The sequence below is a fragment of the Schistocerca gregaria genome, chromosome 3, assembly GCF_023897955.1.
Source record: "Schistocerca gregaria isolate iqSchGreg1 chromosome 3, iqSchGreg1.2, whole genome shotgun sequence".
NCBI classification, from domain to species: domain Eukaryota; kingdom Metazoa; phylum Arthropoda; class Insecta; order Orthoptera; family Acrididae; genus Schistocerca; species Schistocerca gregaria.
This window is the reverse complement of record NC_064922.1, coordinates 568,294,326-568,582,683: the sequence shown is the minus strand read 5'-3', so window position 1 is coordinate 568,582,683 and position 288,358 is coordinate 568,294,326. Positions and strand designations below refer to the sequence as shown.

The following is a 288,358-nucleotide window of genomic DNA, read 5'->3' as shown; positions in this document are numbered from 1 at the left end:
ACCTTAGGCCACAGTGTGTACAGGAAACCAACACACACTGACTTATATCTACAGGCTGACAGCTGCCATCACCCAGCACAGAAGCATGGAGTGCTGAGAACACTCGTGCACCGAGCCAAAACACTCTCTGACACAGACAGCCTGACAGCGGAATTAGAACATCTACAAAGAGTGTTCACAGACAATGGATACTCCACCAGGGACATCCGTAAAGCGCTCCATCCCACCAGACGACCTGAGGCAACAGAAGAGGAGCAGGAAGAAGAGACCAGGAAAGTAGCCTTTCTACCATATGTGGGGCCTATATCTGCCAAGATCAGCAGAATCCTGAAGAAACACAATATCAAGAGTGTGTTCTGCCCACCTAACAAGATCAGGACGCTCCGTGGAACTGTCAAGGATGATTTGGGGTTAAGGAAACCTGGTGTCTACCATATACCGTGTGAATGCGGGATGGCTTACATCGGTCAAACTACAAGAACAGTTGAAATAAGATGTAAAGAACACCAGAGACACACCAGGTTACGACAGGTAACTAAATCTGCAATAGCAGAACATTGCCTTGACCTTGAGCACACCATGGAGTATGACAAAACTAGGATCCTGGCTCAGACCCCCCGATTCTGGGCTAGTGTCATTAATGAATCGATTGAAATCAAGATGACGGAGAACTTGATCAACCGAGAAGCAGGATATCAGCTTAGTACTGCGTGGAATCCTGCTTTGGAACTACTACAGAAACAACGGAAGGAAGTTCCATCCTCCAGGAATGAGCTACAGACGTCCAAGGGTATAAGTAACGGAACAGAAAGGCATACTCGACACCAGGCGGCAGCAAGCTCCTTGGAGGATGGCCATCATAATATGCAGCTCCAACAACAGTCGGATGCCACAGGAAGCGCACCTCACAGGCGCACACCGGGTTCAGAAGGCCAGGACAATGGCTCGGCCACGAGAGAAACTCGCCGCGGTCGCGGACAGCATAAGGAGCTTCAGCAGAGCCATGATAGTGCTAGGATCGCGCCTATCGGGCGCGGACCCAATAGGGAACGCCTTGGGACGTCCGATACCTCAGAAGAGAGCCGCAACGGGCGCGGACCGAAGAGGAAGCGCCTAGAGACTGATACCACCGACAGAAATGGCCACAGCGGGCTCGGACGGCATAGGGAGCACCACACACCGCCCAGGCATAAATATGGGACTAGGTCAGCTCGCCAACCAGTCTCAGGGAACACCTGATGAAGACGCCGAGTTACGACGTCGAAATATCGTGTTGGGAAGACGCGGACCACCGGCAGTACACCCGATTTTACGAGATGTCAAGCTAAATCTCGCTCACATTTGGCAAGAGATACTAATGCTTGTTTTCCTGCTTCCCAAAACGTGCACTGGCCGGCAAGGTAACCGGACCTCTCCATAACAGAGAAAGTTTGGAGCATTATGGGCAGGGCTATCGCACCATCTCGGGATTTTGACGACCTAACTCTCCAATTGGACAGAATTTGACATGGCATCGCTCAGGAGGAAAGCCATCAACTCTATCAACCAATGACAACCTGAACAACAGCCTGCATAAAGACCAGAGGTGTACAATTGCCTGATTCACTTGCTCAATTTGTGAATCTCTTTCTCGTGTATAAATCATCCACCATTTTTTAAATTGTAGTAATTAGTTTTCCTGTGCGTGTACGTCACTTTTACCGATATCCGCCACAGTCTGATTATTCCTTCATGGTACGTCATTTTCTTTGTTTTAGTGAGTCAAAATTTGCTTACAAGACATTATACACTCCGCATATTCTAGAGCAATAACTTAAATCTAAGAGCCGGCCGGTGTGGCCGAGCAGTTGTAGGAGCTTCAGTCTGCAACCGCGCGACCGCTCCGGTCGCAGGTTCAAATCCTGCCTCGGGCATGGATGTGTGTCATGTCCTTAAGTTAGTTAGGTTTAAGTAGTTGTAAGTTATAGGGGACTGATGACCTCAGATGTTAAGTCCCATAGTGCTCAGAGCCATTTGAACCATTTTTAAATCTAAGAACAGCTCGTGTACCCGCGTTCCCCTTGGAGGCTCAGGCACAAACAGACAACCCAGGCAACTGCTAATGTCCAAAAAGCAATACTTCTAACACTGCTATCAAATAACCCTCGAATAACATCCGCCTTTAAGAGCAGTGTTGTGGTTTGTGCTATGTACTGCGGCTGTTGTACACTTGAAGAATCAACCATATATACTGAACGCCTCTCACTACTGGTCACATTGGTCACATTGGCACCCACAACGCAGTTCCCAGGGTCCCACAGACAAGCAAGACCGCGCACACATGGACAGTCTTACGAAAACTGCCAGGGAATACTCACTGACTGCCGCCCAGTATCTGGAATCACTGCCCTTATAAGCTGTACTGGCGATGACAGCTATTCAAGAGCCCCTTGCAGGTCGTTATGTGCAGATCTGTTGACTCGCAGATTCGCTGACCAGTCAACTAGTGGTTGATTCTAACTATAGTGCAGCTACTCACATAGGTCCAGTATAGGCTGTAATTCTCGTAAGGCAACGACACTTGCCAGATACTCTAATGTGTTCATGTGGAACCTATTAACGGAAGAAAAAGGATCAGTTCCTGTTTTCGCCACCTGGTGAATGTCTCCCGCTGCGGACGCAAAGAAAGACGTACACCAACGTTTCCATGTGTAACAGAGTAGCATAGGACGTGCCAAGCAAGTAAGAAAGGTCTTTACACCGTTTATGCAGTATGAGCATCGAAGGCGTAGACGAGGTGCTCTACAGCGCCATATCTGCACCTGGTGGCCAATATTGGAACATTTTTTTCCAGCGTTAATCGGTTCCGCAATAAGGTTTAAGCGTATCTGTAAAGTTCTGCGGCCATCCGATAATTCGAGTCCACACTGCACCTCAATGAGAAACTGCACTTGAACTATAGCCAGCTGCTGTTAATAATATTTCAAATACATTTTGACATATCGTTGTTTCTTGAACCTCGCAATACTTTTCTACACAAATCGACGTATACATAGTTAGAAAGTGTTTCGAACGAGACAGTTGTTAACATCTGTAATATTTCAAAGACCTCCTGACTGATTTTCAAATACAGCCCCCTAAGTACCATTTCCGTGTGAACTGAAAATACCTCTCAGTTGGTAGAGTATTTCCCACAGACGCTAGAAAATACCCAATAGATTTGTTTAACAGCTTAACTATTATCTTAAGCTTTCAATTACAGGTTTCTTGTTTTTCAAATCTTGCAAATCTCCCATCTTCCATTTCTTGTAACCTTATTGTTCTCAGATACAGAATAGGCTTTTTCATAGTTTATGTCGTTCAAGGTTGTTTTAGTCCCTCACAACTATCTAAAGGAATCCACCCTGGAGGTTCCTGAATTCCTTGTTCTATTGAACAGAAGGCTTAGTTGCTTTCTCGAGTTAGTCTCAATTAGTTATTATGCTACTAAGTTCCTATTTTTTTTCTTTTTATGTCACATACTTACCTTAGTTAACCTTTAGAACGGAAGATGCTAATCATATCATGCAGCAGTTATATCATAAAAATTCCTTGCTTTCTGTAATTTGAGGATTATGCCTTATCAGAGTCTCGATGATCCACCAATATATTTTTGCATCAGGTCGAGGGTATACATTATGTGCAGGAGTCAGATTACACGACTTATTTTTTACTGATTCACTTTCCTATTAACAACTGATTAATTGTTACTATCCCTAGAAATAGCGTCCGTTGATGCCTACTTTCAGAGGGACAGTAACAAGGTGAACAAGTCACAAGACTTCTGTTTGAGTGCAATAGCTATGACACACCTCTCAGTCCCGACACTAACTGAAGTGTGTAATATGTCATTTTGCAGGTCTGTTCTCAGGAGCTATTATTCAGAGTAGTAACTTCGTCGTCGCAAATCCATTCTCAACAGCAAATGCCAGGACTCATTCCATGAAACTAGGAGCCACCCTCCGTTACGAAACCAACGATTCACAAAAGCTGCTCAACTTTCTGCAGTCTGTGAGCGTTACAGACCATCTGGTAAACGACTCACTGATTCAGACAGATGTGGTAGGTAAAAATACAACTTTCTTCTTCTGTGTACTGCATTTGAGCAAAAGCGTGAACAAGATTTGATCTGTGATGGAACGGGGAAAGGGGGAGGGGTGACTTGGTGTCACGCAGAGACATTTAAGGGGAAGTTCAACAGTTTCGTAACAAACTTGTTTTGAGATTTGTCACAAATAACTTTGAAACGATAGCAGTCAGTGCTTATTACATCTCCTAGCTTTCTTCAAACTGATAACTGGCTGTAGACGACATAATGTCTTGAGTTCTATATGAATCATGCACCTTACTGCATGCCTCAATAATGCAGATAACAACGGAGAGGTATCTGCAGAGAGGTCTGTCTAATTTGTGTTTCCTAAAGAGAATCAACATCGTTTTTAGTAGCGTAGGGGAAACTGTCTTTAAGACTTAAGCTTTATAAAGTGAGCCAACATTGTCTTACTGGTTTGGTACTGTGAGCTGTTGAAAACAAGGAACAGCTATTGTAGCATTTTCTGTGCTAAGACCATGCAGTTAGTGATGATGGTATCCTCTTACGTAAAATACTGGATCTTTCGGTAGGGTAAGTCGTCATAAGGAATACTAGCACTGGCACTATAGAGGAAAGTGCGTGGAATGTAAAATCCTTTAATTTGGGAATGTAGGTTTAAGAATTCGAACGGGAAATGGATAGGCTCAAGGTTTAAATGGTGGGAATTAGTGGAGTGGGAGGAAGAAAGAACGAGATTTTAGGTTTTGTATTTGATTATCAACACGAAATTGGATGAGGGTAATGCAGTATTAACCCTAAACCTTAACAAGAAAACAGGAATACAAGTACATTGCTACGAAGAGCATTGTGAACCCGTTGTAGCCAAGATAAAGTTGAAACCAGTTCACATCACAGTGGTACAGGTTTGTATACCAACTAGGTCCGCAGATGAAGAAACTAAAAGAATGCATTATAAGACAAAGGATATTATTCAGGTAGTTACATGACATGAAAATTTTGTTATGATGGGCGGATTTAGTTCGGTACTAGGAAATGGAAGCGAAGGAAAAGATATTTGGAGAACATGGACTGACAAAAGGAATGAAATGGCAAGCCACCTTGCAGAATTTTACACAGAGCGTACTTCAGTCATCACTAACACTTGCTTATAGAATCGTGTAAAGAGGTTATATACGTGGATGGTCTCTGGGGACACTGCAAGATTTCAGATTGATGATACAATGATAATCCAAAAATAAAAGAAAAACAGATTTTAAAATGCAAGGGGCAGATGTGGACGCCGACTACAGTTTATTGTTTACGACCTACAGATTAAAACTGAAGAAATTGCAGAACGGAGAAATTAAGGAGATAGACCTGGATAAATTGAAGGAACCAAGGGTTGTTGAGAGTTTTAGAGCGAGTGTTTGTTAGCCTTTAACTGAAACTGTTGATAAGAGTATATAGAATACGATTTGGTAGCTCTGAGGGATGAAGTACGAAAGAAGCAGAGAATTACATAGATAAAAAAAAAACAAGTACTAATTTAAATTCTTGGATAACTCAGGGGAGACCGAATGTAACCGAGGAAAAGTGAAAATTTAAAAAACAAAACAAACGGAGGTGCGAAAGGGAATACAGATACGTAGAAAATGTAACTGGTAGAAACTGAAAAATAGCTCTGTACTGATTGGTAGAAGACAAATGCAAGGCTGTACAACAGAGTGTAATTACGGGAAGAATAGGAAAATTAAAGAGGTCATTATCGAAAAGAGAAGCTACTGAATGAATAACAAGAGCTTATAATGTAATTTCTTATACCTTCCCAGCTATTTGATGACATCTCGTGGAAATCGGGTTTTCATCCGGATATCAGCGTCTTCCAAACACGATATTTCGACGTCATTACTTGACGTCATCAGGTGTTCCCTGAGACTGGCTGCTGGCTGGACCGGGTCGCATATTTATGGCTGTCCTGTGCCTGGAGTTCCTTTTGCCGTTCCCTAGTCGGTCCGCACCCGCGAGTCGCGCAATCCTGCGGCTCTAGGTGTTCCCTATTCCGTCCTCACCCGCTCTGGCCGCCTCTATCTGTCGTGGTGGCCTCCTGGTGTTCCCTTTTCGGTCGCGCCCGCGAGTGGCGCTCCCCTGCCGCTCTGGACGTTCCCCATTGGCACGACGGCAAGTTCACACGCACTAGTCGCTGAGATGTGCAGCCGCGAGAAGGACGTTCCTGCGCTTGCTAGCGACGCGAAGGGTGTGGCAGATCGCCGTCCGACCGCGCTTGCGCCGTCGGTGGCCCCATCTGGCCCCCCACTTATGACGACCAGTGCTATGGCTATGGATCTGATGGACACAGCTCCGGAAACTTTGAAGACAGCGCTGTCTGCTCCGCTCCCCGATTCTGAAGATGAGAGCTCCACCGCCCCTCAGCCACGCGGACGAAGCGGGAAACAGAAGAGGAGGGCAACAGCCGCTGTTTGCCGCTCGCCGATCGAGAAGAGGGCCAAGCAAGATTTCGTCCCTGACGCTGATGACGCATTCAGGCTTCGCCGACGCTTCCAACTGCCGTCGCCAACTCATTCGACGCGCTCGCTGACGAGCCGGACCAGCTGCCGCGCGATCCTGCGCCGAAGAAAGACTCCCATCCTCCAGTTTCGGCCGCCCTATGGGGAACTGCAGAAGTTGTTGCGCAGCTGGACAACAGCCGTGTATACCGTGAAGCCTGCCGGACGAGACCTGTGCAGGGTCACACTCCGCACTGCTGACGACTATCGCTGAGTCACTCAGAAGGCGTCTGAGCGTGGTATCCCATTCTATACCCACGCTTCCGCACCTGTCAAGGTCTTGAAGATGGTAATCCGGGACCTCCCATTCAACACGGAAGCTGATCAACTGCATCGTGAACTCGCTGACCTGGACTTCTACATATGGGCAGTCGTGAAGAGGAAGTCGCTTAATCACGCGACGATATGCCGCTCTTCCTGGTCGTCTGCTCCGACACCCTGGACTCTACCAATTGACGCGGGTCGCCGACGTTCCGGTTCTTCATTCCCGGAGAGGCCCTGTGCAGTGCTTTCGCTGCCAAGGGGATCCATTACGTCGCGCGCCACTGCTATATGCTGGACAGATGTGTTAAATGCGTCGGCGCCCACGCAGGAAGTGCGTGCCCTGTCCGCCTACCGAGAAGCCGACATGTGCACTCTATGGCGGTGCTCTCGTGGCCAGCTATCGTGGGTGTGAGGTGTGGAAGCGTGCCATCGCTCGCCAACGTGGCCAAACACCAGCGCTACGTCTGAAGAAGCCAGAAACGCGACGGCCCGGCGTCTTTTTCGCGGCGGCAACGTCAGGAGCGCCCTCCGCCGTCCCGTCTGCGTCGGCAGCTCTTGCTCCTGCCGCATCCGAGGCCGTGCCGACACCTGAGGCTCCTGCGCCTCCACGACAGCTGCTGGTGGCGGACCCGGGTACTGCCTCTCCCGGGACGTCGGCCGGACCGCGCCCCGCCAATCGCCGGCGTGGGGGTCAGCGCCCCGTGGGTACCCAGCAGTCAGCACCATCAGTCGAGGAGCCTCAGGTGGACTCTCACAGCGAGTCAGCCACGCCTCCCCCTTCCAGCGACGGGGCCGCGCCGGCTGCCTCCACCGCTGACCTGGCCAACCTCAACGCCCAGCTCACTGTCCTGGTGACCAGTACTACGAAGTTGATTGAAGTCCTGTCATAGCAACTCACGGCTGCAGTGCCGATGGCCTCTCCAGCCCTGACCGCTGTCAACACTCACCAGCTGCACCATGGGCAGCGTTAGAGGGTCGTCGCGTGGAATGCCAATGGCGTTCGCACTCAGGCTGGCGAACTTCGGCAATTTCTTCTAGATGAAGCCGTCGATGTCTGCCTTATCAACGAAACCCACCTGAAGCGCGGGGTCGACGTCAGGGTGGCAAACTACTCCAGCTATCGCACCGATCGACTGACGGCGCGTGGTGGGACAGCCGTTTACGTCCGCAGTGGCATTCGTCATCACATGATACAACTTCCACCACTGGCAACGATGGAGGCCACTGGTGTCGTCGTTCACACCTCGGCGGGCGCCATCACGTTCGTCGCTGCCTATCGATCGCCGTCTCGTCCATTGGACCCTGCTGACATCGAAGCTCTGCTCTCCTTGAAGGGGCAGGTGTCTGTCGCCAGGGACTTCAATAGAAAATATGTCTCCTGGAACTCCAGGATCACCAATGCCGCTGGCTGCTGCCTGCTGCAGGTAGCGGAACGTCACCATGCGCTAGTGGTGGGGCCGCACGACCCAACAATCTTCCGTGCCTGTGGCCTCCCGGATATTATCGACATCGGGGTCGTCAAGGGCATCCCTCATCAGATCACCGCCACTACGAGGACAGCACTGTCTTCTGATAATGTCCCAGTGGTTTTTGATTTCGACCTAGACGCCCTACAACAGCCCAGGGGAGGCATCTCACTTGCTGGCATCTACTGGGACAGGTTTCAAGCAGCCGTGTTGGTCTCATTCGCCGCTGCGCCGCCCCCTGCGGAAGCTGGAGCAGACGCAGCACTTGTGCACTTCGCGGCAACCACGATCGACGCTGCCACTATAGCAACGCCGCCCCGACCTCACATTCCGCCTGACTACTCCCGACAGCTGCCACCGGACGTCCTTGCGGCCATCACTGAGAAGAACCGGGTCTACCGGGAGTGGCGGAGGACAAGAAATGCCGACACCAAGCGCCTTCTCAACGTGATGCGTCGGGACATACGGGCCACCATTGACAACCATCGCAATAGCGACTGGAATAACAAAGTCGCCACCCTCTGTTTTGACGACGGCACGGCCTGGCAGACGACGAAGCATTTCCTACACCGTACGCAACGCATCCCTCCGCTGCTGGTCCATGGTCAGGCTGTCTGCGAACCAGCTGCGAAGGCTGATGAGCTCGCCGACGTCTCTGAGGCTGCGTTTACGCCGATCGAAGACCCGACCGACGCTGTCCACGACGAACTTGGTGCTGACCGGCTCCCACGCTACTTGTAGGCACGCGATGACGATGACGTCATTGAAGAGACGATGGCGGAGGAGGTGTCGTCCATCCTGCGTGACCTGAACCCCAGGAAAGCTGCGGGCCCAGACGAAGTTTTCAATGCCCTACACCAGAAGTTGCCGCTGGTGGCCGTCACTCATCTCGCTGACATCTTTAATGTAATCCTCTGGTCCTGCAGTTTTCTGCAGTCCTGCAAGCATGCAGAGATCGTGGCGATTCCAAAGATGGGGAAGGATCTGCATCAGCCCACGAACTACATACCTATTAGTTTACTGCCAGAAGCCTCCAAGGTCTTTGAAAGGGTGTACATCAGGCGGCTGCAGAGCCACGTTGACGAGGAAGGCCTCCTGCCTGAAGAGCAGTTCGACTTTCGCAGGGGCCACTTGGCAGTTCACCAACTCCTTCGGCTAGTGGAAGATGCGTTCGTCGCCCTCGAGCAGCGCGAGTTCTTAGGCGCGATGTTCCTGAACGTGTCGCGCGCTTTCGACAGTGTGTGGCACTGCTGCCTCTTATTCAAACGTTTTGAACTTGGGGTCCCGACGTCGCACGTCTATCTCATCCATTCCTATCTTGCCGATAGGACCTTCTACGTGTGGGCCGCGCATGGCTTGTCCTCCGTCCGCCGCATCAACGCCGGTCTGACACAGGGCTCAGTCTTGGGGCCACTCCTGTACTCCCTGTACACTTCCGATGCGCCGAAGATCGACCGTGAGCGGCTCACCCTGTACGCGGATGACATGGCTCTATATACGAGGAGCCTCAATGCCGCCGTCATGCGGCGCTGTCTGCAGCTCTCCGTTGACACCCTGGCAGCCTGGGCCATCAAGTGGCGTTTACAATTCAATGGGGCCAAGACGCAGTTCCTGATCGTCACCAGGCGACTCGTCACCACCGTCGGTGGCAGCCCTGTCCAGGGGCGTCCAACGGCGCATTACCTCGGCGTCACCATCGACCGCCGCCTCACGTGGGTTCCGCACATCAGCGAAGTGAAGACCAAAGTGCAGAACAGGCTCCGCATCCCGTACCCTATGCTGAACTCCGGCTCCCATCTACCACCGCGGCTGGGCATCACTCTCTACAAGGCTCTGCTCCGCCCTGTACTCCAATACACCGCCATCGTCTGGGGGAACGCCGCCGACATGAACCTGAAGAAGCTGGAGACACTGCAGAATCGCATCCTTCGGCTGGCCTTACACCTGCCTTACGATTTCCCCACCGCTCATCTTCACGATATCGCGGAAGTACCTCTGCTCCGTAACCTCTTCCAGGCGACCGCCCGCACCTTTTACGATCATGCTGGCCGGTAACACAACACCCAAATCCGGACGCTGGGCCGCAAACTGCCCCGCAGTGCTAAGGAGACACCCAAGAAGACAATCTACATGTGAAGACGCATTACATCGGTATGCATGGGAGGCAAAGCAATAACTGCTGCGAACTCCATCACACATCGGAGGACAAGTTATCTCCGTGTACATCCACGCGAGGACGTTCCCCACGCACTTGAGTAAGCGATGCAGTGCAAGCACGACCACGCTACTCAAGCTAAGGGTGTGGCGGATCGCCGCCAGGCGGGACGGGCTCGGGCGACCAAGTACGCCCCGTCTGCGGCCCCATCTGGCCCCCCACGTACGACGACGCAGCAAACGACAATAGACTACAAGACGGCATATTCTAGGGAAACAGGCCCGCTACAGCGGCGGAATTGTATATCCTGCACCGAATGTCACGGTATACTGATTACCGGGACCGTGCAGCCGACGAACGAGCTCTCCACTTGTTCCACCAGTACCTAAAGTCACTCGGTTGCATGGTCAATGAAGAGGAGAGAGTACCATCGGGGGCCCTGACAGGCGTGTTGAATACAGACGACACTGTTCTGCCAGCGGCGGCCCCAATGAGTGTTGCGCCACCAATCCCAGTTACAGAAGAAACTGGTGCACTGCTGGCTGCCACTCTGGTCTCTTCCAGTGAAGAGGCCACAGATATACCAGCAACTGTACCGCCAGGCATGACGAGAGAAGACGTCACCGTCCTGCCACGTGACAACGATATCATAGAGGCCAACCTTGGCGACCTGCTCGAGGCGGAAGCCATGGCAACACCGCAGCCCTCCAGGAAGAGGCTGGCAGCAACACAGGAGAACGACTCCTCCACATTCTCAGTCTGTTTGCAATAGAAGCCAGAAGAAGAAGATGGCAGACGACCCTGCCCCCACTGAGGCAGACCAGGCGCCAGACGATGGGTTCACCGTCCCAAAGCGCCAGCACACTTCTCTGACCAAACAGCTCCAAACAGTGCAGACGCTCCCGACGACGAACTCATCCATCGACGTAGACGAGCCAGAGGCCATAGAGGCCACTGAGCCACCGAAGAGGCGGGCACCAGCCCCACCACCGGTAACTGCCTCATGGAGGGACACTTACAAGTCCTTCCTTGATAAATTTGAGACAGTTGCATCCGCTGCCAAGGTTAAGTGTGTCGGGCGAGACGTATACCGGGTTTCGACCGCCACCATGGATGACTACCGAGCAGCCATGAAGATAATTGAGACCGACAAGCTACATTGCTTTACAAATAATGTAGAGCCCGTGAAGCAGCTGAAGGTGGTTTTCCGCCGCCTCCCGCTGAAAATGGAGCCCTCACACCTCAAAGACGAACTGGCAGGGCTGGGCTACATCGCCATCTCTGTGACCATCATGAAATCGCCCAGGACGAGGCGAGACATGCCTCTTTTCCTAGTTGTCCTCCTGGACAACTTCGAAAACCGAAAAATCTTCCAGCTGCAGATGGTGGCCCGGATTAGGGTGGAACTGGAGCCACGCAAGGCCTAGGGGAGGCGCACCCAGTGCTTCTCCTGCCAGGGCCTTGACCACGTGGCGCGCTACTGCTCCATGCCGGCCCGCTGGGCCAAGTTCACCGACTCCCACCAGAGTTGGGACTGCGCGAAGAAGAGAGAGGTGGAGCCAAAGTGCTGCAACTGTAGCGAGCCACATGTGGCGAGCTACAGAGGCTGCGCTGCATTCCGACGCCGCCCACGGCAGAACAGACGATCAGCACCTGCCAGAAAGGTGCAACCTGGCACCAGCTACGCCTCTGCCACCAATAGGGAGTCCGCCACTTCCGCAACAGGAATCGAACGAGACCGCACCACCCACCGCGTCTGGCTCGTTAGCCCCTCAGGCTGACTCCCAGGCTGACCACCACAAGAGCGGACTACGCACTGCCCGTCCACTCAACACTCCCATGCCACAGGCTGCTGGGCGCGCGGTCCAGCTAACGACGCGACAGCGACGCCGCGCCCGACCGCCCCCGCTGCTGCGGCTGCACCCACACCATCAACAGGACTAGGAGCCGCAGACTTGGGAGCTCTTCTGGGCTTCCTCTCTGCCCTGCTCTAACATCTGCCTGTGCTAGTCACGGCAGTCACGGAGGCCCACCAGGCTGTTATCGTCACCATGAAGCCGCACCAAGGATAATCCACTCATCCATGGACTGACCGTTTGGGGCTTCAATGCAAACAACAAGGTGAGTTCCGCCAGTTCATGCAGGACGAGGCCATTGACCTCTGCCTGGTCTTCGTAATTCACCTTGAACCTGGGGTCCCCGTGCATGTATCAAACTACGTGCATGTAGCAAACTACGTTTGATACCGCAATGACAGGCCAACAGCCGGCGATGGCACCACCATCCATGTATGTGTATCACTCAGGCAGCACCAGGTGCAACTGCCAGACCTGGAAACCCTGGAAGCCACTGGGGTGACGGTCACCATGACAGCTGGGCAGATCACGTTCATGGCAGTATACAGGCCACCATGCAGACACCTCCAGGAGGCGGATGTCGACGCGCTGCTGACAGTTGCGGGGAGGGTGTTCATTACGGGTTACTTCAATGCGAAGCACTCGGAATGGAACTCCCGCCTCACGAATCTCAGAGGCCGCCGACTTACCCGCGTTGCCGCGAGGAACGGCGTCCTGATCCTGGACCCACAGGAGCCTACAATCTACCCTGCCAAGGACGGCCAGACGTGCTCGATGTCGCATGTCGTCAGACCACATGCCGGTGTTCTTCGCCATAGATGTCGCCGGAGCCACGCTGCCACCACGCCGACAGACGTACCGGCCCATGGACTGCCAGCGCTTCCAGGAGATAGTCCTGGAATCGATCGCGGACACATCCGATCAAGACGCAGTGGGCGCGGACACCGCTCTGCGTGTCCTCTCCCGCCAGCTACTGCACGCCGCCGACGCAGCCACCCCGCCCCAGCCACAGGGGCCCAGAGACTTCCCCACAACCTACCGCCTCCGATACGGGAAGCGTTCAGGGAGAAGAACAGGCTGTTCTGTGAGTGGCAGCTCACCTGCCAACCTGCGACGAAGCGACGCCTCAACCGCATGCGGAGGGACATCAAAGCAGTGGCTGAGGCGTACAGGAACAGCGTGTGGTTGGCCTTCATTGCTCCCTCAAGCCAGAGGACGGCAGCACCTGGAGCATGGTGAAGTCGTTCCTGCGCCGACGACAGCGCATACCACCAATACTGGTTGCGCAAAACGTCGTCTGCAGCCCAGACGGAGAAGCAGGTGTCCTGCCCTACCAATTCGAATCGTTATTCACCCCGGTGGACTACAATCTGGATGAAGACCACATCTAGCGGGTAGCCGAGCAACTCCTGGTGTTCCTGGAGGCAAGGGACGACGGGGACGTAATCGAAGCCATCTCCGAGGCAGAGGTGGCCGCACAACTGAAGGCGCTCCATACTAAGAAGTTTGAAGGCACTGATGGGGTCACCAACCACCTTTTGAGGAACCTTTCAGCAGGGGCCCATGAGCTGCTGGCGGGTATCTTCAACCAGGTCCTTCGCTCGGGTGTCTACCCCTCTGTGTGGAAACATGCAGAGGTGGTGGCCATCCCCAAAACGAACAAGGACCCGTGTGACGCAGCCAATTACACACCCATGAGTCTGCTACTGGCCCTCCCCAAAGTGTTCGAGCGTCTCTACGCCAGGCGCCTGCTTCGCCACGTGACAGCAGAAGGAGTGATACTGGACGAGCAGTTCGGCTTCCGGAGGGGTCACTCCACGGTCCATCAGCTGATGCAGCTGGTCGAAGAGACCATGCACGCCCTGGAGACGCGGGAATACCTTGGGGCGGTGTTCCTCGACATCTCCAGGGCATTTAACTCTGTGTGGCACGATGGCCTCGTGAACAAACTTTTTGTGCACGGGGTCCCGACGTTGCATGGGGTCCTACTCCGATCGGATCTGGCCGACAGGACTTTCCACGTCCGCCTGGACGAGGGGATGTCCACGCACCGACCCATCCGTGCTGGAGTGCCGCAGGGGTCCGTTCTCGGCCCCCTGCTCTACTCCTTATTCACTTCCGACGCTCCACGCGTGGCGCCGGTGAAGTTGGCGCTCAACACCAACGACACGGCGCTATTCTTGCGGCGTATGAAGGAAGTCGAGATGCGCCGCCTGCTCCAGCGTGGATATGAGGCCCTTGGTGTGTGGTCGACAAAGTGGCGCCTGAAGCAGAATGCGGCGAAGAGCCAGGCAGTGGTGTTCACACGTAGACCACTGCCACCAGACCTTCCGCCAGTCACCGTCATAGGAAGCCCCGTCTCATGGAGCAGGACTGGCCGCTACCTGGGCGTCAATCTCGATCAGAAGCTAAAGTGGAAAGCCCACATCGAGGACGTCAGGGGCAGAGCAATAGGGCGCCTAAGCTTTCTGTACCCTCTGCTCAACCCGTCATCTGCCTTGCCACCCCACCATGGCATCATGCTGTACCTGGCGCTGGTTCGTCCAGTGCTGGAATATGCGGCCGTGGTGTGGGGCAACGCTACCGACACACACAACAAGCTGCAGAGGGTGCAGAACAGGGCGCTCAAGCTCGCTCTGCGCCTACCAAGGCTCTATTCGACCGCTTGGCTACACCGGCAAACCGGCATCCCCTTCCTCCGCGACCGATTTAAACAATCGGCGCGGGTCTTCTATGAGCGGACTGTATTGTCCGACAATAGGCTCATTAGGGACTTGGGCCATCCTATTCACCACAGGCCAACGACGAGTTGGCCTGACCTGTTACGAGAATAATATCTCGCGACAAAGAGAGGACAGCTCCACCCCAGACAACTTCTCAGGCCAATTCGGACCGTGAGGAAGCCACTCCACAGATATAGGATTATGCAGGAATAGCAGTATATGCTTAGCCTGCTCCGCACACGAGTCAGGGTAGACACGTATGAATAAGTGACAGTGACAGTGACAGGACGTTCCCTATTCCGTCTGCACCCGCTCTGGCCGCCTCCAACTGCGGCTGAGGCTTCCTGGAGTTCCTTTCTTGGTTCGTGCCCGCAGTGTGCGGATTTCTGACGCTCGTTGTTGGTGTTGGCAACATATTTTCTCCAGTATTGCTTTGGCAGTTCAAATGCCAGATTCCACGCAGTGCCTAGCTGGTATCCTGCTTCCCAGTTAATCAGGTTTTGTGCCATCTTTATCTCTATAGATTCAGTGATGACACTATCCCAGAACCTGGGGGTCTGAAGCATGACCTTGGTGTTCTCATAATCCATGGAATGTTCCAACTCTAGGCAGTGTTCTGCTACTGCTGATTTTGAACTGCTGAAGCAATACCAGAGAAAATATGTTGCCAACACCAACAATGAGCCTCAGACATCCGCACACTGCGGGCACGAACCAAGAAGGGAACACCAGGAAGCCTCAGCCCCAGTCGGAGGCGGCCAGAGAAGGCGCGGACGGAATAGGTAACGTCCAGAGCGGCAGGAGAGCGCCACTCGCCGGCGCGGACCGACAAGGGAACGGCAAACAGAACACCAGGCACCGGGCAGACATAAATATGCGACCCGGTCCAGTAAGCAGCTAGTCTCAGGGAACACCTGATGAAGACGTCAAGTAATGACGTCGAAATATCGTGTTTGGAAGACGCTGATATCCGGCAGAAAACCCGATCTCCACGAGATGTCAACAAGAGCTTAGATGGCAATCCGTTACTAAGCAGAGAAGGTAAAGCTGATTGGTGAAAGGAATATATAGAGAGTCTGTGTAAGAGAACGAAATTGAGGACGAATATTAAAGTTCAGAAGAGATAGCTGGAGACCAGAGATATGACACTTGTGAAAAAATCTGCAGAAAACTGAAGGACATAGCTGCAAAAAAAGTGCACCTGAATTAGGCAAGGTACCCTCTGAATTACTGAGACCATTGGGAGAACTAGCCACGTCAAAAAAATTCAAGCTTCTGTGTGAGACATATGAGACAGGCGAAATACCCTCACACTTCACAAAGAATGTAAGAATTCTAATCCCACTATAGACAAGTACTGACAGGTGTGAATACTACTGACTGTCAGTTTAATAAGTCGTGTTTGTAAAATATTAACACCTATTATTTACAGAAGAATAGACAAACCAGTACAATCAGATCTTGGAGCAGATGAGGAAAAATGTAGAAACACCTGAGGCAATAATCACCCTACGTCAACGGGCGCTTATGACTTCAGCTGCTTTGCACGCCAAAGCAACAACAAACAAACAAATCCTACGCGTAATAAGTCGATGAAAAGTAAACCTATGTTTATAGAATTTGAAAATGTAGACAGTTTTTGACAGTATATACCGGAGTACACTCACTGAAGTTCTGAAGATGGCAGGGATGAAATAACTTTGCCCAAAGGGTATTTCCTACTTGTGCGGAAAGCAGACTGCAGTGACAAGAAGGGAGTGATACAGTGTTGTAGCATTTCCGAGACGTTACTCCGTCTATACACTGACCTAGCCATGAAGGAAATCAAGGATATATTTGGGAAGGAATTAAAGTTCACAGAGAATTAAAAAAAAAAAAATAACGGTTCGCCAATGACAATATAATTCTGCGAGCAATGGCTATGGGCTCTGATCGAAATGAACAATGGCTTGAACATCATTTTAAAAAATCAAGCTAATGGAATGTAGATGAAGTAGAGCCGGCAATGTTGAGGGATTAGTTTTGGAAATGGAACAATAAAATTAGTAGATGAGTCTTGTTTTTGGGCTACAGAAAATTGATGATGGCAAATTCAGGGAAAATATAAAATGCAGACAGGAAATAACAAGAAAGAGCATCTCTGATTAGGAGAAATTTGTTCACATCTATTATAAATGAGGAAGCTAGGAAGTCTTTTCTGGAGGTCTTTTCTGGGGCGAAGTCTTGTACGAATGTGAACGTGTACGACAGGCAATTATTACAAGAAGAGACAAAAAAGGTTCTGAATTACAGTGCTGTAAAGGAACGCTACAGTTTAGATGGGTAGATCCAATAACTAAGGAGGATATACTAAGTGAATTTGGAAGAAAGAAATTTAGGACACAACTTGTGCAGAAGAAGGGGTCCTTTGATAGGCCACACCTTAGGCTTCAAGGGATTCTTAGCTTGGTAATGGGACGAAGCGTATGGGGTACCCACTATCAAGTTATGGGTCATACACTGTCAGAGTCTTCTTTTAGAATACTATATGAGATATGAATATGTATTTGTTTCAGTCAACTGTCACTGCATTGCCTGCCTAGCATTGTAGTTTCCACTGTGTGACAGAATAAAAATGAGCATATGTCATCGTTGGCAGGGAGGCCCCATCCGGGGAAGTTCGGCCTCCAAATTCATGTCTTATTTCAGTCAACGCCACATTGGGCGACTTGCGTGCCGGAGATGAGAATGAAATGATGATGAGGACAACACAACACCCAGTCCCCGAGCAGAGAAATTGTCCAAGCCGGCCAGGAATCGAACCCGGATCCACTTGCGTGCGAGGCGTTCAAGCTACAACGCAGGTAAGTAGACGTATTGTGACTGAATAAGTTAGCATTATTAGCAGAAAATGACAAAGGTTCTCTACTGCAAGAGACACCAGCATGGTGTTGCTGTAATATTGTTTTTCTTGTTTGGCTTAGGAAGTGGACAGCTGAAACTATAGATACCACGTTTCGTAACTATATCTGTACTTCTTTGCGTCTGAAACCTTGTCCACCACGTCTTTGACCAAGTTTTATTCCTCTGCCCGAAAATGGCGCTTGGTCAGTTCGTATGTCTTTGGTTATGTTGTGTGTTTGCATCTCATATTCAGAGCTTTATGAATAGAATGTATCATTTAGCAATTGATTATGGTACATACAGTATTTACTGTGTCTTATAGAGAGCTTTGGCACAATAGTACCACTCGGAGAAAGCCACAAACTTCTCTGAAAGCTCTTCTTTAATATACCCTCATTTAGGCCTAAAATAACCACTGCCTGCTTAACATGTTACCGTAAGTGACATGTACTTTGTACAGTTAAAGAACAATTCAGGCGTGGAATTACCTCTGTGGCACACAATTTGAAAGTTGACTGTTGTGCTTTAGGTATCAACTGTAAATTATAAATTAATTCAGTTCTATCAGTAGGTGACAATAATTGTGACTGATTAACTGTGTATGTCACCTAACACTGCTGTAAAGTATCCAGTCTGACCATCCTTGCTGCCATCTGTTAGGCACCAATATGTTTAGCATGATAAGTCGAGACTGTAAAATGGTTACCTGAGTGCAGACCACGGACACTTCTCATAGGGCAGTGTGCGAGGGCTGGAGAGATGCACAGTTATATGTCTCCAGTTTTAAACGATTTGATGCTCCTGTTTTATGTGGCTAGATCCTCCACAAAAATGACGATCTTCGTGAGATTAAATTTATTGCAAGAGCGGCTATTCAAGTAAGCGTGAATAAGACTCCTCGCCTATCCACCAGCTTACAAGCAGTCGCTGCATCAGTGCATGTGCAACACAGATTTACTATGTGGTCCCTCCACCTGCTCCAACATGAAGCTGTAGATACGTTGGATCTCATGAAATTCACTCTCAGCTCCCCCACCCTTACACCATTATGGAGAATTTAACACAGAGATTGTTGTTTGGGTTTCTGCACCTACCAATTAAGGGTCTGGTAAGATCACAAGTGTATCAATTAAACAGAGAGCACTGTGCACACATAAACACTTCAAGAGGGTCGTTCATTGCTATTGACCAGTTGGTGTACTCTCGATACTTCGCACACACTCTAAATGGGATGTGATCAATGGCTTGTATTCAAGTGACAGTTTCCTGATCTGTACTCATCTGCCAAACAGATTGGTACCCAAAAGACAGGAGCCAATTTGAGTGCTCAGTAAGGAAGACAGAATGCTTTAAAGCCAACTTTTGCGTTTATGCACTGTGTCAGTGTCTAAGAAGGATTGGTCGATCATATTACCAAGACTATTCACCACGCGACTGAAACATACATTTCTCAGGCTCTAACGAGACTGCTTGCTTTAGGATTGTCCATCTACTTCTGGAATATTGTTATGCGTTGTGGGATAAGCATCAAGTAGGACATCAAAAGAATTAAAAGATGGGCAGGACGCTTTGTATTACTGAGAAAAAAGGGAAAGAGTACCAGAGATATGACATGCGAACTGAGCTGGGAATCATTAAAACAAAAGACTTTCTCGTTGTGGCAGAAACGTCTCTCCTCAGAGCGTGAAAATATTTAGTTAATGCAGATCTACACAGGTAGAAATGATCATCGCAATAAAACGATATAAGTCAGTGCTCGCTCGGAACGATTTAAATATTTTTCCCCCACACTGTTCGAGAGGGAAACTGTAGAGTAATAGCTTGAAGGTGGTTCGATGAATCCTCTACCAGGCAGAGTATTGCAGATGGAGACACTTACAGGTCGGCTAAAATGGCAGCCTTTCATTTGGTGGTGCTATGGAGGCCACTCAGAAGTCAAAGCCAGGCAAATGGCTGACTGTAGGTCAATGCAAAGAACTTCGCAGCCTTTCGGGCTGCAAAGGTGAAATGTTACCTAATTATTAGAAATGGCGAGAAATAATAGTGGAAACGCTTCCTGAACATCATAAACTGTTCCCCTGAAAGTTCAGTCGTATGGAAGGTCATTTGGAGGATTTCTAGGAGAGGTGGGTGAACCAAAGTGGCTGTTCAATGGGGAACGGAAGACTCCAGACCAACCCGGGAAACTTTACTCAGACCATGGCGCAATATTTCGTCAGAGTTAAGACTCCAGCAAACGAGCAAACAGTTGGTCAACTTCACTACGTTTGCCAAACATGTAACCATGTACAGTTTGTTACGGTATTCCTAAAGTGAAAAAGCTTAGCTCTGACGATGACATGTAGGCAGGTGTCGGAAGATTTTGGAAATCTGATATGTTCAGAAGTGATATGCGTCAAGGTTTTAAAATTATGTCAACTGGTGGTTCAAAGCAAAGGGGCTTTCTTGACTGTTCAGTAGTTTTTTCCAACCGCGTCTTTAGGGTTTGACTTTCGAGTGAATATTGCCACAGAAATCTTGAAAGCTCTGGGGCAGATGATGTGTCTTCACAGCAATAAGTTCCTCGTCTGCTAAAATTCCCTTAGTGTCCTATAATGTTACAAAAATTTTATCCATTAGTGAAATGTTACAATAAACTCAAGAAAATCTGCTTCTCTCTTAGTTGCAATGGAAGATTATATCTCCGCGCTGGGTATCAGCGCCCGCGGAAATTCAGATAAATAATCAAACAGGCCAAGCAGCGAAAGTGGTCTACAGGGGACAAAACGTGGCAGAATTTCCCTTCCCCGGCAGTCATTCTGCTGTTGACTAAGAACCGTGACACGGTGGGAGGATAAATGGCAGGCGGTGGGTACACTTTGTATCGCGGTGAAACTGCAGATGCAAATTTAAGTGGAGACCTGTTCTTTAGCTTATGTCATGACCAGTCAAGTATGATACTAGTGTCATAAACCTTGACAATTTTGTGGTGATTCTAGGCTCCAGCTGAAGATTTAACCTGGAGAGCTCAGTGTGTTTCAGAGTGGTTGGCTCATCTTTTATATTTCAGAAATCGGTCTGAAAGAATTGTCTGTTGTATTATTTTAATCCTTGCCACAGCTTTTTCCTTTTTACTTTAAGCCTTAGTTCTGAAAAATAAAGATACTTTGGATCTGAAAATGATTTGTAAGTGATCGAAGTAGTAATAATTTATGGAAATTAAAATTCTGTGTTTGCTCCATTCGAATTGTAACTGCTGCACCTGTGTAGCATGACAGCTTTTGTCTTGGTCAATACAAGACTAACACAAAATTCAAACAGACAATATTTCTGTGGGTGTGGTAGAATGGAAGTTTGGATCATGGAGACCATAATTTCACTTTCTAGGTCACACCGGGGTGGCAGCTGATTTCCCACCTCAAATTTGAAATAACAATAGCTCAGTGATCAAATAATTTTCTCGGGTCACAGCACCTATTGTTAGACACATTGTGGTAACATCAGTTCTTTTATTTCTTTAATTAACATTTCCACTGGAACAGTGTGTATCACTTCACTGTGTACTTTGCGATCTTTTGTCCCACAGTGCTCATTGCTTGCGCTGTTTGTGTACTTTGTGCAAAAATAACAAGAACATGGTAACCGCCAGCAAATAAAACAACTGTAACCAACGTGAAAAATGCTTAACCAGCATCTGACTTGTCTAAATTCACGTATAATTAGATTCATGTAACAATCCTCTCATTAAACATGCCCTTTGTTACTACGCACTTGTTCCTCATGATAAAACCAATTAATGCTGTGAACATCGCGAAGTGTCATTTATTGCTAAGCAAAGATGTAGTAGCTACACCACTTAAAAGGATGTAAGTGTGTCATATTTTCATTTTATGCATTTTAGGAAAAGAAGCAAGTTATACACTGTCCATGGGAACCAAATATCGAGCCAGACGTGGAGGGTGCTGTAGTTACTGAGTCCCCTAATCAGATGCTCATAGACGGCCGTTTCAACAACGTGCCAATCATGATGGGGACTGTTTCTGCCGAAACTGGTACGTATTTCGTGTTTGCCCCATTCGAGTTGTAGCTGCTTCAGTTGCGCTGCATGACAGGTTCTTTCTCGGTCAGTACAAGGCTAGTACAAAATTCAAACAGGAAACATATCGGCGAAATTTTCTGTAACTTATTTGCATCTTCCATTATTTGACATCTAACTCTTGTTAATCTGGTGGTTACGGCATTTGTCTCAGAGTTAGTGGCTTATTACATAAATGTAAAGAATCTAAAATCTGAACTAAAAAAGATACCATAACGTAATGCATTTATAGTTAATCGTTATATCTTCCCCCACTCCAACCCTTGAATCACCACCATCCTCTACCCCAAATATTATAGTTCTCAGCTTTACACGACACAGTATTAGAAATACACACAAACAGCTGGAATACACCTTTCTGAAGAATACTCTACATTAGTCATTTGAGTTTATTTGCTTCTACAGGAAAAACGGCAATACTAATGTCTATCGGGCTCATAATCACAGAGCGCTGACTCAAATGAATCGTAGTTTAATTATAGACAAAATGACTAAGTTGTCTTTTATTTGTCAACATTACAGCAATTTTCTCAATAAATAACTATTTGATTTCCAGTTAATAAATCATAAGGTTATCTAGACCAGTCCACGTGAGATATGACACTCGATCATGTTAAAGAACAAGTATACTGAAGAATATGTTGTTTTGCCGAACATCTACCCAGAGTTACCGACAAAGAATCCCACACGAATCTTACCGTACCATTTTTTTGCGTCACTTACTTTTCTACAGATAATCACATCTGTTCCATTCCAAATATTAAAAAGCCTTAGCGTTTAATTCAAAGAGGAAGTAGTTAATTATCAAGAAATATTTGGCTTCATTTTTTAATTCTATCTATGAAACATAATAAATTGCAAATCCTACAGTCATATTGCTTGTTTTCAATGCATTAAAGACGTATAATGATATAGCTTTGAGATTTGATAGTACATACTGCTATCACAGTTTTCAACATAGGAGTTTGATTATTTCATATGTTTTTCATATATTTATTGTTGCCTTGAGACTTACTGTCTATGTTTATGCAACAGATCCTATTTACAGTACGTTTTCTGCTTGTTACATGTTGTAACAAAATAACTGATGATGGTCGAAGTAGAGAGGATGTAAAATGTAGACTGGCGATCGCAAGGAAAGCGTTTCTGAAGAAGGGAAATTTGTTAACACCGAGTATAGATTTAAGTGTCAGGAAGTCATTTCTGAAAGCATTTGTATGGAGTGTAGCCATGTATGGTAGTGAAACATGGACGATAAACAGTTTGGACAAGAAGAGAATAGAAGCTTTTGAAATATGGTGCTACAGAAGAATGCTGAAGATTAGATGGGTAGATCACATAACTAATGAGGAAGTATTGAATAGGATTGGAGAGAAGAGAAGCTTGTGGTACAACTTGACTAGAGGAAGGGATCGGTTGGTAGGACGTGTGTTGAGGCATCAAGGGATCACCAATTTAGTATTGGAGGGCAGCGTGGAGGGTAAAATTCGTAGAGGGAGACCAAGAGATGAATACACTAAGCAAATTCAGAAGGATGTAGGTTGCAGTAGGTACTGGGAGATGAAGAAGCTTGCACAGCATAGAGTAGCATGGAGAGCTGCATCAAACCAGTCTCAGGACTGAAGACCACAACAACAATAACATGTTGTAATTGTTTGCAACTTGAATTTCAGTGTTAAAATAAAAACAGCAGGTAACCAATTGTAAGAAATGATATGTGGTACTGGCAGTGGTAAATGAAAGGTTATGTGTACATGTTTCAGCGAAAAACAAAGAAAATTAAAATTTCATAACAAGAAATATGCACAGCAGTCAGACAAGATTTTACGGTAGTAAAATGAGAAGAAAAACACCAGAATCCAGTTTCGTTAAGACTGTATAACCACCTTCGGATCTACACTGTACAGAATCAATTTGGCAGCATAATAGGTTTAGAAGACAAATACAACAATGTACAAAACTAATTGTCCACATACTTGGAAAAGTACTATACCTTATCCTCTACAAATTCACGTAATCATCTCCATCTGTGGTACACATCAGAAGATCAAGAAAATCACACGATATCAGCATGTCAAATTTAAGATAAACCATATGTGCGAACATAAGTATAGTGTGACGAATACAAGTGCTCATGCTCACACAGAAGCTAACTACAAACCGGATACTGACTGCAGAAGATACTTATGATTCTGGCACAATGCTGTACAACCTGTCACGCTTAGTGTGGACGACTTTTTCCGAAACTCTGATGGTATATCGCCAGACTCATACATTCTACACCAACTTGTATAATCGTATTGTTGCCACTTCTCCCAACGAGTTTAGAAATTCCTATGGAATTATGCTTATCCCATCTGCCTTATTTAGTCTTAAATCTTCCGAAGCAATTTTAAATTCTGATTCTAATACTGCACCCCCAGTCTGTTCTGTATTGACTCCAGCCTTTTCTTCTGTCACTTCATCAGCCAAGTCTTCCCCCTCACAGAGACCTTCAATGTACTCTGCTTTTAACATTGGAATTCATGTTGCACTCTTATTGTTACCACCTTTCTTTTCATTTCACGGCAGGTGGTTTCGTTTTTGTATATATCGCGTCAGTCCTCCCGACAATCATTTCTGTTTCGATTCCTTCACATTTTTCATGCAGCTGTGTTGCTTTAGCTTCCCTGCACTTCCCATTTATTTAATCACTATGTGACATGTACCTCTTTATTCCTAATTATCCCTGATCATTTTTCTACTTCCTTCTTTCATCAACCAACTGAATTTTTCTTCTGTCCTTGACAGTTGCTTTCTTTGCAGCTTCTGTGAGTACCCTTTTTAAAGATGTCCACTCCTCTTCAACTGAAACGCCTTCTGAGCTATTCCTTATTGCAGTATTTATAACCTCGGAGACCTCACGCGTATCTCTTCTTCCCTTAGTACTTACGTATCCCACATCTTGGCGCGTTGATTCTCTCTGACTAGTCTCTTAAACTTCAATCTGCTCTTCGTCGCTACTAAATTGTGAACTGAGTCTATATATGTTCCTGGACACTACTTACAAGACAGTACCTGATTTCCGAATATCAGTCTGACCATGATGTAATCTAACTCACATCTTCCCGTATCTTCTGGCCTTTTTCAAGTGTATCTCCTCCTCTTGTAGTTCTCGAACAGAGTATTCGCTGTTACTGCGGAAATTTATTGCCGAACTCAATTAGTCTTTCTTCTGCCTTATTCCTAGTACCAAGCCTATACTGTCCAACAATCCTTTCGTTTACTCCTTCCCCTACAACCGCATTCCATTATCTGTGACTATTAGATTTTCATCTCTCTTTCCGTGCCGGCCGGGTGGCCGAGCGGTTATAGGCGCTTCAGTCTGGAAACTCGCGACCGCTACGGTCGCAGGTTCAAATCCTGCCTCGGCTATGGATGTGTGTGATGTCCTCAAGTTAGTTAGGTTTAAGTAGTTCTAAGTTCTAGGGGACTGATGACCGCAGATGTTAAGTCCCATAGTTCTCAGAGCCATTTGAACCATTTTTTGTCTTTCCGTACTGACTTACCTGTTCGGTATTCCTAAATGCATTCGCTACCTCTCCATCATCGGCTGCGACGCCACCATGTACACCTGAACTACTGTTGTCTGTGTTATTCTGCTGTCGATTCTGATGAGAACAGCCCTTTCACCGAACTGTTCGCAGAACCTCATCCGAGAGATAAATTTAACAATAACTTAGTGACCCTCTGCTGTAGAAATTCGCTATCTCATTACCATGATATATTTCTGTTTAGTTTAGGACACCTGTTGGTTAAACAGCTTTATTAGGAGGGCTGGTAACACTTGATTGTACAGAGGTTGAGAGCACTTCACTCACATGAATAGTAGCAGAGCTTCTATTTATAACTCAGTACAGTACACAGTGGAGAAAATGCCGAGTTTTCGTGTGCAGTAAGACCAACGTAAGAAATGTGTTTTGGGCAGTTAATTATTTCTACATGAACTCCGATTTATCTTAAGGTATTTCTGCAATGTGCTGTTGTAGGCTGATTAGTAGTGAAGCTCTTAGTTTTAGCTCTTTACACTACCAGATGGAGAGAATGATGACTTTTAGTATGAAGTAGACACGACGTAAAAGAAAGTGTTCCGTACACTGTTACATTGCTCTATGTGAGCTCTGATTTCTGTTATAATATCTCTGTATTGTGCTTCCATCTCGTAGTAGTATGTCGAATGACGTATATGCTGTCTTTGTAAGCTTCTAGACGTGAGTCTGGTGGTATATAGCAGCACGTATGAACCCAGTGCACACCCATATGTGGCAAGTCATCTTGCACGGGGCTCCGTCTGCGACGTGCGAGAGGGTCTCGTGCATCTGCAAGGGGGTTTTGGACCCTGCATCACGGAGGCTTGGTAAGATGCCAGCAGCAGTGGGTAGCAGCAGTGGCAGTACAGTACCCAGGACATGAGACGAATTGGTGCGACGCACTGTGGCGTGGCATGGAACTAGCGCTTACTAGTTGGTGGGTCGTTTTTGATAAAGACTTCATAGTCGGTTCATTATATTCTACTACAATAGGAGGTATAGTGAGAATACATAAATAAGAACCTGGGTTGCGATATTCATGTCGTGTCTGCAGCCGTAACATATCGTCCTCTGGACAAAATATTTCGGCGGTCCACCTGGCCGCCATCTTCATGTCAGAAAGCCGTCACACTAACTCGCCGGCGAGTTGAAAAGAAGAAACGAAAACCTGGCAACATGAGGACCACTCGCAAAGCCGATTTTGAAGACAAGGTGCTATAACGTGTTGCAGAGGACCCCAATACACGTACTGGGCGTATTAAACGTGAAATGGGCGTTGCTCATACAAGCGTGTGGCGAGTACTCCACGAACAACAATTACACCCATATCACGCAAAACGAATCCACGCAGTGCTTGTTACTGGCTTTTTTTCAGTGGATACTCCAGCAATAGATCAATGGACCAGATTTTCTCGAAATCGTGCTGTTTACTGACGAGGTCTCATTTGATAGTACAGCAAGATTAGCCATGTGCGGCATAAGGAAAACCCTCACGCTTTAGTAGAGTCACACTGTCAAGTACGGTTTGCTGTGAATATCAGGGCCGGACTTGTAGGCGACAATCTCGTTGGACCGTATCTTCTACGTGGCCGTCTGAGTGGCCACCTGTAATTGAGGTTCGTCCAAAGAGTTCTACCTCAGTTGTTGGAGAACGCAGCCTTGGCTGTTCCTGAGAGGATGTGGATACAATATGATGGTGCACCGCCTTACTTTAGTGTAGACTTCCGCAGCTTCCTCAGTCTGTATTTCCTGGTTGCTGGATTGGAAGGGGAGGTCCCATTCCATAGCCTGAGAGGTCATTTGACTGAATCCTCTTGGTTATTCCTTATGGAGACATCCAAATTGTGTATGAGACCTCAGTGGATACGGAGAAGAAATTAGTTTCCCGAATTGTAGCTGCCTGTGATATGATTCGAAACACACCAGGGTTATATGTCAAAACCTTGTTCGCCGATGTCATGCTTGCACTGAAGTTGATGGCCGTCAGTTTCAGCATATTTTGTAAGATAAAATGCAAACAGTACGTTTATTATGTTAATTATGGTATTTGCAGTGAAGTGTAACTAGCGCAAATAAAAAAGTACACAGTAATATGATTTTCTTCCTATTGTCTTCTTAAGGTGCTTTCTTCGACTCCAGGTTCCCTACCTCAGGCTGTTGAGTGGATTATCCTTTACGACCTGTTAAATTTTTGCACGCTCTTACGGAAAAACCCTATATCATGCGTCAACGTATAAGTAGCAGACCCCTTTTATTGTCTCGGAGGGTTATGTTGTGAATACTTTATGTGTGTCTCTTTCATGCTCCAATTTAGTGAATTTTGCTATTAGATGTTTATAAATCTGAGCCGGGTTCACTGTTATTAAATGTTGTCTAGTGTCAGTAATTCTTGGTGTGGTCACACTCCCTCGTGTATTAATCGATTTCTGCACCCTTGCCCATTTCGGTCAAATGCATGTGTACTGTGCTCTTTAGTGGACCGGCCGTTTGTTGAATCTGTTTCGTAGTTATAGTCCTAATGATTCGGTCCATTTCAGTTCTTTGCTCTAGGTGATTCTTTGTAGCTTTGTTGCAGCAGCCTTTCCTCTTCGGAGACCGGAACTGATTGCCAGTTTGAATGAAGACTTCGCGGCTGTAATAGGTCCCAGCTTACACCTGACTACCGTGGAACAGCAGACAGAGGCCGCATGGAAGGTAAAAGACTTCTACTTCGGCAACAACACCATTTCTGCCGACGATCCAGACACTTTGGCCTCGGTGAGTAATTTCTTACTACTAACACTACTTCCTTGTTGTCATGGTTATCTATTCAATGCGAATAAAAGTGTTTTGTCACTCAACTGTGGTTGCTCTCTGTGAGGATGTTTCATCATGCTACATATGTTTCCTGCCGGATAAATATGTTTCCTGTCGGATACATATGTTTCCTGTCAGACAGAATCGAATGGGGATCCGCCCCAGATTTAAAAAAAGTCAAAGCGTTGTCGTCAAACGGAAGCTCAATGCAACCAAAGTGTGCTAAGAAGACCAATACGATAATCGTCCAACGAATTCGAATGTAGAATTTTGCTACTAACCTGACCAATAATCGTAGATAAAAATCATCTGTTCAGTCACTCGTTGATGGTAGTGGCCGCAGGAAAAATGAGACAGCTGAGGTCAAACTGATCATCTGAAATTGTTTCACAGCGGAGTAATTTAACACACTGCCTCTTTTCAGTTGTTGTACGAAGGCGAATATGATCGGTATTAAGTAATGACGCATTAGTAACTCTACCCAAGTAAACAGATGGATGGTAACATGTGTGCAAATCTACATATATTAAGAGAAAGGAATTGCTCCCCCTCTGGCATCAGTTACGTTAATTCGGTGGACCAAAGCCCGTCACTTTCAGTAACGAAATTATGTTGTAGAATTTTGGAACTTCCTTCCGGAAGGCATTCTCTACAGTTACGTTCTGTAGTAGTCAACGAAGGACTAGCTTACAGAATACTTGAACAGCCTAGTAACTGCACACAGAACTTACCATCGGAGAGAAGTGAATGGGCTCTCCTTAACGGTTGTAACCGTCAGATAAATAAGCACTTTCGGCAGTACGAGTACCATAAAATTGTGTTGTAAGGGCTTTACTTTTAGGCATTTAAGAATTTAAAACCAGATAGACTCTTAATCGACCATGACTCTTCCAAAACATTAAGACGTTTTTCGGAGACCACTACCGATGATAAATATGTGTTGCTGTACTAAAAGTGTTAAGTAAAGGAACATGTTCGATGTAAAAATCGCATTTCCAGTCTACAGTAGTAATGAAGAAAATATATAACAGACGTATTGAGGTTCTTGGGTACAGCATTTTCAAGTGATCTAAGTATCCTAAGGACAACCAGGATTAATGTAGCCCATCCCCTTATCTACTAATATTTTCGTCCATACTGCAGAAAGATTTGTCCATCAAAAAATTTTCAATTTATTTTTAAAGATTCATTATGACAGAGCAACACGGAGATCTTTGTGAGGCTTCAGTGACACACACACACACACACACACACACACACACACACACATATATATATATATATATATATATATATATATATATATATATATATATATATATATATAAACAGTTAATTCTGTCTTGCTAAGACTCTAGCATCGCGCCACTTGACGGTTGTCGGGAACGGGAAAGCACTACACTTGATACTACTGGCAAAATTAACCTACCAGGTGTCGCCGTACTCGATAGCGCACTTATGAGATAACTGTCAAATGTCAGTGGCAACACAGTAATTGTATCTGTGTCGCAGCTTGAGTACAGAGATAAATGACAGAGATATATTTAAACAGACGGTAGGTCTCAGTTTCCTTCATTGCGAATCATAATATGCTATCGATCACATGAACGAATGCACGAATATGTGTAGAGAGGAGTAAACAATGCTCTCGTTTGTATGTAACCTACTGAAGAATATTCTCGTGTGTGTACCTATCGAATGCCTTGAAAATTATGTCAACGTCTAAGAACGATAGTTGTTCAGGCAAAGTGGCTTTTTGGCATATTACAGAGAAGCTGGTTTGGACGCGGATCATTATCTTCAGTCAGTGAAAAAGTAATTAAGACGGTTATGAAAATATTATAGACAATGGGATTATCCCATGCTACTTCAAAGTAAGAGAGACTTACTGAACTGGCCTCCACCATCGACTAACCATTTTGGCCATGAGCCCTGTGCGTCCTTGTGGCAGATATCTGCCCAAAAAACTCTACATCAGTTATTCACAACGACTCGGTAAAGATGATAACAAACTCGGTGCCGAGTGTATCGGAATATAGCATGAAACTTCGTTTCTACTTGTATCATATTCCAGTTGTTGTATAAGATTCTGTAACACTTTTCTGTGTTTCTCCATGTTCGTGTAACTTAACACATAATTCTTTGTTAAGTGTTTCAAACATTCCTGTAACGTGTTATAAGTTTTTGTTACCTTCATCCAAACGGACTTTCTCATTGGACTGCTGACATTTTAGTTATTGATTTATGTTTGCCTATGTATGTATACACTAATTTTAGTTTCACTTTTTCCGTTTCGTATTCGACATGACAAGTAAATCATATTTACAATTGGCCACAATTCTTCTCATAGAATTCTTTAACATATTGTTACCTGTTTCTTTTGTTATTTTTATGTTTCTCACTTCGTATTTAAGGGCGCTGTAAATGTGAGGCATGTCTTTGCCATGTATCCCAACTGGGGTTATCTTTGTCGATGTATCAGAGATACATTTGGATGTATTTGGAGATAAGAGAACCACTTGTATGAACATCAAGAGCTCAGATGGAAACCCAGTTTTAAGCAAAGAAGGGAAATCACAAAGGTGGAAGGATTATATAGAGGGTCTATATAAGGGCGATGTACTTGAGGACAATATTATGGAAATAGAAGAGGATGTAGATGCAGATGAAATGGGAGATATGATACTGCGTGAAGAGTTTGACACAGCACTGAAAGACCTGAGTCGAAACAAGGTCCCCGGAGTAGACAACATTACATTGGAACTACTGACGGCCTTGGGAGAGCCAGTCCTGACTAAAATCTACCATCTGGTGAGCAAGATGTATGAAACAGGCGAAATACCCTCAGACTTCAAGAAGAATATAGTAATTCCCATCCCAAGGAAAGCAGGTGTTGACAGATGTGAAAATTACCGAACAATCAGTTTAATAAGCCACAGCTGCAAAATACTAACACGAATTCTTTACAGACGAATGGAAAAACTAGTAGAAGCTGACCTCGGGGAACATCAGTTTGGATTCCGTAGAAATACTGGAACGCGTGAGGCAATACTTATCTTAGAAGAAAGATTAAGGAATGGCAAACCTACGTTTCTAGCATTTGTAGACTTAGAGAAAGCTTTTGACAATGTTGTTGGAATACTCTCTTTCAAATTCTAAAGGTGGCAGGGGTAAAAACCAGGGAGCGAAAGGATATTTACAATTTGTACAGAAACTAGATGGCAGTTATAAGAGTCGAGGGACATGAAAGGGAAGCAGTGGTTGGGAGTGGAGTGAGAGAGGGTTGTAGCCTCTCACCAATGTTATTCAATCTGTATATTGAGGAAGCAGTAAAGGAAACAAAAGAAAAATTCGGAGTAGGTATTAAAATCCATGGAGATGAAATAAAAACTTTGAGGTTCACCGAAGACATTGCAATTCTGTCAGAGACAGCAAAGGACTTGGAACAGCAGTTGAATGGAATGGACAATGTCTTGAGAGGAGTATATAAGATGAACACCAACAAAAGCAAAACGAAGATAATGGAATGTAGTCGAATTAAGTCGGGTGATACATAGGAAATTAGATTAGGAAATCAGACACTTAAAGTAGTAAAGGAGTTTTCCTATTTGTGGAGCAAAATAACTGATGATGGTCGAAGTAGAGAGGATATAAAATGTAGACTGGCAATGGCAAGGAAGGCGTTTCTGAAGAAGAGAAATTTGTTAACATCGAATATAGATTTAAGTGTCAGGAAGTCTTTTCTGAAAGTATTTGTATGGAGTGTAGCCATGTATGGAAGTGAAACATGGACGATAAATAGTTTGGACAAGAAGACAATAGAAGCTTTCGAAATGTGGTGCTACAGAAGAATGCTGTAGATTAGATGGGTAGATCACATAACTAGTGAGGAGGTGTTGAATAGGTTTGGGGAGAAGAGAATTTTGTGGCACAACTTCACTAGAAGAAGGGATCGGTTGGTAGGACATGTTCTGGGGCATCGAGGTATCACCAATGTAGTATTGGAGGGCAGCGTGGAGGGTAAAAATCGTAGAGGGAGACCAAGAGATGAATTCACCAAGCAGATTCAGAAGGATGTAGGTTGCAGTAGGTACTGGGAGATGAAGAAGCTTGCACAGGATAGAGTAGCATGGAGAGCTGCATCAAACCAGTCTCAGGACTGAAGACCACAACAACAACATGTATTTTATTATATAAGCCTCACCTAGATCATCATAGCTCACTTACATATGTTAGTAAAACATTTCCGAGAAACCATAAGTGTACATTTTAAAATATATGTAAAATATATTCAAGGCAGAGAAAATTACTCGGGAGAATATTTACAACAAGTACGACTGTTACGACATTATGTTAGATCAGTAACGGCTCATTGCTTCCAAGTAGCTTACGTTAGTTCAAGCCAGTCTTTCAATTTTTATTCGTTTTTTGCCTTTCCATCTTCCTTCTGTAAAGCACAGGCAGAGTTTATCTGCCGTAATTGTTTCTATTTTCTTAATAATGTACAAAAGTCTCTTCCTTTCAGTTTTTCGAAGACTTCGCATGGTCTGATCCCAACGACGCCATGATAAAGAAAGTGGTAGAGGTCTCTGACTTGACCCTTCATTCCTATGTATTCGACTACAGAGGAGACATCATTCTTACAAATCCATGGGGTAAGTAAAATAATCACTGTGCTACCCAATGATATCGATAATGTCACTATTGTTTCTATTTTCGCTTTAACAAAAAAACTAAAGATCGTTTGTAATATTTGTGAGCGGTTTAATTACCACAAGCCGCTGCAGCCACCACCACATGGTCAGGAGTACGTCGCCCTGAATCGCACACTCGCTTGCGCTACATGCGAACCGGCGCAGTAGCTTCAAATAAAAATGTACGGAAAGGAACATGGCGTTCTTGATGGAAACTTCACAGCACGACAGCAAGCCAGTATGCTGGTGTTTCCACTGTTCACGCTCTTGATGTGTCTAGCGGCTGCTCTAAGGAAAGAAGAACAGTATTCGACGACCAATAGGCCTCAAGGCTTCAAACAACGGTGCACACCAGTCAATTGCAGATGACTAGTAAAATGACATGTAGAAAGAAACCAAATCGTCTATTGGCACGTTGGCATCGATCGGATGCAATCTACAGAAGTGAGCCTCCGCTGGACACTACGTAAAGACAATCAGTGTCCCATTATACTCTGGCTGACTGTGGTGTAGAGTCAGCACTAGACGACGCATTGCAACTGCAGATCACAACCAAGCTTCCCGGCGTTACGTTGTAAGACTTTGCTTGTAACCTCTGCCCATATTGCCGCTACTATAATTCGTCTGTCCGTCAGGACCAGTCAAACAATGTTATGAACACCTCGTAGTGTAGTCCTTTTGCAGGGAACCGTGCATTGTCTTCTTGACACTGTGTGGTCCTTAGATCTCGCTCCCTCTCGTTTTGCAGTCGCTGTACGGCAGCCAACAATCTCTGCGATCTGTTGGTGTGATGCTCCTACCTGCCTCTACCCAATGACTCGACGTTACTTCTAAGTCAGAAATATGGCTCCCTGCCATTAACCCTTTAAATAACACTGGCCCTCAGAGGCTGGTATATGATTATTATTATGTTGTCTGTCAGTGACTATACGCTTTGCTTAAATGAAATTTTAAAGCTGTTTCCTAATTTGTCTCGTTAGTTATAATTTTGGAAATCAGTTATAAAAATTTCACTATAGTTTTGCGTTAAAGTGTTGATTTCTGCCGGCCGGGGTGGCCAAGCGGTTCTAGGCGCTACAGTCTGGAACCGCGAGGCCGCTACAGTCGCAGGTTCGAATCCTGCCTCGGGCATGGATGTGTGTGATGTATTTAGGTTAGTTTGGTTTAAGTAGTTCTAAGTTCCAGGGGACTGATGACCACAGAAGTTAAGTCCCATAGTGCTCAGAGCCATTTGAACCATTATTTTGTTGATTTCTCCCGTACATGCCTCGCAAACCCGTCCTGTTAGACGCAATTTTTAAACATGATAATGTCTCGCTGCTCAGCGTCTGTTACGTCATTTGTTATTGTTGCCTAGTATTTTAGAGTTCAACAGTCATTCGCGACATGGCAATACAGCCGTTGGCTGGGACAGACACCGGGGAAAACATCAGACGACGCCCGAAGGCCACTACTTTGAATATGTGAAAGTTGCGGGGGGGGGGGTACGGGCAGACACCGTTTCTCTCATAAAAGCCCTTTCTTTCACCTTTAAAATTTTGCAACTTTATTAACTTGATTTTACAATAATGAGTGAACATTTGTTATCATGAACAACAAGATCCTGAATATAGTTTGTTAATCAACGTTCCTGAAGTATTTTAACAGATCAAAGAACAGCTCTCAGAATCAATTTACAACGCTTAAAACTCAAAATAATTTTCAATTAAAAAAAAATACAAATTCCATAATGCAACAGAAGATTGTAACACAACATGGCAATACAAAAATTTTCGTAGATATGACCTGTAATCCCTAAAGGCAATAAAATAGTGATCACAAAATTTTTTAATTAAATCAATTTAAATGCAATAAAATTTTATTACTATCAAGGTACACTCAAACCCCGTAGCCTGAATGATGCGCACCGTATCACAAAATATTTTCATTTCTTTTAAACACTTCACACCATCAACATCCTTAGATGTGATGCATGCTACCGCCAAAGAATTATGACAAATAATAAGCATAAATGTTATAATTAACCAGGTATGTAAAACTTTTCCTTTCAAAATAAAAAAAAACACAAATCAAATCTTACGCTCAGTGGTTACACCCGTTAAAAAATGTTTAACATATACATTTTGAATTCGTCGCGGTCATGCGCTGTTGTGCACCGTTTTGTTCTTCAGGTTCACATGCGGCACGAGAAATATTTTCCACGATGGATAAAACGTTAACAGGGCGCAACCAACTTACAAACTTGCATACTAGGATTATACTTCGATGAGGATGCGACTCGCAAATCTTAAACTCGGTGAGGGAGTAGATGCGATACTACTAAACACTTTGACTATACCGCACCGCACTAAATAGCAGTACGGTGGGATAGACAAGGAATTAATCAACAACTGTTGCAAGGCAACCTCAGCAAGGCAGTAACAAAATATCTTAGACTTTAAACTCTTGGGAGGACCACACCAAACCACAGAATTATTTCTCAAGCTAAATTATGAAAATACTACCGGCGATTACGTCACGACAAGTAGAAGCGCAAAATACCATAAGAAGTGAACTGCAGTTAACACAATTCATGAGCGTCCGACAGAAAAGCTCCAAAGCCAACCTTTCCCTTATTACAAACAGTTAACAGTACCTCCAAAGTTCACTCGTGGACACTATCAGAGTGTCAATTATTCGTTATAACTGCAGATAACAAGTTTAATACACTGGGGCTCCGACTTAGGTTTCTTAATACGACAAGTAATGATTCGGTCCTTCATTTGGATCTACCTTCGACCCAAAACAGTCATTTACCTTAAAGCAGCTACGTAGGTGACAATGCAGATATAAACGCGCTCCTCCCAAGCAGCGCTCTAGCTGGAGACAGCAGTAGCGAAGCACAGCTTACACAAGTCTGATATACGCGCCACCAACGTGCAGCTATTTAGAATTCTTATTTTCGCTTCATACACCAAACTTGCCGTAATTCTTTGTCGGAATCCAAGGACAGAACCAAGAAACCACTTCTCAGCCGTTGAACGAACACACGATGATTGCCATCGGGACAACACCGTCCCTCCACACCCAGGGATTTCGAGCCCATGGCGTTCCGTCCCAACCGACTGCTTCCGAGGGGCCCACCGACCATGCTGCCTTGCCCTCCGACACCGGCGTCGCTCCTCAGGCATAGTCCAGCGCTCACTCCCAAAAACCCTCTTCTTATTCCTCCTGTTCGCCTCGCGGCGCGCCTAAAGCCAACTCGCCAAAGATAAGCGACGACCAGAGACTCTAATCCGTTCTGGATATTAACATTTAGGCGAGTACTGAGAAGGCGGGTGGTTTCAAAAACAAAAAAATTAAATAACGAGCCGCGCTGGCTCAATCCGAGTGATAAACATATATTTAATTTGGTGCATTATTTCATAACTGTTGTCTGTGTTACAAACACAAAGCGTTGCGGAGAAAAGGACTGTCAGATGGCGAGATGAGGGAATTGTTGCAGCAGTCTTTTGGTTCTGAAAACCGATCTAGTGAATTTCAATTTTGTGGCTACTATCATAGTGAAGGAGACGTCGCTGAAAACTCAGAACAACACGAAAATGATGATGTCACGAAGAATTCCTTTACGAAGAAGGAGAAGTACCATTTAGTGTAAATTCTACTGATTACGACTTACTGTTTTCTAGTAATAGGAGTGAAATATGGGCTACAGGTGCTCACGCTCGAATTTTTCGTAGACTGAGCAAAAATGATCTACTGAAAGAAGACCAGGACCTACATGGTATTTGATTAGGATCTGTGATAACGAAGAGTCTGTTTTATGTTGGTTTTTCATGTACCCCTCATGAGAAAGTGTGTATCTGAAGCCACAAGGAAGGCTGAATCGATTACAAGGCCTGGGTGGATATAGATTTGTGTGGAATGTAAAAAATCTTTTGTGTTCTGATCCCGACTATTTACCAGTCAAGAAATGAAGATATCACTCAGCTTTGAAGTGTTGAGAATCTCCGACCACTGCTCAATGAAATTATGTCTCGCAACTGTTTCCATGCTATTCTGAGGGTGTTAAGCTTTGACCGTATTTGAACATAGGCCAAATGATAAACTGAAACGAATCAGAAAAGTTTCTGAGATGTGAGAACCTGAGGGATTCTTAGATTCCAGGATGGTTCATGACCATGGATGAAGAGTTGGTCACATTTCAATGTCGCATTACTTTCGACAATACATCCCATCAAAATCTAGTACATACAGTAATAAAGTTTTGGACAGTCTGTGTCAGAGCAACAAAGTACTGCTGGAAGATGAAAGTGTATTTGGGGAAGGAGGAAGACACCAGAGCCGTCTGATTTGGAGAAAATGCTGTGAAAACTCTGGTGATTGAATTTGAGAAGTCTGGAGATAATATCGTCTTTCAAATGTTTTTGGATTTCTCGATTCAGCTTATTACTTGTAGTGAAAAGATTTTCACAGCCTGGCGAAGAGTTTGTTTAAGGGGAAATGCTCGTGAAAATGACCAAAAATGTAAAAAAAAATCTTGTTATATAGAAAACAGCATTCCATGCTGATTTCAAAAATGTATAGTTTATGCGCATTATCATTTTCCGTTCGTTTTAAAATTGAGGTTGAACGTAACGTTGCACAGGTTTGAAGTGCGTCAAAATACGTGATGTATTATTTTATTCTTCCGTTTTTTCCGTCGTTAGTTACGGATCGTTAACATAGGTGTGTTCTAGAAGGAACTGACTCGCGGAACCAAAGTATAGGCATGTCTACAAGGCTATGGTTCGAATGTAAACAATGATATGAGAAGATATGATTTCGGGGCTTCATACGCGTGTGGTTTTGTAGTTATTGAGTGTTGCTTTGTTCCTCTGTGTGTGTTTCCTGTGTCACAAATGCCGAGAATAAAGAACTTTAACCCCAAACGAAAGTTTCACGGCAACCAGTTCCAAACACAACCGAATAATACTCATCAGTTGCTTCAAAAGTCGCCGCAGAAACTGTGTCTATAGGCAGCGCTTCTAGACGTACACTTCCGCTTTCTGAATATAATAAGAGCGAGCCTAGTAGTAGCGTGAGCGGCAGTAACGACGGAAATGTTATTGTGAACCTAAGTACGCTGTAAAGAGTTTTGAAGAAGAATGATGTGAAATGTAAGTACTGAAATTGTGAAGATAGTATTAAAGTTTCTGAGGACATTTCAGCAAGGAAGGGTCTTTCAAATCGCTTAGTGATTGCCTGTAACTCCTATAAGATTCACAGTGATACAATGACATCGCCAGTAACTAATAAACGACATTACAGTGTAAATATTCAGCTTGCTTATGCAATGCGATCTATTAGAAAGGGAAGGAGAGCTGCCCAGACTTTTTGTGTTTTTGCCTCCACCTCCACTGAGGTTTAGGGTAGCCTTGTTTGAGAATACAGACATTGTAGCAGCATTTGATGGATCTTGGAAGAAAAGAGGTCATACTTCTCTGAATAGGGATGTAACTGCCACTTTTATTGAAACTGGTAAGATACTGGATTATGAATGTCTAACAAAGCGCTGTCAGGGTTGGTCAAGTAAATTTATGGGCACCCATGTTTTTGTGAAGAATTTTGTTGGCCCAAGTGGAAATATGGAATCGAAAGAAGATCAGAGTTGGGGTTGGGGTTGTCTGGGGAAGGAGACCAGACAGCGAGGTCATCGGTCTCATCGGATTAGGGAAGGCTGGGGAAGGAAGTCGGCCGTGCCCTTTTCAAAGGAACCATCCGGCATTTTCCTGGAGCAATTTAGGGAAATCACGGAAAACCTAAATTAGGATAGCCGGACGCGGGATTGAACCGTCGTCCTCCCAAATGCGAGTCCAGTGTCTAACTACTGCGCGACCTCGCTCGGTCAAGAAGATCAGAGGTCAGTCGTTGTGTGAGGTATGTAGGCTACCTTAGGGATGGAGACTGTAAAGGAAACACTACTATTGTTAATGACAGACCTTGTTAGGGACACACTGATAGAAAAGCTTGAATGTGTTGGGAATGCACAAAAAAGAATGGGCGCTCGGCTGAGAAAACTATGTAAAGACTTCAGTGAAAAAAAACTATCAGACGGCAAACACATAGGTGGTCCAGGTCGCCTTACTAAAAGTGGAATTGATTCTTCGACTCATTATTATGGACTAGCAATTAGGAGAATTGAAGGAGATTTGGAGAACATGAAACGCGCTGTTTGGGCAACATGGTTTCACAGAGTGTCAACAGATGAAACTCCACAGCGTGGTTTGTGTCCAAAACAGGAAGATTCGTGATGCAAGTACTGGTTCAGCAATGTTATAGGCACAAAATACACGCACAAGCATTCCTTATCACTTTGTGTAATGGAGCCAATTAGGCCCACATGCAGGGATCTGGAAAATAAAAATCTACTTACGAAATGTATGCTTGGACTCTCTCAGAATGCACAGGAAAACTTCAACAGTTGCATATAATAGAGAATAGCAAAACAGCATTTGTTGGGCTGACAGTGCTGAAGGTTCGTATAAGGTATGTAATAATAACATTCAATGATGGTGCAGTTTCAAGGATCAATTATATGAAGAAACTGAACATCGAGACTGGAAGGAATATGACTTCAGCTGTAACTGCTATTGACAAGCGATGAATAACCGAAGCAGAGACAGCTGCAGAAGCTACTACCAAGGAGTCAAAGACAAAGAAAAGAATGAAGAGAAAGAGTATGGAATATAAGGAAACAGGAGGAAAACTGAAGTATGCAGCTGGAATGTTGTAAACGAGCATAGTGGTAAGTTAATAAATCTGTAAATCTTCTTTTGCCATTTACCGAAAACTTGAATTTTCAACATTCAGGTACGCTTTTTTCCTAAATGATTGAAGTTAAATTCACAAAAATTGGTACAGATGTTTAGAATGACCTCATCCAGCTCCCTTGCCTACTATTTCCCTAAAAATTTGTAAGGTGATGATGATGTCGGAAATATTGGAGCTATATTTTTAAATATTTTTGTTGTAGTACAATAAAATATTTGTCATTTTGACAGTTCAGCATCAGGGAAGGAAACTGGAGGCATAAAACACTTAAGTGAATGTTTTCTGTACTTTGACACTTTTTCCAAGCTGTGCAGTCAGTGGATCCAAAGAAAATGGTACTGCAGTGAAGTAGTGTTCCGTTTTTTAGACTATTATAAATATTGTTGACAGTACCAAAATGTAATAAATATCTCAATGATTTTTTGGAAAATGCTTTGAGTAATGACCCTACTTGTGTATAAGAATTTTGAGCCATACCTCATTTATAGATCAGTTGCACTACTATGAGGGTGAAGATAATGCTAAAAATGCAGCCCGTTCATGGGCGTGTCCCCTTAAGAGTCTTTTGAAAATTGGCGACTGTTCCGTTCTTGAGAAAACTACGGTGATGTCTTGTTGTGAAGAAGCAGATAAAATCCTATGTGAAAATGGATATCTTCTTATGAACGGGACATCTGATTGTTGTTCGAAACAGTTCAGACAACTGTACAACATACGTGCTAACAACGGAACCACAAAAGAAGATTCGAAGGGATTTCCTTTTCTCCCAGACAAATGTCATAATGCTAATGAAAGCTTTTTCTGGAATGAAAAATTGGGGACCCGGTTGGTCACCAAAAGCTGTAGTGATAAACGCTGAAATGGCTTTGTTTAAAACTATGAAGACAATGTTCATTGAAAATCCCGTTCCAGTTACAATTTACACTTTATCCGATGTCTGTGGAAGAAAATACTAGAACTAGAATTAACAGAGGAATACAGGGATAGATAATAACACTTATTTTTCTCAGCATGAGTTCTGCATAATATTTCAAATGGTTCAAATGGCTCTGAGCACTATGGGACTTAACATCTCAGGTCATCGGTCCCCTAGAACTTAGAACTACGTAAACGTAACTAAACTAAGGACAACACACACATCCATGCTTGAGGCAGGATTCGAACCTGCGACCGTAGCAGTCCCGCGGTTCCGGACTGCAGCGCCTAGAACCGCACGACCAACGCGGCCGGCCATAACATTTCAACCACCTAACAGTGCCGATGAATCGTGGACGGCCGTAATGGAAGAAAACCCCAGTGGAAAAAAGGTCATTAAGTTTGTAGACTGTATGGTGAACGAAAGGATGGAAAATCTTAGTATGCCAACTGAAATGTGGAAAGACTTTAACCAGTGGCTCAGGACTACGAATCTCGTCGAAGTTTGACATAGAAAATTAAGCCCCTCAATAAATCAAAAATGTCTGAACTTAAATAATGTGAACGCAGTAAATGATATACTAATATACTTGAAATTACAAAAGATTCATTTGGTCTACAAAACAGTACATAGATCTTGGAGAAAGGTTAAAAGACATTACAAGATTATACTGGTTAGTCAGAAACAACCTGAAAAGCTTGTAGGGGTGTTGCAGGGTAGGTTTTGCTGAGACATAATTGTTAAGAGAAAAATTCGATACGTTGCGCCGCTTCCGAGATAGTACTTAAGTTAGCTAGTCACGCTGCTTCTCTCGCAAATTAAAGTGTCTCGCCACGTAGAATTAGTGTCCGTTCTCTCATAGCGTAGATGACAACCCACAATATTGCCAAGTCTTTGGTTAGGGTTCGATCCTTACTACTGCCCCATGCCCAGTTTTTGTAATGCTCTCTTCTTCTTTTTTAGGAGACTAAACGAAGACCAATTTAGGCGACACAGTCTCTTGTGGGCCAATTGCATTTACTAATTAATGAAAAACAGCACGACGTATCGAATTTTTTTCACAACAATTATTTCTTGGGACATCATACCGTGCAACACCCTGACAAGCTTCTGGGACCTTTCCTGGTCACTGTGCATAAAGTTTTACGAAATTTTAAATTTCTGGCTTTCTTACAAAATTTGGTCGGAATATAAAATTTGTAAATAAGTCAAGATGTGTAATTACTATCTCCAGTAATCTGGTACAAAGAGAAAAGATAAAAGTAAAAAAAGAGGTCAAAAATGAAAAAAACAAAAATGTCTATGTCTATTTACTACGTGCACAATCACTCCTAAGCCTGGATTAAATGTGAAGAGAATGTGGTGTTACTATATAACAGTTGGCAGAGCCTCCCCAATTTTGCGGGTTCCTTTGGTGATCGGAAAACCGACGGATCAAGTATTTGTGGCCGACACACTACGTTGACGTCACGGGTCACGCCGACGGTCGGAAAGCCAGCGACACCGAGATTTGGCTGATTTGACTGAAATCATGGAAATTAAGAGTGCTTCTTTACAGCAATGAAGTATGTAATAGATTTACATTGGCAGAATACGAGGTTGCAGCTGCAGTAAGACTTTGATGGGAATCAGAACAACATGGAGTAGACTGAACTTCAGAACCATGGGTCACCGCAGGTTAAGTCCTGACTATGGAATCTTGAGATGAAGTCCCCACATGAAGTCTCTCAAAAGAATCATAACGAGTTCTCAATCCTAACTGGGGGTCCCCACAGAAAAATTCCACCGAAAAGGACTCACCAGCTATGATGTAGATGTTCTCCACCGTGTGCTTTCGAGTGTTGAAATTTGGTCGTTAGTATCATATCATTCACTGACGGCTGGGAAATTCTCCTCTTCTTGATTACTCGTTCCTCTCATTCTGCTGAGGACAGTGAAAGTGCATAAAATATTTCATTTGAGAATAGTACATTCATCTAACAAGCGCTCTCGCGGTTTACAATCACAGCTTGACCGCTCCCAGCTTATCCAAAACAGGATTCCCCTGCTAGTGAGTCTTCAGAGGACCTCAGGCTGATTGTTCACTTGTGGAGAGGTTAGCTCATCCGATATCTTTCTCAAGGAGGGGTTTTCCTAGGTTAGAAAACCGGGTGGTGATGATTCCCCCATATCAATAATGAAGCTTTCACAGTACTTTCTCTCCGGCGGGCAATGGTACTCTTCTCCTCACGTCTGTTTTGCCCATTACTCGTATTTCGAGGAAGAACTTGCACAGAGAACCGAAAAGCGCTTAGTGGTTATTTTTATGTGTAAAGCTGGTGCATCCGAGCACTCGATATCGGCTATACTCTGTCATTAAATACTGTATATTTCTACATGAGAAAAATGTTGGAGCCCCTTTTAGTTACAAGTAATATCTCCCTTTTGAAAAGGTGGCATAACAAATTTTTTATTGTTGTCTTTGGTAAGGACCGTTAAATGAATTGTAATTTGGGTTAAAAGAACCGTGGTAAACAAATTACATAGCTCTGTACTTCAAATAATCTCTTTCTGCAACGTATGAAATAAAATTTTCTGGAATAAAGCTGTGGTCTAGGCTTTACTTCCGCTACGAAAGCGGAAACCATTAGTTAAATACGTTTCACTGTCAACGCCGGAAAGAGAGAGATTTGTTTATAATCCAGCTCAAGGTAGCGATGGTTTTTCTTCAGTCAAATCCCAGCTAACTGATAATAATGTGGCAATGGTGATCCTAATTAAATATATTTGGTTCTGATTACCAGTTGATGATTTAGCTTACAAGTGTAACCTGTAAGAAATCTTAGTCGAAATAAATCTATAGGAGTATCATAATTTTTTTGGGAAACTTGGCAAAAATTTCACAGACTAATGTATGTTAGCGTCACTCTTTGACTGCTAGAAAGTCCAGTATTTGCTTGCCATTATCAGTATACTGGTTTCAATGTTAACATAACCAAATCTTTCCCATCTGTCATTTGTTTCTTTCTTCTTTCAGGAGTTTCACATGCAGGAGAGTTAGCTATTTTGTTCTTGAGAAAAGATACAGAATATAACTTGGATCCTGAATCATAAGAAGAAAAAGTGCGCAGAAACATGCTGCGTCTTTGGACGAACTTCGCAAAGTATGGGTAGGTATTTCCGCTGACTGAACCTGCCAATATCGAAAATTTAAAACATCGAAATTATAATGCACATTTACAGCTATGCAGTATCTGATAAATTTAGATTGGCATAATACGAGGCAGCAGCCGAAGTTGAAAGTAATAACCTCAACAATCTGTACCGAATAAGACAACGATTAGATGTCGTGAGATAGTCCCATCGCAGACGCATTACTGCCTGCTCTCAATTATAACTAGCGCAGTAGTACATAACGGAATGTAAGTTGGCAGTAGCTGAAACAGGTGGAGAGCTTATACTGGAAAATATGAATTACAAACCCTAAACCTGAAAGTGAAAGATAGACACACAGTGTTTCAAAATCACACCGGCAAACTTAGATGGGCTGTAAAAGGTGTCTTGTGGAACAACAGGAGGATAGTATTTGAACAATGATGACAAAACCAGCTGATGTATTTGAATCTATCGTCTTTCATTCTTTTTAAAACATGCAACCAGTTTCGACACAACATTGTGTCATCCTCAGACGCCGAACATAACTTTCTTTGGTCCGCAGCTCGTGGTCGTCGGTAGCGTTCTCGCGTCCCGCGCCCGGGTTCGATTCCCGGCGGCGTCAGGGATTTTCTCTGCCTCGTGATGACTGGGTGTTGTGTGATGTCCTTACGTTAGTTAGGTTTGAGTAGTTCTAAGTTCTAGTGGACTTATGGCCATAGCTGTTGAGTCCCATAGTGCTCAGAGCCATTTGAACCATTTTTAACTTTCTTTCCACAACCGTTTTCATGTGAATGAGCAGAATCGTTTGGAGTTTGGAGCGGGCCAAAATGAAATGCATTCCATACCTTCCGTGCCAGTAACAAGCCCAGCATGGTCATAGGACAATTCAAACTGGTAGCATGTTTTAAAAAGAATAAGCAACATTAGATTCAAATGAGTCCGCTGGTTTTGTCATCATTATTCTAGTACTACGCCAACCCCCTTGGCGCAGTCGTAACACCGGTTCCCCGTCAGATCACCGAAGTCGGGCTGGGCAAGCACTTGGATGAGTCACCATCCTGTCTGCCGAGCACTCTAGGCAAGCGGGATGCACTCATCCCTTGTGAGGCAAACTGAGAAGCTACTTGAACGAGGAGTAGTGGCAACGTCCCGTAAACTGACATATGGCCGGGAGAGCGGTGTGCTTACCACATAACCCTCCATATCCGCATCCAGTGACGCCTGTGGTTTGAGGATGACACGGCGACCGTTCGGTATCTTTGGGCCTTACAAGGCCTGTTTGAACGGTGTTTAGTTTTTGTTTCTTTTTTTTTTTTAATTCAAATACTACGTGACCAGCTGTAGTTCCACTTGATGGATTGCCAGAAATGGACGACAGAACCGGTGCCCAGAAATGTCATTCAACGCCGCAACAGAGCATCGTAGTTATAGGGCACTGGCTCCGGTATGGAAAGGGGGGGGGATAAGGGTATGAATTTCTATTATACAAAATGATTTTAAGAACTAGCAGCATTGTTACATCAACTACATCTACATCTACGTCTACATCTACAGGGATACTCTGCAAATATGATTGGCAGAGGGTTCATAAGTCACACTTCACACTAATACTCTTGTTATTAGAACAGCGCACGGAAAAACGAACACTTGTATCTCTCCTTGCGAACTCCGATTTCCCTTATTTTATTATGATGGTCGTTTCTCCGTATGTAGCACAGTGTCAAAAAATTTTTTTGGCAATCAGATGAGAAGTATGGTGACGACATTTCTGAGAAGATTCCGCCGCAACAAAGAACACCTTTGTTTTAATGATGTCCACCCCAAATCCTGTATCATGTGAGCAACACTCTCTCCTGTATTTCTCGACACTACAAAACACGTTGCCCTTCTTTGAACTTTCTCGGTACACTCATTTAAACGTATCTGGTAAGGATCCCACACCGCGCAGCAATACTCCAAACGACGACGGATATTCGTAGTGTAAGCAGTAAGTAGATCTTTTGTATCTTGTAAGCGTTCAGTCAGTAAAACGCGGTATTTGGTTCGCCTTCCCCACAACATTTTTTTTTTTTTTTGCGTTCTTTCCAACTTAAGTTGTTCGTAATTTTAATTCGTAGGTATTTATCTGAATTTACGGCCTTCATATTTGAGTGATTTATCGTGTAACCGAGGTTTCATGGATTCGCGTTAGCACTCATGTGGAAGACCTCACACTTCTCATTATTTAGGATCAACAGACAATTTTCGCAGCATACAGATATCTTTTCTAAATCGTTTTGCAATGTGTTTTGATGTTCTGATAAGTTTACTAGACGATACCGTTTATATAAATAACGAACGGTAGCATGCAACACCTATTTTGATATCTTGGTAACACTGTGTAACACTTTCATTGCTATCCAATTATTATTAGAAGAGTAGTAAAATTTTCGTACAAAATAATTTTGAGTACCTGGGCATGGAACAAGAGTACGCGGCGCGTAATGTTACATCCAGGTGAAGAAAATAAAATGGAATACAAATAAATACATGAGACAAAAAATTAGCAACTTTTTATTTTTCCGCGCAATCCAAAAGTAAATGTCATAGTGATGTGACTGTAAGGCCGGAAAACTTTTATCGAGGAAAATGCAGTGCTGCTCTATTACTTATTCTTCCTCCAATGAAAAAATTTCCGTGATTCGGCCGAGTTGCTCACTACTTGTGACTGATTTAAGACGTCTTGTTAAGGGAGTCTCTGAAATCGCGGTAACTTTGGATGCTTGTCATACTACGTTGCCGTTTTCAATAAGGCCAGAAGCTTGATGGTAGAGCGCCTCTGTCAATGGCTGTCGCGTTCATGTTCTCGGTCGGCTCCTGAAAAAAAAAATATATCACTATGTCAGCTGTGCTTATACTCGGAGTGTGTTTGAGAGGTAGGCGTGTTTGAAAGAACCGCTCTCCAACGAAAGAAAAACTACAAAAAAAAAATTAAGTTCTCTAAAGTGAATAATGATTTATCTAACGTAAAAGTTCGCAAATAGTTTTATGATGGGATAAAAGTATGCCCTGCAAACTTCTACCCCTACAGACCTGCATACTTTTACCCCATTTCGCTATTTTCTTTTCCAGATATCTACAGATAACACATAAATAAAGTCATGGATACTGGAAGCTTATGGCCACCAGATCCGGCACTGAGTTTATCTAATTTTTAAATACATCTAGATTCACCGAACTCTTGGTCAAATTATAAAAATCTTACATCTAAATGTACTAACGTGACTTACCGAGTTTTCTCCATCCCTAAGCTTCCGACTGCCAGGAGGTTCCAGTATAAAACTGAGGATATGATGACGTATGCGCTGCCTGACGGGAGAATGGTGAACTTCTACTTTGGGGCGTGGTAACTTGATGTGTCCCCCTCCCTCATACTTTTAACGCCACTTATCCTCTACGTATGTACAAAGAGGGTGGTTTCGTGATGCCGTTACAGACTTTCTCGAATGATAGCAAGATAAATTTATCAGTTTGAGGTAACGGACCCTGGTCCAGAAACGAAGGAAAATTATAAACGAAAATCTGTTTGATGCCCCTCCCAGTGGAATGTATGTACCGACACTGGTGTTGCTAAGATTTTATGGTAGACAAGTTTCAGAGGTGGTAATACGGACTAAAACAAAAAAGATTATAGTGAACATAGGCTCCACAACGCATATCTGAGGATGTGTAAGCACTTGTTTATCTTCGCTTTTGTGGTTCCGATGACTATGAGCACTATGGGACTTAACATCTGAGGTTATCAGTCCCCTAGAAGTTCGAACCACTTAAACCTAACTAACCTAAGGACATCACACACACCCATGCCCGAGGCAGGATTCGTACCTACTGAACAAATGCTCACAGCTGTTAAAGTATGCACTTTAAGCTCACTTTACTAGAAATTTTTTTCTTGTTTTGGTGCGTACTACCACCTCTCAAAGTTGCTTACCCTGCAATCTTGCCAGCAATAGTACCTGTATATATATTACACTGTGAGTTACCAGAAAGATTTTCCCTTTTAACTTTCAACAGCGATCGGTCCAGACCCGGAATCCTTACGTCATCCCTGAAATACGTAGCATCATTTCGAAATCACCCTATATATACATACTCAGACACAGTTACTTTGACGTCGTGTAGTGTCGTTGGATGACGTTTCCGGACTCGCGCTCCTGATCTTGTTTTGTTCCTCAAAACATACTCTATATACCCTTGACGCTTTACGGTGAAATTTTGAAACACCCTGTGTATCGTCACCGACTTTACCACACTACATAGCATTCTGAGCCGTCTATAAACACTACGGATCTGTTTGTCGTAGTGAGATTGATACCAGACCACTGACTTAAACGGCAGATCTTCTGCCTCATAGCTTTCTCGATGTTGTTCTTTCTTCTAACGTAATTGAACTAGCTGTTTGCCGAGATGTATTTCTTATCAATTATTTTGGGAAGCATGTGTTTATAGACGGCATCTGTTTGTTGTTCTTCTCGCGAATATGCGACCTTACGATTCAGAAACACAGTGGGTCTCAGTAATTCAGGAATGTCCTTTTCACGCAATGGAAAACAGGAATATATTGGTACATCGAAAACTAAATTCACCATTAAGAATATGCTTCTGTCTGAAAATTCATGGAATGAAGAAACAGTCTTAAAAATATATACCGAGCACGTGAAACAAGGACGGTAAATCATAATGTAAAGGCTAAAGGTGGGATTCGGAGAAGATTTGAGTGACAACGTGTGACTATCCACTGTAAAAAGACGACTGTCACCTTTTCACTGGCGTTTGGTTTGAGATCCCATCTTGTCGTGGTGGTAAACCGACGTTCCATTGCTACTGTTTAAAAACAGTCGTAAGAGCAAAATATTCCTTATTAACTTGATAAGAATGCGTATCACCCGAATATAGCATCATCAGATTGTGCTAAAAGTTAGAAATTTTCTTCCAAAAAAGCATACGTGAGAAAATATGATACCGAACAAAGTACCCTCATGCAGGCCACGTAAGACATAATAGCGTCTTCATGAAGTGTCCTTTTGATAGGTTCTATTCAGTACCTTGTGTCCTTGATAAATGCTTTTTAGCAGAAAATTTCAGATTTTGTAATATAACCTGACGATGCCCTATCCGGACGAAACGCGTTGTTCTTGAGTTAATAATGTATATTGTGCAACCTACGGCTGTTATTTTTTTTAATAGTACTAATAGGAATTGCTGCTGTCGGCGAATGCAATTCAGTTTGAACCAGTTTCTCGTTGAACACTGCAAAGAGGAACTTCCTGGGAGAATAAAACTATAAGCCAAACCGAGACTCGAACTCATGAACTTCGCCTTTCTCAGGCATGTTCTTTACGGACTGAGCTTCCCAAGCATGACTCTGGTCCGTTGTTACAGCTTTACGTCCTCCACTACATCATTTCCTGGCTTCCAACTACGCAGAAACTCGCGAAAGCAAAGGTCCCGAGTCCGAGCCTCGGTCCGGCACGCAATTTTGTTTTGCTAGGAAATTTCATACAAGCGCACAAAGTAAAAATTTCATAGTGGACTGCAAAGTGAACTTCGTGAAACGGTCATTAGAAGTTGGAATCCTCGCAAAAGATCTGTGAATAGAGCTTCTCACAATGCTGCACGTCTTCGTTAGGACAAACAGTATAGGAGTTTGACAGGAACTGTGTGAAGGTGAGTAGTTTGGTCCATTGATTTTGTCTCATTTCTAATGACGCAAATCGTCGCGATCATCCACGACGTGGTGACGACTGTAACGCACGGTGTAAGCGAGAGTAGTTTAGGACAGAGGTGGTCCTGTAATGTTTTATGGGTGTTTTTCGAAACCATCACTAGAGTCAACGTATTGAGGGTAATGTGAATATGAACGACGACGTTTATTACAGCATCAGCGATGCCCAGGTGTTGCCCTTTCTTCTAGGCTTGATGATGCGTATGCTGTGAACACACCTGAGTTCGAAGATGGCATCAGCTTTGTTCACAGAGCTGCCTGTATACGATTCTCGTTTGAGGAATTGTTAAGAATCTTATTTAAGCCGCAAAGGCTGTCTAAATTACACAAGCTCTGTCCCATCTAAATGATCTGCGATTATTTCTAACAGTACACGGAACGTAGCTATCAACATCCTCGCAGTTAGGTTACTCAACGGAATTTTATCTTTAGTGAGTGGTTTCAGCTGCATATAGCATACTAGAGAACATACTTCGTCTCGGTATTGCGGAACTGAAGCTATTCTCAATTACAGAGGTGGTGTTACGCCGTAATGTCGCCAAATTTCGTTAAGGTTACTGATATTTTTTTCTAGTATGCTTATAGAACTGAATGTCAGTGAATTAAGCATATTCTGCCTTGAACTTCCTTCATCACGTAATTAATAAGTAACTTTTAGTCTTGCTTTTTACGTGTTCGTCTGAGGATCTGTAGAAGACAAAGAATAATGCATGTCTGTGTGATTCAACAGCAACCCTACTCCTGAGGCGGATCCCGTGGTGTGGCAGCCCTACGACCTTTCCAGCCATAGTTACCTGCTGATGCAGGCCAACTTCTCGATCGCACACGACCCATATGGCGAGCGCATGGTCTTCTGGAGAGAGAACGTTCCACTCATGCCATTTCCCGACACAATATGATATGCCACAAGAGGTAAGGACAGACATGAATTGCTTCAAAAGCTCTTCTAACGAGTATGGAAAACCCTTCGGTACATTTTAGGAACACTAACGGAGAACGATCCTCCCTGGAGGAATTATTTCACGATCTTGATAACAACGCAAAAACCAAGGAACGAGAGAATTGCAATTCGTGGTGTACGATATCATCATCGCAATATTATTCTGCACATATTAGCCATTGCCTACTTACAGAGACTAGTCTAAGTCTTTTAACCTGGTTTAGGATTTACCCATGTTGCTTCTTCGTATTGCCTAATATCTTCGTAGTATTTTTTTTTAAAGTCTGCCAACTTCCCTAATAGTGATGTGCTCTTTAAATTTGCTTCACCAATCTTCCTATTTTTCATTTCGAGTCATTAATCGTAACTCTGCTCTTATATCTGAAATTCTCGTTCGAAAATGTGCGTCCTTCGGCACATCTCAGGAATTCAATTTGTGCACTCTGGATCCTTATTGCATTAGTCTATTTATTCTTTTAGCCAGCTTTCGTTCCCACACGTTATTGATGCCATTCATTACTTTAAGTTTTGCTACGTTAATTTCGAAATCAATTCAGCCTCCATGAGATATACTGCACCCGTAGTATTTATTATTTGTTACCTGTTCTACTGCTTCCCGTTTATTATGATATGGGACAAAATTTTCTTTTTCGCATAAATTACAATTTTCTTTGCTTCTGGTTGCACGAAGCGCACTATCTTTACTGTTGACATGCTTCTCTTTTCAGATTACTCTCAGTGTCACCAGTAATTACCTATTAGTTATTAAATAATATCGTATGATTGTAAAATGTATTTTTAGGGCAAAGTAAAGGGATTAGCCGAACATTTGTCCCATGCCTAGGCCCATGCTCTCTAAAACCATTTTGAATATTTTTACCTACAACAGATATAAGCGACTATTCATACAGGCCTTTTGTGATTTCTCTTAAACTTTTAGATAAACGTCTGTTGTCTAGCATCACGATCAAACGGTGTAATGACATGAAAGGAGTTTAAATTTCCTTAGTCTTGTCTGTATATTTTTCTACAATTTTGTCCAAGCTTGTTATGTTAGCAATACAGCACCTTCGTCTCTTGAATCTTGATTCCTCTTCTGTTGAAGGTGACTACAGCAGTTTTGCTGATTCTTTTTGTGATGATTTTGTAGTACACCTTGTCGGTTGTATTCAGTAACCTTATTCTTCCATTATTTTCTCATTTTCCTCTATATCCTTTCTTGCATTTAAAGAATATCACCTCATGTCTCAGCGGCTATTGAAGGCAATTGACCCTCCAACATACGTCTACAAATTCTGTAAATCATTTCATCATTTTACGTGGTACGGCTACATTATCTTACAGCTACTTATCTCTCAGGATATTTTTACATATTGTTCTGTTTCCTGTTACGGACATTGACCTATTCCAAAGAAGAGAAAAAACAGCACATTACAGATACATAATGATTACCAGGAAAGGAATTAACTAAGAATTCGAACCAAACATCTCTAATGCTTAATTATTGAAGCACTGCGAAAAATTCCATTGCTTTGGGGTTTAGATGTTGTTGAACGTAATCCTGATACTTCAAGCATACAAATGTTACAGATGTTCCCCAGTTGCAGAGAAGAGGAGAAACAGCGCCTTATTAAAGAATACTCTCTGCCAGAAAGGACTTAATCCAAAAGTCGACAGAAACATCCGTAAAGTATTAGTAAAAAGTCACTGCGAAATGTCGGTTTCGTCGTTCCTGAACATAATCCTGATACTTTAATCCCACAAATGTTAAGAAATTTCCGGAAACGGCCCAAGTGCAACTAAACACTTAAGCATTGTGGTACTGTCCATCATAGTTAGCTTCGTTTTCAGTTTTCTCTTCTCAGTAAGAAAGAATCATTAATTTCATTTATTTTTTATTTACTTAAAGATGGAACTATTGTATTTGTATTTATGGAAATAAAATTAGTAATTTCATATCAGCGACACGAGAAAATAAAAATGAAAAGAAGTTATTAACAAAAATACTATACACTACTTCACAATCTATATGGATCTTTACCGATACATGACGCAGCTCACAACGAGTTGTTTGTGTTTAAGCATTACTACTGACAAGGAAACTGGAGCAGTTTCAAGGCAGTAACAATGTACGCTTCTGTCTGACCAATAACCAGACAATCGCCTCTTTTCTTCTTAGATGCAGGTCATCACTCTATATTTACTAAAATTAAAGTAAAACAGTTTGTTGAAAAGGTAATTTGATTTATTGTATGAACTTACTAATTATACATGGAAATTTCCAAGAGGGAGGAAAGGATTATCAATTGTAGGTCATGAAGGTTTCGTTAAGTAGATCAGCATATACGACAAAGTGACGCTGAAAACTTGTATTATTAAGATTCATTTTAAAACCTGAAGCCTTAATTGTAGTGTCAGAATGAGAGAAGTTTCTGTGTTCTTTTCAACTAAAGAGTTAACAAGCAAAATAAATGAATACTTGGTGATGTAAATACATATTTAACAAAGTAACTGAGAGCTGTAACTTGTATTTAAAGTGACACTCTTTCACTATACCATATATAAAGTGTCCTGATGACATTGTGGTAAGCGTTTGTCTAAGACATTCAGTATGGCTGAACTGCTCTGTTATGAGAGCTAGATATATTCAGGCCTGTTATAGGGGTTAGTTCAAATATCACAGGTTCTGGCAGCTAAGTGGAATATTTTCTGGTAACATATTAATAAGGCAAATACAAAATGAGTCTTATGATATATTTTAGTTGAGTAACTAGGAGTATTATTTGGTGCAGAAACCTAGCAGTAGAAGAGATCATACTGTTGCGTACGACTGTATTTAAAAAATGAAAAGGTAAAAATGGATTCCGTTGGGACTGAAGGAATCGTTTCATCAGGGCATCGTCGAATTCGTGAACGAAATTAGGAAGAGTAACATAGTTTCACTATTAATTGCCACTAAATAACCTATGTGGGAATCAACAAATCAATATCATGTACACATAGCTACACCCATAAAAGATCTAACATTTTTAGAATAAATTTTTATTTATTGAAATTTATTTATTTATGAATTCTTTCCATACAATTTTCCTGCTGACAGTGGCACACCACATTAAATTTATGTAAAACATTATGCCAAAATTATTTTAGAGCTCTTTTCCTATACTGAATGTGAATATCATTCACATTATTTTTTCCTGATTTCTGTTATAATTTTAACTTTTAGATATCTTCCCATTAGCCAATGTGCGTGTAGTATTCCTGTGGCCTTTTTTCCCTCACAGTTGTTCCTTTCGTGTCCCAGAAAAGTAGCTATTGCTTTTGCTTACATCAATGTGCTTTAACTAATTTTTCTAATATCTTTTACCTTCTGCTGCTGTTAGTGTTTAATGTCAAGTATGACTACAGTTTTATGACATGACTCCCTTGCACGCTGTGTGGTTCTTTAGTGAACACAGGAGTGACGAACAGATGCTGTTCATGAACAGAGACTTCAGTTTTTTATTTTGTTCTACATCTGATATCAAACAGTGCCCGCCCGATTAGCCGTGCGGTCTAACGCACGCCCGGGCGGGAAGGAGCGCCTGGTTCCCGGCACGAATCCGCCCGACATACTTGTGTCGAGGTCCGGAGAGCCGGCCAGTCTGTGGATGGTTTTTAGGTGGTTTTCCATCTGCCTCGGCGAATGCGGGCTGGTTCTCTTTATTCCGCCTCAGCTACAGTATGTCGGCGGTTGCTGCGCAAGCAAGTCCTCCGCGTACGCGTACACCACCATTACTCTACCACGCAAACATAGGGGTTACACTCTTCTAGTGTGAGACGTTCCCTGGGAGGGTGGCAGGTGGAGGGTTCACTGGGGACCGAACCGCACAATAACCCTGAAAGAGTGGTTCGGTGTGGGGGCGGCGGAGGGGTGAAGTCGACTGCGGTAGTCGTGGGGCTGTGGACCACTGCAGCCGCGGCGGGGCCGGAGTCCCTCCGTCGTTTATAGGCCACCGGTTAACATACAATCCAATTTCAAACAGCGGAAATAATGCATAACCTTTTTGCTGTATTTTAATCTTCAGTCGTGAACACAAGACTTGAATGTTGAAACATATACAGTTACAAAATATTTATAAACCCGTCACTCTTCAGTGCAACATGTATTCTGTAAATGTCGAGTTCTAGCCACTATAAAAGTCGGTAAATATTCTTCAACTGACAAACACACAAAATGCGGACTGTGCATGACTGTTCGAACTTCAGTTGGTCCACCGCTGGAGCTTCGGGTAGGGGATGCTTGCATCTTGTTGGCAGCGGCGTAATCGTTCGTGGCAGCGCCCTCGTGCTTTGGTGGCGGCTGTAGGAAACGCGGCCACAAATTTGAAAGTGCCGCCGATACCACATTTTACAAACGAGGTTGTCCAGGATGTAGTGAACGATCGAGCCCTATGTCAGGCACGTATCTCCCACCACTGCTAGCGCAAAGGTGCCGGTTAGCTTCTTCCCCCATCTCGGTGTGAGCAGAGTTCTACAGTTGGGCAATCAAGTCTCTTTTTCTATAAACTTTAAAACTGGCACCACCTATTAAAAGTCCCGCCATGCAGGAAGTGTGTATTTCATTCCTTTCCTGAATGCACAAGATGTTTGGCCTATCTAAATGAGTAGCAAGTAAAGAATTTAACTGATGATGGTGTAATTAAAGGGAATTCAGTGACGTAGACGCTCATTATCTTTAATTAGTGGTGGACCAGTGTCCACAACGAAGATCGGAGTGGGGAGCTATCAGATATTATGGTATCAGCATGAACACAGCATGAACTTCAACGTCGTACTTCATACCAAGTTATTGTCACTTATTCATGAAACTACTAGAATTTTTGAGTGCAGATAATGGAGACCTCAAACAAGCAGTGAAATCCTGAGTCAAATCTTTGGCGGCAGATGAGTACAATTTTGTCCCACACTACAATAAGTGCCTATACAGCTATGGCGCCTACATTGAAAAATACAATAACGTACAGTAACTTCATAAATAAGGTTTTATGTTGGTATCTTCTGTTTTTATTTGATTATACCCAAACGTTCTTAACTCTCTGGACACCCCCCATACAACTACTGCAACTACAACTACTACAAGTATTACTTGTTGCTGTTGTACCAAAATGTGGCTCAAAATACTAATACTCTGATTATGTTTCACGATGTTTAGGTCTTTCAGCCTCAGAGCACTAATAACTAGTACACGGTCTTGTAACTACACACTTACCTCCTTTCGTAAAAACTCTTGCCAGTGGCAGTGATGACCACGTAACCGCCACAGATTTTTGACAGCCACCAGCACATCAGCATGACAACTGTCAGCAGTCAATAGTGTTACCAAAATCGAAGAAGCCACTTGAGTGTGACGACTGAGGGAAAACCTGATACCTGAGGCGTATACGTGAAGATGTGCTGCGTCCGGGTATGTATAAATATCGCCTGCCCAGCTGTCAAGGAGTCTTGAGAGTCAGCGACCACTGTTAAGTGGACAACTGTCACAGGTTCCAGAGAACCATCGTGACCCCGTCACAGTCTACTGGTGAACATGGCAGGCTCAGTCAGCAACACAAATACAGCTCTGCATCTAACACTGATGGGACAAAGGGTCGAACTGGCCACAGTCTGTGTAGTGACTGGCGTCATCAGACGCCGCTAGCCAGATGTCGTGGAGGAGGGGGGCTCTATTCGCTCCCTGGATGACACCAACCTCACAACAAGCCCCACCAATCGGCTAGCAACATCTTTCTGCAGGTGTACGACCATGGCTAAAGCATCAGCAGTGACTCATCCTCAGGGTAACGCCAAGTCAGAACTCACTGCTCCGACTCACGCTGCACGACAGCTCCGGTCAGGATTCTGACGATGCGCCCCTGCCATGTGCGGACTAGAAGCATCGCTGTATAAACAATACTCGCAAATCTATACCCTTGCAAGCTGAGCATTGCTGAATTTACTTCTGCTCCCCCACTAGAGAACGATCGGGGTGACACTTCCTAATGCTGCCCACTCCATAGCACTCTAGAGTGAGAAAGAAACAAACACCTCACTTTTATTGGTTTCTCTGTACGATCAACCCCAGACCTACCGGATCCAGAAAACTCTAGCTATTGCTAGACCACATGGCGTCCGATCAGAGTGCATCACGTATTTTTACGCTAGAACCACTGGAATTCTCATTATACTCGAGTACTATTGTTCCTCTCTCTTCATTGTTTCATTGATGGGAGCAGCGACGTTGCTCTATCAGCTTTCAATCTGGTGCCCTAGGAACATCTACTGGCCATTCTCGTGTTTGCTATGTTGTTTGTAGACCAAAGCGACGTCTTGTTTTAACTGAGAAAACATCGCTTATATGATTTAGAATGAATGTAGATGATCAAAAATCTTCACAAAAGATTGAGGCACAAGGGTCTTCTCGAAAATTTTGATTACTTCAACATGTAGCCTCACCCCTATAGCTTACTTGTTAGTAGGTTCTTCCAATATTTTTAGGCGTACTCCGGGCCTTACGCATTCTGAACCACATTTATTATTCTTACAGTTTTAAGTAACTGCCCATTTTTTATATTGGCCACCTAGTATAGTATTAGATTAAAAAATAGACATAAGGAATTATCAAATGTTCAGTCCCCCCCTACTCTTCACACCTTGTAAACGTTATCCGGCCTCTGGCGACTCTCGCGCCACTGCGTGAGTGCTTTCCGATTTCCGGTGCCGCGCGGCTCCTCTCAACTTGTACGGTATGTTCTTACATATTTACATGGCCCTAATTACGCTGTTTGTTCATGCTAATGTTCCGCTCTTCGTCGTTCATGTTTAGGAGTGTTTTATCAGCATCGTATTTTATTTTTATTTTCTAGGTCATTGCCGCTCCCATCATTTTAAAAAAGATTTTTAAATTTTAACTACCGCTCTGGCCAAAAATTTTCTGTTAAAATTTCATTTTCTTGGATCACTGGGAAGACAATACGTAATCTTTGTTGCCTGTTATTCCTGTCAGTCGATTATTTCCACTCTGGTGGTATTAAACTATGGAATTCGCTAGTAATTATAACAACACTGATCATTTACAAACCCAGTCAGCCACATAAACAGAGATTGTCATTTACCCTTACGTATGTACGAAATTGCACTGTAATGTCAAAGACGTCGACAGCGTGTATTGCACGTAGACCCTTCCCCTTTTGTTTCCAGGAAAGTTTATTTCTAGATACGGCGGGGATTCCCCTGGCAGAGACATCACGTACACTATGCACGCATTCAGAAATCAATATAGAATTTGATCAAAATGTTCAAAAACCAACAGGGATGCGTTCAAAATCGTATGAGTAATCGATAGACCAACGTGCCCTGGATGCTGTGCGCTTTGTGAAACAAGGTCTTTTTACTGAATAATATGAATTTGACCCCCCCCCCCCCCCCCCCGGGAACTGCCACCCGGCGCAGATACCCCGGTTTTCCCCCGGCCCCTAGTTCCGCGCCTGATGGGCATACGTGAATCTGGCAGCTTAGGCGTACCCGTAAAGTTTTTTCGGATAGCATCTGGCCGCTTGCTGCTTATACAGCTAGCTGCCACATTTCTGTAGCCAGAAGCGGGAGAAGGCACATCTCATATGCGACTCGACTCCATATGCGCATAAGCTCGCTCGCAAACGCTCGAAAGAATCTAATGTAAACAGTTGTGACGTCACTTTCATCGGAGGCAATCTGTTGTTATGAAACACTGCATAGTCTTCCTAAAGCTTTTGACCGGCCGGTGTCGCCAAGCGGTTCTAGGCGCTTCAGTCAGGAACCGCGCTACCGCTACGGTCGCAGGTTCGAATACTGCCTTAGGCATGGATGTGTGTGATGTCCTTAGGTTAGTTAGGTTTAACTAGTTCTAAGTTCTAGGGGACTGATGACCTCAGATGTTAAGTCCCATTGTGCCGAGAGCCATTTTTGAACACATTTTTCTATTGGCAGACGCTTGTGTGAGCAATGTGTTTTGGTGCTGTATATGGCTTATTTTCTTTGCAACTAAAGTTTTACTTTCGTTCGTGTTTTATTGCTGCAGTATTATTCTGCAGTAGCGAGATACAGTAATATTCTTTGTTAGAGTATGCGCTCTTACCAGTCAAAGTTACAAAAATTTAACATAAAACTAAAACAATGAAACATTCTCGTAATTCTTGAAAAATCGCGGGTTTTTCCCGGGTTTCTCCCGGATGAAAAACTTGCCGGATTTTTCCCGGATCTCGCGGTTGTCCCGGGTCGTATACACCCTGCTCCTGCAATGTTGGAACGTGCGGACATTCTCATCGAAGGTGACAACGGATCCCAGTCAAACAGCTCGCAGCACAACTGGACTACTCTGTCGGTAGTGCTGACACACTTGTCCACCAGCTGGGCTGCCCAAAAGTGTTTGCCCGTTGGGTTCCTCGCCTTCCAAATTCCATCTGTCTGGCCTAATAAAGGATACACTTCGCAGAAAGTAGTACGTGGATGATTCGGAGGTTACTGATGCGGCAAGACGTTGCCTCCGATATCTACAAGTAGGGTGTCACCATGCAGGCATACTGGCCCTCCCAGTGAGGTAGTGTCAGGCTGTCGCATGGGACGGTGATTTTGTGAAAAAATAGTGTTTTGTAGCTGAAAAGGTGAGGAATTGTATGATGTATTGGAATACTGAATATATCCGACCTGCTTCCAGAAAAAGTGTTGCATTACTTATTGAACACTTCTCGCATTAGAACTGGGATTAAAGGTCATTTTTCGGCACTCCGTGTTACATAAGAATACCGTATCTTGATCGAAATTTTTACGTTAATATTCACATCAAGTTTCAAAAACATCATACTGATACCTGTGGTATAAAACTATAGTTTTACATATATTACACATAAGCATCGTGGATATGTATATGCAACTTGTTAAGGTGTTTGAGTAACGCGACGCCTTCGACTGGATGTAAGTTTTCTTCAGGGACCACACACACCACTGCCAGCCGGTCGAAACTTGTTTTCCATGTTTCCGTACATGTTTCTTTATTTTTGTCACTCGACTAGAGCATTGGAAAAATCAGGTCTTTCGTTTTGTATTTTGAAGTATTGCATTCTGATTATATTTCGGAATATTGCATTCTGTGATAATATATCTTATTTAACCTTTCTTTGTATATCACGCAGGACTAATTCAAGCATTTTTATACTACACCACAGATCTTAGCCAGCGATTCATCCGAGGGAATCCTTCCTGACCCGGCTAGGCTAAGCACAATTAAAAGTTTTCATTTTCCATCTTCAAAACGACAACTTAAACGTTATCTCGGACTCACCTCGTTCTTCAGGAGATTCTTACCAAAGCAAGTAATGAACAACCGTCATTTATCGAAATTGTTAAAGAAAAATACTCAGTGGAATTGGACTGACGACCGTCAAAAGGCATTTCTCGATATCAAAGAAGCTTTCTTAAATAGCGACATTTTTCATCATCCAGATATGGAAAAGGAATTTTGTGTGTCATCTGACGCAAGTTTTCAGGGATTAGGCGCATGTCTCTTCCGCATGCATGAAGCCAATGGAAAACAGGATATCAGAGTAATTAGTATTGCTAATAGGGTTCTTACAGAAAGTGAACGCTCCTACTCTATTACCGAACTGGAAGCTCTTGCAGTAGTTTGGGCTTTCAAGAGATTCAACTACTACATCAATGGCAAGAAAATCAATTTTGATTGTCAGGCTCTTAGTTTTCTTCTGACGTGTAAACTCCTCCATCGTCGCTTAACGAGTTGGTGTCTTTTCTTGCAGGAATATGATTTCGAAATAACCTATATAAAAGGCAAAGATAGCATTATTGCAGATGCTATATCTCGCATATTTGAAGGCTCTTCTGACAGTACTGAACTTCTGGAACAAATGTCAAATTAGATAATTATTTTGATGAAGGATCCAGTACATCGCAAATATTTTCTTGATCTTAGTAACCAGATTGTCCAATTGCAGGAAACTGATCCCAAATGGAGAATACTGAAACAGACCCTCGAAACTAATCCTACCCATCGTTTGTTCAAATATTACAAATTGCATAATCAAATTCTTTTCCACCGAACATAATTGTCATCAGAAAATTTGCTAGTATACATTCCGCAGGAATATGTAGAACACTTACTCTGGTATACACATATTTCATGGGGACACATTGGTCCAGAAAAGTGTAAGCGTGAAATAGCAGATTACTGCTACGTCTCTAACCTTCATAGCAGAATTCACAAGCTCTTGAAACACTGTCTCATTTTTCAAAAGGCAAACCTTTTAATCTGTCGAATATACTGCGTTTGAATCACAGAGAAACCTAGACATATCTTAGGCATATATTCGGCAGGACCACTCCCACGAGGTCGCGGATGACTAAGGTACCTTGTAGCTGTTATCGATCTATTTACCAAACATTTGAGATTGCACGGGGTGAGATCTGCAAACACTCAACAAGTCATCAATCGCTTAGAACGTGACTACTTTCCTAGATTCGGAAGACCTGAATCAATTCTCTCAGACAATGGGTCTAACTTTGCTTGCAAAAGGTGGAGACCTTTCCTTGCTCGTCATCAGTTTAGGCAAATCGTTTTCTGGAAATTTAGACCCCAGTCGAACCCAACTAAACGAGTCTTCAGAGAGTTAAATCGTTTCATTCGTATGTTTTCACTAAATCAGCAGGCTCGCAGGGTTGACTTTGTGTCACCTTTCGAGGAAATTGTGAATAATCTACCACATCTGTGAACTGGTTTCACTCTGAGTGAGTCTTCTGACCAAGAGAAAAATGAATGGATCAATTCAATTCCTAAGTGTAACAACACAAGCGCTAGTTTAGACGCCAGAATAAGACAAGCTCTAGCAACATTGACCACCCAAGCAAATTTACACAAGAAGGCGTTTGACAAACATAGCCGCGCGGTATTAGCTGAGCGGTCTGTGCGCTGCAGTCATGGACTGTGAGGCTGGTCCCAGCGGAGGTTCAAGTCCTCCCACGGGCATGGGAGTGTGTGTTTGTCCTTAGGATAATTTAGGTTAAGTAGTGTGTAAGCTTAGGGACTGATGACCTTAGCAGTTAAGTCCCATAAGATTTCACACACATTTGAAATTTTTTTTGACAAACATATTAATGAGGTGTCACCTTATATAGTAGGCAAAAAGGTCTTGCTAAAACGCACCTTAAACCATCGCTGCTCTCACGCAAAAATCGAAAATGGCAAAATCTTTTTGAAGGACCCTACGAGATCCTGTGTATGCCTCACACAGGTTGTTATTTGATTTATGATCCCGCCAATGGAAAGATAAAATAATTATACCATCACTCTGATCTTAAAAAGTATCATTCAACAAAAGAAGTAAAGATACAGCTATATAATGGCATGATAAGGTTAGCCGCTAGTAACTAAGTGAAAACTGATCTGATTTCGTTCAAAAATGCTTAGGATAAACTACACGACAGTGAGCCTGTCTTGCTACACAGCAGAGAATTTAAAATATGTTATCTTGAGCCATAATTTATGTACAGACAAGTTGATGAAATAATCTTGTTTATCAAAGAAAGTGATCGACTCCAAGAACTCTAATTTTAAGATTTAGTTTTAAGCATATAATATTTATGAGAGATAAATTAAATATAAAGCAAAGGATGTGCCTCACAAGCCGGCTTCTACGATAAGAAATGCTAAAGAAATGAAAATAAAACGTAGTATGTAAGAAAGTTTTTTTTACGTTGAAGGAGCAATAATCGAGAAAGGAAATCTATTTTTGTCAAGGACAGGGGTTGCTTGACAATTAATGGTTCATTATGTCACTAAAAAGGAAAATAAGTAACTACTTTCTAAGTCATCGATGTCTAGATTAAGTTATAATGTACAGAGAAATCTTGAACAAGTTCATCCCTGCATAAAATAACGTAATGCTTACGAAGCATGTGAGTTGCTTGTAAGTACCAACATGATAGCGAAAGCGCTATCCCTCAGCTAGATAAACAGAGTAGCAGTAACTGTAATATTGTAATTGCAATACGCAGGTCAGATACATTTAAAGCCATAAGTGAAATAAAATACCAAGCCTAAGAGCCTAAAATACCAAGCCTAAGTGACAAGGAGAAAGGAATGAGGACTTAAGGTCGTATATAGAGGTCAATGCAACGCCACGAAAGCAGGTGTCAAAGCGAGGATAAAATGACAATGAAACCGCCAGTAAAACAAAGCAGGTAGTTCTTAATTACAGCGCGTATGCAGACGTACGACGGAAAGAATAAACTATTTCTAAGTCGTAAGGAACAAGGAGTCGGTTGCTATATTTCTTCTTCTATGTACTATTATATCTTTGTCTTTCTTTGAATTTGTGTAAAAATACTAACCCGCCTAAACTCCTCCAGTAGAATTGATGTCACAGATTGAGAAATGTGGTTGACGTGGAAGGCTGGTCCGGCAAACAATTTCAAAAGAAAACGCGTACACAAACCGGAAAAAGCTAGTTTTAAAATATCTTTCTACTTCTTTTAAAGTCAATCCGAGACGTGAACTGCGATCGCGCATCTCGTGGTCGTGCGGTAGCGTTCTCGCTTCCCACGCCCGGGTTCGATTCGCGGGAGTCAGGGATTTTTCCTGCCTCGTGATGGCTGGGTGTTGTGTGATATCCTTAGGTTAGTTAGGTTTCAGTAGTTCTAAGTTCTAGGGGACTGATGACCTAAGATGTTAAGTCCCATAGTGCTCAGAGCCATTTGAAGGAATTTGAATATTTTATTGAACGGTGTTCTGGTCTCATGTGAGAGGGCGATTAAGTGTGACTGATTGATCCTCGCATCTAGTCAAAAGGAAATTTTTGTCGAAATGTCAGTGATAAATTAACTGAATGTAATGAATAGAAAGAACGATTCAAATGAATCCAAAATAATAATTGCTAACAAATCGGAGAGACTAATGTATTGTGACTGTGAATCGAAAGCGTAATTAGTCTTAGAGAAAGATGATGAATAATGTAAAGCGATATGTTAAGGTGGTTACCAACAAAGCAACATAAATTGAAATGTATATGATAACCGACGCTCTCAATTAGCAAGCTTCAAAGTGAGACAAACTACTTGATTATAAGCTGTAAAGAAAAAATTTATATACATAGTAGTGTATAAGTGAAGGCTTAAAATGCTGTGGAAGTCTGCCACAGACATGAAGCAATACGTCGTTGTTATAAATGAGTGATAATTTCATTCACGGTGAATATAATATGCGTTAAACGTACAGATATGCCGACGCACAGTGATACTCCGGTTGTGTAATCGAAGGCGGTGATGTGATTAAGTGCAAACCAAGTGTAAGTGTTAGCTGCTTTGCAAAGTGCGGGCGCTAGCCTACCTTAAAATCGGCTGGAAAATGTGGAGGCAGGGGGTTGTTTCAACTGGGTCTCTGTCCCTGGCAGTCGTTGTCCCTCTGCACCAGCTCAACAAATCACAAAATACCATAGCACCAAAGACGCAACGGTTTCACTGAACCGTACGCGGAAGGCTGAAATACCTCGTGGCGGCTAGTGAGCGCCTGGAGTTGCGATTGAGCACTAACAATCAGCCTGTACCAACGCCCATCGACGCAACAAACGCGTTAAATTTAAAGTGATGAGGCAGCACAGCACTCCCGCTGCAGTTCAACGAAACGGACTTTCCTTGAAAGCTGTTCCCGAAATAAATGACTCCTAAGAGTTCACATCGTATCACATAATGAAATACGAACAGCAAGATCCCACGCGAACAGTGACGAAGTCAGATTCCTATGAAACACAAGTCCTAAAATTAGAATTAAGCTTAGCTCTTAGACTAATAGGTATTTATATTTTTTGTTGCATGTAACTTGTGTACGTAACGTCCGATCAAGACTCACCCACCAGAGCAGATGAAAAGTTTTCTTCTCGGAGAACGCAAAGTAGCGATCCAGATTCTCAAGGAATAAGTTCATCTGGAGAAGAATCAATTTTATATTACCTGTCAAATACACAAATAACGAAAGCGAAAAAATCATGACAACTAGTGAGCAATGGTAGATGGACAGTGTAAGAAATTCCATGTGTGAGAATTGTATGTGTATAAAAAGATGAATGTATGTGTTTTATTTCAGGAGCAAAGAGCCTATGAGCTCTGGACAATAACTAGAGGCCACGAAGATGGTCCTTATGAACTCAGTAAAATAGAATGGGATGAGCACAATGTATAATCTCCATTATAAACTTTGGAGATTTAGTGTCTCAGCTTTTAATTTTTATCTGTGTATCTTTACCTTATTGTTGTTGCTGTGGTCTTCAGTACAGAGACTGGTGTGATGCAGCTCTCCTTGCCACTCTTTACCTTAACAATTGTCTTTTGTATCAGAACGAGGGATCACCATGTTAGTGTAATCCTAATAGACGAAAGACAGAAATACTATGTTTAATACATGTAAAACCGTAAAGTAGTAAATCCCATATGTACAATGCATTGTAACATTATGTGGCTGCCCTATCATTTTAAATCATTCACTGACCAAGCAGTCGCTCGGCAACATCTACAGTTAGCAAATAACGATGCGACGATGTAAAAGAACGAACATCCTGTGACGTGACGTGTTTATTGTGGAAGTGCCGTCAGAGTTGCTGTGAGCTATTGACTTTGAAAGCCGCTGCGCGAAAGGCGGTCAAAAGAAGAACATCTTTCACACATTCTTTGATGTAATAGATATCCTCGATGAACAGTTACTCACTCTTCTGTCTCTTGTATTTGTGGCGGACATGCATGTCTTGCTACCGTATTATTACTGATTAAAAAATATTATTTTAGTGTACTGTGGAAGTGCCATACTGCATAGCAGTAGATTTATGTGAGAAACCATATTGTGCGACGTGTATCTGGAAATGTCGAAGGATGTAAGTTCTTTATCTACTGACTGCCATAAATTCAAAGTTAAATCGAACTTGTGTATGGACTAATTATTTAGTGTAGAACCTATGTCTCACTACTTCGTGAACATACGTTTTTAATTTTGTTTTATGTTTGTGCAAAGTTTGACGGTTCACAGTCACGTGTTGTTACGTCGGAATCGGACGGAAGTTGCATACGGCGAAATATTTTCTCCGCACCTTGATCTACTGGTAATTGCGTGATAAACTTCGGTCCCTTAGGAAGTTCATGTTGAGCTATCCAAAAACAATTATATTTTCAATAGTCATTTACCCTCCTCTGCAAAGCAACTTGCTACTGATCAGATGATTCAACAACAAAGAGCTGCATACAGTCGGCTTAAAATTCCTGACCAGTAAAGGTATTCAAAACTGCTACAATAACTAATTATGTCTATTTGCGTAAAATGCAATATATACACCATTGTGTGCTTTTCCCTGCAAATACATTTCCACCGGCGATTATAGTTGTATGTTAATGCACAAAAGTAAACATATTGTTACAGATATCTGGGCCCAGAATCTCAAAAACTAAAAATAATTTTCTCAAATTCTTACGTGCAATTAGACTTACAAACTAATAGTAGTCTGCAAATGCGTCTTCGCTACACAATTGGTCAGAATCACAGTAAATTTTCAAAGTCAGGTGTTTACAAAATTTCTTGAGACGATTGCAATTCCTTTTGTATTGGACACGCGGGAAGGTCCTTCCAAACAAGATTTAAAGAACACACACATACCTGCACCTGTATCTAAGATTACAGTCGTCAAAATTCCTGCTATAGTAAGTTTTGTCACAGCTTGCACTTGGTCACGTATCGGTTCGTCAACGTCAGTCGTCTCTTTCTCTAGTAGTAATTCTCATCTCATGTCAATATGTCAATTCCGTCATTGTATCTCAGTGCAAGTAGGTCATGGTTAGCCTCTTTGTCCAAGTTTGTCACGCCCATTCTGTCTGACAGCAACCCTTAGGGAGCTTTCAGATGCTGAAGCTAGTTTTCCTTGGTTTCAATTGGACTTCATCATTAGGAAGTTGGACCAATCTGACATTGTGGGAACACTCAGCAACAAAATTACTATTATGTACAAACCACGTGTCAAAGTGTTGTAGCGTTTGTTCTGGTGTCCAATATGTGTTACCGTCTTTCGCGTTCGCGAAAAATACAGGGGGATTGTACTGCCTTCACGGGGTCTGATGATTTTTATTACCATTGTGATATCCGAAATTGTTACGGTGAAATCCACCTTCACACTGTGGCTTGCCGTTAAACTGTGTGTTTCTATACTTTCTCTGCGCTTGACTATTACTAGTCGCGGAGTTGTGTTGGTATGAGTGGACGTTGTGAGCTGTTTGTTGCTGCCTGTAATCTGAATGTTGGCAGTGCGAGCACGGTGCATTCCAACACGATCCGCTCTGCTGTTGCCAACCCTTTCGACTGAAACCATTTCCAAACTTCTGCTTGTACGGTTGATTGGCCAACTGGTTACCAGTAGTGTTATATGTGGGATTGTATCAGTTTTGTTGATTCTGTCTAGTCCTTTTGTACTGATACCCATTGCCTTTATTTCCGTTTTGCCGTTTTTGAAAACGTTCCCTGGATTTTCATACTCGTTACTCTCGTTATGTTGTGGCCAACAATTGTGTGGAGTGTTCCGCGATTTGTTAGCTCTCATGTCCTCGTAGATCAGGTCTTGAGAATATAATGTCGACAGAAAGGTATCTGGATCGTCATCTGGTATGGCTATCAGCTTTTCAGGAAATGATATGAGTAATTTAGACTTGCGGATTATAATTACATCTTTACTATTAGTAGGGGCATTCAAATACCGGATTTTGTCAAGATATTTTTCGAAGTACTTTCTCAGGCTACTATTCCTGGGGTCAAATTGTTCCGCGTTATAAACTTCTTTACGAAGGTACTTCTGAACACCTTCGCTCCAAAATTTGCTAACGAAACGGTGCTCAAACTCCAAATATGTTCAACACTTATCGAACACTTCGGATCCCCATATTGCCAATTCGCCACCTGATCCCCATATTGCCAATTCGCCACCTATATATCCGGTAACAAAGTGGATACGCTGTCTATCGGTCCATGAATTTGGAAAAATGCCAGGGAATCCACGAAGAAAACCAATTGGGTGTATATTTCGTTAAAGGTTTTGAAAAACACGATGTTTTATCATGCTTTCTTCCTTCATCATTTGTACTACTGAGTCAGATTCATGGTTTCGATGACTAACTGAAATATTTGGTGGTGAAATTCTGTTCATTTGAACCTAGAGATGACATTTTATCATCTGCCATTGCTCACTTATTTACAAACAGTAAGTCAATGAAGTTAGTTTGAGCTACAGCCGTCAGCTGCTGCAGAGATGTAATTTATTGGTAGCGAGTCGGTTGTTACTTCTACGTCATAAGATCGGAATGTCGGCAATTGTACGTCACGAGAACAAGTGACTATTCTGGACCGTAAAGAAAGTATGGCTGCACACAGATCAAAATAAATTAAAACTAATACTGGTCAGCTCCGTTAACAGGCACCGGACATTTAAAAACAACTGATATACAATACACAACATGGAATTTAAGCAATAGTTAAGGAAATGGCCAATCTACTAAATGTAAACTACTGTATTAGAAGCAAATTTTCTGCTCAACTACTAATGATCGTCACAAATTGATTTTTGACAGCTGAAAGTAAAGAAGCTTGGCTACGGCTGACAAAATTTTCACTTACGTTGCTTATGGTTACCTTCGGCGGTGCAACAAGAATAACGTTCAAGTTATGTTCCAAAAACTCTCTCTTCCGTAACTTTCTCTGATTGCGTTATCTCGTTTGTTCCCTCGTGGACGTTTTATTGGATGGTGTTTGAGGCATGTAACAAATCGAAAGCACAAGGTTAGTTAAAATTCTTTATGAAAATTTCCACAATACGTATCTTACTAAAAATCTTTTATTCCTTTGAGCAGTACACGAGTTTTTTAACTCGTGTCCCTGTTCAGAGACGCCAGTTATAACAATATGTTTACTTTTGTCCATTAACGTACAGCCATAATAGCCGATGGAAATACATTTGCCGAGAAAAGCACATAATAATGTATATATTGCATTTTAGGCAAATAGACATAATTAGTTATTGTAGTGGTTTTGAATACCTTTACTGGTTAGGAATTTCACGCCGACTGTGTGCGACTGTTTCTTGTTGAATCGTCTTATCAGTAGGAAGTTGCTTGCAGAGGAGGGTTAATGACTATTGAAAATATAATTGTTTTTGGATAGCTCATCATGGATTTCCTAAGGGACCGAAGTTTATCATGCATTTACAAGTAGAATCAGGTGCGGGGAAAATATTTCGTCGTATGCAAAAACATGAAAGAAAATTAAAAACGTGCGTTCATGAAGTAGTGAGACATAGGATCTATACTAAATAATTAGTCAATACACAAATTCCATTTAACTTTGAATTTATGGCAATCAATAGGTAACGAACTTACATCCTCCGACGTTTCCAGATACACGTCGCACAATATAGCTTCTGACATAAATCTACTGCCATGCAGTATGGCACTTTCACAGTACAATAAAATAATGTTTTTTTAAATAAGAATAATACGGTGGTAAGACATACCAGTCCAATACAAATTACAAGAGACAGAAGAGAGAGTATCTGTTCATCGAGAATATCCGGTACATCAAAAGAATGTGTAAAAAACGTTCTTCTTTTGTCTGCCCTTCGCGCAGCAGCTTTCAAAGTCAATAGCTCACAGCATCTCTGACGGAGCTTCCATAATAAACACGTCACGTCACAGGACGTTTGCTTTTTTACATTCTCACATCGTTATTTGATAACTGTAGCTGTTTCGGAGCGACTGCTGGGTTATTGAATGATTTAAAATGGTAGGGCAATCATATAATGTTACACATTCCAGCATAACATTTTGTTTTTTAGCTTTCGTTCAAATGGCTCTGAGCACTGTGGGACTTAACATCTGAGGTCATGTGTCCCCTACAACTTAGAACTACTTGAAGCTAAGCAACCTAATGACATCACACACATTCATGCCCGAGGTAGGACTCGAACCTGCGACGGTAGCGGTCGCGCCGTTCCAAACTGAAGCGCCTAGAACCGCTCGGCCACTCCGGCCCGTTAGCTTTCTTTGTGCAGACGCTTGTGTCGTTGTGATGTCTTTCGGTTTTTTGTCTTGTAACAAGTATTCAATAGGTCTACATTTTTATTCTGAATAGGCTATATGTTTACGTATGTTGAATTCTTTATCTGTATCATCTTGCGACAGAAGGAGTCATGTCATTGACGGATCATCGAATTATAGAACACCTTTTGTTTCGTTGGGGATATCGCAGTTTGCCATGAATTATGCTGTCTGTGGCGAGTGGACTCACTCCTTTTCGTTACTTTACGACCATTTCCGTTTCATTTTTATTTTTATTACTTGCTGTTCTAATCAAACTATAAACTGGAATATGAGAAATTGGACAATATACATGTTCCTGATATTTATAACAACTTCTTCCTTCGTAAGACTAATTTTAGGACTGTCTCAATATATTCAATTTCAGAGCGATTCCTGTAATCAATTTTTATTGACTGAATGCTCCGTTAAAGTCTGACCACTTTTAAACTGTCAGTAGACGAATATTTTTTCATGCAACTATTTTTCTTTAAATTTCGTTTTTTTAATACAGTGTACATATTTTAAAGAAACGTACTTCTATATGAACTTCTTTTGAATTATTTTATATAATTACCTGTATGTTATGAGTGCATCGAAGACATCTAGGATAGCTTTGCACCCTATTTGTACCTGGTTAAAGTAGGTGTAGCAGTTTTGTCTCTTGTCATTTTTTATATGTTATGAATGAGAGGTATATAGTATTTCTATTATAACTAACGTTATTCGTTTATAAGCTCTTAACGTAGTTCGTAATAACGCAGTTTCTTTTACGCCGATGAGCCAAGACATTATGACCACCTGTTAAATAGCATTTTGTTCCACTTTGAAAAACACAGTACAAAAGAGATTCTGCTTAGCATGGGTTCTACAAGTCCTCGATATTATTCCACAAGTGTGTGGCACCAGGTGTCTACGCACAAGCCAAGCAGTTACCGCAAATTACGGGACGGTGGTTTACGGGCGGGCAGCTGGCGCCCTGTGTGTTTTCCAGTGGGTACAGATCAGGCGCATTTGCTGGCCAAGACTTCTATGTGTGGTTACTATCATGCTATTCAAACTCCTACAGCATGATTCTTCTGATGAACAAGGATAGCTACCCTGCAGGAAGATGTCATCGCTGGATGGGGAAACTTCAAGCATGAAGCGATGCAGTGGTCCACAGAAACGTTCACGTAGTTCACTGCTGTCACGACCGCTTTAGATTAACGCCACAAATGCTATGGGAGCCCAACTCTATGTACCCCTTAGCATAATACTGCCCTCACCAGAATGCTTATTTGTGGCGGTGTAGGTAAAATCCAGCCATTCACGTCGCTGACGGCGTGTAAGAACACAACCATCGATCTCGCATAACAATAAATGCGATTCATTCGACAGATGAAACGTTTATATTGATCCGCGGTGGAAACTCAAGATACGCTGAGCCCACGGCAATCACAACTGACGACGTCGGTTGGTCAACATAGCATCACATAGGGATTGTGTGATTTGGAACTGCATGTTCAACTGTGACCTTTTAACGGAGTGCTCCGAAACATTTGTGCATGCACCAGTATTCTGCTCTGTCGCCAGGTCTGCCACAGATCACTGTCTGTCCTGTACTACACAGTGGGGGAGCTTTAGATCTCCATGTTTTGTGGTGAGACATGGTCGTCCAATACCATACGGCCTACTCGTTATTTCACCATCATTCAACCATTTTCTATACGTGCTCACGACAGGCGACGAGCTTCGCCATTTCAGGGATTGTCGTTTCCAGCTGCAGCGCCGCCACAACATACCGTACGTCAAAACCGGTTATAGCAGCGGATTTCCGCATAAGGCCCGCCCCATCCGTCTCTCTTCCACTTGCATTTTCCATTACTGCGTCACATGTCAGCAATACCACCCCGAGACTTTCAACCTCATGGTGGACAGTCCTCATGATGTTTTGGCCCTGCTTCTACTGCAGATTCTGAAGATGGCTACTGCATAGCCGACACTGGTGATTCCATTCAAAAAAACTGTGATCAAGATAGTTCAACGCAAAATATTTGTTACAATGGGACTATCTGTTAAAGAGTCTGGCCATAATCTTAAGCGGCAGGGAGGGTATGTTATGTGGGCAGATAATGTGGGGCAAAGGGGAAATTTGTAGTTAGTCGTGGTGGTTACACTCGTTCATAGATAAATCTTAAGATATTATTAGACATGTCGCACTATTACAGTTAGAGAAGAATTTGTACTTACAGTAATTTACATACTTACGTTCTAGTTTGACAAGGAAGGGGCAGGTAGTAGGCCGTCGCCTAGTAGAAGGAATTATTCCTAAATTTGACTGACCTAATTTAGGGAAACCACCAGGAAAATTTAAAAAGAAATAAATGGAATGGTCCTTTCGGAGAAATGCCACACAAGTTGGATGTACTGCGTCAGTAGTGCACCGATGCCGGTGACAAGGGTCACGTAAACATTCTCACAGCCATAGACGAGGTTCTGGACGCCCACAGAACACAGACGTCCGCCAGGATCGTCCTCTTGTAATGTCAGTAGCTGCAGATGGTTTAGCTGCCACAACACAGATAAGAGGGCTTGTGAACCCACACATGCACACAGGAACTACTGCGTACCAGTTATTAGCAGCGGGACTACAACCACGCACATCTTTAGCCCGTCTTCCTCTCATGCTACAACATCGACGTGGAAAGCTTCACTGGTGACATCAGAGGATCAGCTGGAAGATGGAATAGCGCGCCGTGGTCTTCAGCGATTAAAGCAGATTCTGCCTGCTCTCATCTGATGGTCGTTTGTGCGTACGACGTAGACCCGGTGAGCGGTGTTTTGTTGAGTGCATTCGTCACAATGGCCTCATCACATGCCTTATGGCCTGGGGTGCGATAAGCTACATTTCTCGGTCGCCTTTGGTGTTTCTAATGGGGACGTTAATCAGCGCTCGATACGTGCAGAATGGTGTTAGAATCGTGATTCTATAGTTCTTGCAACAGGAAGGTGATGTATTGTCCCAACAAAATAATTCTCGCCACTGCCCATGAAACTCAACGCGCTGTGCAAAACGTGCAGCAACTTTCTTGACCGGCACCATCTGCAGACTGGTCTCCAATGGAGCACGTGTGTAATATGATCAAATGAGAAGTGACTCTTGTAACTCGTCAACCTACATCTCTTAAAGAACTATAAGCTTGACATAACGTGTCCCAGGACAGTATTCACCATACATATGATCGACTGCAAGCCAGAGTCAGCGCCGGCATTGTCGCCTGTGGAACCTACACCTTGTAGTAATATGGTTCGATACATGGTAGCTCATCACCGCTTTTGTAATTGATCTGTAGGTTGTAATCATTTCGTGTGCAACATATACACTGTTCCAGCAATGTGTCTTCAGTAGACGTACTAATTTCTTCTATTAGTTTATATCAGGAACATCATTGGCCCTAACACGCTACAGTGATGACCTCCTACATTAATGTGCTTTGGGCCTGATTAATATTTTATTAAAATTTTAGACACACTTGACATAAAATTTAACTCTGGTCGTTACATCCCATTTATTAAATTTGATCAGAACCAGTGATTATCTATAAAGCTTATTGCTAAAGTTTCCAGCTTATTTTGTAGGAACCAGTGATTATCTATAAGGCTTATTGCTAAAGTTTCCAGCTAATTTTGTAGATTTATGGTCAATTTTGTCAAAGGCCTATACAAATATAAAAATACGCCTATTACATACTCATATTTGATAACAATATCAAGTACCACTTTTATGAAATTTGCTATGACTGATTATGCACTTCTACCAATGTTGAAATCAAACTGTGGTTCACTTATAAGGTTATATTTATCTCTCTTTCATAATTTATTCTATTACTTTTAAGAATGGAGACAACAGGAAATGGACTGGTAGTTTCCCATATGTGCCAGTACAGTATCTTTCTTTAGCAGGGGTACAAGTCCTGCCGGTTTGAATTTTCTCTCACGAGAATGATTTATTTACTGTGTCTGTTAATATTGTGGCAGCACACCCAATGCTGTCACATTAGCACGTGCCCGTTGTAAAATTTACACCATGGAGATTTTTAAGAAAAAGCAAGCCTGTATCAGTAGCTCAAGGCTAAGACATCGACGAGGCCAAATTTAAAACATGTATATTTTTAAGTTAAAGCAAGCCTTCGCTATATAAACTATTAAATACATTCTATAAAAATTATTTTAAAAAATGTATAAGCATAGCTAGCTTTTTATTACACTTACATCTGACCCTCTGAACAAAGCTTGCAAATGTCGCACCCACAGGTGCTCGTTGTACGTTTTACAAGTTCAGCACCTCGTTCAGGAAACTGGCTGAGAGAGCTAGAGAAAGAAAGTGGAGCCGCTTTAACATTTTCTTGTGAGCATCAAACATGAAGTACATTTACGGTGGCGCAATATTGTATAGTTAAGGCATTGACAAGGCATAAAAACCACTGGTGCTATACTTTTTACAATAGCGCGCCCGCTGGAGGGTTGAGAAAACTTGCGTGGTCTGTAAACATTGTTTCAGAACACATTTGGTACTTGATCTAAGCTTAATGACGTTATATTTTGTAGGTTTTGTATGCAATGTGTTTTAGGTTCTACAAGCAATGTGTTGGATAGTAACATTTAAAGGGGTATGCGTCAGCCACTTTTCACTGTACTATCGGTAGTCGTTAACTTTCCCAGCACATTGTTTTCTGCCGTTTGCTTCTCATTTGACCAAGCTTGAGCTGAAGAATATAGTGAGGAACCGGCTTTTCTGACTTTATTTTCTTTTATCTCCTATCAGTATCCCATGTTACCCATAACCTAATCACAGTTACCTCTATGATTATATAAATGTGTGGTTAATTCAGACTCCATGTGCGGTCATATAAACGGGAAAGCTCTCTTCGTTTTCATTGTGGTAGTGTAAATAATATCCGTTGAAGATGACTTGTGGCGTGACTGGACCGGAGACAAACGGTTGTCCCACATTTTTTAAAGTTTATCTTGCAATTGGTCTGTCAGACCAACGCGCGAACTGCGGAATTTTCCACCAAAGCCTTGTTCGAATCTTGGCTGAGCGATAGGCACTGGCATTTTTAGGATCCACACGACGGTACGGAGTATTTGGCAGTGTAGGGTCTTTCTCCATTGTAATCTGTCGGTGGCCACCCCCACTCAGAAACGTTGCACCGGAGCACAGCGTCTGAGATGTTCTATAATGTTTTTCGTATCGCTAAGTTGCTGTCGAACGGTGTGGAGAGTAGAACACCGAGATACTGCTGTACACTAATTCCATAAGATTATTACCATCGCTTTCTTTTGCAAAAAGACTGGTCATTCAGGGGATATTCATATTTGTTGCGGCCAAAGTATTAAAAAATTTTGAAAGGTAATTAAAAACGTAATTGATATCATGCATATTTTTAGTACCACATAGCACTTTTCAAACAAACGTAATAAATGGCAATTAATGGTTAAAAAAATATTTCTTTCGGGTTCTGTGATAGATGCCGAAATTCATTTTCTTTAACATTGAAATCTATTTGATATGCTGTGCTATCCTACAGACAACCATTTGAGTGTTTCGCTCTATTTCTTAATTGTACTTCTGTTACAGGATACTTGAGAACTCGGAGCTCATCGCCAGTCTTAACTAAGACTTTGCAGATGTGGTGGATCCCAGTCTCCACCTGCCTACTGTGGAACAGCAGACACAATCCGCTTACGATTTGAAGGACTTCTACTTCGGAAATAACACTTCATCAGATAATTCTGACCCTGTGGCCTACGTGAGTTGGTTATTGCTAACACAGATATCTAGTTATTGTAGTAAACTATTAAATGTTAATAGCGCTCACAGTGATATAAGACTGGACTTACGAGGTTATAGGTGCCGCATCATGATACGTGTGTTTCCTGTCATACTGTGTCAAACGGAAGGCAACGTAATCAAGTAGACTTTCATCCTGCATTTACCGGAAGCCAAAACGCTATCGACAAACAAAAGTTCATTGGAACGAAACTGAACTGAATCACTCCAATATGAAAATCGCCCAGCGATATCAAATACAAAATTCCTATTACCGGTGTGTCGGAGAACCGTAGGTTGTTTTCTTCTGACATAAAGGTAGAAAACGTGTTAAAACCATGTATATAGACACTTAGAGAATGATGCAGTTAAGTCCGTGTGACACGTGTACAAATCTACGTAGTTTAGGAAAAAGAAATTGCTTCCTCTCTAGTAGCAGTTGGGGCACCTCGCTAGAACATCGATCGTTCCAAGATGTTTCAATGAGGTGCATTCTCTAAGAATGATTATTGAGCTGATATGTGTGTGTAGACCAATATCGCAAACGAAAATCTGTTGTAGAATTGTAAAATGCATTTTATGCACCCGCATTGTGATCTTCTACAACGTCGAAATGTATTCTGTAAGAATGCGCCTGGATTATACAAACAGCCATCTCGCGAAATGTCGCAACACGTTTTCGTCCTTGAGATCTAGAAGGCGACGAACAATGACAGCCAGGTGGACGTCAATATTTTTCGAAGATATTGGATACGGTTACGTCTTCTCATAGTGAACACAACAACATCTTACACTTGACCAGCTTAGTAACCGTATACAGAAGTTTCTACCATACAATAGTCCATATGTTGTATTTAAAGGGGCAAAACGGCCAGGTCTAAAAGTAACTTCACGCGTAACCTAAGGGAGTGTTACGTGGCCCTTCATTTTCACTTTATATATATACACACACTTGCATTTCATTTGGTGGACAATGTTGTAACTTCCTTGAGGACGGAAGGGGAGGGTTTTATTGTATAGAGGAGGGCCTCAAAGCAAGACATTGCTTGCAAGACTATAGAAGATAGCAGTTAATCCTATACCAAAGGAAAATAATGACACGCAGTTTTTTGATTATAGACTGAAAGGGCAAATACGATGAGGTACCTCCTGATATCCTGTCTGACCTCCTATTCCTTGGCGTAGCGCAGCATCTCGAAGTGGCACGCACTCAACAACTATTTGGAAGTCATCTGCAGAAAAATTGAGCCATGCTGTCTCTATAGACGTCCATAATTGCCGATGTGTTGCCGGTGCAAACTTTTGTGCATCAACTGATTGCCCGACTGTGTCCCATAAACGTTCTATGAGATTCGTGTTGGACGACCTGGGTGGCCACATCATTTGCTCGAATTGTCCAGAATATTCTTCAAACCAATCGGGTACAATTGGGCCCGGTGAACATTCCTTCGTTTTTTGGGAAAATGAAGACCATGAATAGCTGCAAGTGTTCTCCAAGTGGTCGAACAGAACCATTTGAAGCCAATCATCGGTTCAACTGGACCAGAGGACGCAGTCCATTCAACGCAACGACAGCTCACACCATTACAGAGCTACCACCAGCTTGAGCAGTGCCATGTTGACAACTTGATTCCATTGCTTCGTGGGGTTTGCGACAATCTCGAAACCTACCATCAGCTATTACCAGCTGAAACCTGGACTCATTTGACTAGACCATGATTTTCCCGTTGTCTAGAGTTCAGCCGACATGGTCACGAGCGATGTTATGCTGTCAGCAAAGGCAATCGTGTCGGTCGTCTGCAGCCATACCCCATTAACGCCAAATTACGGCGCATTGTCCTAGCGTTCTTCGTTAAGTCCCACAGTGATTTCTGCGGTTATTGCTACTAGCAAATGAAAGCTATTACTCGAGAGTCGACGAAAAACTTCCCAGGCAGCTGTCGGTTGTTGTGAGATGACCCGAGACTTCGAGAGTAGTGGTATTAAATGGAACTGGTATGGGTTGTTCAGCAGCGCATAATCAGTAGTTAAATGATTCTTCTGTACTAGAAGAACTGCCCAGCCGTTGACCGACTGTCGTCAGTTACTATATGTAAAGCATCAATACGAAACAGTTAATGTAGGTGCAACATCAGCTTCGTCGCAAAACCTGGGGAAGGAGTTACAGCGTGATGGCACTACTCACTGAGGGAGGGCTACCTTGCAGAGTATTCCAAGATTATCTCTGACTTTCAGGATATATCGCCATATGCAGATAGCGGTCTGGTCACCATTTTACAGCAGCAGTCGGACAGAAACTTCTTTCATCTTCCTGTTGACCTACTAGGATTACGTAACAACTTCATTTCGTCTTCTTCCCTGTTTCCTATTTTTCCATAACTCGTTCATCTTCTCCACATGTTGTCTTTTCCTTTCTTACTGCTTACTTCTATTGGTTTGACCATCTTTTAAATTTAGCATTTTATTTTTAAAGAGGTTTCTTTTTATTATTTCCGAATCTTAAATATTTCTTTCTATTGCTTTCTTTATCTGTGTTGTTGTCATCTTCTTTTTGCACAAATACACGAATTTTTGCTTCGTTAACCTCTTCTCTTTCACTCTTTACCAGTTTCCAAAGAAGTTTAATCTTCGCTTTGTTTTTACTTCCGATATTTACGTCATATTTTCGTAGACCTCCCTGTTACTTCTCTTTTACCAACTATATATAGCTTCTGTCGCACCCATTATTTTTACAGTAATCCGTCTTTCATGTACTTCTATTCAGTATTTCAGTTTAGCGTTAAAAATTCACATGTATATGGTGTCCAGTGAGGAATCGCCAATATTGAGGCATATGACAGAAACGATCATGCGCAGGAAAAAATTGTAGTAAATTTCATCTCGAAAAAACATATCTTAAAAGCTATGAGCACTTCTTCACCTTCGATACTGAATTCACCTTCGATACTGACTTCACCTTCGATACTGACAAAGAAATGTCTTCTAGTGCAAGTTTTGACCAAAAAAAGCAGTAAACATGGTGTCTAGAGTCTAGAGTGCATACCTTCAGAGCTCTGAGAAATTCTTCCTCTTCGCTACCGTGAAACACGTCTCTTCAACTGGAAAAGAGCTCATAGCTCTTAAGTTACACATTGTAGACCCCATGGCTTTTATCCTCTTTGCATCTAATGATGCTTCCTGTCATATCGTTAAATGTTGACCATACCCTGTATATAAATGTTCTGGTCCCGCCGAAGTGGTATAGTGTTTTACTTTTCTTTTCCAAAACGTGCATTTCTTGTTGGACGTATCTTTTGTATAACCTTATGCTCTTTTCAGTTTATTAACTGTCACTTCTGTAGCAAATTTTTCCGGTTCATTCTACTGTATAGTTCCTCTAACATATTTGAATATACGAATTCTCTCTATATTATTTAATTCTGCGTCTGTGTTCTTTTTTCTAGGTTTTGTATATCTGTTATGAATCTTTCCCAGCTATATTATGAGACCAGTTCTATTCACCGTTTTCCCAGAAGATTAATTGGTCCCATCAGGTTTTCTGAAAGTATAGCAAAAAACTTCTTCAAAAACCATGCAGGACACCAGAATTAAACATTTTTCCTTCTCAGAATTATTGTGCCAGTTTTTTCATTTTCAGCACCGAATTCCAGATTCTTACAATGTTTTACCGATCTAGTTTTTCTAAAACGCTGTTAAACGGTGTAGATGGTAAGCCGTCCATTGTCTAACATAGATTTTTTATCCGATGACTGAGATACTTAGCCCACAAGTTTAACTTTAGGTATCGTGTATCTTAGAGTTTCACGAAATTTGTTTACTAACTTCGCCTTAACAGAGAATTTCTGATGGTTTTATTTCTTGATTCTCTATCTGCCGAATCGAATATTTTCTAAATCCAAAAAAATTATACTATCATATGTTTGCTTTTAAGTAAAAACACTGTTGTGTGCAAGAGCTTTTCTTCTGAAGTCACACTGATGTTTCCCACCTCGTTGTCTTCAGTTCTTATTCAGAAGAGTTTTTGATAATGTTTTGTGTAACACTGCCAAAGTAGACACAGTTCAGTAATAAGCAAAATATTGTTGTGTCCCTTTTGAAGCAGTTGATGTAGCACTGCTATTTTCTACGCTCTTGGTACCTTTTCTTGTTTTACAAATGTTCTGAAAACCGAGTGTACTTCATGTATAATCTCTTGTTTCAGACTGTTTCAGTAATACTGCTATACTGGAGTCCTCCACGTGCTTCGTTGTTTTTATGGCTTCATGAATTTCTGTCCCTGTTGGTGGAAAATCTTCCTCAAGGTTTTCTGGTGTTGCTGGGAGTTTCGGCTTAACTGTTGGAACTGGACAGTTCACAAGAGCCTGTCAAAAATTAAGTTAATATTTCACATATTTTCCTGGTTATTTAATCCTTCTTTGCCTTTGTATCTTCGAAAAAAATCTGTGGTACTTGACTCTCAGTATGTACATGTTTAAAAGAGTGATATAAATTTCTAGTATAATTTTTGGTGTAGTTTCTCATAGGTCCTTTTGATTTTCCACATTATTTATGTGCCTTTTCTTTGTTGACTGAGTAGTTATACGTGTTCTTTTTTTTTTTACATCTGCGTTCTCTCCATTTTTGGACTGTTTGTTCTTGTGCTACTTTATGTGACTTCTTTTGTTGTTGGTCAATACTAAACTTTTTTCTGCCGCTTAAGTAGTCTTTTTAGTTGTCTCGATTTTTCCTCTAAGTTTTTGTGTTACTTCTGTTATAATATTGGCTCTACTCGAATATACGTGATCACTTTGTCGATTTTCTTATGGGACAAATCGTATTTTTACTTTAACGAGGTAATGACCTAAATCACATTTCCAATTTCTGATCTTTTTAACATTCATAATATCATTCATATTCCGTTTTGATATGGCTATATGATTTAATTCTATATGTCTAGGTTTGAATTTGGAGTTATCCAAGTTTTGGCGTTTCTTTGTGCTTTGCAAAAATACACTGCTGCCCAAAATTAAAGCAACAAAAGGAAATTTTGCAAGTTTGCGTTTATTTTGTCACAAAATAGTATAAGCAGGTAATGGAAAACTAGAAACAATGTAAAGAATAAAGAACGTAAATAACAGCAACACGCGTAACAGAAGACGAAAATGTTCTTCGTTTTTACCAACTTAAAGGATTTGCAAAGACTTTCCGACAACTAGTTAATGTGTTCAGTATGGGGGGTGACCAACTCTGACAGCAATAGAGCCCTATGTGCGACGTAGCTTGCTGTGAATGATGTCATCACTCTCATGTTGAGCAATAACGCTCATTGTTCCTGCAGACCTACTCGCAAGTCTTGGAGAGTATTTGACGAACGCTGATGTGATACAACCCGTCTCCCTAGTGCATCCCAGACATGGTCTATGGGACTCAGATCGGGAGAGTGAGCAGACCACACCATGTGTGCAGCATCTCCCATTTCAATGAAAACATGAACCACGCGAGCTTTACGAGGTCGAGGTCCATCAATACGAAGTCTGGACTCACAGCACCTGTCAACAATCGTACTGAAGTCCCAAGACTTCGTCACGATAGCTGACAGAAGTTAAGCCTTTCCGATTCACCTGCACAATTTCATGAAGAGCTGTTCGATTGGTCAACATAATCCCTGCCCACACCTTTAGCGATAATGCTCGATATAGGTCGGTTTCCACAATGTTCGGGTCTCGAAATTCTGTTCCACATTCCCTCCAGTATGCGAATCAGTCGAAAATCACTCTCCATTCCAAATTGGGATTCATTTGTGAAAAGAACTTCGGCCTGCCGGCCGTGATGGCCATGCGGTTCTAGACGCTGCAGTCCGGAACCTTGGGACTGCTACGGTCGCAGGTAAGTCCCATACTGCTCAGAGCCATTTGAACCATCTGAACATTGGCACACTCTTGGACTGTACATGTGGCATGTTGACGACACCGCTTTAAACGTTCCCGTCTGTGAAGAAGAGTCAGAGGCACACACACAGGAGGTCTCCGACAGTAAAAGCCACTCTGTCAAAGTCATCCACAACACAGTTGGCCACGATACAACGCGTCCAGTAGATGATGCGGGGTCCGATACCAGTTGCTACGTAGTACTAAGGGCGTACCGTCTTGCCCTTACAGACAAATAACGGTCCTCTCTTTTTGATATCACCCGTGGTCGGCCCTGCTCTCGTCTTCGGGATACAGTTTTGGTCGTCTGTTAACTGTTGCCACATCCGAGAAACAACAGAACGACTCACTTTAAGCAATCGGGCCACATGAGTTTACGTCTGCTTGCTTCCATTCTTCCTATGGCCCTCCGACGACGAGAGTCTGGTCAGGGTCTTCTCTGTGCCATACTGCACCGCCTATGATTGTACACAGTGTGTGGGGCTATGCGACAAACACTGCTCCTTATGATACGTGCCCTGACGTGATCAGTAGCGTGGTTTTCCGTTGACCGGAATGCCTTCGTCCGTGTAGAACACAATCGTTTGGAAGTCTGTTGATAGTTTGTATGATTATATAGTGAATTAAACAAGACGGGAAAACAGCGGTTTGTTGCTTTAATTTTGGCAATTCGTGTTACAAAAAGGTACGGCCAAACTTTCAGGAAACATTCCTCATACACAAAGAAAGAAAATATGTTATGTGGACATGTGTCCGGAAACGCTTTCTTTTCATGTTAGAACTCATTTTATTACTTCTCTTCAAATCACATTAATCATGGAATGGAAACACACAGCAACAGAACGTACCAGCGTGGCTTCAAACACTTTGTTACAGGAAATGTTCAAAATGTCCTCCGTTAGCGAGGAACATGCATCCACCCTCCGTCATATGGAATCCCTCATGCGCTGATGCAGCTCTGGAGAATGGCGTATTGTATCACAGCCGTCCACAAAACGACCACGAAGAGTCTCTACATTTGGTACCGGGGATGCGTAGACAAGAGCTTTCAAATGCCCCCATAATTGAAAGTCAAGAGGGTTGAGGTCAGGAGAGCGTGGAGGCCATGGAATTGGTCCGCCTCTACCAATCCATTGGTCACCGAATGTGTTACTGAGAAGCGTACGAACACTTCGACTGAAATATGCAGGAGCTCCATCGTGCATGAACCACATGTTGCGTCGTACTTGTAAAGGCACATGTTCTAGCAGCACAGGTAGAGTATCCCATATGAAATCCTGATAATATGCTCCATTGAGCGTAGGTGTAAGAACATGGGGCCCAATCAAGACATCACCAACAATGCCTGCCCAAACGTTCACAGAAAATCTGTGTTGATGATCTGATTGCACAATTGCGTGCGGATTCTCGTCAGCCCACACATGATGATTCTGAAAATTTACAATTTGATCACATACTGACGAAACTAAAATGAGCTCTAACATGGAAATCAAGCGTTTCTGGACACATGTCCACATAACATCTTTTCTTTATTTGCGCGTGAGGAATGTTTCCTAAAAGTTTGGCCGTACCTTTTTATAGCACCCTGTGTAATCATCACTTTTTAATGGCACAATTTACCTATCGTATTGTCAGTCTTTCACCATTTCTGTTTGTTCTTCAGTGTACTACATATTTACCTATAATATTCACATATTTGTTTTCTGCTTATTGGCGTCCTTTGTTATTGGGATTTTTGCGATATGTTCTCTTTCCAGTTTCAGTGTCCGTATGCTTGGCTACCTGCCTAGTAAATGGATAACACAGAATTTGATCACTTGTCCATAGAATTTTGCTGTGTCTAGTTAAGTGGCTTAAGTGAATGACAGAAATCCTAAGCGTTAAGGATCGAAGTAGTAGTTGTACCGCTGTCCTCCATAATAGGGTTCCCGTGCCTTAGCACTGCGTCACTCTGCGTGACCTCACTCGTCACTAATTTTGCCTCACGCTTTGAAAAATTGTGCGGTAGTCGCACCCAGAGTATCTGTGGCACTCTTATTCGATTGCAACAGAAGGGAAGATTGACATCACATATTAGAACAGCACTAGTAAACCTGTTTCTCTGCGTCAGTCACGTGTTTATTTTGACATCAAGCGTTTCGATTCAGGTGGAGATTTGTTTAGTTACCTAGCAGGTTTTAGCAAAGAGCACAGATGCCTTTCCACAGCAGCAGATCAAGTCGATTGATGAAGAGAAAAACTGTGTCTTTTATATGCCACCTTTTACAGATTAGTGTGGTATATTGATGTGTTCTTTGAATTTGGTATGGACGTTAAAGCCCCTTTGTCCTATGTAGTGAGTTGGACAATGTTACTACTCATTATTTTATATGTACCAGAGGATGAAACTTTATCTTACTACTTTTCTTTTAGGCTATGAAGTAGTCTGTGGCCAATTTTGTAGTTTGTTTGGAATTTTTTTTATTAACAACAACGATGAAGAATAGCCTCTTCCGACAGTTAATGAAATTTATCCATTATTTGAAATATCTCTGAAGGTTATTAGAAACACTGAAATCTTTAAGAGTGATTGAAATTACTTTATCAGCATGATTATGATGAATTTATCAGTTCATAGCTTCAAGAAATACTCTCGCGAAAAAAATTCAGAGGCATATAGTCAAACAGCATCTATAAATTAATGATTTTAGCGATGATGCGTTACTATTTTTCACAAATGAGCTTTTCCTTACTTAATCGATAAGCGCACTTTGGAGATTTCCATAGCAAATTTACGAATCTTTTATGAAGTTTGGAAGTTTGAAGGCCAGATACTTGCGGAAGTGGAATTATGAGGACGAGTCGTTTATCGTGCCTGGATAGCTGGTAGCGCACTTGGCTGAACTTTCCAGCGAACGGAGTGTTACCGAACAGTCGAATTTGGTATCGAATATTTTCAAAAGGTGTTTTTCCAAGATTAACTCAAACGACGCAATTGGGTCACAGCACATTTTCCTAACACTCGTGAGTCAAAATTGTGGGCAGCCATGCCGTCCGTCTTTGAATACGCCTAATCTCCTGTGTTTATCATTTTTTGTATGGGTCCTATGCACTTCGTAAATATTTCGATGCACAAGCATTCTGTAAGCTTACTCCCTTATGGTCTGAATTTTACCTGTCTCCAACGAAAGAACCAAAGTCTGGCACTTACTTTATCAGCAAGTGAACATATTGTAACACCGAAAATACAGGTAAAATATTTCCTGGACCATTTAAAAATTTTCCACCGTTTAATATCTGTTGATAATTTGTGATACACTGCTGTATCTCAATCCCTAAGCTTTATTAAAGAAACTATTTAATACGTAATGGGTGTGATAGTGTATTTACTTGTGAGCATATTTATATAGCTGGCTGTAATTACAGTGTACATATTGCAAGCTGCTAGTTAATCGCCAAGGCAATTTTGTCCGAATGTATCGATGGCAACGACGTTATGGCGGTAGCTGTGCCATTGTTTATCTTTGCGTATGGAAAGTCTCTGTTGCCCCTAGAGCAGAGAAAATACACAGCAGCCAGAGTCTTGAAAGAGTGCGAAAGTGTTTGCTGGACACCTTTAATATGTTTTAAGGTTACATTATTCTTTCTGTTTGTTCAACGTGCACTCTGTGTCCTCATTAAATTGGGTAAGACGTTTGTCTAAACTATTCAGTATGAATGAAATTACCATTGAGGGGACCCACATTTATTGAAGGATGTTCTCCATTTTGAAACCTGTTACCATAGTGAGTTAAAACAGTACAAACGAGGCTAGGAGTTGAAACTCATCAATGTGTCAAATAAAGTCAAACTTATAAAGACTCAGGCACACGATTCTCTGATGCTGGGTGTCATTTCGTACAGAAATGTGAATGGGGGCAAGGAGAAAATATTTTAACTGATAAATTCTTTAGAAAAATACTTCATTTAAGTTGCATGTCTTTGTAAAAGTATCAGGAGCTATTTTTTTGTTGTTATTGGTAACAAAAACAGGAAACATGTCGGTTCTCTCTGTATTAACAAAACTGACTCCTCAGGATCCTGACAAACTGTTCAATGAAAGAAAGAACGAAATCATGTTTACACTCGAATGTGACACCTAATGCCGTTTTTGGTTCCTGTCAAAGTCTTAATCACAATTCCCCAGTCAACTTATCAGGTAAGCTAAAGTGGATTTTGATTCTCTTTAGCCTCATCCAGACGATCTCAATTCACTCTATTTTCTGTTGTGATATCGTGTGCATAGCTTTGGGTAATGTAAAACATTCTTGCTAGACCCTTAGCTACTCATTATGCATTTGAAATATTTTTTCTTATCTTCTTATTCATTCTAGTTGACTTTCTTAATAGAAACAGCGGACCATTGAAGAGCAATTTACATTTATGTGAATCATTATGTTAATTATTTTAGACTGCTTTTCTTCTACTCTGGGTGTTGGCCTTAGTTCAAGCTACATTTGATGCTACTTTTCCTTTACACCAGTTTATTTCTATTACTGCCAGTCATGTTTCTCATATTTTAAGCATTTTTACGATTATCTTAATCACTTGCTTCTTTTATTGATATTAAAACAACCACGTTTGCCGCTGCCATTACTATTACAGAGTATCAACATCCATTATTAATATAAAAATTATTACTCTCTGCTATGACTACCACATCATAATCTTATGACAGCAACTACTGCTTAAATATATCTTACACGTTCTAATACTAAGCTTTTAACATGACAGTTTATCTTCATATATACTCAGAGCAAAGACAAATAGTACATTCTTTTGCAATTACTCACATTCTCTCCTCACTATAGAGTGAGACTGGCATTTCTTGCCACTGTTGCGTCTGTTGAGTACAGCTACTCCTGCTTTTTCTGAGGCGTTTCCGACAAGTCGATCTATAATGACTGCAATTACTTGAAAATTTTGGAACAAAGAAAACTGTGCCATTATCAAACCTCAATAAAACTTAACAAATGTTTTAAATAAATTCTCTCACCAACTATTAGTGTGATTGCTGGACACGAAATTTCTTTCCCCATTATTGCAGTACAGCAGCATTTCTCAACTTGCCACTACTTGTTACTCAATATTCAGTCATAATTTTCATCCTTTGACGCTAAAGCTAGAAGTTACAAACTTTAAAAATTACAATGAATTAGCAAATTTATTGCCATTTCACAACATCTATCTGCTAATTGTCAAAACCAGAATCGATGTCCCTCTATTTTTCTCTCTCATATAGATAGCATGCGATCATACTCCCGAAGTTCTCTCAGCTGCGAAGACCTCACGGAAAGTGGCAAAATCAAAAGACAATTTTCTAATAAATCGCTCTGTGAAGTTTGGGGAGAGTCGATTGTGCACTGTAAACAAGAGCATTTCGTATGCTATTACCATTTTCTATAGCCAACATTATAAAACCAAAATTTTCTGTATTGTCTGCTTTGAAGACAAAATATAAATCTCAGCTAAACGTCGAAAGACAATTTAATGCGTCTATTTCTAATATTCTACCCTCCTTCGAAAAGCTTGGTCTGGGAAGGCAGACCCAAGTGAGTTGTTAATAATTAGAAAACTAAATAAGCAATAAAAAGTTATTTGTTGAATACGTAATGCAGAACTGATGCAGTTATGTTTATAAGCGCGTTATGTCAACGTGAGTGTGAACTTTTTACTTTGTCAGATCGTATTTTGATTTACTTATCTTTCAGTAAATTAATCTATTTTTTAGTTAAATTTTGTTCCGCTCGAGACAAGCTCGAGCTCCCCATTTACTGCTATCATACCCCAAGAAGAAACAGTATCAGCCCTCGCTGGCCAACTTTAAAAGGAGTCATGATCTTCCCTGCTTTTTAGCTCAGAGTTAGGACTTCCTTGCTAATAGGTATTTAGAACTTTAGCAAAATTTCATCAGAGTTACTCCAGTGAACTGTCACAAGTGAGATTAGTAACTTGTTCTTGCTCTTTTGTATTGAGACACGATTTTTCAGGAACATTTATGAATGGATTTTTAATCCAGTTAAGTTTATCTAAATCTTTACTGAAATACTTTTCGAAATGCACATTTAGTGTTGTAGGATGAGGAAGAAACTAGGGATTTAGCTCCATTGAAAGTATCGGGTTATCTGTGTCCTGTGACAGTGAAACTGTAGTGGGGAGAATACAATGATCATCTAGAACATTTGAGCATTCACCTATAGCCGTTATGTCCATTATCGGCACGGATAACAGCGGCGACATGTCATGACATGGAAGCAATGAGGACTTGGTAAGTCGCTAGAAGGATTTGGCACCATATCTGCACACACAGCAGCATGCTACTTACCTTTCTGATTGTCACGACCAGCAAACGATCTATCATTCAACTTATAGGTCAACTAGATGCCCAACTGCAGGCGACATTGCCAATTCCAGCGTTCACTCATACTTTTTGTTTCATTATTTACTATACAGCATTCTATTTCCATGCTCAAGTTTGGCTCAGTGTCACTAATAGAGAAGTTAATTCTTGTTATATGTAATTTTTCCCGAGGGCATGCAGCTTTACTGTTTGGTTAATGATGATGGCGTCCTCTTCGGTAAAATATTCCGGAGGTAAAACAGTCCCCCATTCGGATCTCCGGGCGGGGACTACTCAAGAGGAGTAGTGAGCGCATTATTGTGGCCAAGATAGACACGCAACCCACGCCTACTACAGTAGTACAAGTTTATATGCCAACTAGCTCTGCAGATGACGAAGAAATTGAAGAAGTGTATGATGAAATAAAAGAAATTATTCAGATAGTGAAGGGACACGAAAATTTAATAGTCATGGGTGATTGGAATTCGGTGTTAGGAAAAGGGAGAGAAGGAAACGTAGTAGGTGAATATGGATTGGGGGTAAGAAATGAATGAGGAAGCCGTCTGGTAGAATTTTGTGCAGAGCATAATTTAATCATAGCTAACACTTGGTTCAAGAATCATGAAAGAAGGTTGTATCCATGGAAGAACCCTGGAGAAACCAAAAGGTATCAGATAGATTATATAATGGTAAGACAGAGATTTAAGACGCAGGTTTTAAATTGTAAGACACTTCCAGGGGCAGATGTGGACGCTGAACTGTAGATTAAAACTGAAGAAACTGCAAAAAGGTGGGAAATTAAGGAGATGGGACCTGGATAAACTGACTAAACCAGAGGTTGTACAGCGTTTCAGGGAGAGCATAAGGGAACAATTGACAGGAATGCGGGAAAGTAATACAGTAGAAGAAGAATGGGTAGCTTTGAGGGATGAAGTAGTGAAGGCAGCAGAGGATCAAGTAGGTAAAAAGACGGGGGCTAGTAGAAATCCTTGGGTAACAGAAGAAATATTGAATTTAATCGATGAAAGGAGAAAATATAAAAACGCTATAAATGAAGCAGGCGAAAAGGAATAGAAACGTCTCAAAAATGAGATCGACATGAAGTGCAAAATGGCTAAGCACGGATGGCTAGAGGACAAATGTGAGGATGTAGAGGCATATCTCACTAGGGGTAAGATAGACACTGCCTATAGGAAAATTAAAGAGACCTTTGGAGAAAAGAGAACTACTTGGATGAATATCAAGAACTCAGATGGAAACCCAGTTCTATGCAAGGAAAGGAAGGCAGAAAGGTGGAAGGAGTGTATAGAGGGTCTATACAAGTGCGATGTACTTGAGGAAAATATTATGGAAATGGAAGAGGATGTACATGAAGATGAAATGGGAGATTTGATACTGCGTGTAGAGCTCGATAGAGCACTGAAAGACCTGAGTCGAAACAAGGCACACGGAGTAGACAACATTCCATTAGAACTACTGACGGCCTTGGGAGAGGCAGTCCTGACAAAACTCTACCATCTGGTGAGCAAGATGTATGAGACAGGCGAAATACCCTCAGACGTCAAGAAGAATATAATAATCCCAATCCCAAAGAAAGCAGGTGTTGACAGATGTGATAATTACCGAACTATTAGTTTAATAAGTCATGGCTGCAAAATACTAACGCGAATTCTGTACAGACGAATGGAAAAACTAGTAGAAGCCGACCTCGGGGAAAATCAGTTTGGATTCCGTAGGAATATTGGAACACGTGAGGCAATACTGGCCCTACGGCTTATCTTACAAGCTAGATTAAGGAAGCCAAACCTACGTTTCTAGCATTTGTAGACTTAGAGAAAGCTTTTGACAACTTTGACTGAAATACTCTCTTCCAGATTCTGAACTTGGCAGGGGAAAAATATAGGGAGCGAAAGGCTATTTACAATTTGTATAGAAACCAAATTGCAGTTATAAGAGTTGAGGGGCATGAAAGGGAAGCATTGGTTGGGAAGGGAGTGAGGCAGGGTTGTAGCCTCTCCCCGACGTTATTCAATCTGTATATTGAGCAGGCAGTGAAGGAAAGAAAAGAAAAATTCGGTGTAGGTATTAAAATCCACGGAGAAGAAATAAAAACTTTGAGGTTCTCCGACGACATTGTAATTCTGTCAGAGACAGCAAAGGACTTGGAAGAGCAGTTGAACGGAATGAACAGTGTCTTGAAGGGAGTATATAAGATGAACATCAACAAAAGCAAAACGAGGATAATGAAATGTAGTCGAACTAAGTCGGGTGATGCTACGGGAATTAGATTGAGAAATGAGACGCTTAAAGGAGTTTTGCTATTTGGGGAGCAAAATAACAGATGATGGTTGAAGTAGAGGGGATATAAAATGTAGACTGGCAATCGCAAGGAAAGCGTTTCTGAAGAAGAGAAATTTGTTAACATCGAGTATTGATTTAAGTGTTAGGAAGTCGTTTCTGAAAGTATTTGTATGGAGTGTAGCCATGTATGCAAGTGAAACATGGACGATAAATAGTTTAGACAAGAAGAGAATAGAAGCTTTCGAAATGTGGCGCTACAGAAGAATGCTGAAGATTAGATGGGTAGATCACATAACTAGTGAGGAGGTGTTGAATAGGATTGGGGAGAAGAGAATTTTGTGGAACAACTTGACCAGAAGAAGGGATCGGTTGGTAGGACATTTTCTGAGGCATCGAGGTATCACCAATGTAGTATTGGAGGGCAGCGTGGCGGGTAGAAATCGTAGAGGGAGACCAAGATATGAATACACTAAGCAGATTCATAAGGATGTAGGTTGCAGTAGGTACTGGGAGATGAAGAAGCTTGCACAGGATAGAGTAGCATGGAGAGCTGCATCAAGCCGGTCTCGGGACTGAGGACCACAACAACAACATGTTCCGACAGGATCACCATTTGGGTTGCATATCGACGACATTTACCTGAAAAAATTTTAACCTCCCTGTGCCTAGGAGCACGGTATCCGGTGGTCTTTCTTCTTGGCAAATTTCAGTAAGGCCCTCACCCATCGGGGCAACAAACAGCAATTCAAATATTACTTAACGGTTTTAACAGTTTTCGTTCAACACTATTACGTTCTGCACACAGAACTTTGGAATATTGCCTCACAAGTCTCATTAGTGAGCAAAAGCATAAATACGTGTGTGTATACACCTCTCCATGGTGTATCTAAGCGATTTGCCGCGTCGTGCTCACTCATGATACAAAACAACTTTGTCCCCACAACGGATATTCTCTGGAGTTTGTGTCCTCTCACAGTATTCTTTATTTTTTAGTCTAAACTGAACATTATGCTCTCTTCCAGATTTCTTTCACACGCTCATCTAGCTCTGCCACATGATCATCAAAATTATGCCTCATACCAGCTGGTTTCTGCAATATCCCTGGAACGTTACGTGTTCTTCCGAAGAACAGCTCATGTGGCGTGCATCCCGTCGCACTATGCGGTCTCGTATTATAAATACATACTGCGAATGGAACCCAGCTGTCCCAGTTTGTTTGACGTCTATTCGCATCACGTCGAACATTTCGGTTAACGTTTGACGCAGCCTTTCTGGCACCCCGTTTGTTTGAGAGTGGTAGATGGTAATCCCATTATTTTTACTCTGCAGTGGTTTACATACCCTTTTCATAGTTTCACTCATGACATTACTTCCCATATCACTTAACAATCCTGTCGGTATTCCGTACCGCAGTATAATTTTCTCAACCAGCAATCGCGCTACCGTGACGGAATCTTGCCTGTCGACGGGTTCATCTACCGTAAACTTGATCGATACATCTTGAAACGTAAGAATATCCTCCTTTCCTTTATTACCAACTATCTCAACATCACGGCTTTCAAAAACATGTTCAGGCGTTTTCGTGATTTCGAAAGGCATATTTATGTGATTCCTTCATATTGTACCACACTCGATACTTCCTTATTCGCATACTGTTTCTTCCTATACCCTCCAGTGGGAGAATCGTGGAAGAGTTTTGATATTGAGGCCTTTTCGTTTTCACTTTTTTCTTCCGTCGTTATCGACTCAGCTGTCTCTCGTTTCCGAATATACTTTTCTATATCTTTGACACAGATTTCACATGTGTGATTGTTATCTTTTACTGTTCCCAATTCAGCTGCTTCGTGTCCTGTGTCCTTGTCACCCTTGTCTGCTGCCTGTTCGCGTGCTGCAATTGCCCCGCTATCGACACCTGCCGATGGGTCCCTCATCCGCGCTACGGCTTCCGCATCTGTCGTATCTTGACCTTCGGGCACGCATATTTGAGAGAGTGCGTTGACTACTTCATTCGTTTTGCCTCTTTTGTACATGATTTGATGAACATGTTCCTCAGCTTCAACCTAAACATCAATCAGATATGATGCCTGCCCATATCTGAGGTTTATACTCAGTACATATCAGGGGCATTCTGCCTAATATATACGGTCTAAAGTACACTGCCCAACAAATAGATAATATCTCCCGCTCAATTGTGCTGTATCCTCTTTGTTCAGCGTTCTCGAAGCGTACGCGACCGGTTCGTCGCTTCAGATTTTTTCAAGACCCAAAACAGCTTCGACGCTTGTCTGGCTATTGTCAGTGGTAACCAGGAAATTCTTTTCAAAGTACGGATACTGCAGTATAGGTGGACTGATCAGCTTCTCTTTCAAGTGCTGAAAAGAGTTTTCCTGCTCAATAGCCCAGGTGTTACTTCTTTCTTCAGCAACTCATATAGCGGCTTCGCGATTTTGCTTAAGTTACTTACAGAACTCCAATAGTATCCCAAAAGAACTTGATACGACTGTAATTGCTTTGTTGTTTTTAACTCTGATTACTCCTTATCATTTTAACCTTCTATAGGTCTGGCCTCAAGCCCTCAGCCGACAGAATATGGCCCAAACAGTATTCTTCCTTTCGCAAAAATTCGCCCTTATCCACCTCTAACTTTAAAATGTGGAGTCCACGTCTTTCCAATACTTCTGTCAGTTTCACGTTACGTTCTTCTTAGGAGCAGACAAATACTAAGTTATCCAAATAGATGAAAAATTTGTCACCTTTCTCTGTCGGGATTGAGGTCATCAATCTCTGAAACTTACTTGGAGCTGTTTTAAGTCCCAAGAACATTAATTTCTACCCTAAATGCTCATACAGCGTACTGAAAGTCGGTTTTTATCGATCCTGTTCGCTTAATAAGACCTAGTAATAGCCCATTCACTAAATCTAAGATGGAGAAATACTTCGCCTATCCAAGACCGTCAAGAATTTCGTCTACTCTTGGCTACGGATATATTACATTGAGGGAGATTTCATACAGTCGCTTCGAATCTGCTGCTGTACGCCACTGTTGTTTTCCACTGGCCTCCATCTTTTTCTGAATCAAAATTAACGGGAAGTTCCAGCCCCATTTACTCGGTACTATGATGTCATCCTGTAACATCTTTTCAGTTTCTTTCATAGAGCGCCTAGCTTCTACTTCCTGCAGTAGATTAATTTTGTACCTGATACAGGCGACAATTTGTTTCCTAGCAACTGGCTGAACATGGTGTGTAGCAATATAATTGCTGCCTTCTCTTCTGTACTTAAACCACTTACTCGAATATTTTCCTTTAGAGCATATATTCTCGTTTTCAGTTTTGGCTTACTTTTATTCATGCTATACACTCTGAATGATTCTCGCAACAATATCCGCTCCGAAACTGCTTCTGCTAATAAATGTAATAAATGTCGGCTTTCTACCGACACACTTTATCTGCAGTGTTCAGTACACTTGTCAAACATTCTCTCGAGGTAAATACACGCCCTTTGTGATCTCTTGTTTCATAATGGTAGCCTCTCTCATTCCGTTAGCCTCTATTTTCAATCGGCACACTCTTCCCTCACAAGGTACTCTTTTTAGTGTTGAAACACGGCTAACAATTGGCTTCCCTTTTGATTCTCTCCGGCAAATCCTCTGGCAAGTGTAAGCAATGTTTCGATAGTTAATGGCTTCATACTCACATTCACACTAGCTTTTATAAGTTTTTCTTGCTTCGCGCTAAAGCCTTCCTCCAAAGAGCCTTCTCTTTCTTTTCAATATACTGTGCTGAGCTCACCCTGTGAGTCCTTCTTCTCTCTTGACGCACTTTTCACTCCGCATGCTATTTTTTGTGGAAAAACCTTCTCTTTCCTGTACTGGGAAAATGGTACTATGGAGCCCCAGGCCTTCTAATGCCTAATTGCACTGTGTGGAGCTCTCATTCTTGATCCGTCTTCATTCAAATCCACTCCTCAATGATCCACTAGTTTTCGGTGCCATAACTAATTATGACTATTTTCCTTGTAAAAGTCTTGGCCCACCAACCTATAAAATGGAAGAACCGTATCTTCCCCACCTTTGTGCAAGTAATGCCTCACTTACATTCCACTTCCCATCCGTAATCAGAGGGTTACAGTGCCCTCTGTCCCCCAACCATATTAGCGATTCACCGAGCACTAATACGTTGAGTTGGACTACACTTTCCACCGTTTCTCAGACTAGTTCTCCAAACAAGGTTTATTTTGACTTAACTGTCCACGAGAAACCGCAGTATATTGTTTGTGCCTGTCGACAGTCCAGATTTACAGCGATTTTTGTTTTCCCAGTCGACTGTTAATACACTCCTGGAAATGGAGAAAAGAACACATTGACACCGGTGTGTCAGACCCACCATACTTGCTCCGGACACTGCGAGAGGGCTGTACAAGCAATGATCACACGCACGGCACAGCGGACACACCAGGAACCGCGGTGTTGGCCGTCCAATGGCGCTAGCTGCGCAGCATTTGTGCACCTCCGCCGTCAGTGTCAGCCAGTTTTCCGTGGCATACGGAGCTCCATCGCAGTCTTTAACACTGGTAGCATGCCGCGACAGCGTGGACGTGAACCGTATTTGCACTTGACGGACTTTGAGCGAAGGCGTATAGTGGGCATGCAGGAGGCCGGGTGGACGTACCGCCGAATTGCTGAACACGTGGGGCGTGAGGCCTCCACAGTACATCGATGTTGTCGCCAGTGGTCGGCGGAAGGTGCACGTGCCCGTCGACCTGGGGCCGGACCGCAGCGACGCACGGATGCACGCCAAGACCTTAGGACCCTACACAGTGCCGTAGTGGATCGCACCGCCACTTCCCAGCAAATTAGGGACACTGTTGCTCCTGGGGTATCGGCGAGGACCATTCGCAACCGTCTCCATGAAGCTGGGCTACGGTCCCGCAGAGCGTTAGGCCGTCTTCCGCTCACGCCCCAACATCGTGCAGCCCGCCTCCAGTGGTGTCGCGACAGGCGTGAATGGAGGGACGAATGGAGACGTGTCGTCTTCAGCGATGAGAGTCGTTTCTGCCTTGGTGCCAATGATGGTCGTATGCGTGATGGCGCCGTGCAGGTGAGCGCCACAATCAGGACTGCATACGACCGAGGCACATAGGGCCAACACCCGGCATCATGGTGTGGGGAGCGATCTCCTACAATGGCCGTACACCTCTGGTGATCGTCGAGGGGACACTGAATAGTGCATGGTACATCCAAACCGTCACCGAACCCATCGTTCTACCATTCCTAGACTGGAAAGGGAACTTGCTGTTCCAACAGGACAATGCACGTCCGCAAGAATCCCGTGCCAACCAACGTGCTCTAGAAGGTGTAAGTCAACTACCCTGGCCAGCAAGATCTCCGGATCTGTCCCCCATTGAGCATGTTTGGGACTGGATGAGGCGTCGTCTCACGCGGTCTGCACGTCCAGCACGAACGCTGGTCCAACTGAGGCGCCAGGTGGAAATGGCATGGCAAGCCGTTCCATAGGACTACATCCAGCATCTCTGCGATCGTCTCCATGGGAGAATAGCAGCCTGCATTGCTGCGAAAGGTGGATATACACTGTACTAGTGCCGACATTGTGCATGCTCTGTTGCCTGTGTCTATGTGCCTGTGGTTCTGTCAGTGTGATCATGTGATGTGTATGACCCCAGGAATGTGTCAATAAAGTTTCCCCTTCCTGGGACAATGAATTCACGGTGTTCTTATTTCAATTTCCAGGAGTGTGTCTTTTCAGGTAAGGCGTGAGGTGACTGCTTCCTTACGCCCTAACTTAGTTTTCCTGCACATTCTGTCAGGTGCTCTCTGGTCCGTATCTTGCTTTGTGAGGGGTTCATTTTGCATTGAAGGCACGTTATCTAAGCTGCGCACATGGGCCTCTATGATTTAGCAAATTATTTTGTAAGCACCTCACTAGCCGCTGTCGGTCAATTTCCTTTTGATTTATTGTTGCAACCAGACAAACTTTCCGAATTCCTTTATCTGTGTGACAGTCTCACATCACATGACCTGGCGTTCCTCACGCTAAGCACTTCCGGCCCTGCAGCACTCCACCACTGCCCCTACCACCTTTTCTCTGGCTGAGGCTATCGCGCTCTCCTCTGTCAGAGCGATCTCTATAGCCTCTGCTAGCTTTAACTGATCACTGTGCACTCACACTATGGTCTTTACTCTGCTGTCCTAAATGCGGTGGATAAATTTCAAATGAGCGCAAGGCTGCCTTCCAAGTCGCTCATATGGTGCCTTTGATAGTTTCTCTGGTGTGGTGTTGCACTGCATTCACCTTGAGCCCTACTGTACTGTACGTTCCCCTCATTACTGCTGACCTCCAAACATCTGACAAGCATAGAAGTCAAATGATCTTTTGCTGGCATAGTTTTCTACTAATTTGGTACGCACGTCTCGCCAAGCAGCACTTAGGTCTCTAGCCAACAACTTGCTGAGTGCTGAGCCCACTATCTCAGTTTTAACAAATTTCAAAGGATATTAATTTGAGCACTTCTGACAAATTAACGAGTAGCCTGGTGGGTTTCTCATGTCTGTCAGTATCGTTCTTGAAACATCATCGCCACCGTATGAGGTGTCTGCTAATTCCTTTTTTTAACTCTCTGTGGGATTTATTTCGCCAATTACTCCTATGCTTCATCGGCAGTGAAGCATTGCTGTTGTGCTCCCGTCCCTCGTTGCCGCTGTCACTGCTACTGATGTGTGCCTTTCGCTGTTCTGCGTCGCCATCAGCAACCTAGGGTCCTTGTCTAAGCTGCTGCCTGTCTCGCGCCGTGTGTGGCGCGCAGCACTATCTGTCGTTGCCCGTTGCCGGTGTCGCTCCACCGCCTCAGCGTCGTGTGCCATCCCACATTGCTCACCGCGGCTGCTCACTGCCCCTCCTCCCATCATCCACAACCTCTGCTGCTGTCCGCAATCACTTGTAACGCTGCACCGCCTATGCACGCTGTCTGCGATCTTGTGCCACTGTCGGCAGCCCCGGGCTGCCTTCTGGGATGTCCACTTCCACCCCAGACTCTTTTATTCTCTAGGTTCCTTGACAGCGTTAAAAAATGAGTTTAAGCACTATGGGACTTAACGTCTGAGGCCACCAGTGGTTTATTGAACGTACAAAGCGCTGAGGTTAGGTGTTCATTTTTCGCAACAATATTGCAGCACTTAATTTTTCCTTGACCAAAAACAGCGGATGTTGTATCACATCCGCTAAAGGCGTGAGTGATCAGAAGATATTCACTGTAAAACTTGTAAGATGCAGTGGAAAACCACTTGTCTTCTGCGTTTCATCTTCCTGGTTTTAAGAAAATAAGTTTTCAATGCCTTGCCCCAAACCGGTCATTAGCACAAGCTGGTCAACATCTTTTCCTACAATGATAATACTTCCAAAATCTTTGGTTCTTGAAATGGCCAATGCTACAATCATAACGTCAGCATCGTCTTGTGTCTGGTGCACTTCAATGCTACACTCCAGAAATTCCTTTTTAAGAAGTGTGATCAAGAGCATCTTGTTTCGTTCGTCGTGCAGGAACTTGTCCTGAGGGACTTGGTTCACCATCTCTGATTCAACCACAACGTCAACCGAAGAATGTTTTTTGGACCTACGAGTCCTCTCAGCACTCTTTGTGTTACATTTGTCTCCCTCACATGGATACCCATCAAATACAATAGCAAGTCACAAAAAATTTACTCGGTCCACCTGACTTCACATCTTGCACTGGAACGAAGGCATTCTAGAATAAAGATTTTGCTCCTTTTCGCATGCCTTTTTCGGAAAATAGGGACATTGGGTAAGGAGCAAGTTCATACTTCGAAAGGCTTTTAACTCTTCTTCACTTTGTTTCATTAAACAAATCCTTTGGAAAAGAGTTAAAGGATCAATAGGAGTAATTTTAGTGCTCCCAGATTTTACAGAAAGGAGAGTCACAACTTTATCTTTTCTACAGAACTTTACATCGTGGAAATTTTCACCAACTATTCTTTTCATGCCTTTTTTCCCTCTCTTCGTGACACATATGACAATTAACTTCCTCCGTTCCGACAACACCACTGCTGATAGACGTTATAAAATCACTTTCAGGGAAGGTGGGGGGGGGGGGGGGTGCACTGAAAACCAATCACACAGCTTACGCAAGTCTATGCCATCTCGTTCTATACGACAACTTCTTGCATGTACGTGCTGTTCTGATGTTACTGCGCTCACTTCGCAATACGACTCAATTTCTTCACAAATGTTCTGCATGTGAATCATACTCAATGTCCATCTGGTTAATACACTATCCGGGTAATTCCTCGGCCAGAAGTAAGTCCTCCAGATCTCTTCATGTTTCTCATCAATGTTTGTTCTATAGTCATGTCAGAAGGAACCCCTAACCAATAGTTTTCTGATCGCTGGATTGTAAAATGTCCTTTCGTTGCGAACTTTTCATATTCTGATAAATCCATTTTTTCCTCGAGTCTCAACCTATCCTATAAGTAGAGTTGGCCACTTTTAGCGTACGTAAAATGTCCAGCGGAATGGAAGTAGGGAAGCATTTTTCGCACCCTTACAAGATGAAGTTTCCAATAGCCAGATCCATCCGTTTCAATAAATTGTTTCATGAGAGTGACCATCTTGTAGTACTGAACCCATAATTTTGCTGTGGGTCCTTTACTTTCAATGGTTTTCAGCGAAGTTACAATTTTTTTTATGACTTGTTCCCTGAGAACACTGGTATCCTGGCCAACTGACAGTTCTGACTCACCACAAGGAGAACACAAGTCATTCAATGACCCACGTACATCTTCTGTTAGCTCAATGTGATACCACACTTGACAGGCCAAAGCAAGGTGACACAATAAATGCGCTCGCACAGCCTTGGAATATGCATGTCCTGACAAAATCTTTTCAACGCTGTTTTCAGCGAATATTACACCAAATAAGTCCTTTAATCCACTTCCACCCATGATCATACCGATAATCCGATGAACGACATAAGAAAATGGAAACCTCCAAGTCGGACCTCCACATTATGAAATTCAGGAAGGTCAATCTCCACAATATCCCTTGCCTTCCAATACAGAGGCTGATCAAATGTGACAAAGCATGTAGTCTGATTATGTCTTTTACATGCATCTCTAGCTATCATCAGAGCAGTATATATGGTGTCATAATGAGTTGGTGGTGAATTAAGAAATGTAAGACACTTCATTTTAGAACGTTCATATTCTTGGCCTGCCATCAAGCGTTCCATGTAACCATTCCATCCTGAAACAACTGCATTCTGAGACCATTTACAATATAACCACGTAATTTCCGCTGTTGCGATGACGATCTCACCTTTTCAGGAGCAATTATGTCCAAATCTTCAATTTTTATAGCCTTCAGCCCTCCAACTTGTGTTCTGTGGAATGTCTGTATGTAATTTTTTCCGGTTTCACTAACAAGGTGAGCTGAGGGACGATGATTCAACTTTTTAATATTTTTCTGAGGAAGCAATGTATCATGAGGAGTAACACACATTATACCTCCCATTGCATTAAAAGTACCAGTTCCATCTATAGTGTTTACATTGAAATCTGCATTATCAAACACAAATTGGCAAAATGCGTCACTTCGTTGTCTTTCGTTTTCAAGCTGAAGGATTGAAGACACTTCCAATAGGGCAGCTTCCGTATAAGATGCTGCAAAGCCAAGGGGAGACCAAACCTGGATGAGATGTTTTGAGCCAAACTTCCTGTACAAATATGCACTAATAGCAGTCGAAAGTGATGAAATAAATGAACGTGGCCTCGCAGCACTTATGAGTGCATGAGCAAGAGAAACACATATTTTCCCCCATTATCTGGGAGACCGCTTGTGTTTCAAAATTATAGTTTCAAAGAGCAATCTTACAGATCCTGCTATGACAGACTCTTCATCACATAAAAAATTATCAGAGGGAGGGTACTGTTTTACATCGCACACTACTGATGTTATATCGTCTAATATGAGATTTAGAGCTGCTTTGACAATTGGTAGTCTTTCTTGCTGAGGATCTGAATCTCTTTTGGTGTATCAATTTTCACTGAGTAGATGGTGCCCAATATTCTTGAAACATACGACTGATGGCTTTGAAGCTGTTTCAGCTTTCTCCACGTCGTCACCATATTTCTGGAAAAGGAGACACTTGACAGCTCGAATATCAAGACGAAGTGATGTGGGTATTTGCTGTACTAGATCGTCCATAGAAAACTGACATTCTTCCGTATTGGTTTCCAGGTAGGCAAATATAGCCTCCATGCCTTTATCTACTAGTGTTGCAGGTCGTTAACCTCGTTTCTATCCAGTAGCTGAAACACGGTGAAAGAACTTTCTGTAGCAAAATCTGTGGTACCACCCATCTGCAGCAACCAAATCATTTACATTTTGAATCCGCTCTATCACTTGTTGACCAAAGTCATCACCACGCCGCTTAGCATGTTCTAATACTGTGGATTGCACTTCCAATTTCATTACTTTGTAAACAAAATTTAGTTTGGAATATAGCAATCTTAACCGCTTGGTTAAAAAGTCATCAGAATTCCCTTTGGCACGTAAGAAGCATTTCTCTTTGAAACTGAACTCACCTTTTTCCTGCGACCGACGTAGCACGCCTTTGGTTCCTGAGGATGTCGGAAGCTAGCTGATATCATTCACTCATTAATGTACTTATTGTACAATGCTTCATGAACCATCATTTCATTGGGCTTTTTCAAAAAACGGGTGTGAGCAGACTCCCTGCGTTTAGCACTACAATCGATAAGTGTGCTCAGTCCTTTCTTTTTCACATTGCGTCCCACACTCACCACAGTTTTTTCGCAAATGAAACACAAGTTCATGTCAGACATACTCATTTTCAGCCCCACAACATATACTGAATGGAAGCTACTCCAAACTGTAGGACCCTTATTGTTGTGTGCTAATAGCTGTCAGCGCGCTGTGAACAATCGCCGCCCGCCGAAGAATAAATACGCTTTTGTCCGCTAAAGAACAATTCCTACATACTTTTTCTTATAACTGATCATTAACGTCAGTCAACTGTAGAAAATGTACGATACCTGCATGCAATCGTATTACATATTGTAACACAAATAAACTTCAGGCAGTCCGACGTGAATGTGTTCGTAGTTACTGAATATGATGCTGTTTGTCCTGGCCCTGCAGCTCAGTGAGTTGGTAAGTACCAATGAATAACACGATGAGTAATATGTTCATACTACACAAACATAAACCGTAATAACAGTGTTCAAAAATTAGGTAATTTGCCACTTTGCTCGAAATTAGAAATATTGGTATTTTTTGACGCGCTGTAACGCCTTAGCTACTGGGAGTAGAAACAAATGGTAAGAACAAAATTTGTAGAGAATTGCGTGCTCTTTTAAAACGAAAATAGACGTCATAGCGATAGGAGAAAATGAAACTGAGATGTTTTGAAGTCCGATATTTTCGAGGTTTTTTGCCTGCAGAAACTTTTTCCAAGAGAAATTTTGTTGGCAAAACGTGGTTTTCTAACCTTTCCAACAATATGAACGAGTTAAAAAAATAAAATCTGCTACCCACCTTTTGCAAGGTACAGGCTTTTTTTCTGACAGTTTCACTGTACTATGAGGGTACAGTCACAGTTTTACACGACAACGGGTCGATCATTTCAGACAATCCTAAATATATTACCTCAGTTTTATTGATATCTACATCGCCTGGCAAAACACCGACGTCGGGCGAAATTCAATCCAGACGAAGGGCATCTTCTTCTCTGGAAGGAAAAGACAAACGTAATTTTTCGTTACAATGAATTACATATTTATACTTGGGGTAACGAGTAGTAGTTTGAGAACTACTGGGTTAACCTGTTCCTGCTGTAATATAAGACACAGTAGGAGACACTGTATTATTTATGCCTATTTAACTCTGTCCAACGAATATCCTGTGGTAAAACCGGAAATGTTGCTGACTGAGAGTAATTATTTCCATTTCTTAGTTTTCCTTAGTGTTAATCAAGCAACGTTGTGTAAGCGATAAAGTTTGAAAGTTCTTCAGTGGAACATGCAGACGTGGGTCTTTTGGGTAGCATTCTGCCTTCTGACTGGCTTATGGTAGAGAACAGACAGCCCATATTACGACTTGAGGCCACAGTCAGCAAAGACCGATTCGGGTGACGGAGGCACTTGGGTTTGAGCGTTATTTCGTGGGGGCCCATCTGAGCATAATGCACATCGTTATAAGCAGGCGCAGTTTGCGCTTAAGTGTGTAGGTAGTGCCAGTACTGTATATTAGCCTTATATCTGTGAATTTAGTGTGAAACGTAGCTCGGTTATAGTTTTTTGCTTAATTATTGCCAGTGAAATGTCAAATATCAGACTAAACCTTTGTTGCTCTCCATTTGTCGAAAAGGCGAGCGAACACACACACAAAAAAAAAATCTATGAGCCTCTGCTACTTGTCCAATAAGACAAAAAAGTTTCTACAAGGTTCGAGTTGAGTCGAAAAAAACTTGTGATTTATGATACAGTGCGAAAGCTAGCTGACTGCCTTGACTCAATGAACAGCAAGGTGGCCGTGTCAGCCAAACTTCAGTCTTTCTCAAGTGACTGTAAAGAAAGTGCTTGGTAACAAAAAACGATTCTCTTACATCTGATAGCTTCATTCGTAGGCTTCATTAATGTTTAGCTTCATAATTGAGTGCCTGTTTCTTTGTTAACGGTCGTTTTTACTGTTATACCTCAGCGTCAGGTTAACTACTGCAAGAATATCTGAAAATCTGCAGTGAAAAATAGAAATTGCTATGAATTATCCTTTGATGCACATTAGGTCATGTGTTGGCGCATATTAGATCATGTGTTGGTGGATATGAAAAGTAGTTAACATACTGAATTTTTCTTTTAACTTGAAGGATATTGCTACCTATCATCAGTCACGAGAAAATGGATCGTATGGGAAGTGCTTTGCCCCGAACTCGCATGTCAGCGAAGAAGTCAGAATGAAATATTCACAAAATTCCTCATATCTTGTATGTGGTTTCAGGTATCGATACAAGATTTCGGCAAATGACAGTATGTGAAGAGGAGAATGTTTCGCCATATGATTATATGCAGGACTTCCATGATTACCACTATATCCAAGCGGCTACAAATGTTTTCAGTAGAATTTTTTAATCTTTGAGAACCATCGGTAGATAGTGAAACCACAGCTAATGTGTGTTGACAACAATAAATGTGAAGAAATTTCAGTTCATTTTTATACTGAGCATGAAAATTTGCATAAACAATAGTCTTTCCATCAGTTAGTGTTTTATGATTCTGTTGAAATTTCAACTGCAATGAGTTGTTAGTGAGAGCAGTATTTAGAAATCCTTCTATGTTTTGACGAGAGAAGCAAATCTGAACATGGCAACAAGGAAACCCACATATCACACAATACTCATCAACGATAACATCTTTCTGAAGAAAAATAATGGGAATAAAAAATTGTTCAAATGGCTCTGAGCACTATGGGACTAAACATCTCAGGTCATCAGTCCCCTAGAACTTAGAACTACTTAAACCTAACTAACCTAAGGACATCACACAAATCCATGCCCGAGGCAGGATTCGAACCTGCGACCGTAGCAGTCACGCGGATCCGGAATGAGCGCCTTAACCGCGAGACCACCGCGGCCGGCAATAACGGGAATAAGTCTCGCGAAAATACTTCTGTTGAAATCTTCATGGAATCCTATACAACAATGCGTTTTTAACAATGATTTATGTGGACTGACACTGTCCAAAGAATTTCATTTCCATATAACCAGACGAGAAATATCAAAATATTTAAATTTGCCAAATCTAGTCAACTACCTATCAACATGTAAACAGATTACCAATATCTTTTACAAACTGAAATATGTTTGTGGTGAAAAAGTACAATCCCTCATTTGGTACAGGGTATGAAAGAAAAGATGGCATGTTATTTGCAGTTAACTGTTTCCATATTACTTCGATTAGTGATGTACAGAAATAAAATCAGTCACTCAGCTCCAATCCATTTCATTTGTTACTTAAATTTCATTGGGTTACAAGATTTCACTCAAATTTCAACCGAAGTCGCGATTTAGTTTACGTAGAATTATCATCACTTTTACTTTTCTTCCGAGAAACGTTATCTGTGATGGGTTTTATCAGTATGGAAGTCTCCTTGTTGTAGTATCAATCAGTTTCTTTCGCCAAAACACAGCAGAATGTCTAAATACTCACATCGCAGAAGGTGTTGAAAATAGTGACAGAGTCATAAAGCAGCAGCTGATGGAAAGACAAGTCAATTTTGTATGGAAATACCCATTCTCGTTATAAGAATAAACTAAAATTTTTCCACATATAGTGTTTCAAACCCTTGGCAATTCTAGTTTCACCAGCTATCGATGGCGCTCATACATTGCATCATTTAATTAAAAAAGTCTGTAGTCGAATATCCCTCTAAATGTGGAAGTTTCGCATTTTAATCATATGAAGAAATACTTTCCTCTTTGCGTGCATAATTTGCCAAAATCATATTTTGACATCTGAAACCGTTTACGAGATACAAGGAATTTTGTGAATATGTCTTCTTGACATTTTCGCTGGGCCACAAGTCCGGGACAAACTGCTTTAAATACGATCCATTTTCTCGAGATTGGTGATAGATAACCATATCCTTCATAGTTTGAAGAAAAATGTAATATGTTTTTGCTATGTTTCATACGCAGAAACTATAACAAAACATGCATCAAACAAAAAATTCATAGGCACCTCTATTTTTCACTTGATTGGTAGAAAATCATGAAGCTGATGAGCTATGCTATAGGATGACTGAGAATCCAACCTTTTTACCAAATGGTTTCTTTACAATAATGAGAGAAATGCAGCACACCAGGAACCGCGGTGTTGGCCGTCGAATGGCGCTAGCTGCGCAGCATTTGTGCACCGCCGCCGTCAGTGTCAGCCTGTTTGCCGTGGCATACGAGCTCCATCGCAGTCTTTAACACTGGTAGCATGCCGCGACAGCGTGGACGTGAACCGTATGTGCAGTTGACGGACTTTGAGCGAGGGCGTATAGTGGGCATGCGGGAGGCCGGATGGACGTACCGCCGAATTGCTCAACACGTGGGGCGTGAGGTCTTCACAGTACATCGATGTTGTCGCCAGTGGTCGGCGGAAGGTGCACGTGCCCGTCGACCTGGGACCGGACCGCAGCGACGCACGGATGCACGCCAAGACTGTAGGATCCTACGCAGTGCCGTAGGGGACCGCACCGCCACTTCCCAGCAAATTAGGGACACTGTTGCTCCTGGGGTATGGGCGAGGACCATTCGCAACCGTCTCCATGAAGCTGGGCTACGGTCCCACACACCGTTAGGCCGTCTTCCGCTCACGCCCCAACATGGTGCAGCCCGCCTCCAGTGGTGTCGCGACAGGCGTGAATGGCGGGACGAATGGAGACGTGTCGTCTTCAGCGATGAGAGTCGCTTCTGCCTTGGTGCCAATGATGGTCGTATGCGTGTTTGGCGCCGTGCAGGTGAGCGCTACAATCAGGACTGCATACGACCGAGGCAAACAGGGCCAACACCCGGCGTCATGGTGTGGGGAGCGATCTCCTACACTGGCCGTACACCTCTGGTGATCGTCAAGGGGACACTGAATAGTGCATGGTACATCCAAACCGTCACCGAACCCATCGTTCTACCATTCCTAGACTGGCAAGGGAACTTGCTGTTCCAACAGGACAATGCACGTCCACATGTATCCCGTGCCACCCAACGTGCTCTAGAAGGTGTCAGTCATCTACCCTGGCCAGCAAGATCTCCCGATCTGTCCCCCATTGAGCTTGTTTGGGACTGGATGAAGCGTCGTCTCACGCGGTCTGCACGTCCAGCACGAACGCTGGTCCAACTGAGGCGCCAGGTGGAAATGGCATGGCAAGCCGTTCCACAGGACTACATCCAGCATCTCTACGATCGTCTCCATGGGAGAATAGCAGCCTGCATTGCTGCGAAAGGTGGATATACACTGTACTAGTGCCGACATTGTGCATGCTCTGTTGCCTGTGTCTATGTGCCTGTGGTTCTGTCAGTGTGATCATGTGATGTATCTGACCCCAGGAATGTGTCAATAAAGTTTCCCCTTTCTGGGACAATGAATTCACGGTGTTCTTATTTCAATTTCCAGGAGTGTATATTCGGTTCGAGTACATTCTAGAAGTATCTACAAACGTCAAGAATCATTATACTGGAATGTTCTGTAACTGTATATATACCGTATGTGTTCTGGCCAGAGGCATGTCGCTCCGCGCTCTTGTAGGTGCAAGTGCTGAATAAACCTTCGTTAAGTAAAGTTAGTGTTCGTCATTCATCTAATTACACCTCCCTCTACGTCAGACATGATACATTTGTCGTATTGAATATACAGATTATTTTTTACTGGTCTGACCAACAACGAAGAAGTCAGCAATAATAAAAATTTTGGGCCAGTTGGTAAAATGACAACAAAACTTACTCCTGTTCTTGAATCGACGGTGTTCCATATTAACAGTGTAGTAACATTGGCAGAGGATGTGTTTGGTTCTCCAACATAGGGATACAAATATAAACAAAAATTTCGCAATTTGATGCTTTTGACAAAAAGTTTGTGCGACGAACAATACGTCATTTTACGACATAGGATTGTATCTGACGGCTAGAAAAATACAGAGTGGCCTTCGTGTAAAATTAAACATTCTGGCTGAGAAAGCGCCATTCTTTGTCTTCTTCGCTCAAATGAGTTTTGATTCCAAATGAATATATACTGAGAAAATTTTTTAATAGGATGGAGAGTCACTGTTGAACCAAAGACCAAGTTTGGTATAAAACTCACTTACTGAGAACAATACTACACTTCGATAACATTTGGGTTTCAAGAACCCTCAGGAGAAATTAATTTGGCTCCACTTCAAGTACCTAAAATTACTTTTATGTAGAGTATATCATCGATCTGAGTGGTTGGTGCAGTGACGGAAGATTAGTAAGAGCTGAAAAAAACAAAAAACAGATTTCGGCAAACCGTGAATGTTCTCAGTCGTATTAAGGCGAGCCATCGGAATTAAACTCTTGGTGGTGGCTTACAAGTACCTTCGAAGCAATCCAGGTTACACACATCCCTAACTCGAACACTTATACGAGATGTACCAATAATAAAAAGAACGAAACAAACCGATAATGTAGCAGCAAACGGTTGAAGTAAATAAACTCAACAAGAACTGAATGAAAAAAATGTTCATTCGAGAAAGCACAGAAACCGAAATAAGAACATATACTCCAACGACTTTTAATACACAAACTGTGTAAAACTCAGGCCAAAATCTAGTATACATGCTTCACTGATATTATCATTTGGCAACCCAATCATATCCCTAAGGTCCACCACACTATCACAGCAAATGTGTAACTTGTGTAAGTAAAATACCTTAATTGAAATATCTCTAAAGTTACAACAAAACAGGTCACCAATGTTTCTACTAAGTCTAGATAATTTATGGGACATAAAACAATGTTGCCTACATTAGTAACAGCTATCGTCAATATGTACCCACAGGATTAACAGTAACAAACATGATACATGTCGGCGAACTACTGCCGAAGAGGATGTTGTGTGGCAAATGCCCTATTCATATGTAACAACAGTCTATAAAGTAACCTAGTAAAAGTCAATCAGCAAAAACAGTAGCAGCATAGGTGTGACATACACATACAGGACGATGAACTTGGAAATGTCTACTTGAAAATCCAGAACAAGAACACATATGTATTAAAACACAAGAGCAAGACAATGCACTCTGAAGATTCCATAAGTGAAAAGCATTCTTATATGGCCTTTCTAACCTATAAATATGTGGTGCTATCCACCCCATCCCTCTCGCACTTTACTTGAAGTAATATTAAACAAAATTCCTATCGTAGAACTCCACACACCTAAAATGCATTGTGATAGCAGAACATTAGTGTCAAATCAAAGTTAGGGCCTAAAAGCCACTTCGACAAAATTCCTATCGTAGAACTCCACATACCTACACTGCATTTTGATAGCAGAACATTAGTGTCAAATCAAAGTGAGGGCCTAAAAGCCACTTCGTTCAGACAAAATAAACACTGAACCCACTCCCATTCTCTAGTGAACAAGATTCAACCATACAAAAACAAAAATAAGAGTGGCTGTTGAAGTCATTCATTAGATACCATAGTATCAACTATAACAAAGTCACAATCAAACACCCACAAAGTAGTAAAATATAAAAAAATTACAAGCTCACAAACCTTAAAAACAGAAGTGGTCATTAAATGTCTAGACCATATAGTCCATACAATCATTCCTCTACCGCACACTGGAAACTTGTAAGTGACACACCAAGAAACCATAAACTACAAATGACCTTAGTAGCCACTTGGAAATAACCTAACAACTGTACATATGTGAACCACGAAAATGGACATTTTTAGGCAAGCACCAGAAACCGTAAACATAAAAACTTTAGAAAAAATCTTAAACATGGCTCCGAAACAGCAACTACGTAAATCTGAAGAGGTTGAAAAATCAGCCAAGTAGTTGCAAACAAAAGTTCATTAGTCCTTGACCTAGGTATCGATATTTGTAAAAAATAACTTCTTCAGAATTTGTTCCATCACATGATGGAACATTAGGTTAATGAAGGCGAGCGGCTCTTGTCGTATATAAAATTGAGAAAACAAGAATTATCCCAAGCCATAACTTTAGATAGCAATTAGATTACATATATCCTCCTTCAGAATGAATGCTCACTACCAAATGCCAACAGGTAGGGGCTCTTGTCGACATAAAATGCTAGTAGGCGTTACAGGATAAAATATTTGCCTAAGTTACGTCTACATCACGCTATAGGCTTAGCGTCTGTGAGGATGTAAAAGTAACTGATGCAAATATTTTATCCTTTCATGCCTATTGGTGAGAATGAAAAACACATCATACAGCATACGTTAGATGGATAAAACACGTAACTTGCTGTAAAGAAGCCCAGGTACATTATAGTCACACAAACGTGTCTGCAGTGAGGGTGCATAACCATGAATGAAACACTGAAACCATACAGGAGAAATAGACACACTAAGAAAGTTTTGCCTCACCCCAGTTTCCAGAACTGCTGAAGATAGACGTTGACTGTGGATATTGTATCACAGATACAGTCCCTTTCAGTGTTCAGAGATTTACTAAACCCACCCAATGTTGAAAACAACCACTCATGAGCAGTGCCTGTTAGATGGAGATGGTCCGACAGCCGATCAGTCCCAGTCATTCCACCATGGAGGAGGTACACGCCTCGTGTTGTCTGTAGTTCAACGAAGCCTAAACGGTAAATACCGCGATTCAGTCGCGTCCATTTATTTTGTGGCAGGAAGGGCTCTCATCCAGCAAAGTGTCCAGGCGTCCCGGAGTGAACCAAAGCGATGTTGATCCAACCTGGAGGAGATACAGAGAGACAGGAACTTTCGATGACATGCCTTACTGAGGCCGCCCAAGGGCTACTACTGCAGATGATGACAGCTACCTACAGATTATGGTTCGGAGGAACCTGGCAGCAGTGCTACGATGTTGAATGATACTTTTCGTGCAGCCACAGGACGCCGTTCTACGACTTAAGCTGTGCGCAATAGCCTGCATGATGCGCAACTTCACTCCCGAGTACATGGCGAAGCACATCTTTGCAACCACGACACTATGCAGCGCGGTATAGATGGGCTCAAGAACATGCCGAATGGACCACTCAGGATTGCCATCACGTTCTCTTCACCGATGAGTGTGTCATATGCCTTCAACTAGACAATTTGGAGACATGTTTGGAGGCAACCTGGTCAGGCTGAAAAACTTAGACACACTGTCCAACGAGTGCAGAAAGGTGGAGGCCCCCTGATGTTTTGGGGTTGCGTTATGTGAGGCGGACGTACGCTGCTGATAATAAAGGGAGAGTCTACAGCTGTAGGATACGTGAATGCCATCCTCCAACCGATAGCGCAAACATACTGGTAGCATATTGGCGAGGCATTGGGTCTTCGTCGACGACCACGCTCCCATCGTGCACATATTGTGAATGACTCCCTTCAGGATAACGACATTGCTCGATTAGAGTGGCCAGCGTGTTCTCCAGAAAGATCTCTATCAAACATACCTGGGATACATGGAAAAGGGTTGTTTATGGACGATGTGACCCACCAACCATTCTGAGGGATCTACGCCGAATCGCTGTTGCGTAGTGGGACAATCTGGACCAACAGTGCCTTGATGATCTTGTGGATAGTATACCACGACGTATACAGGCATGCATCAGTATAGGAGGACGTGCTACTTGGTATTAGAGGTACCGGTTTGTACAGCAATCTGGACCACTATCTCTGAAGCTCTCGCTGTATGGTAGTACAACATGCAATATATGGTTTTCACGAGTAGTAAATAGGGCGGAAATGATGTTTATTCTTATCACTATTCCAATTTTCTGTACAGGTTCCGAAACTCTCGGAACCGAGGTGATGCAAAACCTTTTTTGTAATATTTATTACTCAAAAGTAACAGTCAGTTACTGCATATGTACCAACCAAGCGTAATCTCCTATCAACGTACACTATGTGATAAAATGTATCCAGGCACCCCCAAAAACATATGTTTTTCATATTAGGTGCATTGTGTTGCCACATACTGCCAGATACTCCACATCAGCGACCTCAGTACTCAATACACATCGTGAGGGAGCAGAATGGGGCGCTCCGCAGAACTGACGAACTTCGAAAGTGGTCATGTGATTGGGTGTAACTTGTGTAGTAACCTTGTACGTGCGATTTTCTCGCTCCTAAACATCCCTAGGTCCGCTATTTCCGATCTGATAGTGAAGTGGAAAGGTGAAGGGACACGTACAGCACAAATGCGTACAGGCCGACCTCGTCTGTTGACTGACAAAGACTGCCTACAGTTGTGTAATAGACAGACCTCTATCCAAAACATCACACAGGAATTCCAAACTGCTACCGGATCCACTGCAAGTACTATGATAGTTAGGCGGGAGGTGAGGGAAATTGGATTTCATGGTCGAGCGGCTGCCACACCACGCCGCTAGATGCCAAACGCCGCCTTGCTTGATGTAAAGAGCGTAAACACAGGACGATTGAACAGAGGGAAAACGTTGTGTGGAGTGACAATTACCGTACACGATGTGGCGACCCGATGGCAGATGGTCAGACGACAACTGAAACCCCAAGGAATATAGAGTCGTGGCATTCCAGAAAAAAACAAGCCTCTCAACGACATAAATCGATAGGTTAATAGCATCTCTAATTATGGCGTTTATGTTGCCAAGAATAGAGCCAAAGACAAGGAACTAAAATCGAACCACGTCTGAATCGTATCTAGGAGCCACAAACCGAAACAAACCCAGACTGTTAAATGCCAACATCGAATTCGCCTGGTGTAATATATAGTTGTTGTTGTTGTGGTCTTCAGTCCTGAGACTGGAGCTCTCCATGCTACTCTATCCCGTGCAAGCTTCTTCATCTCCCAGAAGCCACTGCAACCCAGAAGCGTGCCTAATTAACGAGACAAAATCCCAAAACCTTACTGCGTCTAATTATTGTAGATGAGAAAGACTTTTAGGAATTAACTTTTCTTCTATAACTTTGTCCTTTAATGAAGGTCAAGTGATGGTTCTTTACATGAATACATATTTCTAAATTTTCCGTGACATGCATAGTCCCCCCTTTACCTACGAAGGGTAGCATTTCCAAATCGTCCTCTGCACTAACCATTTCACGTTTTTCTTTAAGTCTTCTTTAAACCAGGAATATTTAATGGCATTTAGCGCTGCCTGCTCGCTGAACAGCTCTCCCAAAGTGCTTTCTGTCTGACCAATATATACATCACAGTCACTGTGTATGTACACTCCTGGAAATTGAAATAAGAACACCGTGAATTCATTGTCCCAGGAAGGGGAAACTTTATTGACACATTCCTGGGGTCAGATACATCACATGATCACACTGACAGAACCACAGGCACATAGACACAGGCAACAGAGCATGCACAATGTCGGCACTAGTACAGTGTATATGCACCTTTCGCAGCAATGCAGGCTGCTATTCTCCCATGGAGACGATCGTAGAGATGCTGGATGTAGTCCTGTGAAACGGCTTGCCATGCCATTTCCACCTGGTGCCTCAGTTGGACCAGCGTTCGTGCTGGACGTGCAGACCGCGTGACGACGCTTCATCCAGTCCCAAACATGCTCAATGGGGGACAGATCCGGAGATCTTGCTGGCCAGGGTAGTTGACTTACACCTTCTAGAGCACGTTGGGTGGCACGGGATACATGCGGATGTGCATTGTCCTGTTGGAACAGCAAGTTCCCTTGCCGGTCTAGGAATGGTAGAACGATGGGTTCGATGACGGTTTGGATGTACCGTGCACTATTCAGTGTCCCCTCGACGATCACCAGAGGTGTACGGCCAGTGTAGGAGATCGCTCCCCACACCATGATGCAGGGTGTTGGCCCTGTGTGCCTCGGTCGTATGCACTCCTGATTGTGGCGCTTACCTGCACGGCGCCAAACACGCATACGACCATCATTGGCACCAAGGCAGAAGCGACTCTCATCGCTGAAGACGACACGTCTCCATTCGTCCCTCCATTCACGCCTGTCGCGACACCACTGGAGGCGGGCTGCACGATGTTGGGGCGTGAGCGGAAGACGGCCTAACGATGTGCGGGACCGTAGCCCAGCTTCATGGAGACGGTTGCGAATGGTCCTCGCCGATACCCCAGGAGCAACAGTGTCCCTAATTTGCTGGGAAGTGGCGGTGTGGTCCCCTACGGCACTGCGTAGGATCCTACCGTCTTGGCGTGCATCCGTGCGTCGCTGCGGTCCGGTCCCAGGTCGACGGGCACGTGCACCTTCCGCCGACCACTGGCGACAACATCGATGTACTGTGGAGACCTCATGCCCCACGTGTTGAGCAATTCGGCGGTACGTCCACCTGGCCTCCCGCATTCCCACTATACGCCCTCGCTCAAAGTCCGTCAACTGCACATACGGTTCACGTCCACGCTGTCGCGGCATGCTACCAGTGTTAAAGACTGCGATGGAGCTCCGTATGCCACGGCAAACTGGCTGACACTGACGGCGGCGGTGCACAAATGCTGCGCAGCTAGCGCCATTCGACGGCCAACACCGCGGTTCCTGGTGTGTCCGCTGTGCCGTACTCGAGTACTTTCTTGGAGAATCAAAACAAGTACTCTCATCAAGAGATTCTGCCAATGTGACTGAACTGTTAATATGAAATACAGTCGATTTGAGAATACAAGTAAATTTTGTTGTCATTTCGTGAACCTGCAGTCAATTCTTAGTATTTTTAGCGTTTTCACTGTGAGCCAGATCAGTAAAAAATCTTCATTGGGTTCGTTAGGCTGTTTTCGAATGTCTTTTCGCTCTGACTGGTGTAGCACCACACATATGCCCTTGCTCCCACACTTCTCTCACTACCAAACGCACGTCAGTACACCATTCCACAGAAGAGTGAAACCACATGTGAACACACGATATTGTATGGTAACACAGAACATTTATTTGATGCTGACCTCCCGCCTCTTAACAGTATACATACGGTAACAAAGCAATGAGGTGGGCAAATCACAGCACTTAGCACGGTGGACTGCAGGGAGTGGTTGAGACCGTCAGGTGTCTATAGTCCGGTTAAAATTACTTGATAGTTGACACTTGACACTTTGGAGATAATTTCCTCGAATCAGAGCGCTCAACGTGACGTCCGAACCGTTTGCGTTGCCAAACTGCCACAACAATTGGACAGTTTACTTCGAATTCCATGTCCTGTATTATTTGATGGTGTATTTGGATCTAGAATAATGGGTGTGGCACTTTTATTTCGTATTTCATTGCATATGATATGCACACGAAAAATAACAAAACACACTACGATGATATTTAAATACACACGTTTCATACACAGCACTAACCAAACACCACTGGATATCTCTATACAACACGCGATTGAGCGTCGCATTTACAGCTATCATAATCACAGAGATCGGCTTACACTAGATAAAACCATTTTTCGAAGGCTGAATTTCATTGTTGCGATCAAGGCACCACAATCTAAATATGGAATGTAACAGAGTCTTGTGCATTACTGCAATGGTGGGCGCATAAACCTGACCTAACACGCAGGAGATCATAGGTTCAAATCTTGTCAAATGTGGCGAAATTCTTTTTTATTTCTATATGTAAGAGTAAGAATTTAATTATTATTATTATTGAGTTAATTGGTTTAAATATATCTCTTTTACTTCTGTTTATTTGCTGCGCCATTTTCATCAGTGCATTTAATTTTCTTCCTGCTTTTTGTCGTTTGGAGCCTGCCTTTGTCGCCTATAGTCCGCACCCAAGTATCAACGAGGACTCTTCATCAGTGGGCAACGCTGCAACTCGTGTAGCCACTGTGAGGATTGTTTCAGGTAACCAAAGACAATGAGAAATTGCAGTTTGCTTTTAGAGGTGAAATAAATTTTTTCTGCCTTGAGTTTGCTTGTAGAGGTTGGCTTTAATCGCGGAGAACAAAGTAATCGTCACTTCAGTTCTGCCACTGACTGTTGACAACAGATTCTCGGACGCATTGCACATCATAATATTATGGTTAGCGTTGGATATGAGATTAAATATCGGGCTACAAAACACGTCGTCTGCCACAGTTTTGTCGACAGTCAACGTCGACAGAGAATCTCCCATTTCCGACTTACCTCACAGAGGCTAATTCTAACTTTGCTCCGTGTTACATATTGACAGCGTTTGTGAAGTAATCGTCCATGTTTCTGTGTCACCCATAACGAAGCCGTAGCGGCCAACCGGTGTGACAACGCTGTAGTAGCATGTATCAGACGTCAAGTATCAAAAAAAATTTTATCGGACTATAACTTTGTGACTGACTCTCTAGTACTGTACCGATCGGTTACTGAAAACCACTGCCTTTTCATCATTCAAGTGCATAATGAAGACTGGTAAGATTTAAAAAAACGCAAAATAAAACAAGACTGATGCCACTTCCAAATTATGACGGTACAAGAAACTCCAATATGAAAACGAATCGCACTGAAGAATTACCACTGGATATAAATGAGCCCCACAAAAAATGTAGTCACTGTACTTTCTTTCTGTGTACTGCCTCAGAGCAGCGCAGTGGTGTAAAGTGACTCATCGGTGAGGTTGGCGTGGCCGGGCGGAAGCTGTGTTGAAGGCGACGGCCATGAAGCAGCAGGTGGCGACGCTAATGGACTGTAGGCAGCATTTGCGCACTTAAAAGCGACCAAGCTACTTTTGTTCCGTTGACATAAGGCGTGACTTTTGTGTAAAGTTGGTTCCCGAAACATTGGCACACGTAACGTTCAGTTTTGTATCATTGTGTAATAAAAAGTCAGTTTATAAACCAATTACAATATTGTGATCATTTTTATAAAGTAACTGTTACAGATATATATTTTTTTGCATTGTCAATAACAGAGTCGAGTAACCGAGATGCACATAAAAAATACAATATTATCAATATATTTGCCAACCACAAATCATTGGAAATCAAATTTCAACCGAGTATGCGATATGTAGTCTCACCTCCCGTTCAATATTTCCGCTGAAGATATAGGAGTGCCGTCACGTTGTTACGTAACTAACAGTTCACCAGGTAATTGCTGGTGGAAAGGCAAATCAAAACATAATAATTTCTTTGTGACACACAGTTGCGTTAATCATATCTTGGACACAAAAATGATGCTCTTGATCAGAATTGAATTTCGCCCGGCGTCGGTGTTACGCCAGACGCGGCAGACGACAGCGAAATTGCGGTTATATTTTTATCACTTTTTTTTTTTAAATCATCGCGGCCTTCTGCGGAATGGCCTGTTGTTGCCTCCACTGTGACTATATTCTTAACTGTCGCGCGCATTCCAAGATTTGGCTCCTGAATCTCGACACCTCCTTACAGTCTTTTACATTTAACAAGGAAGATTGACAGAAATAAGAAGCTGACCTTGGTTAGTGACAGGCATGAAGACAAGTGTTGTCCATTAAGTGGTGGAAGGAAGGAGGTACTCCAAAGGCGAAAACGAGAAGGTATTACGAGAAATATTTATTGCTGGGCTCCAAGAAAACTACAATCAGCGATGGTGAATATACGCACTGGGTATTTGTGTAACCATTTTAGCTGTTGATAACATAAAGCGTAACAAATTAAGAAACATTTTGAAACCAAATACCCAAATTAACAGCAAAACAAACAGAATCTTTCCGGAAAATAAATGTTTTATCATCTATCCAAATGAGTTTTGGTAACACGACGATTGTTACTTCTAGCGTCCTTTTTAGCCTCTTCCCATATTTCGCATAGTATTACTAAATGAAACAAACCATATTCGGTTGGAGAAACCGGTGTTACTAGCGGCGATTGACCCAGTATCAATGATGTTTGGTGACTCATTAGCTCAACAGCTGAAGAGTACACTAGTGGCCATTAAAATTGCTACACCAAGAAGAAAAGCAGATGATAAACTGGTATTCATTGGACAAATATGTTATACTAGAACTGACATGTGATTACATTTTCACGCAGTTTGGGTGCATAGATCCTGACATATCAGTACCCAGAAGAACCACCCCTGGCAGTAATAACGGACTTGATACGCCTGGGCATTGAGTCAAACACAGCTTGGATAGCGTGTATACGTACAGCTGCCCATGCAGCTTCAACACGATAGCACAGCTCATCAAGAGTAGTGACTGGCGTATTGTGACGAGCCAGTCGCTCGGCCACCATTAACCAAAAGTTTTCAGTTGGTGAGAGATCTGGAGAATGTGCTGGCCAGGATAGCATTCGAACATTATCTGTATTCAGAAAGGCCCGTACAGGGCTTGCAACATGCGGTCGTGCATTATCGTGCTTCAATGTGCGTTCAGCAAACACGGATGTGACCATCTTGATGCTGTAAACAGAACCTGGATTCATCCGAAAAAATTACGTTTTGCCATACGTGCACCCAGGTTCGTCGTTGAGTACACCACCGCAGGCGCTCCTGTCAGTGATGCAGCGTCAAAGATAACCGCAGTCATTGTCTCCGAGCTGATAGTCCATGCTACTGCAAACATCGTCGAACTGTTCGTGCAGATGCTCGTTGTCTTGCAAACGTCCCCATCTGTTGGCTCGGGGATCGAGACGTGGCTGCACGATCCGTTACAGCCATACGGATAAGATGTCTGTCATCTCGACTGCTAGTGATACGAGGCCGTTGGGATCTAGCACGGGGTTCCGTATTACCTTCCTGAACACACCGATTCCATATTCTGCTAACAGTCATTCGATCTCGACTAACGCGATCAGCAATGTCGCGATACGATAAACCGCAATCGCGATAGGCTACAATCCGACGTTAATCAAAGTCGGAAACGTGATGATACGCATTTCTCCTCCTTACACGAGGCATCACAACAACGTTTTACCAGGCAACGCCGGTCAACTGCTGTTTGTGTATGAGAAATCGGTTGGAAACTTTCCTCATGTAAGCACATTGTAGGTGTCTCCACCGGCGCCAACCTTGTGTGAATGCTTTGAAAAGCTGATCATCTGCAAATCACAGCATCTTATTCCTGTCGGTTACATTTCGCGTCTGTAGCACGTCATCTTCGTGGTGTAGCAATTTAATGGCCAGTAGTGTATTTTTAAAGAGGAGGGCAGTCATTTTCTGACAGAATGCTTCAGTAAAGGTGATTTTCTAATGAAAACCTTTACTTCAGTGTTTTGGGAAACTAAATATTCTTAACTCTAATCTTCAAGATAATGACTCATTTGTACGATCGCGGATTGAAAAATTGAAGGCGTTTATAAACCAAATGGAAAGTGCCATGCTACGTACGCTATGTGATCAAAAGTATTCGAACACTCCCAAAAATGCTTTTTGCATATTATGTGCAGTGTGCAGCCACCTACGGCCAAGTACTGCACAGCAGCGATCTCAGTAGCCATTAAACATCGCGAGAGGAGAATGGTGCGCTCTGCGGAAATCACGGACTTCGAACGTGGTCAGGTGATTGGCGTCACTTGTGTCATACGTCTGTACGCAAGATTTCCTCGCTCCTAAGCATTCTTAGGTCTGCATTTTCCGATACGATGGTGAAGTGGAAACGTGAAGGGACGCATACAGGACAGAAGTGTACAGGCCGACCTAGTCTGTTGACTGACAGAGACCGCCGATCGTTGAAGAGGGTCGTAATGTGTAATAGGCAGATATCTATCCAAACCATCACACAGGAATTCCAAATGGCATCAGGATCCACTGCAATTCAGAGTTAGGCGGGAGGTGAGTAACCTTGGATTTCATGGTCCAGCAGCTGCTAATAATCCACACATCACGGCGTTAAATGCCAAACGACGCCTCGTTCGGTATACGGAGCGTAAACTTAGGACATTTTAACAGACTAAAAACGTTGTGTGGAGTGAAGAATGTGGCGATCCGATGGCAGGGTGTAGGTATGGCAATGCCGGTGAACGTCATCTGCCAGTGTGTAGTGCGAACAGTAAAATTCGGAGGCGATGGTGTTATGGTGCGGTCGTGTTTTTGGAGGGGGCTAGCATCTTTTGTTGTAATGCGTGGCACTATCACAGCACAGGCCTACATTGATATTTTAAGCGCCTTGTTGCTTCCCACTATTCAAGAGCAATTCGGGGATGGCGATTGCATCTTTCTACATGATAGAGCACCTGTTCAAAATGCAAGGCCTGTGGCGGAGTGATTACACGACAATAACATACCTGTAACGAACTGCCCTGCACATAGTCCTGACCTTCATCCTATAGAATAGGTTTTGGGATCTTTCGGGATGCCGACTTCGGGCCATGCCTCAGCCACCGACATCGATACCTCTCCTCAGTGCAGCACCTCGCAAAGATGGGCTGCCATTCCCCAAGAAACCTACCAGCACCTGACTGAACGTATGCCGGCGAGAGTTGAAGCTGTCATCACCGAGAAGGGTTGACCAACAACATATTCAATTCCAGCATTACCGATGGGGGGGCGCCACGAACTTGTAAGTCATTTTCAGCCAAGTGATCGGATACTTTTGATCACATAGTGTATGTTCCCTTCTATAGTGTCTGTGTTACAGGACAGGGAGAGCCCGATAATTCGAACGGCGGTAAAGCAGTGCCTTCTTCATGGTCTTGCAGCACTGAAGGTTCATTTCGGAAAGTATTTCAGCGATTGTTTTGATAGGTTTAATTGGATTAAAAATCAATTCATAAATTCTCCTGGACCATTACATCTGAACATAAAATAACTGTTTACTGACCTCACTTGTGATACTTCATCGAAAAGTAAATATAATGAAGTTTCGGGGTTGTTGTTTCGCAAGGAATCCCCAAAGCTGAGTCAAAACGCAATGATGGTTCTGATTACTTTTACAAAAGCATGCTTGTACGACACTGGCTTTCCGACTTTGACATTTATGTAGTCGAATTCCTGTCCAAAGCTAAATACAAGCAGAGAACTTCGAGTGGCCATTTCTCCTGTTGCATTACTTCTTGAGGAACTTCGTTCTCAGAAGCAAGCACATACATCACACAGCGGAATTTAAATTTTTAATATTCTTCAAATCCTTGTTTGCTGAAATGTAAACATTTCTCATTTCATTGTTTTGAATAAATGAAAATGTGATAAAGATAAACAATATGTTCAGTGTTTTTTAGTTCCTGTTTCGTAAAATCCTTCAAACTGATTTTGGTAAAACAGAAAATAAGTCAAACAAAATATTAAAAAAGACTGAAAAAGCTGATCAATTCATTGAAAGAAAAGTAAAGCAAAACACAGTTTGACAAAATAAAAGTTAAAATTCACATTTACACTGATATACTTCGCTTATAAACATACTACATAGCGCATTTGATAAATAGTTTTCTACTACTAAATTAAAATAAAGTTTTGTAGTTGTTAGGGCCTCCTTTCGGTCCGGCTTGCAAAGAAAAGCATTTCGAAGGATATTAGAAACAGACGCTCTAAGTTGTTTTTCCACGTTCAGCCGAGAGGTCTACTTCGTCTTCGAAAGTAACCAACGCATGAAATTCGGTTTTGCAAAGGTAGAATATTGAAAATGGTAAACTGTAAGAAATGCTCTCGTTTTCGGTGCATAAAAGTCAGCAATCGCCCCTTCCCAAAATTAAAAGGGCAATTTTTAATAAAATGTTTTATAATATTGCCACTTCTACATCTACATCTACATGACTACTCGGCAATTCACATTTAAGTGCTTGGCAGAGGGTTCATCGAACCACAATCATACTATCTCTCTACTGTTCCACTCCCGAACAGCGAGCGGGAAAAACGAACACATAAACCTTTCTGTTCGAGCTCTGATTTCTCTTATTTTATTTTGATGGTCATTCCTATCTATGTAGGTTGGGCTCAACAAAATATTTTCGCATTCGGAACAGAAAGTTGGTGACTGAAATTTCGTAAAAAGGTCTCGCCGCGACGAAAAACGTCTATGCTGTAATGACTTCCATCCCAACTCGTGTATCATATGTGCCACACTCTCTCCCCTACAACGTGATAATACAAAACGAGCTGCCCTTTTTTGCACCCTTTCGATGTCCTCCGTCAATCCCACCTGGTAAGGATCCCACACAACGCAGCAATATTCTAACAGAGGACGAACGAGTGTAGTGTAAGCTGTCTCTTTAGTGGACTTGTTGCATCTTCTAAGTGTCCTGCCAATGAAACGCAACCTTTGGCTCGCCTTCCCGACAATATTATGTATGTGGTCCTTCCAACTGAAGTTGTTCGTAATTTTAACACCCAGGTACTTAGTTGAATTGACAGCCTTGAGAATTGTACTATTTATCGAGTAATCGAATTCCAACGGATTTCTTTTGGAACTCATGTGGATCATCTCACACTTTTCGTTATTTAGCGTAAACTGCCACCTGACACACCATAGAGCAATCTTTTCTCTTTGCAACTGATACTGGTCTTCGGATGACCTTACTAGACGGTAAATTACAGCATCATCTGCGAACAGTCCAAGAGAACTGCTCAGATTGTCACCCAGGTCATTTATATAGATCAGGAACAGTAGAGGTCCCAGGACGCTTCCCTGGGGAACACCTGATATCACTTCAGTTTTACTCGATGATTTGCCGTCTATTACTACGAACTGCGACCTTCCAGACAGGAAATCACGAATCCAGTCGCACAACTGAGACGATACCCCATAGCTCCGCAGCTTGATTAGAAGTCGCTTGTGAGGAACGGTGTCAAAAGCTTTCCGGAAATCTAGAAATACGGAATCAACTTGAGATTCCCTGTCGATAGCGGCCATTACTTCGTGCGAATAAAGAGCTAGCTGCGTTGCACAAGAGCGATGTTTTCTGAAGCCATGCTGATTACGTATCAATAGGTCGTTCCCTTCGAGGTGATTCATAATGTTTGAATACAGTATATGCTCCAAAACCCTACTGCAAACCGACGTCAATGATATAGGTCTGTAGTTAAATGGATTACTCCTACTACCCTTCTTGAACACTGGTGCGACCTGCGCAATTTTCCAATTTGTAGGTACAGATCTATCGGTGAGCGAGCGGTTGTATATGAGTGCTAAGTAGGGAGCTATAGTATCAGCGTAATCTGAAAGGAACCTAATCGGTATACAATCTGGACCTGAAGACTTGCCCGTATCAAGCGATTTGAGTTGCTTCGCAACCCCTAAGGTATCTACTTCTAAGAGACTCATGCTAGCAGATGTTCGTGTTTCAAATTCTGGAATATTCCATTCGTCTTCCCTGGTGAAGGAATTTCGGAAAACTTCGTTCAATAACTCCGCTTTAGCGGTACAGTCGTCGATAACATTACCATCGGCACTGCGCAGCGAAGGTATTGACTGCGTCTTGCCATTTGTGTACTTTACATACGACCAGAATTTCTTCCGATTTTCTACAAAATTTCGAGATAATGTTTCGTTGTGGAACCTATTAAAGGCATCTCGCATCGAAGTACGTGCCAAATTTCGCGCGTCTGTAAATTTTAGCCCATCTTCAGGATTTCGCGTTCTTCTGAACTTCGCATGCTTTTTCCGTTGCCTCTGCTAAGCACCCTTTGACATTGCAGCCCATCCCGCACTTTCCCGAGGCCTTCTAACCTAAAAAAACCGCCCAGTCCACGCCACACAGCATCCGCTACCCGTGTAGCCGCTAGATGAGTGTAGTGAACTCCTGACCTATTTAGCGGAACCCGAAACCCTACCATCCTATGGCGCAAGTCAAGGAATCTGCAGCCAATACGGTCGCAAAACCGTCTGGGCCTCTGATTCAGACCCTCCACCCGGCTCTGCACCAAAGGTCCGCATTCGGTTCTGTCAACGATGCTGCAGATGGTGAGCTCTGCCTTCATCTCGTAAGCAAGACCGGCAGCCTTCACGAAATCAGATAGCCGCTGGAATCCTGAGAGAATTTCCTCAGATCCAAAGCGACACACATCATTAGTGCCGACATGTGCCACCACCTGCAGCTGGCTGCACCCTGTGCTCTTCATGGTATCCGGAAGGACCCTTTCCACATCAGGAATGACTCCTCCCGGAATGCACACGGAGTGCACACTGGATTTCTTCCCCTCCTTAGCCGCCGTATCCCTAAGGGGCCCCATTACGCGCCTAACATTGGAGCTCTCAACTACCAGTAAGACCACCCTCTGCGATTGCCCGGACCTTGAAGGCTGAGAATGATCCTCTGAAACAGGGCAGGCAGCTGCATCTGGCTCAGCCAGAGACAGTGCCTGAAACCGGTTTGTCAGACGCACCGGGGAGGCTTTCTGATCAGTCTCCGGGAACGCCTTTCGCTGCCTGCCACGCCTTGGAACGGCCTCCCAATCAAACACAGGCGAGGGCTCAGCCCCACTGCAGGCAGCAACCGGGGCAACCACAGCGGCAGACAGATCTGGGGACAGATGGGACGAGGTTGACATCCCCGTGATACTCAGTTGCTATGAAGTCTTCGCCAGCTGAGAGACTTTCGAGCGAACATTCGCCTGCTATCTGTAAGAAAGAGAGAGAGAGAGAGAGAGAGAGAGAGAGAGAGAGAGAGAGAGAGCAATAGAGAGCCATGGACTTTGAATTTCGGTTTTGACATTGTAGTGGATAGATATTGCGAAACGCCAACAAATTTAGTTATTATTGGTAATTTTTAAAGTTTATACCTTTTTAGCTTTAGCTGTTGTTGTTGTTGTTGTTGTGGTCTTCAGTCCTGAGACTGGTTTGATGCAGCTCTCCATGCTAATCTACCCTGTGCAAGATCCTTCATCTCCCAGTACCTACTGCAACCTACATCCTTATGAATGTGCTTAGTATATTCATCTCTTGGTCTCCCTCTGCGATTTTTACCCTCCACATTGCCCTCCAATGCTAAATTTGTGACCCCTTGATGCCTCAGGACATGTCCTACCAACCGATCCCCTCTTCTAGTCAAGTTGTTCCAAAAACTTCTTTTCTCCCCAATCTTATTCAAAACCTCCTTATTCGTTACGTGATTTACCCACCTAATCTTCAGCATTCTACTGTAGCACCACATTTCAAAAGTTTCTATTCTCTTCTTGTCCAAACTATTTATTGTCCATGTTTCACTTCCATACATGGCTACACTCCATTAAAATACTTTCAGAAACGACTTCCTGACACTTAAAGTCTATACTCGATGTTAACAAATTTCTCTTCTTCAGAAACGCATTCCTTGCCATTGCCAGTCTACATTTTATATCCTCTCTACCTCGACCATCATTAGTTATTTTGCTCACCAAATAGCAAAACTCCTTTACTAATTTAAGTGCGTCATTTCCTAATCTAATTCCCTCAGTATCACCCGACTTAATTTGACTACATTCCATTATCCTCGTTTTGCTTTTGTTGATGTTCATCTTATATCCTCCTTTCAAGACACTGTCCATTCCGTTCAACTGCTCTTCCAATTTCTTTGCTGTCTCTGATAGAATTACGATGTCATCGGCGAACCTCAAAGTTTTTATTCTTCTCCCTGGATTTTAACGCCTGTTTCTAATTTTTCTTTTGTTTCCTTCACTGCTTGCTCAATATACAGATTGAATAACATCGGGGAGAGGTTACAACCCTGTCTCACTCCCTTCCCAACCTCTGCTTCCCTTTCATGCCCCTCGACTCTTATATCTGCCATCTGGTTTCTGTACAAATTGTAAACAGCCTTTCGCTCCCTTTATTTTACCACTGTCACTTTAGAATTTGAAAGAGAATATTCCATTCAACATTGTCAAAAGCTTTCTCTAAGTCTACAAATGCTAGAAACGTAGGTTTGCCTTTCCTTAATCTTCCTTCTAAGATACGTCGTAAGGTCAGTATTGCCTCAAGTGTTCAAGCATTTCTACGGAATCCAAACTGATCTTCCCCGAGGTCGGCTTCAACCAGTTTTTCCATTCGTCTGTAAATAATTGGCTTTAGTATTTTGCAGCTGTGACTTATTAAACTGATAGTTCGGTAATTTTCACATCTATCAACACCTGCTATCTTTGGGATTGGAATTATTATATTCTTCTTGAAGTCTGAGGGTATTTCGCCTGTCTCGTACATCTTGCTCACCAGATGGTAGAGTTTTGTCAGGACTGTCACTCCCAAGGCCGTCAGTAGTTCTAATGGAATATTGTCTACTCCCGGTGCCTTCTGTCGACTCAGGTCTTTCAGTGCTCTATCAAATTCTTCACGCACTATCGTATCTCCCATTTCATCTTCATCTACATCCTCTTCCATTTCCATAATATTGTCCTCAAGTACATTGCCCTTGTATAGACACTCTATATACTGCTTCCACCTTTCTGCTTTCCCCTCTTTGCTTAGAACTGGGTTTCTATCTGAGCTCTTGATGTTCATACAAGTGGCTCTCTTTTCTCCAAAGGTCTCTTTAATTTTCCTGTAGGCAGCATCCGTCTTACCTCTAGTGAGATAAGCCTCTACATCCTTACATTTGTCCCCATCCTTAGCCAATTTGCACTTCCTGTCGATCTCATTTTTTAGGCGTTTGTATTCCTGTTTGCCTGCTTCATTTACTGCATTTTTATATTTTTTTCTTTCATCAATTAAATTCAATATTTCTTCTGTTACCCAAGGATTTGTACTAGCCTTCGTCTAGCTTTAGCTAGGGCATGGGAATTATGATTGAAAATTGGGCTCCGAATAATGAAATACGGAGAAACGCTGCTCCACTGCAATTATGCGGAAATAAATTTCGTCTCGTCGGCAACTGCTGAGAGAACTTATGTTGTTCTCTGAATTATCGTTAGGATTACTAAATCCCTTTCTGTTCGTGCCCTAACACCGCCACAAACGATTTACTACTTGAACACTGCCACTTGGATGGAGAACCAAATCTTTCCTTCAGTAGTATACTCCGAGAAAGTCTACATTGACGTATGTGCAGGTAACGGTATTTCCATTATGGGCACCTGAACTTTTTAATAATAAAGGTACTGTTATCTTTGTAATTACTTTTACAGTTAGCAAGCCGTTGACGAATAGAAACAGGCAGCTCGCTCACTAGTACGTGTGTCCTACGACTAGGGCAACCTTAAGTCCTGATGCAGCACTTACCACATGCTCTTAAAACAATAGGACCGCTCCTTTCCATAGACTATGCATTCCTAATTCCTGTTTCCTTCTCACATCTTTCCAGAGAAGTTTATCAAATAGTGTACTACAAAAGGAAGTGGTCAGTCACGTTTTCTCAGAAGCGACAATAACTTCTCGTTGAGTCCCAGGGACAGCATTGTACTATTGATCCATCCAGTTCTAACGTATATGCAGATAGCCTAACATTTTACGAACGTGGATCACATTAATTCAAACAGCTTCTTCCTAGGATTACTTAAATGCTGACATTTACGACTACCTCTACTCTATCCGGTATGAGATAGTTGGGGGGGAAAGCAATGAACTATAATTCATTTTGTGCCAACCTACTTTTTCACTAGGACCATCGTTTTGGTAGTAAAACTAATCACACGGGACCAAAAATTAGTCACATCCATATTTAACACCGTCTCGAACTTTTATGTGTTTGCGCCTGAACCCACGCAGTAATGGTTAGATCTGTTGAAGGTACCAAACTGCCCAGATGCTGATTACTACTCTTCATCTAAGGTTCAAATGGCTCTGAGCGCTATGGGACTTAACATCTGAGGTCATCAGTCCCCTAGAACTTAGAACTACTTTAACCTAACTAACCTAAGGGCATCACACACATCCATGCCCGAGGCAGGATTCGAACCTGCGACAGTAGCAGTTGCGCGGTTCCAGACTGCAGCGACTAGAACCGTGTGGCCACCGCGGTCGGCACTTTTCATCAGTGTTTCCTTATAGTCCCAGATATTTCTACGGAATTCCGTTCTAGTGATTTAGTGGGCCAATCGCAGGGGGCTTGAGTGTTCGTCCAAGCAAGATGTTATGGATGCTCTTCTGAGAAACTGACTGTTGTGAGCTCGGTATACGGGAGTGAACGTAGAGGACTTGTCAAGAAACTGTTCTATTAGATATGCACGAAGAATATAGAAGTAAATGTCCTGGTTCATGGTCACGGTAATGTGAATCATTGGTAAGAAGTCATGGTACATTAAATACCTCCAAAACATGCAAGCACCATTCACTGCCGGCCAGGGTGGCCGAGTGGTTCTAGGCGCTACAGTCTGTAACCGCGCGACAGCTACGGTCGCAGGTTCGAATCCAGCCTCAGGCATGGATGTGTGTGATGCCCTTAGGTTAGTTACGTTTACGTAGTTCTAAGTTCTAGGGGACTGATGACCTCAGAAGTTAAGTTCCATATTGCTCAGAGCCATTTGAGCCACCATTCACTGCCTGAACTACATATTTCACACATATCGGATTAAATGTCTAATTTCACCATCGGAGTACTCGATGCATTGCGTAATTTAAAAGACTTAAAAAAAGATCACTTGGACCATATTATAAGTCCAGTATCAACTTACCCCATTGAAGACGCAGACGGCAGGAGAAGTATTACGCTTCAAATGGCCATTGCACATTGACGGGCAAGTATCGTACACTAATAGGCAAAAACACACCGTAAATATGGCGCTAAAATTGTGCCATTTCTCTTCGAATGCGAGCCAGATATCGCACATAAATTACGCCATTTCCCGTTGAATGCAATCTGAAATCACTCTAAAATTACTCCATCTATCTTCGGAATCATGCTAGTATGCAAATAAAGCAGACAAAAGTTGCTTTGGAGCACTCTCTGCTTGATAACTGGAAACCAGTGTCAAGTGCTCAAATTATGGACAACTCAGAGAACGAACGCAGATGTCTGTTTTCGCTTAAGATGTGACGTCATCTCTTCCGGCAGTACGAGTTCTACGTTTCTCACAGCACCAACTCGAGACATCCGCCACAGAGTATGTAAGAGCGTGTAGTTACATAAGCTGTAGTAACACTCCTTCTGCCACCGCTCGACGATATTCAACAACATGATAATGCGAGATGCTTCCGGTCAAGGTCAGCCACAACACGGGCCATCGACAGCTGCTTCTGCGCGAGTACGGGATAGCAGCACTTGGAGGCGGCAGAAATTATTGTAAGACCGTTGTAAGTGACTGACGTTATCCAGTTAGCACTCTGCTGCTATAGGAAACTTTCCTACAGGAGTTGTTGCTTACAAGACAATGACGTTTTCCGAAACTGTATGGTGTTAGTCTGTCTCTGCTAATTGTTTTGTTGTGTGTATTCGTTCAAGACGTAATTGCATATTATGAGTTAACGTCATTAAAAGACTTGGAGCTATCGTAAAATTTAAAGTGACGGGTTGCAATAGTGTCTAGACACAATTTAAAACTAAAATTATTAATATTCCTGTATTGCACCATATAGTTTAAATGGCCACCTTGTTGCTTCTGGGCTACGAACGATTGATACAAACACCTATTATATTCCTGGCTTTCGAAGAATTGTATACGATAGCGAAAAGCTGCAGGACAAATGTGAATTTATCGAAACTGAATGATCATCGAAAGGACTGATTCAACATACAGAGAAGTAAAAGAAGCCTCCCTGAAGTGAAAAGCAATGTTGGTAGCGTTAAGTCTGTGATGGCATTTCCAGACAAAGAGTGGATAGGTGGAATGAGCACACTGAGAGTCTTTATGAGAGAAAGAACTTGCCTCATGAGGTGATAAAGGAAAAAATTCGAATTTATATGGAAGGTTTAAGGGATACAGTATCAGCTCTGGAAGACTTGTCAAGAATTTATGCGGAAGGGATAGATGACATTCCATCGGAATCGGGGTAGGTGACCACAGTTAGATGACGATCAGTTAGACTTTGGGAAGCGAAAGGCAGTAGTGAGGCAATTCTGACTTTCCGCTTGCCATTCGAAGGAAGACTGAAGAAAAATCAAGAGACGTTCATAGGGTCTATCGACCTAGAAAAAGTTTTCAACATCATAAATCAGTACAAAATGTTTGAAATTCTGAAAAAAAAGAGTAAAATATGGGGAAAGACGAGTAATGCCAAGAACCAAGTGCTCAGAATAAGAAGGATGTGAGACAGGGATGCAGTTTTCACATCTATTGCTCAACCTACATACCGAATAAGCAATGACGGAAATAAAGGAAGGTTAAAGAGTGGGATTGAAATTCAATCCATAAGTGACGAGCCGGCCGCGGTGGTCTAGCGGTTCTAGGCGCCCAGTCCGGAACAGCGCGACTGCTACGGTCGCAGGTTCGAATCCTGCCTCGGGCATGGATGTGTGTGATGTCCTTAGGTTAGTTAGGTTTAATTAGTTCTAAGATCTGGGGGACTGATGACCACAGCAGTTGAGTCCCATAGTGCTCAGAGCCATAAGTGACGAGATTCGTTGTTGACATTACTGTCGCCAGTGAAAGTGAAGGAGAATTACAGGACCTGATGAATGAAAAGGTCTAATATTTACAGAATAAGGATATAAAGAAAACAGGAGAAAGATGAAAGTTATGATATGTAGCAGAAATAAAATCAGCGAGAAACTTAACGTCAAAACTCGTGATCACGAAACAGAGGAAAATATGGAACTCTGCTACCTGCGAAGCGAAGTAACCCATGTTCGACGAAGTAAGGCGGATATAAGGAGCAGACTAGGACAGGCGACGAGGGCATTCATGGCCAAGAGTAACAGACTGATATCAAATGTAAGACTTAATGTGAGGAAGTAATTTCGAAAACGTATGTTGCAAGCAAGGTATTGTATGGTAGTGAAACATCGACTGTGGAAACCAGGAACAGAAGTGAAAGAAGCGTTTGAGATGTGCTGCTCCATAAAAATGATCAAAATTAGGTGGACTGAGAAGAAAAAGGAATGAGAAGGTTCTTCGCATGATAGGCGAAGAAAGGATCGTATGGTAGACACTGACAAGACGAAGGGGTGGATGATACTACCCGTGTTAAGGCACAAGAGAACAGACTTCGTGGTACTATAGTGAGTTATAAACGATGAAAACTGGAGGGGAAGACAGAGATTGGAATACATCTAACAACTAGGTGATATTCTGAGATGAAGAGGCTGGCCCAGGAGAGGAGTTTTTGGAAGGCTGCACCAAACTAGTTTGAACACTCATGACAGGGAATAAAATTCAACAAAAACTTAAAATAAAACCGTAGCTCCTGTGATGCTGGGTTATCGAAGTTAGCAGCCAATAATTGCAAACCGTGTATCACAGCGTTCTCCATTCCATCTTATTAAAAATTTTACAATATGTTAATTCACGGTAGCAGCTCTGTCATCTATAAAATTATCTGCTTTATCTTTTTACCGAGAGAGGCAACGTAGCGGGTAGCACACTGGACTCGCAGTTTAGCTGACGACCACTGAGTTATTTCATTTGCTTTTCAGCCAACCTTTCATGACCATACTGCCGACAGGACGTGAAACCTTAATCGTTCTTCTTTTGTCTAACCAATTTAGACGAACCGCTACAGCGCACTCTGTTGATGCACGTTTTCTATCTTAAGGTGATTCAGTGTGTTACTGACAGGGCTAGTTTGCGTAAGTTCCCTTAATCACTTACGAAGTAAATTTCGGTTGCAAGGACTAATCAAAGAAAGAGAGTGCCCTTAAGTTTAAGTTCGTAATATTGTGAAGCTGTATATGAACAGATATTGCAGAACGTTGATCAAAGGTGCCTAAGGTAAAGATAAAGTAATTTTGCCGATTTTGAAGACTTCCATAGAAGTTATATAGCTCTTGAATTTTGGTATAATTTTTGTAGTCTCTTTTTTTGGTTTTCATCAAGCACATAAGTACATGACCGACGTTATTTCACAGTATATAAATGACGAACTATGGCAAGCACATTTGTGCTGACGTCATGGTTACATAAGCAGGAGGAAGAGGTCGGTGTGGTGGAGGTAGCCGAAAGTGTGGTGGATGGCTTTTGGAGAAGGGGGGGAGGGGAGGGGAAGCGTACTGTGCTGGCTGGTGACCTCGAGAGCAACAGTGCCGGCAGTTGGTTCGTGGCTGCAGCCACGTTGGCTGCCAACTTTGTCCTCCGCTGAAAACGTCTTCAGACGAGGAACATCTGTAAGTATTTCTCACTTTTATCTGGAGTATAACGGGTTACGCGATAGTCTTTAGCAGCTGATGAGGGCAAATGAACTACCTCAATGGCTTGTGATAGGTGTGCTCAAGCTGGCAACTGCAACAGCGGCGTACAAAGCTGTATTATTCCAGACACTATTATCTTGGCAGTCAGCGGCTTTGCCCGATGGCACGTAGAAATCTGAGACTATAATTCTTATTTCACTTCCACTCCACTGCGACTTACGTTGTTAATCAAAGTCGTGTTAAATTATCTTACGCATGAGTTCGTAACTGTGTTTGTAAGTTTATACTGCGACTTTGAAACTTGTGTTTGGGGTAGAAAGAAGCCTCAACATTTGCATATTTCTTTCTGATGATTTAATTTTCTGTTGATTTGGTTCAAATGGCTCTGAGCGCTATGGGACTTACCATCTGAGATCTTCAGTCCCCTATAACTTAGAACTACTTAAACCTAACTAACCTAAGGACATCACACACATCCAAGCCCGAGGCAGGATTCGAACCTGCGATCGTGGCGGTCGCGCGGTTGTAGACTGAAGCGTCTAGAACCGCTCGGTCACATCGGCCGGCTGATGCCTTAACGGACTCGTTCCACATAGATTCTAAGCTACAAACAATAAAAGAGACACCACACAAACGAAACAATTTGGCAGACAGTGTTATAAACACATAAACACACAGAGTTCAGAACATGATAATGAAACAAGGTCTTCTGCTAGCAAATAAAACTGTAAATAGTATGCGAACGTATTTAATCACCTCTACACTGAAGAGTGTGACATTCCAGAAATCAAGCATAAGCCAACTTTCAGTTCAGAGCTACAATGTAGTGTATGTTTGAATGACAAACAGGAATTTTAACACAAGATATAAATCACACATCAGATGTTCGATCTATGACAGTAGTTTCTCCGTATCTGCGGATCATTTAAAGAAAGGCATGTAAACCATCTCAATAAATAATCCCAATAAATACGTCACACTTATAGTACAGATCAAGCAACTGATCAATGACACCACACATATAAACACCAACTCACTAAAAAGACCTAGCCAAAAAGCCTACACATACACAGACTCAACCATTGATCGCAGGCAGCTCAGTATACGAGAAACTGCTGAACACAAATGCCTCCGAATTTCTTATATGAAAATCTTAAAGATTATTAAATAAAACAAACGTTATTAACATACATCTTCCTTTTCGTGTCTACATATTTGCAGCCCTCTGACGGCAGAGGACTAAGAATTGTAGTCTGTAAAATGGCTGTCTGTGACGTAACTATGTCTGTTCGTGAGAAACACAGTACTATAAAATGGAACACGGTCTTCTTCAGGGCAACGCCACACCGTACACTAGCGGTGCGACGTATGCAACAATCCGACGCCTTGTGTTCTCTATCATCGATCATCCTCCATACATCCCGTCGTGTCCCCATATGATTGTCGTCTGCTTCAAAAACTTAAACTTCTTTGATGAGTTCACGTTCACTATGATTAAGCAGTGCAAGCAGAGGTCTCACGTTGCCAGAAATGTATTCTTCAAAAAATGGTTGAAATGGCTCTGAGTACTATGGGACTCAATATCTGAGGTCATCAGTGCCCTAGAAATTAGAACTACTTAAACCTAACTAACCTAAGGACGTTACACACATCCATGCCCGAGGCAGGATTCGAACCTGCGACCGTAACGGTCGCGCGGTTCAAGACAGAAGCGCCTAGAATCGCTCGGCCACACCGGCCGGCTGTATTCTTCGGCACGGTGACTATGTTCAGAAATAAATATGCAGACATGAAGAATAACGATGCAGAATGTTAATAACGTTTATTTTATTTATGTATATTTAAGATTTTTCACGTAAAATGTAGGAGGCATTACTTATTCGCACTCGCTCGTACATCTCACCGTTGGAAAAAGTGCATAATATGAGCGACATGGTGGAAGAGTATGTGTGCGGTTTGTCTCCTGCGCTCATGACTACAGTCAGTGGTCTTCAAATGATGTAAATACTGATGTAATGCTGTTCATCACACCGTACTAAGTCCCAAGAATATATATCCTGGGGACTAGGTACATCGTAATGAACAACATTACATGAGTATTTACATCACATGAAGAGCAATACCTGTAGTCAGCAGGAGTAGCACTTTTTTAGGGGGTTGGTAGACTACGTACAAGCACATCTGATAAGAGCGAACCATTGACCATTATTTCTCCTGGCCAGCAGGTCAGATGTGGAGCTGTGGACGCCAAACGTTTTGTCTATACTGACAGGCATAGTCTTCTTAGTGGTACATGAGGTAGTCAATTACATCATATATTTGCGGGAAGACCCAGAGGAAAAAACAACCAACACGTGAAGGGGGTAAACACTAAGGGACCAATGATCACAATATCTGCTCTTATACTACTAGCACCCTGTACATATTAGGCCACAGCTGATGCCCTGGTAAACTAGGGCGAAACGAGTCTGATAAAATAAATATTGTCAATATTTAGTTGTAGCCAGAGTGTCCTGACTAAGGAATCATTAATTTAATGCTAATAGCCTAAGTGTGAACGATTAACAACATTAAAAATCTTGCGTCGGCTTTTCAATGAATGATGAACTGACATGCCAAGTCCTGTTCTATCACTGTCAGAGTTACAATATGACAAAGGTGGTGAGGATGAGCTGGGAGGGGAAGTGCCAGGTGACCAAATACACATCATTCAAATAAAAGGACAGAATTATATTCACTAAGGCCAGGAATGAATCTGGAATTTAAGGACCACCAGTGGCCAAAAGGTGTACAATTAAAACCAAACGTGCTTGGAGGACCGTCAAAAGCTTTTGAAATAAGCAGGTAGTGTACTAAAAGAGAAGGCGCTGGCCACCAGTTCTGAAGATGCCACTCCACGGAATTTCCGTCTATGTTCCCGCTGCCACTGGCCGTTGTAGAACATTCAAAAAAGAACTCATTGAAATAAATATACACTAACAACTTCACATAACACCTAGGGAATTTATTGAGTGGTTCGTACGGTTTATTATGGATAAGAATTAAAAAGCAGCTGCAAATACCAAAAAACCAATATCATACGATACTGTAAAGTCATTAGTAAGAAAAGAACGATTGACGTCAGATACGCGTCATCCAGCGTTGAAATCACGCAATTTTCCTATGGATGGCCGAGGAAACATGTCAGACACCCCACGGCTCAAGCACGAAAAGGCCACTGAGGGTGGCACAAAGGGCGTCAATGGAATCACTCTTTCCCTTGGGGCGTTGATTCCACACAGTTTGCGGTCGAAATCACCATTGAATGAGAGCAAATCTCTTTGGACCGCAGCGCGAGCTCACGTTTTGCTCTCATCTACAGGTTGAAACCACTACTACGAAATCCGAACGTGATTCAAAGCATCAGAACGTATTTATGTTGTTTTCTGTTTTACTCCTTTTTTCCGCCCTCCTGTGGCGCAATCAAGTGGGAGTGCAACATTAACATGTGCAAAAGCTGTTCTAAGATCCCTCAGTTCTGAAATACCCTAGTGTCAACCACTGAACGTTGGTGAGCATTTTACAGACGTACTTTGAGACATTTGGACACGAAATCAACGTGGCGGCTGTTCTATCGCCTCAGGGTCAGGCAACCACTTCGATAATTCTCTGGTGTGGTTTACCTGCTCTCAGAGACCAGCGTAGCCGCCAGGCTGAATTGATGTCAACGTTCCCACCAAATAGTGTGTTCAAAAACGTTGTGTGAGTTCTACCGTGGATGTTAAAGAGACTTTTTACCGTTTTATTCATAGACGTGTTTGTGTTACATTTCGTCGTAATCAAGCCACGGGAGAACAGAAAACAGGATGGATAAAAGAGCACGAACACCTTTTGATCCTTCGGGTAACTATCTACGAATGGTTTTGAACGGTCCCTTGTGGTTTGGGAATCAATACCCCCAGGGAATGGAAGGTTTCAGTGACGGCCTTTATGCCATGCCCTGCGGGCTTTTCGTGTTGATAATGAGCGGTGGTGTTCTGAAATGTAGCCCTCGGCCACCCATAATAAAACCGCGTTATTTCAAGGCTGGGTACCGCGGTACTAACCTCTATTGCAGAGACATGGAAATAATGTGTGAAATGCGGGTAATCGAGGCTATGACGACTTTCTCATCGTGTGAGAAGTCCACGGTGGCATTTTTAAAAACTGTAGTGAAATTTCGTTCCAATGTGACATTATTAAATCACTTTACATGCCACATCAACTAGCTTTGTTTTCACATTTCTCGCCACCTTGATGTTTGAAGAGTCTCCGAGCCCTATTGTGACATTGCAGGGCGACGCCACGCCTTTCCACCATTACAGGGGAACCCTGTAGGCATCTTTTAACAAAATTTGCGTTTCGGAAAAGTGATCGTTTAATTTTGTTGTAAATTGTAGTTACAGTAATCCACACTATAGAGTAACATAAATTAAAGCCAAACCGCATTTAATTCTAGTGAATTTACCTGTGGAGCTTTAAGCACCAATCAGGCCCCGTTTAATTCAAGTTGTCAGACCAGCACTCACATACAGGACAGGAATGCCAAAAAGTCAAAACAATGTTCGCCACAACAGTTTGCCAAACTTACTGCATCGCAGAATCTCCCCAGACTGTACTAATGTCGGAAAAAAATATCGAGAAAAGTGCTAACCAAATTCTCGTCGTCCTATGATGGCCGGGACTAAACGAGTGAACCCAGTACCCAGCAGGCCTCCACAGCCACTTCACCAGTGTCTCGAACCACCTTTTGAGGCCTATCCTGCTACATAACCACCTTCGCATTGAACGCAAGCAGCCTACAACCAGCATGTCCGCTTCCTCTTGTGACTCCACATTGCCCCGGTGTACTGTGCTCAGCTCGCGCAGCCTCTAAGCATCCACCCCCATCCGAGGTCGGAAACAGAAGCCAGAGTGGCGAGAGCTTTCAAGCCTGGCGAAGGAACAGGCTGCGCCATCTCAGGAGATGCTCGTGTACCCACTGCTGCAGTATTAGCATGGATAACTGTGGAAGAGCACTATCGAAACGTGCCGACACTGGTAAATCTCGCCTTCCGAACAATAGCAGAGTGGTGTTTTATAGTGATGATATTCAGTGGTCAGTCTAAACTTAGCTTAGATGAATCCGCCAGGTCTTTTTGGCAGACTGCATTTACACCAACTGGGATCAACACTTTAACGACCTTTCATTGTCCCACAAAACTTGGCAACAACTGATTCAAAATTCTTTTAACCCTGTGGCCCTCGGCTCAAAAACTTCTGATAAGGACATCAGCCACATTCATCTTGCTACGATGCCTACCCCTATGATAGTAGGGTGGTGTGATAAATCTGTTACTTTTCCAAGAAAGAATGGAACATTTTTGTTGCTATTTCATGGCTGGTAAGCCTGATTACCCCAACGATCGTGTAAGCAGTTTCAACAATTTACAGCGTACGTTAGGCTTTTGACAGGCGTCTTAATTGGTTAGTGTATTGACTGCGGTGGACAATGAAGAAAAACGTATTTCGTGCTGTTAGCAAACATTTTCAACTGAAGACTTGGACTACGGCAAGTATCAAAACGCAATTGAATGAAGTTCACCTTGACTCTGCACCGCCACTATAGACTATTTAATTTTGGATTAATTAATTTAAACGTTGTCGCTCAAGCACTCCGGCCATCCAGTTGAGGTCACGATAAGGAAAACAATTCACAAAATCCATGATATGGTGATGGAACAAAGTTGAATAAAAATTAGTGAGAGTTATGAGCCTTGAGACTGCAGGCATCTCAACTAAGTGACTGCTTAGTATACTTCAAGGATAATTTGCTTATTTTTCTTTCTTTTTGAGTTATTAGCCTTCTGACTGGTTTGATGAGGCCCGCCACGAATTCCTCTTCTGTGCCAACCTCTTCATCTCACAGTATCACTTGCAACCTATCCATCCCCCGGTAGCTGCGTGGTCAGCGCATCGGACTGTCAATACTAAGCGCCCAGGTCGGAGATTTTTTCCGGGTCGGAGATTTTCTCCGCTCGGAGTCTGGGTGATGTGTTGTCCTAATCATCATCATTTCATCCCCATCGACGCGCAAATCGCCGAAGAGGCGTCACAACGCAAGACTTGCACCATGCGAACGGTCTACCCGACGGGAGGCCCTCGTCACACATGCAACCTACGTCCTCAACAACTCGTACTTGCTGGATGTGTTCCAATGACTCCCTTCCTCTACAGTTTTGGCATCTACAGCACCCTCTAGTACCATGGAAACCAATCTTAATAGATGTCCTATCATCTTGTGCCTTGTCAGTGTTTTCCACATATTCCTTTCCTCTCCGAATATGCGCAGAACCTACTCATTCCCTATCTTACCAGTCCATCAAATTTTATAAATCCATCTCCAGCACCACATTTCAAATGCTTCGGTTCTCTTCTGTTCCGGTTTTCCAGCAACCCATGTTTCACTATCATAGAATGCTGTGCTACAAACTTATATTCTTAGAAATTTCATACTCAAATTAAGGCCTATGTTTGATACCAGTAGACTTCTCTTGGCCAGGAACGCCCTTTCTCCCAGTCCCAATCTGATTTTGATGTTCTCCTTGCTCCGTCCATCACTGGTTATTTTACTGACTAGGTACCAGAATTCCTTAGCTTCATCTACATCGTGACCATCAATCCTGATGTTAAGTTACTCTCTTTCGTCATTTCTACTACTTCTCACTACTTTCGTCTTTCTTCGATTTTTCACAACCCATACTCTCTACTCATTAGACTCTTCATTCCAGTCAACACAAGCTGTAATCCTTCCTCACTTTCACTGAGGAGAGGAATGTCATCACTGAATCGTGTAATTGATATCCTTTCACTTTGATTTTTATTCCACTCCTGAACCTTGCTTTTATTTCCATCATTGATTCTTCTGTGTACAGACTGAGCAGTAGGGACGAAAGACTACACTCCTGTTTTGCACCATTTTTAATCCGTGCACTTCGTTCTCGATCGTCCACTATTATTACTTCCTCTTGGCTCTTGTACATATTGTATATTACCCGACTCTCCCCACAGTGTACCACCAATTTTTCTCAGAATTTCGAACATCTTATAAAATTTTACGTAGTCGAAGGCTTTTTCCAGGTCGATAGATCCTAGGAACGTATATGATTTTTCTTTATTCTTGCTTTCATTATCAACCGCAACGTTAGAATTGCATCTTTCGTGCCTTTACCTTTCCTAAAGCCATACTGATCATCATCTAACACATCCTCAACATTCTGTTCCATTCTTCTGTATACTATTCTTGTCAGCAACTTGGACGCATGAGCTGTTAAGCTGATTGTGGGATAATTCTCGCACTTGACAGCTCTTGCTCTTTTGTGAATCGTGTGGGTGATATGTTTTTCGGAAGTGAGAAGGTTTGTCGCCAGCCTAATACATTCCACACCAATGTCAATAGTCGTTTTGTTGCCACTTCCCCTAACGATTTTAGAAATTCTGATGGAATGTTATCCATCCCATCTGCCTTATTTGATCTTAAGTCCTCCAAAGTTCTCTTAAATTCTGATTCTATTAGTGGATCAACTATCTCTTCTGTACCGACGCATGGTTTTTATTCTACCACAAGAGACGAATATTTCTCCTAATAGAAGCCTTCGGTATTCTCTTTGCACCCATCCACTCTCTCCTCGGTATTTAATAACGGAATTTCCATTGCATTCTTAATGTTACTGCCTTTGCTATTAATTTCACCGAAAGTTGTTTTGACTTTCCTATACACTGACAGTCCTTCCAATATTCATTTATTTTACGATTTCTTCATATTTTTCATGCAGCCATTTCGTCTTAGCTTCCCTGCACTTCGTATTATTTCATTCCTTAGCGACTTCTATAACTGTACTCCTGAATTTCCCTGATCATTTTTCTACTTCCTTGTTTCATGCAAAGTGAAGTATATCTTCTGGTACCCATAGTTCTTCGCAGTTATCTTCTTTGTACCGATGTTTTTCCTTCTAGCTTCTGTGATGGCCCTTTTTAGATATGTCCATTCGTCTTCAACTGAACTGCCTACTGAGCTCTGTCTATTGCCTTAGAGAAGTTTAAGCTTATTTCGTCATTCCTTAGTGCTTCTGTAACCCACTTCTTTGCGACTGATTCTTCCTGACTAATTTCTTAAACTTTAGTCAATTTTTCATCATTATTAAATTTTGATCTGAGATTATATCTGCTCCTGTGTAGTGCTTACAGTATTTGATTTCGGATCTATGTATGACTAGGATGTAATATAACTGAAACCTTCCCGTATCACCCGGTCTTTTCCAAGTATACCTCTCCGCCTCGTGATTCTTGAACAGAGGATCCGCTATTACTAGCCGAATTTCATTGCACAACTCTATTAGTGTTTTTACTCTCTCATTCCTTGTTCTCAGTCCGTTCTCTCGTATAACATTTTGTTCTACTTCTTTCCCTGCAACTGCATTCCAGTCCCCCATGCGTATTAGTGTTTCATTTTCCTTTACGTATGTGTCACCCTTTCAATATCTTCATATAGTTTCTCAATGTCTCCATCTTCAACTTCTTTTGACGTCGCCATATTTAATAGAACTCTCGTTGTCGGCATTGGTTTGCTGTCGATTCTGATAAGAAAAACCCTATCACTTAACTGTTACCACTAACACACACTCTGTCCTATCTTCCTTTTCATAACGAATCCTACTCACGTTATATAATTTTCTGCTGCTGTTGACATTACCCTATATTCATAGGACCAGGAATCATTGTCTTCTTTGCATTTCACTTCACTATCTCCCACTATATCTACATTGAGCCTTTGCATTTCCCTTTTTAGATTTTCAAGTTTCCCTACGACGTTCAAGTTTCTGACATTCCACGCCTTGTCTCTTAGAACGGTATTTTTTTGTTTGTTATTTTATGTTTTTCTCATGTTTACCTCCCCCTTGGTAGTTCTCTCCAGATATCTGAATGGGGGACTATTCCGGAATATTTTGCCGATGGAGAGATCATAGTGACACTTTTTCAATTATAGGTCACATGTCCTACGAGTATACGTCATGTGTCTTCAGTGCAGTAGTTTCCTTTGCCTTCGGCATCCTCATGCTGATTCTTCTGCTTTTATGGGCAGCTTCCCACCCCAATGACAAGAGAATGACCTGAACTTACGTCCGCTCCTCAGCCCTCTTTGACAAGGCCGTTGACAGAACGATTATGACATCTTATGCTGGAAGCCTTCGGCGGCCAATGCTGATTATTTCAAAGATGCTACGGGTGTCTATTGAGAATTATCTATAAAGAAGCTATTTGCGTCGCAGGTGCCACAATGTTTTGCAGTCAGCCAAAAGCGCATCCCGCACAACGTTTCAGCATAATGTCTAGCTATGTTTCATCACATCCGCAAGACTTTTGCGGCGATTTGTGACTGTTGATGAAACCTGAATACATAAGTACATAAGTAAGTCAAAACGGCAGTAAAAACAACAGACAAAGGTTGGTGAAGGTGCACCAAAGAAGGCAAAGACCATTTTGTCAGCTGGCAAGGTGATATCCACCGTTTCTTGGGCGTCCTGCGAAATAATGGTCATAGATTACTTGGAAGAAAGTACAACTGTGACTGGACCCTATTGTGCTTCATGCTTTTGAAACTAGTGTTGGCTAAAAAAATGGCAAGGTGGACACGCAAAAAAGTGCTCTTACACCAAGATAATGCACCATCCCACACATCAGCCATAACTATGGCGAAAGTGCATTAATTACACTTTGAATTGGTTCCTCATATACACCACTCTCGTGATTTAGCCTCAAGAGACTTCTTCCTGTTCCTTAACTTGAAACTTTGTCTAGCTGGGAAGAAATTTTATTCAGATGAGGAAGTGATAGTTGTAGTCAACAAGTATTTTGCACATTCTGACACAAACTATATTTCCGATGTGATGACAAAGCTGGAGGATCGCTGGATCAACTGCATATCCCTCAAGTGTGACTATGTTGAGAAGTAAGATGAACTGTGCACGAAGCAAACATTTTTCTTGCTTTTCTACCAGATTGCACTTGTAGTGCTGCGCCTCCCTCACACGTGCCAAGTCAATATTGCTCCTAGCTCAACTCCTAATTCTTCCAGATGGCCTTGTGTGTGACATGCTCCAGGAGGAGGCCATAATTCAGGTTTATCCATGGTATATATTTGTCCCACTTCGTCCACATGCGAGAGTGAAAAGTAATGAAGTCAGATTTGAGATTCTGGTTAAATCATTGAGTAAATAATAGCAGCGAATGGTGATGAATGTGCGTCACGTTTGATATCGCTTTCTCGAAACGACATTTCTTAAACTCTCTGGAGACAAAGGCGGGTGCGTTATCGCTAACTAAGATCTTAGGCGTTCTAAAAATAGAATAACGGTAGCTAGATGCTGAACGGACAGCCGGGCATCACACTGATACAGGGCACAAGTGTCAGAATACAGAAAATGCGTCAATAATCGAAAATATCAACTTGTTCCCCTTTTGGGTACGAGGAAGAGACCGCAAATAATGGGTAAAAACCTAATCAATTGAACTCTCCTCACGAATAGAGTGAAGGCGGTTCCAACGACTGTATATTTTGGATTCGCCGATATATGAGCCTCTCACTCACCAACCAGCTTTATAGCATTCCTACTCAATGTCGAACTGATGAGGTGGTTCTTAATTTTCATAGCAGCCCTCTAGATCCCCAAGAGTCCCTCAAGTAAGCATTCATGCATTCCCACGAACCGGGATATGTCTTTCATTTTCTACGCTTTCTACTCTGGCAGAAACTAAATTCCCTACGTATGAATTTTCACGATTGCCAAGATTTACATTGCGTAAATGCGCGACACACAAATGAAGCGGTACTTGCCTAACATACTTTCTTAGCAGCCCTTGCCTGCAAATGTTGATGAAAGATCGTACTAAACACCACTACATCAAATAAATAGTTAAAACCACTTTTCACTTTAAGATCCACTACAAAGTGGGGTCCAATGAAAGTATGGCGGCTCCTACCGATAATACAGATGACACACGACTGAAGGCGAATCAATTATAATCTGTGCAGAACATTATAAAGGGGTTTTAATCCTCAGTCAAGAGAAACCAATGTTAGGAATAGTTAAGCTCCAGAATCGTAAAATAACGAACCCCTAGAAACTGGAGTCAATTTAAAACAGTAGCAGACCCAGTATCAGAATCAGAATTTAGCAGAGTACTGGAGGACTTATGTTCAAATAAGGCAGAACGGATAGATAACATTCCATCAGAATTTCTAAAATCATTGGGAAAAGTGGCAACAAAACGACTATTGTAATTGGTGTGTAAAATGAGTCTGGCGACATTCCATCTGACTTTCGGAAAACTATCATCCACCCAATTCCGAAGACGGCAAGAGCTGACAAGTTCAAGGATTACTGCACAATCAGCTTAACAGCTCATACATCCAAGTTGCCTACAAGAATAATATACAGAAGGATGGAAAATAAAATTGAGGAAGCCCTAGATGATGATAAGTTTGGCTTTAGGAAAGCTAAAGGCACGAGAGAGAGAATTCTGACTGTGCTGTTAATAATGGAAGCAAGACTAAAGAAAAATTAACGGTTTGAGAAAGTGTAGAATACATGTCTTTATTTCAGTCTATGATCACAAACTGTTATGTCCTTAGACTACTGGTTTCGGTCAGATTTTTTAAAAAACACTTCCTAATATAATACAAACAGGTCTGAAGATGGTCACTGTTAACCGAAACCGCTAGTCTACGGACCTAAGAGTTTTGTTATCACAGACCAAATTAAAAAACGAAAATATTCTGCTCGTCAAGTCGGCGCAGGCAGTGCTTTGTAGCCTCACAGGTGAATAGGTGCGCACTCTCCGGAGACTCTCCCGAACTTTTCGGTCACCTGTCACAACTATGTATTTGTAATTAAAACGGAGATCTCGTTTGGAATATTCAGTCTTATCCCTATTCTGATAATAATTTAAAAGTGACATGTAAACGCTAAGTGTTCTGTTGTGTGTTTTATTGACTGTTCGCGATTGTTCGCATATAGGGACTCTGATGAGTATCCACTAACAGTGCCACTCCTTCACCTAACATGGTTCCAATCGATTTGGCCTCATTTCTTCAGCTGTTCGTGTAGCAGTCAGTTCGCATTTATTTACAGTACGTTGTGTGAATGTAACAATGTGTTTGATTGCCTCATCAGTTTCGTACCATATTACTTCGTAATAAGGCGTTAGTAGGAGATCTGAATTAAAAATGAGCCGTAATTGTATCTCTTAATCATGAAGGCTTTTCTAGTGGGACAATAGCAATAACGGTTGACGTACCCCATTCTGCTATGGTGTATACACTGCACAGGTTCAGGCAATCTGGTGGGAATGCAAGTGTTTCGCAGTCTGGAAGATACCGAGTAACATGATGCAGGGGAGATCGTTTAGTAAGTGTACAGAGTAAACGTCAGAGGACTCGCGCTGCAGCTGAAATTCGCGAGGAAGTAAATACTATGCGAGCAGCTCCTGTCTCTGTTTCAAGGGCGCAGCGCTGTCTCCGTGAACAAGATATAAATGGCTGAACAGCGGCCAAAAACCGTTTATTACGCGAACAAAATAAAGTGAACCGATTGCAGTGAGCACAGGAACAAAAAAACTTAAACGTGCAGTAATTGGCCGAGGTGTTATTCACTGACGAATCTGAGTTTGCGGTATTTGGAAGCCGTACTCGAGTGTTTGTCCGTCGCCCTCGTGGAGATCATTTGAAGAGTCAATGTGTGACGGCAACTGCGAATCATAGTGGAGGGTCAGTCGAAGTGTGGGAATGTTTTGCGGGTGATAAAGTTGGCGTTGTGGTGAGAGATAATGGAACATTAAAACGGAACGTTATCAAGGGATACTGATCAAAAATGCAGCTCAATCTAGCAAGTGATTTATCGGTCTAGATTTCGTTCTGCAGAATGACTATGATCAGACAAATGTTTCTAAATTATTCATAAGGTTCGTCAACAGGAAAGCGAGATGTGGTCACTAAAAATATGATTTTATTAACTAAGTCACCTGACTTAAATCCCACTGAAATTGACAGGGAGGCCAAAACCTAGGTCAGCTTATGTTGAAGATCTACGGAAATTTTTCGGACTGCAATATCTGAAAAATAACTAAAAAAACGTATCTTTTGATAGCCAAGAGCTGTGCAGCTGTTATGAGGGCAAAGGGTAGATACTTGGAAGACGCTAAAATCTAAATCATATTGTACTGTACTTAGTGACAGATACAGATAATATTTATTTTGGTAGACTAGTTAGTTTATAGGGCGTGTTTGTACACTGAAATAAAGTATGTAATTTTTATCATGTGCGATCGGGAATTTCTGACCGTTAGTGTACTATACATGCTGATTCCGTGATGATGTTGCAAACTCCTAAGGATAACGGGGAAGGAATATGTATCAATTTCAGATAAGGATCCTGATCAGCAAAAGACTGAGTGAACATCTATCTCATACCTCTGGCAGTGGAATGGATGTACCGGTACTATTGTTGCTAAGGTAACTTCCACAGGTTGTAGTATGGATCAACATAGCGAGTAAAAATCGTCTCTAAAATGCGTATCCTAAGAGCTACGAGCACTTGTTCAGTAGAAGAGATGTGTTTCAATCGAAATTGAACATGTGCTCTTAGCTATTAAGGTATGAAACTCTGAGCCAATGTTCACTCGGCGTTTTTCCTTGTTTTGGTTCATATAACCAACTCTGAATGTCGCCTACCCTACAATCTTAGAAACAACAATACCGGTGCTCTGTCAGGGGTATCAAAACGATTTTTGCCGATAACTTCGAACTCGATCTTTTCTGGACCAGTGGCCATTACATCCAACTGATACAATTACGCTTCCTCATCATCTCTGTATGTATTTAACATTTTCTTGGAGTCATCCTGTACATTCTCTTCACGGTTCACTTTTATTTGCGCAGTACAGCCTACTCATCAGAACTCTTCATAGAGATATATTTTCTTTTCTCCCAAGCTTTCTTTAATTTTCCTATAGGTGATGTCTATCTCCCTTCTAGTAGTGCTTACCTTTACAGCTTTGTATGTCTCACATGGCCATTCCTACTTTGACATTTTTCACTTTCTGAGAATTTCATTTTTCATATGTCTGTATTCCTTCCCGTCTGCTTCAGTTCCTGTTATTTTATACTTTCGTATTATTCTATTTCGTCTATTAAAATTAATATATTTTCTGTTGACCAGTGATTTCTATTGGATTGTGTCTATTTGATCCTCTGCTGCCTTCATTATTTCATCTCTGTACACTACCTGCCCGTCTTGTCCTGTATTCCTTTCCCCTGTGTCACTCAACACTGGCTTAAAGCTTCGTTTGAAAATCTCCACAGTAAGACATCATATTTTTTAAAAAATTATCCACCTCACCTATTTTTCTGAAATTTCTTCAGTTTTAATCTAGTCATAATAAGTAAATTATAGTGAGAATAGGCAAATGTTTTTCGATATGATTTGAAGTTTAAAATCTGATTTCGAAATCAATGTCGTATCATCACGTATTTTATTTGAAGCCTTCAGCTCCACGTCTCTTCTTTCATAATCCTTAAGCCAAGGATTTAACTATGCTCCGAATAAGATTCTTACAGGCTGTTTAACCGTATATCTCTCTTACCCAGTCCACGCTCTACTATTCTTCTTGCATCTCTCCTTTCTCCTAATATCGAATTCTAAACCACCGTTACAAGTGCGTTTTCGTCTTGTTCAACAATCTGAGTAATTTCATCTCAATATACATTCCTTAGCCCAACAATGGCGGGGAGGGTGTTGTGCTCCATGCCCCAACCAATGACATCTTTGGCCGAGGATGATGTCATAAACAGAGGGTGACATCACTGGCAGAGGATCACAAGTTGGACGATCAGCTCCGATGGAACTGTCTAGGGTCATATTCCGGACCTTTATGTATTCTCTTAATTTCTGCCCAGCTTGTGTACTGTTAAGGTTGGGGAGTGGCTTCGTATCTACCTTGACTACGATAATACAATGATGTGCAAAAATTAAAGAAAAATTAAACATGTAACATAGCTTAGTGGATCGTGGACCATACACACAAAGAACTGGAGCAGTGTCGTACAGAGGATAACTAAAAGAAATATGTAATAAGAAGAACAGAAGGACACTTCTATTAAAAGACAGAAATTACATTAAATAAACTGAGCCTGTAGCAGTAATTATTAAAGAATGAATCAGAAAACTCAACAAAATTAAACCAAAAGAAATATATAACGTCCTCTTGGCAACGCAAGAGGCGGGACGCAATTCTTAACGGGGTGTATGATCACCACGGTCGAGAACCCATGCTCTGTACTGTTCCTCCATTGTGGTCACAAGTTTGATATGGAGTTCTTGTGGTAGGGCGTTTCATACCTGCACTAGCACTTTTGACAAATGCCAGGTGGTGGTGGTGCATCTGCATGAACTGTAATACTGTACAGGTCCCCAATGCATCCCACACTTCTCCATGGGATCTGAGTCACGGGAAGAGGTAGGCCAGTTCATTCGCAGTATATATCCTCCCACTCCAATACCCCTTCGACCTTGCGGATTTCGATGTGCTAGTGCACTGCATCATTGGTTATGAAGTCAGAGCCAGATGTACCCTGAAACGACGTACGTAGGGAATGTGTACCGTGTTGCAATAACATTGACCAGTGAATGTACCATGTTAAAAAATTGGGAGGCCAGTACGCCCTTGCAACATTATGTCTCACCACACCATAACACTTGTATCCCCAAAACGATCATTATCGACAACTTTCCTGGGTGTAAGTATTCCCACATCTCACCATACGATGGACGATGTAATTGTGACACTGTAACACCTCCCTATGCGTATTTTTTCAGGGGTGCATACGGCCCTGATATCATCTTAGTGGACCACAATGTGCGACAGCTTCCAACAGTGCAAGTGGAGAAAGTCTTGAAACTTTAGAACATTTGGTGAATAGTCTGGTCTGACCGTCCCCTCAGCTTAAAGTCGACGGGACGTTAAACACTAATCTGTTCGTTCGCTCTTCTTAAAAACCTATTGAGCACGAATGGGGTGACTTAATGCAACACATCCACATTCAGCAAAGACCATCCAGTGGCTGTCAACAGTGCTGGTGGAGGAATGGAACTCCCTTTGACAGGATCTCCTTACAAACTTGTGACCAGCATAGCAGCACGTTAAAGAACGAGCGTTGCCGTCAGTGGTGATCAACATCCAAGTCCCACCTATTGTAATGTGGAAGGAACCCTCATAAACCGCGTTGACTTCAGTGTATACCTGAGACAGGGTAAGGTGGACGACGCGTAGTGAGCGGTTTTCGTCCAAAGACATGGGAGAGTTCATTCGTTTGTTAAGAAGGCGAGGTAGTGACGTAATCGGCGGGTACGCTCTGCAATCTTTCTCAAACGATTTTACAGAAACTGTTCAGTAAAAAATTTTCTTTTTTCTTTCATTGTAGCTTTATATGTCAGGCTCATTACGATGTGCCCATCATTTTGTTAATAGTCGTAGTTACTGGGATATTTACGCGTCAGTAAAACATTTCGCGAAATTCAAAAATGTTTGCAACGAAAAACGGGTCGCTACGATTTTGTGTCTGGTGAATATTACATAATATATTGCTGTGTATGAAATTTAGCTGACATATTGAATTATTCTTTAGACTCTGTTGGACGTCTCTATCTGACACTAGTGTTGAGAAAATTGATCTGAAGTAGAGCACTCATTTGCGATCGCACCGCGCCAGCGACAAAGCCAAGGTGAAATACGCACAACATTCCTTATGTTTCATAAACGTAGAGATATCGAAATGAGATTTTGGCAAATGATATCACATGAAGAGGAGACTATTTTTCTATATTGTTATTACGCAAAACTTCATTACTACTGTGTTTCTCCACGAACAACAGACTTTTCCCATGAAAGACTGTAAGTTTTAAACGCCATCGACAGCTGGTGAAACAACATAAGTGAAGCCATTATACTTTTATTTCGTACCGAGGGTGTCCTTTTTCTTGAAATTCTAAACTTACTTTTTCTTCATAAACTTAATGAACCACAGTTTCAGATTTATCTCTCAGTTGCGTCTGCACAACACGTTACTGAGGTGAGACTGTGTAAAGTCCGCTGAGTTTTATCAAAAGAAGCAAATTTTAACATGTCAACAAGAGACATCTGTAGGTTTTACTCGTGACTCTTCTCTGAAGAAAGAAATAGTTTAAGTTAGATAGGTCACCCTAGATGTTTTTAACAAAAACGTGTACGTATAAAAAATATACTGAATCTAAGCTACCATGATATATGCAAGAATTATGATAATTTTTTTGGGTAAGTAGCTTCTTAGAGAATGTGATTTGATTCCAAAATCTCAAGGTGCTTACTCCGACGAAAATAATGTGAATGTCATAGTCTAAGAAATGGAATTGACTCAAAAATTTGTACAAAAAGAAATAGACCCCAATATTTTTGCCTCAGATTAGCACTTCTGTGTGGGATGAATTCGCTGACCGTAGATCAGAAAATAAATCACGAAGGATATATATTGAAAATTGGAATTTCTTATTTGTTAGAAGAGCCTTCTGAATAGCGCACTTCCTGAAATTTACACCATTGTTCATTTTTCGTAGTACGCTTCGAAGAAACAAGAGAGAGAAGAAAAGTCTTTCCAACTGCCTAGATCTTATTTCTACAACGAATCTGCCACATACGCTCAAAACAGCGAATATACCGCTACTGGCCGAGAGATTAGTTTTGTAAACAATCCCTAGGCTGTACCAAGTATATTCTCCGCGATGAATGTACTTCTGAAGTGTTAGTACAGCAAGAAAAGCAAGAGCGTGCTTGTGAACGTTCGAAAGGAAAAGTAAGTTTTACGAAGATTTAAGCAGAAAAGGCAATTCTGGAGTCATAATAACTTAGTTGGCAAGAGCAATCACGAAGAAAAGTATAGTGCCGACTTCGAGTCCAGCCAATATTAATCTTTCAAAAAATTTCGAATTAAAGCACACTCAACTGTCAACATCCATTCTAAAACGTGATCGTTTTCACCCTAGCCAGCTCATGGGCTGCTCACAGGTTCCGACATTCTTTCGTCAATTAATTTTACAGCAATCATCATCATCCAAGAGACCCACACTCCTTCTACATACACTGGGTACACTTCCATGAACCGTGTTAAAAACTAAGCGGCCATTTTTCACTGTTACCGATATATTCGTCTCGAGAGAAACAGCAACCATATTGATACTGAAATTAATTATCATTTGTTGTTCACTCTCAGTTGCACATTTATCATTTTGTGACATGTTTCAATTACTATGGATCATCTTCAGATTAAGTAGTTGCCTCGGCAGCCCGTCTTGTCTTTCCGGAATTGTATTTCAGAGCAGTCTGATTATACAAGACGGGCTGACGACGATACTACTTAGATATGAAGATGGCCCACAGTGATCGAAAAGTGTCATAAAATTAAAAATGTGCTATTGAGATTGAACAATAAATAAAAGTTATTTCAGTACTTGTTGTTATAAGCTTTATTGATCAAGTGACTGATATAGTGATCTTGGGTTAATTTCATCTTGCAGGAGCGTAATCCCTTTACGGCTCACAAGTGTGGTCTATACTAGCAGCGCCTGACGCCTGTAGCAGACCCACCTGGCTGCTCTATGACCCCTTATTGCTTCAACGTCTTCTAGTTGTCACCGATCCTCTGCCCCGCTGATCATTAACAATATTCCGTGCCTTGATGGGATGGCACTGTCAGCATGCTCCCCTACTTTCTTCAATTCATCTAAGAAGTAACAATGCTAGATGTTCGATTCGAAACTCGAAGAGTTTCGACACATGGGTGTGCACCATTTGTACTACTACAGTTGCTACAGTAGGTTACAAAGTTCCCCAGTGGTCAAGATTTTAGAAAAAGAGAGATGATAGCGGAGGGTAACTCTTGGAAGGAAACAAGCGCTGTTGCTGATGTTCTTCTCTGTTAAAGTACATGGTTTAAGCAGAAAATAAAAAAGCAACTGTCTCCAAAGTCGATTTATTCTTAATGATCTTGTGCAATACGTACTTGTTACTGGGCACTAGACTGTTACTCAATTCTTGACGATTTCGCAAGTGACGCCATCTTAGTGTCGAAAGATGACTCACGCGGCGTCTCTCGAAATCCTTATCTTTATATTTCTACGTGATCTGTGTACTAGAAATATACTTCGAGCGTTATTGGGACTTAAAAACGATTGGAAATTCTCTAACACATTAATAAGGAAACAAAACCACCCGTCGCTTTCGACTTATGCCTTTGTGTAGTGGCTGGAGACCTATCAGCGCCACGGTATCATTAGAAGCTATCGTAGAAATCACTCGCGACCGTTTTCTATTAGGAGAGCCACTGTCGTCACGTTTACCACACCACGACAGCGCGTATATTACCAACTTACAGTCTGTTCATTCTTCTGTGCTCTCTAGTGTCTCCCTGCCCCCTCTCGAACCACCCGTTTACAAAACTTCGTGGAACACATTTGCAAGAATTGCAGCCCTTTAACTAATTCTGAGACCGATTTTCATTTTAGAGGCGACACTTCTGTCATTGACTGTGCAACGCCTCCCCCCTCCCCCCCCCCCCCCCCCCCCTTACAGATACAAGTTGCCGGCGGTCAGCTGTTCTTTCCACGGCCCCTGACTTGGGTCTGTAATTTTCTTCAGAAGATTTTGTCGTTTATTGCTAGTAGTTTGATTCTTCCAAACCTTCTTTATATTTTCAGAAAAAATTTGCCTTCAAATATAAATTTTCCTCTTCGTCGCTTTGACGAAATACCAAACTGACCGACTCCACAACAAAAACTGGCGTATGTGCTGCCATATTGCGCAATCATTCGTTATCATCATAAAGTTCAGAAAAGTTTCATTACATTTTGAAAATTGGAGCATGATCATTACTAGAAATTTCACATGTGAGTAATCTGAGACGTACACTGCACTGTAATCCTACAGGATAAGGCATTCTCAGCGAAGAAGCTTTATAGTTACGGAACGTGCCATAACATCCGCTAGTAATGGTGATAACAGCAGCTTCATCAGATAACGCCTAGTACAGCGTTCGAATACATCGCTGCTGTATATAAAGTGTCAGAATATCACAAAACTTATCTCAGTGGAACCCTTGTGATTTGCAGGACGCTGGGACGCTCTCCGCAGCAGTGAAACAAGATAAGAACGCACCAGCCATGCAGCTTAATCTCTCAATCGCCGCCACGCTAGCAATCGTCGCATTCGTGACGCTCTGTGAGGTAAATATTGATGGTATATTCAGCGCAACCTCTCAGACCTGTTCCTACTGCACTGCAGTAGCGTTTCGCACATCATCCGCAAGAGAATCTTAAATTTCCTTGACTCTGCATCTTGTATAGAAAATTCCTTATGTATTAAAACTACGTCGTGGAAATAGACAAATCTACATCTATACTCCGCAAGCCTATGGTGTATGGTGGTGAGTACTTTGTGTTCAAATGTCATTTTCCCATTGTCTTGTTCCAGTTGTGAATGCTTCACGGAAAGAACAATTACTGAGATGCTTCTAGGAGCATCCCAATTCCTCTAACTTTTTCTTCACCTTCTTTTCCCAAGATATGGGTAGGAGTACGCAGCATATTGTTTGGCTCTTCTACAAACGAACTCTCTCAGAAACATAAGCGAAGATTATATTGTGATGCTGAATGCTTGTGTTGTAGCGTCTGTCACTGTAGCGTCTTAACGCTTACTAAATTAACCTTAAACGGAACGTGCCGTTCATCTGTCGCCTTCTCTATTTCCTCTATCAATCATGTCCAGTACGGATTCCCGACAGACGAGCAATGTTCAAGTATTGATACAATGAGTGTCATGTAAGATACTTCCCTTGTTGATGGGGGTACACTTTCTGAGAAAATCCCCGATGAATTTTATATGGTCGTTGCACTTCAGATCTCTCAGTACGCACGTTCACAGACATTTTATGCAAGGAACAGCGTCCAGTGTTTGTACCTATCTTGTAGTTATACAATGAAGGGTCCTTCTGTCCATGTGTTCGCAGTGCTTTACATTTGTGTATGTTGAGGGTTAGTTGCAAATACATGGACAGAAGGCCCTTCTGCTATATGAATACACAAATGCAGAACAATTACTTCGAGCAATAATCTAGGTAAATCTGCCATAATCTCTCTTAGATTCTGAACAATCCAGAAATAGTATACACCAATCCGTGTGCTTTAATATAGGACACACTCCGGTGTCGAATGAAAGATTTATTCTGAGTACCAACAGGTTCTAGTATGGCATCAGAAAATGTTCCGATTACTCATTTAGTAAGAGCATCTTCCGTGTGAGACAAGCCGCACGTAACACACATTCACAGGCCTGGTTTTTCCACTACATCACCAGAGAGAATATGTGAAGGTTATTTGTGAAGGTTATTCAGTCATTCTGTAGTTCTTTATAACAACGCAACGTAGTGTAGTGGTAACTAACATCAGGTTTAGTATTACAGCTTACTCAGAATTGCAAAAATGTCAGACACTGATCGTTCCCTCAGTCTTTTTACTTCTCTTTCAAGTATTAATAATCGTCGTTTAGCTGAAAGTAGCCAGCGCAACATTTACAGGCAAGTGGATTTGCGGTTATTGTCAATGGATTGTTTCTCTTACTTCATTAAATTTATATTTAAAAGAGATATTGCTTTCCTCGTCTTTACTAAATGTCATTGTTCATTAGTACTATCACTAATTTATCTGCTATACTCTACTCTATTCAGATCGCACAAATAATACAGCAGAAATATTGAATTCGCCCTTTAGCAGCATGTAATGGCAAAGATACTGTTTTTCATAGTTACCGTCGAATAGGACAAGAACTTCATATTATACCTTTCAAACTAGTGTCATCTGTGGTTGTTTAGAACCTCTGGAGAAATTTCTTCTTATTCCATATGGCTTGGCTGTACCTGCTCTCAAGCAAATGTATCTCCATGACTCATAATTCATGCTGTTACCCTCATTAAAATGTTCCAGTATGGTGCATTTTCTTGATGTAAAAGGGACTTTATGTAACTGGAGCGTCTCCTCACATAATTTAAATAATCCACATCTGTGTATGGCTAGACATATTTATGTTTTGTTGGTATCGCATGAGCGAAATTTAAGTAATGTTGTTTTATGTCAACAATTCTTCATACACCAAGAGATTTAGATTTGAAGTATTTAATATTACACAGCCAATAGCATGCAAATAACTGTTTAGTACACTGACCTCTGTTTCGTCTTCTCTAAGGATGTCTTCTTAAGAATGAAATTTTAAGAGACACTAGAAAATAATACAGAGAAAAATATGTTTGACAAAATTATTAACCAAGATGATAATTGTCATGGCATACAAAGGTTACTTTTGTAGAGCTACACTGCGAGATAGCAAAGGTCTAACTTTAGAACAAATACACCAAAAATTAAAATAACACACTTTCAAACCTTTTGCACTTATGCCTTTCTAGGAGCAACATCAGACTGATGGGCCTACTGGCTTACATTACTGCCACGAAAACTATACAAGCTGTGCCCGCTATCGGACGCGCACAGTGGCATGTGCCCACTTGAGACATTATGACAGAAACATTTGAACTAAACAATAGTTGACAGGAAAAACAAATTTAAAGGAAAAGAGCTTAATGGACTTTTGAAATTACAAAAACGTAGAGGAAATACAGTACAACATATCCATCTATGAGGCTAAACAGTAATTATTATGTAAACCACAGGATATTATAGAATATTCATAAGAACAGCTACAAAATCCAAACAATATCTGCATGAAAGCAACTTTAGTAGTACACATCTATGAGATTCGAAGACTAATATGCTTCAGAACTAGAGGAAGGATAACAGAGTAAAAAACAAAGGAATCGAACTTCCGTGAGTAGTGGATTAAAGTTGTTGAGAAAAAATTTTTACGTAAGTGTAACAGTTCATTGATGGTGAGACCATAGTTCTACGGTATAAAATCCCTAGCTCTTCGAGTATGTCGAGCCTGTGCCATATTCTATCCCTACGCGAAACTGAAATTTCTTCTACAGTTTTCGGTTTCTGGCCGGAAATTAATAGATGATTAGCAAAAGTGACATTCGATACATTAGTGCCTCTTTCTCCCATACATGTTCCTTGTATCTTACACTGAAAGACCTTCCAGTTTGTACTATATAATAAATGGGACTGAAAGATCTTCCGCAAGTGATTTCATAAGCCGCAGAACTGTGTATAGGAGCAAATGTGGACGTGAGATCATGAATAACATTTTTTTGCATGTTACTGTTAGCGGGAAAGGTAAATTTCCATTCATATTTCTTAACTACAAGATGACAAAATCAATAGGAATAAGGCCTAAAAAGGGAATAGATAATACTTTTTTGTACTCACTATTGTCAGTAACAGCACTGATCCCTAAATTCGACACTATGTTATTCATGATCGCAGATCCACATTTGTTCCTATACACAGTTATGCGGCTTATGAAATCACTTGCGTTTCGTGTCCCATGTATTATACAGGACAAACTCGAAGATCTTTCAGACCCATTTATTATATAGGACAACCTGGAGATATGTCAGTGTAAGATACAAGGAACATGTATTGGGGAAAGAGGCACTAATGTATAGAATGCCTCTTTTGCTGATCATCTACTAATTTCCGGCCACAAACCGAAAAGTCTTGAATTTCCGTTTCATCTAGGGAAAAGATAGGTCATAGCCTCGACATATTTCAAGAGCTGGAGAATTTCTACTGTATTTATGAGAACTGTGGTCTCATCCCTAGTGAACTGTTACACTTACTTAAAATTATTTTCTCAATAACTTTAATTCACTACTCACGGTATTTCGATTCCTTTAATTTGCTCTGTTATGCTTACTCTAGTGCCGAAGCATCTTTGTCTTCGAATATCGTATATGTGTACCACTAAAGTTGCCTTCATGCAGATATTGTTTGGATTGTGTAGCTATTTTTATGAATATTCTATAACATTCTGTGGATTACATAGTTATAATTCCTGTATAGTCTCATAGATGACTGTGTTGTTCTTTATTTCCCCAGCCATTTTGTAATTTCAATAAGACCATTAAGCTCTTTTGCTTTGAATTTGTTTTTCCTGTCAACTGTTGTTTAGTTCAAATGTCTCTGTTGTAATGTCTGACGTCGGCATATGCCACTGAGAGCGTCTGATAGGCGGGTCAGCTTGTATTGTTTTCGTAGAGGTAATGTAAGGCAGTAGGCCCATCAGTCTGATGTTTCTCCTGGCAGGGCAAACGTGCCAAAGGCTTGAAAGTGTTTTATTTTAATTTTTGATTTGAGCATATCTGTTCTAAAGTTGGACCATTGCTTGCTCGCAATTTGACTTTATGTAAGTACCCTTCGTATGCCATGGCAATTGTCATCTTGATATATTTGCCGAATATAATTTTCAATGTATTATTTTGTAGTTTCCTAAAATTTCATCCTGAAGAAGTCATCCTTAGAGGTGCTGATACTTAGGTGAATGTACCAAACAATTAATTGCAACCAGTCGGCTGTATGATTCCTATGCTGAAACTTATATACAGCTGTTGAGATACAGCCATGTTAAAAATTGTATTTAATATTTCTTCACATATAGTTAGAATCATTTGGAATATTAGAAATAATTTATATTGCATTAACATTAACAAACAAACCAACAGGATTTGTAGTGTGAGAATATCAGATACTGAATCTGATCACTTGATAAACTTTCACATGACATATATTACATCTCTATATATCATATTCCTTTTTTCTTTTTTGTAATTGAAGGTGTAATGCATATCACGTTGTCTGTTTGTTCCATTTCGCATGATCTCTATTAAGTTGTCTTTCAGTTTCTATATGTATTACCTCTATGAGCAATACTTGTAATTTTAGGAGATAAGTATGGAATATGCAGTATATTAACAAAAACAACATATGATTAAAATCTTAATTCACAACTATATGTGATGGATGAAAGTTAATATTTTCTGCTCAGCAACATACAAGATTAGCAGGTTTACTTGAATGATATTCAGACTACTAAAGTATTTGGTCATGAAGTACAGTTGTTGATATTATAATTTTCATTGTTATGAGATGACAAGAATGATTACAAAATGGGTATTAATAATTAGAGCTGTTATTAGTAGCTCAACACAGTGACCATAAAATTTCTGTGCAGTAGAATACAACTGTCCACATCTGCCACAATTTTTAGATCACAATATAGGAGTTTAGTACTGTTTGATTAAGATTTTGGTGGAACATTAGGACAACAATATCAGTTATGTCATTAGAATGTAGTAGTTCACACAGAGCTAATATAGTTCTTTGTCAAAATAGTTGTAGTATTTTTAGTTACAGTGTTTGCAGGTAATGCCCCAGTCACACATTAGACACCATTTACTAAATATACTTCATGGACATTGAACAGAACTATTTGAACATTCCTACCAATTATGAGATTAATCTTATTATTTTACCATAAATATAGTCATTTTAGTTCTTAGTTTATCTTATCGAAGCAATAGTCACAAATTCATGGATGACAATCGAACTGAAGATATGAATATTCAGATTTTATTCATGTTGTAGTAGATGCTTACATAAAAGGAGAAAGAGAATTGTAAGTTCATGTACGTTTGACTCTATATGTAGAAATCCAACAATTTTACATATGAACACAATGTTTAATCACAACAGAAACTCCAGGTCCTGAACAGTTGCAGCATTAGAAGCTAAGAGTGTTTTAACACCAAAATCATAAACTTAAGGAACATATACAATTCTTCTACATGGATTATTATTTACACAGTGCACCTTCATCAAACATGGCCTAAACTGATACCAACTGTTATTGAAAGAACATTGGTGAATTGCATTGTAAAGTTGTTAGTTAATGTAATATGTCATGTTTATTGTAAAGAAATAAATAAATGTGGGTAATGAACTATTAAGCACAACAGTAGTATATCAAAGCCTACTTCTGACATGAATTAGTTTCAAAATCACTACAATATTATCTCTTAAATCACTTTCTCATTGCATTAATTTCATATAATGAAATAAACTTGTTGAATTTACATAATTAAACAACATTTATACAAATAACAGAGAAAAATATTTTATACTAAAGAGATGAAACTTTATTATCAGTATTTGATCCACTAAAGCATATTTAGCTCTAGTGAGTCATACTTGCTTGTTTGTTTCGCAGATTAATTGATATTTGAAGCTGTTCTTAAATAGCAACACTGCTAAATATTTTCGAGATCTGTGATTTAATGCCCCATTAGCATTATGTTTGGTGATATTTAATATGTAACTGCATCTAAAATGGAAAACCAAAGAGCAGCACGCAGCAATGGCCAGGCCACTGAGAGCAGAGAAGGCGAGGCAACAGAATTCTATGAACAAACAATTGGGCATGGTTGGCAGTGCTGAATTCATCAAGGTCCACGTGAGTGCAGCGAAACAGGTACAAAACATGCTTCAGGGTACTGGTCCAGACTGTTGCTGATGCTGTCATTGCAGCAGTGCTGTGTAAAACGTATTGAAAACATTGTAAGTGTATGTGATCCATGTCTGTGCCCTGATCAAATAATTGAAGGTAAGTGTGGATATGGCATGCTTACCCAAACTTAACCGAACACAAAAATCTGACTAGCTTGATCACCATCAGAGATCTTACACTGTTTGGAATTCCAGAGCACGTCAAGGAGAACTTCGAAAGTACGGTGATAAATCTTTCCTGAGAGAAGCTAGGGCTGCAGTGACAGAAAATGACGATGGACGTCAAAAAGTGGTGTTAACGAGACCGTGCTTGGCGAAACCTAGATCTATAACAGTGAAATATGTATCATATAGGTAATGACGTTAAGAGAGAAGACGAAATGTGTGGAGTTACCTTTGACAATAGGTGAGAGTCTGCAGATGTGAGCTAGACAACTTGTGTACCCGTAATGACACGGTAATGACGAAGAAGCTGCTAAAAATACAGTTTTCAGGGCAAATGAATTGAAAACTTAACAAGTAGAACCTAAAAACACGTCATTTCATGCAGCAACTATTTATATGTTTGTGTCATATTGTTTCTGTACAACATAAATGTGACTTCCCCATTTAATATTGAGTTACTTTACTTTATTACTATTACCTTTTTCTGTGTCTTTTCCGCTGTACTAACTATGTTTTATTTAGCGCCTTATTACCAAATAATTGGTGTTACTTATCATTAGAGCTACTGGGGTTAAACCATCCGTCATCTTTTTTTATCTTGCGTTTTCTACTGTTGTGTGAGAATTATTTTTGATCTACTTAGTGAAATTTGGCTTCCCATTACCTCTTCGATTCGTGAGATAGCTGTATAACCCAGCTCACCTCGGTCGCTAAACTATCCTTCCTACCTTCTCCCAATTTCCGTACGCCTTCAGCACATACCCCATGCTTTGACTCTGATGTAGTGCTTGGGCTTTTGGACATGTCCGAAACAACAGAAACCATGCATTGATATACCTGATTCGCCTCGATTAGGTCTGAGCCTGACATCGTCAGTACGAATGTACAATCACGTTCGCCCCCCTGCCGTAATCTCAAAGTAGCGAGCAAGGTGGACATAGATGGGCACTGTGATTAGGTGGTGCGAGGTGAGAAATTGGGTCAGCCGAGGACCATACCGAAGTAGTCTGCCTAATAGCAATAGACACTGTGTCCAGTTGGCGCACTGGTTAGCACAATTGTCTAGTAAAAAAGAGACCCTAGGTTCGAATCCCGGTCTAGCACACATGTTCACTCGTCACACTGACTCCGCGTAAATTTCCATAATGAATTTCTGCCTTTTCCCTTCCTCCCTCCGCCCTCTCCCATCCACCTCTTCCACCTTCAGTTTACATAAAATGTTAAGTCTCTGGACTGTCATCACGACGAGTTCCACCATATGTCACATGATGCAAACATGCATATAAAATTTCTGTGAGAGAAATGAAACGAAGCAAGCGATCCACAACAGAGTAAATCCATTCATCTATGTCTTCTAGAACATTGTAGATGTAACATGTGAGAGGGCGTAAACAAGCTGTGACGTATTATTATGCCGTATACATCCAACACTAATGAAGAGAAACAAGTCGACTGTATGTTCATGTATACTAGATCACTTTCTTTTTCAAATCTGACGCCACTTCCGCTTCATGTTACCCGTAATACAATTAACTGTCACAGCCTCATACATACATTTGCAGTGAAATCCTCAGAGTAATTTGTACTACTCAAATATCCGCAGCTGTTATGTGTGCCTGTAACAAATTTCAAGTTGTGCTCACAAGAATGTCCAAGAAAGAAGACCACAACTGACTGTTTACACAGACATTAAGTGCACCAGTGTATCTTAAACTACAACAAAGATTCAAGTGACAGATTGGTAGATAACGTGCCTTACGTTAAGGAACATAAAAGAGAAACCTTCTGATTTTCTGACCAGCAAATGTATTCTATTATATTACGGTACAATTATTGTTCCCGAAAGATTGGAAAAGTAAGAGAACAACCAGCGTATGTGAAAACGATTGAAGTAAAGCAACTCACGAAACTCACAGATGCCGTAGATCAGGCACACCTGAATATCATGTGACTTACTACCACAAAGGCAACAATGTTAGTCAGTCCGTGAGAAACACTAAGCTCAGGCATTAACTCACAAAAGTATTAAACCAGATGTTCATTAGTAAAAACTGCGTGTTCTATATAAATATGATAGTTGACATAACAGCCTCACTCGAAATGTTACATTACTAACAAATCTGTTAAAAAAAGCTGTCATGTGTGTCACATCAGCATTTACTGGACCCGTTAGTTCTCAGACCTAATGACAGAGCTTCGTACTCATTCACTACTGCCCATATAACATATATTTTCAATCAGTCCTTGACAATTGGTTTTCCTATTGACTGGAAAGAGACATCTGTCAAACCATTACCACAGGATGTCCCCGCCACAGCTCGGCGCCCCTTAACACCCCATTTTTATCTTCCAGCCATGCGTAAGTTCTTAGAATATGTAATCTACGAGCAGATTACGAATTAATTAACAACAAACTAATTATTTTACAGATACCAATTTGTCTTCTGCGAACAGAGTAGCTGGGGCGAGGTACATGTGCCCACGACACTGAGTGTGTTTCTGGGAAACACAAGTTCACATAAATTCATGTTTTCCGCTAGTCAAGCCTACCACAGAAGGCGTCGAACCGATGACTCAGAAAGGTCCACAACACAGAAGACAAATACCTTCTGTACAAAAGCGAACCTATGAAAGACCTGTAACATTATGTCTGTTAATTACATGTCACAACATCTTGGCAACTGTTGGTTTATGTGAGCTATTTTCGATGTGTACTGTGCATTGAAAACTGTGTATGATGTATAACATGTATAAGATTCTGCACAAACGGACTATAAGAGAACTGTAAATACACGGTCCTGTGAATTTCGCCACTAACTACATATAAAAGTCGGTAACGACCTAAAAATGCGCGTTTTATATACTTTCAGGAAGGAGAACAAAACAAAGCATAGAAAACATTACTTAAAAATAGCATAGTACAAAGAGCAATCACACTTTAAAACATGAATCGTTTCCCAAAACGTGTCGTGTAAAATACGAATAAAAGAAAATTGATTGGTAGAAGAAAAGTTGTTTATAAAGAAACACATTCCTCTCACAGTGCACGATTTCAAAAAATTCGTTTATAATGGACAAAATCACAAAGCGTTTTCACACCTTTTGTAAATGAATAATGTAAGTCAAGCATATCTAACTATTGAAAAAGAAAGTTTGGTGTCTCAAACGGTGAAATAGGGTCACATTAATTAACACAAAATTGGAAACAAGCTAACTCCATATTCCAGTAGTGAACATTTTTCAGACAATTTGATATGAGTGAGAAGCGCAGACTGAATGGTGCTCAAGTTTTCCTTTTAGAAATCATCTTATCGACTGGCGAATTGTAACACAGAACTACAGGATAACATACATGTACTACTCATTTTATAAAAGGGAAACTGAAGCCACCTTCACCTCTTATGCATCGTGTGGGGCGACAATTCTTCATAAATCTTATTCATGACCAACTTTACCCCAGTGTTATACAGCTTTTCAGACTTGTGTCAAGCAGTCTAGTTCCTCCTATCCCCAGTCCCTTCTCAGCTCAAGAGTATCTGAAGTTCTAGCAGAAAAACACATGCTGAGTTATCAAATCACTTTACACCCACTTCATTCAGATGTCAGCATAAGATTTCCTCCTGTCCAGTGAACTTCACTAACCATCTCTTGATAGTTCCTTTTTGATTAAGCAAGTGGTCCCTGTCGGTGGAAGACACCATCAGCTATGGAGCCAAGCCTATCATCGATCGCATCATTAAACCTCCTCGTCTTTGCAGCTTTCACCAATGCAAGACATTATTTTATCCACTACTTCTCTGTAAACGACTAACAGTTCGCAAAGTGCACTAAATAATGCATTTCAAATGATTTAAGGTCCGTGATGGAATAAAAACAATAAGGACAGATTGCTACCCGCCTCATGTACGGGGTGCTGAGATCGCAGACAGATGGAGTGAAAAAGGATGTTGAATATGTAAGCCTCTGGACAAATTCCATCTTCCGAAGTAGGAAACAACTCACGTTTAAACATTCACACAAGCACAACTCACATACATGGTCACTGTATCCAGGAACTAATACCCACCTGTTGCTGTATATCTTGTATATGAATACTAATCTGTCTGGGGTGGGGCTTTGGTGGTAAGTGAGGGATGGGGACAGTGCTAGTGCTGCCTGACGCAATGCAGAGGGAGGTGGTCAGGGAGGGTGCAGGGGCGAGACAGGGGGACATGTGGAGAGGGAAAGTACTGAGCAGGTGAATAGGTGGGATAGAAGGTATGTGTAGTACTGGTCACAGTTCGAGCAGTCATGAAGACAGGCAGCTTGTCAGTAGCTATGCACTCATAGAATGCAGCACAGTGGTGACAGCTGAGATGGAAGGTCACATGGCTGCTTTCACAGGTGGCCCTAAATCTGATAAGTTATAAAGTGCCGGTGATAGGATTCGAGTATATGGTACAGGTAGCATGTGTAGAGCAAGTCTCACATCTAGGTCTACTGCAGGGATACGAGACATGGAGCAAGAGGTTACGTGCAGGGTTAGAGTAGAGGCGGATGAGGATATTGTGTGGGTTAAGTGGTAGGGGGTATAAAACTGTAAATGGGGTAGGGAGGATAGTGGGGATGATATTATTTATTTCAGGTCATGATGAGTGGCAGTCGAACCCTGGCAGAGAATGTAACTAATTTGCTCCAGGACTGGCTGGTCCTGAGTCAAGAAAGGAATCCTCCTTTGTTGCTTGTCAAAGGGTACGTGGGGTATGGGGTGGTAGGTGATGTGAGGCAAGTCGCCTGTTTATGGACAAGTTGGGTAGGGTAACTTCGATCTGTGAAAGTGCCAGAGAAACACTTGGCATATTTGAAGCGTGACTGCTCGTCACTGCAGATGCTTTTACTATGGATGTCGAGGTTGTATGGAAGTGACTTCTTTGTACTGAATGGGTGACAACTCTTGAAGTGGAAGTGTAGTTGGTGACAAATTGCTTTTATGTGGATGGAGGTACTGATCTATCCATCGTTATGTTGGAGGTCTTCACCGAGGGGGCTTGTTTGGCAGAGAACGACCAGAGAAATTGAATGGGGAAAAAGACGTTTATGTCTGAAGGAATGTGCATAGATTGGCCTCACCTTCAGACCACGAATACGTCCTCAATGAATCTGAATTGGATTTTCAGTGTTTAGAAAGGATTCCTCTAGATGGTACTCGAATCGATTGGCACAGATGAAACGCCCATTCCTTTACCGCATATTTGTTTGTAGATGATGCCTTCAAAAGAGAATTAACTGTGGATGAGGATCTAGTTTGTCATGCAATCTGTTGGGAGTTGGATAAAGTAATGTTGAACAGCGATTGAGGCCATGGCATTAGAGGATGCAGAGGGAGGTGATTTCAACGCTGACGAGCAGGGTGCTGGCTGGTAAAGGAACAGAAAGTGTGAAGAGTCGGTGAAAGATATGATAATGACTTTGATTAGGATGGTAAGTTATGGGTAATGAGCTGAAGGTATGGTTATATGAGAGTGGAGCTTCTGTCAGAGGGGCACAGTGATTGGCCACAATGTGGCATCCATAGCAGATGTATTTATGAACTTTAGGAAGAATGTGGGAGTCCACCGAGTGGTGGCGGCGAGAAGAGAGATAGACTGGGGGGGAGGGGGGGGGAGGGGTGGGTGAATGCAGGAAGGTTCTAAAATGAACTTAAGAATTTAAAATCATGCTGAATGTATGGATTGAGTTCAGTGTGGCAGGGCTTTTAGGCGGACACACCAGACAGCTGGTTGAGTCCCTCTACCACGTAATCCCTGAGTGTCGGACACTCTGCGGCTCGTAACCATAGCGGTGAACGCAGAGTCAACAAGTGGCAATATAGAGCCGACGTGCCAACCTTTAGAAGGCGATTGCCAACAGATTTAAAGTACTTTACGAAGTGCATGTTCCACGGACGTCTATTTATCCTATATTATCACTACTGGTTTCGGATACCAACTACCATCACAGTACAAAATTTCATATCTTATTTATATTATCTCATGCCGTATCCACACAGAAATTTTACTTACCTAAGCCCTTCAGAGGTGCTGAACATCAGTAGAAAGAAAGAGGTGTTTGTACTCAAGAGGTCGATCATGAGATATGAAAATATAACAATTGATGGGCCACCTCTTGATTGTGAATACCTGTTTGTTCTTTTGATGTTCCGTATTTCTGATGAGACCGTGGTAATAACGTGGCCATGTGAATCTGACATGACATTGTAAATAATAGTCCATACGAACTTATTTACTATATTGTTTAATAACAAACACCGATAGTGACGGTTGCGTCTCACGAATTCGTAAAATACTTTCATAAAGCAATTTGTTCGAAAAGTACAGACATTTCACATAGAAATAAAACTGAAAATTAGTTTTATTACTCATAAACTTTGTTGGCAGTAATATCTGGGAAAGATTCATAATGCCGGGAATTTTCACAATATCGTAAAGTCGTCACAATGGTGTTAAAAAGGTTTATATGGATTACGCCAAATAGGGTAAAGAAACACAGTGCAAAGTCGCGCCTTAACTGTCTTTAATCGTCATAAACTTTTCTTCCTTGTGTGATTTTAATGACGCTTTTCCACTTGTACAAGAAATGCCTGAAAAGGCTTTAGAGAACGAAGAGCAAGATACCTGATGAGGTTGATGACAATACAGACATGTTCGTGTTCCTGATTGTTTAAATGTTAAAATAAAAGTGGTCTTCTATTGAAACGTTTAATGTAATGTACTCATACGCACATCGATAAACACTTGTGTGTCTCACAGAGCCTTAGTCATACAGCTGTGTGGAAGAAGAACTTTCGACGAAATTGGAACGCATGTTATAAGCAAGGAGCTTAAACTCTGAGGTGAACCAGCCAATAGTATTGCTTAGCAGGGTGGATGGGTTAGCAAAGACCACATGGACTTTATACGAAGCGACGCACCCTGTTCTTGCGTTTGCTGCAGCATTGGCGTGTCAATTTGTTTATTACAGGCAATTTGTCTTTTGAAACGGAAATGGGCATGCTGAAGGTACATCGTCTAGAATTAAACTGAGATGGTTCCCGGAATGCACTGCCCTTGCGTACTTACGTTACATTGACATTCAAAGCGCTTGCGGTTTTATTTCACGTGGATAATGTTACATGTTTTTCAGAGCTCACGTTTTTATGAAAAAGATGGGAATCAATATTTAATTTCTATTCAATTATCCGAACTGCCTGATTTCGCGTGCTCCTTTGGATGGTACTTGTATGTAAGAAACGAAATTTTGCATTCATTTTCTGCCCGGTACACGTAAACATATTCGGTATGCGTATAATTTCATAATCTTACGAAGTTGTGTTTACCCCACTGATCTTCACTCAAATCCTCACATTTGTTCACTTCAGAACTACTTTCTCGAACACATTACGTTTCTAAACCAATATATTCAAAACAGAGAGATATATAAAAATGAATTGCCGTTAAGACGAAATTTTCAGCTAGAAACCTTACAATATGTAAGCAGTACTATACACTGGACACAAAAATTATTCTAAGAAATAAAATGAACATTTCTCAGTGAGCATGACAGCTAACGCCTCTCGTGCTTACTACAGATCACTTCGATAGTCTTCAGAATTTGTAAAATTAGGAGATCAAGTCTGCTTCTGCTTAAGAATAACGCGAGGCAGCATGTAAATTATTCGGAAAGAAATAAACACTTGACAGAAAATGTGAAGTCAGCTGTAGTGGACACATGAACTACGGCCAATATGTAGATTTTCCACATCATATAGGTGCTAACTGAAGAAAACAAAATGATTGCAGTTATGTGAGAAACGAGTTCTTATTATAAGTGGAATTAATTAAATTTTTACGTTATGTAATACACCGGAAGCATTAATTTGTACACCAAATTTTTGTAGCTCGTAAACAACGAAAATTCATGGATGAAATTTTCACTCTGTAGTGAAATGTGCGCTGATATGAAACTTCCTACCAGATTAAAACTATGTGCCGGACGACTCGAACTCGGGACTTTTACTCTTCGCGGAGAAGTGCTCTACCGATTTTCATTCTTTCTTTCCTTTTTTACTCCAAATGATAAACAATTAAATAAGACTCCCTCCAGTTGAAGCATAATGATGTCCAGTTAGCGTCAATAACAAACAAAACGTATGCATTCAGAATCTCAAGTCAATCTGGCATGTTACACTCACATCTTCTCTAAGAATATTCCATTTTTCCGATACCCTGCTCGGAGTCCTGGTATTACACTTCAACATTGAAAGCACCTATTGATACCCAGGACACTCCAGATGCAGGTGGGGGGAGGAGGGGGGGGGGGGTTCCAAGAATGAGCTATCCAAAAAGTTTCGATCTTGCAAGAATGTTAAAGAACCAAGAACACTCTTTATCTCTTAAGTGGAACAAGGAAGAGATTGATACACCTTTTATCCGGATCACGGCTTTAGTCTTCGTGTAAATAAGTTTCAGCAGGGAACAGAAGTGTCTTCTGTGCAGTGGCATTGGGAGCCGTACTTTGACGAAAGGCAAGCATTTTCTGAATAAGCTGCCACACATCTGCAGAGGATGCACATTTCAATGTGCGTTCATGAGTGGGGGAGAGCTGCAAATCTGTCACGTTAATGGCATGTGGATGAAGATGTGTCATGTATTTAGCGTAACATTAGATACCAGGTCTCACGAGCGTTTGTGCCAAGGAGGACATAGTGAACACAACGAAAGACCACGGGTCATGCGGCCGTAAGAAAGGGCTTTCCACCACATTCAGAGTATCATATCCTATCATTAGGCGATACATGTCACGTCCCGTGGGTTCCTGGTACAAGGCAAGTCGCTATGGACATAACGGTATTCGATGAAAGAGAGGTGATGGCGTGTGAGATGGAGGCAGAAATGTGCGCTACAGCTATGGGCCCCACTCGGGAGAGAGTTGCCAGTTCATCAATGAGGCTGCCCCTTAACCAGGTTCGGTGACGGGTCTGTGATTTAACCATCGTAATTACATAAACGGCAGCCTCTTTTCAGGGACCGTAACATGACCGAGGGCAGCGTCTCGAGGAGGAAAAGTTAGCGTGTCTAGCGACTCTGATGACAAAGTGGCCAAACGCCACTTGCGGTTTGTGTGCTATTTAACCTGCTGAGCTACCCAAGCATGATTCGTGAGCAGTCCTCACAGCTTTACTTTCTCCAGTAACTTCAAAGAAGTTACAATCTGTATTCACCTCATGATGTCTTTAAAAGTGAGGGTCAGTATGGCATTGATTTTTTCTTAAGAGTTTTAAATTTTATTTACTGAAACATTCAAGACTTAATGATCGAGGTAATGAGTTTATTTACAATTTGGCGAAAGCTTTTGGTAACGGAGAGTTTTTATCTCATTCTCATACCCATGTGAAACTGACTCCTGTTGCAGGGAGAAGATGTGCTGGTGACTGTTCAGCAGGGAACACTACGAGGAACCACAGCCACGAGCGTCTACAACACCTCTTACACGGCCTTTTTGGGCATCCCGTATGCCGTGCCGCCAACCGGGAAGCTGCGTTTTCTGGTGAGTATTCAACTGTTATTGAGTAAAGTTGGACAGCTGTCAGAAAGTGACTGGGCGCAAATTTTCTGAAGTGCACATGTTTCAGTCCACCGAGGAGTCTTAACAAAACTAACAAAATAGAAAAGTGTCGATGTGTATCTAAAACGTAGAAAACCGGTAAAAGAGGGAGTAACAAGCAGTGTTTCGGATAAAAATCGTGTTGGAACTTAGAAATGATTTGTAATATGTGAATGGGTTTCAGTTTTTGTAAATAACAAGTAATATAAATGCAAGCAGTAAAGGAAACAAAAGAAAAATTCGGAGTAGGTATTAAAATTCATGGAGAAGAAGTAAAAGCTTTGAGGTTCGCCGATGACATTTTAATTTTGTCAGAGACACTAAAGAACCTGGAAGAGCAGTTGAAAGGAATGGACAGTGTCTTGAAACGAGGATATAAGATGAACATCAATAAAAGGAAACGAGGATAATGGAATGTAATCAAATTAAATCGAGTGATGCTGTGGGAATTAGATTAGGAAATGAGACACTTAAAGTAGTTAAGGAGTTTTGCTACTTACGAAGCAAAATAACTGATAACGGTCGAAATAGAGAGGATATAAAATGTAGACTGGCAATGGCAAGGGAAGCGTTTCTGAAGAAGAGACATTTGTTAACATCGAATATACACTCCTGGAAATTAAAATTCCTGGGGTCAGATACATCACACTGACAGAACCACAGGCACATAGACACAGGCAACAGAGCATGCACAATGTCGGCACTAGTACAGTGTATATCCAACTTTCGCAGCAATGCAGGCTGCTATTCTCCCATGAAGACGATCGTAGAGATGCTGGATGTAGTCCTGTGGAACGGCTTGCCATGCCATTTACACCTGGCGCCTCAGTTGGACCAGCGTTCGTGCTGGACGTGCAGACCGCGTGAGACGACACTTCATCCAGTCCCAAACATGCTCAATGGGGGACAGATCCGGAGATCTTGCTCGCCAGGGTAGTTGACTTACACATTTTACAGCACGTTGGGTGGCACGGGATACATGCGGACGTGCATTGTCCTGTTGGAAAAGCAAGTTCCCTTGCCGGTCTAGGAATGGTAGAACGATGGGTTCGATGACGGTTTGGATGTACCGTGCACTATTCAGTGTCCCCTCGACGATCACCAGAGGTGTACGGCCAGTGTAGGAGATCGCTCCCCACACCATGATGCCGGGTGTTGGCCCTGTGTGCCTCGGTCGTATGCAGTCCTGATTGTGGCGCTCACCTGCACGGCGCCAAACACGCATACGACCATCATTGGCACCAAGGCAGAAGCGACTCTCATCGCTGAAGACGATACGTCTCCATTCGTCCGTCAATTCACGCCTGTCGCGACACCACTGGAGGCGGGCTGCACGATGTTGGGGCGTGAGCGGAAGACGGCCTAACGGTGTGAGCGACCGTAGCCCAGCTTCATGGAGACGGTTGCGAATGGTCCTCGCCGATACCCCAGGAGCAACAGTGTCCCTAATTTGCTGGGAATTGGCGGTGCGGTCCCCTACGGCACTGCATAGGATCCTACGGTCTTGGCGTGCATCCGTGCGTCGCTGCGGTCCGGTCCCAGGTCGACGGGCACGTGCACCTTCCGCCGACCACTGGCGACAACATCGATGTATTGTGGAGACCTCACGCCCCACGTGTTGAGCAATTCGGCGGTACGTCCACCCGGCCTCCCGCATGCCCACTATACGCCCTCGCTCAAAGTCCGTCAACTGCACATACGGTTCACATCCACGCTGTCGCGGCATGCTACCAGTGTTAAAGACTGCGATGGAGCTCCGTATGCCACGGCAAACTGGCTGACACTGACGGCGGCGGTGCACAAATGCTGCTCAGCTAGTGCCATTTGACGGCCAACACCGCGGTTCCTGGTGTGTCCGCTGTGCCGTGCGTGTGATCATTGCTTGTACAGCCCTCTCGCAGTGTCCGGAGCAAGTATGGTGGGTCTGACACACCGGTGTCAATGTGTTCTTTTTTCTATTTCCAGGAGTGTAGATTTATGTATCAGGAAGTCTTTTCTGAAAGTATTTGTATTGAGTGTAGCCATGTATGGAAGTGAAACATGGACGATAACTAGTTTGGACAAGAAGAGAATAGAAGATTTCGAAATGTGGTTCTACAGAAGAATGCTGAAAATAAGGTGGATAGATCACGTAACTAATGAGGAGGTATTGAATAGGATTGGGGAGAAGAGAAGTTTGTGGCACAACTTTACTAGAAGAAGGGATCGGTTGGTAGGACATGTCCTGAGGCATCAAGGGATCACAAATTTAGCCTTGGAGGGCAGCGTGGAGGGTAAAAATCGTAGATGGAGACCAAGAGATGAATACAGTAAGCAGATTCAGAAGGATGTAGGTTGCAGTAGTTAGTTGGAGATGAAGAAGCTTGCACAGGACAGAGTAGCATGGAGAGCTGCATCAAATCAGTCCCAGGACTGAAGACAACAAGAACAAATGCGAACAGTGATTATTACATGCGGTGAGGTACGATTATTTTAAAGGCGACGTGTCAGGCACCAATAGCGCCATTTTTCTTGAAAGAAAAAAAAACTTCCAGCTTGACGAGGATCTGAAGAATGCAGCAACACGCCTTCCACAAAGCCACCGAAGCATCTTGTGTAACACTTACATGCTGTTCTACATGCGATTCGTAATGTGTATAGCATTACAGGTACCTAGAAGTAAAGGAAAGAAGGAAGAGAGATTATTGTTTAACGTTTCGTCTATATCTAGCTCATTAGTGACGGAGGACAAACTAGGATTTATTTAAGGATGGGGAAGGAACTCGGCCGTGCACTTTCAAATGAATCAACCCGTCATTTGCCTGGAGCGATTTAGGAATTCACAGAATGGTGGAGGGTAGCTCTTACCTCAAGTAGTTAATTCTTCTTGTGTTCCACTCGTAAACAGAGAAAAATGACTGCCTCTATCCCTCCGTACAAGCTCTAATTTCTCTCGTCTTCCCTTCCTGATCCTAACGTGAATCGTACATTGGCAGCATTACAGTGTCTCAGCAGTCATCTTAGATTCCTGTTCTCTAAATTTTCTCAAAATAGTTTCACGAACAGAACTTCATCTTCGATCCAGTTATTTCCATTTGAGTTCACAAATTTTGTCCAGAATACTGTGTGTTGATCGATCTCCCGGTAGAGATCGAGCCTCACGCCTCTGGGTTAGTTCGATGTCTGCTTTTCATCTGAACTGGTGATGATGTGAACTACTTGTCGAAAACGGATTGCACTTACTGATATGTACGCGGTACCTTTCATAGATGAGTTATGCTTTCCCAAAATTCTCACAGTACTAAAATTGTCGCCTTTTTCACTACCGTCCTCACATGCTCATTAAACTTTATATCGCTTTGCAGTGTTACGCCAAAATATTGAATCGACTTGACTGTGTCAAACAACACACGACCAATAGTGTATTCGAAAATTTAAGGTTTCTTTTTCTTGCTCATTCACGTTAACTTTCATTTTTCTGCATTCAGAATAAGCTTCGAGTCATCACGTCGACTGAAAGCTTTGTCTGTTTCATCGGATATCATCCTACTGTCATTCATCGACGATAACGTCATTTACAGTACATCATCATCAAGAAATAGCCGTAAGTTCCTGCTCACCCTAACCGTCAGATTATTTATGTATTCGGAGAAGGTAAGGTTTTTTAGTCCCTTCTACTAATATTGGTCTTTTCTATTTCTGTAATTTCCCTTTACAAAAGGTTTCCGTTCGTCTTCAGTTATACCGTCTATATTCGAATTCATTATCAGAGTATCTACCCCATTACATCTACATCTATATCATACTCCGCAAGCCATCTAATGGTGTGTGGCCGGGAGTAATTTCGGTACCACTATCTAATCCCTCCAGCCCTGCTCCACTTGCGAATAGTGCGTGGGAAGAATGATTGTCGGTTAGCCTCTGTATTGACTTTAATTTCTCGAACTTTCTCCTCGTGGTCAATATGGGAGAAGTATTACGGGGAAAATAATATGTTGTCCGACTTCTCCTGAAAAGTGTTGTCGCGGAATTTCAAGACCTCAAATGCATCTCTTCCTTCTTCAGTCATTATCCTTTAACAAGCGATACTAATTCTGGGACTTTACCATTGTAAGACCTTGCAGTTTACTAATACCATATTGTCCTTTTCTGTTTCTGGTATGTGAGAACAAATGTTCTCTTAGAATAATGTAGCTGATCAGTCTCAGTTTCAGCACGCAGTTAATCACGGCTCTAAAACTGAATTCTTCTAACCTAAACATAAACAGCGTGCACACCATACAGTCTACGTTGTCCTAGCACACGCTTCCAGCGTGACAAAAAAGCTGACCTGTTGAGGTGGACTCCACATTTTCCGCCCAGTAGCGAAAGTCGAGAACTCGCGTCCGATATCTCGCAGAATCGTCGGAGACTGGTTGACACTTTTTCCACTCGACTCGGAAACAGAGGACCACGATCGACTCTGGGTACGGTGCGACAGCGAATTAAGTTGGAACTCCATGTGTGGTGTAGCTGTTTTCGTCAATTTAGCCAACTGCCGAAAGGAACCGAGCGTAACCTTCGAATCGAAGCGGCAGGTGCCATTCGTCCCGACGTGAGTAACGACTTGCAACCGGTCGCGCCCTGTGCGTTCATTAGCTCCCTCCCAGATTCCTCCACATCTCGGATGAGATCTCCAGTCAAGCATACAGAGTGCTCAGTGGCCTTCTTTGACTGCCTGCCTGCTGTTTCCCAGAAGCGATGTTCACTATGCATGTTTCGTAGTTTTTCGGGTACTTGTTCTGAGAGGTTTCTGGTGCGTTCAGTGTGAGTTCGTTGTAGGTGTACGCAGGAGGCCGCTTTAAGCGCTCCTCCTTGAAGTCACTTTCCTCTAGACAATGCTAACACATTTAACCGAACAAAATAGCACTACTTTATCTACTATGAGTTCCAAGCTTTGTGACTGTAGCATATTGAGGAGTGATTTTTTAATGCTGCTCTCCTTGTCTTGTAAAATCCTGCAAGCAGTGCTTAGGAGACGTGCTAAATAATGCACAACCTGTTTACGTAGCCCTGGACCAACACTACAAATGTCTGTGTAGCGTTTTCGAAGGCAACGTTGGAGATATTTCCTGTTCATATTTGACGTGCTGTCATTCCTAAAATGGTTCTAACTGTAAATAATCACAGCTACAATCTGTAGTTTAGACAAGTCAGAGCTATTTATAAAGGAGGCCATCTGAATTTTATCCAATGCTGTTGTTGCTTCCTGCCTCAATGTCGGCCTGAAGAAACATATTTTTTTTGTGTTTGTTAGGTATATTAATTTTTGATTTTCGTTAACGTCTACCGCCCTCTAAGTTATGACAGTGGTCATTGTAAATTTCTGAGCACCATTTTTCCGGAAAAAGCGTTTTCAATGTTTTTTTTGTTCTTGGTACTCTGTTGCATATTCGAAGACTTCATCCAGGCCACAATGTTTCAAACATGCATTGTACATGGTACATGGTCCATGTGCAAAGCAGTGCTTTCCTCTGGAGTTCCTAATGGCATGCGTCAAGGCCTCCTCCATTTAGCCTGGGATGATTTGAAAATATAACACACACGTTTTGGATGAGTGGGACTGCCTTTTGAGGTTAGTAGAGATTTTACAGATATAGAGAGACGGAGAACGGTAACCAAGTTCCTTGTTCCGCAAATTCTACACAATACTGCTGAGTCAGCTAAGACCACCCACCCATTCCATGCAATTCCAATGTCTACAAATAACTTACTTGCTTTTTGTAGAGGCTGCTGCAACATTTTTTGTCAATGCAGGTATCACCAAATTGAATATGATCAAACTCTCGCAAATCCATTTATCAGAAATAGCTATTAAAAGTTATTAATCTGACACAGAAGAATGGAAGCATATCGCTGTATTCAAAAGAGGAAAAAAAAAACATGATGATCAGGAAGACCAGCTATATTTATCAGCTCGAAAACAGAAAGACCTGTTGAAGATGTTGCCATATCGTCCTCATAGCGCAGGGAGTTTTATAGTGAACTTTGTAACATATGATCTCAAGAATGTTGTACATCAGTGTTCGTCAAATTCTTTTGTTCTAAGAGCCAATACTGGCACTGTAGGAAGGCACCTTGAGCCTTATATGTACCGATCGTGTTAGTAATTGGTCATCTACATAAACTATATAGTATGTTATGAGTCCCCAATATACAAGTGACAATAACGGTGAGGAAAGTTGGGCGCCAATCCCTTACTATTGATCGTTAAAACTCGGCACCATTGGGAACATTTCGTGTGGACTATTTTCCGGTTCATATTGATGCCACACTCAGCGCCCAAACTCTGTGACATTGAGGAAGTGTTCATGTGGTCTGTGTGTGGGACGACGATTGTTGAGAAATAACAGTAACGGTACTATATTAAAATGCCTTATGCGGTATGAGGTACAGTCGCAAATGTTTACGAAATGTTTTGAATGACATTTTTCTTCTACTCGTTTCAGTGCGTTACAATAGCCTTAATTTAATTTCAAAATCCTTGCTACGAATATGAACCGCACTTAAAGATGATCGTACTTATAACACTCTTTCAGGAGTCTATGTTACTTCCATGCGAAAATTTCAATCATAGCGGCTGCTTGGCAAGTTCGCTCACACCCGTGAGTTGTCAGTACTAGAATAGAAACAAAAAATCATTCCCTGTGCTGTTGAAGAAAGAATGGCAACATCTTGAACACGTCTTCAGTTTTCCAACTGATAAACATGGGTGGTCTTTCGAATCATCATGGTTCTTTCTCTTTTGAATACGGTGATAGGTTTCCGCTCGTCTGTGTCAGACTCTAGCCCCGCAGTACGGGTTCTACTTAATGCTCTACCCTCAGGTAAGCGGCCAATTTTACTCAGTTCACGGCCGAATGAAGCAAAGCGAATTACAATAATGCACATCTTGAAATATTACTGTCTCTGTAAGTAGATTTTTTTCACTGAGTCATCAGCCTTCTGACTGGTTTGATGCCGCCCGCCACAAATTCCTCTCCTGTGCCGACCTCTTCAGCTCAGAGTAGCGCTTGCAACATACGTCCTCAATTCCTTGCTAGACGGATCACCCTTATTTTCCTCAGAATTTCGAACATCTTGCACTCTTTTACACTGCCGAATGACTTTTACAGGTCTAAAAATCCTATGATCATCTCTTTATTTTCTTTACTCTAGCTTCCATTATCAACTGCTACGTCAGAGTTGCCTCTCTGGTGTCTTTACCTTTCCTAAAGCTAAACTGATCGTAATTTAACACACTGTAATTTTTATTTTCCATTATTCTGTATATTATTCTTCTAAACAACTTCGATGTGTGAGCTGTTAAGTTGATCGTGCGATAATTCTCGCAACTGCCAGCTCTTGCAGTCTCCGGAATTGTGTGAATGAATTTTTCCGGAAGTCAGATGGAATTTCGCCAGACTGATAATTTCTACACACGTGCGTGAATTGTCGTTTTGTTGCCACTTCCCCCAATGAGTTTAGGAAGTTTTGTTACAGAACATGAAAACTAAATTCTTAAGTTCTTAAGGCTAGTTGAGGTTTTTGTATTTGGCTGTTAGTGATAGATAGAGATTATTATGAAATACGGCTGAGAACCCCTGGCCGCGCGAATACTCCGTTCGGGCCATTCGGGCCATCTGCGGCCTGCGGGTCACAGGTGGATGACCATTGTGTGTGTGGAACAGAGGTTGATACTGAGATTTCTTTTACCCGTATCTAGTTTTGTCACTCTCTTGTAATACATTTAAAAGCTAAGAGAAATTTTTGTTGGCTATTACAGCTGTGGAAGTCAGAATATTGCCTCTGTATTTCTTTACGTGTATGGTCACGAATAAAACGTAATGGCTCTGTATTAACGGCTCTTGAAACAAAGTCTCATGTACTGGCACATAGAACGAGTCAATTTCCACGGATGGCACTTAAACTTTGTTAATAAATTGTTTGTTTTGAAATTTTTTTATAGCAGTGATGAGGTGGGAGCATAAATCTGAGTTAAAATACATTCTCAATTTTTTGGATACAAGTAAGTTACTTTAAGTTACTTACAAAGAGAAACAACTGTCTTTTGTTTCTCCTGATAAATGTATTATTTGTACTATCTTTTTAGGTTCCAATCCTCTTTGATGGAAGATTTGCGTCAAGTCATTTTGGCCCCGTAATCCAGTTCATATTCTTTAGTGGTTTCGCTTAAAATATTCAGTTGCTCTTGATTATTTGCCATTGCACTGATACCTCCATAGGCATATGCATTTTATGTAACACTCTAAATGCACACATGGCCACGAATGACTGCTGTACAGACAACACAGTCAGGAGTACCATGGTAATGTCGAGCTTATATCAAAGACCAAACCCTTCACCACGTGAAACATGTAAGTAACATCAGAGAGCTTACATGTTTCTCGGGTGGACATGGAAGGGAGGCCCGCTAAACGTTGGTCGCGCTAAGCTCTCGTGAGTCTTGCTACGGAGCAGCTCCATGGCTATGGGATATAATGCTGCAAGCAGTGAATGGTTTTTTCTCAAACCTCTTCTTCATTTTAGTTGCGCTGTTAACGTTTGGCTGAACTCGATTATATTCAAGGTACTACATATGCAATTTTCCCATATATGTATACAGTGATTATAAAAACCAAATACCATCATCGTATCTAACACGTAATTCCAGTGACAGGTCACGCGGCCACCTCTTAAATTAACCATGCCACGTCCGTTAATAACAACGCCGACCCTGCGCCGATGGGAGACAGGGGCATAAGAAAACGATAATGAATAAGGATGTCTCTAGCACGTATTTATGTTCAACCTTATCGTAGACATCTTCGAAATTTATAAAATTTAAACTCACTGTCAAATTTGAATCGAAGTGAACCAGATCTGTGTATTCTGGCAAGACGTTAGTTATTGACCTACCGAAATACGATAAGTAACTTATTTCAGCCTATCAATTAAGAGTCTTGTATATATGCTCGAAATCCTCGTTTAATAAGATAACTGAGCGATATTAATTTGTTAACTCTGAGTTGGATTTCTTCAACAAAATGATAATTTCCTCCGTGAAACAGCTCGGAGCAGTTATCCTCGAAATTCATTCAACGTTTCTGTTAGTTTTTGTCCCATTATGTCCCAACATTTGTCGTACAGTTTCACAGGTATGACATCCATGTCTTGTGCTCATGCTTTGACGCTGCCTTTATTACTTTTTTAAGTCCTCTCTGGGGAAGGATTTGTTTTGACTGTGTCGTCCTCGGGCCACAGCCAACAAACACTTTTCTTTTGATTCTATGTTGTGCTGTCCGATAAGGTATATTATTACACCCATCCGCTGAAGTCAAGTGCCTACTTTCTCTGTGAGACTATCGTAGTGTTTTATAATACTTGTAAATACTCTAATGTCCGAATGTGTATCAGATACAATCCCTTGCCCGTGGGTGACCCCGTTTATGAGCCTCTTTTGTTGCTCTATACATGGGAATATTCACTAACATCCGTCCGTAAATCTCACGGAAGTCTGTTTCTATAAAATGACCTCGTAAAAGGTCATTGTTAACTTCCATTGGCCTCTGCCGTTGGAAACGTTCTGTGGCCGATGTTTTATGGTGACATGGTAGGCAACATGGGCACAAAGGGTTACAGGCCAAAATTCTATATTGTTTACATTTGTGAAATTACGCCTTTTTCCATGTATGCTCTGTCCATCTGGCCGGCTTCTACTGGAGACGCGTAGGGATAAGCTAGTTGTCCCGGATGGAATTGATCCCATGCATCAATTATATACACACTTTTTACTAAGACAGGCAACCCTTCAGAAGAGTTAAAACTGGCTGTTTGCTCTTTGGAGTTTAGCAGGCAGTTGGAATCACCACAGAACATGATAGATGTACGACTTCACGTCCATCCACTCTGGCTCTTGTTCCCACGAATGCATATATTTTTAATGATTGTCAACCACTGAACTCTATTTCAGTGCCACGTGCTACTTTCAACACAGCGAGAAAATGCGTTCCTTGTCTTGGTGGTATAGTACTGGTGTGTTGGCTTCCGTGCCCATGATACCACAGGAATCGTAACCCGTTCATTCCCTAAGTTACCCAGTTCCATTTGCTGCAGAAGTGATACATGTATGTCGCCCATAAATACTAGCGGAGATCCAAAAATTTAATTTTGGACGTTATTTTATTGATATACAACGGTAATATCTTGTATGTTTCCATGTCTAATTCGATGTTGTCTGCCATTTGAATGTATTACCCGCCTTATCACCTTTTCTTCTACTGTGCTCATATCTCGTTGATTCCTCGTGGTAGCCTTGCTCTAACTTCTATTGTCTACTCTTTTTGTACTTCGAGATCCCAGTCCCTGCTCTGTTTGATATTTGTGTTGCATTAGATTCTGACCTGTGTAAGTAGGCTGTTTAGGTTTTCTTATTGGTAACGCCACATAGCGCTCTGTATGAAAAATCACTGGCTGTGCTGTGCGCAGTCTTTGGCTAGTTTGCATTGTTGTCTGCCATTGTAGTGTCGGGCAGCGGCAGCTGGATGCTAACAGCGCGTAGCGTTGCGCAGTTGGAGGTGAGCCGCCAGCAGTGGTGGACGTGGGGAGAGAGATGGCGGAGTTTTGAAATTTGGTGTCATGAAGTGATATATATATTATGACTACTAAGGTAAATACATTGTTTGTTCTCTATTAAAATCTTTCATTTGCTAACTATACCTATCAGTAGTTAGTGCCTTCCGTAGTTTGAATCTTTTATTTAGCTGGCAGTAGTGGCACTCGCGGTATTGCAGTAGCTTGAGTAACGAAGATTTTTGTGCGGTAAATGATTTGTGAAACGTATAGGTTACTGTTAGTCAGGGCAATTCTTTTGTAGGGATTTTTGGAAGTCAGATTGTGTTGCGCTAAAAATATTGTGTGTCAGTTTAAGCACAGTCGTGTATAAATTTTACAAAGGGGACGTTTCATATGTCGACCCTTAGCCGTGGATACCTCACTGGAATCTTCTGATTTTTTCTTGTAGTTTGTGTAATTAGTGTAGCTTTTGTTTATTACTAGGGCGTAATCATAGAGAGAATTTCCTTTGTAGTTGCAGTCTTTCATTTTTGTACAGTAAAACAGTTTTGGCATGCATGTAGTTTTGCACGAAGTATTTCGCAGCTGCGCTTGCAATTAACTAGATATTATTTTCAGTGCTATGTTAATGTGTTTTCTTATTTTGCTCTTCAAATTGTTCTTTTCTGTGTTGTTGTGTGAAATATTGTGACTATAATGGCGTGTGAAAAACGTAATACTAGGCTCCAAAGTAAACTGAGAAATGACAGTGAAGCCGAAAGAAGTGTGTTAGCGCCACCACGTAATGAATTAACTAATGTTCAAAGTAGTAATTTGGTAATTGTACATAGGGAAATGGAGCGGGCTGCAAATAATGGTGTAGACAGTGAAACAATTAGTGAACAGGGAAGCATTATCGATCGATCGGCCGGCAACAACTCGCCTCAGGATTCCGAAATGACATGACACATTCTTGCAAATACTGTAGATTCAGGTTTTGTGTCCTCACTGTTTTCTCAAATAAGTCAAGACACATTTTCTGTTTTTCAAACTGCGATATTGCCGGTTCAAATGCATTGCCGAATAGCACTAAGGAATATGTTTCAGACACCAGTGCACTGTTATTACAATTATTGCAACAAATGGGCCAAAAGCTTCAAAAGTTAGACACAATGGAACAAAATCTGAGACAAACACAGCAAAAGCTTCAAAAGTTAGACACAATGGAACAAAATCAGAGACAAACACAGCAAAAGCTTCAAACGTTAGACACAATGGAACAAAATCAGAGACAAACACAGCAACAGTTGGACACAATGGAACATAATCTTCAAAAGTTAGACACAATGGAACAAAATCTTCGGAAGTTAGACATCACACTTGAAGATTTAACTACTGAGTTACATAACATTGAATCGAAATGTCAAAAAATCTGTAATGACTGTAATGATCTGTGAGCATTTTCAACCTATTTTTTCGCGGCATGAAAACGCATTACAGAATCACGAAGCAGCCATAAAAGAATTGCTAACTGTTGTTCGTGAAAATCACGACACCTTGCAAGCTAAAATGGAGTCAGTTGCATCCACCGATTCGGTTACGCAATTTGCAAGAACTCAGGAAAATTTAAAGGACACAGTAGATTCGATTTCAACACAAATGGACACTCTGAAACTTGGTTCAGAAAAACACACTGAGGAAATGTGTTCACTATCGGAGAAAGTAGCCGAACTTTCGGATCAGTTCACTAATTTATCTATGAAGGTAGATGATAATCTGAATGACACAGAACCGGTAGTCTTTAATGACACAGAAGAGTGCGAACAAATTAGGAAATTCAAACAAAGTCTGAATCAAATTAGTACGCAACACCAAAGAGAAATCCGGGAAGTACAAGATCAGCTGACACAGGTAATACAACAATTACGTATTTCAGAGGACACTCGCGCTCCAATACAGGAAGAGGGACATAGAAATACGGAACAGCCACAAAATAATAACACAGGGCACTTCGGAAATTATGAAACAAATTGGCAAGGTACACCGAATTTTGAGATGGAACCGCCGAAACGACGTAACAATGACCGACATGCGACTCGCCGACATGATGATTTTGACTATAAGCTGTTCATTACTACACGTAAATTCAAAACATTTAAGAATTCTGTCAACGACATTCATCCACAAACGTGGCTTCATCAATTCTCTCATTGTTTTCCTCCCAACTGGTCATTAGAACACAGATTAGAATTTATGTGTGGCTACTTGGAGAATGAACCAGCTGTAAGAGTGCGATCGGTCATTCAGGATTGTCACAGTGAAGGAGAATTTTATCATGCTTTCCTCTCACCATATTGGTCTCAAGCTACACAAGACCGAGTAAAACATAGCATAATGATGATGAAACACTTTGAACAAGCTGAATTTTCCAGTCTTGTCAGATATTTTGAAGACATGTTGCATAAGAACCAATATCTTTCAAACCCATATAGCCCTTCAGAACTCGTCCGCATTTGCATAATGAAATTGCCTGAACATTAAGGAATATTATTTTGGCAGGGCGTTGCAAAGACGACATTGAAGCTTTTCAGGGACTCTTACAAGAATTAGAAATTGACACAGACAGTCGCGGGATGCGAAAACAGGAAAACAATCACTACAGTTCACATCCTTCACAATTCCGTGACGACAGAAACAATAACTGGACAAGACAAGTCTATTCTTACAACGCAAATCGTGACCAAAACAGACACCACCCATATGACAACCACTGGCTGAGTAATAGTGGTTACAGAGAAAGGTCGCATTTCCGTAGTAATGACTATCACGAGACAACCATAGAAACAGACAATATGGGAACAAAAACAATTATTACCAAGGGAGACAGAATAACTTCAGACGCAACAGTTCAGCGAGCAGTTACGATTCAGGGAGAAATTCTCCACCACTTAGCCGACAAGAAAGAAATTACAGAAGCTACCGACAAAACGACAGACCTGAATTCCATCAGAACTGGCGAGCTTCAAACAGGGCAGGGCCTTCTTCTCAAGGTGAATTTGTAGAAGTTAGGTCTCCTAATCCCAATAACGACACGCGACAACAAAGAAACAGACAATGACTCGCACCGCAGGCAGCCACGTGCGCCGGCTGGCTCAGAGAAAAATAACATAGACGCTAACCTTAAGAAAAATTTGAGCATTCTTTACTGATGCACCATATAACCCATGATAATTGCGTTGCAGTTGAAACTCTGCGTACTAGGAAGGGTAAAGGTTTACACCACATTTCACATGTAAAACCGTTTATTGAAAGATAATCTGCATTTTAACTTTATCTTTGCCATAAAATTTTTCACTTCACACTACTAGTACAATTTGTCAGACTTAGAATCTGTTAACATGCAACCATGTTTGAAGTTAAATATCCAGTCAAGAACCAAGAGAACTTATTTAAACAGAAATTACGAATGCATTGTTATAGTGAACAGACGTCACAGTGTTATTGTGCATGTACATTCTTGCTTGTTAGTTGCACGATTACGTAACGACTATAAGGCTGACATACTTAGAACAGTTACCAGTACTGCTAATGAGATTTTAATGCAACATATTGGTTTACTTGAAAATAAATTCTGGATTTAAAGTACATTCTGTGAGATACCAGATGACTCAGTGGTTAGTTTATGTTACAGCTACACGATTTTATCACGACGCTACTAATGAGTGACAATTTACAATGTTGCTTTTGCACTGTATCTGTTTTACACTCCTGGAAATGGAAAAAAGAACACATTGCCACCGGTGTGTCAGACCCACCATACTTGCTCTGGACACTGCGAGAGGGCTGTACAAGCAATGATCACACGCACGGCACAGCGGACACAGCAGGAACCGCGGTGTTGGCCGTCGAATGGCGCTAGCTGCGCAGCATTTGTGCACCGCCGCCGTCAGTGTCAGCCAGCTTGCCGTGGCATACGGAGCTCCATCGCAGTCTTTAACACTGGTAGCATGCCGCGACAGCGTGGACGTGAACCGTATGTGCAGTTGACGGACTTTGAGCGAGGGCGTATAGTGGGCATGCGGGAGGCCGGGCAGACGTACCGCCGAATTGCTCAACACGTGGGGCGTGAGGTCTCCACAGTACATCGATGTTGTCGCCAGTGGTCGGCGGAAGGTGCACGTGCCCGTCGACCTGGGACCGGACCGCAGCGACGCACGGATGCACGCCAAGACCGTAGGATCCTACGCAGTGCCGTAGGGGACCGCACCGCCACTTCCCAGCAAATTAGGGACACTGTTGCTCCTGGGGTATCGGCGAGGACCATTCGCAACCGTCTCCATGAAGCTGGGCTACGGTCGCTCACACCGTTAGGCCGTCTTCCGCTCACGCCCCAACATCGTGCAGCCCGCCTCCAGTGGTGTCGCGACAGGCGTGAATTGACGGACGAATGGAGACGTATCGTCTTCAGCGATGAGAGTCGCTTCTGTCTTTTTGCCAATGATATTCGTATGCGTGTTTGGCGCCGTGCAGGTGAGGGCCACAATCAGGATTCCATACGACCGAGTCACACAGGGCCAACACCCGGCATCATGGTGTGGGGAGCGATCTCCTACACTGGCCGTACACCTCTGGTGATCGTCGAGGGGACACTGAATAGTGCACGGTACATCCAAACCGTAATCGAACCCATCGTTCTACCATTCCTAGACCGGCAAGGGAACTTGCTTTTCCAACAGGCCAATGCACGTCCGCATGTATCCCGTGCCACCCAACGTGCTGTAGAATGTGTAAGTCAACTACCCTGGCGAGCAAGATCTCCGGATCTGTCTCCCACTGAGCATGTTTGGGACTGCATGAAGCGTCGTCTCACGCGGTCTGCACGTCCAGCACGAACGCTGGTCCAACTGAGGCGCCAGGTGGAAATGGCATGGCAAGCCGTTCCACAGGACTACATCCAGCATCTCTACGATCGTCTCCATGGGAGAATAGCAGCCTGCATTACTGCGAAAGGTGGATATGCACTGTACTAGTGCCGACGTTGTGCATGCTCTGTTGCCTGTGTCTATGTGCCTGTGGTTCTGTCAGTGTGATCATATGATGTATCTGACCCCAGGAATGTGTCAATAAAGTTTCCCCTACCTGGGACAATGAATTCACGGTGTTCTTATTTCAATTTCCAGGAGTGTATATCTGCATAGTTTTTCTGTATTATTCTGGAATGTAAAACATGTCTTAGTAGTAACTTTGTGGTATAGCTACAATGAGACAGCCTGTTCTGTAGCACAACAATACGTTACAGTACAGTACTTACTTCATCACGTCAATAAGCGTATTAACTACGATATCTATACGCAAAACATTTCACTTTTGTTTATCATGAGGTAAGCACATTGACTTCTGCAGAACTTAGCTTTCGGAGGACGATAATTACGACACTTCCACAGAGATTATCTCACAACAAGACGCACAGTTTAGTGCTGCAGTACACATATTTGAGTGATTAATTTTGTACTTAAAACATTTATTTTTAAAGATTTAGAAGTACAAGGATACAAAGGTTTTCCGTGATACATTTCATTCCATTGCTGTAATCTGTAACACCCGAGGATATAATTACATTAATCCTCAGCGGGGTACACGTCTACTTTGTGTACCATGTGTTTGGCAAGCACAAGGAGCCCTAGCTAATATGATATTTGCTTATACAACTTTACACATCGGTACCATATTTCTCTAACATATAAATTACACAGCTATCTGGTTATTTAACTGAGAGAGACAAACATTTATTTTACTACATCAGTGACAGATGTTTTCGTAATTGCACCGCTGGATATCTTCACACTTATGAAATTGTATTTTGTCTGTACTTTGTGAACAGTTCATATTTTTTCGGAACCATTGTGATATTATGAGAGCTTTGAATGATGTATTTGGTATGGGATCATGATTTTTAAAGTACGTTTGAGGCAGATGACACTTTTGACATGAGCAGAGAAATTTTTTTAGGTTTTGAAATTATTGGAGGAACCTACGACGGTTTTGAGAGTTGACAGGTGTTATGATGTTATTATTACGATGACTATATGTATTATGCTGTTGCGGTATGTTTATGATCAATAAGCTGATGCTATATGAGTTATTTGATTATGCTACATATATGTTATGATGAAATATTGAAGAAGTGTCGACGAATAAGGTAACGAATAATGAATGGTGGACTCTGACCTGTGAAAAAGGATGTTGGAAACCAAGAATCGTACTTTAAGAGTTATGAAATGTGTGTAAATGCATGAATGTATTACAATGCCGACAAAATTTTTGGACAATGTTATATCAATAGGGTTTTGTTGCTCCAGATATGAAACGCAAATTCTCGACCTGTGAAATTTTTATATGAGACTGCCACTGTAGTGCAAACTGCGGTCGTAAATATTTCGGTAAGAAAGTTGAGTGACCTGCATGTAATGCGTCGTGGGCCTGCAGCTGTGCCACCTGCCAGGAGAAAAAGCCATTACTGTGTGCCTTTCAGAGACACAGGTGGGGAAAAAAAGAGGCCATTATCCTCGCTATTGACATTCATTCCTTTGTAGAAGGAATCGCAAATACGACACGCTCAAACATATGATTATACTGTGGAGCTCTTAATTGATGATATTTATTAAAATGCCTAATGAAACGACGAGAAACATATAACGTCTATTGTCTTGCTAGTTGAAAGATTGTTTACTGCATTATGAAACGCCATATGGCTAGTGAATGACGTTTCACGCCTTGCTTTGACTATTTTGTTTAATACCTAGTTTCTAGCTGCCCTGCAGCATTGGTTACTATAAAATTTAATGGATGTACTAATATAGTTATTTTATGCCTACAGATGCAGTAAAAAAATTATGATCTACTTCTAAGAAAACGAGGGAACATAAATAGACATTTCCCTTCACAGGAACTGCATAAATAATTTTTTTAAAGATTTGGTAATTTATCTGCTAGCGTATGTTCTCGTGATGCATCACTCTAGTGTTAAGATGTGACATAGGTATTACACATTTTTACTGTAATATTTTTTCTGCTTCAGCTTTGTCATGTTTAGATATAAATTATTACATTTATTGCTGCTGGCTATGCTTACTTGCATTTTTTTGTCATTGCTGTTTGTATTAATTGTTTTGTGCCGCTGCATTGCCTCGTCCCTTAGTTAAGCATCTAAGCACAGTAGATTTAAGTTAGCTTAAGAGGGGGTAGCCTATATAAGAGAATGAGTTGCGATGGATTTGAAGAAATGCACTGAGAGGTTATATGAGAAAAGTACACAAAGCAGGTATAGATCGGACTTTTTGGAAATAATGATGAACTAAGGGAGATCTCTATGCAAAATACTGCAGTAAAACAAACCCTGTCCTTTCCTTTCGTATTACCCCTCTATGTGTTTATGTACCCTTGTGTATTTGTCTTTTTCCTGTCTTTATGTGTTTAGCTAATAAGATTTATGTTGTAGAATTTTTCAAATACTATGTTATTTTCTTTGTAAATATGTTCAGACATTATTTATTGTGTTTTGTTTTAATGCTCATGTGTGAAGTTGACGTTTCAAAAGTTATTCTGATCTTTTATGTATGTACTTATGTCGTAATTTTTGTAACACTGATGTATTTGCTATTTCGATTCTTTTGTAAAGCCTGTACTACTGCAAATGTTATCTGTATTGTTATGTTCTTTAAAGATGTGTTTTGTACCTTTGTTATTGCATTCTTATGTTATAAAATTGTAATTGACACCAGATCATCAAATTAAGTAACTTGTAAATTACATTTCACTGCACACGTTTCTGTTGGTCATAGTATATGGACAATATGTGAGAAGTAGGGGCTGATAGTGTTTGCACGTGTGTTAATAACTCAGTAAGGGACTGGATAACAGCATTGCTGTTTCTAAGGACATTTCAAAAACAGTTTTTCTGAGGGCACAAGTGGTGGTTATGGACTTGTTATATTATGTGGAAGACTCTTCAATGGTGATTGTGCGCCTGCACAGTCAAACAGGTGGTTGCTGGCCATCTCTACAAGGACTACAGTGGGTCTACACCTTTGATGACCCACCAATACCATTATTTCTACAAGGACTGCAATGGGTCTGCACCTCTGGTGGCCCACCAATAGTAATCTCTACCAGGACTACAGTGGGTCTGCTCTGTTATGACCTACCTACCGATAGTCTTCAACGTCGACTGACTCTGTTGTGGCCCATTACCTGTCTGCATGTCAACAGTCAGCACTGTCTTTCCATTGGAAGGATAACACTACTTCTTCAAGACTGCATGGAAATCCACTACTTCCGTGTGCATTTTCTTTTATTGCTCAGTCTTAGAGAAAAACACTACTATTTTACTGTGTTGAATTATCAGGACTGTCTATATGGACTGTGAGAAAATTTTAGCTTTTGACCAACATTGTATCAATAAGTGTGTGCATTTGATATCTTTGTTATAGTAATTATGAAAAATTTTATCAAATCATTATTGGCCACTGCCCAAAACAATTTGTAAAATTTTTTTGTGGGGAGCATGGGGGCTATGTAAGTAGGCTGTTTAGGTTTTCTTATTGGTAACGCCACATAGCGCTCTGTATGAAAAATCACTGGCTGTGCTGTGCGCAGTCTGTGGCTAGTTTGCATTGTTGTCTGCCATTGTAGTGTCGGGCAGCGGCAGCTGGATGCTAACAGCGCGTAGCGTTGCGCAGTTGGAGGTGAGCCGCCAGCAGTGGTGGACGTGGGGAGAGAGATGGCGGAGTTTTGAAATTTGTAAGAATTGGTGTCATGAAGTGATATATATATTATGACTACTAAGGTAAATACATTGCTTGTTCTCTATTAAAATCTTTCATTTGCTAACTATACCTATCGGTAGTTGGTGCCTTTCATAGTTTGAACCTTTTATTTAGCTGGCAGTAGTGGCGCTCGCTGTATTGCAGTAGCTTGAGTAACGAAGATTTTTGTGAGGTAAGTGATTTCTGAAACGTATAGGTTACTGTTAGTCAGGGCCATTCTTTTGTAGGGATTTTTGGAAGTCAGATTGTGTTGCGCTAAAAATATTGTGTGTCAGTTTAAGCACAGTCGTGTATAAATTTTACAAAGGAGACGTTTCACCTGTTTCCTAACCATAGATTCCTGCTCCAATTCTGCTGCCTTTCAAAACGCTCCTTTTGGCCCTTAGTTTTGCTGAGATTAGTTTGTTTCTTCACTTTTCCCTTCCAGTAACTGACGAGCCTCTATAGTGCAGCTTCCTTACTCATCCTGCGCTTCCTGCTTCCTTTCCACTACCTGTTTAGTTAATTCAGCGCTCTTACGGTCTTCAACCTCTTCTGTGTTATTTCTGACTGGTAGATTCTGCTGTGAGTGCGTTGATGGTTCCACTTTTGAATTGCTTTGAAGCTGGGGTGCAGGATCTACTAATACGAAGATTACTACTCACCAGTTGTCCAGAAGAGTGATTTATTTAACATAGCGTGTTTGTTGACTACATAATCCCATTACCAAATTCTTCGAATTAATATGCTAACAGGTACAGTCAAAATACTCCCATATTCAGGGCGGGAACGTTCTCAGGAAGTTGCTGCTGGAGGTGGTTTGCGTTGCCTTCAATTGACCTGTTATGAGGTGTAAACTGTCCACCTCCGCCGACTGGATTCCTGTGATGTGTACTTCTGTGCTGTAGTACTGATTCTGTGTTGCTGAGTATAGCCTACGGGGCCGCCGTGCTTAACGTCCCCGTCAACAGTGAGATGCGCTCACTTGTGTGAGGCCTTGCATTTCATTTGTGAAGTAGTAGTGCGTTTGGATTTTTGTGACGACGAACACGCTAGAGTCGTTTCTTCAATTTCCTGAGGGTATCGCAGTACACTTCAGTTCTGATCATTTCACCATGAGGGAAAACTTCAAACCCCTTCTGGGTCACAAAAGACCATGGTCATGAATTTTACCGGCTAAGGGGACCGTTTCGAACTTTTTCTTCGAAGGTAAGTTGGTGTGGTGCCACTCCATGGATTGCTGCTTTGTTTTCTGTTCGAAGTGATGAACCCATTTATCATATCATGTGACGATGTTCGACAAAAAGTTATCACGATCAGCGTCGCAACTGACAAGCAACTCCACACAGATGGTCCTTTGTTGTCTTTATGGTCTTCTGTTCGGCAGCGAGGAACCCAGTGAGCACACCTTGGAATATTTCAGATGGTGGAACGAGAGCGTCAGCAGCGACAATAGGGATGTCCAGTTATGCAGCGAGGTGTTTGACTGTATTCCATCAACCACCTCGAGTAAGATTTTCCGTACATTTCATATTACAGGAGTCACAGCCGCGTGCAGCCGGCCGTTACGAGAGAGGTCGAACAGACTAGCGCGACCTCGTTGCACTGCTGATAGAGTCCTCGCCCAATGACTCACTGTGCTTTTGTTCACCACCAGGAGTTAACAGACACTCTTCAAGCACCTATAAATATCTGTGATGCTTTGTTTTTCCACCAAAAGAAGCTCTCTGCTTGGAATGTGCTTCTGTTACAGACACCATTTTGAAGCCAACGTATAGCACCGCCACTATCGAAACTTCATGGAACTACAGTGGCTGAAGCGGTGATTTCGAGGATGTCCCACAACAAATTCCCTATTTTTTGACCTAAATTGGCCGACAGAAAAAATGTGTTCCTTTACTTAGTGAACGCCCTTTGTAATGAACCGTTTCCATGTACAATAAGTACAGAACACATCTGCTAAAGCATCTGGTAACACTTATCCATGGGATGACTACCACACACAAATATAAACTTCATTTTCAGTGAGACTGTTAGCATATACATGCTTACTTTTTCCTCATTTATAAGTAAATTAAGGGAGAAACCCGGCGTTGCCAAGGCATTAATTTACAGCTGTGCGTCCCTGCCTCTCCCACGCACCATCTGGCCATCTGCTTAATGCTTATAACGCCATACTCTATGAAGTATATTTCATACAATTATGTAATATTGTAGGTGCATCCAGCGGCACACGTGGAAGTTTGAACGTGATAGGGAAGCATGAAGATATGAAACAGGAAATGCTAAAGTGCAGTGTTGATATACTGGCAAGTCACTAAAGTGACATTAAAAAAACAAGGATGTCTGGTAAGATGAGTATAGGGTAAAATCACCAGCAGCAGAAAATGATATAACAGAAGTAGGATTCATTATGAATAATAAGGTAGGACAGAGAGTGAGTTATGTGAGCAGTTCACTGAAAGGGTCGTTCTTATCAAAATCTATAGAAAACCAACACCCACAACGATAGTTCAGATAGATATGCTGACATTGCAAGCAAAGTTTGAAGAGATAGAGAATTTCAAGAAGATATTGAAAGGGTAACACGGTACGAAACGGGAGACGAAAATCTAGTAGATTTGGAGGACTGGAATGCGACTGTGGAGGAAAGAGTAGAAGAAAAGTTTACGGAGGAATATGGGCTTGGTACTAGGAATGAGAGAGAAGAAATGCTAATTGAGTTCTGCAGTAAATTTTAGATAGTAATAGAGAGTACTCTGTTTAAGAATTACAAGAGGAGGAAATTTACTTGGAACAGGCCGGAAGATAGGGGAGATTTTAGATACATTACATTATGGTCAGGGAAAGTCTCCGAAATCATATACTAGATTGTAGGGCGTACCCGAGAGTACACATAGACCCAGATCACAATTTAATAGTGGAAATTCACGAGACTAGTCAGCAAGAAGCAATGCAGAATGAAGTGGGATACGGTAGTACCTAGCAATGAAAAAATACGCTTGAAGTTCTCTGAAGCAATAGATACGGCAATAAGGAATAGCTCAATAGGCAGTTAAGTTGAAGACGAATGGAAATTTCTAAAAACAGCAGTCATAGATGTTTGACAAGACAGCATAGGTACAGAGAACGTAGCTGCAAAGAAAGCATGGGTAACAGAAGAAATAATTCAGATCATCCATAAAAGAAGGAAGTACAAAAATGTTCAGGGTAATTCAAGTCACTTAGGAATGAAATAAATAGGAACCGCAGGAAAGTAGGTAAAATAGCTGCGTGAAACATACGTTGAAGGCCTCTATGAGGGGAAGACTTGTCTTATTACGGAATAGAGGTTGAGGCATGAATCCATATACAAAAGATGAGAGATGCAGAAATATAATAAGAATTTGAAAGAGCTTTGAAAGACTTAAGATCGATTAAGGCAGAAGAGATTGACAACATTCCATTAAAATTTAAAAAATTATTTGTTGAAATTGCAACAAGACGCCTATTCACGTTAGTGAGTAGAAGGTATGTCTAGCGACATAACATCTGACTTTCCGAAAGCCATCATCCACAAAATTCCGATGATTATCGCACAGTCAGCTTAACAGACTATACATCCAAATTCCTGACACGAATAACATAAAGAGGAATGGAAAAGAAAATTGAGCATGTGTCAGACGACGATTAGGTTTGTTTTAGGAAAAGTAAGGGCACTAGGGAGTCAGTTCTGTAGGTGCAGTTGATAGTGGCAGCGAGACTAACGAACACACATTCATAGGATTAATGGACCTGGCAAAAGCACTGAACAGTGTCAAATGGTGCGAAGTGTTCGAAATTATGGGAAAAATTGGAGTAAGCAATAGGGAAAGACGGGTAATATACAATATATACAAGTGTCAAGATGGAAAAATAAGAGTCGGAGACCAAGAACGAAGTACTCGGATTAAAAAGGGTGTGCGAACTTTCGCCTCTACTGTTTAATAAATTCGTCGAAGAAGCAATGACGGTAACACAAGAAACGTTCCAGAGTGGAAACAAAAATTCACTGTGGAAAGATATCAGTGATACGATTCGCTTTTCACATTGCTATCCTGAATGAAAGTGAAGAAGGATTGTATGGGCTGCTGAATGGAAGAACACTCTAATGAGTAAAGAATATGGATTTAGAGTAAATTGAAGAAAGATGAAAGTATTGAGAAGTAGCAGAAATGAGAAAAGTGAGGAAACATCAGGACTGACAGTCACGAGTCGATGAAATTATAGAACTCTGCTACCTAGGCAGCAAAGCAATCCATGCCAGAAGGGGCAAGGAGGGTACAAAAAGCAAACTAGCACTGACATAAAGAGCATTCATGGCCAAGGAAAGTCTAATAGAATCAAATATAGGCTTTAATTTCAGGAAGAAATTTCTGAGAATCTACGAGGGATGCCCAGAAAGTATGCACTGCATTTTCTCCCCTCAACAATTATTTATTGAACGTAATGAGAATTACAATCAGGAAAGAATGGTGTTTTATCTACTCGCCCTATTTTCCACGTCATCTCCATTCAGTTCTGTGGCCTTCCTCCAGAGCGAAACTAGGGCGTGTATTCCATGTCGGTACCAATCCTTGTCCTGGTGGCGGAGCCAGTGCTGCACTGTGTCAGTCACCTCCTCGGCATTGATAGATCCAGCGCCAACTGCCGAGTCGTAATGCTTCTGTCCTCGCGAATAACAACATCAGCTCACTGCAACATGTCATGTGTGACAAGGGTGGATTGTCTCCGCGACCGCTGCAAATCGTGGAGCTCTTTTAATGACCTCACCTCCGTGCGCAGCGACTAACTCTACTATGGAACAAGTATTAATCTAATCTAATCTAATCTAATCTAATCTAATCTAATCTAATCTAATCTGTCCACAGTAGCTCCTCCATAGAGTTTGCACAAGCGTTTGTGAATAATCTTCACATTTTCTTTCTCTGCAGTGAAAAACTCAATGGAGGCACGTTGCTTGTAGCATATATCACCTACAGATGCCATTTGAAACTGTCCTGCAGCTACGCTATCTGTTGGAAGTGATTGCAACTTGGCGCGATCGCTCAGGAGACTTCAAATAATACATGCATAACGTTTCTCATTCGTAGCATTGCTTTCGGATGGAAAAAAATGCAGTGCAACCCTTGTACATTTGGAGCACAGTATTGTGTGGCAGTGAAATACGGACTTTGGTAAAACTGGTGCAGAAGATAATAAAAGCATTTGAGATGTGGTGCTTCGAAAGAATGTTCGAACTTAGGAGGACTGATATGGTAAGGAATGAGGAGGTTCTGCGGAGAATCGGCGAGGAAAGGAATATATGGAAAACACCGACAAGAAGAAGGGGACAGGATTGTAGGACATCTGTTAAGAGATTACGGAACAGCTTCCGTGGTACTAGAGGGTGCTGTCGAAAACAGAGATTGGAATACATGCTGCAAATAATATAGGATGTAAGTTGCTTGTGCTATTCTGACATGAAGAGATTGGCACAGGTGAGGCATTAATGGCCGGCCACATCCAAGCAGTCACAATCCTGATGACTCACAAAAAAATTATTGCGAACAGATTTAGTAGCAAAGAAGCAATAAATTTAAACGCCATGCATTATGTGGGCACCTCATTGTTTATGACGTCAAATCTTAAATATGCGTGTAACAATTATATAATTTTGCGAATACATTCAGCTGTATATGTGCATACCGTCTGCAAAATATTTCGCGAATACAGTTGGTAGTAAGGAAGTAATAAATTATAACGTCATGCCTCGTGCATTTAGTAGGGGTTGTCATGGAGAAAAAATTCGAGAAGTTTTGAAATTATGTGTAAGGTCTGGTGCAAGTCAGCTGACTGCTTTCACTCTCGAATACTGAGAATTCACACGTTGTGGGCTTTGCTTCTTTTTTACCACGTCTCCCCCCAACCCCCCCCCCCCCCCCCCGCTTTTTGTAGGTATGTTGCTCTTGCTCCCCACAGTGATAGTTGCCTGACAGTAAGGTATATAATGATCAGTGAGAATATTATGACCATCTAGGTCACAGCCGGTATGTCCATCTCTGGCACGGATAACACCGGCGATGCGCGGTGACAAGGAGCAGTGAGGTCTTGATACGTCACAGGAGGGAGTTGGAATGACATCTGCACACACACAAGTAACCTAATTCCCGTAAATTCCGGGGAGTGGGCGTCGAACTCTGACGCCACATTCAGCTGCATCGCAGATGTGTTCGATCGTATTTAGGAGTAGTGAATTGGAAGGACAGCACTGCTTTCCTTGAACCCGTTCAACATACTACTGGCTTTGTGACGCGGTACATTACTTTGTTGAAAAATGCCTCCGCCGTCTGGAAACACGATCCTCACGAAGGGATGTGCGAGGTCAGGAACCAGTGTACGATACTCCTTGGAGGTCATGGTGCTTTGCACCTCAAGTGGGACCAGGGAAGCCCAAGTAATGTTCCCCAGAGCATAACGGAGCTTCCACCTGCTTCTCTCCGTACCACAGTACAGATGTCAAAGCGCTGTTCGTCTGGAAGACGACGGATTCGCGCACTCCTATCGGCATGATGAAGTAGGTATTGGGATTCATCAGACCATCCAACACTCTGCCACTGCGCAACCGTCCAGTGACAATGGTCATGTGCTCATTTTAGTCATAGTGCCGATGTCGTGGTGTTAACATTGACACATGACATGTATGCGTAGTCGGTTGCGGTGGCCCCTCGCTAGGATTGTTCGGTGCACAGTGTGTTGAGACAAACTTTTACCCTGCCCAGCACCAATGTCTGTCCTGTTTTACTAGCCTGCGCAGCCTACGACGTCCAACATCTGTGATGAAGGCTAGCACCCAAGCCCACGGTATCTGGACGTGGTTTCGCCTTGGTTTCGCCACGTGTTGAAAATACTTACCACAGCACTCCTCGAACACCCAACAAGTCTTGCTAACAACAACTGCCCTCAGGTACATCGCGTGGCCTCCCCAGTCTGCACACATTCACTGATACTACATGCGCTGTGCTTGTCTCTAACAAGAGTCACTGTTGGCCAGGTGACGCTGCGATCGCCTGGAGGGGTTTATATTGGTAGTAGATGGGTGGTCATTCTGGTTGATCATTGTGTTTGTACTACGTTTGGGTGAAATCGGTCTAGTGGCTTAGGTACCTTGCAGGTTCGCAGGAGAGCTTATGTGAAGTTTGGAAGGTAGGAGACGAGATACTGGCGCAAGTGTAGCCGTGAGGGCGGGTCCTGAGTCATGCGTGAGTACCTTAGATGGTACACCAAAAGACAAAGGTAGCGAATATGAATCTCGGTGCGGCACACATTCTTAATGTGGCACGAAGTTTCTTATTTACGAATGGCTTACAGTGTTGTCACTGGTCACAGAAAGTGTTTTCCAAATTTTAGAACACTATTGAAGATACATAAATATAATAACCACTACAGCGCGATGACCTATGTCTCTCCTTGTTTAGTTCTGTGTCGATTCCAGTTGTATGACGTATCTTTTGTTATGCAGCCAAGCAATCTGTAAAACAATCACTTCGACATTTGAAAGTTGAAAAATTTATTGTCGACCGCATTTAGATCGCCCAACAGTGTAATATAATTCTATGATCAATCGAGCAATGTATATCTCATGTTTTCTTTTTCCTACCTGTGGTGTCACCGCCAGACACCACACTTGCTAGGTGGTAGCCTTTAAATCGGCCGCGGTCCGGTAGTATACGTCGGACCCGCGTATCGCAACTATCAGTGATTGCACACCGAGCGCCGCCACACGGCAGGTCTAGAGAGACTTCCTAGCACTCGCTGCAGTTGTACAGCCGACTTGGCTAGCGATGGTTCACTGACAAATTACGCTCTCATTTGCCGAGACGATAGTTAGCATAGCCTTCAGCTACGTTATTTGCTACGACCTAGCAAGGCGCCAGTATCCGTACTATTGATGTTGTGAATCATGAACCATAAAGAGCGACGTTGTCCATTAATGGATTAAAGTTAAGTATTCCACCAGCTACGTCCGTTTTTCTCAATTCTAATTCCCTTGTCATGTTCCAGACCTCACGCCAGCCTGCGTGAGCTGAGACGCGTGCATTACGGCCTCGTTTAGAAAAACACGGTTGGCTCTCCTGCCACCTACAACACTACCCTTTCGGCTTATCTTTTTAACGGAAGAGTGAGCAGAGGTAGTTCTTTATACGATGTCATTCTCTCAAGTGGCTATTTCCCGATGAGATTTGAGCTACCGTTCAAAACTGGCTCCAGAAGTTATCTGGTTTGTAAAATTACTGGCAGTTGGTGGCGTCATTAGCGGGGCTTGGCTAACAGCGGCCTTTAGGCCCCAATACTAGGGGTCTGGACATGCAGCGCCGTCATGGTGCTTCATTATTTCCTTCCAGAGAAATCAATGAGTCACCACTCGTGATACAACAAGGCTGATGGAGATGCGATTGTCACTTGCAGCGCCCCTCCTGTGTAAATTTCCCCGCTCTACGCGGCGTCTAGCCTTGCAATTAATGCTAATACGCCTGCTGTCATTCTGGAAGTTAAATGATGACTCACTTCCTTCTATATAGAACAGTAAATGATGAGCACTGTTTTGCCATGTATCGAAGTTATTACTGCGACAAACCATTCAGATATTCGAAATAGTTGTCGATGTTATTACTGTTGGGAAACAAAATTAAATGAAACAAAGAAACAAGCCAGGAGGTAATAATTGTTCTGAGACTATTGTATGAGGAGTGATAGCAGAGGCAACGAAGCCTGTGAACTGGAGCGAAGATACAAAAAAATTCTTAATGCATATAGAGGTAAAGCTGCATACAAACCAGTGATTGTATCTCTTATGTATTGGAAAGCTTTCCGTGTGCTCATGATCGTATCATGTCGAAGCTAACAAACGAATTCAGTCCTGTAGCAATTCAATGCACAGATAACCCAAACACAAGGCGAATAACACTAGCATTTGAACCCCCAAATGTTTGACACTGTGACACAACCACGATATCAAAGCTCGAGTGGTAGTTGCTTTGAGAGGAGGGGGCAGTAGGCATGTACGAAAAGTGTTCGATAAGTGGTAGAACAATTTTTTTGTCTCGGCCAGTCTCGTTTGAAAAAATGCCGAACTTGTTGTTGGATATCCTGGAATATTTCCGCTTCACCCCTACAGTCTCACGAAGTTCAGATTGTTGGCAGCGCTATATGTGGTCTTCAAAATGGCGTCAGTATCGCCTGCTGAATGGCGCCGCAAGACCTGTCTTCCGAAGAAAAAAGTCCAAAGACACACCGTCAGTCGTGCCGACGGTCTTTGGGAGTCTAATGGGGTTTATTTGTTTGATGTGGTTCAACGATCAACTTTGAAGTGTATTACACTACCCCAGGAAATTGAAGAAATGACTTCAGCATTTTCATCGCCACAAAAATGCAAACAAAGTACTCCTTCAACAGGACAATGCAAGCATCACACAAGTCTGCGCACTCGAGAGTACCTCACATAAGTTCACTGAACTATTTCCCCACATCCACCCTACAGCCCAGAACTAACACTTCCGTTTTCCATCTGTCTGGCCCAATGAAGAAGGTTGCACACCGTGGGAAGCAGTACGTGGATGACTGACAGGTTATTATTGCTGCAGCAGTACGTTGGCTCCGACTTTGACCAGTAGATGGGTACCAAGCAAGCGTGCAGGCCCTCCCAGTATGGTGACATAAGGCCGTTGCATAGGAGATTATGTTGAAAACTAGGGTTTTGTAGTCTAAAATGTGGGGGATATTGTGGTGTACTGCAGTTCAGAATAAAACCAACCTGATTTCAGAAAAAAAGTGTTGCTTTACTTGCTGTGACGTCCCTCGTATGTTTTCCTGTGTTTAGTATATATGAAGCAAAAATCAAACAATAGCAATAATAATGATATGAATAACAAACGTATCTCTCTTTGAAAAATACATTTCTTTCTTATATTAGCGTTTGGTTAAAGTATTAAGGATAAATTTCTTTTACACAGTGTTTCTCTTTTCCGTATGTACGAGGTCCATTTTTTCTATATTAGACAAATTTTATTTCATTATTAAACTGTATGGCCGGATGTCGTCCTGACGCACAGTTGTCAAGTGGACCAAATTGTGCAAAACGCATGTGCGTCACCTATCTGCGAAACGAGTAGATTATGTTTTGTGTTTTCTCGTTTTTCACCTCTTTTGTGTATCACATTTGCGAAATCGCCTAAGAACCGCCACAGTCAGATTGGCCGGTGTACGAACACATTTGTTAATGCGCTAGGCGAATAGATCCGCGTAGAGCCCAAATCATTGTCTCGTCAGCTATTTCTTACGAGCAGGGTATTTTTTTCATTTACTGGAGTTTGGGTCCTATCCACGCAGCCATCTCAAGAATGACATGACAATTTTGATGATACGAACGTATGGGCAGCACAATAGTCTTTGAAAAGAGAAAATCTCCAAGCTGTCCGGGAATAGAATCCGGGATACTTTGGTTACCAACACGCTGCGCTGACTGGACAGCTACTAAAGCGGAGTACGATCAGGTATCGTATTTAAAATAGCAAATCAGATGGAAAAGGAAATGTCTGTTGGCTGAAAACTAAATATTACAAATTTATATTACAAGGATTATTTGTGTTTCAGATCATTTTGGACTCAAAATGAATTCTGTGTGTGTTACCTATGTGAAAGAGAAAACACATTACGGGAAGTATCATTCTAAATTTAATGAAATGCGCCGAAAATAATTGTGCTGATATTGGAAAATACATATCACGTTATTGTGGTACGAACTCTTTGTACCGCTTTTGTGTTTGTGTTAGTTTCTAAGAGACAAAACTGCTTAGGTCATCGGTCTCTAGGCTTAGTACTTAAACTGACTTATGATAAGAACAACACACACACCCATGCTTGAAGGAGGACTCGAACATCTGGCGGTAGGGGCCGCGCATCGCTTTTCTAAGATTAGTTAAATTTGCTTCCAGAAAAGAAGTGTGCGAAGAAATGTGTTATCATTTTCACATCCTTTTTACATTTTAATTTAACGTGGTGAAAGTAAACCTTCTATTACGTGAAAACAAATTGATTGGATTCATCAGTGAGAGGAGAAAAATTTTGTGGGAGATTAGTATTCTCTTAACCTTGTCTTATTCGCGCCGAGTGCAAATGTACTCCATTGTCGTTCTAAACGTTATTTTCTTATTGTTGGCAACAGTGGCGGGGCTAAAATTTCCAGAATCTGGCGTGCGTCGTCCTGCACGATCTTCTCATAGGAAAGACTTGAGTGTTCCCTGTCGTGTCTGGCGCAAACGTTTACTCCTCGTGAGTATCAAATTACCAGTACATATTTTATATGGTACGTTAAAATTTTAATTTCCATTATATTTGAAGTATGTTTGGATTGCTATTGTAGAATTAATTTATCGTTATTATTTAGGTATAATGGCAGATCGCACTTCTGATAAAAGGATTTGGATGCAATGGCTAGACGAAGAACTGCAGACTGATAAGCCTTCCGATTGTGATTCTGATCTGTGCGATGGATATACAAGCGACGATGATAATCGACCAGACGAGCAAACTGGAAACAATGTCGTGGAAGAATCGGAAGAAGACAATGTGGACAAGGAAGAGAGCCTCAACAAGGGAAGTGAAGAAAAATCGGAAGAACATAATGTCGGCAAGGAAAAGAACTTCAAGGCAAGGATAGATTCTTATTTTTATTTTGGAAAAGATAAAACAAAATGGAATAAATTACCGCCTCGTCCTAATGATGAAACAGGGCTTGCAATATCTTTCTTTGTGTCCCTAGTTCAAAAGGAGAGGCAAATAACGGAAAATGTCAAATCGATTGCATTAACTTGATTATTGATGGGAGAATAATAGAGTGTATCGTGAAAAGTACCAATAATTATATAGAAACAGTCAGGAACAAGTGTGTGCTTCTTGGTATACTCTTTTTCACTGGTATGTTAAAGTCTTCCAAGTTGAATACTTGCAAAATATATGACAATGAGACAGGCAGTGGTGTTGAAAGAGTCTGTTTGACTATGCCGAGAAGTAGGTTTCATTTCTTGCTTCGTTGCCTACGATTTGATGACATAAGCACCAGAAATGAGAGAAAAAAGCTCGACAAATTGGCACCAATACTTACGGATTTGGTGTGAGAAAACCTTGCAATTGATAAGCAGCTGGTTGGTTTTCGTAGAAGACGTCCATTCGCACAGATCATACCGAGTAAACTTGCTCGTTATGGCCTGAATGAGTTTGCATTAGTGGATTGTAGAATAATGTATACTGTGAACATGGAAATTTATTGTGAAAAACAGCCGGCGGGGCCTTTTGATGTAAGCAATGCAGGAAAGAGGGTCATGATGAGAATTGCGAAACCAGTTTTAAATACAGGACGTAACATTAGGGCGACAATTTGTTTACTATCTATCCTCTACTTCTAGAACTGCTTGCAAGGAAGACAAGTTATGTTGGAACGATCAGACACAACAAAAAAGAATTACCTCAGGAATTTTTACCAAGAAAATCTCGATAAATAGACACTTCTGCTTTCGGCTTTAGACATGATGCAACACTGCTGAGAAAGGAAAAAGAAAGCAGTAATTTTACTTTCAAGTATGCACAGTCATACAGCAATTGACGAGTCCACCAGTTCAAAGAACAAACCAGAGTTTGTTACATTCTACAATCTCACAGAAGTTGGAGTTGACGTACTCGATCAACTTTGTTCAAATTAGATACAACAAGAACTGCTAATAGATGGCCAACAGCAATTTCTTACAACATTTTAAGTATCGCCGCTATCAATGCTTTGTGCATTTATTCAGCAAACAAAAAATATGTCAAAGTGAAACGAGCTAATTTCCTCCACGAAATTAGTTGTCAAATGGTGAAACCACAGATTTTATGAACTCAGAAGAAAAAATGTAAATAGCCAAACTAAAGAAAGAGGGAAGAGGATGTTGTATAAAATGTGGAAGATCAAGAAATAAATCAACCCGAAGAGTGTGGAAAAAAATATATCTAATGTGTGTGTGATGAACATTCGACAACTACCGTTCTTTGTAAGAATTGTACGTGATTTCTTATTGTACATATTTTCTGTGATTAATTTTTTGTGTATTATGAGCTTCTTCATTAAAAGTACTTTGAATAGTTTAATTACTTCTTGTGTAATGTAGCATGTTGTGAGTAATAAACGGGTGGAGTGACAAAAACAAATTTTGATTTACTCATGCATCACAGAAGACATAACAAACAAATAGAATAATTAAATAGAGAAGAAACTTTTTCAACAAAAAAAGTGGTGGAGTACATTTGTACTCCGCGCCAGTATCTGTGTCCTCAAAACCTGCGCTTGTAGCGGAGAGTTAACGTCTATACCTGTCATAGTGACACTTTTCTCAAATGTTTCATAAATTACATTGTGACAAACCTCTGCTAAATCTGTAATTACCATTGGAATTCGTTACAGGCTCCTCAGCCGGCAGGAAACTGGGAAGGAGTACGCAATGCCACTCAATACGGCAACGACTGCGTCCAACAGGACGGCAGCGGCTCCGAGGACTGCCTCTACCTGAACGTGTACGTACCGGGCGTTCCACAGGAGGGCGCCAACCTACCTGTGATGTTCTGGATATACGGTGGTGGATTCAGAGGCGGCAGTGCTTCTGATAAGGAATTCGGCCCAGACTTTCTCGTCTCCTACGGCGTCATACTCATCACTGTCAATTATCGCCTGGGGCAGTTTGGTAAGTATTGCTTTCCGATATTCTGGTCTAGAGGCAGTGAGAAGGTATCGGGTCCCAGGTTCTATACGAGCCACTGCTTAATTTTGGATTATGTGTAATGGTCGACAAATACTTCCGCAACAAGGAATCACAATCACTCAGCCCATGGTGTTACCAAAGAAGATGAAGAAGCGGATAAAACGTAAAAGTGAAATTGCTCTAAGGCCATAACAATCGGCATTCAACAGTCTTATTTTTTGACATAGTCAAAATCTTCTAATGACGCCGTGGATTCAGAAAACTCATTGATAATCAAGATCATCAGAAGGCTGTCTACCTTGAAATGCTTCCACCCTGTTTCTACTTAACTTAAATATGCAAATTTTCATAAGGAAGTTAATTTCGTCACTCTCGGTGCTACGTGTATTAAATCTCGCAAAAACTACAATAACCTGTCCTATGTTGCACAACCAGTGGTGAAACACTTTAAACGACTCTTAAAACTGAGGCATCCGACATGTAAGGTGTCCAAAATCCCGACGCCTTACATCCGTTGCGACTGAAGTTAGAACCGCAACACTCAACGCTGAAATCACACGGTTTTCTTATTGGTGGCCGAGGAAAACATTTGGGAGACACCCGATCATAATGAACAGGAAAAGGCTCCAGCAGGTGGCCTCAAGGGCGTCAATGAAAGAACAAGTTCCCTTAGGGAACACATCTCCAACACATCTCTTAATCGGCGTTGGTAGACCCTTGGTTTATTTGGGAAATCAGATGCCAAAAAGTTCCGTGTCCATTCACCTGTACACATTGCCGCAGTGGTCGTTCACGTGTATCTGAGGACCGTGGTGCGCCACAGTTGCCTCGGCGTTGGTTTTGGGTAGCGCCATTTTGACATGCACAGTGTCCTTTACTCAGCGGCGCATGCTAACAGTTTACACACTTACCAGTTCGGAAATGCTTCCAGCCTTGGCGCGAAGGCCAACTATCATGTTATTTTGAATGTCAGATAATCACTCCAGTTCTGCTTTCCGACAACGAGTGTACTGTTTTCGACATCCCCTCCGCTCCTACTACCCCTCAGTGCTTGAGATGCCACCTGCTATCTGTGACTAGTTATTTCACGTTGACGTTGCACATAGGCAATAATCCTTTTAACGTAACTGGATCGTGCGCATTTAAAATGTCGTTTTTTATCTTGGCATGCATCGCATTAGCTTTCCTTCGTAACTTTTGTGTGGGTAATTAAGATATCTTCATCATACATCTCCATATGCTTTTCAAACACATCATGAAAACTGAATAGACATAATTGCGATCAGTATACTTCCATTTGTCATTAAGTACCTGTGTGCCATGGTAGCTTGCCTCAGTTGTTAGTCACTTTCTTATATCCTGGTTGCCGTGTTTAATTCCAGGTTTTCTGAGCACGGGAGACGCTGTCGCCCCTGGTAACGCGGGCCTCAAGGATCAGAGGCTGGCGTTGACCTGGGTACAGAGAAACATCGCGCGCTTTGGCGGCGACCCGCAGCAAGTCACAATATTCGGACAGAGCGCCGGTGCGCTGTCTACCTGTTATCACTTCCTCTCGCCACAGTCCTCAGGTGAGCAAAACCTCTGACAGAGTTCATCCATTTGTATTAAAGTTTGCCTTATAGATTCCCTGGGAGAATTTCTGATCATGAAATATTTTATAGTGTACTTCTAAATGGCGATTACAAAGCAGTGTACATAAGAGCACTACTATAAATGATTCATTCGTTTCAAAAGCTCTCAATATTACTAAGTATTACATGTAAAAATACGATTGATGCAGGAATAGAAGTGTAAACTCGCCATCTTTCCATTTTGAACTCTAAAATCGTCCAATAAGCGCTCCTCCAGTAACATGACACACGTCCAATCGCTAGTCAAATTCGTTCCTTACCTTACGTAGCAACATCCTGTCAGTGGTCACCACAGCCGCGTTGACACGTTCTCTGATCTGTTCCATTGTTCTTGTTAGTGGGGGTACAATAAAAACGGTCCGTAATGTATCAACAAAGTAAAAATTCGAAAGGCGTCAGGTCAGGAAACCTACAAAGCCAAGAGAACGGAGCCACATTGTGTTCACCACTACCACCAACTCAGTGATGCGCCATCGATAAACTTTCGGTTTTAATTGCTACGTAAACTACAGATGGTACAGTTTAAAACATAACCGCTGTCGCAAAATCTTCCACACAGTTTCATTTAGTAATCCCAGTTAGTAGATTGCGAGGACGGTTGGTATTTCTTTGGACTATGTTCGAAATTTCCCCTCGGACACCCTATACTTGGATGAGGCATATTTCGTCGATCGGTACTTTTCTGTTCAGAGCAACAATCATTGGCCCAAAATTGTCGAGACCAGCGCACATTGGCCTGTTTATATGGCATTTCCTTTCCATAATTCCTTCTGAATGCACACTCACATATTCCAACACACAAAAATAATTTTCTGCCTTTGTCGCTTTATTTCTACGCACTACTCTCCTAACGCCATCTGGTGAGCACAAAAAAGGTGTTAATACGGTTCTATTCATGGATCAGTCATTTTAATATGTAATACTCTGTAACATACAGATCTCTGGAAACGAATGAATCATTTACCGTGTACTATATCTTACTACACATTGAATACCGAATTATGGCGTTACTGTGTCCGTAAAAAGATGTTGGGAGACAACATAAGCGAAGTGTGCCTGCAGACGTCAGTTTAAAACGATTTATTTACTACAGAGTTCTCATTACCTTTTTATGTATGTTTAGCGTCAAGTAGTTAGCACAGCGAACACATCCGGATGACATTATTCGATATCGGATAGCTGACAGAAAATGATCACAGTCAGTGAGTGATGGATTGGCAGTTGAGTGTCGCCTGTAGGATCATCCAACGATTCTGGGAGTAGTAGAAGAGGACGGAAACAGCCAGTGGCAATGCAGGAAAGATACACACCATGTGACAATCCTGTGGTAGAATACCTGCTTTAAGTAACCAAAGAGCTGCAACCAGCACAGTATATGCTTTAGTAAGAGACAACAGTCACCTCTCCAACACGCGTCTCCTGTTGAGTATTATCGGGCTGAAAAGGTTAACCAGTTTGTGCAGAGATCTCTCAGATGGATTCTAGTGTTGAATTACTTTGAACCTACGGAGCCCTTAGAGATTTTCATGCAGTTGATGTTTTAATGCATTTGGGGATAGCGAACCCCGCTCCTAGCACGTGTCCAGCCAGACAATGTTCTGTGACGTGGACATTGTCTGTAGCGTCGTAACAAAAATAAATGTGCAAGTAATGAAGTTCACAGCCACCTTGGTATCCATTTTCTACCAAACTGGATGCTGCCCTCCTGTACCTCACCTTTAACAACGAAAAGTGCTGCATTGCACGCACTCAGTCTCTGTACACTCCTGGGATTCATCTTAAAGATCATGCTAAAGGCTTGTATACGAGTGTGAAGTTAACGAGGCGAAATTTCCTTGGCTGCAAAGTTACAGACAGTAGCTTATGATCCGAGTGTTTTGACGTAATGTGTGTCTTCAGTTAAGTACGATCATGTGTCGACATGACACGAGATCATCACATGCTTCATCGAAACCGTTGTCCACGGCGGACAAGTAGTGTCCCTTTCATGGTTGAGTCACTGTTTATCCCACAGACTAATGTTTTCGAGCCGTGTATTCATCTGGATGTCACAAGTGACATCATTATCAGCGTTGTGGAGCGGAACCATTCTGCCAATGGCCGTGAGTTTTCCTGACGAAGAACAACTGTAGAAGAGAGAAAGACCCCCACACCTGTATCGGACTGGTAATGAAACGGATGCTATACAGTAGTATTCTTTTTGGTCGCCGACTGGTTTGATGCGGCCTGCCGGAGTTCCTCTCCTATATCACTCTTTTCTTCTCAGAGTAGGGCTTGCACCCCAGAACCTCAACAATTTGCTGTGTATGACCCAGTCTTTATATTTCCATACTGATTTTGCCACCTGCGGCTCCCTATACAAATATGGAAGTGATTCCTTGATGTTAAACATATGTTCTAAGATCCTGTCCCTCCTTCTTGTCAGTATTCTCCGTGTCCTCCATTCTTTGCCGATAATGACAACAACATTATTTTCCGTTAATCAAAAATGGTTCAAATGGCTCTGAGCTCTATGGGGCTTAACTTCTAAGGTCATCAGTCCCCTTGAACTTAGAACTACTTAAACCTAACTAACCTAAGGAGAGCACACACATCCATGCCCGAGGCAGGATTCGAACCTGCGATCCCGTTAATCAATCAAACTTTTAACATCATTCTACCGCACCACATCTCAAACATATTGATTCTCTTCCGTCTCCGATTCCAGAGCGTCTACGATTCATTTCTATCAGTGCTGTTGTCCAGACCTACAATACTAGAAATTTTTATTAAAAACTTATTTGGTACTGTCAGATGTATTTTGGCCAATAATGACCTTTTCGCATGCTGTAGGTTTTTATCTCCTCTTTTCATCGTCCTCTTTGTGCCATTTTCCTCCCAAGGTAGCATAAGTCCCTCACTTCGTCTCCTTTTCGTTAGCGATATTGATGTAAGTTTCCCGCTAATCTCGTTTCTGCTACACCATATTACTTTCGACTTTCATCAGTTTAGCAACAATCCTTGTTCTCTATTGATTAGATTGTTCATTCCATTCAGCAGGTCGTGCAGTTCCTTTTTCAGTTCACTGAGGTCAACAATGTCATTAACGAATCTTATCACTAGCATCCTTCCACTCTGAATTCTAATCTCACGCCGGTAATTTTTTTTAATTTTCATGATTGCTTTTTAGATGTATAGAATCAACACTGCGGATGAATGGCTACATCCCTATTAAACACCATTTTTAATACGAACACTTCTTACTTGTTCTTCTATTCTTATCGTTCCTCGTTTTTGTAGATATTGTGTGTTGTCCGTCTTTCCCTATCACTTACTGCATTTTTTCTCAAAATTTCGAATGTCTCGCTCCATTTAACGTAAGACTTTCCGTCCGAACAGGCCTTGGAAGGGACAACGGTACCGACCAGAAGCCGTGTTGTCCACGAGCGTCACTGGATGCGGTAATGGAAGGGCATGTTGTCCCGGCCGTAACTTTACAAGACCAGAGCCGCTACTTCTCAGTCAAGTAGCTCCTCAGTTTGCCTCACCCCGATCGCCAACAGCTCTCGGCAGACCAGATGGTCGTCACCCATCCAAGTGCTAGACCAGCCCGCCATCGCTTAAATTCGGTGATCTGGCGGAAACCGGCGTTACCACTGCGGCAAACGTCGTAGAATCCTTTTTCTAGATTGACAAATCCTATGCCAATATCCTGATTTTCCGTAAGTCTTGCTTGCACTATCAACCGTAATGTCTGTGATGCCTCTGTGGTGCTCTTCATTTCTGACATCAAAACTGATTGTCATGTACCAGATTTTGTACTTTCTTTTTCATCGTTTTGTATATTAATCTTGTGAGCAACTTCGATGCAGAACTGTTAAGCTGATTATGCGATGGTTCTCGCAGTCATCTGCCCTTGTGGTCGTGGGATTATGTGGATGATATTTTCGCGAAAGTTTAGTGGTTTGTCTCTAGGCTCAAAGATTCTACACGCCATTCTAAAATCACTTTGTTGCTTCTTTTACCTATGATTTCAGAAATTCCGAAGTATTAGTAGCCATCCCTTGTGCCTTATTTGACAGCAAGTCTTGCACGGTTTATAAAAGTTCCTCTCAATCATTTTTGTTTGTCATCAGTCTACCTACTGGTTTGATGCGGCCCGCCACGAATTCCTTTCCTGTGATAACCTCTTCATCTCAGAGTAGCACTTGCAACCTACGTCCCCAATTATTTGCTTGACGTATTCCAATCTCTGTCGTCCTCTACAGTTTTTGCCCCTTACAGCTCCCTCTAGTACCATGGAAGTCATTCCCTCATGTCTTAGCAGATGTCCTATCATCCTGTCCCTTCTCCTTATCAGTGTTTTCCACATACTCCTTTCCTCTCCGATTCTGCGTAGAACCTCCTCATTCCTTACCTTATCAGTCCACCTAATTTTCAACATTCGTCTATAGCACCACATCTCAAATGCCTCGATTCTCTTCTGTTCCGGTTTTCCCGCAGTCCATGTTTCACTACAATACAATACTGTACTCCAGACGTACATCCTCAGAAATGTCTTCCTCAAATTAAGGCCGGTATTTGATATTAGTGGACTTCTATTGGCCAGAAATGCCTTTTTTGCCATAGCGAGACTCCTTTTGATGTCCTCCTTGCTCCGTCCGTCATTGGTTATTGTACTGGCTAGGTAGCAGAATTCCTTAACTTCATTGACTTCGTGACCATCAATCCTGATGTTAAGTTTCTCGCTGTTCTCATTTCTACTACTTCTCATTACCTTCGTCTTTCTCCGATTTACTCTCAACCCATGCTTTGTACTCATTAGACTGTTCATTCCGTTCAGCAGATCATTTAATTCTTCTTCACTTTCACTCAGGATAGCAATGTCATCAGCGAATCGTATCATTGATATCCTTTCACCTTGTATTTTAATTCCACTCCTGAACCTTTCTTTTATTTCCATCATTGCTTCCTCGATGTACAGATTGAAGAGTAGGGGCGAAAGGCTACAGCCTTGTCTTACTCCTTTCTTAATACGAGCACTTCGTTCTTGATCATCCACTCTTATTATTCCCTCTTGGTTGTTGTACATATTGTATATGACCCGTCTCTCCCTATAGCTTACCCCTACTTTTTTCAGAATCTTGAACAGCTTGCACCATTTTATATTGTCGAACGCTTTTTCCAGGTCGACGAATCCTATGAACGTGTCTTGATTTTTTTAGCCTTGCTTCCATTATTAGCTGTAACGTCAGAATTGCCTCTCTCGTGCCTTTACTTTTTCTAAAGCCGAACTGATCGTCACCTAGCGTATTCTCAATTTTCTTTTCCATTCTTCTGTATATTATTCTTGTAAGCAGCTTCGATGCATTAGCTGTTACGCTGATCGTGCGATAATTCTCGCACTTGTCAGCTCTTGCCGTCTTCGGAATTGTGTGGATGATGCTTTTCCGAAAGTCAGATGGTATGTCGCCAGACTCATATATTCTACACACCAACGTGAATGGTCGTTTTGTTGCCACTCCCCCTAATGATTTTAAAAATTCTGATGGAATGTTATCTATCCCTTCTGCCTTATTTGACCCTAAGTCCTCCAAAGCTCTTTTAAATTCCGATTCTAATACTGGATCCCCTATCTCTTCTAAATCGACTCCTGTTTCTTCTTCTATCACATCAGACAAATCTTCACCCTCATAGAGGCTTTCAATGTATTCTTTCCACCTATCTGCTCTCTCCTCTGCATTTAACAGTGGAATTCCCGTTGCACTCTTAATGTTACCACCGTTGCTTTTAATGTCACCAAAGGTTGTTTTGACTTTCCTGTATGCTGAGTCTGTCCTTCCGACAAACATACCTTTTTCGATGTCTTCACATTTTTCCTGCAGCCATCTCGTCTTAGCTTCCCTGCACTTCCTATTTATTTCATTCCTCAGCAACTTGTATTTCTGTATTCCTGATTTTCCCGGAACATGTTTGTACTTCCTCCTTTCATCAATCAACTGAAGTATTTCCTCTCTTACCCATGGTTTCATAGCAGCTACCTTCTTTGTACCTATGTTTTCCTTCTCCACTTCAGTGATGGCCCTTTTTAGAGATGTCCATTCCTCTTCAACTGTGCTGCCTACTGCGCTATTCCTTATTGCTGTATCTATAGCGTTAGAGAACTTCAAACGTATCTCGTCATTCCTTAGAACTTCCGTATCCCACTTTTGCGTATTGATTCTTCCTGACTAATGTCTTGAACTTCAGCCTACTCTTCATCACTACTATATTGTGATCTGAGTCTATATCTGCTCCTGGGTACGCCTTACAATCCAGTATCTGATTTCGGAATCTCTGTCTGACCATGATGTAATCTATTTGAAATCTTCCCGTATCTCACGGCCTTTTCCAAGTATACCTCCTCCTCTTGTGATTCTTGAACAGGGTATTCGATATTACTAGCTGAAACTTGTTACAGAACTCAATTAGTCTTTCTCCTCTTTCATTCCTTGCCCCAAGCCCATATTCTCCTGTACCCTTTTCTTCTACTGCATTCCCCTACAACTGCATTCCAGTCGCCCATGACTATTAGATTTTCGTCCCCTTTTACATACTGCATTACCCTTTCAATATCCTCATACACTTTCCCTATCTGTTCATCTTCAGCTTGCGACGTCGGCATGTATACCTGAACTATCGTTGTCGGTGTTGGTCAGCTGTCAATTCTGATTAGAACAACCCGGTCACTGAACTGTTCACAGTAACAGACCCTCTGCCCTACCTTCCTATTCATAACGAATCGTACACCTGTTATACCATTTTCTGCTGCTGTTGATATTATCCGATACTCATCTGACCAGAAATCCTTGTCTTCCTTCCACTTCACTTCACTGACCCCTACTATATCTAGATTGAGCCTTTGCATTTCCCTTTTCAAATTTTCTAGTTTCCCTACCACGTTCAAGCTTCTGACATTCCACGCCCCAACTCGTCGAACATTTTCCTTTCGTTCATTATTCAACCTTTTTCTCATGGTAACCTCCCACTTGGCAGTCTCCTCCCGGTGATCCGAATGGGGGACTATTCCGGAATCTTTTGCCAATGGAGAGATCATCATGACACTTCTTCAACTACAGGCAACATGTCCTGTGGATACACGTTACGTGTCTTTAATGCAGTGGTTTCCATTGCCTTCTGCATCCTCATGTCGTTGATCATTGCTCATTGTTCCGCCTTTAGGGGCAATTTCCCACCCCTAGGACAAGAGAGTGCCCTGAACCTCTATCCGCTCCTCCGCCCTCTTTGACAAGACCGTTCGCAGAATGAGGCTGACTTCTTATGCCGGAAGTCTTCGGCCGCCAATGCTTATTATTTATCAAAGTTTTTAGGCAGTGGCGGAGATCGAACCCGGGACCGAAGACGTTTTGATTATGAATCAAAGACACTACCCCTAGACCACGTGTACTGTCCATTATAAAGGCTGTCAATGTAGTTTTTCCACTTCCACTCTCTTCTCTGCGTTTAACAGTGGTACTTGTTTGGTACTGTTAATATTGATGATCTTGCTTTTAATTTTACTGAAAGTTGATTTGACTTTTCTTTACGCTCCCTCTGTTGTTCCGATGATTATTTCCCCTTGGCTTCCTCCAGTTTCTATTTATTTCACCCCTGCGTGACATATTTCTGTATTCCTTGGTTTCTCCGATACTTTTACACTTTCTTATTTCGTTGATCAGCTGAAGTATTTCTTCCGTTGCCAGCTGTTTCTTCACAGTTACCTTTCTTACGGCAATGTTTGACTGTCGAACATCTGTGATTGCCCTTTCACAGATGTCATTCCTCTTCAACTAAACTATCTACGGTGATATTTATTATCGCAGCTTCTATAACCGCAGAGAACTACAGACACATCTATCACTCATCTGTACTTCACTGTTTCTCTGCTTTGCACCTTGGTTCCTGCAGATGATTCTCTTAAGCTTTACTTTATTCTTCCTCTTTACTAAATTACGATAGGAGTTCGTATGTGCTCCTGGATACGTTTTACATTCCAGTACTGATTCGGAATCTCTGTCTGACCATGATGTTAGCCATCTGGAATCTTTCCGTATGTCAAGGCCATTTTCGAGTATAGCTCTTGTGACTTCGCTGCTACTGGGATTGATAAAATATCCAGTTAGTACCTTTCGTATTTGATTCCTACAAATAAGACCATTTTATCGTGTAACTTTTTCTTCGTTCCCTTCCCTTAGTGCTATGTTCCAATCGCCCATGGTTTGTAGATTATCTCCTTTTACATATTGAATTTTTTCGTCCCTTCATCTTCTCCTTTCGATGTCTGCACGCTTCGTTGAACTATTGTTGTTGGTTTTCTTTCGACTCTGATGAGAACAACTCTGTCACTGAACTGTCCGAATTAACTTACTTTCAGTTCTATTTTGCTAGTGGTAACGATTCCTACTCAGGTTATACCATTTTCTACTGCTGTTGGTATTACCCTGACCAGTAATTACTAACTGAATTTTAAAGCAGAACTCAATTCATCTATCCCCTCTCTGTTTTCTACAGTGGAATCCACATCATCCCTTCATACCGTCTTCTATTCCCTTCTCAAATATAGCTTCCTTTCTCCCATGGATATCAGATTTTGATCTCTGCTTACTTATTTTCTTACATTTTAAAAGTACTTTACTTTTTCTTTCTCTTCATCTTCTGCTTGCGACATTGTTTTGCATGTCTCAACTATTCTTATAGCCACCTGTTTGATGAGAATAAACCTATCGCTGAGCACAGTAACTCTTTTCTGCCTACTTATTTATGACGAGTCCTATTTCCGTCATACCATTTTCTGCTGCTGTTTATATTACCCTATACTTGTCTGACCCGACACTCTTGCCATGTTTCTGTTTCACCTCTTTCATCCACATTATATCGAGATACACCCTTTGCATTTTTTCAGATTTTCTGGCTTCCCTACCGTATTCAGGCGACCAACGTTTTACGATTTGACTCTTAGAATGTTATACGCTCGTATGTTATCCATTCTGTCTCTCCTGGCTGCCTTCACTTTGGCAGACCCCCACAGGAGATGCGAAGGCAGGATTAGTAGTGAATCTTTTGCCAGTGGATTGATGATGATGATACTTTCTCAATAACATCCACATGTCATGTGAATACACATTATGCGTTTTGAATTTGATGGTTCTTAGTGTCTTCTCCATGCTCACACCTTCGATCGCTGCTAATTCTTCCACCTTTTAAGGGCAGTTGATTACACCAATGGCAAGAAGACTGCCACAATCTTGTCTGCTCCTTCATCGTCTTTGACAAGGCCGTTGGCAGAATAAGAGTGACTCGTTGCACGGGAGGTGTTCGATTGCCGTTGCTGATAATTTTTATTCAGAATTTCAACAGAAACGCGGATTTATCCGAGGAATCAGTATATTTTGATTACTAAGCAAAGACGCTATTCCCTTTTGTTTCTTTCCATTTGTTTCTTCGTTGGTTTTTCATCTGCATTTCAGAGCATTTGTCCCATGACATCTTTCAAACTCCATGTATAAGAACTTAAATCAGCTTATTTACTACAGATATTGGCCTTTGGGTTGACCGAACACGCTGAACTACCGTCTCAGCATCAGTAGCCCACGGTGACCACTCCATTGTGGCTACATTCTGAAACAATATGTGCTCATTCGTAGTGAAAAGTACGTGGGTTCCCAAAGGTATGTGAAATGAGAGACTCCTCCTCCAACAGATATGTGATACTGTGTCACTACAATGAGGTAACTGCATGTGCGGATGCAGCGCGATATAAAATTGTGTTTCGCACTAAGACAGCCTCGTCCGCTTCATTTGCTGCTTCGTCTCCTTGAATTACGACATATCATATTACCCAGAAGGATGACACCCCCTTTCCCTGCACTTGTAGATGAAACGGGTAGTCGTTGATTAATTGGGTGTGTCTTTCTTCCTGTTATAAGTGAAGGACAGCTTGTAGGAACCCTTGTAAATGAGGAGTTTCGTAGCGTGATTACATCTCATCACATCCACAGCCCTTAAGGTCGCATATAAATCAGCATCGTATACTGAGAAAGTATACCTTGCGATCAGAAGTGTCTGGTTAACTGGCGAGAAAATGACTTATAAGTTAGTGGCGCCCTCCATCGATATTGCTGGAATTCAGTATGGCGTTTGTCCACCCTTAGCCTTGATGACAGCTTGCATTCTCGCAGGCATACGTTCAGTCATGTGCAGGAAGGTTTCTTGGGGGTTGGCAGCCCATTATTCACCGATTGCTGCGCTGAGGAATCATTGTCGGTCGGTGAGGCCTGGTACGTAGTCGGCGTTCCAAAACATCCCACAGGTGTTCTATAGGACTCAGGTCAGGACTCTGTGGAGGGAAGTTCATTACAGGCATGTTATTGTGGTGTAACCACTCTGCCACAGGCCGTGCATTATGAACAGGTGCTCGATCGTGCTGAAAGATGCAATCGCCGTCCCAGAAATGCCTTTCAACAGTCGGAAGCGAGAAGGTGCTTAAAATATCAGAGTAGGCCTGTGCTGTGATAGTGCCACGCAGAACAACATGGGGTGCAAGCCCCTTCCATGAAATATACGACCACACCAAAACACCACCGCCTCCGAATTTTACTGTTGGCACTACAAACACTGGGCGTTCGCCATACCCATAACCTGCCACTGGATCACGACATTGTGTACCATAACTGATCACTCCAAACAACGTTTGTCCACTGTTCAATTGTCCAAAGTTTACGCTTATCACACCAAGTGCGGAGTCGTTCGGCATTTACCGGCGTGACGTGTGGCATATGAGCAGTTGCCCGACCATGAAATCCAAGTTCTCTCACCTCCCACCTAACTTTCATAGTACTTGGAATGGATCCTGATGCAGTTTGGAATTCCTGTGTAGTGGTCTAGATAGATGGCTGCCTCTTACACATTACGACCCTCTTCGACTGTAGGCTGTCTCTGTCAGTCATCAGACGAGGTCAGCTTGTACGACTTTGTGCTGTACGTGTTCCTTCACGTTTCCACTTCACTATCAGTTCGGAAACAGTGGACTTAGGGATGTTTAAAAGTGTGGAAATCTCGTGTACAGACGTGTGACACAAGGGACACCCAATCACTTGACCACGTTCTCAGTCCGTGAGTGTCACGGAGCACCCCATTCTGCTCTCACACGATGTCTAATGACTACTGAGGTCGCTGATATGGAGTACCTGTCAGTACGTGGCAGCACAATGGATCTAATATGAAAAACGTATGTTTTGGGGGTGTCCGGATAGTTTTCATCACATAGTGTATTAGCTAATCGAATCTTAAGAGCATATTCAGGAATAATCGCAGTACAATCGATGGAATTCCACTACGTAGAACCTGTAACAGGAGAAACACTGGTTCCTGAAGTTAAGATTTCTGGTTTTTCTTTCTCCAGCTTACAACAAATAAAGAACAGTTCGCCTCCTTAGCTGAGTGATGAGCGCGTCTGACCGTAATACAGCGGGCGTGGGTTCGATTCCCGGCCAGATCGGAGATTTCCTCCACTCGGGGACTGGGTGTTATACTATTCTCATCATCATTTCATCATCACTGACACGCAGTTCGCCTAATTTGACATCTAATGAAAAGACATGCAACTTGGCAGCAGAACATCACCGGCTGGGGACTTCCAGCAATCAGTGCCATACGATCATTTCGTTTCACCGTTTGTTACAACAATAAGTAGAAGTAGGTTAACAAATATCTGATATTGATGATGACTACATCCCTTGTTCCGTCCCCTTCTTTAAAAAAATTAGACCTGTAGAAAGATTAACGCTTTATCTTGCCAACTTTTGGTAAATTTTAATCTAATTCTTATATTAAAACAATCTTCCTTTTGAAAGAAAATGGTCGTTAAGGAAAATTCTTCAGATTTAATACCTGAAAAAACTTACGGCACCAGTTAGCAACTGCTGATTTAAATTGAAATAAAAAGATTACTAACGGAAATGTACAATGAACATCGCAAGTTATAAGAAAGTTTCTTCTTTAACAAGAGTGCTTTCACAAACTCGCGTGCACACACACCATTAATTTGTTTGACATGTACATCACAGAAAAAAACAACGCATCACGAAGCAATTGGCCGAAAAGAACGTAAATCGGTAGATGTGGTGTAGAGTTTTTTTTTTTAAAAAAAAATGATTTATTCGAGAGAAAGAGGTTTACAAATTGAGCGTGTCAGTAACATGTTGGTCCAACCTCTGACCCTTATTGAAGCAGTATTTCGGCACGGCGTTAAAGTTCTTGGATATCTTCCTGAGGGACATAGTGCCAAGTTCTGTCCCATTGGAGCGTTAGATCATCATAACCCCGTGTTGGTAGAAGGGCCCTGCCCCTAATGCTCCAAACGTTCTCAGGTGGTGAGAGATGCGGCGACCTTGCAAGCACGAAGAAAAGCTCTAGAACCCTAGATGGTTGCGTGCGGACATTATCTAGCCGAAATGGAAGCCCACGTGAGCTTACAATGAAAAGCAACAAAACTGGGCGTAGAATATCGTAGAATTATTTGTTATGCCGTAAGAATCCTAATGACGACAACCAAAGGGTCCTCCGACAAAAAGAAATGGCAACCCGGACCATTAAATCTGGCTGACGCGCCGTATGATGGGCGACAGTCACGCTGTTACCCCATCGGTGCCTGGGGCGCCCCCAGACACGTCTTTGCTGGTCGGCAGGCTTAATTAAAAGCGAAATCAGCAGTAAAGACTACTTAACTCCAGTAGATGAGAGTCCAGGCCCAAGACGGGTCAGGAGACGCCCCGGAGAGCATGGGTTACCGACGTGACTATCACTTGCCATACCGCCCGACAGCCAGCTATTATGGGTTGGGGTACCATTTCTATTCATAGCAGGACCACTTTGCTTGACATTAGTGATACCCTACAGCATATGGATACTTTGACGATGTCCTATGACCCTCGTTGTTGCCCTTCACGGCAAATCATCCTGGGCTTACATTTCAACAAGCTAAAGCTCGCTCACATTTGGCAAGAGATTCTACTGCTTGTTTTCCTGCCTGTCAAACCGTGCACTGGCGGGCAAGGTCACCGGACCTCTTCCTAACTGAGAACGTTTGGATCATTATGGGCAGGGCTCTCCCACCATCTCGGGATTTTGACGATCTACCTCACCAATAGGACAGAATTTGACATGACATCCCTCAGGAGGAAAGTCAACAACTCTATCAAACAGTGACAATCTGAACAAGTGCTTGCATGAAGGCCGGAGGTCGACTATTGTGTGATTCACTTGTTTTGTGAATCTCTTCCTCAAGTATAAATCATCCATCATTTCTGAAATTGTAATCATTTGTTTGCCTGCGCTTGTGCATCACATTTACCGATATCAGCACCAGTTTGATAATTCCTTCATGGTACGTCATTTTCTTTGTTTTAGTGTGTCGGTAATTTGCTTATAAGACATTACATACTTCGCATATTCTAGAGAAATAACTAGAATCTAAAAACAGCTGGTGTTCCCGCATTCCCTTTGGAGGCGCAGGCACAAACAGAGAACCCAGGCAACTGCTAATGTCAAGAAACCAATGCTTCTAACGCTGCTTCCAAATTATCCTCGAATAACATCAGTTTGTAGAACGATAGCTAGTATCGAACAACGTACTTTACAGCAGTGTTGTGAGTTATGCGATATACTGCGGCTGTTTGTGCGCTTGAAGAATCAACCATATATACTGAACGCAGCTCACTACTGGTCACACAGGTTACGATGGCACTCACTACGCAGCTCCGAGAGTCCCAAAGGCAAGCAAGACCGCTCATACGTGGATCATCTTACGAAATCTGCCACACAACGTCCAGCACAGAGAATACTAGCCAGTATCTCGAATCACTGCCCTTAGAGGCCGTACTGGTGATGACAGCTATTCAAGAGCCCAGTGCAAGTCGTTATATGCAGCGGTACTAGCGGTTGATTATAATTATGGTGTAGTTACTCACAGAGGTCCAGTACAAGCTATAATTCTTGTATGGCAGCGACACTTGTCAGATACTCTAATGCGTTAGTGTGGAACCTATTAACGCAAGAAAAAGTATTAGTTCCAGTTTTCGCTACCTGGTGAATATCTCCCGCTGTGAATGCAAAGATAGACGTACAACAATGTTTCCATACGTAAAGCAGTAGCACAGGGACGTGGGCAGAAAAGGCCAAGCCAGTAAGAAAGGTCTTTACACAGTTTATTCAGTATGAGCATCGAAGGCGTAGACGAGATGCTCTACAGCATCAAATCTGCACCTGGTGGCCAATATTGGAACAATTTTTTTCCAACGGTTATCGGTTCCGCATTAACAGCTTTAGCGTATCTGTTATGTTCTGCTGCCATCCGATAATTGGAGTCCACACTGAAACTCTATGAGAAACTGCACTTGAACTATAGGCAGCTGCTGTTAATAATAATTCAAATGCATTTTGAGATATTACTATTTCTTGAACCTCGCAATACTTTTTTTGCGCAAATCAACATATACATAGCGAGAAAGTGTTTCTAACGAGGCAGTTGTTAAGATCTGTAATATTTCAGAGACTTCATGACTGACTTTCAGATATAGCCCCTAAGTACCATTTCCATGTTAACTTAAAATACCTCACAGTTGGTATAATATTTCTCACAGACACCACAAAATATTGCCCCAATAGATTTCTTTAACAGATTAACTATTATCTTATGCGTTCAATTAAAGGTTTCTTGTTTTTCAAATCTTGCAAATTTTCCGTCTTGCTTTTCTTGTATTGCTGCTGTTTTCAGATACAGAATACTCTTCTTCAGAGTTTCTATCGTTCAAAGTTGTTTTAGTCCCTCACAAAGGGCTAAAGGAATCCACATTGGAGCTTCCTGAATTCCTTTTTGTTTGAACACAAGGCTTAGTTGCTTTCTCGAATTATGCACGAATACTTATTATGCTATTAACTCTCTATTTTTTCCTTTTTCTTTGTCAAGTACTTACCTTAGTTAATCGTTTGAACTTGAGATGTTAATCATGTCATGCAGTAGTTATATCGTAAAAATTTATTGCTTTCTGTAATTTGAGGATTATGCCTTATCAGAGTCTCGATGATCCACCAAAATATTTTTGCATCAGATCGAAGGTATACATTATGTGCAGTAGTCAGTTTACACGACTATTTTTTACTGATTCACTTTCCTATTAACAACTGATTACCTATTACTTTCCCTAGGAATAGCGTACACTGATGCGCACTTTCAGAGGGACAGTAACAAGGTGAATAAGTCACAAGGCTTCTGTTTGAGTGCAATACCTATGACACACCTCTCATCACCGACACTAACTGAAATGTGTAATATGTCCTTTTGCAGGTCTATTCTCAAGAGCTATTATTCAGAGTAGTAACTTCGTCGTCGCAAACCCGCTCTCAACAGCAAATGCCAGGACTCATTCTTTCAAACTAGGAGCCACCCTCGGCTACGAAACCGACGATTCGCAACAGCTGCTCGACTTTCTGCAATCTGTGAACGTAACAGACCTTCTGGTAAACGACTCACTGATCCAGACAGACGTGGTACGTAAAAATACAACTTTTTCCTTCTGTGCACTGCATATGATCGAAAAGGTGAACAAGATTTGAGCTGTGATGGTAGGAGAAAGGGTGTGTCTCACACAAGAGACATTTAACGGGAATTTAAATAGTTTTGACGCAGACTTGTTTTGAGGTACACTACAAGTAGCTTTAAAATGATAGCTGTCAATTTTAGCTATATCTTCTAGGTTTCTTCAAACTGATAACTGGTTATAGACGACGAAATGTCTTGAGTCCCATGTGAATCATGGACCTTATCGATATCGGGCTGACTTCTTGCCTGAATAACGCAGATAACACGTGCAATCACAATTTAGGTCTCTTTGCGGAGAGGTCTGTCTAATTTGTGGTTCCTAAAGAGAAACAACAGCCTTTTCAGTAATGTAGGGGAAACAGTCGTTAAGACTTCAAGTTTAGCCAACATGGACTTACTGGTGTGGTACCGTAACCTATTGAAAAAAAGGTACAGCTACTGTAGTACTTTCTGTGCTAAGACCTTGCAGTTTGTGACGATGGGCTCCTCTTATGTAAAATATTCCGTTGATAAAATGGTTCCCCAATTGGATCTCTGGACGGCGGACGTCGTCACAAGGAATACTAGGACTGGCAGAGTAAATTGCGTGGAATGTTAGACCCTTTAATTTGCTAGGGGAATAAAGAACAGGATTTTAGGTTTTGTGAGCACTGGATCATCAACACAAAACTGGATGGGGGGTAATGCAGTATTAGCCCTAAACCTTAACAAACAAAAGGAATACAGGTATATTGCTACGAAGAGCATTTTAAACCCGTTGTTGTAGCGAAGATAAACTTGCAAACCAGATCCCATCACAGTGGTACATGTTTGTATCCCAACTAGGTCCGCAGATGAAGAAACTACAAGAATGCATGATAAAACAAAGGATATTATTCAGATAGTTTCAAGACATGAAAATTTAATTTTGGTGGGCGGCTTCAATTCGGTAGTAGTACAAGGAAGAGAAGGAAAAGGTATTTGGAGCACATGGACAAAGGAAAAAGAGTGAAAGATGAAGCCACTTTGTAGAATTTTACACAGAGCGTACTTTAGTCATCACTAACACTTTGTTACAGAGTCGCGTAGCGAGGTTATATACGTGGATGGTCTCTGATACACTGCAAGATTTAAGGTTGATGACATAATGATAACGCGAAAATAACAAAACCAGATTTCAAAGTGTAAAACATTTCCAGGATGTGGACTCCGACCACAATTTATTGTTTACGAGCTGCAGATTAAAACTGAAGAAATTGCAAAAGGGTGAGAAATTAAAGAGATGGACCTGGATAAATTGAAGGAATCAAGGGTTGGTGAGAGTTTCAGAGGGAGCGTTTGTCAGCGTTGAACTGAAACTGTTAATAAGAGTACTACAGAATTCGAATGGGTAGGTCTGAGGAATGAAATAGGAAAGACGAGGAGAATTGTATCGATAAGAAGACAAGCACTAATTTAAAAAACTTGGATAACACAGGAGAAACTGCATGTAACCCCCGAAAAGTCAAAATTTAAAGATAAAGTAAATGGAGTTGGCGAAAGGGAATACAGGTGCGTGGAAAGTGTTACTGGCAGAAACTGAAAAATAGCTTTGTGTGGATTGGTAGACGACAAAGGCAAGGCTGTACCATGAAGTCTAATTATGGGAAGAATAGGAAAATTATAGAGATCACTATCGATAAGTGAAGCTACTGAATGAAAAACAAGTGCTCAGACGACAAACCATTACTAAGCAAAGAAGGTAAAGCTGTTTAGTGAAAGGAATACATAGAAGGTCTGTGTAAAAGAACGAACTTGAGGACGAATTTTAAAGCGCATATGAGGTGGCTGGAGACTTGAGACATGACATTCGTCAAAAAAGTCAGCCGAACACTGAAGGACATACCTCTAATAACAGTGCTCTTGATGTAGACAAGGTACCCTCTGTATTACTGAACCACTGGGAGAACCAGCCACGTTGAAAAAATTCCAACTTGTGTGTAAGACATAGGGGACATGCGAAATACCCTCACACTTCAGAAAGAATGTAAGAATTCCAATTCCACTAAAGACAGGTGCTGACAGGTGTGAATACTACTGACTGTCAGTTTAATAAGTCGTGTTTGTAAAATATTAACAGCAATAATTTACAGTAGTAAGGAGAAACCCGTAGAGTCAGATCTTGGAGTAGATCAAGAAAAATGTCGAAACACCTGAGGCAGTAATCACACTACGTCTACGGCTCTTATGACCTCAACTGTTTTGCACGCCAAAGCAACAACAAACAAACAAATCCTAATTGTAATAAGTTGATGACAAGCAAACCGATGTTAATAGAATCTGAAAATGTAGACAGTTTTTGACAGTGTTCACAGGAGTACACTCTTTGAAGTTCTGAAGATGGCAGGGATAAAATAACTTTGTCCAGAGGGTATTTGCTACTTGTGCGGAAATCAGACTGCAGTTACAAGAGGGGAGTGATATAGTGTTGTAGCCTATCCGAAACGTTACTCCATCTGTTCACTGAGCTAGCCGTGATGAAAACCATGAGATATTTGGGAAGGAATTAATGCTAATGGAGAATAAATAAAAACTTAACCGTTCGCCAGTTACAATGTAATTCTATCAGCAAAGGCTGAGGCCTTCGAATGGAATGAACAATGGCTTGAAAAAATGTTATAAGATGAACATCACTAAAAATAAATCTTGCTAATGGAATGTAGTCGAAGTAGAGCTAGTTTGGGAAATGAGACAATAAAATTAGTAGATGAGATTTGTTTTCGGGCTGCATAAAACTAATGATTGCAAATGTACGGAAATTATAAAATACAGACTGGAATTAACAAGAAAAATCATCTCTGAGTGGGAGAAATGTCTAACACAAATGAGGAAGCTAGGAAGTCTTTACTAGAGGTTTTTTCTGTAGCGAGGTCTTGTACGAATGTAAAAGTGAATGAAAGGCTATTACGACAAGAAGATAACAGAAGGTTCTGAATTACAGTGCTGTAAAAGAACAGTGCAGTTTAGGTGGATAGATCCAATAAGTAAGGAGGATATACTGAAGCGAATTTGGAAGAGAGAAGTTTAGGGCATTACTTGTGTAGAAGAAGGGGTCCTTTGATAGGCCACACCTTAGACATCAAAGAATTCTTTGTTTGGTAATGGAGCGTATGGTGTAAAACTTATAGAAGTAGACCAAGGTTTGAATATTGTAAGCGGGCATGTAGACTGAGAGATGAAGAATATTGCACACAATAGACTAGCATGGAGAACTGCGCCAAACCAGAACAATAGCAACATTATCATGAGAGATGCTGCAAATCTATGCTTAAAGAGAGTACTTATTTTTAATAGGATCAGTAGTAAATTGTCACAAATTTCAATAACTTAATTGTAACATTAGTGTCTATGAATGGAAATAAATCATTAATATAAGTCTCTAAGTAAGTGAGTAAGACTTTTCAAAAATGTCAAAAATTTAAAATTCTTAATATTATCATTGATTAGTCATTAGTTGTCAAAAGTCAATAATTATATTGAACGATCTCTTTCATCACACGTAAAATAACAGCATATAAAATACATGTAATTGTGGTGAGCTGCTAAGTTGGCCTTCCACCAGGTGGGGCTGAGCCTATCAATCCATGTCTTCATAATTCTTGAAATACACAGAACTCTTGAAGTCACAGTGAAGACCAATGTTACTGGAGGCCTTCTCGGCATATGGTTGGGGTATCAGCCAAGTTGTGCCGTTGTTATGTAGGAACGTATCGACCACTTTTTTACCCATCATACAAAAGTGGTCTGGGGTAACGTTTTTAATTCATAATCAATACGTCTTCGGTCCCGGGCTCGAATCCCGTCACTGCTTTTGATTAATAATCAGCATTGGCGGCTGAAGACTTCTGACGTAAGAAGCCACCCTCATTCTGCCAGCGGCCTTTTCAAAGATGGCGGAGGAGCGGAGAAAGGTTCAGGGCGCTCTCTTGTCGTAGGGGTGGGAAACTCTCCCTAAAGGCAGAAGAATAAGCAACGATCAGCGGCATGAGGATGCAGAAGGCATTGGAAGCCACTTCATGAAAGACACGTAACTTGTATCCAAGGGCCATGTAGCCTGTAATTGAAGAAGTGTCTTGATGATCTCTCCATTGGCAAAAGATTCCGGAATAGTCCCCCATTTGTTTCTCGAGGATAGGACTGCCTAGTGGGAGGCTACCACAAGAAAAAGGTTGAATAATCAACGAAAGGATAACGTTCTACGTGTAAGAGTGTGGAATGTCAGAAGCTTGAACGTGGTACGGAAACTAGAAAGCCTGAAAAGAAAAATTCAAAGGCTCAATCTAGATGTATTAGCGGTCAATGAAGTGGAAAGAAGACAAGGATTTCCTGTCAGATGAGTATAGGGTAATATCAATTGCCGCAGGGATTGGTATAAAGGGAGTGGGGTTCGTTATGAACAGGGAGATAGGGCAGAGAGTATGTTACTGTGAACAGTTCAGTGGCAGGGTTGCTCTTATCAGAATCGACAGCAAACCGACAACGATAATTCCGGTATACATTCCGACGTCGCAAGCTGAAGATGAAAGGGTAATACAGCATGTAAAACGGGATGAAAATGTAATAGTTATGGGGGACTGGAATGAAGTTGTACGGGAAACGGGTAGAAGATAAGGTTACCGGGTAATATAGGCTTGGCACAAGGCATGAGAGAGGAGAGAGACGAATTGAGTTCTGTAACAAGTTTCATCTAGTAATAAGGAATACTCTGTTCAAGAATCAAAACAGGAGGAGGTATATTTGGAAAAGACGGTGTGATATGGGAAGATGTCAGTTAGATTACAACATGGTCAGACAGAGATTCCGAAATCTGATACTGGATTGTGCCAAGGAGCAGATGTAGACTCAGCTCACAGTATAGTAGTGTCGAAGAGTAGGCAGGAAGAATCAATATGCAAAGAAATGGGATAAGGAAGTACTAAGGAAGGGCGAGATACGATTGAAGATGGATCAAAAATGGTTCAAATGGCTCTGAGCGCTATGCGACTTAACTTCTAAGGTCATCAGTCCCCTAGATATTATATCTACTTAAAGTTAACTAACCTAAGGACATCACACACATCCATGCCTGAGACACGATTCGAAGCTGCAACCGTAGAGGCAGCGCTGTTCCTGATTGTAGCGCCGAGAACCGCTCGGCCACTCGACAACTCGGCCACTCGGGCCGGCATACGATTGAAGATCCCTACGGCTATAGAAACAGCAGTAAGGAATAGCTAAGTTGGCAGTACGGTAGAAGAGGAATGGACATCTCTAAAAAGAGCCATCAAAGAAGTTGGGAAGGAACACATACAGGTACAAAGAACGTAACTGCGGAGAAACCATGGGTAACAGAAGAAATACTTCAATTGACCTATAAAAGGAGGAAGTACAAAAATGTTCCGGGAAACTCAATAATAGAGAAATACAACTTGTTGAGGAATAAAATGAATAAGAAATGCAGGGAAGCTATGAGGAAATGGCTGCAGGAAAAATGTGAAAACATCGAAGAAGAAATGACTGAAGACAGACTCAGCATACAGGAAAGTCAAAACAACCTTCGGTGACATTAAAAGCAAGGATGATAGCATTAAGAGTACAACGGGAATTCCACTATTAAATGCAGAGGGGCGAGCGGATAGGTGGGAGCAATACTTTGAAAGCCTCTAGACGCGGAAGATTTGTCTTGTGAGAGATGAGTCGATTTACATGAGATAGGGGTTCCAGTATTACAATCAGAATTTAAAATAGCTTAGGAGGACAGGATGAAATAAGACTCAAGGGTAATTCCATCAGAATTACTAAAATGATTGGGGGAAGTGGCAACAAAATGGCTATTCACATTGGTATGTAGAATGTATGAATCTGGTGACATATCATCTGACTTTTGGAAAAATACAAAATGGTTAAGGCTTTTGTCGCCATTGGTTGACAAACTGCCTATTGGCTTCTGTCTTGGGTTCTTCGGCCGACATTCATCTGATGATTTTACTGACATTTCGCCAGCAGGAGTGGCTGGCACTGTCAAAGCTTCACCCTCCATTGCTAGTTCACCACCGGATGAACGTCGGCCGAAGAACCTGAGACAGAAGGCAATAGGCAGTTTGTTTCGGAAAAATATCATCCATACAATTCCGAAGACGGCAAGATCTGACAAGTGCGAGGATTACTGCACAATCAGCTTAACAGCTCAAGCACCTAAGTTGCTTACAAGAATAATTTACAGAAGAATGGAAAAGAAACTTGAGAATGCGCTAGATGACGTTCAGTTTAACGCTAGGAAAGATATATGCACGAGAGAAGCAATTCGGACGTTGCGGTTAATAATGGTAGGAACACAACAAAAAAAAAATAATCAAGACACGTTCGTATCAAGCGTTCAACAAAAATTGTGCAAGATGTTTGAAATTCTGAGAAAAGTAGGGGTAAGCTATAGGGGGAGATGGGTCATATACAACATGTACAAGAGCCAAGAGGGAATAATAAAAGTGGGCGAACAATAACGAAGTGCTCGTATTAAAAAGGGTGTAAGACAAGGCTGTATCCTTTCGCTCCTACTGTTCAATCTGTACATCGAGGAAGAAATAATGGAAATAAAAGGATGGTTCAAGAGTGGAATTAAAATTCAAGGTGAAATGATATCATTGATACGATTCGCGCTGACATTGCTCTCTTGAGTGAAAGTGAAGAAGAATTACATGATCTGCTGAACGGAATGAACAGTCTAATGAGTACAGAGTACGGAAGAAAATCGAAGTAAAAGGAAAGAAATGAGAAGTAGTAGAAATGAGAGCAGCGAGAAACTTAACATCAGGATTGATGATCACGAAGTAGATGAAGTTAATGAATTCGTCTACGTATGCAGTAAAATGGCAATGAATGGCAAAAAGAGGATTGCTGGCCAAGAGAAGTCTACTAATATAGAATATAGGCCTTAATTTGAGGAAGAAATTTCTGAGAATGTACGATTGGAGTACATCATTGTATAGTAGTGAAACATGGACAGTGGGAAAACCGGAACAGAAGAGAATCTAAGCATTTGAGATGTGTTTCTGCACACGAATGTTGAAAATTAGGTGGACTGATACGTTAAGGAATGAGGAGGTCCTGCGCAGAATTGGAGAGGAAAGGAATATGCGGAAAATGCCAATAAGGAGACGGGACAGGATGAACAGGACATCTATTAAGACATGAGGGATTGACTTTCATGGTGCTAGAGGGAGCTGTACAGGGCAAAAACTGTAGAGTGGCAAGTGATACTATGAGATGAAGAGGTTAGCACCGGGGAGGAATTGCTAGCGTGCCGCATCAAAGCAGTCAGAAGCCTGATGACAAAAAAAAGCCATTATCTGGCTGCATATTTATATATCCACTGGACCACTGACCTCATCAGTGGGCAGCCAATCCAGAAGAGGGTGTTGCTATGGTGGAGGGGGAGTGTGGAGTAGCTAGCGGTGGGGAAACGCACTGTGGCGACGATGAAGGCATCTAGTCGCTATGTCTGTCCACTCTGTCCGCGGACACTGCCTTCTTCAGAAAAGACCGTTGCGGTAGCTATTTCGCATTTGTGTGCTGAGTTGAAACCCATGTTGTGTACACGTATTTCTATCGCTTTTTTAACAATCAGGCCCCGGAACCCAAACACACTGCATAGCTCCTTCTTTAATTATAAGTCGAATATGTGGCCCTTATTGAAGCTATGCTCTGCTGCCACGGACTTGACTGTCTGCCCTATTCGAACATACCTGTTGTGTTCCATATGGCACTACGAGATGCATCGCTCTCTCTCCGATAAAGTGCGATACCCATTTGCTTTCGATACTGTAAACGCATAACGTCTGCAGTTCTACCTGGTCTTCTATCAAACTAAAAACACCATAAATTTTCACGTTGGGTTGAAAATGGTTTCATGTAACGTTTCTCCATTATCAACGGAAAAGATTTCATCACTGGCGACACAGTTTTTCATGCGATTCTTGCAGGTGGTGTTCACAGATTTTACATTCAGTTCAGTTCGATTTTATTTTTAAAATGGAATGTGAATAAGACAAATGAATTTGCCACAATACTCGTGTTTTCCATCAGAAACTAAACCTTAGTGTTGAAGATAACTGTGGCATTGCATGAGACCGATTTGCACAAATTTCATCATAGAATATACAACATGGCTCACTTTCGTACACCATCTACGTATTGCTTAAACTAGTATTCAGTAAGCAGAAAAGAAAAAAAGTGGCCATTTCGAAGTATGTAGCTGTAGCTAATGGTTATAATGCTCAAGCAGCCACTAATATGCTTAAAAAAGTTGAAACTGAATACATCTACGAAGATATAGTATTACAATAAAAAAGGAACATCAAGGGCAGAAACTATTTACAAGCCTATGAAATAGAGAGTATGTCATATATAAATTATCAATACAATGGAAATTGAGTTAATATGATATTCACACAACCGAAAACCTTTTTATTAAAGTAAATACATCCCAAATAAATCAAGTTTTATATGTGAAGCATCAGTTGGGGAGCTACATATAGTGTATAAAGGACTGAACTACACCCACAAGTAGTGATTGTTAAACCCTGAACTTTTAAGCTATACAGCAAGCAGAAAACTTTACACCTCAGATAATATGGAAAAAGTCTCTCTCTCTCTCTCTCTCTCTCTCTCTCTCTCCTCTCTCTCTCTCTCTCTCTCTCTCTCTCTCTCTCTCTCTCTCTCTCTCTCACACACACACACACACACACAGGAAATAATTGAATATGATGCTCCAGAATCCAAGAGCTTGGGCTGGTGGGCCATCCATGAGGATATCGACGTAGTTTACTACCATTTTTGTAGTGATCGATGGCGGAGGACTTTTCTCTTCGGCGGTCTCACTTCCTAGGAAGGTTGCACCCTTTAATTTTCCAGCCTGCGTTGGCTAGGTGATAGTCTGGAGCTTCTAAACGGCGATGGACACATCGATCGATCGGCGTGTTGCGGAGCGTCCTCTCCAGCTGCTAGCTTGCGGCGATCGTGATCTAAGTCGTCCTGAACCCACATCTTCTTGTTCATCTTCGTCGTCCCAAGTGTTGGTGTCGGCTAAGATCGGTCTGCTGTCCTCTGACGCGGGCGTCATCAAATATCCGCCTTCTTTCTCGATATTAGCGCACCACATGTCCCGGTCGTCCACAGTGGAAACATACTGGTAGTTTATCCTGGGTCCTCTAGACGTCAGTCGTCCTTGGTGCCCAACCAGGTTCCTCATGAGGCATTGTGGGAAAGTAACTCCGTCTGGGTCTCAACTTTTTCACCGTTTTAAAGGGAAATTAAGGACGAGAGACTGGGTTCAAAGTCTGTTCCACTTCCTCCCTTATGACCTCTATAAGCGTGTCGGGTTTTTGCTCGCCGTGCAAAACAAGTGCCTTCTGAAATTCCTTTCTCTTTATCTGACGAAGAATACTTGTGATATCAGTTGCTTCCTGCATCACGGACATCGATACGACGTTTGGAAGCCATTCGAGCTTCTTGGCGTGTAATTCTTTTTCGATGCATTTTCTCGATATACTTTCACCATTTTATGAAGTCCTCTGCTGTCTAAACCTCCTTCAGGAGTAGGACTTGATACAAGTCCTCAGCAACACCCTTCATGAAATGTGCAACCTTATATTCCTCCTTCATTCTAGGATCCTCTATTTTACTCAGCTCCGTCTTGAATGTATGATGCTGTAGTTTCTTCTGGACGATGTGCCCTGCACTTTAATTTATCTTCAACCTTGCTCTTCTATCGTTGTGTGTCGCCGAAATACTTGCGCAGTTGCGCCTGGAATACTTCCCAGTTTGTGAACATCTCCCCGTTCTCATACGACGGCCTGGCAGTGCCCTCCAAGTAGAAAAATACCATAGCCAAACACACGGTGTCATCCCATTTGGTACATGTATCTATAAGCTCATATACCTTCAGCCACATGTTTGGATCTTGGCCATTGTCACCATAGAAACCGAAAAGATGTGTGATGTGATGCCACACAGTTGCTGTCATCGTAACGTCCACTTCTTTTTGTGCCTCCGATAGATCGTAATCTGTTGAATATGGCTCGAACTCGGGTTTCCCGCCACGTAAACGGATACCCTGACGTGACTGATGGGAGCCACTGTGTCGTAGAAAATGTGCGCTATTACATGTTCCAGTATCCAGGGTCTCCACCAGAATAATGTCACATAGAAGTAGGTGTAATTAGAAGAATGACGAACACTTACTTCACCTAACGAAAGTTTATTCAGCACTTGCGCACACAACAGCGAGGAGCGATCTGCTCCGGCCAGAACACGTACAGTATATATACAGCTACAGAACATTCCAGTACAATGATTTTTAACATTTTTGGATACTTCTAGAGCGTACTAGAACCGAATATAGAAATGAAAATTGGCACATGATGGTATCTATAGATAGTAGTCTCTCTCTCTCTCTCTCTCTCTCTCTCTCTCTCTCTCTCTCTCTCTCTCTCTCTCTCCCACACACACACACACACACACACACACACACACACACACACACACACTGAAACCGACTTTTAATTAATTACCATTTGAACATTAAGCAGTGATTAGTGATTCATAAAGAAATTAATTAAGAACTCAATAAGTGTGTAAGTGTTTGAAAATCTACTTATAGCATCCAGCAGTGGTCGTGAGTATGTTCGTTGGATACCTAATTACTAATATTAAGCTTAAGAGAGTAACTGAGATATCAAAATTAAAACATAAATTATAAATCTAATTTCCATCTAATATTCCAATAAAATGTTTGATCACTCCACAGCACATTTAATTAACAGTCATTGTCGAAGCAGCATTCATCGATCTAATTCCATGGACCACTAATCTGATAGTATGCTAAAAGACACTTCTTATAAACAATATTTTGAGACTTTATTTTACTGTGTGTCGCCTGATACATCAGAAGATTCATTGGTCATGATCATAAACAACTAGCTGCAGCAATAAGGTAGGCACACAATGTGATATGGTGTCATTCACAAGATTAGAATCAACTAATTGCACCAGTAACATAGTATTGTTGCATGGTATGAGGTCGTGCATTAGTTACATAGAAATGACAAGTTGTGCACAGATTAGTTCAGAGGCAATACCGTTTATATTAACACACTCTTACAAAAAGAAGGGAACTGATGTAAAAGCCCACAGTAATTCTCAATGTAGCAGATAATAAAATTAGTTTAGCAAGGAACACTCGAGATATGTCTCTCTAAACAAAGCAATAACACTTCCACAATTCAGAAGAGGATGATAACTTTGTAATTACAACATTATACATTAAAAGATAATGGCTGACACTATAATCAGCTTCTATTTAATGAAAATTGATTAACCTATAAGTTTCTATTGCACTATGTGTAAGGATACGTTGACTCCAACACGTGGTAAGCAGATGTAAGGCATGTAGAAATTCGCAAGGAGTCCTGAAGTAGCCACTTGGGGTAACCTTTTAACTTATGACTTATAACTGAAACGATTTCACCCGTTTATTTCATCAATATGGGATCTCCACACCAGCAGAAGCCACCACCAGACAGAGCCAGTCATCTTCCCAAGTCGTAACAGAGAAGATAACTCCATGTGTGGCACCCTGATCTAGAATGGTGAATGCTATTTCAAACAAAACTGCCCTATGCTTACTAACCGACGAAGGCTTCCCATTGGTTAACATCAAACTGAATTTAAGGAAACAAAAATGCCTCAGTGACCATGCTAAGAGGTTGCTCACAGTGTTTGTATATCTAAATCGAAAGTGAGTATGGTAGAAACCCACAAAGTATTGCCAAAAGTAACTATCTAGATCTACTAAAAGTAAAATATGGTCGTGAAATGAAATTCCCGAACGTGATAGATTTGAAACGTCCTCTGGTGGAGGCCAATAGAAGACTATACAAACTGTTACATAAAATCATAACACTTTTCAAAAGACAAAGATACTTCATAAGAAAAAGCAAATAAAGAACTTCTACATGAAATGTGGTAGGGTAAACTCATGATGAAGCCTTGTTGCTTGTCTTTTCACAAGACCGAGCCATAAATTCCCAAAATTTAAACATTTTTATTCTAATTGAAAACTGATCATCAAGCTGGGAAGACGTCTATTGTAACTGAAAACTGATCATCACTGTGGCAAGCCCTTCAGGTATGTTAATACAACATTTTACATCATATGTGTCTGTAACTTACTGATTTTATGAGTTTAAGATAGACTATTTGATTTCAAGAAAATTAATAACAAGACACAGAACACTTTGAACTATCAAGCATCCGAATGATGGAAAATAATCTAATTTAAAATAAATAGTTATAACAGATATTTTTCACCTACATCTGATGAACAAAATGTGAGTTTCAGTCATAACAATAGAAATGGAAATTATTCATGTAGATAAGTAAAAGAGATACAAAACTGTAAAAATAGACTTAATTAAAAATATTAAATGCAAATCATATCATAATAACATCAAATTTCGTGTAGATTATAAATATGATTATGATGGATTAAATAAGTTAATGAGAACGAGCCATCTAGTACAACAGTTCTAAAAGTATCTTTTAGACTCGGAAATGTAATAATTTTCACACCAGATAACATTACTAAAAATAATAAAATAACTTACAATTTCATCATAAAACATTATTTGTTATAAATATTTTAAAGATGCCTACACCATAATTGCTGGGGGAGTTCATGAAAAATAATATTTGTACTTATAATTTGATAAATTTTGGCAAGTATTTAATCTACAATGTTGACAGTGCCACAGTAACATCTGTTACACACATTCTAATTTGCTAATGTTACACTACAATTATTGATATTGGAAAGACATGTCTTTCACTCTGTAAAAATGAAATTTAACATCTTTGACATCGAGGCTAGACTGTTTTGGACTCATCTTAGTGCACAGAGGAACCAACATACCTATTTATGTGATGGTTTCTCTCATAATTGTTAGCCATAGTGGCATAGGTCGTATCATTCTCACCTCATTGGTTGCTTGTGTTGATTGTATAACACCTGATGGACTCATCAATGTATGTGGAGCAGATCTCGCCATGCTCGAGGTACTGCAGACTTCTACAAGTTTAGGGAGGTATCTAAAAGCTCATTCTCTGTAATGCATCCCAATGATGGGTATATTCTTCCATCAGATTCTCTGAATGTGATGGGTTCTTTCTACTTAATAAACTCGTCCTCTATACTCTCTACTAAGGTGAACCATCTGTGTCCTCTGCCAACAGCTAGTCACTCATACTGTGTGCTGTGTGGTAGTGTCTTTAGACATAACATTTCAAGGTGGATGTCTTATCTTACAGAGAAAGAATTATTCTTTCACTTTATAGGTTTGACATATCTTTTTCATTTCACAAGAATAACACACATGACCTTAACTAGTAACCTCATTACATTATACTGTAAGTCAAACCTCACATTAAAGCAAATTAAAACCAATAAAATTGGTGAGTGGTGCAAAGGAATCGTTTTACATAGAAACAGAGAATAAAATACATGTAACAAAAGGTTAGTCAGGGCTACATGAACTGGTAAATAATCCCTCAGTCCACTACACTTGGCTTATTAATGCAATGCAGGGTCTAAATTTAGAATAATTTGTACTTAATTACGTCATACCTACCAAAATAGATTACTTCTACAACCACATTGTTCTAATTACCTATCCGAATTCTTCTTTTTCTGCACAATAATTTGTACTTTCAAGCAAGCAGTGCTACATAACACATTAAAATATGTTCATAGAAACCCTAACTCAAGATCGATAAAATTCCTTTGTTGATTGCTAGTTTCAGCTCATTGATGAGCCACCTATAGATGAAAAAAAATGAAAATTGCATAACAGAGGCGAACACTAGCAATTTATATTTGATATTTTAACTTACTTTCTGTCATAAAAACGAGTAAAAGGTATTACCTAATTCAGGGTGTATCAGCCACCAGACATTACACAGGGTCATAATGTGTTAAGCTGATTTGCTTTTGTTGTCATATGCATTCTGAAAACCTTATATAGATACTGACAAAAATAAAGGCCTAGAATAGTAGAAATTGTAAGTGGTGTTCAGTTATAATCTTACCAGGAGTACAAATCTCCAAGGCTCCAGTTGCCTTCAGTTTCGGTTTTTCCACTGTCTGTGATTCAATATCATGCATTTCTGTACTCCAAACGCACATTTCCAGAAATGTTTTCCTCACATTAAGGCCGCTGTTTGACTCAGGAGACACCTCTTCGCCAGTACTGCCTTCCTTGCCTGCGATAATCTTCAGTACATGTTCTCCTTGCTAACTGAATTCCTTAACTTCGACTACTTCGTGATCCCCAACTTTGATGTTGTGTCTGGCCATTCACATTTCTGCTACATGTCATTAACTTCGTCTTTGTCTAGTTTACTCTTAATACATGTTCATTAGTCAATAGACTGTTCATTTCTTCCCAATCTAGAGGACTGCTAAGATGATGATGAAGAAACGGAAGTCTGTAGAGCGGCAGCTGAAAGCAGTTCGTGTGCTGATAATGGTGGTGTGGTGGTGGCTGCGTCAAAAATGAAGCTGTGCATCATTATATACCCCGGTCGTACCGCTGATGTCAGGCTGGTTCTGATTATTTAAATGCCACTTTTCAATGCTGATGCGCTGAAGAACGGGAAACGTCTTTTATAGGGCAGTGCTTTAGATACTGTTACGTAGAAGGTGTTTGATGCAAAAAGGGTCTAACGGGAAGGGTTGCTGCATCAACAGATCTTTGTCCACGACTGCTATCAGTGACAGTAGCTTGCTTACTACTTTGAACTGTGGTGGTGTTTTACTATTGTGAAGGCTTGCGACGGGTCAGGCTCTTATCGCGCAGTTTCCTTTCCCTGAAGGAAAATCCACCTACCTCGTTTCTTAGGTAGTTGCTGCACTCGCCTCTCCTGATAGCAGCTACTGGAAAAATTGCAGAAAAGCAGTGTTGAAGAAACTGCAATTTAATAGCCGCTCACCGGAGGCCGCGATACATGTTTGCTGAAATACAATCTATGAGCAATCTTCCTAAATAAATTGAGTTATTGGAATGGTAGTAATTGTTTACTCAAACGAGAACGCGAAGTTGGTAATTCTATTTAAGCTCTTTATTGTCTTTAAGCCTGATCATCAGCCCGCTAATCTACGTTTGAAGAAAGTTCAGTTCACAATTCTATCCACACTCAAACCCCGCCAGAATTAGCTTTCAAAGTTACGGAATTTACTTACCTGCAACACAGACGATTTTCTAACATACACGTTTGCAGTCGATGTTCAATAATAGTTCGTTTTTTAACGTTAATGCTCGCCATAAGCACTTAGTAAAAGTTTACGAAGTACCGCCACGCTTTTAATTATTAAAGTTACTCGCGTCTTTCGCGGAACGAAAAGTCACAACTCGCTCAAACTCACACTACGCGTTACTGGACTCTTCCAGTCTCAAATCGCACAGTACCGAACCGATGAAGCCGTTTTATGACTTCATTTTACACATTATTCGCGAGGACACATCAAGCATGTCTCTTCTCGATCACAGTTCCTTCGCGACTCCTCATCCACTCGCGACTCACTCTCCTAGTCTGCTAACCGTCCTCGCATCTCATTGGCTCACACATCACACAGCCAATCAGAATTAACTCTTTGGGTGCGCCTCGCGCCAAAATCTAGCACGCACCAGTCATGACTTCTGAATCATTTACGTCATGATTTCTTGTTACACAAAATTTACTGTATAATTTAACAAACCGAAAGGAAAACTAGACTTTACTTTATTTCCAGAAATTATTTAAATACTCGCGAACGTTCTGGCTGCTTGTACAATACCATACACTCTTGGACATCCGACATTCACTAAGATGGGGAACCACTGGCGACTCTGTTCCCACGGTTACATCGTCTGAACACTTGCGAGTTCCAACCTAGATTTTATACACTTGCAAAGAATGGCGAATGTCCCTCTTTCATTCACTCAGGCACACTCATTCACTCTCACCTACTCATATAAAATAACTGTTCACAAAAATTCAAAACATTTATGGTTTTAACAAAGTTATAGGTGAATTTCTAAAAGTAAAATTCTCAAAATAAATACAAAAGCACGGAAGGTGATTTTGTTTCATAGTTGGATGGTCACTGAAGGTGATCTATACATAATGGTATTTATTTAGACTCGAAAATTGTAGAAATTTGCGTTTTCTGTAAGATTTTTCTAATTTCCAAAATATGCAGGTTTCAAAGCTCAAATTTGGATGACTTATTTTTATTCATAACAGAAACTAGTATATTAACTTTTAATTTCCTCAGGTTCCTCAGTTAGAAGTTATTTAAGATGAAAGTTCCACGTTATACACGCGGCTAGTTAGCGCACAGGTCTTACATTCTCACGGTACAGACATGCCATATGGTCGTGACGTCAGACGAACGGACACCGGTAATCTGCCCGCTACAGCACATATGCTAATCTGATGGCTACTTTACAGTCTGTCTACATTTCACAGTAAATATTTGATAGAAAACTGTGCGCTCGCACTAGTTGCGACGCCACAGGCTACATATAGCTCTGCCACCTGTTAGAGCTTCATGAAACTATAAAGGCTGAACCAGTAATATTCCAAGATACAGTACAACAAATTTCACAGTTTTTTATCGAAACTGACCCAGAAAAAAGTGTATTGCATTATTTATTGAACTCTCCTCGTATGAGCATTACTGCGTTTATCAATAGACGTTATCAGTTTTAAATTTATATTAGCACATGATGTAGATAACTTTTAATAGCACACAGTGCTATTTTTCTAGCCGCTCTCTCTAGAATTTTCCTCCACCCCTCCCTGTCGTCCAGGGTGTAGTACTACCATAATTATTGGGCTGTGTATCTAAATGATGTGAATTATTTATCAGATAATTATATAAATGGTATAACAGAGTATATCCATATGTAAAAGATGTAACTTTCATCAGCAGCTAAACAGACATAGCCAACCACCCACCCACCAGCCCACACCCACCCACCCAGCAACCCCCCCACTCCTTCTCTCTCGCACAAACTCACCATGTTTATGCCATGTGCATACATGTTAAACAGTACTTTGGAACAACCACAGTTGAATTGAATATTTCCATATTTAAGTTTTCTATAAAACACATTATCCTTAACAAGGATCAAAAAATTAACTCTGCATAGAAGCAGAACTGATCAAACACCATTTTAGGGGGAAGTGGTGGTTTTGGAGGGACCGTTATTGTGTTGTATATCTGAAACTGCATATTTTTTGTGATATGCAAGTATAACTTTGTAATGCTCCAGGTACAAAACGTTTACATACACCTTGTCCAAAGACAATGTTAGCTAAACAGTATCATTCCCATGTGTAAATCTGTCAAAACCTCTTCTTAGTTTGGCTGAAACTGATATCAGAATCAGCCTACATTACTGTCACCCAATACTATGGTATTAACTTTATCTGACATTAGAAAATGTTTATAATATAAAGTTGGCAATGATAACAATGCTGCCATAAATACTACATGTGATATGATACAGTGTGCTGTACAGTAATAATGCCCATTAGCATATGTAAGAAATGAATATTTAAAAAAAACGTAGTATTCTGAAATGAAATAGTATAATGAAACCAGAATGGAACAGTATAAATGTCATAACTTCATGCTGTGCATTAGCTACTGGTTTTTAAAATTGCACTGTAACACAGGGAGCTAACGGTATATGCGCCATAACATGACAGTGGGTGTCAGCTACAGGATCTATGAATGTCAATCTGCTATAAAATGGAACAGAACTGATTAAAATGTAAAAAAACATCTCACAGTGCATTTGAAATGGATGTATTCAATTACATCTACAAAACTAAAAGTAACAATATCAGTTCATAACTTCAAAACAAAGAAATCTACAATTTAAAACAGTACCATTCACAGACAGAGCTTCAAGATAGAACATGATGAATGAGGATATCAAAGAATACTACAGTGCCTTTCAAAACGGAACATTCACTCAGAGGCTGTCAAAACTGAATGGAATGGGATATGACAGGAAGAAGAGCCAAAGATTCTTAAGTGCATTTCGAATGGCAGCGTTGATACTCACCATTAATGGACTGAGATATCAGTTTCACAGTTTTTTTGAATGATAGTTTTATGTTAACATTGGTGTGCAGAACAGGGGCATCAACTACTAACGTCATATATTCTTTTCTTGCCACACTCGAACAAATTGTAGTAAAGAATGTTTTTTCCTGGCACACTGCAAATAATCGATGATCATAAGTATGGGTTTACTATGAGCATTTATACACAAAATAGATCAAATATCTGAAGGTGAAAAATGATTTAAAGTTGCGACAAAACATAAAGCAAAATTTAACGGTCAGAAAGTTGAAATTTACCAGTGCCAGCAAGTCCAGACTTGTTTCATCAAGAAAAATGTTGTCATATTTGTGAGGTCAAGTGCATAGGTCAGTGCTCTACGTATGACATCACAAGCCCTTTATGGCTAAAATTGCAACAAACTGATTCATGCATTGATATGTAACAGAAAAATTGTAACAAACTCGCTCACATACAATTTATTTTCCTCTGCTGATTGTTCTAATACAGTCACACAGAGGAGACTACATTTCACTTTGAACTATACAACGCCAGTTTCCTGAAAAATTGTGACAGAATGCTCCATACATCACTACTGCCACACAAAATTGTCAAGATGGCTTTGAACATAAAATTCCCAATCAGTGTGTAGCTGCAATCTTGTACTCTGTTTTCGTGCAGTAAGGATCAATGACCTGCGTATGATGGTATGATGTCATAGTAATGGGGTTATAGATTGTGTAGTCATCTATAGGATATTTACCTCCACACATGATGTCACACAGTGGTTTGGCTGCTGAAACAAGTCTTCACTTGGTAGCAACGGCAAGCTGTAACTGTTAAACTAATAATGTTTCTTGTTAAAAGTAGTTCCGACTTGGCAGAATGAGTCTCAGTTTGCTTAGTCAGCGATGTAAGTTTTGTTACTGCTTGCTGTGACTTGGTGGTATATGATGGAGATTATTTGTTACTATTTTATGTAATATAGGATTGTTTGTTACAATTTCGTGGGACAGATGTGATTTATGGAGCACTTACAACTGTTTATGCTTTGTTATTATATGAGGTCCATTATGTGACACCCACTGTCAGGTTCTGGATCATACACCAGCAGTATAGCAGAAGGTAACAAACGTTTTGTACATGTCACTAATTGTTGCCTTCTTACTGTAACATAGTAGTGTGGGAACCAATATGTTACAATGTTTGGCGTAGCGTGATTTTTGATGTCACCTATGTGTTACAGATCTGCATATGCTTCAGTATTATTTGAGATCCATTATTTGACATCGATTATCAGGTCATCCATTAGCATTATCAGCAGAAGACGACAAACGTTCTGTACATGGGGCAAATTGTTACACTTTTACTGTAACATAGGGATGTCTAGACCAAATTGTTCAAATTTTTATTATGGCAAGTCTTTTGACCTAATCTATGGGGTACAGATATGCAACATGACTTCACAAATCTGACAAATGCACTGCTCGGACCAATAGACAAGCCGGCCGCTGTGGCCGAGCGGTTCTAGGCGCTTCAGTCCGGAACCGCTCTGCTACTATGGTCGCAGGTTCTAATCCTGCCTCGGGCATCGATGTGTGTGATGTCCTTACATTAGTTTGGTTTAAGTGGTTCTAAGCCTAGGGGACTGATGACCTCAGATGTTAAGTCTCATAGTGCCTAGAGTCATTTGAACCATTTAAAACAATTGACAGCTACTGGTGTTACAGGACAGTTCTAAGATCGTACATCTGACAGACACTGCCAGATCTTAACTGGCTGATATTAATGAGTCTCAGCTTTTGGAACACATCACAACTTGAAATCACTTTTACCCTCTACTACAACACGAGCGAGTGTAGCAAGAATATGTCAAGGTTTGATGCTAGGAGACAATTACACTATTACCCCCTCAACTGTTATCCCCACAACCACAATGTAAAAACATCTTCCCAAGAACCTTCACACTGATATCTCAATCCATTGACAGTCAGTATGAAACCAGCATTACATTTCCAAACCATCCCATCCAGTTATGTTCCATATTTAAGTTCTGTGTTTGCTTGTCACAATCTGAAATTCATTGTAATTTGTTTTTGAGGTTTCCATGAACTACATTCCATAACATTTTAAAAATCTGTGTGAATGCATTGCGGAATTTTTATGACATTCAGATCCAATCTATTCCATGCCACTACAGGGTGGCCAACATTCTCCCACTTACAAATGGCCTGCTGTTGGTTTTAGAATACTGTTTTTAGAGCCCTGTGGTTTAAGAACAATGTATTAATGCCGAAATACGCTGTACATGTTAGCTGAGAGCTACTAGTGTTCCAGAGCAGTTTTGAGATCTTGTATGTGACAGACAGTGTCAAGCAGTGGCCTATAAACGGACACCTTTTCGTGTTACAATACACTTTGAAAATCCAGTAGCTGACACCCACTATCAAGTTATGGCACATGCACTGTCAGATTCTTGTTTTATAATACTATATGATTTATGATTGTGTATTTGTTTCAGTCAACTGTCACTGCATCGCCAGCCTAGCATTGTAGTTTCCACTGTGTGACAGAATAAGTTAGCATTATTAACAGAAGATGACAAAGGTTATCTACTGAGGGGGCACCAACATGGAGTCACTATAATATTTTGGGTGGCTTTGGAAGTGGATAGCTGAAATTATAGATACCTCGTTTAGTAACTATATCTATACCTTTCTGCATCTGAAACATTGTCCGCTCTGTCTTTGGCTAATTGTATTCTTCTACCCGAAAATGGTGCTTGTACAGTTTGGAACCGCGCGACCGATACGGTAGCAAGGTCGAACCCTGCCTCGAGCATGGATGTGTGTGGTGTCCATAGGTTAAGTAGTTCTACGTTCTGGGGGACTGATGACCTTAGCAGTTAAGTCACATAGTGCTCAGAGCCATTTGACCCATTCTTTGAAAATGGCGCTTGGTCAGTTCGTAAGTGTTTGGTTATGTTCTGTGTTTACGCCTCATATTCAGAGCTTTGTGACTAGAATGTGGTATCATTTAGCAGTTGATTATGGTAAATATAATATTTACTGAGCCTTTTAGAGAGCTTTGGCACCATAGTACCACTCGGCAAAAGCCACGAACTTCTCTGAAACTTCATTTTTTGACATACCCTCCCTTAGGCCTAAAATAATCACTGCGTGCATAGCATGTTACCTTAAGTGACATGTATTTTGTAGAGTTAAATAACATTTCATGCCTTAAATTACCAATGTGGCACATAATTTGAAAGTTCACTGTTGTGCTTTAGGTATCTTACGTGAATTATAAATTAATTATGTTCTATCACTGGGAGACAGTAATTGTGACTGATTAACTGTTTATATTTCCTAACACTACTGTAAGGTATCCAGTCTGAACATCCTTACCGCTGCCTGTTAGGCACCAATACGTTTAGCATGTAAGTCGAGACTGCAAAATGTCACCTAAGTGCAGACCATGGACCACTTCCCATTGAGCAGTGTGTGAGGGCTGGAGAGATTCACAGTTATCTGTGACCAGTTTTAAACGATTTCATGCTCCTGGTTTGTGCGACATCTTCCTAAAAAATGAACATCTTCATGAGATTAAATTTAATGTAGGAGTGGCTTTTCTTTTAAGCGTTAATAAGACTCGTTGCCTCTGCCCCTATGCACCAGCTTACAAGCAGTTGCTGTATCAGTGCATGCGCAACATAGATTTACAATATGGTCCCTCAACCTGCCCCAACATGAGGTTATGGATACGCTGCCTCTCAGGGAACTCACTCTTAGCTCTCTCACCTGTGCACCAAACACAGAGATTGTTTTCTTTCGGTTTCTGCACCCACATGGCCGTCGAGTACACCAACTGAGGACCTCGTAAAGTCATAGCAAGGGTATAAATTAAACAGAGGGCACTGCTCACACATCAACACTTCAAGAGGGTCGTTCATTGCTATGGACGACTTGGTATACTAAGAGCCTTTGCACGGAATGAATGGGATGTGATCAATTGCTTGCAGTCAAGTGACCATTTCCCGATTGGATTCACCTGAAAAACAGATTGGTACCCAAAAGGCACCCGCCAATTTGGGTGCAGAGTAGGGAAGACTGGATGCTTTACAGCCAACTTTCTCATTTATGCACTGTGGCTGTGTCTAAGGACTGGTCGATCATATTACCAAGGCTATCCACCACGCCACTGAAACATCCATTTCACAGTCTCTAAGGAGACTGCTTTACGAATGTCCATCTACTTCTGGAATATAGTTACGCATTGTGGCATGCGCATCAAATAGGTCATAGTGACAAGACGTTTTGTATTATTTCCAAAAACGGGAAAGAGTGTCACAGATATGATATGCGAACTGAGCTGGGAATCATTAAAAGAAAAGCATTTCTTGTTGTGGCAGATGCTTCTCTTCTCAGATTGTGAAAATATTTTCTTAGTGCAGATCTCCACAGGGAGAACTGATCACCACAATAAAACGAGAGAAGTCAGATCTCGCTCGGGACGATTTATGTATTTGTTTTTCCCCGCGCCGTTAGAAAGAGAAACGGTAGAGAAATAGCTTGAAGTTGGTTGGATGAATCCTCAACCAGGCAGAGTAATCATGTAGTTGGCAGCCTTTCATATGGTGGTGGCATGGAGGTCACTCAGAAGTCAAAGCCAGGCAAACGGTTGACTGTAGGCTCAAGGACCGGTCAACTGCAAAGAACTTCGCAGCCATTCGGGCTGCAAAGGTGAAATGTCACTTAATTATTAGAAATGGTGATAAATAACCGTGGAAACATCACAAACTGTTCCACTGAAAGTTCAATCGTATAGAAGGTCAAATGGTTCAAATGGCTGTGAGCACTATGGTACTTAACGTCTGAGGTCATCAGTCTCCTAGAACTTAGAACTACATAAACTTAACTAACGTAAGGACTTCACACACATCCAGGCGAATGGAAGGTCATTTGGAGGTTTTCTGGGAGAGGTGGGAGAAGCATAGTGGCTGTTGCAATGGGGAACGGAAGTCTCCAGACTAACCGGCGAAACTTTGCCTAGACTATGGAGTTGAGGCCCCTGCAGACGATAAAACAAATTGTCAACTTTACTACGTTTGCCGAACATTTAACCATGTACTGTTTGTTACAGTATTCCTAAAGTGAAAAAGCTTAGCTCTGGCGATGACATGTAGGCAGGTGTCGGAAGATTTTAGAAGTCTGATATGTTCCGAAGCGAAATCTTGTGCAGTACCACTTGACAGTGGCCTGAAGGCCTAAACTGCAAAACTGAAGGAGATCACATAATTTTCTACAGCCAACGGCGAACATCATGTCCTTCATAAAGGAGCAAGCTGATGTTTGACAAGTTTGTCAAACCTAGGGGATGTCTGACGAATTTACCTGAAAGTATTGCTGACCGAAAATTTGGGAACATGGCGAACGGTGTTTGTGTGAATGCTACGACACATGTGTTTGGTGAAGACTGTTGTATTACAAGTTATCCCACTGTATGGCGAGTTTCCACAAATATGGAAAGTAAAAGCGGGAATAAAAACAAAATAGCACCGCAAGTACCAATGAGAACAAGTCATCGGTCCTGCATACTCAGACTCCTGATGATTCTCGCATTGGAAGTAATCTTCATAGAAATTCTTTTGCTGCTATGCTCTTCGTCATCTTTCCGCTTGTTGCCTGTCGCTGGAGCTTCGAGTTTACCCTGTGTTGCAGGATTCTTATAGAGCTTCATTCGAAGGACGTGGCTCATATCTCTGATCTTTCGTCGAAATCTTCAACTTCATAAGTAACATCAGACAACCGCCTTACAACCTTATAAGGTCCAAAGCAGCGCCTGAGGAGCTTCTCAGAGAGACCAACCTTCCGAACAGGAGTGAAGATCCAGACGAGGTCACCAGACTGATAGACAACAGGCCGGTGGCTCGCGTAATACCTTCGGCGATCGTTTTCTTGAGGCTGCAGCGTGCAGAACCGAGCTAACTGCCGAGCTTCTTCAGCTCTGGTTAACACCTGGCCGATGTAGTCGTCGTCAACGTCATCAGGATGTAAAGGAAACACAGTGCTCATCGTCGTAGTCGCCCCACGCCCATGCACCAGGAAAAGTGGCGTAAATCCTGTGGTGTTTAGCTTGGCGGTGTTGTAGGCAAAGGTCACGAAAGGTAGCACCTCATCCCAGTTGCTCAACACTGACGAACGTTGATAGCATGTCGGCCAAAGTCTTATTAAGGCGTTCAGTAAGCCCGTTAGTTTTCATAAGATAGGCAGTCATCATGTGATGAGTAATGTAGCACCGACGGTTTAGCTCTGTCACAAGATTCGAATGAAAAACCTTCCCTCGATCCATAATTAACGACATTTCGCTATCTCAGATCCTTCGGCTGTTTTCATGGCTTTTCTAATGGCATAGCGTGTCAGATAAACAGTGCAAACAAAAATCCATCTATTGCCACTAACAGACTTTGAAAAGCGCCCGAAGAGGTCGTTCCAGCCAGGTGGTTTCTGAGTAACTGCCTTTTTCCTTTGGCACTCTCGACAGTGCGACACTTAGTGACGGACACTCCTAAATAAATCTGGCCAGAAAAATCTCTTGTTGATTCTCTCGTATGTCTTAATAAATCCTAGATGTCCGTCCTCATGTGTGTCATGGAATTTCTGGAGAACATCTTAGCGCATATGTTTAGGAATAACTGATGGCCTCCTCTATCCAAACGGATCAAAGTTTTTCTTGCAAAGTAATCCGTTAACTACCTTATATTGTCCTTTCACATCTTCCGACAAATTTAAGGTAATATCTTGGCATCCTTCTTCTGCTCAGCAGAGAGATACTGGAGTGCAGAGTGACTATCCTCATCAAAGTCTTGATGGCCTTGCACAGGATCTCTTGAGAGAAAATCGGCGTCTTAGTGTTTTCTTCCACTTTTGTATAATATGGTAATGTCATACACTTGAAGTCGTAGTGCCCACTTGGCGAGTCGTCCTGTTGGATCCGTCTACCAACAAAGTGAATGATGGTCTGTAACAACTGTGAATGGCCTTCTATAGAGGTACTGTCGAAACTACACATGGCACAGATCATAGCTAGACATTCTCTTTCTGTAGTTGACTAGTTTCTCTCGGTTTTTGTATGTGTCCTAAGAACATAGGCTATAACCTTTTCTTTTCCATCCGAAATTTGCACCTGGACAGCACCGATCCCGTACCCGTTGGCATCTGATGTAGTTCTGTTGGTGGTCTGTCATCATACAGACCAAGTACAGTGTCAGTCGTCAGAGCTTTTCGCAGTACATCGAAGGAATCTTGTTGAGCACCACTTCACATAAATTTGGCATCATATTTTAACAACCCTTGGAGTAGCCTACCTTTGATACAAAAGTCTTTTTTAAAAAGACGGTAATGAGAACATAATCCGAGGAAGCTTATCACACCTCTAATTCTTTTAATATTAGGAAATTCCATCGTAGAGCTCATCTTTTCTGTGTCTGCCCGCACACCTTCGTTTGACACAAGGTGTCCAAGTGCTTTGATTTCTTTTGCTCCAAAAAGACTTTTTTTGCATTAAGTTTCAGTCCGCCTTGTTGGAGACATACAAGAACGGTCCTCAGTCTTTTTATGTATTCATCAAATGTCTCTCTGAACAGTATAATGCCATATAAATAACAAAGACACATCGTCCACCACAGGTGCCATAGAAGGTTATCTATTATCCGTTCAAAAGTTGCTGGTGCATTACACAAACCAAATGGCGTCATCTTTTTAAACTCATACAGGCCCTCATGGGTGAAGAATGCAGTTTTTTCACTATCAGCCTCATCTGCTTCGATCTGCCAGTATTCCGAGTACATGTCCATGGTTGAGAAAAACTTAGCCCCCTTCAGACAGTTTGGTGTATCGTCAATTCGCGGAAGACGGTAAGCATCCTTTTTAGTTATCATATTAAGCTTCCTGTAACAAACATAAAAGTGTCAACTGCCATCCTTCTTCCTGAACAGGACCACTGGCGACGACCACGGGACCTGCGAAGGCTGAATGATGTCATTCTTCGTCATTTTCTCTACCTCGTCGTGAATTATTCGACGTTCTGTTGCTGACACACGGTATGCTTTCTGGCTTATTGGTTGATGGTCTCCAGTGCTAATCCTGTGTTTCATAGTCGATTTGCCTAATTTGCTCTTCACCTGTGGATTGAAGCATTCAGAGAACTCTCGAAGAATGGCAATTAGCTTATTCTGTTGTTCCCTAGTGAGATCTGGTGATAGTCGAGATAAAAGATCTTGTCTCGTAGTGGTAGCGCTAATTTCGCCCACAGACTCGGCATGGGAGATTTCTATGACGCTCAACTGTTCTTAATTAACGGCTCAGCGTTTGCTACGCACATGCGTCTTGGAAGGATCTGGGGTTCTCGGCTACAGTTAACTATCCACAATTCACCGAATCCGTTCTTAAATGAGAGGTTGGGATGACCAAGTTATTCGTCAGTGGTATGCTTCTCTTATATTCCACTACAAGATCACTCGGTTGATGCATGGCATGACACGTGACAGTTACCTTTCTAGCGATGACTGCAAAAATGAACACTTTATCCAGCACACATAGTCTCCACATACTCCGGTGCGCATCTCTTGTCCGCAGCATCTCATCTCGTCTAGCATAATCTATGAGCGACCACAATCTATAATTACCTGAGAAGCTTTCAAAAAGTCCCATCGGAGAAACACGTCATGACTACACTCTTTTAAGACGATGAATTCTAAGGGCTCCGTATGACCACTTATACCCACACGAATGGTACACCTTCCTGTAGGTTTTACATATTTCCCATTAGCCACCTTCAGTAGAGATGTTTTGCTGTCGACTAATACGGTTTTCTGCAACTGGCAACGGTACTTCTTGGAAATAACTGAATAAGATGCTCCAGAATCCAAGAGCTTGGGCTGGTGGGCCATCCATGAGGATACCGACATAGTTTACTATCATTTTTGTAGTGGCCGACGGCGGAGGATTTTTCTCTTCAGCGGTCTCACTTCCTAGGAAGGTTGCACCCTTTAGTTTTCCAGGCTGCGTTGGCTAGGTAATCGTCTGGAACTTCTAAACGGCGATGGAGACATCGATCGGTGTATTGGGGAGCGTCCTCTCCAGCGGCTAGCTTGCGGCGATCGTGATCTACGTCGTCCTGAGCCGACATCTTCTTGATCATCTTCGTCGTCTCAAGTGTTGGTGTCGGCTAAGATCGGTCTGCTGTCTTCTGGCCCGGGCGTCATCAAATATCCGCCGCCTCTCTCGATATTAGCGCATCACATGTCCCGGTCGTCTACAGTGGTTGGTGATCCTGGGTCCTCCAGACGTCAGTTTTCCTTGGTGCCCAACCAGGTTCCTCATGCGGCATTGTGGGAAAGTAAGTCCGTCTGGGTCTCAACTTTTTCACCGTTTTAAAGGGATATTAAGGACGAGAGATTGGGTTCAAAGTCTGTTCCACTTCCTCCCTTATGACCTCTATAAGCGTGTCGGTTATTTGCTCGCCGTGCAAAACAAGTGCCTCCTGAAATACCTCTATCATTATCTGACGAAGAACACTTGTGAAATCAGTTGCTTCCTCCATCACGGACATCGATACGACGTTTAGACGCCATTATTTTTTGATGCATTTTTCTCGATCTACTTTCAACATTTTACGAGGTCGTCTGCTGTCCAAACCTCCTTCAGGATTAGGGTTTGATACATGTCCTCAACAGCACCCTTCATGAAATGTGCAACCTTATATTCCGCCTTCATTCTAGGATCCACTATTTCACACAGCTCCAAGACTACTTGAATCTAAGATGCTGTAATTTCTTCTGGAAGCTGTGCCCTGGACTTTAATTTGTCTTCAGCCTTGCTCTTCTATCGTTGTGTGTCGCCGAAATACTTGCGCAGTTGCGCCTGGAATACTTCCGAGAGTTTGAACTTCTCCTCGTTCTCATACCACTGCCTGGCAGTGCGCACCGAGTAGAAAAATACCATAGCCAAACACACGGTGTCATCCCATTTGGTACATGTATCTATACGCTCATATACCTTCAGCCACATGTTTGGATCTTGGCCATCGTCGCTATAGAAACCGAAAAGATGTCTCATTGGTAGCACACAGTTGCTGTCGTCGTAACGTCCACTTCTTCTGTCTCCGATATATCGTGATCTGTTGACTATGGCTGGAACTCGGGTTTCCCGCCACGTAATCGGATACTCTGTCATGTCCTGATGGGAGCCACTGTGTCGTAGAGAATGTGCGCTATTACACGTTCCAGCACCCAAGGTCTCCACCAGAATTATGTCACGTAGAAGAAGGTGTAATTAGATGAATGACGAACACTAACTTCACCTAACGAAGGTTTATTGAGCACTTGTGCATACAACAGCGCGGAGCGAACTGCTCCGGCCTGAACACATACAGTATACATACGTCTACAGAACATTCCAGTACAATGATTCTTGACATTTGTGGATACTTATAGAGCGTATTAGAGCCGAATATAGAAATTAAAATTGAACAATTCAGGTGAGTTTTGAAATCACGACCCTCCATGCAACAGTTTAGTATCATAACCACCACACCCCGGAACTACTGTGCTTCTTCTGCGACAATATCAACAGCAGCAAAAAATGGTATAAAGGGAGTTGGATTCATTATGAACAGGAAGATAGGGCAGAGAGTGTGTTAATGTGAAAACTTCAGTGATTGGGTGGTTGTCATCAGAATCGAAAGCAAACCAACACCGACAATTCGGGTATACATGCCGACATCGCAAGCTGAAGATGAAGAGTTAGAGAAAGTATATGAGGATATTGAAAGGGTAATACAGTACGTACCTGGAGATGAAAATCTAACAGTCGTTAGGAAGTGGAATGCAGTTGTAGGGAAAACAGGAAAACAGTTACAGTGGAATATGGGCTTGGCACAAGGAATGAGAGAGGGAAAGGCTACTTGAGTTCTGAAATAATCTTCAACCAGTAACAGCGAATACTCTGTTCAAGTATCACAAGAGAAGCAGTTATATTTGAAAAAGGCCAGGTGCCACATCGTGGTCAGACAGAGAATCCGAAATCAGATACTGGCTTGTAAAGTGTACCTGGAGTAGATATATACTTAGATCACAATGTAGTAGTGGTGAAGAATAGGTTAAAATTTAAGAGATTATTCAGGAAGAAAAGAAGTGGGATACGGAAGTACTAAGGAATAAAGAGATACGCTTGAAGTTCTCTAAGACTACAGATAAAGCAATAAGGAATAACTCAGTAGGCAGTACATTTGAAGAGGAATGGACATATCAAAAAAGGACCAGCACAGAAGTTGGGAAGGAAAATATAGGCAACTGTGAAGAAACCATGGGTAACAGAAGAAATACTTCAATTGATCGATGAAGTAGGAAGTGCGAAAATGTTTCGGGAAACTCAGGAATAGAGAAATACAAGTCGCTGAGGAATGAAATAAATAGGAAGTTCAGGGAAGCTAAAACGAAATGTCTCCGGGAAAATGTGAAGACATCGAAACAGAAATGACTGCCAGAATGACAGACACAGAATACAGGGAAGTCAAAACATTCTTCGGTGACATTAAAAGCAAGGGTGATAATATTAAGAGTGCAACGGGAATTCCACTGTTATATGCAGAGGGGAGAGCGGATAGGTGGAAAGTGTACACTGAAGGCCTCTATGAGGGCGAAGATTTCGCTGATATGATAGAAGAAGAAACAAGACTCGATTTAGAAGAGATAGCCGGGCGGTGTGACCGAGCGGTTCTAGGCGCTTCAGTCCGGAACCGCGCGACTGCTACGGTCGCTGGTTCGAATCCTGCTTCGGGTGTGGATGTGTGTGATGTCCTTAAGTTAGTTAGGTTTAAGTAGTTCTAAGTTCTAGGGGACTGATGACCTCAAATGTTAAGTACCATAGTGCTCAGAGCCATTTCAACCATTTTTAGAAGAGATAGTTGATCCAGTATTGGAATGTGCATTTAAAAGAGCTTTCGAGGACTTCAGATCAAATAAGACAGGAGGGATAGATAACATTCCATCAGAATTTCTAAAATCATTGCGAGATGTGGCAACAAAACGACTATTCACGTTGGTGTCTAGAACGTATCAGTCTGGCGCAATACCATATAAGTTTCGGAAAAGCATCATCCACACAATCCCGAAGCGGAAAGAGCTGATAAGTGCGAATAGTAGTGCACAGTTAGCTTAACAGCTCATGCATCCAAGTCGCTTACAAGAATAATATACAGGAGAATGGAAAAGAAAATTGAGGTTGGCTAGATGACTATCAATTTCCTTTAGGAAAAATAAAGGCACGAGAGAGGCAGTTCTGACGTTGCGGTTAATAATGGAAGGAACACTACAGAAACATGAAGACACTTTCACAGGATTTGTCGACCTGGAAAAAGCGTTCGACAATATAAAATGGTGCAAGATGTTTTAAATTCTGAGAAAAGTAGGGGTAAGCTATAGGGAGAGATGTGTCATATACAATATGTACAACAGCCAAGAGGGAATAAGAAGAGTGGAGAACGAATTAAATAGATTAAGTAGGGTGTAACACAGGGAGGTAGGCTTTCGCCACCACTGTTCAATCTCTACATCGAAGAAGCTATGACGGAAATATAAGATTGGTTCAGGAATGGAAGTAAAATTCAAGATGAATGGATAACAGTGATATGACTGGCTGATGACACTCCTATTCTAAGTGAAAGTGAAGAAGAATTACATGATCTGCTGATTGGAATGAACAGCCTTATGAGTACAAAGTATGGATTGAGAGGAAATCGAAGAAATGAGAACTGAGGAAAACTTAACATCAGGTCTGATGGTCACGAAGTAGATGATGTTGAGGAATTCTGCTACGTAGGCAGTAACATAAACAATGTCGGACGGAGCAAAGAGGACATCAAAAGCAGACTAGCAAAGGCAAGAAGGAATTCCTGGCCAAGAGAAGTCCACTAATATCAAATATCGGCCTTAATTTAATGAATAAATTTCTGTGTTCAAATGTGTGTGAATTCCTGTAGGATCAAACTGCTAAGGTCATCGGTCCCTAGACCTATAAACTACTTAAACTAACTTATGCTAAGACCAACACACACACACACATTCCCGAGGGAGGACTCGAACCTCCGGCGGGAGGGGCCGCGCAATCAGTGATATGGTGCCTCTAGACGAGCGGCCACTCCGCACTGCTAAATTTCTGAGAATGTACGTTTCTAGTAGAACATTGTATGGTAGTGAAACATGGGCAGTGGGAAAATCCGAACAGAAGAGACTCCAAGCATTTGAGATGTGGTGCTACAGACGAATGTTGAAAATTAGGTGGACTGATGAGGTAAGGAATGAGGAGGTTCTGCGCAGAATCGGAAAGGAAAGGAATATGTTAGAAACACCGATAAGGAGAAGGGACAGGATGATAAGTCAATGTTAAGACATGAGGCAATGCCTTCCATGGTACTAGGGGGAGCTGTAGAGGGCAAAAACTGTAGAGGAAAACTGAGATTGGAGTACATCTAGCAAATAATTGAGGAAGGAGGTTGCGAGTGCTACTGTGAGATGAAGAGGTTAGCCCAGGAGAGGAATTCGTGGCGGACCGCGTCAAACCACTCACAAAACTGATGACTAAGAAAAAAAAGAAAGAAATAATCTCTATTTCAAATATCGAATAGGCGACGCCCTCCATAATCGACCTGAACAAGAGAACCATGTCCCACGAGTTATTTTTAGTCTGACAGTCTTCGTTGTAGTTATCAATGATGCAACGTTGACAGTAATAAGTCCTGTTCAGTGTTGGTTGTTTGTAGACGTTTCTCCATCTTCTGTTCCTCCTCCAGCGATACTGCAACAACTCATTAGTTGCTGCAGACTATTAGAAGTTTGGAAGCGTTGGCGGAGAGGCGAGGTTTTAATTTCTCAACCGAAAAGCATGTGTGCGGTTTTTCTAAATGTTAACGCTCTGTTTTTCACTTTCCTGAGGTAAGAATGAGCCACGTTGCTCCTCATGTTAAGGATACAGTGAGGTTCCTGCGAGTCTCATTTGGTCTAGAGATAAAGGCCTCATTCGGTAGGACCGATTGGTACGTCTGATTTTCATATCTTACACCAAGGTTGGGGCAGATCTCCACCTTGCCTCCTAAAGAGGCTCACAGATATTCCGGATTCGACAGAGTTTCGTAAAGATCGATTTCATGTGATGAGTGGTCAAGTGTGATAAGAGTGTGATAAACCTTGACAATTTTCTGAAGATTTTGGTCTCCAGCCTAAGATTTAGCCTGGAAATCTTAGTGTGTTTCAGAGCGGCTGGCACATCTTTTATGATTCAGAAATCGGTCTAAAAGAGCTGTCTTCTGTGTTATTTTAATCCTTCCCACTGCTTCTTCCTTTTTTCTGTAAGTCTTAGATCTGGGAAATGAATGTTCTTTGTAGATTTTTTTATTTGTGGTGTGCATATATGCATGCCATCACGCCATTTTATTATTTTTCAAGTGAAGTTAAATTTTATATCCTACGACTTTAACCCACACCCAACTCAAAATTTTATTGCCGGTGCTAGAGACCCTCCTGTGATGCAGCCACATAAATACATCGCCAGCATCAACGTCAGCATCCATGACACTCTGATCTGTACGAGGTATTCCGGAAATAATAACTTGCTCGATACCACTAAATCTGTTACAGGTTTGGTACAGCACCCTTCCTTTTACTGTAACCTTATCTCTGAATTCTTATACAAAAATAATTAACTTTTTCAGTTTGTGAGTAGTAAGGTACAGTTTCAAGAACTTTAAATTTTAAACCATTTCAGATCTTATTATCTACCTACACAGATAGTTGTTACTACTTCTTCTTCAATTATATGTCTGAACATGATTCGTAAGTGATCGAAGTAGTAATAATTTATGGAAATTCAAATTCTGTGTCTGCTCCATCCGAATTGTAGCAGCTGCACTTGTGATACATGACAACTTTTGTCTTGCTCAATACAAGATGAGTACAAAATTCAAACAGACAATATATCTTGGGATGTTGTGGGGTAGAATGGAGATCCTAATTTTACTTTCTAGGACACACAGGGGCAGCAGCTGCTTTCCTACATCAAATCTGAAATAACAATAGCTGAGTGATGAAATAATTTTCTCCGGTCACAGCATTTATTGCTAGACACATTACGAGAGTATCAGTTCCTTTATTTCTTTAATTAATATTTCCATTGCAACAGTGTGTATCACTTCACGGTGCACTTCGCCATCTCTTGTCGCACTGTGCTCAGTACTTGCGCTGTTTTTGTAATCTGTGCAAAAATAACTAGAACATAGTGACTACTAGCAAATAAAACAACTGCAGCCGATGTGAGAAATTCTTAACCAGCATCTGACATTTCAAAATTGACTTATAATTACATTCGTGAAACAATTCTCTCGTTTAAAATGCCTATTGTCACTAGGCATTTGTTCCACGAGGTAAAAACGCATAATGTTGTGAACACAGCGAAGTAACACTTATTGCTGTGCAAAGATTTGGTACCTACACCTCTTAAAAGTCTGTAAGTGTGACTTATATTTTCTTTTTATGCATTTTAGGAAAAGAAGCAAATCATACACCATCCGTGGGAACCAAATATCGAGCCAGACGTGGAGGGTGCTGTAGTTACTGCGTCCGCTAATCAGATGCTCATAGACGGCCGTTTCAACAACGTGCCAATCATGATGGGCACTGCTTCTGCCGAAACTGGTACGTATTCCTTGGTTGCCCCATCCGAGCCGAGGCTGCTACACTCGTGCCGCATGGCGGGTTTTTCTCGGTCAGTACAAGGCTAGCACAAAATTTAAACGGAAAACGTTTCGGATCAATTTTCTGTAACTTCTTTGCGTCTTCCAATATTTGTTCCAACAGCTGACTCTTGTCATTCTGGTGGTCACGGCATTTGTATCAGAGTTAGTGGCCTATTTCATTAAAGTACGAAAACTAAAATCTTTGAACTAAAAGAGGTATTATAAGGTAGTGCATCTATAGTTAATGGTTGTACCTTCCCCCACTCCAACCCTTGAATCACCACCACCATCTACCCCAAATAATAGTGACAGTCCATTTCATTCCCTTATTAACATTTTGCGTTCAGTAAACGTTTCTTGTTCTAAATTACACCTATGTATTTTGAACGTATCCCCAAAATACTCCGAATTTTTGCCTACGTTGCAGCTGTGATTGATGACTGCAGAAAGTTTCAGGATGTTCCTCATCAGGACTCAGTCCTCACTTTCACGTGACACAGTATTATAAATGCTTATAAAGAGCTGGAATACACCTTTCTGTAGAAAACTCGACATTAGTAATTTGAATATATTTGCTTCTACAGGAAAAACAGGAACACTAATATCCATAGGATTCATAATTACAGAGCGCTGACTCAGATGAAACTTAGTTTAATTATAGACAAAATAACGAAATTGTCTTTGATATATCCACGGTACACCAATTTTCTCAATAAATAATCATCTGATTTCCAGTTAATGAATCATAACGTCCTCTAGTTCACGTAAGATATGACACTTGTACATATTAAAGAACAGGTATACTGAAGAATATCTTATTATTTCGAACATCTACACAGTGTTACAGACAAAGAATTTCATACTAATCTTACCGTAGTCTTTTTCTGCATCACTTTATTTTCTACAGATAATCACATCTGTTCCATTCCAAATATTAAAATGCCTTGACATTTAATTCGGAGAGGAATTAGTTAATTACTAAGAACTGTTTTCCTTCCTTTTCAAATATATTTGTGAAACATAAAAATTTCAAATCTTACTGTCGTATTGCTTCTTTTCAACAAGCTAATGACGGATAATGATATAGCTTTGGCATTTGATAATACGTAGTGCGATCACTTCTCTCAACAAAGGAGTTTGGTTATTTGACATATTGTGGATTTTTTTATTGCTGCCTTGACACTTACTGTCTGTGTTCATGCAACAGATCCTATTTGCAGTATTTGTTTAGCTTGTTACATTTTCTAATTGTTTGAAACTTGAGTTTTAGTGTTATAATAACAATAGCGATTAACAAACGGCAAGAAATTTTATGTAACTGTCGCAGAGTTAACTGAGAGGTTATGTGCACATGTTTCAGCCACAAACAAAGAAAATTTTTAATTCGTAAGGAGAAGAATGAATAGCAAACCGACAAGATTTTACGGCAGTAAAATGGAAAGGACAACTTCAGAATTCAATATATCTATTAAAGCCTTAATTTTGATAACCAGTTTCGATAAGACTATATAATTATCTTCGGAACTGCACTGCACAGAATCAATTTGTCAAGCTAATAGATTCACAAGAGAAGTATAACGATGTACAAAATTAATTGTCCATACACTTGGAAAAGTACTATACCTTATGCTCTACAAATTCACATAATCTTTTCCATCTGTGATATGTATCATGTCATATTATGCGTACGCATGTGAAGATCAAGGAAATAATTGGATAAAAACATGTCAAATTTAACATAAACCATATATGCCAACATAAGTATAGTGCAACGAATACAAGTGCTCATGCTCACACAAAAGCTGACTGCAGACTGGATGCTGACTGTAGACGATCCTTATGATTCTGGCACAATGCCGTACAGCCTGTCACTCTCAGTGTGGATGACTTTTTCCAAAAATCTGATGGTACATCGCCAGACTCATATATTCTACACCAACGCGAATAATCTTATTGTTGCCACTTCTCCCAACGAGTTTAAAAATTTCGATGGAATACTGTCTATCGCTTATTTGATCTTAAGTCCCCCAAATCTCTTTTATATTGTGGTTCTAATACTGGACCCCACAATCTCTTCAGTATTGTCTCCAGCCTCTTCTTGTCACGTCATCAGACAAGTCTTCCCCCTCATAGAGACCTTCAATGTACTATTTCTACCTATCCGCTCTCTCCTCTGCATTTAATATTGGAATTCCTGTCACTCTCTTAATATTACCATCTATATTTTCATTTCGCGGCAGGTGGTTTTGTTTGTCTATATGTTGCATCAGTCCTCCCAACAATCATTTCTTTTTCGAATTCTTCACATTTTACATGCAGCTGTTTCGCCTTAGCTTCCGTTCACTTCCCATTTATTTCATCCCTAACTGACATGTACCTCTGTATTCCAAATTTTCCCTTGTCAGTTTTGTACTTCCTTCTTTCACTGATACGTTACCCATGGTTGCTTGACAGTTACTTCCTTTCAAGTTCTCTTTAACTGGAACGCCTACGGAGCTATTCCTTGTGGCAGTATTTGTAGCCTTGGAGAACTTCAAGCGTATCTCTTCTTCCCTTAGTACTTACGTATCCAGCATCTTCGCCCATTGATTCTCCCTGACTAGTCTCTTAAACTTAGGCCTACTCTTCGTCGCTACCACATTGTGAGCTGAGTCTGTCTATGCTCCTGGATACTACTTACAGTGCAGTACCTGATTTCCGAATGTGTGTCTAACCATGATGTAATCTAACTGAAGTCTTACCCTATCTTCTGGCATTTTCCAAGTATATCTCTTCCTCTTGTAATTCTTGAACATAGTATTCGCTGTTAGTGAGGAAGTTTATTCCCAAACTCAATTAGTCATTGTTTTGTCTTATTCCCAGTACCAAGCCTATACCGTCAAACAACCCTTTCTTGTACTCCTTCCCCTTCAACAGCTTACGATTACCCATGACTATTAGAATTTCATATACCTTTTACGTACTGACTTACCCGTTCAGTATCCTCAAATACATTCTTCACCTTTCCATCTCGCTATTACTCGCTGAAACTTGTTACAGAACTCACTTAGTCTTTCTCCTCTCTCATGCCTTGTGCCAAGCTTATATTATCCGGTTACCTTTTCTCCTACTACTGCATTCCAGTCTCCCATGACTGTTAGTTTTTCATCCCCTTTTACATACTGTATTACCCTTTCAATATCCTCATACACTTTCTCTATATCTTCTTCAGCTAGCGACACCGCGATGTTTACCTGAACTATCGTTGTCGGTGCTATTCTGCTGTCAATTCTGATGAGAAGAACCCTATCACTGAACCGTTCGCTGTACCTCATTCGAATGATAAAGTGGACAGTAAATTAGTTACTCTCTTCTGTAGAAATTCGCTACCTCATTACCATTTTATATTTCGGTTTATTTTAGGACACCAGTTGTTTAAACAGCTTTATTAAGAGGGCTGGTAACTCTTGATTCTACCGAGATTGAGAGCACTTCCCTCACATGATTAGTAGCAGAGCTTCTAGTTATATCTCTGTGGAGAGAATGACGAGTTTTAGTGCGTAGTAAGGACAACGTAAAAAAATGTGTTTTGTACAGCTAAATATTTGTAAGTGAACTCTGATTTATCTTAAAGTTTTCTGCACTGTGCTGTTAGAGGCTGATTAGTAGTGGAGCTCTTAGTTTTAACTCTTTACACTACAAGATGGAGAGAATGATGAGTTTTAGTATGTAGTAGAGCCGACATAAAAAAAGTGTTACACTGTTACATTGCTGTATGTGAGCTCCGATTTCTCTTATAGTATATCTGTATTGAGCTCGCGGGAGTGTGTCGAATGACATATTTGCTGTCTCTGGAAGCTTCTACACGCGAGTCTGGTGATATAAGGCAGCAAGTATGAACAAAGTGCACCCCCAATATGTGTAAGTCATCTTGGCACGGGACTCCACCTGAGACACTCGTAAGGGTGTGTGCTTCTGCAAGGGGGTTTGGGACCCCGCATCACAGAAGCATGGTAGATGCCAGCAGTAGTGGGTAGAAACAGTGGCAGTGCAATGCCCAGGACATGAGACGAGCCGATGCAATTCATTGTGGCGTGGCATGGAACTTGCGTTGGATCGTTTTTGATAAAGACGTCGAAGTCGGGTCATTATATTCTACCATAGTAGGAGGTGCAGTACGAACTCATAAATAAGTACCTGGGTTGTGATATTCACAACGGGTCTGCAGCCGGGACATATCGTCATCTGCACACAAAATTTCGGCGGTCCACCCGGCCATCCTCTTCAGGTGAGAAAGCCGTCGCACTAACTCGCCGGCGAGTTGAAAAGAAGAAACGAGAACCTGGCAACATGATGACCACTCGCAGAGCCGATTTTCAAGAGGAGCTGATGTAACGTGTTGCAGAGGACTCCACTACACCCACTCCTCGTATTACAGGTGAAATGGGGGCTGGACAACCTAGCGTATGCCGAGTACTCCACGAACAACAATTACACCCATATCACCCACAACGAGTCCAAGCAGTGCTTGTGGCTGGCTTTGCACAAAGAGTCGCTTTGTGTTAGTGGTTGTTCCAACAATGGATTGATCGACCAGGTTTCCTCGAAATCGTGCTGTTTACTGACTAGACCTCAATTGATCGTAATTGTATGTCTGCATGATTAGCCATGTGCGGCATAAGGAAAACTCTCACGCTGTAGTAGAGTCACAAAATCAAGTACGCTTTGCTGTGAATATCAGGGCCGCAATTATATGCGACAATCTCGTTGGACTGTATCTTCTACTTGGCCGCCTGCGTGGCCACCTGTAATTGAGTATCGTACAAAGAGTTCTACCTTAGTTGTAGGAGAACGTAGCCTTGGCTGTTAGTGAGAGGATGTGGATACAATATGATGGTGCACCGCCTCACTTCAGTGTGGATGTCCGGAGCTTTCTCAGGCTGTATATCCTGGTCACTGGATTGGAAGGGGATATTTTATTCCATGGCCTGCGAGGTCATTTGACTGAATCCCGTTGATTAACCCTTATGGGGACACCTAACTTTTGTATGAACTGTATGAGACCTCAGTGGAATGTTGTTGCTGTTGAGGTCCTCGGTCCAGAGACTGGTCTGATGCAGCTCTCCATGCTATTCTATCCTGTGCAAGCTTCTTCATCTTCCAGTACCTACTGCAACCTACATCCTTCTGAATCTGCTTAGTGTATTCATCTCTTGGTCTCCCACAACGATTTTATCCTCCACGCTGCCCTCCAGTACTAAATTGGTGATCCCTTGATGCCTTAGAACATGTCCTATCAACCGATACCTTGATCTAGTCAAGTTGTGCCACAAACTCCTCTTCTCCCCAATTCTATTCAAAACCTCCTCATTAGTGATATACCTATCTAATCTTCAGACTTCTTATGTAGCACCACATTTCGAAAGCTGGTATTCTGTTCTTGACCAAACTATTTATCGTCCACGTTTCACTTCCATACGTGCCTACACTCCATACAATTACTTTCAGAAACGAATTCCTGACACTTAAATCTATACTCGATGTTAACAAATTTCTCTTCTTCAGAAACGCTTTCCTTGCCATTGCCAGTCTACATTTTATATCCTCTCTACTTCGACCATCATCAGTTATTTTGCTCCCCAAATAGCAGAACTCCTTTACTGCTTTAAGTGTCTCATTTCCTAATCTAATTCCCTCAGCATCATCCGACTTAATTCGACTACATTCTATGACTCTCGTTTTGCTTTTGTTGATGTTCATCTTATATCCTCGTTTCAAGACACTGTCCATTCCGTTCAACTGCTCTCCCAAGTCCTTTGGTGCCTCTGACAGAATTACAATGTCATTGGTGAACCTCAAAGTTTTTATTTCTTTTCCATGGATTTTAATGCCTACACCGAATTTTTCTTTTGTTTCCTTTACTGCTTGCTCAATATACAGATTGAATAACATCGGGGAGAGGCTACAACCCTGTCTCACTCCCTTCCTAACCACTGCGTCCCTTTCATGTCCCTCGAATCTTGTAACTGCCATCTGGTTTCTGTATAAATTGTAAATAGCCTTTCGCTCGCTGTATTTTATCCCTGACACCTTCAGAATTTGAAAGAGAGCATTCCAGTCAACATTGTAAAACTTTGTCTGAGTCTACAAATGCTAGAAACGTGGGTTTACCTTTCCTTAATCTATCTTCCAAGATAAGTCGTAGGGTCAGTATTGCCCCCTGTGTTCCTACATTTCTACGGAATCCATACTAATCTTCCCTGAGGTCTGCTTCTACCAGTTTTTCCATTGATCTGTAAAGAATTGGCGTTAGTGTTTTGCAGCCGTGACTTATTAAACTGATAGTTCGGTAATTTTCACATCTGTCAACACCTTTTGTTTCGAAATGAAATTATTAATTATTATATTCTTTTTTATGTATACATGGAAGAAGCCACACACTAAAGCTGCATGCCCTGGGGAAAAATGACAGCTGTAGTTTGCCCTTGTTTTCAGCCGTTCGCAGTACCAGCACCACAAGGCCGTTTTCGTTATTGTTACAAGGCCAGATCAGTCAATCATCCAGACTGTTGCCCTTCCAACTACTGAAAAAGGTGCTGCCCCTCTTCAGGAACCACACGTTTGTCTGGCCTCTCAACATATACCCCTACGTTGTGGTTGCACCTACGGTACGGCAAGGCACGCAAGCCTCCCCACCAACGACAATGTCCATGGTTCAGTGGATACGGATATGAGATTAGCTGCTTTCGATATTATTCGAAACACATCAGGGATATATGTTGGGATGTGTCAGAAACCTGTTCGCCGATGTCATGCTTGCAATGAGGTTGATGGCCGTCAGTTTCAAGATATATTGTAAGATAAGATACAAACAGTACTTTAATTATGTCAGTTAAGATATTTGCCGTTAACTGTAACTAACGCAAATAAAAAAGCACATAGTATTATCTCCTGCAGCTGCTTTCCCGATCCTAGGTTCCCTACCTCAAATTGATCAGTGGAACATCCTTTACGTGCAGTTAAATGTTTGCACGCTCTTACGGTAACACCCTATATTATTTGTCAACGTATAAGTTGTCTCGGAGGTTGGTTTCTCTGTCCTTTATGTGTACCTGTTTCGTGTTCCAAGTTACTAAATTTTGCTATTAGATGTTTATAAATCTGAGACGGGATCTATGTTGGTACATGTTGTCTAGTGTCAGTATTGCTTAGTGTGAACACACTCTCTTCCATATTAATCGATTTATCTTGACCCTTGCCCATTTCGGTAAAATGTATGTGTATTGTGCTCGTCAGTGGACTGGCCGTTTGTTGAGTCTGCTTCGTAGTTATAGTCCGAGTCATTCTACACATTGCAGTTCTTTGCTCTAGGTTATTCTTTTTAGTTTTATTTCAGGATACATTCTTCTCGGGAGACCGGAACTGATAGCCGGTTTGAACAAAGACTTCGCGGCTGTGATAGGTCCCAGCTTACACCTGCCTACCGTGGAACAGCAGACAGAGGCCGCCTGGAAGGTGAAAGACTTCTACTTCGGCAACAACACCATTTCTGCCGACGATCCAGACACTCTGATCCCCGTGAGTAATTAGTTGGTATTGACACTACTTCCTTATTGTCATGGTTATCTATTCAATGTGAATAAAAGTATTCGGTCACTCAATGTGGGTGTTCTATGTGGATTTTAAAGAAAGTCTAAGCGTTGCCGACAAACGGAAGCTGAATGCAACCAAATTTCGCTAAGACCAATGCGATAATCGTCCAACGAATTCTAATTTTGGTAGTGACCTGACCAATAGTTGTAGAAAAAATCATCTGCTCAATCACTCGTTGATGCTAGTGGAAGCAGAGCTGAGGTGAAACTGATAATCTAAAATTTTTTCAAAGCGGAGTAATTTTACACAGTGCGTCTTTTCAGTTGTTGTACGAAGTCCGATATGATAGATACTAATGACGGATTAGAAAATCAACCCACGTGTGCAAATCTGCACAGATTAAGAGAAAAAAATTGCTCCCCCTGTGGCATCAGTTAAGGTAATTCGGTGAACCAAAGGTCGTCACTATCAGCAACGAAATTCTCTCGTACAATTTTGGAACATTTGAAGCCATCTTACTTTACTTCCGGATGGCATTCTATACAGTTACTTCCTGTAGTAGTGAACGAGGTACTAGCTTACAGAATACCTGATCAGCTAAGTAACTGCACACAGAACTTCCCATCAGAGAGAAGTGTACGGACTATCCTTAAACGGTTGTAACCGTGAGATAAATAAGCACCTTCCGGAGCATGAGTACCATAAAAGAGTGTTACAAGAGCGTTACTTTTACCTATTTAACAATTTAAGAACAAGGCGAGCTCTTAATCGACCGTGACTCTTCCAAAAACTTGAAAAAGTTTTTCAGAGACCTCTACCGATGATAAATATTTGTTGCTGTATTAAAAGTATTAAGCAAAGGAACATGTTCGACATAAAAATCGCATTTCCAGTCTACAGTGGTAATACAGAAAATATATAACAAACGTACTGAGGTTCTTGTGTACAGAATTTTCAAGTGATCTAACTATCCCAAGCAGAAACACGATAAATGTAGCCCATCCCCTTATCTAGTAATGTTTTCGTCCCCCATCGAACATCAGTTTAGGTCATCAATTCAGTGCATACTTGTGGCATATACGACCACAAGAAAACTCTACTTCAGTTAATCAAAACGACTCGGGGAAGATGATAAACTCTGCGCCGAGTGTATCGGAATATAGAATGAAACTTTTTTTGCAAAATTGGATACTGAATCGGTGAGGAAGGACATCATTCATGTATTGAATATTAGCTACTTGTTTGGCGGCTTCGGACCGAAAAACAATGGGTCTCCAGTGCACGTAGTGAACTTGCCGCACATGGCGTACTGAGATTAGAAAGTACACTCACAACTGACTCCGGAGAAATAACTGAGAATTTTACAAAAATAGTACGCAACCTACAATAGAAAAATTTCAAAATATGACAGTACGGAAAAAATCTACAATCCAGTTTCTCATTCGTTAAGCATCTTTGCTTAACCTTCGCCGCACCAAGAAGGAGGTGGTACTGTGTGCCGATCTTTAAAAATATTGTAATGTAGTCATTTGGATTAAATTTTAAAATTAAAAAAAAAACGTTTATTGTTCTTAATGAATTCTTCTAGCAGATTCAATAATTTTTTTATGTTAAACTTAACTGAAAAATGTATGTCGTAGTAGTAGATGTCACTGTCACCGGTGTAAGTCATATTGAGTATTCTATGTTCAAGACATTACTTACACATCAAAATCTTAACGTATTTTACCTTTTTAAATATTTTTATGCTGGCTTAAAATAGCCTTCGCCTCCCACCCCTCTCGTCTCTTCCTGCCGGTCGGTAGTGTACAATATTGAAAGTGCGTTGATATCGCTAAGAATGTGCTAAAATATATTTTCATGTTCTGGAACGTGTTCATAATTCATTATCTCTTCATAGCTGGCGTGACGTATCCCACTGTGGTACTATAGCTTATGGACAATGCGTTGGTACTGCTAGGGATAAGGAAAACTTACAGTAGCTCCAACTGTTGCAGCTTGAGCATTTTCAATTAAAAAAAATCAGGAGATTCAACTATAGCTTACATATCCCTGCAGAATTAAAGATTCGTTCAAGGTTTAATGTTTGTTACGTTTTAGGTTGTTATCTCAGTGGTTGTCGTAAAAGTGTCTGAAACTAATCAAAAGTTGAGCTTCGCATAGAAGAAAGCCAGCCGCCATCACTAAATATTCTTTTGAAAAGTTGCGAAAGCCTTGTGCTTAAATAAACACGTCTGATAATGAATTGACATTATGGTACGTGACAACTTCTAGTCTACTATGTGCGTGTGTTTTTGTGGGACAATTTTTGATCGATGGCCAACTGTTTTCATAAGTACGAGGTTACGTAACTACATGCTTAGCTGACTTCGACCCCAGAATCCCTATTCCCTACACCGGCACAGGAATACATTGTAAACAACTTTCCGTTATTTTGCGCATTTTATTGTCTAGTAAAAAGAGTTATATCCAACAACAAATGGTTGCCTGTTCGGGTAGGACATCAGTTTTGTTAGCTTTATGGAGATGGTAGTGAATTACCTATAGCCCTTCGTAGTTTCGATATTGTCGAAATGTACTGCATCGGATATAGTAGCCGAACTCACTATTGCGAACTTTTACGAAAGGTAGTTTCATTTCCTAAGTATCATCGTTAAATATAGGCGTCGTATTTGTCACATTTTGTAATAAAGGACCATTAATAGAGTTACCAGGACTGCTACACTTACCACTATCAAGAAATCGCTAATTATGGAATACATACCTTTAATTAATATTAAACTGTTTACTATTAATCTGAGATCACTGATTCTTTTCTACATAGACATATCCGTACGTTAATGAATGTTTTCTCACTGCTGGCCTATGTTAACCTTTTTATCTCTCGACACCCAACGTTGACAACGTCTACAGCAGTGCCTTCTACGTATTAAGGTGTTCATCTCCCACCACTTCATTACTTACAAGACAACTTTAAGTAACCCTGAAGACTGAACTATGACCAGCCTAAGTTTTATTCCTTATAGCAAAGGCTTTTTTACTTATGTTCTTTCTTTCTAAGTTATCGGTGTTCCTTAAGCAACATATACCAGTGTATTTCAGTTTCTTACTACTGATGTCACATCACCGAGAATCTGATGAAAAATTAGAGCTAAATGAATTTCAACTGAAATGAAATATTTGATGATGTCAAATTTACGTCAATGAAACTTCCTTTCTTGTTGTGTCACTTCCTCAATGTTGCAATGTGGCATAAAATTCTGTAACACTTTTCTGCGTGTCTACATCTTTGTGTCACTTAACACATAATTCTTGGTTAAGCATTTAAATCATTCCAGTCGCGTGTGTAAGTTTTTGTTACCTTCATCAAAACGGACTGTGTCTTTGCTGACATTAAAGTTTTTCATTTATGTGTGCCCTTGTATGTACACAATAATTGTAGTTTCAGTTTTTCCGTTTCTTATTCGACGTAAAAGTAAATAGTTTTTACAATTAGCCACAATTCTTCTCATAACCTTCTTTAACATACTGTTATCTATTTCTTTTGTTATTTTTATATTTTTCACTTTGTGTTTAAGGACGCTGTAAATACCATGCATGTCTTTGCCATTTATCCCAACTGGGAAGATCTTTGTCGATGTATTAGTATTGTATAAGCCTTCGCTAGACGATCGTAGCTCACTTTTACCTGTCAGTAAAACATTTCCGAGAAACAATAAGTGCACATTTTAAAATATGTGTAAAGTCTCTCCCTGATGTTATTCAAACTGTATATTGGGCAAGCAGTAAAGGAAACAAAAGAAAAATTCGGAGTAGGTATTAAAATCCATGGAGAAAAATAAAAACTTTGAGACTTCCTGGCAGGTTAAAACTGTGTGCCCGACCGAGACTCGAATTTGGGACCTTTGCCTTTCTCGGGCAAGTACTCTACCAACTGAGCTACCGAAGCACGACTCACGCACGGTACTCACAGTTTTACTTCTGGCAGTACCTCGTCTCCTACCTTCCAAACTTTACAGAAGCTCTCCCGCGAACCTTGCAGAACTAGCACTCCTGAAAGAAAGGATATTGTGGAGACATGGCTTAGCCACAGCCTGGGGGATGTTTCCAGAATGAGATTTTCACTCTGCAGCGGAGTGTGCGCTGATATGAAACTTCCTGGCAGGTTAAAACTATGTGCCCGACCGAGACTCGAACTCGGGACATTTGCCTTTCGCGGGCAAGTGCTCTACCACCAATCAGTTGGTAGAGCACTTGCCCGCGAAAGGCGAAGGTCCCAAGTTCGAGTCTCGGTCGGGCACACAGTTTTAACCTGCCAGGAAGTTTCATATCAGCGCACACTCCGCTGCAAAGTGAAAATCTCATTCTAAAAACTTCGAGGTTCGGCCGATGACATTGTAATTCTGTCAGAGACAGCATAGGACTTTGAAGAGCAGTTAAAGGGAATGGACATTGTCTTGAAACGAGGATATAAGATGAACATCAACAAAAGCAAAAGGATTATAATGGAATGCAGTCGAACGAAGTCGGGCGAAGCTGAGGGAATTAGATTAGGAAATGAGACACTTAAAGCAGTAAAGGAGTTTTGCTGTTTGGGGAGCAAAATAACTGATGATGGTCGAAGTAGAGAGGATATAAAATGTAGACTGGCAATGGCAAGGAAAGCGTTTCTGAAGAAGAGAAATTTATTACCATCGCGTATAGATTTAAGTGTCAGGAAGTCGTTTCTGAAAGTATTTGTATGGAGTGTAGCCATGTATGGAAGTGAAACATGGGCGATAAATAGTTTGGACCAGACGAGAAGAGAAGATTTCGAAATGTGGTGCTACAGAAGAATGCTGAAGATTAGATGGGCAGATCACTTAACGAATGGGGAGGTACTGAATAGGATTGGGGAGAAGAGGAGTTTGTGGCACAACTTGACTAGAAGAAGGGATCGGTTGGTAGGACATGTTCTGAGACATCAAGGGATCACAAATTTAGTATTGGAGGGCAGCGTGGAGGGTAAAAATCGTTGAGGGAGACCGAGAGATGAATACACTAAGCAGATTCAGATGGATGTAGGTTGCAGTAGGTACTGGGAGATGAAGAAGCTTGCACAGGATAGAGTAGCGCGGAGAGCTGCATTAAACCAGTCTCAGGACTGAAGACGACAACACCAACAACAAAACATATACGAGGCAGAGAAAATTAGTCGAGCTAATATTTACAACAATTACGTCTGTAACGACATTATGTTCGGTTAGTAACGGCTCAGTGATTCCAAGTAGCTTACGTTAGTTCAAATCAGTCTTTTAATTTTTATTCACATTTTGCCCTTCCATCTTCCTTCTCTGAAGCAAAAACAGTTTATTTGTCGTATTTATTTCTATCCTTTCAGTTTTTCGAAGATTTCGCATGGTCTGACCCCAACGATGCTATGATAAAGAAAGTCGTCGAGGTCTCTAACTTGACACTTTATTTCTATATATTCGACTACAGAGGAGACATCGTTCTCACAAATCCATGGGGTAAGTAAAATAACCATTGTGATACCCGATGATATCGATAATGTCACTATTATTTCTGTTTTCGCTTGGCAGGCTTTAACAAATAAAACTAAAGATAATTTTTAATAATTGTGAGCGGTTTAACTACCACAAGCCGCCGCTGCTACTGCCACCTCCACAGCAGAATTCGTCCTGAATCGCACGCTTGCTTCCGCTACACGCGCCCCGTGGAGGAGGTTCGAATAAAAATGCTCGGAAGAGAACGAACCCTTTTTGATGGAATCTTCACAGCACGACAGCCGACCAGTATGCTGATGTTTCCATTGTTCACGCTCTTGATCTGCTACTGTGAAGAAAGAAGAACAGTGTTCGACGACTAATACGCCACAAGGCTTCAACCAACAGTATACACTATGCAATTGCAGTTGACTAGTAAAATGAAGTGTAGAACGAAACCAGATCGTCTACAGAAACGTTTGTGTGGATCGGATATCCTCGACAGAAGCGGGACTCCGCTCAGCACTACGTAAACCTAATCAGTGTCCCATTATAATCTGGCAACTGTGATGTAGAGTCAGCACCAAACGACGCAAGGCCACTGCAGATCACAACCAAGCTTCCCGACGTTACGTTGTGACAATTTGCTTCTAACCTCTGCCCAGGTTGCCCCTGCTATAATTCGTCTGTCCGTCAGAACCAGTCAAACAATCTTATGGTCCTCTCATGGTGTAGTCCTTTCGCAGGGCACCGTGCAATGTCTTCTTGAAACGGTATCGTCCTGAGATCTTGCTCCCAGTAGTTTTCCCGTCACTGTGCGGCAGCCAACAATCTCTGCGAGCCGTCGTTATGATGCTCCTACATTCCTTTTGGAAAATGACTCGACGTTAGGACAAAGTATTGCTCCTGTGACAGACCTCAGGGAGAGAGAGACCAGCACACTACCCAACACCAGCCCTGGGCATTGGACGCTGTGCCGTCATACTCTCACAAATATTGAACGATGCGCAGCACGACGTAAAATGAGATGATGGAGAACTCGCGCACCTTACAGCCCAGCGTGATGCCGTTGCTCATGGACAGTGTTCCCCTCTAATTGGAGGTCACCGATGAATAGGTGACACTCTGAACGCCGGGACGCAGGTCGAGGACGGCAGGCCTGATGGACGGCGTGTTGCACTTTTGGGGGGCGACTATGCAGGTCTGGGCGTCTTTGATCACAACGATGTGAGGCTTGCTGAGTCCTTCCGGTGTTCGAAGACGGGGCGCCACTGAGACGTCGAAGCGCCTTTGCACGAGTCCTCGCGCGATGTACTTCACAACAGAGTCGTGACATTACACGACAATGTCCGCAATCCTGGATGACGTGGTTGACAGTATCGTCTTCTCTGCCGTCCGCATGGCATCGGTTGTCAGCCGCGAGCCGGCGGCTACGCCGCGCCTTGGACGGCAAGGCGTTAATGCACGCACGGATGGCGTTGATGAAGCTGCACCCGGAGAGGAGACGACGGTTGAAGGCGACCCACTGGTGCTACCCCGGATGGCGGCGCACTCGGAGAGGGTCGCACCATCGAAGGCGACGTGTAGGAGGGCCACCCACAAGTCCTCGAACTGCTCTCTGAGGTCGTGAGGAGATGCCTTCCCACATCAAGTGAAGTCCGATCGCCGCGACGTCAAACTGCACCTCGCGCAGGCCTACGTCGTCTGCAGCTGGCCCCACCCTCTGCAGCGTCAAGAGTCGGGCCCAGCGTAGGGCTAGGCTGATCTAGTGGGGTGATGGAATGCCAAGGCCCCCAGGAGCTTCAGGAGAGTGGAAGTAGCCCAAGGGTGTGTCCGCTGGGAGGCGGAACCGTCTTCTGATGTCTATACGCCTCGCGGTGTCCGCGGCGTTAAAGGCACTTACCCAGGTGCGACTGAGGGCCAGCCCATGATACAGGCACGGCGGCAGGACGTGGACGTGGGCAAGGAGGTGCTGTTGCGGGTTCAACGAGTGCCCAGGTTACGATGGCGGCGATGGCGAAACAAGCACCAACCAGAAGAGGAGAACTGCAGCCCCAGGTACCGGAAGGTCTCATCCATGCGTAGGACCGGCATGGTGACTTTGCCAGCTGTGAAGGTGATGGAATCATCTACCTTCTCGCGGCCAGAGGCCACTAAGGCAGGGATGAAACACTTACAGAAGTTGATATGCAGCCCCAGATGGGCGAGGGGCGCCATGGCTCCGTCTATGAGGAATTTCAGGCCCCTCTTCGTCGATGCAAATTGCTGGACATCATCAGTGAGGACCGCAGCATTGACTCTGCGACCTAAAATCCGGAATCCTGTGGGGGAAGCCAGGGTGTTAAGCATTATATCATGGCCTTGTTGAAAGGGAGGGTAGAGACAGGGTCCCATTGACGGACGCCGCTTCACGGATGCCCCTTGACTGCTGCACGGCCACGCTCACGCCTCCGCCATCCGTTATCACCCTCATCCTGCCTCTGTAGCTTTCAAGATAGTCTGCAAATTCGCTCGGGAACTCATGCGATTTCAGCACAGTGCATAGGGTAGCCTGGTTTAGCACGTATAACACCTTAGATACGTCGAGAGGCACAACAAAGACAGAATGGCCAGAGAGGACTGCGTCGATGAGAGCCTAGTCCAAGATGAAAGTGTTTTCCAGCGTTCCACCCCTAGGGATGAAGGCCTGCTGATGTACATCTACAGCACACAGACGCATCAGATGCGAGGCCAGACCGTTATGGAAGTACTCAGCATACAGTGATGGGATAAAAGTCAGTGCAAGGTGCTGGTGCAACCGTTTTGGGGAGTAAGGTGTTCCAAGCATGGAGGAGGGGGCGAGGAAGTGCTCGTGCAAGAAGGAGATTCGTGATCTTAGCCACCATACTGCGTGGCAGGCGGTGCAGCTCGGTGGGAGTTAGGCCATCTAGGCTTGGCGCAGAGCTCCTGGGCAGCAGGGAAGCGGCGACATCTTCTGCTGTGACCGGTCTCCATAGGCACTTGAAGTCAGTAGGCTGCGAGTGCGGCAAGAGGTGGTCATCAATGGCGTCAGCAGTGAACAATGGCTGCTGTTGAAAGAGGTCGGCCCAGAAATCGTGCACACCAGGTATGTCAGGTGGTGGTTGCAGCAGGGTGCCATGCAGGAGACTCCACACGCTACATGTGCGGGACCGCTGGAGGGCCTCCTGGGTGTGCGCGAACTCAGACCGGTGCCACTTCCTCCAACGCTGAGGCGGCTGCTGCTGCTTGGGGGTGGGTGGGGTGCATGGGGTGAACCTGTGAATCTCCCCCTCCATGGAGCCGACAGAGGCGAGGGCATCTGGGAGCAAGCCCAACATGTCGGGGGGCTGTATCCCCAACCCCAAACCGATGATGCTGTGGTCCAGGCCAAGAAGCGCTGTGCAGTTGCAGGAAGTTCCACGAGGTCTTCCCAGATGGCTATGTCGACACTGGAGGCGGCATCCCCGGCGGTGTCATGCTGTCCTTTCCCTGGTCATCGGCGGCGACCTCGCTGGCCCTAGGCTGGACGCCTGTCCCTCCTCGTCTCTCTCCTGCAGGATGGCCAGAAAGTGCACGTGCTGGTGGTGTACAGGCTTGCATCTCAGTCCCTAGATGGCATCAACCCTGTCGGGAAAGGTGCAAAGGAGCTCCTTGTTAGTGAAGAAGAACCGGCAGTCCCTCCTATAGAAGAACACGGCCTCTGGCTGGGCCAGCGAGAGACCCTCCTTCTTGGTCCACATCACGAGTTTATCGTCCATGTTGGTGGCCACGTTAGCTGTCACCTGGTGTTGTCGGTGGCAGTGGGCCCCCAAGCCGGACTTGGAGGTGAAGGTGCGGGTGTATTCAGGGCATTTGTGTGCTGCGTCTCGTAAAGGACCCTCAGCAGGATCGACTGGCTGCGTAGGCGACAGGGTACCTGGTTTGGCACCTCCATCAAGAGGGCCTATTCCTCTGATATCTGTCTGACTGTCCCCAACTAGAAAGGATATAACACGAGGGAGGGCTGTTAATCCGACCCCCCCCCCCCCCCACCAAGCCTCCAGTGGGGTCTCCCACTCAGTGGGCACACATGAGAGGGGAAGACCGCAGCCGAGGAGAGGCTAAGAGGGATAGGCCACTGTGTTGTGCGTCACTCACCTTATAACTACATCCCATGGAAGGAGCCTCATAACAGTGGCCCGGCTGCTGAAAGACTAAGCTTCGGAAAGCAAAGCCTCGGGGGCAAGTGCTCCACCAACTGAGCACCCAAGTACTACTCACGCCCCGTCCTCACAGCTTTAATTCTCCCAGTACCTCGCCTCCTACCTTCCAAACTTTACAGAAGCTCTCCTGCGAACCTTGCAGAACTAGCAGTCCTGAAAGAAAGGATATTGCCGATACATGGCCTAGCCGCAGCCTGGGGGATGTTTCCTAAATGAGATTATCACTCTGCAGCGGAGTGTGCGGTAATATGAAACTTCCTAGCAGATTAAAACTGTGTGCCGAACGGAGACACGAATTCGCGACCTTTGCCTTTGCCATTTTTGGCCCGGTACACGGTTTTAATCCGCCAGGAAGTTTCATGTCAGCGCACACTCCGCTGCAGAGTGAAAATCTCATTCTATTATTACGTTCTCTGTTAGTAACTATGTGCCTTCAATGAAATTTTAGGGCTTTTTCCTAATTTGTTTCGTTAGTCAAAACTTTAGAAATCAGTTATAAAAATTTCCCTATGGCTTTATGGTATAGTATTGATTTCTCCAGTACTCGCCTTGAAAGCCCGTCCTGTCAAACGCAGTTTTTAATCGTGATAATGTCTGTCTGCTCAGCGTTTGTAACATTATTGGCTATTGTTGCCTCGCATCTTAGCCTTCAACAGTCATCCGAGTGATAAGCACATATTTAGTCTGGTGCATTATTACATAACAGTTGTCTGTTCTACAAAAAGAAGATGTTACAGCAAAAAGGACTGTCAGCTGACGAGATAAGGGAATTGTTGCAGCAGTCGTCTGCTTATGAAAACTCACCTAGTGAATTTGAATTTTTCAGTGATGATCATAGTGGGCTAGAAGTCGCTGAAAACTCAGAACAACACGAAGATGATGGTGTCACGAATTAGTGCATATTCTGTTGAGTATGAGTAGTAATTTTCTAGTAATAGGAATGAAATATGGGCTACTGATGCTCTGGCTGGTATTTCTGGTTGTCAGTGGAAAAATGACGTACTGAAAGAAGACCAGGGACCTACAAGGTATTCGATTAGGATCTGTGAAAATGAAGAATTATTTAATGTTGTTTTTTCATGTACCCCTAATTGAGAGAGAGTGTTTGTGGAGTTACAAGGAAAGTTGAATCGTTTACAAAGCCTGGGTAGATGTAGGATAGGATGGAATGGAAAAGTTGTTTTGTATTCTGATCCCGGCTGTTTACGAGTCGGCCGGCAGAGGTGGCCGAGCGGTTCTAGGCGCTACAGTCTGGAACCGCCCGACAGCTACGGTCGCAGGTTCGAATCCTGCTTCGGGCATTTGTTGTGTGTGATGTCCTTAGGTTAGTTAGTTCTAAGTTCTAGCGGACTGATGACCTCAGAAGTTAAGTTCCATAGTGCTCAGAGCCATTTGAACCATTTTTTTGTTTTTTGTTTACCAGTCAAGAAATGAAGATATCATTCACCTTTGAAGTGTGGAGAAGGGCGACCACTGCTCAATGAAATTATGCCTCGCAACAACTTCCATGCTGTTCTGAGTGTGTTGCGCTTTGACCGTGGAGTATCTTGATGTTAACATATGTCAAATGACAAACTGGAACGAATCAGAGAAGTTTTGAGATGAGGGAAACTGAGGGATATCTAGATTCCAGGATGGTGCATGACCGTGGATGAACAGTTGGTCACATTTCGATGTCGCTTTCATTTCGATCATACATGCCATCAAAACCTAGTACATTCAGTAATAAAGGTATGGACAGCCTGTGACAGAGCAACAAGCTACTGCTGGACGTTGAAAGTATATTTGCGGAAGGAGAAACACACCAGAGCCGTCTGACTTGGAATGAATGTTGTGAAAACCCTGGCGATTGAACTTGAGAAGTCTGGAGATCATATCATCTGTCACATTTTTTTTTTTTTTTTTACATTTCTCGATTCAGCTTATTACTTGTCAAAAAATCTTCATGTCCTGATTGAACAATCTTTCGAAAACTGGTGACGGCTCTGTTCTGGAGAAAATAACACTGGTGTTCGGATGTGACGAAACAGATAAAATCATGTGTGAAAATTGTAGTCTTCATTTGAACAAGACATCTGATTGTTGTTCGAAACTGCTCAGACAACTGTACAGTATACGTGCTAACAACGGAACTACAGCAGAAGATACGAAGGTATTTCCCTTTCTCCCAGGCAAAAGTAAAATGTATGTGAAAGCTTTTTCAGGATAGAGAAAATGAGTGCTTGGGTGGTCATCGAAAGCTGCAGTGAAAGGCTTTGAAATGCCTATATTTAAAGCTGTGAAGACAATGTTTTCCGAAAAATCTCTTCCTGATTACAATCTCCGCTTCATCCGCTGTCTGTGGAAGAAAGTACGAAAACTAGGCTTAACGGAGGAATACGGGGACTGTTTTGCCGTATGAGTGCTGCAGTGACACACCTTCTACCCACCAGTGCCGATGAATCGCGGATGCCCATAAGGGAAGAAAAGCCCAGTGGAGAGAAGGTCATCAAATTCGTAGACTTTATGGTCAATCAAAGGAAGGAAAATCCTCGTATACCAAGTGAAATGCGGAAAGTTTTTAACCAGAGGTTCAGAACTACGAATCCTGTCGAAGGTTGGCATTAAAAGCTAAAACTCTCAATAAATCAAAAAGGTCCGAAAATACATTTTCTGATAAATAAGGGGAATACCATAAATTATATGCTGATATACTTGAAATTAAAAAAGAATCAATTGGCCAAAGAAGAAAGTACATAGATCTTGAAAAAAAAAGTTAAAAGATATTACAAGATTATACTGGTTGGTCAGAAACAGTCTGAAAAGATTGTTGGGAGGTTGCACGGTAGGTTTTACTGAGCGATAATTGTGAAGTCAGAAACACGATACGTTGTCCCGTTTCCGAGATAGTACTGAAGTTAGCCTGTCAGACCGCTGCGAGCAAATTCAAGTGTCTCGCTACGCACAATTAGTGTCAGCAGCTCTCTCAGCGTAGATGATAGCAGACGAAATTGCCCAGCCTTTGGTTAGGTTTCAATCCTTACTATTGCCCCTTGTCCAGTTTTTGTATTGCTCTCTTATTCGGTTTTAGGAAAACAAAAGAAGGCCACGTTTGACGACACGGTCTCTGGCGTACCACTTGCATTTACTGGTTAATCAAAAACTGCACAAGGTATCGAAGTTTTTTCAGAACAATTATTTCTTGACACATCGTATCGTGCAACACTCTTAAAAGCTTCTGAGACCTTTCCTGGTCACTCTGCATAAGGTTTTAAGATATTTTTAATTTCTGGCTATCTTACAAAAGCGAGTCGAAATTTAAAATTTATAAATAATTCAAGACGTGTAATCACTTTCTCCAGTAATCTGGTATAAAGAGAAAAGGAGAAAATAGGAAAAGATGTCAAAAATAAAAAAGTTTTTCTACTACGTACACAACCACTCCTAAGCCTGGATTAAATGTGAAAGGAATAGTGTTGCTGTAAAACAGTCGGCAGAGCCGCCCCAATTTTGCGGGTTCCTTTTGCGATCGGAAAACCGACGGATAAAGTATTTATAGCCGAAATATTACGTTGACGTCACGGGTAACGCCCACAGTCAGAAAGCCAGCGACACCGAGATTTGACTGATTTGACTGAAATAAAGGAAATTAGAGTGCACATTTATAGCAATGAAGTCTCTAATAAATTTACATTGGCAGAATACGGGGCTACAACTACAATTAAGACTGGAATGGAAATCAGAACAACATGGAGTAGACTGAAGCCATCACTGAATCGGTTCAGAACCATGGGTCAGCGCAGGTTAAGTCGTGACTATCAAGTCTTGAGGTGAAGTCCCAACATGAAGTCTCTCAAAAGAATCATAATGAATTCTCTATCCTCACTGGGGGTCTCCACAGAAAAACTCCACTGAAAAGGACTCACCAGCTATGCTGTAGATGTTCTCCACCATGTGCTTTCGAGTGCTGAAAATTGATCGTTACGATCAAATCAATCAGTGACAGCTGGGAAATTCTCCTCTCACTGATTATTCTTTCCTGCATGCCCACATTCTGCTAAAGACAGTGAAAGTCCCTAAAATATTTCATTTGCGAATAGTAAATTCATCTAACAAGCACTCTCACGGTTTTCAGTCACAGCTTGACTGCTCTCAGCTTATCGAAAACAGAATTCCCCCGCTGGCGAGTCTTCTGAGGACTTGAGGCCGGTTGTTCACTTGTGAAGAGGTTAGCTCATCCGTTATCTTTGTCAAGGAGCAGTTTTCCTATGTTAGAACAGCGGATGGTGATGATTCCCCTGTTTCAATAATAAAGCTTTCACTATACTTTCTCTCTTCTCCTCACGACTGCAATGCCCATCACCCGTATTTCGAGGCAGAACTTGCGGAGAGCACCAAGAGGCTCTTAGTGGTTACTTTTATGTGTAAAGCTGGTGCATCCGAGCACTCACTATTGGTTATACTCTGTCATTAAATACAGTATATTAGCATATGACATAAGTGTAGGATCCCTTTATAGTTACAGGCCATATCTCCCTTTTATAAAGCTGGCAAAACATTTTTTATTGTTGTCCTTGGTAAGGACCGTTACATTATTTGTAATATAGGTTAAAGGAATTGTGGTAAACCAATTAGATAGCTCTGTGCTTCAGTCAGTCTCTTTATACAACGTATTAAATAAAGTTTTCAAAATAAAGCTGTGGTCTAGTGTTTACTTCCGCTGCGAAAGCAAAAATACATTTCACTCTCAGCGATGAAGGGGTGAGAGGTCTGTTTAGGATCAAATCCAAGGTAGAGATGGTATTTCTTCATTCAGTGTGTCAACGTTGATCCTAATTAAGAATATTTGGTTCTGATTACCGGTTTTGGATTTAGCTTACAACAAGTGTAACCTGCAACAAATCTAGATCGAATTGAATCTATATGAGTGTCAATAATTCAGGGAAAATTGATAAAAATGTAAAATGCTAGTGTATGTTTGTGTCATGTTATGTTATGTTAACCAAGGACCTAGAAATGACGGAGAGGCTCCGTCCCCGGCGCAGCCTCAGTGGTCCACAACCGCACAGCGACCACCGCAGTCCACTTCACCCCTCCGCCGCCCCACACCGAAACCCAGGGTTATTATGCGTTCGGCCCCCCGTGGACCCCACGGGAAACGACTCACACCAGACGAATGTAACTCCTATGTTTGCATGGTAGAGTGATGGTGGTGTACGCGTACGTGGAGAACTTGTTTGCGCAGCAATCGCCGACATACTGTAGCTAAGGCGCAATAAGGGGAACCAGCCTGCATTCGCCGAGGCACATGGTAAAGCGCCTAAAAACCATCCACAGACTGGCCGGCTCACCGGACCTCCACACAGGCCGCCGGGCGGATTCGTGCTGGGAACTGGCGCTCCTTCCTGCCCGGAAAGCTGTGCGCTAGGCCGCACGTCCAACCGGGCGGGATTTGTGTCATTCTTTGACTGCAAGAAAGTCGACGGCTTGCTTGCCATATTCAGTATACTGGTTTCAATGTCAACACAACTAAACCTTTTCCATCTTTCATTTCTTTCTTTCTTTCTTCTTTCAGGAGTTTCACACGGAGGAGAGTTACCTATGTTGTTCTTGAGGAAAGATACGGAGTATAACTTGGAGCCTGAATCAGAAGAAGACAAAGTGCGCAGAAACATGCTGCGTCTTTGGACGAACTTCGCAAAGTATGGGTAGGTATGTCCGCTGACTGAAACTGCGAATATCGAAAATTTAAAACATGGAAATTAGAGTGCACATTTACAGCAATGCAGTATCTGATAAATTTACAATTTCTGAATACAAGACTGCAGCTGAAGTTGAAATTAATAGCCTCAACAATCTGTAGCGTGGAGGCAACGATTAAAAGTCGTTGGCTACTCCCACCGCAGACGCATTACTACCTGCTCTCAATTATTACTAGCACAGTAGTACACAACGGAATGTAAGTTGGCAGTAGCTGGAACAGGTGGAGAACGTATACTGAAGAATATGAATTACAAAACCTAAAGCATCAAATGAAAGATGGATACACAGTGTTTCAAAATCACACCGGCAAACTTAGATGGTCTGTAAAAGGTGTCTTGAGGAACAGATGGAAGATAGTACCTGAACAGTTACGATAAAACCAGCAGCTGTATTTGAATCTAGCGTCGTTTATTCTTTTTAAAATATGCAACCAGTTTCGACACCACATGGTGTCATCCTCTGGCCCTGACCATAACTTTCTATCCAAAACCATTTTCATTTGAATAAACGGAATTGTATGCAGCGGGCCAAAATTAACTGCATTCCATACCTTCTGTGGCAGTAACAAGCCCAGCATGGTCAGACGACAGCCCAAACTGGTAGCATGTTTTAAAAAGAATAAACGACATTAGATTCAAATAAAGCCGATGGTTTTGCCACCGTTATTCAAGTACAACCTGACCAGCTACAGTCCCACTAGATGGATTATGAGAAAAGGAGGATAGAAATCTTTCTCCGGAAACGTCATTCAACGACGCAATGCCGGCCTGAGTGGCCGAGCGGTTCTAGGCGCTTCAGTCTGGAGCCGCGTGACCACTACGGTCGCTGGTTCTGCCTCGGCATGGATGTGTGTGGTGTCCTTAGGTTAGGTACGTTTAAGTTATAGGGGACTGATGACCCCAGAAGTTAAGTCCCATAATGCTCAGAGCCATTTGAACCAACGACGCAACAGAGCTTCGTAGTTACAGGGCACTGGCTCCTGTGTAGTAGGGAGAGGAGGGTTGGTGGGGGATAAAAGTATGCATTTCTGTTTTACAAAACGTTTTTAAAAACCTGCAGCAATGTTACATCAACTACATCTACATCTAAGTCTATATCTACATGGATACTCTGCAGATTTGCCGATGGTTAATCAAACCCTCTTGACAATAATACTCTATTATTCCAATCTTGGACTGCGCACGGAAAAACGAACACTTGTATATTTCCGTGAGAGCTTTGATTTCCCTTATTTTATTATGACAGTCGTTTCTCTTTAAGTAACTCAGCGCAAAAACAATTTTTTCCCATTCGGAGGAGAAGGTTGCTGATTGACATTTCGTGAGAAGATTCCGCCGCAACAAAAAACACCTTTGTTCCAATAATGTCCATCTGAAAACATTTATTACGTCAGTGATACTCTTTGCAGTATTTTTAGATACTACAAAACGTTTTGCCCTTTTTTGAACTTTCTCGATGCACTCTGTTAAACGTATCTGGTAAGGATACCACATCGCGCAGCAGTACAATGAAAAATGTACACCCTACTTCTTGTTTTTATGTAAACATTACATTTTATGAACACATTACTTCTCATGTTTATGGAATTTAGCAAAACAATTGTTTTTAATAAGCACAAACAAACTTTGCACTTTTTACACACTATGCGAGAACGTGACTTTGACACTGGTAACCGACACCTTGAGACAAAACTACTCTCAATATCTTCAGGAAGGTGGTCAACCCTGTCAAATTTGCTTTCTCTAATTGGCTGTTACAATTCGACTTCGTTTTGTGGGCTGATGCTGCTCATCTTTATCAGAACTGCTGACGTACTCCTGTGTCACAGTCGGAGAAGTTTCTTTCGATAGTTCCAGTGACTCTACAATTTTTGAATCCTTTACCAAGTCGTGGGCCAAGTGAATTCTGAAGTTAATGAGAGACATCCACTTTTCTTTTGGCATCCCTTCTTTTGACAACACCTTTTGTACATAATCCATGAATTAATTATGGGTAAGTCAGTGAAGTGGTTGCATACTCTGACAGTCCACATTTTTGTCCTGATGTTTAACCTGTAGTATGCCATGTATCAATCGAAAAGATCAAAGCCACCCATATTGCTATTATGACTTTTGTTGATAGCCGCCCGGTGTGGCCGTGCGGTTCTAGGCGCTTAAATCTGGAACCGCGTGACCGCTACGGTCGCAGGTTCGAATCCTGCCTCGTGCATGGATGTGTGTGTTGTCCTTAGATTAGTTAGGTTTAAGTAGTTCTAAGTTCTAGGGGACTGATGACTACAGATGTTAAGTCCCACAGTGCTCAGAGCCATTTGAACGATTTTGATGATAGCTGGTTGTCTGACACTAACCGTTGCTTTTCTGTATTACATCATCGTTTTCATGTAATCTCTGGTTCGCTCCCTATGCACATATCACAGAGTGATGGATTTATTGTCCTTCCGTTTAAGAGCGCAAACTTCTTGGCCCTCTCTTACACACTCAGCTCATTTCCCCCGCTAAAGCTCCTGATCTCTCTTGAACTTAGGAGCTACTTCTTTTATTCTATTGGCCATTACAGTTCCTGTCTGAAATATATTCCTATCTAGTAAAAGCTGAACAGATTTTGAACTGGTGGGAAATCTATAGCTGTAAATTACGTGATTTTAATCAATGGGTACAATTCTAGCCGGTAGTTTGAGTATACCCGCTGGCCGGCCATGTTCTTTTTGATAGCTTGCAGGAATTGTTCCTTTGCCAGTGTATATAGCAAAATCAAGGTGAAGTCCATTTGATCACGCCAAAATAAAATTTTTGAGGGCTAGTGGATAAGGTTTGGAAGGTTCATAAGTCCGCATAATACACCTTCACGTGAATGGAATCATCTGTTCATACACAGACTGGTGTTGAGACCAGGATAAACTAATACGTTTAATTCTAAAAGCATCAGTTACTGGTGTAACCCTCCAGAGTTTGTCATTTGGGTCATGACCTTCCCAATTATTTACAAAATGCAGCTTATTCCGTAATTTGTAGTAGTTATCTCTTGTCGCGGTTGATAATACAAGGGGGATACCAAGTTGCATATTCTGGGGCAATTTCAATGAACCCACGACTATCTCAATGCCGACAAGGTACAAAATTTCATTAGTATTTGTATCAAGGTGGTTGTGGTTAAAGTTTAACGTCCCGTCGACAACGAGGTCATTAGAGACGGAGCGCAAGCTCGAGTTAGGGAAGGATTGGGAAGTAAATCGGCCGTGCCCCTTCAGAGGAACCATCCCGGCATTTGCCTGAAACGATATAGGGAAATCACGGAAAACATAAATCAGGATGGCCGGAGACGGGATTGAACCGCCGTCCGACAGAATGCGAGTCCAGTGTGCTAACCACTGCGCCACCTGGCTCGGTCTATTTGTATCAAGAATTTTTGACTTCTTTCGGCAATAATATACGTTAGTTTATCCTGCAATAGTTTTTTAGAAATTTTTAGCGAAGTACTCGAATAAAAACTGTGAAGGATTTCTCATTTCACCATCTGCCTGATCTCCAAAGCTGTCGTCAGAAGGTTGTCGATTACACATTCTGTAACAAATAGTACCACTGAGCCGGCCGGCCGCGGCGGTCTAGCGGTTCTAGGCGCTCAGTCCGGAACCGCGCGACCGCTACGGTCGCAGGTTCGAATCCTGCCTCGGGCATGAATGTGTGTGATGTCCTTAGGTTAGTTAGGTTGAAGTAGTTGTACGTTCTAGGGGACTGATGACCTCAGATGTTAAGTCCCACAGTGCTCAGAGCCATTTGAACCATTTTTGAGTACCACTGAAAAATACTGACCAAAATCGTGTCAGATGACACACAGAACTACGTCAGTGTACTGCCTACTTAGACAGCCTCCACCTTAGTAGACGACAGTGTGTGCGTCATTGTCAGACAGAGGTGCCTCAGGAGTAAGATCCACATTGCATGCTTCAATTTCAAGCACACCAATTCTTTCAGGTGGAGTTTGACATTCATGAACAGAATCCTCATCTTCGCCTGACAAGGAACTCAAGTCACTCGTCTCAACTAGTTTTATAATTTCATCGTCTGTCAGAGCTGAAAAGCGAAAATTAAATGAAGTGAAGGTAACTGTTGAAGTTACTGAATAAAGAAATGAAACTGAACCTAATAACAAAAGTAAAAATCTTAGGAGAGTTTAGCAAAACTAAAACCCAGAACCAGCGTCACAAAAACAGCACGCTACCTATTACACCAACAACGACTTTACTCCTCGTCCACAGTGTAAGTAGCTAAAGTTTCAGATTTTAATTCAAATTACGTTTCAAATTACGATTTCGCAAGGGGATCGGTCTTAGCGTTAGTACCATTACATTCTGTGAGCTAAGACCTGACGTACATGAGTGTGTACTTCAAATTCAACAGTCGATGTTTGTAAAACTACGAAACAATCGTTTTAATTGTATGAGCATATCACTTCCTTGATGTCTTGTTTGGAGTGAAACACGATAAAAACAATAATAGAATTAAAAAACGAATATTAAAACTGAATTTACTTTTCTCGCCATCCTTCAGATCTGAAGTTTCAAGATATTAGAAAACCCACTGAAACTGACTTCCACGCGACCTAGTGGCAAAAACGGAAACCGCATGATGTGCACGGTCGTGCATGTCAGGTCTCAATTCGGGGAAGCACTTAGCAGGATGACACTGCAAAGCCCTGATGTGCATGTATGTGTACGTCGGGACCGAAAACTTGATGTGTACTCATGCCATACGACTGTTACCGCCACGTATCCTAAACGTATGTACAGTCAGGGTGGTTCCGTGGTGAGCTTACGCAGAAGGATAATCGTACCAGTTTGAGGTAAGGGACCCTGGTCCGGGAACGAAGGAATCGAAAATTATAAACGAAAATCTGTTTAATACCCCTGCCAGAGGAATGCGTGTACCGACACTGTTTCTGCTAAGAATTTATGGTAGATAACCGTCAGAGGTGGTAATACGGACGAAAACAAGAAAAAAATTATAGGAGTTGTTAGCACTTGCTCATCTTCACTGTAGTGAAAAGCATCTCCCCTACTGAGCAAATGCTCACAGCTCCTAAAGAATACAAGTTCACTTTCTTAGATTTTTTCCTTTTTTTGGTCCATACTGTCACCTCTCAACGTTTCTTACCCTACAATAATGGCAACAACGGTACCAGTACATGTATTACACTGTGAGTTACCACAAAGATTGTGGCTTGTAACTTTCGACTCGCTCGTGTCCAGACCAGGGTCCGTTACGTCAAATTGATCCTTCTTCATAATCTCTGAAATACATAGCATCATCTCGGAATCACCCTATATATGCATACACGGACATAGGTACTTTGACGTGGGGTGTCGTTGGATGACGTTTCCGAACACACGCTCCTAATCTCGTTTTGTTCCTCAAAACACTCTATATACCTTCCAAGTTTTACGGTGAAATTTTTAAACACCCTATGTATCATTATCGACTTTACAAGGTCGATAAACGCTACGGATTTGCTTGTCATAGTGAGATGGATACCAGCTTACTGACTTAAACAGCAGATCTACTGCCTCACAGCTTTCTCGATGGTGTTCTTTCTTCTAATTTAATTCAGCTAGACGTTTGCCGAGATGTATTTCTTATCAGTTATATTGAGAAAAATGTGTTTATAAACGCTAGCTACTTGTTGTACTTCTCCGCGAATATGCGACCTTACGATTTAGTAACACAGTGTGCTTCAATAATTCAGGAAAGCCCTTTTCACTCCATGAAAAACAGGAATATATCGGTACAGCTAAAATTGAATTCTTCTGGTTGAAAACTGATGAAATGATGAAACAGTCTTACAATATAATGTAAACGCTAATTTTGGGATTCTGAGAAGGTTTTATAAACATTTAGGTTTGTTAACATGAGACTATCCACTGTAAAAAGACGAGTGTCACTTTTTCACTGGCGCTAGGCTCTAGAGCCGATTGGAATTAAAAATTCCATCTTGGTTTGGTGGTAAACCGACGCCATATCGCTACTGCTTAAAAACAGTCGTAAAAGTAAAATATTCCTTATTAACTTAAGAACAACGCGTATGGCCCGAATAGCGCGTCATCATGTTGAAAGGTCACAAATTTTCTTCCAAAAACCATCCGGGAGGAGGTATGATACCGAATGAAATAACCTCTCGCAGACCATGACCGACGTAATAGCGTCTTCATGAAGTTGCCTTTCGACAAGTTTTATTTAGTAACTTGCCTCCGTGACGAATGCTTCTTGGCAGATAATTTCTGATTTTTTAACATAACCTGAAGATGCCCCATACGAACGAAACACTTTGTTCATTAGTTAATAACGTATATTGTGCAACCTATAGCTATTTTTTTAAATATTACTAATAGAAATTGCCGCTGTCGATGAATGCAGGTCAGTCTGAACCAACATCAACGACTTGGTGACAGCTATAACGCACGGTGTACACGAGAGTACGCTAGAGTAGTTAAGTTCGGAGGTGGTCCTGTAATCTTTTCTGGGTGTTTTTCGTACCATCACTAGAGTCAACGTATTGAGGGTAGTGTTAAGGTGAACGACAACGTTTATTACAGCATTAGTGATGACCTGGTGTGGCCCTATGTTCTAGATCTTGATGATGCGAATGCTGTGGACACTCCCGCATTCGAAGATGGAGTCAGTGTGTTCACAGAGCTGCTTGAATACGATTCTGGTTTGATGAATAGTTAAGCTCATTATTTTAGCCGCAATTGCCGTCTAAATTACACAAGTTCAGACCCATCTTAATGGTTTGCGATTATTTCGAACAGCAGACGAAACGTAGCAGTTAGGTTATTCAACGGAATCTCATCTTTACTGAGTGGTTTCAGCGGTATATAGCACATTAGAGAATTCCTCTCGGGAATCCCCCGTATCCACTTCGGCCCCAATGCCTCCCTCACCCCTGCTCCATCCTCCCACACCTCTCATCAACCTCAACCCCTCTGCCACTCGCCGTCCCTCGCCGCCGTGATCACTCGGCTTAGCCAAGTGATCAAGGAGGAGGACGTGTTTGCGGAGCTAAACGCACATCCCAACTTTGAAATTCGTGCGGCCCGCAGCATCCATAATTCTACCAGCCCTACCATCTTCATGTGGGTATTCTCAGAGGCCAGCCAGGGTGGTCGAGCGGTTCTAGGCGCTACAGTCTGGAACCGCGTGACCGCTACGGTCGCAGGTTCGAATCCTGCCTCGGGCATGGATGTGTGTGATGTCTTTACATTAGTTAGGTTTAAGTAGTTCTAAGTTCTTGGGAACTAATAACCTCAGATGTTAAGTCCCATAGTGCTCCGAGCCATTTGAACCTTTTTTTTTTATTCTCAGAGTCCGCCCCCTCCATCGACCGCCTCTTCAAAGAGGGCTACCTGTTGTTTAACTGCCGCTACAAATTCGACCCTTCCCATTTCCCTCCCGAGTCCGTTTGCTGCCAGAGGTGCCTCCAGTAAAATATGTACCAAACATCTGAGTGCCGCGAGGCCCCCATCTGCCCTCACTGCAAACAGGCACATTTCCTCTGGCAGTGTCCCAACCTTGAATCCCCCTCCCCCCCACCTGCAACATCTGTATCCTTCCTCGCTCCACCTACTTCGAAAAATGTGAGGCCCTGGCTTCCTCCCTCCTCCCGTCTCTCCCAAACACACTGTGCCTGTCTGTCCCATTGATGATCCCACCCCTCATGGTAACACCTTTCTCTCCCTCCCCAGAATGAGGATATCATCAGATTCATCACCATTGTCCTTTAGAATATCCACCACTTTCAGCGTTCCCATACCCTCCAACAGATCTCTCTCACTGCCCATTCCATCTTTCACCTCAACACCTTCACCACCTACTCCCATAAGCTCATCCACTTTACCTTCTCCCGCCTTGACACTCTCGTTTAAACCCCACCATGGCGCGACAGCACCATATCTTGTTCAACAACATCCACTCCCTTCCCATTAACAAGAACCTCCTTCTGCATACCCTCATGACCCAGTGCATGGATACCATCCTCCTGAATGAAACCTTTGTCCAGCCCAACATCCTGTATACATGTTGCCTGACCTTCTCCACTGCTCTCATAATGCCTTCCTGATAGCACGTGGCAAGGTCGTCATTGGCCACCACTGTCAGACCCCTGTTCGGCTCCAACCACTCCTTCCTGACCCCACAGAACACCTGATCCTCAGTCTCTTCTCCCCTGGCCTTACCTTTACCTGCGCCACCATCTATGTCTGCCCCTCTGTCCCTATTCCTTTAGACCTCCTTTCCCATACTGACCATAGCTTCTCCTGCTATGTGATTGCTGCCAACCTGAACATCCACAGTTGTTCCACCACCCTGCTATGGAGGTGGCATCGATTCCTCTCCACCCTCCAAGGTGACCTCGTTCCCATTCCCCAGCACACCCACCCTGAATCCAATACCACTCCAGACGTCATCCTGGACTCCCCTAACTTCCTTGGCCTCATGATGGTGGTGTCCCCAATACTATAGGCAGTGATCATCTCCCTGTCCTGCTCACAGTATCAGACAGTCGTCGCCCCTGTCCTGACCCTCACTTCGACCCTCCCCAGAAATATTTCCATGACTATTCCTGTGCAGAATGGAATGCAGACTGTGCTACCCTTACTACCGAGATCAATAGCCACCCCCTCATCTACCACCACCCTGATGACATTACACATGCCACCTACTTTCTTCACCAGACCTTGTCTGAGGCCGTGCAGGCCCACATCTCTACTGTCACGATCCACCCACACCATCCCACTTTATCCCCACAGGCCATACTCCTCCTCCATTAATCCTGCCACCTCTACCATGCCTTCCTTCACACGCGTGACATGGAGAAATTATGACGCCACCGGCAGCTCCAACAACACGTCCAAAACTTGCTCGTGGCCATATCCCTCATTCGCCCTGTTCTCTGCTATACCCATCCCGCCTGGATCTCCGCTCCTCCCATCTACTATAAGTCCCTCCAAATCCTTGAACGACTTGTGCTCCACCTTGCCTATCACATCCATCTCCCATCCCCCATGTGGATCCTATATGACTTAATTATGTTCTCGCACTTTCTCCTTTTCGTTGAACTGATACGGATCCTTTACACCTTCTGCAAGCTCAATCCCCCACTCCTACCTGTCTCTCCCATCCTCGCCCAACCCCGCCTACTGCCATGCCTATATTCTTGCATCCCACCTGCTCTCCATCTTCACACCATCCATACCCTCTCCTAAGGTGGCTTCTGCCAACTCCCCACTCACTGATGATGTCCATGTCCGGTCCATCTACCCCTTGTACCAGCTCTGACTCTCTCCTCCCTTTTTTCCTGGAGGGCTCCCACTCTCCCTACTCACCTTCTTTCGCCCCCCCTCTCCCACGTCTCCCGCTTCCACCCTTCTCCCCAGGCTTCCATCCCCCCTCTCTCCTCCCCCCACTCTCCCTTCTTTCTCGCATTGGCTCCATCCCACCTTCCCGCACTCCTACCTCTCCCTTTGACCTGGCGGCAGCCCCCCCCCCCCCCCCCTCGTCAGTGTGAGTGCTTCGCCGATGATCGTCGCCAGTGTTTTCTGTGTGTCAGTGTCTCTCTGTTTGTGTACAGTGTCTTCATCAGTTTTCTCCTAAGTTCGTGTCTCCACTTGGATGTCTTCATCTGTTTTCAAGTGGTGCCACCCTTCATCACAGTGTCTTCCATCGAACGACGTCTGACCCCTTGTGCAGTGTTAATCTTGTGTTTATCATGTTTTTTTCTGTTTTCTATGCCTTCCATGTATTTATGTTGTGTCTTTTGGCCAAAGAGTGGCGTATGTAGGCCACTACCGGCCCACCTCAGCTGAAGCATGAAATTACAATAAAGATAAAAAAATTAATTCCTCTCGGTATTGCGGAACTGAAGCCATTCTCAATTATAAAGTTGATGTTACTTCGAAGAGTCGCCAGTTCTCTTCAAGGTTAGCTAATATTTTTTCTAGAATGCTTATATAACTGAATATCAGTGAATTAACCATGATCTATTTTGAACTCCCTTCATCACGTAATTAATAAGTAACTTTTAGTCTTCCTGTTCACGTTTTCTTATGAGGATGTCTAGAAGACGTAAAGGATAATGCATGTACTGTGTGTCTCAACAGCAACCCTACTCCTGAGGCGGATCCCGTGGTGTGGCAACCGTACGACCTAGCCAGCCACAGGTACCTACTGATGCAGGCCAACTTCTCGATCGCACACGACCCATATGGCGAGCGCATGGCATTCTGGAGAGAGAATGTGCCACTCATGCCATTTCCTGACACAATATGATATGCCACAAGAGGTAAGTACTAACATGAATATCTTGCTGCAAAAACTCTTCAACATTATTGAAAAACCCTTGATACAATTTCGAAAGAGTAATAGAGGACGATCCTCCCTGCAAGAATGATTTCAAAATCTTGATAAGAACGGGAAAGCAAAGGAACAAGAGAACTGTAATTCACGGCTTATTATTATTTACACCTACGGTGTCATCATCGTTTTGTTCTTCTGTACATATTAGACATCACCTGTTTGGCCTACTTACTGAGACTAGTCAGACTTTTAACCTCGTTTAGGGTTACCCATGTTGTTTCTTCGTATTTCATAATATAAATGTAGTATTTTTTGTGCGTCGGTCAACTTCCGTCCTACTGATGTGCTCCTCATATTTGCTTCAACCTTCTTCTAATTTATCATTTCATGTTATTAATCGAAACTCTGCTCTTATTTCTGAACTTCTCGTTCGAAAATGTGCGTCCTACGGCACATCTCAGGAATTTAATTTGTGCACTTTGGAGTCTTAGTGCATCATCTTATTTATTTTTTTTACCAGCTTTCTTTCCATACGTTAGTGCTGCCATTCATTAACCTTAGTTTCTCTATATTAATTTCGAAACTCAATTCCGCCATCGTGTGATTTATTGCACCCGAAGCACTTATTATTTGTTACTTGTTCTACTACTTCCCATGTATTACAATGTATGACAAAATTTATTTTTTCACCTAAAGTGCAATTCTCTTTCTTTTTTACCAGGTAACTTCTGGTTGCATGAAGCGAACTCTCTTTGCTGTTGATATGTTTCTCTTTCCAGATTATTCTCAGTGTCAGCAATAGTTACCTATTAGTTATCAAATATTATAGCAAGATTGTAGAATGGATTTTTTGGGCAAAGTAAAGGCATTAGCTGCAACTTTATCCCCGATGCTCTCTAAAGCTATTTGGAATACTCTTCCCTACAACAGATACAAGCGACTATTCATATATGCACTTTTCCTTAAACTTTTAAAGATACCTCTGTTGTCTAGATTACGATCAAACGGTTTAATGAAATCAAAGGAGAATATATTTCCTTACTCTGGTCTGTATGTTTTTCTACAGTTTGATTCAAGATTGTTATGTTAGCACTTTCGTCCCTTGAATCCTTTCTTGAATATAAGGAATGTCCCACGTGCTTCAGCTGCTATCGAATGCAATTTTCCATCCAACATTATATTTGCTGTAAAGCATGTTAGGGGTAGGCTAACATTTCATCACTTACCTTTTAATATATATGTATGTGTTATTTCTGTTTCCTGTTACAGACATTCACTGATTGTAGAGGAGAGGAAAACAACACATTACAGATTAATAATGACTAAAAGGAAAGGAATTCACTAAGAATTTGAACCAAACATCTTTAATGCATACTTACTGAGGCACTTCAAAATATCTCCCTTAATGTGGGGTTTAGACGTTGTTGAATATAATACTGACACTTCAACTTCACAAATGTTACAGATATTCACCGCTTGCAGAGAAGAGGAGAAACAGCACCTTGTTACTGAATACTAAATACCAGTAAATGATTTAATCAAAACCTCGACACAAATGTCATTAAAGTATAAGTAACAAGTCACTGCGAAATGTCAGTTTCATCGTCCCTGAACATAATCCTGATACTTAAATGTGACAAATGATAAGAAATTTCGGAAAACGGCTCAAGTGCAACTTGTGGTACTGTCCGTTATAGCTCACTTAGTTTTCAGTTTTCTCTTTTCAGTAAGATGGAATTATAAATTTCATGTACGTTTATTTTATTTACTTAAAGATGAATGTATTGTTTTTGTATTTATTGTAATAAAATTAATAATTTCCTCTCAGTGACCCGAGAAAATAAAAGTGAAAAGGAATTATTAATAAAACACTTTACACCATTTCACAATCTCTATATATATTTACTAATAGACGATGCAGCTAACAACTATGTATTTGTGTTTAAGCGTTACTATTGCGAAGTAAACTGCAGTAGCTTCAGAGTAGTAACAATTTACGCTTTGCCTGACCAATAGCCAGCCGACCATCTCTATTCTTGTTAGGAATGGATCGAACCTCAGGAGTGTGTAGATGCAAGTCATTACACTAAAGCTATTAAAATTAAAGTAAGATAGGTTTCATTAAGTAGCTCCCACATATTACAAAATGACGCTGAAAAAATGTATTAATAAATTTCATTTCAAAACCTGAAAACTTAGTTGTGGTGTCAGATTGAGAGAAGAATTAAGAAAGTTTTCTGGGTTCTTTTCGACTAAAGTGTTGATAGACAAAAAAATTAATACTTGCTGATGTAAGCAGATATTTAGTAAAGTTACTGACATACGTAATTTGTTTTTAAACTGACATTGTTTAAGCATACCTGGACTGTATAAAGTGTGCTGATGAAATTGAGGTAAGGATTTGTCTAGGGCTTTCAGTAGGATTGAACTGCTCTATTATGAGAGAAGGATTTATTCAGGCCTCTCACAGTGGCTAGTTCGAAAGCACTGGCAGCTAAGTGGAATATTTTCCGGTAACATACTAATACAGTGCATAAAAATTCACATTTATGATGTATCAGGCATTCAGTTGTGTAATTATTGGCATTATTTCGTACAGGAGCCCACTGATAGAAGAAATCTTACTTCTGAGTACGATTGTACTTAAAAAAGACAAGGCTAAAAATGTTGACATTGATGGAGTCGATTCATTAGGGCCCTATCGAACTCTTGTATGAAAACAGGAAAAATAACATAGCTTCACTATGAATTGCCACTTGAAACCTATATGGAGATCATCGAATCAATATCATGTACGCAAAGCTATGCCCATAAAAAGGATCTAACACTTTTACAATAAATTTTTATTCGTAGAAATTTATTTATTTATTAATTCTTTCCACACCATTTTCTTGCTAACAACTGTGTACCACTGCAGATTAAATTAGATTTATATATATCATTACGTTAAACTTTTGTAGAGTTATTTTCTTATACTGAACTTTGAGTTATGTATACAATACTGTTCACATTATTTTTCCTTTACTCCTGTTATAATTTCAACGTTTAGATATCTTTCCAAACGCCGCTCGGCATGTAGAGTTACTGCGGCTTTCTTTTTTCAATCACAATTGTTCCTTCCATGTCCCAGAAAAAAGCTATAAATTTTCCATATTTCAGAGTGTTTTAATTAATTTGGCTACTATCTTTACCTCCAGCTGCTATTGGTGTTTAATGTCGAGCATGACTAGTTTTATTTTGTGACTCCCTTTCACGCTTTGTTGGTTTTTAGTGAATGCAGGAGCGAGGAACGCTTGCCGTTCATGAACAGTGACTTCAGGTATTAATTTACTCTACAT

At 42.1% G+C, this 288,358-nt stretch overlaps 1 protein-coding gene across 1 annotated transcript; it reads left to right on the top strand.

The window, feature by feature from the left end:
- Positions 1-130,763: 130,763 nt before the first annotated feature.
- LOC126356215 (cholinesterase-like) lies at positions 130,764-286,903 on the top strand. Its single transcript, XM_050007027.1, has 12 exons — positions 130,764-130,873; positions 151,147-151,260; positions 167,140-167,274; positions 200,179-200,455; positions 201,856-202,041; positions 217,466-217,668; positions 251,484-251,634; positions 259,051-259,232; positions 264,628-264,757; positions 274,490-274,622; positions 284,825-285,006; positions 286,486-286,903. Exons 2-11 carry the CDS (start codon positions 151,198-151,200, stop codon positions 284,991-284,993), a joined length of 1,629 nt encoding a protein of 542 aa, XP_049862984.1. The 5' UTR covers positions 130,764-130,873; positions 151,147-151,197; the 3' UTR covers positions 284,994-285,006; positions 286,486-286,903.
- Positions 286,904-288,358: the final 1,455 nt, after the last annotated feature.

Excerpts from the sequence above, each read along its gene's own strand:
- LOC126356215 (XM_050007027.1), top strand. The coding sequence starts at position 151,198 with ATGCAGCTTAATCTCTCAATCGCCGCCACGCTAGCAATCGTCGCATTC. Across the intron at positions 200,456-201,855 it reads TTATCGCCTGGGGCAGTTTG|GTTTTCTGAGCACGGGAGAC; the intron begins GTAAGTATTGCT and ends GTTTAATTCCAG. Across the intron at positions 251,635-259,050 it reads CACTGCTTCTGCCGAAACTG|GATACATTCTTCTCGGGAGA; the intron begins GTACGTATTCCT and ends GTTTTATTTCAG.